Source organism: Elephas maximus, chromosome 1, assembly GCF_024166365.1.
Source record: "Elephas maximus indicus isolate mEleMax1 chromosome 1, mEleMax1 primary haplotype, whole genome shotgun sequence".
In the NCBI taxonomy this organism is placed as follows: domain Eukaryota; kingdom Metazoa; phylum Chordata; class Mammalia; order Proboscidea; family Elephantidae; genus Elephas; species Elephas maximus.
Window position 1 is genome coordinate 16,406,955 of NC_064819.1, and position 288,358 is coordinate 16,695,312.

Consider the following 288,358-nt stretch of genomic DNA (forward strand, 5'->3'; position numbering starts at 1 on the left):
ATCCTACCAGTTTCAATGACATGGTTTTTCCTTTATTAGCTGAAATACAAAGAAGGCATACGGGATCCCAGGAAAATAACACTATATTATCAGAAAAGTCAACGTGCTCCATCATCAGGATTTCCATCACACATTTAATTTCCTCTGTACAATTGTTATAAACTTTTTTTTGCTTTTCAAAATCATCGGATTTCCAGATTAAATTCAGCACTACACAGTATGCCCTTGAATAAAATGAGGTTACCTGCTTTATTTGGATACCAAGTTCCCTTCCAGACAGCATTAAAATAAAGACAAGACTACACAGATAAAATCCAGTATAATTCAAATCCAACAATGAAAAAGTTTCCCCATATTGTTGCAAAATTCTTTCTACTGAAATGCTTTGCTACAATAATAAAAAGCATACATTACATATAAAAGATACCAGTGTACTAAAAAGTGACAGAAGTGGACTAGCAAATCCTTCAAAGCACATTATATAAATGACTAGCATTTAAAAACATTTCTCCTATAAAATGTAGGTCATATACATTATAAATTGGCGGTTTTATTTCTAAAGCAGTGATGTGTGTTCAAATAGTCAGCTGTTCTGTACAGTAGCTACTCGATTCAAACTACATTAGGTTTGTCTTTCTTTGTATTGAAGTTGAATAAATTCATCTGATCAGTTGAGAAATCAAGCTTGAAAAATAAGTATCTAAAAATCAAAGTAGAAAGTTTAGAATTATTGAAATGTAGCTACGAAATATGAAGAGAACTACCTATTTCACAATGGAGCTGAAGTCACCTCAAACTTATGGACTTGAATTTAAAACAGAAACTAATATTAAAATCCAAAGCAAACCACAAGGTTAGGTAGCAGGACAGAAGCAGGAAAGGAAACGAAAACAAACAACACCCCCCTTCCTTCAGTGTGATGGGCACTAAGTTTTGCGGTCTTCCTCCACCTTGCAGAAGAGTGGTAAGGCCATTCAATGCTTAGTGAAAGTGAGTACAGATGAAGCCAGCTTTAGCCTGTCTCCCCTGCAGCTTCAATTATGCTGTGTAAACAGTGTTATGTTCCAACAGGAGGAACAATGGAATTTGCTTATAAAAACTGATTAAAGATAATCGTTATTAAGTGAATAAGGATAATTGATAACTCTGAAATGTGTTTAGAACTTTCCTGATGCTACTTGAAAAGTTAGCACTGCTATGTATTATTGCTTACATACAGTACAACATCATATGCCTTCTAACGTAAAGCAGTACTGTGATTTGTACATATTTACAGATTCTTAAAAACAAGCTGTAAAAACATTACATACTTTCAGACAATACAAATTAGCACATTGGTACTCACTTTAAAACAAATGGAATGCATAACATTAATAAACATCGTAAAGGAAGACTCACGTAAAAGTCCTTGATTGTCAAGACACGTTTATATATAAACTCTAACTGTGCAGAATTAAAGATTTGATCATAGGTACATCCTTATCTGATGAACCATATTTACAGCATGGTCTTGCATAAAAAAATAAAATAATGTTTACAGGGTTTTACTTTTTTTATCCATTGGATTCAAGAAAGCAACAAACATAACAAAGAAATGTTTGTCTGCTTCAGTTTGTTTCCTACCAAAGTCTAAGTGAAAAAAGGAAACATAAGGTTTTTATTTGCAGATATAGCAAAAACTGGAAAATTATTTCCCTGAAATAAAGCAATTTGAAACTGAAAAAAGTTTAAATTAAATTGCAGACTCAAAATTGTTTTGACTATAATAGTGCTTCTTCAAGTAAATACACTGTGGGGAAAAAAAAAGGAGTTCTAGTTTAAAATCTTCTAAGAAATGTAGTACTAGAGTTATGCCTACTTTAAAAGTTTCCCGGCTTTTTTTTTTTTTTTTTTTTAACAGCCCTTTGAAAACCCAAATAAAATGAAAGAAGTGGCAAAAGATCTAACCTAGCTGGCATTCTGCAAGTTTCTCTTACTTGTGGAAATGAAACCTACCCTGAGCACAAGGCCTCTTCTACCTCTCAAAAAGGTAAAATCAGTGTACTGACAATCCTCAGCTAGGGCTAAAAAGATTTCTACTCTATCAAGTAGAAAATTTGCATGCAGATCCACAAAATCTAAGAGCCACTCAAATATTCTGAACCAAATGAAGTGTGCATGCAGTAAGAAGTTAAAAAAAAGACAAAAAACTTTTAGAACATGTTCAAAAGATATTACCTCACCTAAGGTTACCTGTTTCCAATCTTCAAACATGAGACTAAGTCCTAAGTGAAAAAGCACACCTCACTTATACTGATCAAAAGTTTAAGGGTGAACTCTCACCTAAAGCACAATACTAATTAAAAAAAAAAAAAAAAGTTTCAGGGTGTAAGAGCATGTAAAACAAGCTGGAAAAGGATATTTCATACCCTCAATGTTCCAATCTAAAGCCGCACATGAGGCTACTTATTTTCTCTATTAATGCCCAGATAGAAATTAAATAACATTCTGAACCAATGTGGGGAAACCCAAACTATTGAGATGTTTAGCATAGCAACGATAATAATACAAGGTCACTCTGGTAGGCATTGATAATTTCACAGTAAGAGTGAAGACTACACTTAAATGGTAAATGAATAATTTATGCTGCTAAATATCACTTATCTCAAAAACGCTTATCACCTGGTAGAAAAGTCTGCCATTGTGTAGATTTAATGAATTGTGTTGAAGACAGAAATGCAACACCTGAATTTTCCACTTGCGTAACTACCATTTTCCAAGGCCTTCCTTCCTAAGCTTACCCTGGCTGCTCAGCAATAGGGTCGCATTCTCAAAACTGTGCTGGTGATATGGAAACAAACAAAAAACTTTAGACTGCAACCAGAACTACATCAAGTTCTCAATGGAACAAAATTTTTGATCAGGCTGAAAAAAAATTCAACTCAGGAAATAAATGCCGGCTATCATCAAAAATACGATTAAAAAAAAAAAAAAAAGCAAATGCCTATGTAGCGTGAGCACAGTTCCACGTCCGATCTCACCTGAGTGAAGCCTTCTTGCAATTATGTGATGTACAATCCAACCCACCAACCTGAAGAGTCAATAACGGCAGAACTTAAATATTTACCTCAAGGAAGTCTAGTTCCTTCCAAAATTTGCCAGCAAAGAAAGCTGTCAAATGGGAAAACTAGTATTTCAAGCAAAGCTTAGTAACCAAAGTGTAGAGGAAATCACATTAAACATAATTAATATTCCCTATCATAAAAACACTGATATATTCAAAATAAGTGTGAGGGGTGTCAGGGTGAATATTTCTTTGCTCCCCTTTTTTATGGGAACAGTCTTGGGATATCATTAAATAAAAGAAAAAAAATAATTTAAATGGATAACATATTTTATGTTGAAACAAGGACTACAGATTTATAGGGCCAATATAAAGGCTAGAATGGAAATTAACAACAATAAAGTTTCACCTTCCAAAGGTATTAATTTTAGATTATCACTGGTGCTATATCAGTATGTGCATTGTGATAAAGATGGTGGAAATTTAAATAAGAAAACCAAAAGCTGGAACAAATAAAAGAGGATAACAGAATTAGTATAACTAATGTTATTTTCCAAAAATCCAAACTGTCTAATATGCAACTCAAACCATCATTCTTCAGAAAAGTGTATATATATAGGTATATATATATATATAAAATCACTATTTATTGTACCATGCTGTATTTAATTTTAAGACAAAGTATTTAAAAAAAAAAAAACATTCGTGGTATAAGGATAAAGTCTGCAGTTTATTTAGATTTTGAAATGCAACAAAAAGTTTTCGATCACTCATCTAGCTGAAAAAGAAATTGTTGTTACTAGAATTAGTAAACACTTTTGGTTTGTAAAATTGTAATGAGCAATGTTCATTAAAAAAGTAACTCAAGATAAAATAAGCAATTAAAATGCCCATTTCTTTAGTTTCTCTGGATACTGTTTAATTATCCAATCTATTAAGATTCTAGAAAGAGAAGGATTAAAGTGGTTTTACAGCTCCAAAGACAACCCAATTTCCTTCTATTGCCAAAAATTAAAATTGTCACTTATGAGATGATTATGACACAATCATATCAAACCTAAAAATCTAATTTTTTTTTTAACTTTGAGAAATCAAAAATACCAGATAGATTCTAAGTGCTCTATGTTGACTGAAGTGTTTATGTAAAGGAAAATACAATTAAGCTTTAAAACGTGGAATATACATTTTGTGTAAGCATTATGTTCTTGGGAATGTAATCTACAGAATTTTTTTTTTTTTTTTTTTTTTACTAAAACTTCAAAACCTTGATACCTGCACATGAAAAAATCATAAAAAATATCTAGGTACAAAGAAACTGACAGATATGCACACTTCCACAGAGAAGTGAACGCTTCAACAGTTGGGTATTTTGGTAAAAGTTTTGCAAGTATGCATATTTTAAAAGTAATTAGGCTTTTAAATAGTGGAGTCTTCGACTATCAGGTTTTATTACTTTTTTTTCTTCCAAAAAAAAAAAAAAAACACATGTCAATATAATGCAAAATGAAAATCAAGGGTATATGGCATACCATTCTTTTTAAAAGGTGGTGTCTTTTTCCCCCTAGAGGACGCGCTAATTTATTTAAGCCATCATCTCTTGACATTTAAACTCTGAAGTTCACTCTGGCTGTAAAGTATACTGGGATTCCCTGCTGAAGTGCAATGACTACGCTGAAAGACTCAGAAACAGTATCAGAGTAAATCTCACACAATCACTAATCTCCGAAGAATGTACAATGAAATCAGCTAGGAAAACAATTGTGCGGAAGTCTTTTTTTTTTTTTTTTTCCTTTTTAACTTGGTGTAGGTAGAATAGCAAGTTTCTGATCTAGAACAAGTAATGCATTGCTTCTATAAAGGTGACAACATGTAAGGCAGTTCAAAGAATGCTGACTAACCAAACAAAATGCAGTTATTGGATTATCTTGCTATTCATATCAGCTTAACTTGTTATAATGCATTGCTCTTGAATCTGTACAGCACTCCATCTTACACAGAGTAACCCCACTCTTGATTAATCTGTTCTAAAGTGCCAGTATTATTTACATTTTTGTTTTGTTTTGTTTTTTAGCCAAAAGTCTGGCCAGTCGTGGCATCCGGTGAAGATGTCATCCCAGCTCTGTTATCATTTACATTCACCAAGGGAAACTCTGGAAATTCAGCACTTGTCCCTGGTCCCCGAAGGTTCACCTGTCCGTTGGCAGTGCTAAACTGAGTAGCTATCCCAGCTCTTGATCCGTGATACGGAGCACGGAAGGGCTGTTCGAAAGAGCTCATTTGGTAAGCTTGGTGGACAGGCTGAGCCTCGGCTTTCTTCTGAGAAGTCACTTGATCCAAAAAGTCCTGTGTTGCTGTGGCAGAAGCATGGTTTGTCTCATCACCTGAAAAGGGAAATGAGTGCTGTGAATCACCAACTATTAGTCCAAAGTGGGACTTATCTGGAGTCGTTCTTAGTGGAGAATTCATTCCTGATCGAAAGCTATTGATGGGCATGGCGGCATAGACTTGCTTGTCTATGGAAGAGAATGCTGGCTGATTTGGAAGGGTCTGGTTATCGGTCACAAAGTTAAGGCTCGGGCTATTCAAATAGGCATCGTTTTGGCTAGTTCTGTCCAAAGCCTGCTGCAGAAACTTGGAGTATTCCTGCAACATGTTGGCTTTATCCGACGAGGATGCTTGGGAGCTTGATCCCACATTCTCTGACTGGGTGACCTCAGGTACTTCCGAAGAATTGATTGATATGCTAGACGTCACCTCAGTGTCAGCCACACTGAATGATATCTCATGCTGCCCATTAGCTTTATGGGAGTAATGATCCAACAGAGTCTGCAGTACCTCATCAGGGATAACATTTTTGTCATGGTTACTCTTAATCTCCACATTCAGGGCCTGGGAGTCCAATATGGACGCGGTAGTGCTTTCATCAATGACGCTTGCCACAGCTGCTTGTGTTACGGAAGGCTGAGAAGCTATGGTGCCCACATTCAGCGCGTACTCCCTGCTGTTGTTACTCGCTGCCTGAAGGTACCGCTTCTTTTTCAGAAACTGCATGGCGTCATCGTAATTCGTACTGCTATGCACAGGTTTACTGGGCCCCTCTTGTAAATTATCAACTTGATCGATGTCGGCGTTGCCTTCTGAGTCCAGTAAACCTTGTTTATCCACAAGTTCGAAAGCATACTTTGAAACTTTGCTCTCTTCGTATGTGGATAAAGGTGAAATTGTTTGATTTTGCTCCAGTGGCTGTTTCAGACTTCTCTTACTATTAATTTTTTTGAGGACCAACTTAGGTGGGTGTATTTCTCCGGATGCATCTTCTAAATGCGAGCCCCCAACCGAAGAATGCGGCATTTCAACGGCGTATTCCGCTACCATATACTCATCCTTCACTTTAGTGCTTGGAGAATAAAGAGGCAAGTAATCATTTTTGTCTTTCTTCAGGTCAGATTTGTCCATACCACTTTCCTTGTCCATCCCAGATGATTTTTTCTCAGTTTTCTGCCTTTTCTTTTTTGGCAGTGAGTTATCTTTTGGTGACGTAGAAAAGCCAGAATCTTCCTCAGAGGTCAGAAGGCCACCTTTAATGGCACACCTGTTTAGTTTCTTGTCATGATTTTCATGGCACATACGTTTATGTTTCAATACACGATCTGTTCTGGAAAAATACTGTCAAATTCAGAGGGCAGTAGTGGGTTTGTTTTTTGTTTGTTTTGGTCAACCAGGAAAAGAAAAGGAAAAAAAGAAATAAAGAAATTAATATGATGATATATATATAAGTATAATAACATGCAATTCCAAACTAGCTTGCTGAGTCAATTTGGTTTGTATACAAATCTGATTAATGACGGTCGTGAGGTTTTCAAATAGTTCTAGCAGTAGATAACATTTTCTAATTGAACTTACTAGAATCATTTTATAATTTAGTTCTGGACAAAGAATTTCAAGTCATCTCTTACCTGTAAACAGTATTCACACTGGTAAGGTTTTTCTCCACTATGGGTTCTCTTATGCCTTTCCATATGATATTTTTGTATGAATCTCATACCACACTCATCACAGCGAAATGGTTTTTCACCTAGTACATGGTACAGAAAGTTTAAAACAAAAACAAATATTGTCAAATGATGAATTGTTTTCCCATAAGAATTTCTAACATAAATGGCTTTTGCAAGCTGTCATAATTGATTTGCTCTTTTTAAATGAGAAAAGAGCAAGTCTCCCTTATACTAAATAAAAAAATATATATATACTAAATATATTCTCTAATTTGGAATGTCAAGTGGGTTTTGCTTTATAAAAATGAAAAGAATTGGAATATGCCAATGGAAAGAAAAAACTGAAAGCAGGCATACTCAATTTCCTTGTCTGTCTACATGTATATAACATACTCTTTTCACAGAGAACAGTAGTACCAGGAATTTATGGCAATATGAACATTGTTTTAGTAGACATTGTTATATTAAATAATCTTTAATATTTCAGAAAATACTTTGAAAAAAGAAAATTTTACCCATACATAGGCCAACACAATTTTTGGGTATACCTTTCTAACTCAATTTCTTTTAAAAAACATTTATGGTTAAGTGAAATCTGACTCTCAGGAAAATATTCTTTAGGATCTCATTTATTAAAATGTTATAAATAGAGCTTAAACTAGAGATTAAATTTCAAAAGTAAGGTTGGTTTATATAGATTCTTTTTTTCTCAGCTCAAACCAGCATTTATCATGCCCTTTTGGGAATGAATTAAACTGAGTACTGTTAATTGGATACTTCCCTACCCCCAATTTTTTTCAATCCCATTATGACTTCTTTAGCTGTAAGGAACCATTATTACGGAGATCTGAAACAGTTTTTACTGATAAAACCACAGTCTAAGTAAATAGATGGATGTGACAATAAGCTATCTTGACTAATAATTATTTGGGAAACTATCTTTCTATATTGTTTCATACATTCCATAAAATTTTACTGAATATTTCTCCTCTACACATAGCCCTGCTGTAAGAGGTTAAAAGCATGAGACATACTACTTGTCTTCAAGGAGTTTACAATGTAGCTGGGAAAACAAGATAACACGCATAATAAAAAGACAACAAAACAAGGTCCAGCTCTGGTTTACCTTTATGGCTTTACAGTCCACTATATTTCCCTTCTTAACCCTTTCTTCTAGCCAAACCAAAGCACCTACCCAGCTGTCTTCCTGGCTCTCTGCCTTGGTTTCTGCTTCCTTCAGTCAGGAATGCCCACTTCTCTGAGTTCAGACCTTATACTTCCTTCAAGACTCAACCATCTCCTCTTTGCCCTATTGCCCCAGGGAAAAGGTATCTTCATCTTCTTTTAAATTTCCATAGAACTTCATCTGTACCTTCCCAACTCCATAATTATTTGTACATTTCTATTCTTCTACTAGATTACAGATCTGTAGGTCAGAATCTGCCTAATTTATCTTTACAAAGCTCATAGAGCCTTGCATAATTTTTAAGTCCCAAGTAAATGGCATAATAATGATTACTGAGTGTAAGTGGAAAAAAATATTACTGTGAGCTGGTATGATTTAGAAAAGCTTCTGTGAAGAGTCGGAAGAATCTAGGCTGGGTAGCACTTGGAGATATTGTGTGCATGTCATTAAAGTCAGGTAAAGAAATAATTTTGGGGGAAAAACAGAGCAACTAAGGGCTCAGATATCATAAGGTGTCCAGGAGAATTGGAGCCTAAAAAGAGAATTTAATTTAGCAACAAGTATATTATTTGAAAATTTCAAGAATGCAACGTCAGTAATTGCTTGTGAGTTATCAAATTTTAGAGCCGAAGAGACTTTTCAGTGGCTTTCAAATTGTGCTCTTGGGGATTCCATAAAGGCTCCCAAAAGCTACTGCTGCACGCGGCAAAAAGCTCTAAGCTTGCCACCTGTAACTCAGTACAGGATAGCTCCACTTTTGCAAGTAAGCTTTCTTTTGAACTAAGAGTTCAGAGGCTAGAGAGGTATCTTAACAAAACTAATCTAGACCACTGTCCTCTTTCTACAGAAAAGAAGATTTAAAGTCCAGAAAAGTTAAAAGGCTTAGCAAAGGAATCTGGGAAGAACTTGGTATCTTTTGGTTTCTAACCCAACGCTCCTTCTACTATAACACACTGCCTTAAGGAGGCAAGTAAATGGGAAATGAAACAATGGAAGCTGGTAGAGAGGACCACGTAATAAAGAAGTTTGGGAATGAAAGAAATGAGAAAAAGGAGCTGAAGGGGATTGTCAGGAGGCAAACGATTCAAGAGTAGTACTGTTAAAGATGGGAAACTGGAATTGTTTGACAGGAGAAAGGAAGGTACAAGTGAAGATGAGAAACTGAAAATGAATACCGAACTGAAATTGAACGTTATGGTGAATAATCAAAAGAACAAGATCCCAGTGGAACCAGGATGAGAAAGGAAGGTGAGTACAAGTAATATCTTGGGAAAAAAAGAATAGTTGCAGATGTTGAAATGGAGAGTGTAGATGACAGGCTTCGTTAAAATCACTTATCAAAAATGAGAAAAAATGGATAAAATTAGGGAATTGATTAAAATTCAATTAGTTCTGCAGGGTTAGAAGACTTAATATTGTTAAGATGGCAATACACCCCAAACTGATCTGCAGATTCAACACAGAAATTGACGAGTCCATCCTAAAATTCATATGGAAATAAACACAAGAATAGCCAAATCAATCTCAAAAAAGAAGATCAAAGTTGGAGGACTCACAGTTCTCAATTTCAAAACTTACTTCAAAGCTACAGTGATCAAGATGTGATAATGGCATAAGAATAGACATATAAATCAAGCAATAGGATTCGAAGTCCAGAAATACACCCGTACATTTATTTTCTACAAGGGTGCAGAGGGACAGCGAAGGCAGCACAACAATTCCGAGGAGGGCACAGGACCGGGCAGTGTTTCGTTCTGTTGTAAACAAGGTCACTGAGTCGGAACGGACACGACAGCAAAAGGGCACCAGTTTTCTCAACTCCATTCACTGAAGAAAAGTTTACCTTTTCTTGGTCCTATTTCTTAACCATGATCATAAACTAATAAGTTCCACGGGTCTATGTCTAGAACTTCTATTCTGTTCCACTGCTCTGACTATTTGTAAGCCAGAATCAAAATGCTCTAAGTATTACGGCTTTATGATTTATCATTTGGTACAGCTAATCTCCCTCACTGTTCTCTTTTACTTTCATCTTCCTGGTTTATTGCATTTGTCCACTTTTCATATAAACTTCAGAATTAGCGTGTCTAGTATTGGGGGAAGGAGCCCTGCTGGTGCCATTGTTAAAATGCTCGGCTGCTAAACAGAAAGGTCAGCAGGTTTGAATCTACCAGCTACTCCAAGGGAGAAATGTGTGGCAATCTCCTCTCATAAAGATAACAAACAGCCTTGGAAACCCTATGGGGGCAGTTCTACTCTGTCCAATAGGGTCGGTATGAGTCAGAATCAACTTGATGGCAATAGGTAGGGGAGGTGGGGTTGTCGTAAATGCTTATGCAACTTACAGAATATTGATCTTTAATGGTGATGAGTCTTCTCATGAAGAAAAGGCTATGTCTTCCCATTAGATTAAGTTTTCTTTCGTATCCTCCGTAGCGTGTTTTTAAAAACAGACTATTTTATAGAGCAGTTTTAGGTTTATAAAAAATTGTGCAGAAAGCAGAGTTCCCATATATTCCCTCTTCCAGTAGTGTTTTACTGATTTCCTCATATGAGATTTTCCACATTTCTTGTTAAATTAATTTCTATTAATCTTTTTTTTTCCTGGGGATATTATTTTTAAAAGCATTTATTTTCTTCCATTATAGCTTCTACCTTGAATATGTGTATATATATGTATAAACAGTATTGCTTTCTGCTACCTTAATGAATTCCCTTGTCTGTGGTAATTTTTTCAGTTAACTCTTGGATTTTCCAAGTTTACAATCATATTGGCTACAAAAAATGATTGCTATACCTATAATTTTTCTGGCTACTATTTTTAAGCACTATATTAACAGGCGGAAAACCTGGTGGCATAGTGGTTAAGAGCTATGGCTGCTAACCAAAAGGCTGGCAGTCCGAATCCACCAGGTGCTCCTTGGAAACTCTATGTGGCAGTTCTACTCTGTCCTATAGAGTCACTAGGAGTTGGAATCGACTCGATGACAACAGGTTTTGTTTTGTTTTTTTTGTCATATTAAAAAGCAATGATGACAGTGGGTTCTATATCTCTGGTACTTTGGTGTATTTCTTATTCTTAAATAGAATGAAAATAAGATGACTGATATATATTTCTCAAAGAAAAACACCTAAATGAAATTTCTTCTGGGGAAAACTGTTTTATTGATTTTCTCTTGGATGACCAGAGCCCCTTTACTGGAAAAGGAAGACAATTTATATAGCGCTCAAGTGATTTTATGATGGACAGGAAAAGCTTATTTGAAAAACACCAAAGAGTTTGTAATACAATGTTTTGACATTCAGAAAAGCAGTAATAAGGTGAGGAAAAAACAATCCCAAAGTTTTCCACTAATGGTAATTTTCCAATACCCAAAGGCTCTGGAGTTTCTGACAGTAATATTTATCCATTAAGACCAAAAATCTTCCCCATTCTTTCTGGTACCTTTGACATTACATACATTCAACTGTTTATGAATAAGAACTCTTATTATAATATATGGGTAACTACTAAACACCCCTCCATGCACCACCCCCCCCAAAAAAAAACCCAAACCCATTGGTGTCAAGTTGATTCTGACTCACAGCGCCCCTACAGGACAGAGTAGAACTGCCCCATAGGGTTTCTAAGGAGTGCCTGGTGGATTTGAACTGCCAATCTTCTGGTTAGCAGCCACTACGCCACCAGGGTTTCCTGGGTAACTACTAGGGTAAATGATATACAAGGAAGTTATAAAGACTACTGTGGCTTAACATATTAAACTGGTTTTGACAGTGTCAACTAACTCCTCTCTTCTTCAAATCATTCAAATCTTGCTTCTTATCACCCCATCAAAATGGTTCCTGATATTCACAAATCACCTTCATGTCACCAAATACAACTTAAACTTTTCAGTTATCACATTAGACCTCTCAGCGGAATTCAACTCAAGTGATACCGTTCTTCTCGGCTTCTATGACATTATGTTTCCTTCAACTTCTCTGACTTTTCCTTCTTAATGCTCTTTCTAGCTCATCTTCCTCCCTCCAACCATAAAATGTTTTTTCAAGGCTTTGTCCTAAGCTTCCTCATTTCCCATTCTATAGTCTTTACTTTGGCCAGAAGGGAAAAATCGAGTCTTTACTTTGGCCAGAAGAGAAAACTCATCTATTACCATAGCCTTATTTACTCTCAAATCTATGCTCCAGATCCACACATTCAAACTGCCCACTCAACATATCCACTTTCATGACACAAGGGGGACCTCAAGTGCATCACATTCCGATCTAAACTTGTAAACTTCAACCTCATGCTTAGTCCTTCACCAGATGCCCTACTTCCATGCATGGTACTACCATCAACCCAGTTGTGCAAATCAGAGACCCACACATCTCTCTTCTTTACCCTCATTACCCTTGTTACCCTCTCCGTTATCCACCAACTAACAGGCCCTAATTTTTTTACTAATTAGATATCTACTAAAAATCTGTCAAATTGGTCCACTTCTCTCTATTTCCCACTGCCGACACCCAAGTTCAAGACACCATCATCCTCTGGCCTGAAGTATTATAATACCCTACTAACTAGTAGCCTCTCTAGGATTCACTCTCATCTTCCAGTTCCACACTACAGGCAGATTTTGTTAATATTAGTAAATGTGCTCATGCTTAAAGTCTGCTGATGGCTTCTACTGTTGGTAAAATCAGATAAAACCTGGATCCTCTATCATCTGGACCCTGTCCTTCTCTCCTGTCTTAACGTTGCTGACAATTTTCCTCTTTGCTTTCTAAGTTCTGGCTGAAGTAGCCTTCCTTCAATCTCTAGAATTTATCACTTTTTCTCACTTCAAGGTTCATTTTCATCTAAAATTCCTCCCCCAAACCACCCCTAAACCAATTGTTTGTTATGATAGTGTATGTAAAGCACTTTATACTCAAGAAATGGTAGCTACTGTTCCTGTTAACCAGAATATAAGTGGAAATTATCAATAATAAAGAGTGTTCATAAAACCAAGGCTAAAAAATGCTTATCATGATACCTAAGGCAAAGTTCAAATGGTCCAGTAATGCATACGTACAACGAGAAGGACTGTCCATCTTTAACAATCATAAAATGGATGGGTGTAAGAGATGATTTAAAACTGCAATAAATATTACACTAACAAAAAAAGCATGCAATAATATAAGAAGAATATAAAATAGTACTTAACAGGGTAGGTTCTAGAGCCAGACTACCTGGGTTTGAATGCTGGTCTCACCATTTCTTAACTGTGAGAAATCGAGTATGTTATTTAAACTCTTAAATAACTTGACATTCTCATCTGTAAAATGAGAATAATAATAGAATATACCTCAGAACCAAATGTTAAATGAGATAACCTGTGTAAAATAGTGATTTCAGAATGAAGCCTAGCACAATTGTAATAGCTCTATAACAACAGAAATAAAGAGGCTGATAACAAACGATTATTATTATTTATATTTTGGTTATAGTTATAACCCAGTGACTGGGCTATAAATCCCAAATGAAAATATACTTAAGCTGGACAAGAAACTTGGGGAGACAAGAAACAAGAGAATTAGTGAAGTAAACACACAAGCTAGTGACCACACATCCAGTATTGGCTTTGAACTGTAGAGAACATAAGAATTTCTTTGGCATATAGTCCTTCCAGGAGATCAGAAAGATCTTATTCATGAGATTAAGGAGAACCCAAATACTATGCATGAAATTACATTCTATTGGAAATCATCTGAGATTAAAGCACAATTAGTGAAGTATAAATTAGGTTAGTAAACAAAATCTGTGACGCTGTTACAGTAACATGAAGACATGTTGGTTAAAGCCAAATGGCAAAAGCCCAAAGGGCAATAACTAATGACAGAAACTGTATTTCTGAGCAGTACATTTTTTAAAACCCATCTTTCTATTATAGAACGGTTTTCTTTCCCTGGAACTGGAGGGCAGGGAGACACATCAACTTCTGTGTCTCGAACTTTAGAAACACTGGCATATGTTGGCTCATTTATTAAGCTGACAGGTTGTGGTCAACACCACTGACCCTTGCCCCCAGCAAAGAAAATAAAGTTTTTCCACTTTTTATGGGTTTCTTTTATTTTACAGAGCTATAAAATAACACAATTACTTTATGATTTTTAAAGCTATCTAGCTCTAGGGGTCCACAAATTAAAAACGGAAACGATGGAGCTGTTTCTGGGCTTCCACAGATGATATTTTATAATTCCGCTTTATGAGACAGACAACATGAAAGAATGGTCACTTCCACCTTGTGAGGCAGACAACATGAAAGAACGATCAATTACCTCTGTTACTGTTAGGTACTGTCAAGTTGGTTGGTTCCAACTTATAGCAATGCTACATACAACAGAACAAAACACTGCCCGGTCCTGCACCATCCTCACCAATCATCGCTATGTTTGAGCTCATGTGTTACAGTCACTGTGTCAATCCATCTCCTCGAGGGTCTTCCTCTCTTTTGCTGACCCTCTACCTTACCAAGTATCATGTCCTTCTTCAGGGACTGGTCCCTCCTGATAATACACCCAAAGTAAGGGAGACGATGTCTCATCATCCTCACTTGAAGGGGCATTCTGGCTTACTTCTTCCAAGACAGGTTTGTTCATTCTTCGAAGTCCATGGTATATTTGATCTTCTTCGCCACGGCCATAATTCAAATGCATCAATTCTTCTTTGGTCTTCCTTATTCACTGTCCAGCTTTCCCATGCATATGAGGCAACTGAAAACACTATGGCTTGGGTCAGGCGCACTTTAGCTCTCAAGGTGATGTCTTTGATTTTTAACACTTTAAAAGTTTTTTGCAGCAGATGTGCCCCATGAAATACATCGTTTGATTTCTTGACTGCTGTTTCCATGAGCGTTTATTGTGGATCCAAGTAAAATGAGTTCTTTGACAACTTCAATCTTTTCTCCATTTATCATGATGTTGCTTACTGGTACAGTTCTGAAGATTTTTGTTTCCTGTTGAGTTGTAAGGCTGAAGGCTGTGGTCTTTGATCTTCATCAGTAAGTGCTTCAAGTCCTCTTTACTTTCAGCAAGCAAGGTTGTGTCATCTGCATCACACAGGTTGTTAATGAGTCTTCCTCCAATCCTGATGCCATGTTCTTCTTCATATAGGTCAATTTTTCAGATTATTTGCCCAACATACAGATTGAATAAGTATGGTGAAAGGATACAACCCTGACGAACACCTTTTCTGACTTAAACCACTCAGTATACCCTTGTTCTGTTCGAACTGCCTCTTGATCTACAGACAGGTTTCACATGAGTACAATTAAGTGTTCTGAAATTCCCATTCTTCACAATGTTATCCATGATTTGTTATGATCCATATAGTCAAATGTCTTTGCATACTCAATAAAATATAGGCAAACATCTTTTCTGGTATTCTCTGTTTTCAGCCAAGATCCATCTGACATCAGCAATGATATCTCGTTTCACACCCTCTTCTCAATTTGGTCTGAATTTCTAGTAGTTTCCTGTCGATGAACTGCTGCAACAGTTTTTGAATTATCTTCAGCATAATTTTACTTGTATATAACACCAATGATACTCTTCAATAATTTCTGCATTCTGATCACCTTTCTTTGGAATGGGCAAAAATATGGGTATCTTCTAGTCTGTTGGCCAGGCAGCTATCTTCCAAATCTCTTGGCATAGGCAAGTGAGCGCTTCCACCATTGCATCTATTTGTTGAAACATTTCAATTGGTTATTCCAGCAATTCTTGGAGACTTGTTTTTCACCAAAGCCTTTAGTGCAGCTTGGACTTGTTCCTTCAGTGCCAACAGTTCTTGATCATGTGCTACCTCCTGAAATGGCTGAGCATCGACCAATTCTTTTTGGTACCTTTAATAAAAGTTCAATTACCTCTAATAATACCAAAATCCCAGGCAGATCCTATATATAATTTTAAGGATTTGAGAATTGGTTTAGGAACCATACATTAAAAAAACACTGTCCTGATTTTGAAAATAAGCTGAATAACATATAATTATGGCAATTTCCATATCTCATTTCTCTATCAGTCAAAGTACACACTTCATACACAACCGGTACTAATACCTACGCACATTAACACTAAATAATTGATGTCTCGGCACTACATGACCTAAATGAACATAATACTAACTTATGGTAAACGCCATCTACATGTGACGTACGTAACTAATGTCTAATTATTTTAAAAACTATAATTCAGAAATATCACACACATAAATCTATCTTCTACAGATGTGGTTTTAAAGTATTTTTAAAACCAGTAAAATGGCTGGGTATGTCTGTGTCCCTACCAAAAAGAAATCTAAATTAGAATTCCAAAATACAAAGCAGATTTAGTGAAGCGATCTCTATTCACGGCAGACTTCTTGTCTTCCTTGCAGGAGCCCAGGGAACTAACCCCAGCCAGCATCCCTCACGCACAGCCACCACCCACCTGTCAGTGGAGGCCTGCGTGCTGCTGCGATGCTAAACCTCCAGACAAAGACGGGCTATGAAGAAAGGCCTGGCGATCTACTTCTGAAAATCAGCCGATGAAAAACACCCAGGATTACACTGGTCTCATCAATTAATCACGGCAAAGGCCTGGGCAGTGTTTCTTTCTGTTGTGCATGGGATTTCCCTAAGTCAGGGGCTGGCTGAAAGGCAACTGACAACAACATCTCTCTTTGCAGATGACATAACTCTACATGTAGAAAAAGCCAAAAAAAACCCACAAGAAAGCTACTACAGCTACAACGAATTCAGCAAAGTTGCAGGGATTAAAATCAACATACAAAAATCAGCTGTGTTTCTATATGTCACTAATGAACAATCTGAAAAGGAAATTAAGAACACAATTCCACTTACCATAGCATCTCAAAGAATTATAAATAAATTTAACCAAGGAGGTAAAAGACTTGTACACTGAAAACTCCACAACACTGCTGAAAGAAACTAAAGATGACCTAAATAAATGGAGAAACATCTGTGTTCATGGATTGAAAGATTTAATATTGTTAAGATATCAACATTACCCAAAGCAAAGTGATCTACAGATACAGTGCAATCTCTTATCAAAATTCAAATAGCCATTTTTGAAAAAGCCAATCCTCAAATTCATGTGCAACTGTATAGTATCCCAAATGGTCAAAACAATCTTGAAAAGAACAAAGTTGGAGGACTCATACTTCCCAATTTCAAAACTTACACAAAGCTACCATAATCAAAACATTGTGGCACTGGCCCAAGGCTAGATATAGAGACTGAAGAAACATAACTCAGAATTCAGAAATAAACTCACACATCTATGCGAAATTGGTTTTGCGTGCCAAGTACATCCAAAAGAAAGCATAGTCTTTTCAACAAATGGTGCCGGGACAACTGGATTTCCACATGCAAAAGAAATGGCGTAGGACCCCTACACTTCACACTATCTAGAAAAATTAACTTAAGATGGATCAACAACCTAAATACAAGAGCTAAGACCATAAAACTCTTAGGAGAAAACACAGGGGTAAGTCTTTATGATCTTGGATTTGGCAATGGATTCTTCGACACGATACCAAGAGTGTAAGTGACAAAATAAAAAATAAATTGGACTTCATCAAAATTTAAAACTTTTGTACTTCAAAGGTTATTATCAAGAAAGTAAAAAGATAACCTACAGAATGGGAGAAAATATTTAAAATTATGTACCTGATAAGGGTTTAATACCCAGAATTATAAAGAACTCCTACAATTAATTCAACAATACAAAGATAAACAACCTATTTAAAGAACAGGCAAAGGACAGAATAGATATTTTTCCAAAGAAGATATACAAACGGCTAATTGAAACAAAACAAAACCCGTTGCCGTTGAGTTAATTCCGACTCATTGCGACACTGTATGATGGAATAGAATTGCCCCATAGGGGTTCCAGGGAGAGGCTGGTGGGTTCAAACTGCCAGCCTTTTGGTTAGCAGCCGAGCTCTTAACCACTGCACCACCAGGGCTCCCAAATGGCTGATAATCACATGAAAAGATGCTCAACACCATTTGTCATTAGAGAACTGCAACTCAAACCATAATGAGATACCACTTCACACCCAGTAAGACGGTTATTATAAAAAATTAAATAACAAGTGCTGGCAAGGATGTGGAGAGACTGGAACACTTGGGTATTGCTGATGGAAATGTACAAACGGTGCAGCAGCTGTGGACATTAATTTGGCAGTACTTCAAAATGTTAAATATAGAAAAAAATACATGACCTAGCAACTCCACTTCTAGGTATGTAACAAAAAGACCTGAACGCAGAAACTCTAACAGACACCTGTACACCAACGTTTACTGCAGTATTATTAACAATAACCAAAAAGTGAAAACCACCCAAGTATCCATCAACAGATAAATGGAAAAACAAAATGTGGCATACACATACAATGGAATATTACTTAGCAATAACAAGGAGTAAGTCCTGATACATGCTATGACACAATATATAAATTTTGAAACATTATGCCAAGTGAAATAAGCCAGACACAAAAGGACAAATACCGTGTAATTCCACCTGCTTGAAAAACCTAGAAGAGGCAAATTCATAGAGACAGTAGCTAGAAGAAGTGGGTGGGAGATGGGAAGTAACTGCTTAATGGATAGAGTTTCTCTCTGGGGTGATGAAAAAGTCCTGGAAACACACACTGGTGATGGCTGTACAACACTGGGAATGCACTAACGCCACTGAGCTGTGCGCAGGTGCTTTATTTTCTAAGGTGTTGGTGTTATCTAACAATGCCAGTGGAATTTGCATTCTAATCTAAAATACTTCTGTTTTATGGATGTCTTTTCTTAAAATATCATTGCATACCTACTGTATGCCAGGCGCTTGCTGGGAACTCTCATATTTAAATCAACTATTTCTATTAAGTAAATGAATCCCCCACATTAACAAATTTTTGCCTGAGGTCATGACGCTAATAAACGAGGTCAGGAGTGAACCCTGGATGGCCTTCTTTCCTCTCAGGGAACATCCCACACAGCATCGTGTTCATCTACCTCACGGTTTCTCTCAGACAGCCCAATGTGTGGCACAATCACGTACGAAGCTTTCAAGGATTCATTTAACGAGTGCTAGTATTTTCCTTGTGGGTAGTATTTTCCAGTGTCTGTTCTTCCTTTTCCAGGAAAATGCCAGCAGTGGAGTGGTTACAGCCTAGGTTTTATTGTGTGTGTGTGTTTTAACACTTTTTGAAAAGTTTTGACAAATTTATACACGTTTAAAACCATATCGCAATATACCATAAAACAATCCAAACCACAGTTTCCTGTTACTCTCTGTAATCCTTCTCTCAGTCAGTCCCTGTCACCTCCCCTTTCTCCGGGCAACCAATTATCTGCTTTCTTTCCCTCTTGTTTATCTTAACTATTATTATGGATATTTTCAAACATATACAAAAATAGGAAGACCTGGTGGCCTAATGGTTAAGTACTATGGCTGCTAACCAAAGGGTCGGCAGTTCATATCCACCAGGCGCTCCTTGGAAACTCTATGGGGCAGTTCTACTCTGTCCTATAAGGTCGCTATGAGTCAGAATTGACTCAATGGCACTGGGTTTGGTTTTGGTTTTTGTTATACAAAAATAGAGAAGAAAACAACGGGCCCTTCTGTACCAATCAACCCAGCTTCACTAGTCATCAACACAGGTAAATTCTGTTTCCATCTAACCTCTCCCGTTCTTTCTTTCTTCCTTATTTTAATTAAGTGAACTCAATTGAAGAATAACAGTCACAGAGAAAACAAACCATAATCATAGCTCAATGAATTTTCACAAAGTCCATCTATTCATATAACCAGCATCCTTATCGAGAAACAGAATATTTTCAAAGGATTGATGAACGATATGAACCACAGCCTCCACCAGCCTGAGCCCAGAACTATACGGTGCCTGCCTACCACCACCAACCGCTCTGACAGGGACCACAATAAACAGCCTGGGACAGAACAGGAGAAAAATATACAACAGAATTCAAATTCACCAAAAAAAAAGACCAGACTTGCTGGTCTAACAGAGACTGAAGGAACCCCCGAGACTATGGCCTCCGCACACCCTGCTAACTCAGTACTGAAGCCACGCCCAAAGTCCACCTTTCAGTCCGTTAAGACAGGCCTATAAAACAAACAATAGCACATGTGAGGAACATGCTTCTTTCTCATTTCCATCAAGTATACGAGACCAAGTGGGCAACACTTACCCAAAAGCAAAGACAAGAAGGCAGGAAGGGACAGGAAACCTAGACAAATGGACGCCAGGGAACCGAGGTGGAAAGGGAAAGGGGGAGAGAACTGACACATTGTGGGGATTACAACTAATGTCACAAAGCAATTTGTATATAAATTCTTGAGTGAGAAACTATTATGTGCTGTAAACTTTCACCTAAAACACAATAAAAAAAAATTTTTTTTAATGCAACTAAGAGGAAAAATACAGTGCCTGGCAGAGTGGAGATTCTCTACATGTGAAGTTTTTAGTATCAAATTATCACTGCCTGTTATTAAAAAAAGAAATAGAATATTACCAGAATCACTGAAGTGCCTCTTGTAGCCCCACCTGGTCACTAATGTCTCAGAGATAACCACACCTGTGTAATCAGCAGCCACCAAATCAAGAAACACAACAGTATGAGCACAGCAGAGGTACCTCGCCCACCTCCATTGCTAATCACTATCCAGATTTCCAACACACAATTTAGTTTTCTGAACTTCATACGAATGGAATCATACAGGATGTATTCTTCTGTGTTTAGCTTCTTTTATTCACATTATACTTGTAAGATTTGTCCATATTGTGGTGTCCAGCAATATCTACCCTTTCTCATTGCTGTATGTTTTCTATTGCATGAATACACCACAATTTATTCATTCTACTGCTGGCAAAAATCTGAGCTGTTCCTAGTTTTGGCTATTGCTAACAATGCTGCTTTAACATTCTTGTATACATCTTTTGGTGAAAATATGTACACATTCACATAGGATACACCGCTCAGAGTGGACATGACAGATTACAGGGTTTTGTATTATGTTTGATACAGCTTACCAAAGTGGATGTAGCAATTTACAGACCCAGCAGCAGGACATAAGCATTCAAATTGCTCTACATTCTTCTAAGTACTGCCTGTATTTTTCATCTTGATCATTCTGGGGTGTGTGCAAATGTTAACAGATCGGAATTTTAAGTAAGATTTTCCTGATGACTAATGGAGCTGATTAACTTTTCATATGTTTTCGTATTTATTGACCATTTAGGGGTGTGTGTGTGTGTGTGTGTGTGTGTGTGTGTGTCAAGTGTCTGTTCAAGCTTTTTGTTCATTTTTCTATTAGCTTATCTTTCCCTTAACAGATTTGTAGGAATTCTGTATTTGTCAGGCTTCAGTTTCCACACTCTTAATGGCGTCTTTGATGATCAGGAAGTCTTAATGTTAACGTAACCCAATGTATCATTTTTCCCATTATGATTAGCATTTCTGCACCCTGTTTAAGAAAATTTTCCCGACACCAAAGTCATGAAATTATTGTATAACATTTTCTTATAGAGGTCTTATTATTTTACCTGTCACATTTATATCTATAATCTATCCAGAATGAATTTTTATGTAAGGTGTAAGGTAGAGAGTCAGGTTAACTCTTCCCATAGACTTATCAACATTCATGAATAAGACTATCCTTTCTCTACCACATTATGTGTCATTTTTGCCATAAATTAAATGAATACATGTGGGTAGGTCTGTTTCGCGGCAGCATATTTTGTTCCATTGGTCTCTTTGTCTCTCCCTGTGCCAGTAAGACCAAAAAACAAAACCCACTGCCGTTGAGACGATTCCGACTCAAGACACTATCTCAAATTATTACAGTTTTATATTTTGATGTACAGTAAACTGGACAGCTTCTTCAAGGCTGTCTTGGCTACTGCTGACTGTTTGCTTATCTGTAAGTTTTAAAATCAATTTGAATGTTCTCCCCTTTCTCCCATCTCTCTCATTCTCTCCCTCTTTCTTACAAACACCCACACACACACCCCTCTGCTGAGATATTAATTAGAACTGCATTTAAGCTGTAGGTTAGTTTGGAGGATAGATGTAACAATAGTTTTCTAATCATTGATTATGCCCATTTATTTTTCTTTTCAGTTTAGAAACCTTCCAAATCTTTCATCAGGTCTATTCCAAGTTGATATTTTTTACATTACTTTAAGTGGTGCCATAGTAAAAATTTCATTTCCTATTTGCTTATTTGTAGACACAGAAATGCAACTGATTTTTGAATACTGAGCTTACATGCAATGACCTTGATGAATTCACTCTAAATTTTCATCCGTAAATCATTATGGATTTTCTACATATACAAAATAATCTACGATGTTGGCCTGCTTTCCCCTCCCTGCGCCTGCATTACTGCATCGGCTAGGACCTCAAATACAACACTGAACAGAAGTGGTGACACTGGGCATCACTGTCCCATTTCCAACCTCAGGGAAACCTTTTACTATTTCATCTTTAAGTACAGTATTTGCTATGGGCATTTGATGTATACCCTATCGATTACCTATTATTCCTAGTTAGCTAACTGTTGAATTTTTTAATTATCAAGTGCTATCGAGATAATAAAATATTCCTCCTTTTATAGTACCTATCTTTGTGAAAAGACAGAGACCAAATATATAAAATCTTATTGCAGATCAGAATTAACAGATGAACATTTCCAACTGATTTGATGACAGGGAACACTGACTATAACCTAAGCAAAATATTAGCCCTCTCCCCATAAAAAGGAAACCCTGGTGGCGTAGTGATTAAGAGCTACAGCTGCTAACCAAAAAGTCGGCCGTTTGAATCCACCAGGCGCTCCTTGCAAACTCTACGGGGCAGTTCTACTCTGTCCTATAGGGTCAATATGAATCGGAATTGACTCAACAGCAGTGAGTTTTGGTTTTTATCGTTAATGGGGTAAACTAGATTTACTGATTTGTGAATATCAAACCAGTTTTGGATACCTGGAAAGTTGACACTGTCCTGATAAATTATCTTTTTAACATACTGCTGGATCACCACACCACCACCCACTGCCGTCTGGATCAGATGGCTAATATTCTGCACAGGAGTTTGCACCTATGGTGATGAGACAGGCTTATAATTTTCTTGTCATATCTCTGTCAGGGTTTGATATCAAACTATGGTGGTCTCATAAAATGAGCTCGAGGCACTTCCTCTGTTTCTAAATTTTCTAGAATTTTTCTAAGACTGGTGTTATTCCTTCCTTGAATGTTTGGGAAAATTCACCAGGGAAGTCATCTGAGCTTGGAAATTTCTCTGCGATAAAGTCTTACATTTTAGATTCAGTGTCTTTAGTAGATATAGGACTATTTAGGTGACCTGTTTTTTTCTTGTTTCAGCTTTGTTAAATTATGTTATTCTAGGAATTTGTCCATTTTAATTTTCAAAAATTTTAAACAAAGTTGAAATGATTGTGTTGGATCTACAGTGATGTACACATTAAAAATCCTGACACTGGTAATTTATGTCTCGTAGTGTGTTGAGGCTTGCTTTATGATCAAATAAATTATCTGTTTTGACAAACGACCAACGTATACTTGAAAAGAACACGTATTTGGTCACTGTTGGGTCGCTTAGGTCAAAACTGTTAACGGTGCCGTTTAGGTCTCTACCTTACTGATTTTTCTTTTATCTTTTGCACCGCCAGCCATTGAGAGAGGTACTGCAGGTACCCACTGTGACTATGAATTTGTCTACTTTTTTTGGTCCTGTCAATTTTTGCTTTATATATTTTGTAACTATTGATATGCACGTTAAATTTTTTTTTAAATCTTCTGGTGCACACGACGCTTTATCATTATAAAATGTTCCTCTTTATCTCTAGGACTGCTGCTTCTCTTTCGTCTGATACTAGCTTAGTTCCACCTGCTGTTTACTGCTGTTAGTGTTTACATTGTGTGTTTTTTCTATCATTTTATATTCAACCTTAATGGTATTATGTATAAGGTGGGCCTTTGGTTTGGTCCTTAAATATTGGAGTATTTAGGCTACTTGCACTTAATGTGTTTTCTGATTTAAATCTATTATCTTACTATTTGTATTGTTTGTCCCCTCCATTCTTTGTCCCTTTTCTTCCCCTTTATGGCTTTCTTGTGATCAAGAGTCTTTAATACTTCCATTTTCCTACGCTGTTTGATCTTGTTGGTTTCAACTTCTTTTGCTATTCTTTTGGTGATTTCATAGAAATAACAGATTCCAACATACATTATTACTTTTACCACTTCACATCAAACCAGGATCTTAGAGCACTAACCCCATTTACCTGCCTCACTCCTTTTATTATCACTCTTACACATTCTTATGCTATATATAATTTAAGCCTCATTGTTTGGCATGTGAACACTGACTGACATTTAGCTGTACATTTACCATCTCCGCCATTCTTCATTCCTTCCTGTTTTTCCGTATTTTCATATGGCACCATTTTCCTTCAGCCTAAATAACTCTCTCTATTGTTTCTTTTAGTGTGGGACTATTGGCAACAAATCTACTCAGTTTTTGTTCAGCTGAAGACATTTTGAGTTTACCTTTCTGAAGGATAGTTTCCCTAGGTACAGAGTTCCAGGTAAGCTTTCTGCATTTTAAAGATGTCATTTCCTTTTCTTCTGAATTCCATCATTTCTAAAGAAATAGCAGCCATATTTTTGTTGTTTCTTTGCAAGTAATTTGTGCTCCCGTTGTCTTTGAGATTTTCTTAGTCTTTAGTTTTCAGCTGTTTGATATGATGTGCCTCCTCTTCTTTCCCTCCCTCCCTCTTTCTTTTTTTTTAATTTGATCTGCTTGGAGTTAGCAGAGCTTCTTGAATGTGTCCTGACACCTTTCATCAATTTTGTAAAAGTCACAGCCCTGATCTCTTCAAATGTTGTCTCCCCACTTTCTGGGACACCAATTACAAATATGCTCCAGCCTTTCTCCACCAGAGTTTCACAGGAGAATTAAGCTCCGACGCCCTAAGACATCCATCGTATGCAGTAAATTAACTTGTCTCCTATGCATCTAGAATAGAACTAGTTACGTACTACCTCCAGGAGAAGTAAGAGAATCAGTCATTCAAATAATTTTCTGTGTTCTATGGGTCAGATGAAGAATCTGAATTGAGAAAGTACTCCATGTATCTTTTTCTGCATCTTCATTTTTTTCTCTGTGGTATTTTCTATTGAAATATTCCAGTTCACATCCAGTTCTTCTATCTCTACGCTGCAATTAAACCTATATTATTTATATTAGTTATCATATTTTTTAGTACTAGATTTTCCATTTGCTTCTTTTATAGACTACAATTCTCTGGTAAAATTCAGCAATTTTCCTGTTTTCTGTACTCTTTCTACTATTTTGTTAGAACATATTAATCAGTTTAAATTTTAAAGCCCCTCTTTGGTAACTCTGACATCCAGATCACCTGTGACCTTGTTTTTATTGCCTAATTTTTCTCTTAGTTTTCTGTCATTCAGTCCCACCTCTTGGCATGCACTGTAATTTGACTGAATATGAAATACTGTGCATAAAAAATTGTAGAGGCTCTGAATGTTGTTATTTCTTTTAGAGAGGGTTCGCTCTGTTTTCTCCTGAGTATGCAGAGTGGGGGCTGATAACCTAAATCCCAAGATGGATTAAGCTGGCTTGATGCTGGGTTATTTTACAACAAATCTAAGACTTCATGGCTTTTCAAAATAAGAAAATGTTCTTTCCCATCCCTCTTCCTCTCTACCCTCATGAACTTTTTTAAATTAAGAACTCTGTCCCACTGTCCAGCCAATTGGCCTAATACTGCTTTTAGAGTTTCTGGTCTACCCCCCAGTTCAATGAGTAGTGCCTGCAAGGGGTCATCCAAGAGACAACAATTGGTCTCCACTCACCTGGAGCAGCAGAGGAAGAAGGGAGACCCAGGAACTGATGAAGGAACTAGACCGCTTCCTTTCCCATGAGACCAGAAGAACTGGATAGTTTCTGACTACCATTACTGAATGTTTTGATCAAAGACTCAATAGATGAGTCCTGATCAAAAGGGGGAAACTGGTGAACAGAATTTCAAATTTCTTACAGAATCCAAACTTACTAGACCCACTGAGGCTGGAAAAACCCTTGAATCTGTTGCCCTGAGAAAATTTTTGAATCTTGAACCAAAATTATCCCCTGAAGTCATCTTCAAACTAAACAACAGTTTAGCTGAATTAGTAAAAATGTTCACCTTGGGCATTACACTCTTTTAAAGGATTATCTATATCAGATCAAACGGTCAACAGTAACTCTATAAAGCATACAAGTACCATATTTTTACACAAATTATTTGCACCTTTGCCCTCCCCTTGCGAGGTATTTTTGTAAGGGTGCTGTGCTAATTCTGTTCTCACAGCAACATGTAAAAAAAATTGGCATAGCAGCGCTTATGAAAATACCTTGGGGGGGAGGAGGGTGTGGTTGGCAAACAAACATAGAAGGTACGTGTTATCTACATAAAAGTATGGTAGTTTATGGGGCAAGGAGTCTAAACCAACGGAGGTAAAATAATATGGGAAGAGACAGTGAAAATGGTGATACAACGTGAAGAACGTAACCAATGTCATTAAACTGTACATGCAGAAATCGCTGAATGGGTATATGACCTGCTGCATCTCTCTTCACAAAAACACAAAAGCAAATGCTGCTGTCCCAGATGCCTGGTGCTTACCCCTGGCTTTGCAAACCCCTGGAAATAGCACAGCAGCGTTATGCTCAGTGGCCTTTCTTGTCAACTCAGTTCTACCTTCTTCTGAACACTGTTTTTTTCATATGCCTTACTGCTTTAGAACTTAGTACTATTTAGTACCAAATAACATAATATTTAATTGTAAAATTTCTAAAATTTTATATAATGTATTCTCTCCAATAGCACTAGGTATCTATGAATTTCATCACGAAATTTTAGATTTTTCAGTGTGAATCTGAAGGTTACCACTGTTAATATAAAATCTGGTAACAAAGCATTTTAGTTTTCACGAACAAAGCATGAGTCTGTTAAATAAATTACTTTCTTATTCACTCTTAAATAAAATACAAATTAGTCATATGCTAAAAATGTTTCCAAGTGTAACTTATTTTCCATATCACGTAAGTTAAATTCTTCCAGTGTTTCAGTTTGATAGTAAAACACTGATTTATGTGAAACATACAGCCTATCAGTTTTTAAACAGATGTTAAGAATAAATTACCTACCGAATATAATCAAATATAATCAAAATGATCCATATTGTTCTTTAAGATATATAGTAAAACTTATATAATACGAAGAAAACTTAAATACATAAAAAACAAAATCTAGTATCTTTAACATTTTTTTGGTTTTAGATTTCTCCATATTTTAGAAAATACTTATATTAATGTAATTTGTTACCATTTTACTTTTTATTTGCGGTAAAGGTAGAAACATTAAGTTATAAAAAAAAAAAATTAATGTGATGCTACCTTAGAAAATATATCTACTATTTCTTAAGAAGTCCCTCAGGATAACAATGTTTTCTTTTTTTATCAATTTGAAAAAAAAAAAAAAAAGTCCAAAGGAGAAAATACTGCAAATCACATATGTGATAAAAGACATATCCAGAATATATAAAAATTCTCAAAACTCAACAAAATAAGAAAACAATTTTCAAGGGGGCAAAAGAGTTAACACTTAACCAAAAAATATGTCAATGGCAAATAGGCTCATGAAAAGATGCACAACATGCTTCATCACTAGGGGAATGCAAATTAAAACTATGAGATACCAGTACATACCTATTAAAAAAAAAAAAAAACCCAAACCCGTTGCCCATTCCAACTCATAGCAACTCTATAGGACAGAGTAGAACTGCCCCATATGACTGCAGGTGGTGGATTCAAACTGCCAACCTTTTGGTTAGCAGCCTCTTAATCACTATGCCACCAGGGCTCCACATACCAATTATATTGGCTAAAATAAAAAAATATGACAATACCAAGTGCTGTCAAGAGTACAGAGCAACTGTAACTCTCCTAAGTTGCTGGTAAGAATGCAAAATGGTAGTCGCTTTTTAGAAAACATTTTGGTGTTTTTAGTTATTATTAAAGTTACAAATGAACTTACCATACAACCTAGCAATTCCACTCCTAAGTATTTTCACAAGTGAAGCAAAAACATGTTCACATAAAAAGTTGTACGAGAATTTTTATGGCAAATGTTTACAATGGCTTTATTCATAATGCCCCCAAACTGGAAACAACACAAACGTACTTCAACTGGGGAATGGAAAAACAAACTGTGGGATAACCATACAATAAAATACTACTCGACAATAAAAAAACAAACAAAAAAATTACTGATTCATATAACAGCACAGATGACTCTCAAAAGCACTATGCCAAGGGGATGAAGCCAGACTCAAAAGGTATATACCGTATGATTCAATTTATACAATCTTCTGGAGAAGACTACAGAGACAGAAGACACATCAGTGTTTGCTACAGGCTGGGGGTACAGGAGGGTGACAGAACTGCTCTGTATCTTGCGTGGTGGTGAGTACACAACTGTATTAATCTTGAAGTATATACTAAAAAGGGTGAATTTACTGTATGCAAACTGTACTTTAATTTAAAACGATGAAAAAATGAGTCCAGAGTCAACAAATTTCCTTTAAGATGAAAGATAATGAAAATGTAAACTATCTATATGCATATCTTTGCAAACATTACAAAAACCTCAGCTATCTTGTAAAATAACATAAATCGCTATTTGCCCACCTTCCTCCAAAAGATCAAAACATCTCAACTCATGGATGAACAGATGTGATACTAGGAACTTGCTGAAGCTCTCTTCTGAGTACTCTGATTTTCTCAGTGAAACAGGAAGCAGGTAATCAAGTCAAAGTGAGAGGGGTGGAGGAGGTGTTGGAGGTTTATGGAAGGAAAAAGTATGAAATATCTGTCTGGGAGAAAGGTTGGCCACAGAGAAGATATTTTCGGCATGGAGACAACCTGTCACAACTACTCAACTCTGCTGCTATAGGGAGACCGTAGCCATTAGCGCTGTAGTTTTGGACCCCATCTCGGTGAGTGACAAGTGAACGGACTGGGAAATGACCGCTTGCCAGCAGGCATCCAGGGCCCACTTACGGTTTCCCAAAAATAAATTTAAAGTGACCCTAATTCAGCAAGGCTTTCTATGTAATTCCAACAGTCAGGTGCATGGGAAGGTTGAGTTAAATACACCTAAGGTTTTAATTTAACCAAGTGAGTACTATGTATGAGAGAGAGGCAATGGGGCACAACAAGTGACGATGAAAAATGACCACAGAATTTACACTGGGTGAAGACGGTAAAGATATGAGGACGATGAGAGCTAGTGAAAAGGAGAGAGAATTCTAGGTCTTAGTAGAGGCAAAGGATTATCGAAACCTAAGTTCAAGAAGGCAACAGCAGGAACAATAGGATGTGGTGCTTGAAAATGAGAAACTGAAATGAACAATGAAGTCAAAATCATGGAGAGATCGAAGTTTGGTAACAACTGGTTTCAGGTTTGACTGTAACCGAGGTAGAATGAACGAGAGGATCACGGACAAAGCAGAGCTCTAGGAACCGAAAGGCTAGGGCATTCAAAGAATGATCTTTATGACAGGGTCAGCCAATGTTTTCTAAGGTGCCAGATAATGAATACTTTACGCATGATGGGCCAAGAGGCAAAATTAAAGATATTGTGTACATACTCATACAACAAGAGACGAAATAATTTCCAAAATTTTTTAATTGGTGAAATTCAAAGTATAATAATAATCAAGTACAATTTTTTCTAACAGGTATACTAGTGAGAGGAGCCCCTGGGTGGTGCAAACGGCTGATGCGTATGTCTGCTAACCGAAACGCTACAGGTTAGCAGAGGAGGCTTGTAAGAAAGGCCTGGAGACCGACTTCTGAAAAATCAGCCAATGAAAACCCTATGGAGCACATTCTACTGAAATACTTGGGGTCGCCATGAGTCAGAACTGACTCAACAGAAAGTGGTTTATATTAATAAGATGACAAGGATTCTTTTTTACGGGGAAGAGGACTAATATTTTGCTTAGTTGGAGTTCAGTCAGTGTTCCTATCATCAAAAGCAACTGCAAAAGTTCATCTGTTAATTCTGATCTGCAATAAGATATTATATATTTGATCTCTGAAACTGTCTTTTCACAAAGATAGGTACTGATATCAGTTCAGGAAAACATGACTTTAATTAAGCATTACTTATCACATAAAAAGCATTTATAGAATTGTTAGATTTTTCTCTTGATGTTTGCCTTTTAGCACGCCTTCACATTGCAAATTAATCACTTCCAAGTGAGGGTTAGGCAGAGGCTCGATCACACTTAAATAAGATTCTGAAATATGGATATTTCCTTTACACTTGTATAAAGGCCCCAAAACTCTTCAGAAACTATAGTTTGAGCTCAGAAAATATATATCCACCACGTATTTCTGAGAATGGAAATTCTGCTACTTGTTCTAAGTTCGACAGTGTATAAAGCAGCATTTTGTGATTTAACAACAGGGCTGCTATGGGTGGGAATCGAGTTGACAGCAGTGGGTTTTGGGGTGATTTAACAATACTGGCTGTTGTCAGGGAGCCCTGGTGGCACAATGGTTAAGCACTTAGCTGCTAACCAAAAGGTCAGCAGTTAGAACCCAGAAGCACTCCTTGGAAGAAAAGACCTGGCGATCAACTCCTCTAAAGATTTCAGCCTAGGAAACCCTATGGGGCAGTTCTACTCTGTCCTACAGCAGGTTCCCTATGAGTCAGAATCAACTCAACAGCACCTAACAACAACAACTGTTGTCAAAATGACTTTCACCACATATAGGCTGCATGGATAAGCACTGTTTCCCATTAAAATTTTAGGTTGAATTTATATAGACATATTAGTGACCGAAAGTGGCTCTTCTCATTCAGAAAAATTTTAATCTCAACCCTGTGCTCAAACGCCCCCAATAAAACTTTACCATTGCTAAGACATCAAACTGCTGTATAGTACTGTAAATCAGGATATTCAACTTCTATATGTAACAAAAATTAACACAACTGATGATGATTAAATTTACTACAGAGCAAATAAAGTCATCACTGATACTACTGGTTCAGTAAGACACAACCTATTCAAATATTCTCAGCAAAGTCCTGCTCATAAATAATACAAGGAATAACCATAAGTTTTATATCACTTACATCTTCACAACCTTTGTGTATCAGTCTAACTAAACCATTTTTACGCTCCACACATTTTTACCACCATCAGTTGTAAAACATCTTAGCAGATCCCACTTCAGGTTCTACTGAAAGCATTTTTTCAACTTTTTTGAAAATATTCTCGCCTATAGTTGTTCCATGCAGATTATTCACACAGACTATTTCTTCCCGTCACTTCTAACTCCTCAGGTTGACTCCTCAAATAAACAGCTGAGCGGTATTGGTAACATCTGTTGACTCACCAAGAGCCAAGGAAAACCACTTACAACCATTTGCCTTGTTTGTCAACCGATTACTGTACTGATGTTGCTCCCAATGTCCTCAAATCTTTGACCAACTGTTCTTACCAAAAGGCTAATGGTCTTAATCAAGTTTATATTCTCTGAACATATTTCCTTGGCTGCTGCAAACAAACACGATTTAATTAACACTACCAATGGAAAATGGCTTTCCTTGCTTTACATTTTTGTGAAGAAATTTTGCCGTGGTAAGATATTTCATTTTAAATTTTCTAATTTTACTGACATACTTTCCTCTGAGTTGGGAATACTGTGATGAGTGCTTAGTCTGGTTATGTCAAAGTATATTTTATTTCTTTGGCCCAGCTATAATGTCATAGGATAAAACAACAAAATGCTTTGCTATCAAGTTAGATAACAAAATAATCCATACTACACTGTGGCTTAAAAGTACAACATTCAAAGTCCACTTTTCTTTTCTTTTTTGACATGATAGGTTCATGCTAAAAAACAAAACACCAAAACCACTGCCGTCAATTCTGACTCATAGCAACCCTATACTAACCCCCCCTCCCCTCCCGCAACCAAACCCGTTGCTGTGAAGTAGATTCTGACTCATAGCAAACCTATGACAGAGTAGAACTGCCCCCATAATCTTTCCAAGGAGTGGCTGGCAGATTTGAACTGCCGACCTTTTGGTTAGCAGACAAGCTCTTAACCGATGTGCCACCAGGGCTCCTAGTGTGCACTAGTAATAAGAAAATGAAATGTCATGGTAGGGTGATGCTCCTGGCACTAAAAAAGCTATTGAGTTATAACTGCATTGTTATAACCTGTAACATGCCAAGGAGAAGTGTAAAGCCATGAGAGTTTCAAATACATTCTCTGTTTGTCATTGATTGAACTATGTCCCCCCTAAAAATGTGTGTATCAATTTGGCTGGGCCACGATTCCCAGTATTGTGCGATTTTCCTATGTTTTAAATCTTGCCTCTATGATGTTGATGAGGGAGGATGGGCAGCAGTTGTGTTAGTGAGGCAGGACTCAATCTACAAGACTGGATTGTGTCTTGAGGTGATCTCTTGAGATACAAAAGAGAGAAGCAAGCAGAGAGATAAGTGGACCTCATACCACCAAGAAAGCAGGGCCTGGAGCAGAACACATCCTTTGGACCCAAGGTCCCTCCACAGAGAAGCTCCTAGTCTGGGGGAAGATTGATAAAAAGGCTGACAGAGAGACAAAGCCTTTCTCTGGAGCTGACGCCCAGAATTTGGGCTTTTAGCCTATTTTCCTGTGAAGAAATAAACTTCTCTTTGTTAAAGCCACCCACTTTGTAGTATTTCTGTTATAGCAGCACTAGATAACAAGACACTGTTGCAACTACTCAACTCTGTCACTGTAGGGTGAACGCAGCCATAGACAATATGTAAACAAATGGGCATGTATGTACTAAAAATAATATTTACGTAAATTTGAATTGCATGTAATTTTCACATATTACAAAATACTCTGGTGTTTTTATTTCTTTGAACATTTGAAAATGGAAAAAAAAAAAAAAAAACAATTCTTAGCTTGAGGGCCATACGAAAACAGGTAGCAGGCCTGATTTGGTCTGTGGGCCAAAGTGTGCTGACATATGATCTACGAGAACATGGAAATTACTAAGATTTCTGAAAGGAAAATGTTAAGAGAGTAACACTGATTGAGGAGCTAAGACCTTCGAGGAACTGGAGACACTGGGGGCATGGGGTACTGGATAGTCTGATTCAGAGTTAGAGGTTTTTAGGGAGGAGACCTAAATAATTTGCTAAAAGTTGTTGTTAGTTGCTGTCAAAGTCGATTCTGACTCATGACGACACCATGTGTACAGAGTAGAAATGCTGTGACATTTTGGGAGCAGACTACCAGGCCTGTCCTCCAAGGAGCCTCTGGGTGGGTTTGAACCACCAACCTTTCAGCTAGTAGTTGAGTGCTTAATCGATTGTGCCACTCAGGGATTCCTTCCTAAAAGTTAGATAGCTGAATAATAACTGGCAGACCAAAGTCTATCCTAATGTATTTCCAGCACCTAATTTAAGTCATACTTGCCACCTAATCAGCACTCAATTACATATTTGTTAAATAAACAAGTTAACCAATAAAATTAGCAAATCTAGACCCAATTTCAATTTACCTATATTAAAAGAAGATAAAGTATCTTGGGATAAATTTAACCAGGAGAGTGAAAGGCTTGTATACAGAAAACTATAAAACATTACTGAAAGAAGTTAAAGAAGACCTAAATAAAGGCAAGGACATTCCATGTTCATGGATTGAAAGGTTTGATATAGTTTAAGATATCAATACTACCCAAAGCAATCTACAAATGTAACGCAATCTCCATCAAAATTCCAACAGCCCTCTTTGCAGAAATGGAAGACAGCCTCCAAATTTATACTGAAGGGTGAGAGACCACGAATAGCATAAGCAATCTTGAAGAAGAAGTATAAAGCAGAACTCACACCCCCTGATTTTAAACCATACTGTTCAAAATAGTGACCCTCTGTACTCACAGTGACCCTATGTACAACAGAATGAAACACTGCCTGGTGCTGCGCCATCCTCATAATCATTGCAGTGTTTGGGCCCACTGTTGCAGCCACTGTGCCAATGCATCTCCTTGAGGGTCTTCCTCTTTTTCCCTGACCCTCTAACTTTATCAAGAATGATGTCCTTCTCCAGGGACTGGTCTCTCCTAGTAACACATCCAAAGTATGTAAGATGAAGTCTCACCATTCTTGCTTCTAAGGATCATTCTGGGTCTACTTCTTCCAAGACAGATTTGTTCATTCTTTTGACAGTCCATGGTATATTCAATATTCTTTGCCAAAACCGTAATTCAAAGGCATCAATTCTTCTTTGGTCTTCCTTATTCATTGTTCACCTTTTGCACGCATATGAGGCCACGGAAAATACCATAGCTTTTTTTGTGTCAGGTGCACTTTAGTCCTTAAGGTGACATCTTTGTTTTTTAACACTTTAAAGAGGTCTTTTGCAGCAGATTTGCCCAATGTAATACATCATTTGATTTCCTGACTGCTGCTTCCAAGGGCATTGATTGTGGATCTAAGTAAAATGAAATCCTTAACAACTTCAAAACATACTATAAAGCCACAATAATTAAAATGGCCTGGTACAGGTACAATAATAGACATAGAGACCAATGGAATTAAGAGTCCAGAAATAAATCCAAACATCTATGGTCAACTGATTTTCGACAAGGGTGCTAAGTCTATTCAGTGGGGAAGGAACAGTCTTTTCAATAAATGGTGAAGGGAAAGCTCAATCTCCACATGCGGAAGAATAAATCAGGATCCGTATCTTACACCATACACAAAAACCAATTCAAAATGGATAAAGGACCTAACCGTAAAATCTAAAATAATAAAATTCTTAGAAGAAAACATAGGTACATGCCTGCGGGGCCAAGTTTTTAACAATAAATTATCAGATATGAAAACAAAAGCACGAGCAGCAGAAGGCAAAGCAGATAAGTGGGACCTCATAAAAATTAAATACTTTTGTTCATCAAAAGACTTTATCAACAAAGTGAGAAGACAACCTACAGACTGAGAGAAAATATTTGGAAACCGTAAATTCAATAAGGGTCAAGTATCCAAAATATATTTAAACTTCAACAACTTAACAAAACGGCAAATAGCCCAATCAATAAATGGGCAAAGGACTTAAACAGACATTTTGTCAAAGAAGATATTCAACTGGCCAACAAGCACGTGAAAAGATGCTCAACGTCATTAGCCATTACACACTGCCATCAAGTCGGTTCTGACTAATACATAGGATAGAGCAGAACTGCCCCATAAGGTCTCTAACACTGTAATCTTATGGAAGCAGACCGCTACATCTTTTTCCCACAGAGAGGTTGGTGGGTTCAAATGCCAACCTTTCAGTTAGCAGCTGAGTACTTAACCACTGCACCACCAGGGTTCCTACATTAGCCATTAAGGAGATGTGAATCAAAACCACAACGAGATACCACCTCACTCCCACCGGAATGACTATGATAAAAAACAAAACAAACAAAACCAGAAAACAACATGTGTTGGTGAGGTTGTGGAGAAAACGGAATCCTCACCCATCAGTGGTAGGAATGTAAAAATGGTACAGCCACTGTGGGAAACAGTTTGTGGTTTCTCAATAAGCTGAACAAAGAACTACCATATGATCCAGCAATACCAATCCTAGGTATAATCCCAAAAGAAGTGAAAGCAGGGTGCAAAAAGAAACCTGTACACCAATGTTCACTGCAGCACTTTTCACATTAGCCAAAAGGTGGAAACAACCGAAATGTCCATCAATGCACTAATGGGGAAACAAAATGTGGTACATACCTGCAGTGGAATATTACTCAGCCATAATGTGAAATTAAGTCTTGACGCATGCCACAACGTAGATGAACCTTGAAAACATTACGCTAAGCAAAATAAGTCAGTCACAAAAGGACAAATACTGTATGATCTCACTTATATGAAATAAGCAAATACACAGAAGCCAAAGATTATTAGTGATTAACAGGGGTGGGAGCTACAAGGGAAGGGGAGTTTTTGCTTAAGGGGCATTGAGTTTATGTTAATGGTGGTGGACAATTTGTAAATGTAGAGCGAAAATGGCTGCACGACTTGAAAAATGTAATCAATGTCATTGAATTATGTATGTAGAGATTGCTGAAATGATGTTTTGTGGTGCATATTCTCGCTGCAATGAAAAAAGATGATACATGAAGGATATGTTAAAGAAAGTCTTTTTATAAAAACAGGACAACTTTAAATCAAGCTTAAGTATTACGTACTCTGTAAGTTGGACTAGAACTGCACAGCCCATCAGAATCACTTGGGGGAACTTGTACAAAATACACAATCTAAAATAACGTGTCCACAAAGAAAACTGGCACAAAAATGTTCAAAGTAGCTTTATTCCTAATAACAGAAAACTGGAAACTCAAATGTTCATATCCTTTTATATCCTGCACACCAACAAAAAGAATGAAATATGATATACACAATAAAAATTAACCTCCTAGACTTTAAGCTGAGAAAAAAGTTGAAAACAAAAGAGTACATAATGTATGAATACATTTATAAGAAATTCTAGAAGAGGCAAAACTACCGTAAGTTGGAAAATATCAGAATAACGGTTGTGTTTTGGGGGGGAAGGGTAGTGAGGAGAGATCGACTAGAAGGGAACCAGAGGAAACTTTCCAGGGAAAAGGAAATTTTCTATATAGTAATATTCTATTATAGGAATATGGTTGCACATTTCAGCATATGTCAATTTTACCTTAAGAAAAAAAAAAAGATAATGGGAAGAGAAAAATGTATATAGAATCTCAGGTCATATTCCTGAGAATCAAATTATCTACACCAGGGAGGTGTGTTGGTCCAGAAATTTGTATTTTCTAAGAATGCAATACGTAATTTTGACTCACACAACCACTGAATCAGATGACCCAAAGATCTCTGTAACTTCAGAGCTGATGAGGCTTGAAAGCTTAGTCACAGTGCTTTCTTTTTCCTTCTTTTTTTATTTTTAAGAGGAAGATGCATTATCTTCTCTTACCTGTTTCATATAACTGGGTTCCACGTAAGATTTAGTCTGAAAAGTAGGGTTCAACTATCTTTGTACTTAGTAATACTTACATCACATTACAGCCCTTAATCAAATGCTCTCTGTCATACTCCGTCTCCCCAACAAGAATTTATATTGGGGCCTTATCTTCTACTTCACATATTATTAGTCTACTATCATCCGCCATAAAGAGCACTTGGGCACTGGCTACCATGTTCTCTCTGTATATATTATGTACACACATGTATATATGTGTTTATGTATATAAAACAAGTTGCTGTCAAGTTGATTCTGACTCACTGTGGCCCCGTGTGTGTCAGAGTAAACGGTGCTCCACAAGGTTTTCAATGGCTGGTTTTTTTGAAAGTAGATCACCAGGCCTTCTTCAAAGGTGCCTCTTTGTGGATTTGAATCATCAACCTTTCAGTTAGCAGCTGAGCATGTTAGCTGTCTGCACCACTCAGGGACTACATATGTATACGTGTGCATGTGTACAAATTTTCTATAAGAAAGCTGATAGAAGAATTGACTAAAAATTTGTTGATCTTTTTCCCCTACATTTTCATCCATCTGTAAATTTTTTACAGAGCTTTATTGATTTTTCTTCATTCACATTTCATTACCCATTTTGATTGACTTTCTAAGGGCACCTACAGAATGACCAAGTCCTTGTTCCTTTCAGTGTAAGTTCTTAAGTAGTCCAGAAAATATATTCAGTTAACTCTTAATTACCTAGGGTGAACTGACCAAACTGTACAGGCCCATATTGTGCTTATACAATTCAAGAACTCTCTGCACCCTTAACAATTAGTCAGATATATTCTTTAACATGGGACAGAGGGGAGAGATATGGACTCTGACCACCTATAACTCTATTCAAACTGTATTCCCATAGAAAGTCTTGGTTTGCTCTGTCTGTTCCTAAGATGTTTTACTTTTTTACACTGAAAACTGGGGGAAATGGATGATGGACTCCCAAGAACCTGGAACTGAAAGGTATTATTTTAAAATCTTAGGATTCAGAACTGAACTGCCATGTTGTTGTTAGATGCCGTCGAGTAGGCTCCGACTCATAGCGACCCTACGCACAACAGATCAAAACACTGCCCGGTCCTGCGCCATCCTTACAATCATTGTTATGCTTGATCCCATTGTTGCAGCCACTGGGTCAATCCATTTCCTTGAGGGTCTTCCTCTTTTCTGCTGACCCTGTACTTTGCCAAGCATGATGTCCTTCTCCAGAGATTGATCCCTCCTTACAACATGTCCAAAGTATGTAAGACGCAGTCTCGCCATCCTTGCTTCTAAGGTGCATTCTGGTTGTACTTCTTCTAAGACAGATATATTCGTTCTTCTGGCAGTCCATGGTATATTCGATATTCTTCTGCAACACCACAATTCAAAGGTATCAATTCTTCTTCGATCTTCCTTAGTCACTGTCCAGCTTTCACATGCATATGATGCGATTGAAAATACCATGGCTCGGGTCAGGCACACCTTAGTTTTCAAGGTGACATCTTTGCTCTTTGACACTTTAAAGAGGTCCTTCGCAGCAGATTTACCCAATGCAATGTGTCTTTTGATTTCTTGACTGCTGCTTCCATGGCTGTTGATTGTGGATCCAAGCGAAATGAAATCCTTGACAACTTCAATCTTTTCTCCGTTTATCATGATGTTGCTCATTGGTCCAGTTGTGAGAATTTTTGTTTTCTTTATGTTGGGGTGCAATCCATACTGAAGGCTGTGGTCTTTGATCTTCATTAGTAAGTGCTTCAAGTCCTCTTCACTTTCAGCAAGCAAGGTTGTGTCATCTGCATAGCGCAGGTTGTTAACAGTCTTCCACCAATCCTGATGCCACGTTCTTCTTCATATAGTCCAGCTTCTCGGATTATTTACTCAGCATATGGATTGAATAGGTATGGTGAAAGAATACAACCCTGGCACACACCTTTCCTGACTTTAAACCAATCAGTATCCCCTTGTTCTGTCCGAACAACTGCCTCTTGATCTATGGAAAGGTTCCTCATGAGCACAATTAAGTGTTCTGGAATTCCCATTCTTCGCAATGCTATCCATAATTTTTTATGATCCACACAGTCGAATGCCTCTGCATAGTCAAGAAAACACAGGTAAACATCCTCTGGTATTCTCTGCTTTCAGCCAGGATCCACCTGACATCAGCAATGATATCCCTGCTTCCACGTCCTCTTCTGAAACCAGCCTGAATTTCTGGCAGTACCCTGTCGATAGACTGCTGCAGCCGTTTTTGAATGATCTTCAGCAATATTTTGCTTGTGTCTGATGTTAATGATATTGTTCTATAATTTCCACAATCAGTTGGATCGCCTTTCTTGGGAATAGGCATAAATATGGGTCTCTTCCAGTCAGTTGGCCAGGAAGCTGTCTTCCATATTTCTTGGCATAGACGAGTGAGCACCTCCAGTGCTGCATCTGTTTGTTGAAACATCTCAATTGATATTCCATCAATTCCTGGAGCCTTGTTTTTCGCCAATGCCTTCCGAGCAGCTTGGACTTCTTCCTTCAGTACCATCAGTTCCTGATCATATGCCACCTCTTGAAATGATTGCGCATCGACTAATTCTTTTTGGTATAATGACTCTGTGTATTCCTTCCATCTTCTTTTGATGCTTCCTGTATCATTTAACATTTTCCCCATGGAAACCCTCACTATTGCAACTCAAGGTCTGAATTTTTTCTTCAGTTCTTTCAGCTTGAGAATCACCGAGCTCATTTTTCCCTGTTGGTTTTCCATTTCCAGCTCTTTGCACATGTCATTATAATACTCTGTCTTCTTGAGAGGCCCTTTGAAATCTTCTGTTCAGTTCTTTTACTTTATCAATTCTTCCTTTTGTTTTAGCTGCTTGACCTTCGAGAGCAAGTTTCAGAGTCTCCTCTGACATCCATCTTGGTCTCTTCTTTCTTTCCTGTCTTTTCAATGACTTCTCGCTTTCTTCATGGATGATGTCCTTGATGTCATTCCACAACTCGTCTGGTTTTCAGTCACCAGTGTTAAATGCGTCAAATCTATTCCTGAGATGGTCTCTAAATTCAGGTGGGATATAGTCAACGTCATATTTTGGCTCTCGTGGACTTGCTCTGATTTTCTTCAGTTTCAGCTTCAACTTGCATATGAGCAATTGATGGTCTGTTCCACAGTCGGCCCCTGGCCTTGTTCTGACTGATAATATAGAGCTTTTCCATGGCCTCTTTCCACAGATGTAGTCAATTTGATTTCTGTGTGCTCCATCTGGCGAGGTCCATGTGTACAGTCACCGTTTATGTTGGTGAAAGAAGGTATTTGCAATGAAGAAGTTGTTGGCCTTACAAAATTCTATCATTTGATCTCCTGCATTGTTTCCATCACCAAGGCCATATTTTCCGACTACTGATCCTTCTTCTTTGTTTCCAACTTTCACATTCCAATGGCCAGTAATTACCAATGCATCTTGATTGCATGTTCGATCAATTTCAGACTGCAGCAGCTGATAAAAATCTTCTATTTCTTCATCTTTGGGCCTAGTGGTTGGTGCATATATTTGAACAGTAGTCATATTAACTGGTCTTCCTTGTGGGCGTATGGATATTATCCTATCACTGACAGCACTGTACTTCAGGATAGATCTTGAAATGTTCTTTTTGACGATGACTGCAACACCATTCTTCTTCAAGTTGTCATAGGAACTGCCACATGACCCAGCAATTCCACTCCTAGGAATATACCCAAAAGACTTGAAAGCAGACACTCAAAAAGAGGCTTGTACACCAATGTTCACTGCCACACTATTCACAATAGCCAAAAGGAGGAAACAACCTAAATGCCCATCAATAGATATATGGATAAACAAAATGTAGTACATACATACAATGGAATACTCCTCAGCCAATAGGAAATGAAGTCTTGATACATGTTAGAGTATGGATGGAGCTTGAAAACACTATGATGACTGAAATAAGCCAATCACAAAAGGACAAATATTGTATGGCCTTACTTATATTAAAACAACAACAACAACAACAAAAGACAAATACATAGAGACCAAAGATTATTAGTGGTTAGCAGGGGCGGGAGGGAGGGGGAAGTGGGGTTAACGGTGATAGAAAAATTGCACTGAATAAGGGTAGGGTTGCAGACAATGGCTGTAATTGCTGTCAATAAGTTGTACATACACCTGTAAAAAGTTGTGTGGTAGACATATTTACAGCAATAAAAAGAGAGTAGCTGCTGAGGCTACTATGTACAACCAAAGACCTCATGGGATTTGGTTCCCTGGTTTGCCAGTTTAGGGTCATAGTTTCATGAGACATCCCAGGTAATCGGCCTAGTAACATGTTTAGGGCTTCTAGTCTACCTCCTAGTTCATTGCATAGGGCCTGGGGTCTTAAATGCTTCCCAGCAGCCATCCAAGGCACAACAATTGGTCTGTATTTGTGTGGAGCAGCAGAGGAAGGACAGTCAGGAATAGGAGGAGGATATGGAATGTGTGGCTAATTGCCTCCATGAACAACTGCCTCTTTTGCCATGAGACCAGAACTAGATGATGCCCAGCTACCATTACTGAACATTTTGATCAAAGATTCCATAGACGAGTCCTGATCAAAAGGGGGGAAATGCAGAAAAGAATTTCAAATTCTCATGGATTCCAGATTTCCATGAATGAACCCCTGAAATTACTGCCTTGAGATAATCTCTAAACCTTAAACCAAAAAAAGCCCCTGAAGTCTTCTTAAAACCAAACAATAGTTTAGCTTAACTAGTAAAAAAGTTCTGCCTCGAGCATTATGTTCTTTTAAGGACTATAGTGGATCAAACTGACAACAGAAACTCGAAAAATCAGACGGGAACCTTAGGGGGCAGTGAATTTATGTTGATGGAGCAGGAACAACAGAAAATAGGGTGAGACAATGGAACACTATGCAACAATAAAGAACAATGACGAATTTGCGAAACATCTCAAAACAGGGACGAATCTGGAGGGCATTATGCTGACTGAAATAAGTCAATCACAGAAGGACAAATACTGTATGAGACCACTATTATTAAAAACTCATGAAAATGTTTCCACACAGAAACAATCTTTCATGGTTACTAGGGACAGGAGGGGTGGGAGGGGAAAAACACTAACTAGACAGTAGATAAGCGTTAACTTCGGCGAAGGGTAAGACAGTACATAATACCAGGGAAGTCACCACAACTTGACCACCGCAAAGTCAAAGAAGCTTCACAGGCACATCCAAATGCCCTGAGAAACCCTTATTAAAATTTTTAGCATTTAAATATAAAAAAGTGTAAAAAGAAAAAGAGGGTGAGAATTTTTGCACACCTTGAAAAATGTAATCAATGTCACTAAATTATATATGCAGAAACTGTAAAAAATAAAATACAATAAAGAAAGAAATCTTTGTAATAGATGGAGAAATGCTTATCCTTTCATGATACATGAAAAGGTAAAATTCACCTGTGTAAATACAGTATGATTGGAACTGTAGGAAAAAACTAGAAGGAAATATATCAAAACATCAGCAGTTACCATCTTTTAGTGCTGGGACTGGGGTGAGTTTATTTTCTTCCATTCTGTTTTTTCCAAATTTTTTATAACAGGCATGTAATTTTTATGTTGAGAGTAACAGTAAACTTTTTGTAGGTTATCTCAAAAAAAAAAAAAAAAAAACAAACTTAGGATTCAGGGACAAATGCAGGATTTGCCCTATGCAGAAGCCATGGACATAAATACTAGGGACTGAGCAGGAGACATCTGAGGGGCTGTTATTAAGGAGATGAGATGCTAAGCAAAGATGGAGAAGAGGATGGTCACTACAGCGAGGGGCAGACACTAGCTACCAAAAACAATGCCTGCTGCGGCTGAGCTTTATCACGTAGACTTTTGCTTGACTATTTCTAGTCTAAGGTTGCACAGGCTTGGTTTCTAATACTAAAAAGAAAAGACTGTCACCAAGAAACAGATAATAGTGACAGACTAGCAGAATGGCGGTATTTTTGATAATTTTTCTCCTTGTATTTTATGTGACACATTTTATTTCGAAGCTGTTACACTTGCATGGTTTCTGTATCTCTGATGGTAAAGCCCTGGAGGTTGTACAAAGTTTCCATTAAATCATTACTTTCCTGAATTGAGGGTTGAAGCTACTGCTTCTACAAGAGTCTGAATTTATTTACTCAGCAGTTTTGGGGTTTTAGATCTTATTAATGAGCTATTATAAAATTTTCCTCCTGCAGGAAAGTAACTGTCTCTGGAACTAATCCCAATTTTTTCCCCCACCACTCACTGAAATAACTGCTTTTAAAATGAGATTTCTCAGGAATGCCACTATCATACTATAGCAAAGTATATTTTATTAAGTGATGAGGGCCTCTATCAATATACAAGACTAAAAATGGAATAAAAAGGATAGGAAAGACATTTCACGGGCAGAATATAGATAAAATTTAATAACAGTTTAAAAAGAGGAAATTAAAGGAGTGAGACCAGTCTAGAGCCAACGGTTTTCAAGCCTTTATCATGAAATCCTACATCCTACGTCTTTGTCTGTGTCTCTGTGAACAGGAGACAAGGCAGAGTCCATCCATTTAAAAAGACAGAAAAAAAAAGACAAGTTCTACAGGAAATAAAGAGTGGGAAGTACTTGCGCTGATGACTAATAACACAACCAGTAGAAAGCAGCACGGGAGATGAAGTGGAATAGATAAATAACCACCTAGCGCCACACTAGGATGCCAATTCTATGACTTAACACTCGCTCCTTACCAGCATCGTGAAGTTAAGACTTGCCAAAAGATGTGCAAGAGAGTGAAATAAGTTAAAAAACATGTACAAAGCTGTTGTTATTGTGCTGGCTATTTTCAAAGAAGAAAAGAATGCCAAGGTACTTTCATAAAATTCAAGTGAGGGTTGAAAACCATAGACATTTAAGCATTTTTGAAAAACAAAAACTCTTCCAGAGGAAGCAACACCTAAAGCTCTTATACCCAGAAAAACAAAAGAGAACATCCTTGGTAAGGCACGAACGTCCTCGGTGAGGCAGGAATGTCCTCGGTGAGGCAGGAACGTCCTCGGTGAGGCACGAACGTCCTCGGTGAGGCATGAACGTCCTCGGTGAGGCACGAACGTCCTTGGTAAGGCAGAACGCTGGGGATCCACCCCACCGGATTCTGAAGTAATCAGTAGTCTTTACTGCCAAGAAGGCAGCTTCAAATTTTGGAGAATCCTGAAGGCCTGCAAGTGTTTGGGTTCAAGGCAAAAACTGGGTGTTTTTCCAAAGAAATTCCATCTAGAATTTGGTGTCAAAGGATTTGTAATTCAAAGTGTCAGATCTAGACTCAATTATCATAATGCTTCATCTTCTGTGCTTGTAAAATAATTTTTATTTTGGAAGGGGAGAAATTGATATTAAATAAAGGCAAACTAACAAGTGAAAGAGAAGCTGATCTTGTTCTAGACTAAATGTGTTCTAAAGTTATTAAAAAGGATTTAAAAAACATCAAAAATTGAAAAGTATCATCAGAGATAACTTCTAAAAAAAATCAGGAAGACAAAGTTTCAGACATGTTAAGTTAAATTTGGGGAATTCTTTTTCGATAAATTAGTGCTTTCAATACTACTGAAAAATGAAGAAAATCTAAAGTCCGGAAAACATCACTATGTTTTACTGTAATATTCTGTGGTTTCCCAGTTAGTGCCTACTTCTCACAAACTGAAGTAATATTATTTTCTTTCAAACTTAACAATGTTGTTCTATTTGTTTAAAAAAAAAAAAAAGATGTCAAATACCGAAAAGTTAACTTGATCAGTAAATTTGCCATTATCTGAAAAAATATTTATTTTTTACTCGTACAAGCAGCTTTACTCATAATAGACTCAAAGTGGAAACACTCAAAGGTCTACCAACAGAAGAAAAGATAAATCGTGGCATATTCACACAATTAAAAAAAATTATAAATAGGCAATAATAGGAATGAATCTCGAAAACATTCTGAAGTGAAAAAAGAGTACATGCTATATGATTCTGCTTATATGAAGCTCTAGAAAGGGCAAAACTAATGCAGATGAATAAAAAATCACAACAGTGATTGCCTGGGGAGTGAAGGAGTAGGAACAGGGACTGACTGGGAAGGGTAAAAGGGAAGCTTCTGGAGTGATGATAATGTTCTATATTGAAAAAACTGTATTTTTAAGTTAAAAATATTAAATATAGAAAATTTTCTCATTAATTATACTTAACAAAAAAGTAACACATTTCCTAAAATTTCCATCTTTCCTCACAAAACAGTATTTTTCCCACATGGCAATTAATGCCCTGGTATTTTATGAATGCTTGTAGGGTAAACCGGATACTCCTTAGCTAGCATCAAGACTTGATCATCTGATTCTAAATCAAGCTAGTCTTAGCTCCTTATCCACAACCCTACCTGCTCCTTCCTGCTCTACTTAGGACGGTCACTTCCATGATGCCCATCTTGCTTTGATCACCTCATACCAGCTAGAACCTGCCTTAACCCTGCACTTTAGCTTTCATTCCAATCAGGCATACCCAAATACTCAACAGGCCACAGGCCAGGTCCAAGCTTGGCTCTGCTCTTACCTAAACAAAATACAAACCTCCACGGCTAAAACCAAAGGCTGCTGTCAATTGAAAGTTTTCTTGGTGCTTCATCTGCCCTTTCAGTAGCACAGTGGTTAAGGTCATGAACTTTGAAGACCTGGACTGTGTCATTAACCAGCTGTGCACATCGGGGCAAGTTCCTTACTAATTTTGAAAATGAATTTCCTTATCTGTTAAATAGGAATAATAATACCCTCCTTACAGGGCCGCTGTAAGGATAAACTGAGATAATTCATGCATTGTTTAATAATAAATGGGTATTCAATAAATTTAGTTGGCAATATCATTAGGTTTATGGTGATGGTTTATGATAGCGATGACTTCTTAAGAATCTCTAGCCTTTTTAACCACCTGGAAGTGTCTGGCTCCTTTTGGTTCTTTTAAAACGTATCTGACACGCTACTTGCCGTACTGTCCAGTATATGCTTGTCTGGCTGATTTTTAACTTGCTGCTCTGTGTGTTTTAACTTTTTGGTCTGTGTGTACCTCTGAATTGATTACGTACACATCTTTTACCTATCCTTGCCCAAAAGAGTCCCAACTTCAGTACACCCCCGATTTTTCTCCTGTTCCTGGTTTCCGTAATGCCTTTGTTCTACCACCTACAGTTCCTGGACTGACACTTGACTCCATGTAATACAGATTAAAAACTGGAACCTTGAACACTCTCAGGGCCACTGAGGTTCCACTTCTTCCATGACCAATCTGATTCCTCACTGGTCTGTTTCATCTGAACTCCTAAAGCACAAGCTGTCTGTACTGCTTATACGGAAACCTGACATATCTGCTGTCAAACTGTAAGTCACGTAATCCACGTGTTCATGATTATATGTAATACAAGAATGAGACCACCTGAACAGATTGTCAACTTGTTCAACTATAGACCTGAGGCTTGTCAAAACAAATGGGGTGTGTGTGTGTATTTTTTTTTTTTTTTACTATAGCCACTGTGAACTAACAGATATCATTTTATATGGATTTGAGGGGCAAGGGGGAGATATTTTCACACACACAAAGTATATACCCTTAAATGAAAACTAGGCAACCTTCATTATAAAGCCTGTAACTCTCCACATTTCAGTTGTAAAACAACACTAAAATGGGGTTAATATTCTGGATGGCTATTCCTATCCCTTAAAATGAAAAAAACCTTTAAGAAGTACGGTGTAATTATAAACATGCATGTGCACTCACACACATATGATTTCTTTTATGTCTTTACTGAGATGTTTTGTTATAGTGTTAAGTTCGGTATGTTTTATGTGTACTAACCATTTTGCAGAGGGAAAAAAAAATATCTGGTTACTGCAAGCTTTACTGAAGCAATGAACGTCAGTCATGGCAATATGTACTTCCCTGCTTAATTTTTCTTGGCAAGTTCTGTCCATGCTGGTGCTGCATGACTTCAACCACCACAATGCCGGGAGCTCAGAGCACAGACAATATTCTCAGTAGCAAAAAAAAAAAAAAGGTATTCACTTCCCTCATCTTCACAAATGAGAGTTAAACTCTAACTAGGTCTGTAACATCTTCTTTTAGGAACACTTCTCTAATGACTGAAAAACTATAAATTAAGGCTTTGGGGGAAAAAATGAGAGAAAAACCTGTAATTTTTATTAATAACAACCATATTGAAGGAAATGTAAAGCGTTAAGCTAAGGTAGTCAGGGTGAATCAATATTGTCTCTGCCCCCACCCCACCTGCTCAACTGGTTTTAAAAAATAGTGCTACTATTCAGCTATTTAACATTGTTGTAAATCAAAACCATACTTAAGAATACAAAAGGATCAACGTATGTTTTCAGGCTTGACGAATACTGACATAGAAGACATGTTTTCCAGTGTCTCTAACTATATATGATTCTATAGAATTTTATGTATCCAAGAACTACAAGCCTTAAAAAAGAGAATTTATAGGGGGGAAAATCCCTAATGAATATGCATAACTCTGAATGAATTGCTTATATTTTCATAATCCCTTTGACTCTCTTGGGGAAAAATCGTAAGCTGGTGGCATAGTGGTTAAGAGCTCAGCTGCTAACCAAAAGGTCGGCAGTCCGAATCCACCAGCTGCTCCCTGGAAAACTTATGGCGCAGTTCTACTCAGTCCTATAAGGTTGCTATGAGTCAGAATCAACTTGACGGCAATGGGTTTGATTTTTGATACAGAGGAACACTTTCATAACATTTTTACTAATTGAAATAAAAAACAAAATTATAAAGACTACCACAACTATAAACAGCAACCATGATTTGCTATACAATAAACAGGACATCAGGATAGATATTCTGTGGCTTACTACTTAGGAGTGTTTAGAAAAATAAAATACTGACAATTGTATTTTATGCCTCATATGCTGCCACCTCCCATGGCAGTAAGATGGGTGTTTCCTTAGTTAAGAGTAAAACAGTCAAACAAGAAGCCAAACCAAGCCAGCTGCCATCATACAGTGAGCAGAACACAACTGTTTGAGAACTGGATGTGTGTCATTCTAACATTTATTCTATACATGCATTTCAGAAATGCAAAATGAAAGGGCACCTTGGACAGAAGCACCTAATTACAAAGTCAATCTGCCAGCGAAGACGAATATTTAACCTTGGTATATATCTAGCAGTTATTCTGGCCCTAGACAAGATCATCAATTAGGATCCATTATCTTTGACCTAGACCTCAAGTCCTCACCTTCTCTCTGATATTCCAAAACATAATCGCCAAAAATAGCAGTTCCAAGGGTATTTGCATTTTGACAGTTTTCAATGCCCTAGGCATAAAAGAGGAGCCCTGATGGCTCCATGGTTAAGCAGTTGGATATTTATTGAAAAGTTGGTAGTTCGAGCCCACCCAGAGGCTTCATGGGAGAAAAGACCTGCAGATCTGCTTCCATAAAGATTAAAAAACTAAACTTGTTGCCATCTAGTCAATTCCGACTCATAGCAACTCTATAAGACAGAGTAGAACTGCATTACTGGGTTTCCAAAGCTATAATCCTTATGGGAGCAGACTGCCACATCTTTCTCCCTCAGACAGGCTGGTGGATTCAAACCTCCAGCCTTTCAGTTAACAGCCGAGTGATTAGCCACTGAGCCACAGGGCTCCTTCTGTAAAGATTAAACCAAAAACCAAACCCAGGGCCGTCGAGTCGATTCTGATTCATAGTGACCCTAAGGACAGAGTAGAACCGCCCCACAGAGTTTCCAAAGAGTGCCTGGTGGATTCAAACAGCCGACCCTTATGGTTAGCAGCCGTAGCCCTTAACCACAGAAAACCCTATGGGGCAGTTCTACTCTGTCACAATGGGTCACTAGGAATCGAAAACCGACTCAACAGCACCTAACAACAATTGGCATAAAGGAATAAAGCTTTCATCAGAATTCACAGATCATCCTCCGGACGAAAAACCAGTCTTAAAATATTTCAGAGGCTGGCTCAAGTTCAGGAAACAGAATTACCTGACAACTTATCCAGGGCAAGTTCAAAGTTTTCTATTTCAAACCGAAACCAAGCTAGGTTTTTGGTTTCTAAAAGCCACACAGGATTTCTTTATTGGTGGCAAGCAGCAGCCAAACACTTAATGATTTGTGACCCTATTGCAAACGGATCAGAGAATGGGCTTCGGGAGGTTGGGGGTGGGGGAGGTATGAGACCTAAAAGGAAGGGGGAGACTTTGAGGAAAAGTGGGGCTTTAAGAAGAAGTAGTTCTCACCAGCACACAAATCGCTGAGATCAGTTGATGGGTAACTCATTATCTGCCTGACAGTTTAAAAATGGATAGATACACGCAAAATCTTTTTACTGCCATAATGCAGTCTTTTGAATTGAGATCCTACAGAGAAGGAAAGCCTTGAAACAGGCAAACTTTAGGGTATTCCGCCCTCCCCACTAACTCCCTCAATAAGCCATTTAAAGCATGAAAGAAAGGATAGTGAGGACAGAATAATAAACCATGGAGAACGTATTTGTGTTCCTACATCTATATTCCCAAATAGCTTTAACTTCTAGGTATCCTGATTACAAGACAAAGATATTCTACTATCTTCAAAAAGAACCTATAAGGAGAATCAAGAATATGATTAAAGAAGGAAGAATTAAGCCCCTTCCACCTGGGACGGTGAAAGAAAAGAAAAAATAGGGCAAAAGTGAGTATCTTCAAAAGAAATTTTCCTCAGTAAAGGAACCAAAGTGTCCTGTGTTCCTCTCAACCCCACATCTTCTTTTAAGTGTATTCTCTACAAGAGAACTATCTTTGCCTCCACCCCCTTTAAAAACAAAACAAAAAAACACCAAACTGGTTTCCCATTGAGTCAATTTCGACTCACAGCGACCCTCTAGGACAGAGGAGAACTGCCCCATAGGGTTTCCAAGGAGCAGCTGGTAGATCTGAACTGCCAACCTTTTGGTTAGTAGCCATAGCTCTTAACCACTGCACCTGCTCTGCCACTACGGCCAGCAAAACCAGGGATATATTAAATTATGGCTTAGACTTCTTACAGGTTTAATAACATCTAAAAGGGATGGGGAGCCCTGGTGGTGCACTGGTTAAGAGCCATGGCCGCTAACCAAAAGGTCACTGTTTGAATCCACTAGTCACTCCTTGGAAACCCAATTGGGGCAGTTCTATCCTCTCCTAGAGGGTCGCTATGAGTCAGAACTGACTTGATGGCAATGCGTTTTTAGTGGCAGAGCAAGAAAAACTCAGAAAGGCCGAAAGATATTTTTCTGCTTCTAATTTATTCCCCATAGTCGGTGATTTCGCACGTGTACCTGGAGTCAGATGAGCTGGAATCTTGGCCCCACCATCTACTAAAACCAGTTGCTGTCAAGTCGATTCTGACTCACGGTGATCGCATAGGTATCAGAGTAGAAGTGTGCTCCACAGGGTTTTCAGTGGCTGACTTTTCAGAATTAGGTTGTCTGCTCTTTCTTTCAAGGTACCTCTGGGTGGACTCAAACCTCCAACGTTTCAGTTAGCAGCTGAGTGTGTTAGCTGTTAGCACCACTCAAATTATATAAGTTCAGGCAAGTTTGTTAACTTCTGTATGTATCCTACTTCCTCACCTATAAGATAGAGATAGGAATAGCTCCATCCTTTCAGATTATTGTGGGAATTAAATGAGGTATATAACAAAACACGTAGCACAATACCTGGTACTCAGTAAATTCTCAATAAATGTTAACTACCCTTAACACCCTGCTTAAATCCAAAATATCCCAAAGGCTACGGCAGTTGTTTTCTAAACAGTCGGATTACACAATCGTGACCAGTACTTTAAAAATGAATTTGTTAGAAGAAAACAAAATATCAGAATGCAATGAAAGTATTGTTTTGAAAATCTGTGTACGTATACACACACACACACACACACACGTATACATGTATGAATTCTTAACTTCACCTCACTCAGCCTTTCTGCGATGCCTTCCATAAGTCACCTTCAACAGACAGCACACCTGTCTCTCCTCAGAGCACCACAGCATTGCGTATGAAACTCTACAACACTTACTACCCTGTGTGTGTTTATGTCTGTCTCCCCCGTAAGAATGTAAACTGCAAGGAAATGTCTTATGTATCTCTGTATTTCTGGTGCCTGAGAAATGCTGGGTGCTCAGTAAATTTCTATTGAATGAAGGAACAAATCATCAGAATTCAGTAGGTATTAAAAACACACAAAAATATATTTAACCACTTTCGTTTTTATATGATTTGAGTTTTATTATTGTATAGAAATTCAAACTTAGCCACAAGTCACACAAAATCCGTTAACGATGGTCGTTCTCCCACCGTGCCTATCACACTCCCTTCCACATGAACGTGATCAATGTTTACTTAAGAAACAGAAAGGAAGGATGCGCAAAATGATGTTTAAAAAGTAGAATACTGAAAAGAAGAAAGAAGGTAGAACGCCAGAGCACGGAGATGTGACACACTGTTTAAATTTCACTGAAGCCCATCAGCGCCTTCATGCTTTTCTGTTGGGGGCAAAGCAAGCTGAGGGAAGTCGCTAGGCAGGGTAAGTCGTTTCTCTGTCACAAACTGTCCAAGGGCCTTTCTCCCCCAAGTACGCAGGCACCAGGAGAACACATCTAAATAACAACACTGGACAGGATACTTGCTTCAGTACTTTACAAAGAGAAATACGAAAAACTTTTTTAAATATTCATATATTACCATCACCATTCTTGATTGCACTTATATAATAATCACAGTTGTACAAATTCACCAACTCTGCCTTTATTACAGCAAAAAAGCCAAACCACGGGAAACCAATTCTAAAGAGACATTTTTCACCATACTTAAAGGTGTCAAAAGTTAAGAGTTGACTAAATCGAGGTTACTCACAAAGCTTGGTTTTACATTTACCAGTAAGAATAAATGCAAATAAATGTTTCCTCTAAGATAAGACTTAAAAGGTTCAAAACACGAGTTCCTTTAGATCATCTTCCAAAATATTTGTTTCTAAATCACTAGCAACTTGACTGAGAAACTGGAAGTCGCCAACTTTTTAGAGATTGCGTTCCTCTGGATACGGTACACCGCGTACATGCTATGGTGCCGCAACACTATCTTAGGCCTCAGGCATTGCAACTTCTTCCCCCAGACTAATTAATGCGAATGATAATTTACCTACTTTTTAAACATCTAAGGAAACAGCTATTTCACAAAAGCTTCCTTCTTTAGTCATTTTAAGTGTATATTTTATTACTTATTTCAAAATAATTTACTGAGCTTGGACATTAAAGCCAAGTCTTAACAGTTAACACTAATTTATTGAAAGAAGAAAAAAGATGAGATGTGATTTATAGTCAAAACAATGGAAGTGGCAACAGATGGTTGCTACTCATGAGAAAGTCTTCCTTACATTGGAAGTAGTAGCTGTAATGACCCTAGCAAGGGTGTCAACACTCACCAGTATGAATCTTCTCATGTCTCTGTAGCAGGTACTTCTGTATGAAACGCATGTCACATTGACTACATTGAAATGGTTTTTCGCCTTAAAATAATTTCACATCCATAAATTAGTTACTGGGTAAAACAACAGTTTATAGTTACTATTTCTGAGGAAAAATAAATCTTACAAGCCCAGATTTGGGGAAATTCCAAATTATCCAAACAAATTGCTTATATTTGTTCATTAACAGAATTTTATTTCCTCTCAAGTTTTCCCCAAATATTTTAAAATTTACATTCTCATCATCACACAAAAATTGGATCTATATCCTTTAAGGAAAAGAGGAAACAAAACAACTTCAAACAGAATTTTTAAAAAATCACAGGGCTGGAGGTACTCTAAAGGACTCTAGCATGCCTTAAACTTTTCCTTTTTATCTGCAGGATGATGCAGCCATCCTGCTCTCTATGGCTAACCATCCCTTTATTCTCTTTCACTTATATCTTCTTCAGGACCTTCAGGTCATCTCTTTTTAGAGAAAATCCTTTCTCATCAAAATTTCTCTTCCGTTAGAGCCTTTCTTTTTAAGTATTCTTAGGTCGGTACTATGCTGAGAAACTTTCCTACAATCCTGAATCTCTCCTACTTTACTAATTTCTCTCCTTCCCTTTTACCAGAGAACCTTATTAATAGAAAGTAGTCTACCCAAGGTCTCACATTCTTCCCCATCCACTGGTGTTTTAACCCCTATACTCCGCTCTCACAAGTTGCCCCTGATCTTTCCTTACTATTTACTTCAATGGTCTTTCCTCAGTTGTCTATCCCTCTCCATCCTCCTGAAGCTTTCTGACTGACGTTGATGGTGTCCTTAAAATTCTCTCTTCTTTTGGTCTCTGGGATACTGCATTTTCCTAATTTATCAAATCTCCCTCCCTCATTACTCCTTTTTTTTTTTTTTTTAAGTCCTTGATTCACCCTACATGTCTAGTCTGTTTCTCTAAAGACCTGTGATTAGTTTTTAGTTCTCCTCTCTACAATTGCAGGATCTTAGCCATCATCTGTCAAATTCTACCTGGCTGTCCTGTGCAGAAAAATAAAGGTTGACAGGCTTTTCAAAGTACATTCTTTAATCATTTCTCTAACTAAAAGGAACACATTAAGCCAAATAATTTTTCTGACCACAACTATCTAATTAATTTTGCACATCCAATGCTCACTGTTTTCCAATGTAACAGTTTTGCTCTTTTCTTCTGACACTCTGGCCTATAAAGTCTCTGATCTTGAAGTATCAGGTTAGCTATGGTCTTAGGAATGAATGACATTTATGGGAGATGAAAATAGCAAAGATAATAATTTTAATGGCAATAAGCCCATTTTAATTCAAGAAATACCTGTATGAATGAAGACATGTCTCTGTAAGTGATAGTTCGTTCTAAAGGCAGCATTGCAGTGCTCACAAACATGAGATTTAGGGGTTTTCAAACCAAGTGATCCATCCTCATTTATTGTAAGGATCTAGTTAAAAAAAAAAAGGCAAAAACAAAAGAAAGAAGTTTTTATAACGTAATTAAATACTAATTTATAAAAAAGATAATGCCTTTTAATGCAAACAATGGTCACCAGAGATTATGAATTTTTTTTTTCCCTAAATAATCTTGAAAAAACTGTAATGTTATCATTAATGGTAAGGAAGTACAATGTGGCTCAGAATGGGTAAAAATTACTAATAAAATCCTGGAAGCTATTTAAGTAAGATCTTAGTACTCTGCCCCTCCCCCTCCAATGCTGACGCGCAATGGAGTCCTAAGTGTTCTCTGTTAGGGAGTTCAGCTATGTTCTCAACTTTAAATCCTCACAAAAGCAGGACAAACATCTACATTTTAGACACCACCTAAACATAATCACAAGGGAGTGGTTAAATAAATCATGAAAAATACAATTTAGTATTATGAAGTTACAAAATAAATGAGAAAGCTCTCTATATACTTAGATGGAAAGAGCTCCAGGATTTATTGTTCAGTAAAAAAACCAAGGTTTACAACCAGGTGTATGTTTTCACTAATTTGTATACACAAGGGAGTATATATAGGAATATTTACATTTGCTTACATATATGTAAGAACTGTTTGAGTAGGATATACACTAAAATGAATATAAGCTTGGTTACAGGGCTGGAGAAATGAGCAGATGGGAGACAGGGGTGAGAGGGAGACTTTGTACTGTACACATTTAAAACAATTTTTTGGACCATATAAATGCTTACCTACTGAACTTTTTTTTTTCCTTTTTCAATGGAGAGAAAACTAAGTTCTGTAGCCATCCTAGAGTAGAACTTGGAGTCTAGCTCAGTCTAGGATCTCTAAGGCTAGTCTAACATTATTAAAGTATTGCTAAACATATTCCTAAAAATATCTGCTGGGTAAACAAATTAGAGGTGAGTATGAAGCGGGAAGATAAAAGACAAATCAATCTTATTTTCCTAGGCTTCTTGAAGTTAGGAATGTTGTGGACCCAATCTGGATATGGCCAGAGAGAAGAAACTCTGCCTGGGCCTCATGTATTCCAATTTACCAACTACTTATGTAACACACAACATTAAACTGCCTCTCTAATGGCTGAGTAAAATGATAAATGCCTCCTTTTTTCATATTGAGATGAGAAATAAGATGGAAGACTATGACAGGGAGATAAGAAGCAAAGAAAACTAGGAGGTAAGATCAGGAGGAACATGGCAAGTCAGGGGGAAATGTGTTGGAGGTAGGAGCATACACAGTTGGAGCTAAGAAATTGTGTCCAACACAGGGTAGAGAAATCTGGGAAACACCTCGAGAAATATAAAGGTCTGTGGAAACTAATTAGGGTCTACAAGTACATAGATAGCTATGACCCCTTCTCAAACCTAGGTGAAAAGGGAAGTACAAAAAAAAAGAAAAAAGGCTTTAATCTTTTTTTTTTTAAACTTTAAATTCAGGAACAGTTAAGCCTATACTGTATGTAAATCAATGGTTAATTATTATGTAAATTATACAGGGCATTTGGGTTCTAGGCAAACTGCCAATGTGGTCAACAATGCTTCAAAGACTATGCGCTAAAGTCAGAGGGAAACATTTGGCAGGAGAATGGAAGTGGGTGTCACAGCTTCCTGAAGAGAGTCAGTGAGGATGGAAAGTTTCATCTCTGGCCATTCAGTGAAAAATTTTTTCAACCCCTCCAAGCCACATAATAATATGCAAGTTAACACTGCAAAAAGAAAAACACAAAGTCTTTTAAAATATGATTCAAAATATCCCTAGCATAAAACAAAATGAAAATGTTAAATAAAAAAACTAAGAACATGATAGGACCAGGTATTTTTTCACATGTGTTGATAACAAATGACAAGATCCAAGTGCCAAAAAACATGGCAGCTCAATAGCTTTCTGTGGCATAGCAACTGCAGCGAAAGGCTTTGTGGGGAACGAATCTGGCCCAAGTTACTAAATGTGAAACGGATGTAATCCTTGCCTGGACAGAGCCCTATTATAAAGAGAGTTAAGGACTTCAAGGTCATTGTTTTCTGGCACTAGAGGTAATGCTGCTTTTCATTATGGATTCAAGGCTTAAAAAGGTGGATTTTTATGGATGAAACAACTACCACTGCCTCATAAATAAAAAGACTGAAAAATCTAATATTTTTATAAATCCAAAGACAGAAAGACCAAATTTTGGGGCATTTGATATATCATTCTTCTTTTTTTTAGGCCAGAGTAACAAACATCTTTGTTGACGGGACACAGTAAAATTTATCTTGCCTCAGAAAAAGCATCAATGGTCTTTCCAATTTGTAATCTACTCTAAACATTTCCACCCCATTTTGTCTGTTTTATTCACCACTAAAAAAAAAAAAAAAAAAAAAAAACCCGGTGTTCCAAAAGCTGGCACATAGTCCAGATTCTACAAATCTCTACTGACATAGCTACCTGCTACCTATACCAGATATCCATCACAGTTCACCACTTTATTCTTTTAAAATAATTGTTAAAAGTGATACTTTTCCATTTTTCAAAGTCTTCAGGTCATTAAATTGTGCCATGGAGACAGGACATACAAAGCACAAAGTCCCTTAGTGGTAAACAAATGGCACATTAATGTAGCAACAGTTTCTTGGTATAGACTTGTCTTCTTTTCTTGCTCACACCCTGTCAAGATCTTTTAGTAGAATGTGAAGTACCAGTGAAGTGTATTTGTCTTAGAGATTTAGCAGAGTCTTACCTGCTAAAGATGTTTTTCTTTTTTCTCAACATAAGGAATACTGCATCACTATACAAGTAAATTTTATGAACGCCATTACAACTAAAGAACTTAAATCCCAAGATGCCTATGATACATAGTATTTCCAGGTCCTTTATCTTGTCCCCATCACTGCTACTACAGGAGAAATACGGTATATTATAAAGACCAAGAAATCAGGCTTTATCCAGAGTAATTAGTAATAATCTAAACATTATTCAACATACTTGATTTTTTCCTTAACTATTTAGTAAATTCAAAACAGAATTTTATAAAGAAAGTCTTCAATACCAAATGGAATGCAGCCAATCTGCTTTCCTGATTTCAGAGTCTACTGTAGATATTATTTTCTGTTCTGAGCCCCGTCTGTTCTCGGCTAGCTACCTATATGCACGGTGAAGGTTATCTTAAATAATCTACGAATTTTCATCAGGAAAAGCCCTAAACTCTTTCTATTCAATTCAGACATTTTTCACTCTTCAAGGGTCTCTGCCACTGAATGACTGAAATATGACATATCCCAATGAGAAAAAGTTCTGCTCTCTTAAAAGGCAGACATGATTTTCCCTATTCTACATATGAACTACTGAAGTTATTAAAACATACTTTAAACTTATGGTTAAGATTATATAATATATTGTAAACTAGGTATGTTTTACCATACATTCTTAAATCAATCTAAATCTACTTCTAAACCACCAAAACCCAAAGACAACTTTGAAAAGTTTAACAGTTTACATTTCTCACCTATCATGAGTGGTTTTATTGCAATTGTGAGGAACAGGGAAAGCTTTTAAAATTCTCTTTACTTGCCAAATCCAATGAGAAATTGAAGAACAATGCAACTCAAAAAACATACAACAAAATTGTTTAGAGCAATAACCATCATGAGATTTTAACCATTCTCCTTATCTCTAACATCCCACTCTCACACTGTCATTGTCTTTCATTCTTACTATCAAATTTCATTTTTAAATGGCCAACCTCTGAAAGCTCCAGAACATTAAATTCATAATTGGATAAGAAGGAAATTACACACAACCCAACAAGTATTATGTCATAAAAGCCATGGATTTTCTCCACAGGAAGAGAGTGAAGTTCCACATTCTTCCTCAAGGACAAAGCTTATCAGATTTAATTTTACACATATATTTTCACTTTGGAAAAAGGCTGGTTTAGCCCCAGCTTATAAATATCAGGAAAGAAGACATAAAAAAGGATGTGGACAGCACATTTTTGATTCTGACAGGGAACAGGGGATGTCATACTGAAGATAAAAGATGATGAACTAATAGCAGCACCACACAGAAGGACAACTACAAAGAGGAAGAGAAACAAAGAAATAGCACTAAAACTTAGAGCATTCTGGCCTAATTCAGCATCGAGACAAACAAATCGCAATATCACCTGAGGCCCACATAGAAGAAACGGGATCAGAGATTAACCAAAGAACACAACGAAATCTTTAGTGTATCAGTAACTACTTGGACAGGGAATGGGGAAAGAAGTGTCTCAATCCCACAATCAACAGTAGTGTAAAAGTGGTGTAATTTAGTGAAAAGGAAAGTTAAACCACACAGACGTGAAAAGTCCAAGAGAAAAAGTTACATACTGTGTGATTCCAACTATCTGACATTCTGGAAAAGGCAAAACTATAGAGGCAGTGAAAAGACCAGTGGTCGCCAGGAGATCAAGGGGAGGGATGAAGGATGAACAGGTGGAGCACGAGGCATTTTTAGGGCAGTGAAATCGTTCTGTATAACTATAATGGTGGATATATGACGTTATGCATTTGTCAACATCTACATGACTGTATAACACAGAGGGTAAACCCTAATGTAAAATATGAACTTCAGTTAATAATAACATAACAATATTGCTTAATCAACTGTAACAGAGACCACAGGAATGTGAGGAGAAATAATGCGCAAGAGGGAGGGGGTACATGGGAACTCTCTGTACTTTCAGCACAATTTTTCTGTAAACGTAAAACTGCCCTAAAAAACAGTCTATTAAAAAAAAAGTCCAAGGGCATGACTGTACCGTAAGGATAGTACAATAACTGATGCTCACCATAATGACCCTGAGTTGCAGAAAAGGTTGTTTCTTTCCTGTTTCCTGAATACTAACGCAAAGAAGTATGTGATCTATTTTAAAGATTTACATCAAAAATTAAAAAAAAATTCTTAAGAGTTTAGTTCTCTGGAAAAAATACTTTACCCAGAATACAAAACACCCTGGGAAAATTACATAAATAAAAGACTAATACATTATTTTAACTCATTTCCTTCCTTAATTTTCTCTTAAGTACTATTCCGTATTTCCTGTTTTCATGCCCCATCTTATAATTAGTTATAATTAGTTCATCTTCAAATCCCATTTCTTCCTAAATCAAGGTAATGTGAAGAAAGTATAACAAATGCCTGGTAGTATCTATCTCTCTGTTCCTCTTAATTAAATTTTCCTCATTTTATATCATTCAATTTCAAATCTTTTTGATACTCAAATCTCAAATTCAGAAGAGAACCAATGGTATGTAATAAATTACTGGGAAAGGATTCTTTATATAATTTACAATCTACTTGGTTTGGGGAATATGCACTTCCTCTAATGCAGCTTAACTTGGAATAACCACTTTCTTCTGCTCAGATGACCTCAAGTGCTGTAACACGGTTCCTTTTCTTCAGTAACTAATAAGAGATCCTAGAACGTAACAGGCCCTCAAATTATTTGTTGAATGAATGAAAAAGGAAATACATTTCAGAATAAGGAGAACTCAAAGTGCCCTGCTCTATCTCACTCAATTGCTAGGGCCGATGAAAAAACTTATAAAACGTTTACAATACTAGGTTAGATAACACTGTTATATTTTATTGAAAAGGAGTCTTGGAATTAAATAATGTTAACACAACAAACCTCATAAAATCCTTCTGAGGTGGGAAACGTTATCTCTTAATTCACATAAATCATTAGGAAAGCCAGGTGGTGGCACCTCATTTTTCCAGAAACGTCAACTATCAAGACTTGAGGTTCTTGTCACAAAACAATTTGTGTACTAATTGTCTAATGAGAAACTCATTTGCTCTGTAAACTTTCACCTAAAGCACAATTAAAAAAAAAAAAAAAAAAAAGACCTGAGGTTCTTCAGCTTAAGTGTATATCACCATCTGGAAGAAAGACCTAGTAATTAACCTAGAAAATCCTATGGGGCAGCTCTACTCTGTCACATGGGCTTGCTACCAGTTGAAAACTGACTCAACAGCACCCAACAACGGCGTATCACAATCACCTTGGACTATTTTAAAGTATGTAAGAATCTACAGGGGTGGGGCTGGGCATCTATAATGGAAAAAGCCCTGTAGGTAACTTTAACGCACAGCAAGAAGGGAGCGCCACTGACATGAACGCACCAAACTGAATTAAAATCTTAGACTTCCACACACTGCTAATGAACGTGGTTATCTGTAGTCCCAGCCTACAACAGAGCAAAAATAGATTTAAAGGGCAAAGGAAAGTGATGTTAAGTGGCCACGCAGGCACAGAAATGTAAATATGAATAGCAGGTCATTAAGGAAAGAGACAGTGGAGCAATCAAAAGCTGTCAAAAAACACTGGATAGTCTGGCTGACAGGAGTGTTCAGGGTGAAGGGAAGAAAGCCCCAATATCTCAGCCACCCCAGAGGGCTTCATTACAATACGTGTGATTTAAAACATGTAAAAATCAATCCTGGGACAGCAAAAGCTGGGTTATGTTCAACCATACCATATTTAAAAAGGAAACGATACATTAAAGATTCCCAACAAAGTGGTTAAGATAAAATCTGACATTTAAAAGGGGCAGCCTTCTATTATGTAGAAAATTTACTTTCATAAAGCAGTTTATTCCATGATAGTGTCAAAAAAACTCCATCTAGCTTGATTACCCTCTTCATCAGACATGTTTCCATGTGTATTTTGGCAATTTTCAAATACCAAACATATCTTAAGACAACTAGGTTTTGTCATATGAAAAAGGTTAGAAAGCAATTGTTGCTTTAAAATCCAAGGCAGCTAAGGGTGACCTGACAATGCAGCTCACTGTAGAGCTTATTCTGAAGGGAGCCACATTCATATGAATGTATAAGCTCATTTCCTTTTTTTCCTCTAAAAATCGATCACATTATTTTAACTTCCTACACAGACCCCCAATCTAATGAGACTCAATGACGACACATACTCAAAATATTCACACTGTCAAAATTCAAGATGTGGGAAAGAGCGGAGTCCTCTCAGCATAATTAATTAATAATAATCCTTTGAGAAACTTAAAATTATTCTTCAGGAATTTAAAACACACAACACTTACTGATTTATACACCTGAGGTAAGCTACTTTTCATACAAAGGGCAGAGTTACTTTAATTTTTAAACTCACGCCTGAGAAAATGTAAAATAACTCTCTGGTTATGCCTCAAAGCTTCAAAATTCCAGAAGCTCTCCATTCATCTGGAGACTGCAGACCAACGTTTAAAACAGCCCACAACCATTCATATATAACACATCAGTACAACTTAAAATTAATTCTCAAGTAGGTTTTCAATATTCTCACACCCCTGATATATATTATTTTTAGCCACTTCACCTTTCTACCAATTCCCTAAAAAGACTGCCCTAAAACATTTTCTTATATACATTATGCTTAGAATACGTCAAATTTTTCATCTGGTAATATAGGTATATAAATACTCAACAAATAATATCTTTAGAACTATTATAAAATACGACCTTATAAATGAGTTTAATTATCTCAAATTAGATAAGCAAATATCTTAAGCTCTGTAAAAATCTGACTGTATTGCCTCTATTTTAGAAACACCTAGAACATACCACCAAATGGAGATTCCAAATAACACTCTACTAGAAGGAGAATCACAGTTTAGTTTTAATCAGAATTTCAGAAAGATACCACACTCAGGAATAGTACCAGAAAAATATGGCAATAAAATAACTAAAATGACCTAAAACGTACATATATGTTGTTTTTAGAGACTTGAAATAGATTATCCATAGATCAGTAGTGAACCCAAAGTAATATAATCCGTCATCATCACAAATTATTTTAGAAACAAATCTTTCCTCTCAAAACCTGGTATTGTTCTCTATATCAAGAGCTTGATCTATACCTTCATGAAAAAAGCGGGTGTCATATAAATTACTGGGAAAAAGCAATAAGGCCCCCCAAAAAGTGAGGAACGCTGGAAGGGAGAGAAGAGAATGAGGGAGGGAGGGGAAGGCGGGAGGAGGGAAAAGTGGGAGGGTGGGGAAGGGGGGAGGGGGAGGGAGGGGAAGGGGGAGGAGGAGAAAGTGGGAGGGTGGGGAAGGGGGGAGCGGGAAGAGGGGAAGGGGGAGGAGGAAAAAGTGGGAGGGGGGAAGGGGGAGGGGGAGGGAGGGGAAGGGGGAGGGGGAGGGAGGGGAAGGGGGAGGGGGAGGGAGGGGAAGGGGGAGGGGGGGGAGGGGAAGGGGGAGGGGGAGGGAGGGGGAGGGGGAGGGGGAGGGAGGGGGAGGGGGAGGGGGAGGGAGGGGGAGGGGGAGGGAGGGGGAGGGGGAGGGAGGGGAAGGGGGAGGGGGAGGGAGGGGAAGGGGGAGGGGGAGGGAGGGGAAGGGGGGACATACAAGCATCAGACATGAAATATCAAATGCCCATAAGAATGAAAAAAGTTTAATATGACTGGTAACTAAAGAAATGCAAATTTAAACTATAATGAGGCAGCCACTTTCAGCTCTAAAATAAGCAAAGTCTCCTATTCAAGGCTGGCGAGAGTGTATGAATGGCCCTGGTCCAACATTCCTGAAAGGAGTACCATTATGGACACCCTTTTAAAAGCTCCCACCCTTTGATTGCGTAGTGCACAAAGGTCCATACACAAATACGAGTACAGCAGGATTGAAAATCGAGAGAAAGAGAACACAACTTAAACGTCCAACAACAGGGTAATCGTTAAATATGCTGTTACACTGAAAAATATTATGCAGCTAATAAAAATGTTTACAAAACCATAATACTCTAAGTGTAAATACAGCTTATATACACTTAAGCATTTAAAATCAGGAAATTAAAACACACACACAAGGCTTTTAAAACATAGAATGGGAATGTGGCAGAAAATTAAGGAAATGTCAAAATGTGACTATGGGTTACCTTAGTCTCTGTATTTTTCAAAATTTGCTATAGTGGGCATACTTAAATATCTCAAAAGCAATGGTATGCTGGAAAATGTTTAATGACCTGTTAGTCAAAGGGTTGGGAAGTGTTTGCTGATTTCCATGGTATAAATACTCTCATACAGCCAATTTCCAGTTACCAATGGTTTTAGAAACTGGGTTGCAAAATTCCTAAAATCAGCACACCACTGAGTCCAAAAGCATACAAAATATATAAATATCATCTTTTAAAAAAAAAAGCTTCATTCATTACATGAAGGAAGAAAAAAAAGATGAAAAATAGTAACTACAAAGATGTAAGTACACTGCAGAGTTCAGGGAATTAGTAGGAATACCAAAAATTTCACTGTACTAAAAAGAGGGAGAAAAAGCAGGCAACTCCTAATATTTACTGCATCACCTGTTTACAAATTCATTCATTCACCTATAATACGTTTATTGAGGGCCTGCTATGCCTACTAATTCACATTCTTGGGCTACAGCTATGACTAAAACAAAGTCCCTGCCCTCATGGAGCTTACATTCTATGACAGGTAGCCCACAGTCTTTTTTCCTGATGAACAATTAGTATTGAATCTTCCTGAAACCTTTATATTAAAATAAGTAAAACTACTGAATGAGAAAACAAGGTCACTGCCTACCATCTGCTCATTTTCAGAGAAAAGAGAAACGTGGAGAAAGAAAAGTTCATTTTTTAGAAAAAAGAGAGGCATGGTTAAAGTAGAAGTGGGGCAAACAGTGAGAGACATGGCCCACCACCTCCATGCAGGCATGCATCCCTTGTTCCCTCCTGGTGAAGCTGGTGTGGCCCTCCAGCCTTAATAGCCACGTGACTTTTGCTTCTGTCTTACGGGCCAGCCAGGTTACTGTTCATGAGATTAGCCAACGGTTTGGGATTAAGAGGTCAGGAACCACCATTTTAATATATTCTCTTACTTTTGCAGGAGAACGCTGTTTCCTCTTCTTCTTTTTCTGTAAGTCTACTGGTTCTCTGATTTGTTTTTTGTCTCTCATCAGTTGCTCAGATACATCAGTAAAAGTAATTTCCTGCTTTACACTTATCTGTTAAAAAAAAAAAGGCAACTTTAGAAATGAATAAAAAATCCATGTGACAAAAAGCCAGTGCATGTTTAATCTTTTGCTAAAACCTACATATGGGTGCTCCCAGAATGACTATTTATATGTCTATGCCAACTGAATAGTCTTAAAGAATTCCTTAATAGGCAAACGAAAAATAAGAATCAAGAGTACATAACTGAAGATTTAAAAACAAAACTATCTGGAAAAAAAGATGAAAGATGTCCTGGGAAAGACGATCATAGAACCTAGCAAAACGAAGTGTAAGTCAGAACACAGTAACAGTGATTTCATTCCCACATTTAAGGAAACTGATGCTGAAGTTAAAAGCACAAGAAAAGGTTAAATACCTAAAATCAATAAAATATTGGGGGATAAAAGGGGTATCTAGGCATCTCGATGGGCTCTCCCTCAATTTATAAAATATCAAGAAAACAATACATTCTCACAGTGACAAAAAAAGAAAATACAAAATTCCAAAAGATGATCACATCAAAAGAAAGGCAAGACGAACTAACTGAAAATTATTTTTGTGCTCAACACTTCTGACAAGATCTTAGCCAGTATTTTCCTGGCCTTCTACTACAAAACATGACCAAATATGTGTTTATCGAATTGCATGTAGATGGCTTTAGGGCACTACTTTGCACAAGACAAAATGCTAACTACACAACAGAGAAACACTACGAGAAACAGTAAGGTTTCACCAATGCTATGCTATCTTTAGGTCTTGGTTCTCACAGATACAAAAGAGTTGGTTGTCCTAAAAAATTAATTCACTAAGGTCCTAAGACCACTGATGGTAACATCAATCCTTATCAGATTTGATGGTGTTCTGTCATCCACTCCTCATTGCTACATTTTCAGTCTGTCCTTGAAATGAAAACACAGTGATCTTAAAACTAACTCAACAGGCTATGAAATGCATTAAAAATCCTTGAGAATAATCCCGGAAGTACAATGTGCTAATGGTCACATTTTCAAAAAACACACTTAAAGAACGATACAGAAGATTATGAACATCTTACAGATTCTTAGTGTAAAGTTGGGAGCCAGGTATACAGAAGGGGCTCATGGGGAAAACGCAACATGAACCAGGGATTTCAGATTGACAAAATAAGAAATTGCAAGCTTTCCTGGGTTCCTGAAATGTAGGCAGTATATATATACCATCCTATAATGTATAAATTCATAAAGAGAATTACAAATCAAGGAGAGCTTTGGCACAAAAACATGATGTAAAATGATGATTTAGCTAATAATTCTATCAGGTTACCGAACAGTACTAGTCCCATCCTTATGAATTCTTTCAGTGTCATTTATACAGAACATAAAACAGAACGTGGAAATCGCCACCAACACAGCTTTGGAATACACATCCTACCACCTCTGAAGTGATGTTTACTGAAACACAACTACCTGGGCTGGGTACGAGACAAGGATAAATGATAAACACTAAGTAGCTATGTTTTATTCTGTAGGGCCACCAAAAAGTACTTTAAAGATTTTGGTCAGCTTATAAATTGGAAAGAAATCATGAAAATATAACAAGCGAGAGTGCCAAGTAGAGCATAAGCCGGATTCACAAATAAGCTCTACCATTAGCAACTATTCACAAGCCAGAGAGCCTTTATGTACAGACACTGAAAAAAGATTAATACCTATGTACCTTATTTTCAAATATAAGGCATATTATGAAAGCACAGACCCAAATGGGAAGTATCAATGGATCCAAGCAGAGTGAATGTCAACAGACACAGCAAGCTACACTTTCGGATGCTCCAGGAGGTTAATCACTCATAAGTGGGATAAAGTAATCTCCTCTATATATAACTTGTCACCACACACTAAAGCATACAGTCCAGTCTGAGGTGCTTGGAAAGCATGTCGGTAAATTTAAAAACTAAAGAGATGGGTACGAGAATGATAAGACAGCTAGAAAGAATGAGTTGCAAAAAGTATGGAAAAAACATAAGCCTTCTTTGGCCCAAGGACAACTATAATAGTCTACGAAAACTTCCTAGGCATGGCAAGAGATAGCATAATAATTCATCCGTAAGTTGTCTACCCTTTCCGTGAAACCTTCCAAAGGAAAACATTAATTGTGTGTTCTCAGTATTACTTTTCACCTGAAATAAAACAAATTAATCAAAGCAGGCATCAGCAGAGCTGTGGTATTTGAAAAAGCTGATTTGCTGAATTTTTGAAACATATCCATAAAAGCATCAAGAAAAGCTAGTCAGAGCCGTGACGCAAATAGATATATGCACACTCGTGTTCACTGCAGCATTATTCACAGTAGCAAAAAGATGGAAACAACCTGAGTGCCCAACAGAGGATGGATCAAATAACTGTAGAATATATACACAATAGGATACTATGCAATAATAAACAACAATGCTGAAGCCACAAAACATTTCACAACATAGATGTATCTGGAGGACGTTATGCTCAGCGAAACAAATCAATCACTGAAGGACAAATGCTGTACAAGACCACTACTGTAAAGTAACAACAAAAGGTTTACACACAGGAAAAAAAAAAAAACTCTTTGACGGTTACCAGGGATGGGAGGAAGAGAAAGGGAAAACTACCAATTAGGTAGAAGACATGAGTTAGTATCGGTGAAGGGAAAGACAATACATAATATGGGGGATGTCAGTACAACATGACCAAGGCAAGAGAGGACACTGCGCAGAACGTAAGAATAAAGGGCAACTTATGGTAACTACTATAACTTAGACAATCCTGCAGCAATAGTTTAACAAACAATAATTTACAAAAGGACAAATAGGTATATAGATACATCAAGAGGTGTGGGAGGATGTAATGGAACACACCCATCGATAAATATAGGTTTAGTGATAGATATTTCTACATACATGATTGTAGGTGTGGCTCATTTAGAACACACAAGGGCTAAAGTCAGAGAAATCTCTTAGACATAACCAAATACCTTGTGGGATGAAGTTCCTAAGCTAGAAGACACAGGACCATAGACTTGGGGGCGGCATCTATGTCAAGTGGCACAAGAAAGTAAGTAAAGACAATATCCTGCCATCCTACCTTGGTGAGTAGTGTCTGGGGTCTTAAAAGCTTGCAAACGGCCATCTAAGACATAACTACTGCTCTCTTCCCATCAGAAGTGAGGGGAAGTGAAGGAGGCAAAAGACTCACAGTCTACATGACCCTAAGACCAGAAGAACTAGATGATGACCAGATGCTACTACCAACTGCTCTGACTGGGATCACAATATGGGGTCCTAGATAGAGTGGCAGAAAATTATAGAACAAAAAAATCAAATTCACAAAAAAGATCAGACTTACTAGTCTAACAGAGACTGGAAGAACCTCTAAGACTAAGGCCCTAAGACACCCTTCTGACCTGGAAATAAAGCCATTCCCAGCAACCACCTCCCAGCCAAACAACAGACAAGCACGTAAGAGAAACAATAACACCCAAGAGGAACGTACTCTTTAGAACAATTATGAGAAAACAGAAAGGGGTAGATAATCAGGCCAAAAGAAAATAGGGAAACCAGGGCAGAAACGGGGAGAGGGCTGACACACTGTGGGGAATGAAACCGAGGTCATGTAATATTTTATGTACGAACTATAGATCAGGAAGCTATTTTGCTCTGTCAACTTTCACCTAAAACACAATTAAAAAAGAAAACCAACAGCCTAAGAAATATATCAGATTTTTAAAAAACAAAACAAAACTTGTAGTTTCGTCCTATCACTGGAGTTATACCATTTCAGCTAGTCCACTAGTACCCTTCTGTCCACATTCCACTCCATTAATTTCAACGCTGCTCCTGCTCCTGCTACCAGCCCAGAAATACCATCACCATCATCACCACCCTACCCACCCTTCTTTTATCGGATTTGACTAAACCCAGACATTTTTCCTCCAAAAACTCAGCCTCCTGCTCATCCACCTATCCATTCTCCCTCTAGCCTCTCACTCTGATTACTATAGTAGCTTCAGGCATGACTCCCAGTTCCTATCTATCTTCTGAACTCACCCAACTTCCTCACTAACACTAACATCCTCAGAAAAGGTAGAGTCTTATTGTGTTATGATTCCTTGCCCCTTACTTCTGCCCAAGGAGGGGATTTCTTGTAAGTTCTAAAATCTCTCAAGTATCCTGGGGTTTTTTTTCTCATTTTCAATCTCTCCCTCTTTCTTCTCCTGACCTTAAACATAAATACCCACCGCTGTCGATTCCAACTCATAGCAACCCCACAGGGTTTCCAAGACTAAATTTCTACAGAAGCAGACCACCACATCTTTCTCCTACGCAACTGCTGGTGGTTTAGAACCACCGACCTTTCGGTTAGGAGTTGAGCACATTAACCACTGCGCAATCAGGGTTCCTTAAACATAAACAGGTCTCTCTATGTAGAATGGCACCTTGGTGGCATAGTGGTTAAGAGCTTGGCTGCTAAACAAAAGGTCAGCAGTTAGAATCCACCAGCAGCTAATTGGAAACTCTATGGGGCCCTTTTACTTTGTTGGATAGGGTCGTTACAAGTCAGAATCACTTGAGGCAATGTTTTTTTTTTTTTTCTTTATATTGAAAAAAGCCTTCCCCTGATTCTAATTACTAATAACTCAAGCCCAGAATGCAGAATGGCTTAGGGACTCATTTAATTTCTGACCTAATAATAAACTGTCTTACTTTCGTATTTATTTCATGTACCCATATCTTGTCTTGATATATTAAAGGAAAGTATTTTTCTTTGGTATTTCCCATAATAGCTTTCATGCATTTATTTATTCATCAGCTACTAAGTACCTACTATGTGCTAAACTCAGTCACTCTAATGTAACAGAAAACATTTACTTAGATCCTAATATGTGCAGAGCACCATTCTAGATTCTAGAAACTGAGGTCTCCTTTTCAAAGGTCTTAAAATCTAAGTAAAAACCAAAGACCAATCAACACAGCGGCTGCAACAATGGGCCCAGGCGTAACAAGGACCGTGAGGACGGCGCAGGGCTGGGCAGCATTCCGTTCTATTGCAGGCAGGGTCGCTGTGAGTCAGAACCGGCTCAACGGCACCTAATAACAAAATCTAAATGGAGAGTTACACGATGCTCATTACAACAAAAAAAGAACTAGTAACTCAAGACCGCACAAGTCAAGCTCCCATAAAATGAATGGTACAGGCACTAAGGGCAGGAATTCAAAGGGAGAAAAAAGAGCTGAAATAACTGCAAAAGGCTTCACAGACAGAACAACAGACATAATCAAACCTGCAAGTTGATGTATTTATATACATCTCCCCCTTTAATTTTTTCTTCCAAACCTGCTATCCTTCTCAACGTCTTTCCTCCAGACTCAGTAATTTTAATCAGTGAAACAACAAATGTGAAAGTATCTAAAATAATGTTGCCAGATAGACTGCATGATGAATAAATACTTCACTTGGTTTGCAAATCTACAAGTATTCCTTCCCAGTATCCTCCATGCACCCCCCACTGCATCTGTTTCATCCCGGCCTTGCTGCCTTACGGCATTCTCATCCCCCGACGTATTCGTCCAAAAATAAATCAACGCTAAACTCGGTTTTCATGCTCTCCATGGTCAGTGGTATCAATTATAAGCTCTCCAGCACAGTTTTTAAGATTCTACATAGTCTACTTTCCAGAAAAGACCTAGGTCACCTGACAGAAGTGCCTGTCCTTGCCATCGCTCCTCTCCATTGCAAACTTTTCCGGAGCCCTCTGTCCCTTTCGATTTTTAGTGTTTCCATCCTATCAACAGGCCTCACTCCTGCCGGAGTGAAAGGAAGGCGCTGTTCTGCTCTCCTCTACACCTGGGCTACTGACTCCACCCCCAGCATCTCCAGGGCTCTGCTGCTTTGCCACCACTCTGAAACAGTCAGGCTTCTCGACTCTACCTGCTCCTCCTCCTCTACCTAAAAGCACACTCAAGTATCTCCTCTGAAATAAAGTCTCCTGACCAAAATGTTTCCAACTACTCTCCTTATGGCCAAATTTTCTGAAAGAATAATCTACAGTCCACAGACAAAGACAAAATAAATTGTTCCTAAATTTAAAGAAGTGGTTATTCTGAGAGTAAAAGTAGTACCCATCCCATTGCCGTCGAGTTGATCACGACTCACAGAGACCCTATGGGACAGGAGAGCTGTCCCATAGGGCTTCCAAGGAGTGGCTGGTGGACTCAAATGGGCAAAAAAATTTTTATTTATTTTTTTTATTTTAAGTGAAAGTTTACACATCAAGTCAGTCTCTCATACAAAACTTTATATACCTTGCTAGAAACCCTGGTGGTGTAGTGGTTAAGTGCTATGGCTGCTAACCTAAAGGTTGGCAGTTCAAATCCACCAGGCGCTCCTTGGAAACTCTGTGGGGCAGTTCTACTCTGTCCTATAGGGTCGCTATGAGTCCAGATAGACTTGACGGCAGTGGGTTTGTTTTTTTGGTTATATACTCCTAGTTGCTCTCCCCCTAATGAGACAGTACATTCCTCCCCTCCACCCTGTGTTTCCATGTCCTCCTCGGCCCTCTCATCTCCCTTCCAGACAGGAGCTGCCCAGATAGTCTCCTGTGTCTACCTGATCCAAGAAGCCCACTCCTCTCCAGTATCATTTTCTGTCTTGTTGTCCAGTCCAATCCTTGTCTGGAGAGTTGGCTTCAAGAATGGTTCCTGTCTTGGGCTAAAAGAAGGTCTCGGGACCATGACCTCTGGGATCCCTCTGGTCTCAGTCAGACCATTAAGTCTAGTCTTTTTACTAGAATTTGGGGTCTGCATCCCACTATTCATCTGCTCCTTCAGGGATTCTCTATTGTGCTCCCTGTCATGGCAGTCATCAGTTGTAGCTGGGCACCATCTAGTTCTTCTGGTCTCAGGATGATGTAGTCTTTGATTTATGTGGCCCATTCTGACTCATGGGCTCATACTTACCTTGTGTATTTGGTGTTCTTATATTCCCCTTTGCTCCAGGTGGGTTAAGACCAATTGTTGCATCTTAGATGGCCACTTGCTAGCATCAAACAGGCAACTTTTTGGTTAGCAGCCAAGCTCTTAACCACCGCACCACCAAGACGCCAAAAGTAGTACACAGACATATAAGAAGGATGCATTTAATTTCCCAGGAAGAAATCTGTCGCAAATGTTGTCTGGGAAACACTCAAGTTGGATCAAGGATCAAGGTTAATACCACCAGTAACAAGACATATCCCCTAATAGAAAGGGCCTTGGGTGGCACAGTCTGTGCGCAACTTACAAACCCACCCAGCAGCACCACGGAAGAAAAGCCTGAAGATCTGTTTTCATAAAGATTACAGCCAAGAAAACCCTATGCAGCAGTTCTACTCTAACATAAGGGATGACCATGAATTGGGATGAACTCAACAGCAACAGGTTTGATATGACACAACATCAGTTCTGTGTGATTCTTGTCAAAAGCACCTAAATTCAATAAATGAAACAGAGAATAGAAAAACAATTGAAAGCATCAACGATCAAACACTGGCTCTCTGAAAAGATCAACAAAATTGACAAAACACTGACCAAACTGACGGAAAAAAAACAGGAGACGATGCAAGTAACTCGAAAAAGAAATGAGATGGGTGATATCACAACAGACCCAACTGAAATAAAAAGGATTGTAACAGAATACTACGAAAAACCGTACTCCAATAAATTTGAAAACCTAAAGGAAACGGGCAAATTTCTAGAAACGCACTACCTACCTAAACTAAGACAAACCAAGGTAGAAAAACTAAATAAACCCATGACAAAAGAAGAGACTGAAGAGATAATAATAATAAACTCCCAACAAAAAAAAGTCCTGACCCCTATGGCTTCACTACAGAATTCTACCAAACTTTCAGGGAAGAGTTAACTAAAGGTATTTCAGACCACAGAAAAGGAAGGAATACTCCCAAACACACTCTTTGAAGCCAGCATGACCCTGACACTAAAGCCAGGTAAAGACACCACAAAAACAGGAAATTACAGACCAATATCCCTCATGAAAATAGATACAAAAATCCTCAACAAAATTCTAGCCAATAGTATTCAACAGAATCCAACAGCATATCAAAAAAATAATTCATCATGACCAAGTGGGATTCATACCAGGTATGTAGGGATGGTTCGACTTCAGAAAATCAATCCATGTGTAATCCACCACATAAATAAAACAAAGATAAGAACCACATGATCTTATCAATTGATGCAGAAAAGGCATTTGACAAAGTCCAACACCCATTCATGATAAAAACTCTCAGCAAAATAGGAGCAGAAAGGAAATTCCTTGACACAATAAAGGGCATTTATACAAAGCCAACAGCCAATATCATTCTAAACAGAGAAAGAAAGCATTCCCCTTAAGAACAGGAACCACACAAGGATGCCCTTTATCACCACTCTTATTCAACACTGTGCTGGTGGCCCTCGAGGACAGCGCAATAAGGGAAGAAAAAGAAACAAAAGGCATCCAAATTGGCAAGGAAGAAGTAAAAGTATCCCTATTTGCAGATGATAGTATCTTATACACAGAAAACCCCAAAGAATCTACAAGAAAACTATTGGAACTAATAGAACATTTCGGCAAAGTATCAAGAGACAAGATAAACCTAAAAATCAGCTGGATTCCTCTACACCAACAAAGGGAACATCGAAAAGGAAATCACCAAATCAATACCATTCACAATAGCCCCCAAGAAGATAAAGTATTTAGGAATAAATCTAACTAGAGGCCTAAAAGACCTCTGCAAAGAAAACTACAAAATACTACCGGGAGAAACTAAAAGAGGCCTGTTGTTGTTGTTAGGTGCTGTCGAGTCGGTTCCAACTCATAGTGACCCTGTGCACACCAGAAAGAAACACTGCCCGGTCCTGCGCCATCCTTACAACTGTCGTTATGCTTGAGCCCATTGCTGCAGCCACTGTGTCAATCCACCTTGTTGACGGTCTTCCTCTTTTCCGCTGACCCTGCATGATGTCCTTCTCCAGGGACTGATCCCTCCTGACAACATGTCCAAAGAACGTAAGACGCAGTTTCGCCATCCTTGCCTCTAAGGAGCATTCTGGCTGCACTTCTTCCAAGACAGATTTGTTCGTCCTTTTGGCAGTCCATGGTATATTCAATATTCTTTGCCAACACCACAATTCAAAAGCGTCAACTCTTCTTCGGTCTTCCTTATTCATTGTCCAGCTTTCGCATGCAAATGATGTGATTGAAAATACCATGGCTTGGGTCAGGCCCACCTTAGACTTCAGGGTGACATCTTTGCTCTTCAATACTTTGAAGAGGTCCTTTGCAGCAGATTTACCCAATGCAATGCGTCTTTTGATTTCTTGACTGCTGCTTCCATAGCTGTTGATCGTGGATCCAAGTAAAATGAAATCCTTGACAACTTCAATCTTTTCTCCGTTTATCATGATGTTGCTCATTGGTCCAGCTGTGAGGATTTTTGTTTTCTTTATGTTCAGGTGCAGTCCATACTGAAAGCTGTGGTCTTTGATCTTCATTAGTAAGTGCTTCAGGTCCTCTTCACTTTCAGCAAGCAAGGTTGTGTCACCTGCATAACGCAGGTTATTAATGACTCTTCCTCCAATCCTGATGCTCTGTTCTTCTTCATATAGTCCAGCTTCTCGGATTATCTGTTCAGCATAAAGATTAAATAGGTATGGTGAAAGAATACAACCCTGGAGCACACCTTTCCTGACTTTAAACCAATCAGTATCCCCTTGTTCTGTCCGAACAACTGCCTCTTGATCTATGGAAAGGTTCCTCATGAGCACAATTAAGTGTTCTGGAATTCCCATTCTTCACAATGTTATCCATAGTTTGTTATGATCCACACAGTCGAATGCCTCTGCATAGTCAATAAAACACAGGTAAACATCCTTCTGGCATTCTCTGCTTTCAGCCAGGATCCATCTGACATCAGCAATGATATCCCTGGTTCCACGTCTTCTGAAACCAGCCTGAATTTCTGGCAGTTCCCTGTTGATATACTGTTGCAGCCATTTTTGAATGATCTTCAGCAATATTTTGCTTGTGTGTGGTATTAATGATATTGTTCTATAATTTCCACATTTGGCTGGATCACCTTTCTTGGGAATAGGCATAAATATGGATCTCTTCCAGTCAGTTGGCCAGGAAGCTGTCTTCCATATTTCTTGGCATAGACGAGTGAGCACCTCCAGCGCTACATCTGTTTGTTGAAACACCTCGACTGATATTCCATCAATTCATGGAGCCTTGTTTTTCGCCAATGCCTTCAGAGCAGCTTGGACTTCTTCCTTCAGTACCATCAGATCCTGATCATATGCCACCTCTTGAAATGGTTGAATATCGACTAATTCTTTTTGGTATAATGACTCTGTATTCCTTCCATCTTCTTTTGATGCTTCCTGCCTCGTTTAATATTTTCCCCATGGAATCCTTCACTATTGCAACTCAAGGCTTGAATTTTTTCTTCAGTTCTTTCAGTTTGAGAAACGCCGAGCGTGTTCTTCCCTTTTGGTTTTCCATCTCCAGCTCTCTGCACATGTCATTATAATACTTTGCTTTGTCTTCTCGAGACACCCTTTGAAATCTTCTGTTCAGTTCTTTTACTTCATCAATTCCTCCTTTTGCTTTAGCTGCTCGACGCTCAAGAGCAAGTTTCAGAGTCTCCTCTGACATCCATCTTGGTCTTTTCTTTCTTTCCTGTCTTTTCAGTGACCTCTTGCTTTCTTCATGGGTGATGTCTTTGATGTCATTCCACAGCTCGTCTGGTCTTCAGTCACTAGCGTTCAATGTATCAAATCTGTTCTTCAGATGGTCTCTAAATTCAGATGGGATATAGTCAACGTCATATTTTGGCTCCCGTGGACTTGCTCTGATCTTCTTCAGTTTCAGCTTCAACTTGCATATGAGCAATTGATGGTCTGTTCCACAGTTGGTTCCTGGCCTTGTTCTGACTAATGATATTGAGCTTTTCCATGGTCTCTTTCCACAGATGTAGTCAATTTGATTTCTGTGTGTTCCATTTGATGAGGTGCACGTGTACAGTCACCGTTTATGTTGGTGAAAGAAGGTATTTGCAATGAAGTTGTTGGTCTCGCAAAATTCTATCGTTTGATCTCCGGCATCGTTTCTATCACCAAGGCCATATTTTCCAACTACTGATCCTTCTTCGTTTCGAACTTTCACATTCCAATCGCAAGTAATTATCAATACGTCTTGATTGCATGTTCGTTCAATTTCAGACTGCAGCAACTAATAAAAATCTTCTATTTCATCATCTTTGGCCCTAGTGGTTGGTATGTAAATTTGAATAATAGTCATATTAACTGGTCTTCCTTGTAGGCGTATGGATATTATCCTATCACTGACAGCGTTGTACTTCAGGATAGATCTTGAAATGTTCTTTTTGACGATGAATGCAACACTATTCCTCTTCGAGTTGTCATTCCCAGCATAGTAGACTATATGATAGTCCAATTCAAAATGGCCAATACCAGACAATGTTCCGCTGCTATTCATAAGGTTTTCACTGGCTAATGCTTTTCAGAAGTAGACTGTCGGGTCCTTCTTCCTAGTCTGTCTTAGTCTGGAAGCTCAAATGAAAACCTGTCCTCCATGGGTGACCCTGCTGGTATCTGAATACCGGTGGCATAGCTTCCAGCATCACAGGAACACACAAGCCCCCACAGTATGACAAACTGACAGACACATGGGGGAAAAGAGGTCTACATAAGTGGAAAAACACATCTTGCTCATGGATAGGAAGACTCAATATTGTGTAAGTGTCAATTGTACCCAACACGATCCACAGATATAACACAATCCTGATCCAAACTCCAACGGCATTTTTTAACGAGATGGAGAATCATATCACCAACTTCACATGGAAAGGGAAGAGGCCCTGGATAAGTAAAGTATTACTGAAGATGAAAAACAATGTGGGAGGCCTCATACTACCTGATTTTAGAAGCTATTATACCGCCATAGTACTCAGAACAGCCTGGTACTGGTACAACAACAGATACACAGACCAAGAGAACAGAAATGAGAATCCTGACGTAAATTCGTCCACCTATGAGCATCTGACATTCGATAAAGGCCCAAAGTCAGTTAAATGGGGAAAAGACAGTCTCTTTAACAAATGGTGCTCGCCAAACTGGATAGCCAGTTGCAGAAAAAAATGAAACAGGACCCATACCTCACACCTTGCACAAAAACTAATTCAGAATGGGTCAAAGATCTACATATAAAATCTAAAGCAAAAAAGATCATGGAAGAAAAAATAGGGACAATGCTAGGAGCCCCAATACAAGGCATAAACAGTATACAAACCATTACTAACAATGCACAAACACAAGAAACTAAAAAACTGGGAGCTCCTAAAAATCAAACACTTATGCTCATCAAAAGACTTCACCAAAAGAGTAAAATGACAACCTACAAACTGGGAAAAAAAAAAATTGGCTATAACAATTCTGAGCAGTGTCTAATCTCTAAAATCTAAAAGATACTGCAAAACCTCAACAACAAAAGATAAATAATCTAATTAAAAATGGGTGAAGGATATGAACAGGCACTTCACCGAAGAAGACATTCAGGCAGCTAACAGAAATATGTGAAGATGCTCATGATCAGTAACCATTAGAGAAATGCAAATCAAAACTACAATGAGATACCACCTCACTCCAACACCACCCACTGCCGCTGAGTCAATTTCGACTCACAGCAACCCTACAGGGCAGAGTAGAACTGCTCCACAGAGTTTCCAAAGAGCGCCTGGTGTATTCGAACTGCCTACCTTGAGGTTAACAGCCATTATCTCTTAACCACTGTGCCACCAGGGTTTCCCAACAAGACTAACATTAATCCAAAAATCACAAAATAATAAATGTTAGAGAGGTTGTGGAGAGACTGGAACACTTATACACTGCTGGTAGGAGTGCAAAATGGTACAACCACTTTGGAAATAGATTTGACGATTCCTTAAAAACCTAGCTATCAAGATACCATATGATCTAACAATTCTGCTCCTAGGAATTCATCATAGGGAAATAAGAGCCATCACAAGAATAGACATATTCACACCCATATACTTCACAGCATCGTTCACAATAGCAAAAAGATGGAAACGACCTAGGTGCCTGTCAACAGATAAACAAATTACGATACATATACACAATGGAATACTATGCAATGATAAAAAACAATGGTGAATCCATGAAACATCTCACAACATGGATGAATCTGGAGGGAATTACTGCTAAGTGAAATCAGTCAGTCGCAAAAGAACAAATATGGTATGAAGCCACTATTATAAGAGCTCAAGAAAAGGTTTAAACACAAAAAAAGCCGTCTTTGATGGTTACAAGGGTGGGGAGGGAGGAAGAGGGGAAGTCATCTTAGGTGAAGGACAACAAACAGTACAGCGAAAGTCAGCACAGCTGGACCAAAGCAAAAGCTAAGAAGTTTTCTGGACACATTCAAACACTTCGATGAAGAGGAGCTGGGGCTAGGGCCTGGGGACAATAGTTTCAGGGGACATCTAGGTCAATAGGCATAACAAAGTTAATTAAGCAAATGTTGTACACCCCACTTTGGTGAGTGGCGTCTGGGGTCTTAAAAGCTTGCGAGCAGCCATCTAAGATACATCAACTGGTTCCATCCCACTTGGAGGAAAGGAGAATGAAGAACACCGAAGACACAAGGAAAATATAAGCTCAAGAAACTAATGGACCACATAAACCAGAGACTCCATTAGCCTGAGACCAGAACAACTAGATGGTGCCCAGCTACCACCAATGACTGCCCTGACAGGGAATACAACAGAGAGCCCCAGATGGAGTGGGTGAAAGGTGTGGAGCAGAACTCAAATTCACGTAAAAAGACCAGACTTAATGGTCTGACAGACACTGGAGGAATCCCTGAAACTATGGCCCCTGGATGCTCTGTTAACCTAGAACTGGAACCATTCCCAATGCCCACTCTTCAAAGATTAGACAGGACTATAAAACAAAAAATAATACATGTGAGGAGCATGCTTTTTAGTTCTCAGATACATGAGACCAAATGGGCAGCTCCTGTCTGGAGATGGGAAGGGATAGGGGCTGGTTGAATGGACACAGGAACCCAGGGTAGAAAAAGGAGAGTATGTTGTCACACTGCGGTGACTGCAACTAATGTCACAAAACAATATGTGCATAAATTTTTGTATGAGAAATTTTTTTAGAAGTAGATATGGATACTAATAAACCACTTAAAATCTAAAAAGAAAACCTAACTTCAATCTAGTCATGAGAAATCATCAATTAAGCCCAAATTGAGAGAAATTCTACAAAATAACTGACCAGTATTCATCAAAAGTGCCAAGGGAAGTTCCAGCCAGAAGAATAAGACAAAAAAAAGCAATAAATGTATCCAGATTGGAAAAGAAGTAAAATTATTTGCAGATGACATAATCCTATATATACAAAATCCCAGCGAGTCTGCCAGAAAACTTCTAGAGCTAATAGAGGACTTTAACAAAGTTACAGTATAAAAGGTCAACAAACAAAAATCATTTGGGTTTCTATACACCAGCAATGAGAAATCTGAAAGAGAAATTAGAGAAACAATTCCATTTACAGTAGCATCTAAGAGGATAAAATACCTAGGAATAAATCTAACCAGCAACGTGAGGGACTTATACAATGAAAATTACAAAACACTGCCGAAAGAGATTAAAGACTTGAATAAATGGAAAGATGTTTCTTGTTCATGGATTTTAACACTTAATATTGTTAAGATGTCAATACTACATTTATACATTCAACACAATCCCAATAAAAATTCCAACAGTCTTCTTCAGAGAAATGGAAAAACCAATCCTCAACTTCATATGAAATGGCAAGAGATACCCTGAATTGCTAAAGCAATGTTGTAAGAGAAGAACAAAGTAGGAGGTCACTCACACTTCCCGATTTTAAATCATATTATAAAGCTACAGTAATCAAAACTGCCTGGTACTGGTATAACAACAGAAACAAAGACCAGTGGGATAGAACTGAGAGTCTAGAAATAAACCCACACATCTATGGTCAACTGATTCTTGACAAGGGTGCTAAGTCCAATCGATCGGGATAGAAGAGTCTCTTCAATAAACAGTGTTGGAAAAACTGGATTTTTCATATGCAGAAAAATCAAACAGGGTCTCTGCCTCACCATGTACGAAAATAAATTCAAAATGGATTAAGGACCTAAATGTGAAAACAAAAGCTATAAAATTCTTAGAAGAAAATGCAGGGGCAACTCTGTCAGGCCTAGCTTTTAATAATGGATTATCAAATATAGTAACGGAAACCCTGGTGGTGCAGTGGTTAAGTGCTACGGCTGCTAACCAAGAGGTCGGCAGTTTGAATCCACCAGGCGCTCCTTGGGAACTCTACGGTGCAGTTCTACTCTTTCCTATACGGTCACTATGAGCCCGAATCGATTCGATGGCAGTGGGTTTGGTTTTTTGGTTTAATATAGTAACAAAGCACAAACAGCAAAAGAAAAAATAAATGGGACCTCAAAAAAAATTAAAACTTTTGCTCATCAAAAAACTTTACCATAAAAGTGAAAAGACAAGCTACTGACTGGGAGAATATCTTCAGAAACCGTATTTCTGATAAGAATGTAAACCGAAAGACATATAGAACTCTGACATCTTAAGAACAAAAAGATAACCCAATCATAAAATGGGCAAAGGACTTGAACAGACATTTCACCAAAGAGGACATTCAAACGGCCACCAAACACATGAAAAGATGCTCAACATCATTAGCCAGCAGAGAGATGCAAATCAAAAACACAATGAGATACCATTTCATTCCCACTAGGATGGCTAGCTAAGGGGGAAGAAAAAAAGTGTCGAGGTCATAAAGGACAAGGAAAGACTGACCAGTTGCCATAGACTAAGGGGGACTAAGAAGATACACTAATTAAATGTAATCTGGGATCCCGAACTGATTCCTGAAACAGAAAAAAGGCATTAGGATAAAAATAAGTAAAATACAAGTACTTAACAGAATTTTACCAATGCTAAAAAGAAAAAAAAAAAAATTTTTTTTCTTTTTAAGTTCTTAATCTTGGTAACTGTACTATGGTTGGGTAAGTTTCAATATTAGGGGAAGTTAGGTGATGGGTGTATGTGAACTCCGTACTGTTTTTTGTAACTTTTCTGTAAGGCTACAACTATCTCAAAATAAAAAGTTTAAAAGCTGTTCTAGACTCTTAGATTTTTCTAACTAAAAAATGCTTAATGTTTATATGTGCCTTACCGCTTTGTGATAAACCTTGCTTGCTGCAAGTGAAGGGGACTTGAAGCACTTCCTGGTGAAGATCAAAGACCACAGCCTTCAGTAAGGATTACACCTCAACATAAAGAAACAAAAACCCTCACAACTGGACATTATGAAAATCGAAAAAATATTGACGTTGTCAAGGATTTCATTTTACTTGGATCCATAATCAACACCCACGGAAGTGGCAGTCAAGAAATCAAATGACAGATTGCACTGGACAAATCTGCTGCAAAAGGCCTCTTTAAAGTGTGAAAAAGCAAAGATGTCACTTTGAGAACTAAGGTGTACCTGCCCCAAGCCATGGTATTTTCAATCACCTCATATGCATGTGAAAGCTGGACAACGAATAAGGAGGACAGAAGAATTGATGCCTTTGAATTACAGTGTTGGCGAAGAGTACTTTATGTACTATGGACTGCCAGAAGGACGAACAGATCTGTCTTAGAAGTACAGCCACAATGCTCCTTAGAAGCAAGGATGGTGAGACTTCATCTCACATACTTTGGACATGTTGTCAGGAGGGACCAGTCCCTGGAGAAGACATCATGCTTGGTAAAGAAGAGGGTCGGCAAAAAAGAGGAAAACCTCAGCGAGATGAACTGACATAGTGACTGCAATAATGGGCTCAAGAATAACAACGATGATGAGGATGGGGCAGGGTCGGGCACTGTTTTGTTCTGAGGTACGCTGGGTCACTGTGAGGCAGAACCAACTCAACAGCACCTAACAACCACCACCACCACTTTGTGATTCCTCCTCCTCAACACGGTAAAGACTTCTCTAACAATTACTACGTGCCAGCCGCTATCCTAGGTATTAAAGATACAACGGCCGGGAGGGGGAAGAGGGGCGCCAGGTCTCAAGCCTGTAGAGTCTATTGCATTTAATCCTACAGTATCCCAATGAGGAAGTATTTTCATCCCATCTTAAAAATAAGAAAACTAAGATCTAGAAAGTTTAAAAGAGGAAGCCAAATTTTAAATCCAAGTCTTGAAACTCCACCAACTGAGATCCTAACTGCTGTGCTCTGTGAATTATTTTTAACCTCACCCTTTTTTTTTTTACGGGTAAGGAAACTAAAACGTCAGGGAAGTAAGTGTCTTACCCCAGCTACAAAGTTTCAAAACTGGCACTTAAACCAAGATCTTATCTCTTTCAGTCCAGTGCTATTTTTACTACTATAACTGCTTCCTAATAAGTGTAAATTGTTCAGACTTATTTATATGCTAAAAAAAGTTTAGTTTGTGGATTTTTTTAAATGAACATATTGTATTTTCCCATATATGGACTATGGTTTGGTTGCTACCAGAGTTTGGAAAGAACTTCTAGTGGTTCTAGAATGCCTAGTAGACACTACTAAAAAGAAAAGAATTTTATGAATAATAAAGTAGACAAATCATCAACAATAATTAGGTGAAGTAGCAGAAGACACGAGTTTCAAGACCATCTTTTCAATTACTAGCTGGGTGAACTGAAAGCTTCCAGAGGTAGTATGGCAAAACAAGAAAAGCACAGGTTGAGAGTTAAAAGAAAAACAACCTAACCCCAAATATTAATGCTAGCAGTGTAATGCTGACGTTGAACAATTAAAATCTAATTATTTGAAACTTTTGTTCACCTGTAAAATAGAGGGAATAATCCTCACAGGATTTCTTTAGAGTTAAATGAAACTATATTTGTAAAACACCAAATACAATACATAGCAATAGACAGTAGATTGACAGTACTTTATTTTCACCTGTCATTTGGTAATAATAATTTCTGTCTTACACACATCAGAAAATCAAATGAGATTACATAAAGAGCACCTTGAAAGCATTAAAAGTAGCAAACACATATACGGTCATTACTTATCATACAACTGCAGTGTGTAATTGCCTGGATTCACAGAGTGTTACCAACTGCTACAGAACGTCTCCACTTATGCACCCTGACATCTATCTCAATACGCCTAATAACAAATAAATCTCTATTTTACATCAGATCCTCCTTCCAAATGCCCTGCTTTCCGATATGCCATGTTATCTAGTCTCCCAAGCATGAAAGCCTGGGACACCTTTTAATTTTCTTCTCCCCTCCCCACCCAAGGCCAAGTCCAGTTGATTTTTGTTCTCAACATGATAAGAATCTAGAAATTTTATTTCACATTTCTTATACTAGATCATTTATAAAAATACTGACTTAGGAATCTCATATATGACTAGAGAGAGACTAAATGGGTCAATTTTGTGGAATACAATTTGGCCAATACATATCAAAAGCTGTAAGGAACCCATACTAAAGAAAAAATCTCACACGACAAACGTTGTCCACATATAACGTCACAATATTGGTTAATATAGTAAAAAAGTGCCAATAATGCAAGAATGGTGACATAAATTACAACCCAGCTATACGACATACAGATAGCAGAAATCTGACTTCTGGTTAAAATTGAGAAACACTCGTAATTTTAAGACTAAGTGATAAATATATAAATAAATGTTTACATCTTTATACAAACACAAAAATGCATACACAGCATATTTTATACAAACACATACACAGGCAAACAACAAAAAAGAAACGCTAAAATGTTAACAATTAAATAAATGCTGATAGTTGTCATCCTAGAGTAGAAAAATTATGGTGATTTTTATTACCTCCTTTGCAGTTTTAAAGACTTTATATTTTCTCAACAAATATGTATTACTTTATAATCTTAAGAAGATATTAAGTCCTATCAAATTCTTAACATGAGTCAAAGAACAACCTATTTATCACAATCTTAATACATTAAGTTGTTTTAAAGAGTAAAACATTAAGGCAGGAAAGTGAAAATGAAAAGAATCTCTATGGGTTTTTTTTTTTTTAAGCCATCAAAGAAATCTTGATCCCTCACACATCATGCCAATAGAGAAAAATCAACTCCAAATGGATTTTCAATCTAAATGTCAATGGAAAACCATAAAGCTTCTAGAAGTTAGTAAAAGAAAGTATCTTCACAACCTTGAGGATGGCAAAGATTTCTTAAAAGGAACACACTAAACACTAAGCAAAAGGAAAAGACTTAAAAATTGAACTTTATTAAAAGTTAATTTCTGGTTATCAAGAGAAAAAAAAAGGCAAGCCAAAAAGTGGGGAAAGATAATTGTAATACATATGTAACAAAAAGATAAGGAAGTATAAATCTATAAACAACCCAAGAGAAAAATGGGCAAAAGATGAACATAAGCCTTACAAAGAAATAATAGCCAAATTGCCAATAAACATAAGAAGGTGCTCCACTTCATCAGTTACCTGGGAAATGCAACCTGAAATCACATTGCAATGACACTACATCATCACTGGAATGGCTAAAATTAAAAGGACTGACAATACCCAATGGCAAGGATATGGAGCAGTTAGTAGAAACTGGCGAACCACGCAGCAAACTCCTGGCAGTACCCACTGAAATGGAACATCTGGACTGTCAGCAAATTCGATCCCAAGTGTGTAACAGAAATGAGGACATAAGTGCATCAAAAGGCACATCCGAGAATATTCACAGCAGCTTTTTTCATAATAGCCAACATCTAGAAACAACCTAAATGCATATTACACTAGAATGAATAAATTCTGGTATAGTCACAGTATCAACTATTGTACAGAAAGGAGAATAAACTATTTTTTTTACATATAATAACATACTTATGCCTCATAAACCATGTAAAAGAAAGAAACCAGGCACAGAGTACACAGCATATGATTCCATTTATATCATGCTGAAAACCAGGTAAAACTAATAAAATGTTAGGGTAGTGGTTATCTAGGAGGGTTGTGATGAGGAAGCACAGAAGAGGGGGCCTCTGGGACGCTGTTCTACGTCTTGATCTGGGTAGTGGTTACACATCACATTTGAGGAAGTTCATCAAGTGCTTTGCGTACTTTTCTGCATCATTGTTATATTTCAATAAAATTTGGAAAAGACACACACTTAGAGAAACAGTGTTACAAATACATACAAGCATGCGCCTTTCACCATTGTTTCATTCAAACGAACTTGGAAATAACGTAAATCCATCAACAGGGGACCGGTTAAATAAATTACAGCATACAATTTAATCAGTCACTAAGTGCAATGAGGCAGATTTACATGCAATAAAACTGACATTGCTCCAAGATGTTATTAAATGAATCATTCAAATTTCAAAACATATAAATAGTATTACTCAATTTATATAAAACAAAATGTATGTAGATTTATATAAAAAATACACAAAACATATTATATAGACATACACACACACGTTTATAAACTGACATTTTACAGAAGGAGTCCAATGTTAGTAATTATCTCTTTGGAATGAGTGAGCAGAGGTTGGAAACAGGGAATTCTTCCATTTTAGTTTATTCCCCTCTATACTATTTTAATTTTTACAATGACTATGTCGTCCTTTTATAAGAAACTACATCATACAATTATGAATAAAACAAAGTAGCCATCTCTGAGACTGATCTAGCTGGCTGATGCTATTATACCCTTGTCCATAATGATTTCCAATTTGTGGACTCCGGGTCTAAAAGAGCATAGCTCTCATTCAGTATCACTGTCTCACAATTACAGATCAATGAATTAGACACCAAAAATCAGACAGAGCTCCACTCTGAGTGCTAAATAACTGACTATGGTATTTAAGTCATCCAGAAAGAAATCTTTTATTAACAATTTATGTCTACCTAAGAAAAAATAAAATGCCATAAATTGGGTAAAACAACTTGAAGAGCATGGAAGGACACCGAAAATACACCATGCTGGACTTAGTTCCCTAAAATAATACACTAGAAGAGCTTCCTTGATTCATCTACTTACCAAGTGGATTAAAGTCAATAATAACAAGTGTTTTAAGCTGGGTTCTCTAGAGAAGCAAAACCTATAAAGCATAGAAATATATATAGAGAGAGATTTGTATCAAGGAAACAGCTCACGCGATTGTGGAGGTTGAAACGTCCCAAGCCCCTGGATAAGGATAGAGGCCTTTACCAATTCACAGAGCCACAGAAGCTGGTGAACCCAAGATCGTCAGGTTGGAAAGCAAGGCTCCCACTCACAAGCTGTGAATCCCAAGGCCAGCAGGCAAGACCGCAAGGTTTCTCCCTGTTCACATAACTGCAGGAGCTGGCAAACCCAAGATCGGCAGGACGGGGAGCAGGACTCTTGCTTGCAGGCTGTGAAGATCCACGAATCCCAAGATGGACAGGTAAGCTGCTGGCTCAAGTCCCAAGAACCGGACATCAGACAACAGGCAGCTGCTGGATGCGGTACAAGCTAAAAACCTTGGCAAGGCAAGCAGGAAGGAAATAGGTGGAGAAAAGAAGAGAGATGAAGGCTAAGGGGGCAGTGAGCTGCCACAGGCCCCATCTCCACCAGTACCACTCAGCAGATTCCAGCATGGGGGTGATCACACACCAAATTTCAACAGGTAAGCGATCACAACATTATACAACTGCCAAAACACTGAGAATTGTGGCCCAGCCAAGTTGACACACAATCTCAACCATCATGGTCCACTCCTTGTCAACTTGGTATCTGCACACATCTCCCCAAACCATACCTGATCTCTGAATAAACACAATTACAAAGTCATACTTGTACCTAACATGATACAGCTAACACACGTACAACCGAAAACACACTAACCCTATTTACATCTTATATTTTATAATAAAACAGAAATATCTGATGCACACATACACAGCAGAAATACTCATAATAATTACAGTCCTCGTTTCTGCAACTGGTCACGTGTCCATAACCAGTATTTAGAACCACCTTCTTCCACCACCTATTCCGTATTCCCTTTACCCTCAGCAAGCACCTCAGCTGGCCGTGGTTCTTTGTCTGATGGGGTGACCCAAACCTTCATTCCTGAAGGGTCTGGGCCATTAGTAGTCATGTCAGAATTGGATTGCTGTAGTTTTCCGCTGACTTTAATCACAGGACATGGTAGTACTAAGAGGGGCCCTAAGAGATCTCCTGCATTCCAGACATACTCTTCTTTACCTCCCTTATGAAGTATCAGCCCGATTTCCTCTTGGTAATGATGATCAATCACACCAGCCAGCATGGTAACTCCCTTCTTTGCCTCTTGATCCAGAGGCATAAAGAACCCAAGGTGGCCAGGTGGCATTCTTAGCTTCCAGTTCAATGGAATTATTGATGTGTCTCCAGATGGGAAAATTCCTCCCTTTCCTCCCTTTGGAACTAAGACCTCTAGACCTGCAGAGCATAAGGTCACAGGGACAGGAAGCAAAAATCTTACAAGTGAATCACTAGGGGTAATAGTGAGTGGCGCCACTCCCATTTCCACCTCTTGATTCCTGGACCCATGAAGCCCGGCAATGGGAGAAACAGCATATACTGAATGCTGGTTTAGAGCATATATAGCCTCCCAGAGAACACTGACCCAAGGTATCATCACATAGCTGGCACCATAATTGTGTCATCAAGGAGGCCATTCCATCATTCTATCAAGCCAGCTGCTTCAGGATGAGAAACACAGTAAGACCAGTAATTCCATGAGCATGGCCCCAGTGCCAGACTTAATTTGCTGTGAAGCACGTTCCTTGATCAGAGGCAACGCTGTGTGGGATACCATGACATCGGAGAAGGCATTCTGTAAGTTCACAGATGCTAGTTTTGGCAGAAGCATTGCATGCTGGAAAAGCAAATCCATATCCAGAGTGTCTATTCCAGTAAAGACAAAACACTGCCCTTTCCGTGATGGAAGTGGTCCAATGTAATCAATTTGCCACCAGGTTGATCATCTCAAGGGATGGTGCGATATCAGGGACTCAGTATTGGTCACTGCTGCTGGCAAACTGGGCACTCAGCAGTGGCTGTAGCCAGGTCAGCCTTGGTGAGTGGAAGTCCATGTTGCTGGGCCCAGGCGTAACCTCCATCCCTGCCACAATGGCTACTTTGTTTATGAGCCCATTGGGCAATGACAGGAGTAGCTGGGAAAAGAGGATGAGTGGTTTCCACAGAACACATCATCCTATCCACTTGACTGTTAAAATCATCCTCTGCTGAGGTCAACCTTCGGTGAGCATTCCCTTGAGACCCAAATATCTTCACTTCTTTGGCCCATTCAGAGAAGTCTATCCACATACCTCTTCCCCATAAATCTTTGTCTCCAATTTTCCAGTCAAGTTCCTTCCAAGTCCCTGACCATCCAGCCAAACCATTGGCCACAGCCCATGAATCAGTATACAAGTGCACATCTGGCCATCTCTCCTTCCAAGAAAACTGAACAACCAGGTGCACTGCTTGAAGTTCTGCCCATTGGGAGGATTTCCCTTCACCACTGTCCTTCAGGGAGGTCCCAGAAGAGGCTGTAGCGCTGCTGTTGTCCACTTTCGAGAGGTGCCTGCACGTAGCACAGAACCATCTGCAAACCAGGCACAAATTTTCTCTTCCTCAGTCAACTGGTCATGAGGAACCTCCCATGAGGCCATAGATGCAGACTGGGAGATGGAAAATAATGTGACAGGAGTGGAGACCATGGGAATTTGGGCCACTTCCTCATGCAACTTACTTGTGCCTTCAGATCCTGCTTGGGCCCAATCTCATATATACCACTTCCATTTAATGATGGAGTGCTACTCTGCATGTCCAACTTTATGACTCTGTGGGTCATACAACACCCAGTTCATGATGGGGAGCTCAAGCTGCATGGTGTCCCATGGTTAACCGTTCAGTTTCTACTAAGGCCCAGTAACAAGCCAAAAGCTGTTTCTCAAAAGGAACGTAGTTATCTGCAGAGGACAGCAGGGCTTTGCTCCAAAATCCTAAGGGCCTACACCGTGATTCACCAACAGGGGCCTGCCAAAGACTCTAAACAGCATTTCTATCTGCCACGGGCACTTCAAACACCATTGTACCAGCTGGGTCATATGGTTCAAGTGGCAGAGAGGCATGCACAGCAGTCTGAACCTGTTGTAAAGCCTTCTCTTGTTCGGGGCCCCACTCAAAACTAGCAGCTTTCAAGTCACTTGATAAACAGGTGGGAGTAGCACACCCAAATGAGTAATATGTTGCCTCCAAAATCCAAAGAGGCCCACTAGGCACTATGCCTCCTTTTCAGTCATAGGAGCAGCCAGATGCAATAACTTATCCTTCACTTTGGAAGGAATATCTCGACATGCCCCACACCACTAGACCCCTAGAAATTTCACCAAAGTGGAAGGCTCATGAATTTTTGTGGGGTTAATTTCCCATCCTCGAGCATGCAAATGTTTTACCAGTAAGTCCAGAGTCACTGACACTTCTTCCTTACTAGGTCCAATCGGCATAATGTCATCAAATGTAACGGACCAGAGTGACATCTTGTGGAAGGGAAAGGCGATCGAGGTCCCTGTGGACTAAATTATGACATAGGGCTGAAGAGCTGATGTAGCCCTGAGATAGGCAAGTGCAGGTGTGTTACTGGCCTTGCCAGCTGAAGGCAAACTACTTCTGATCATCCTTCGAAACAGGTATGGTGAAAAAAGCATTAGCCAGATCAATGGCTGCATACCAGGTACCAGGAGATGTATTAATTTGCTCAAGTAATAAAACTGCGTCTGGAACAGCAGCTGCAACTGCAGTCACCATCCCGTTAAGTTCTCGATAATCTACTGTCATTCTCCAAGATCCATCTGTTTTTTCCAAAGGTCAGTTTGTCTAGCGAAACTTGGACCAACCAACCAGCTTCCTTATACTTCTCATTCTGACAGAACTGTAGAAAGCTATCACACATGTGTTCACCCAGAGCCTTGCCTTTCACCAATGCCTGATCTACTGGTGGTGATATTTTGTGTATTTGTATCGCCACCTCAGCCCATGGATTAACAGTGCCCGCTTTACTGCTGGAAGCAGAGTCATCAACATCTTTAAGACTAACCAGACTTGAGAACCAATTTAGAAAACTCATCCTTACAATTTTGTTTCTCTACAGCCACTCTGGGTACCAAACGTCTTGGGCTGGGTTCTCTAGAGAAGCAAAACCCATAAAGCATATAAATATATACAGAGAGAGATTTATATCAAGGAAACAGCTCACGTGGTTGTAGAGGCTGGAATGTCCCAAGTCCCTGGATAAGGATAAAGGCCTTTCCCAATTCACGGAGCCACAGAAGCTGGTGAACCCAAGATCGTCAGGTCAGAAAGCAGGGCTCCCACTCACAGGCTGTGAAGGTCAAGGAATCCCAAGGTCGCCAGGCAAGACTGCAAGGTTTCTCCTGATTCACATAGCTGCAGGAGCTGGCAAACCCAAGATCGGCAGGTCGGGGAGCAGGACTCTTGCTTGCAGGCTGTGAAGATCCACGAATCCCAAGATGGGCAGGTAAGCTGCTAGCTCAAGTCCCAAGAACCGCATGTCAGCAAGAGGCAGCTGCTGAATCCAGAACAAGCCAAAAACCTTGGCAAGGCGAGCAGGACGGAAGTAGGCAGCAGAAGGCAGAGAGACGAAGGCTGAGGGGACGGTGCACTGCCACAGGCCCCATTGCCACCAGTATCACTCAGCAGACTCCATCATGGGGGCAGTCACATATCAAATTTCAATAGGGAAGTGATCACAACATTATACAACTGTCAAAACACTGAGAATCATGGCCCAGCCAAGCTGACACACAATCTTAGCCATCACAACAAGTAATACCACAACCCTCATTAGCAAAAATTATAAAGGAAGAATACTGACTTAATGCTTTCTGCTCAAATATTGATTCCTATCAGTCAGGATACTTTCTAAGAGTCACTTAGTATGTGAGTGAAAATCTGTGAAAAAAAAAACTAGAGAGCTGATAAAAGTTCTCTGTTCTCCTTAAAAAGAGCTCAGTTAATAAATCTATTTCTGAAAATGACATCTAAAGAGTGTAAAAAACCCATTGTCATCAAGGAGATTCCAAGGCACAATAAAAAGGATTCAAATGTTTAAAAAAAAAAAGCACCTGTAGAAAATACACCAAAAAAAAAAAAAAAAACCAAACCCACTGCTATCAAGTCAATTCTGACACTCGGCAGCCTTATAGGACAGAGTAGAGCTGGCCACAGGGCTTCCAAGAAGCAGCTGGTGGACTCCAACTGCTGACCTTTTGGTTAGCAGCCGTAGCTCTTAGATGCTGCACCACCAGGGCCCCAAAGAGCCCCAGTAAAAGCCAACATCCAACAAACATAACAAAACTATGCCTGAATCTCTCAAATGAACTTTAGAAGAAATACAGCGGTTAAAAGAAGTGGCAACAATTTCTAAATTCTTTGTTGAAAAAGTATAGCATGTCACAGATGACAAGTTTGGAGTTAGTCAAAGACAGGAAGAAATACATCTCACCAATGACCATTTAAACAAATAGAAATATAAAGAGATCAGTCACCTTCCAGGAGGATTCTGAAAGATCATTTGTTGCCCTTAACGACAATTCAATTCTGCAACTAAACCAGAGTACAAAACACATAGCAAAAATAATATATGCCTTGTTGTTGTTAGTTGCCATTGAGTCAATCCCAACTTATAGTTATACCTTAAAGCCATTTAAATGGGTGAAACTCTTTTTTTTCTTTAAATAGGAGAAAAGTCACCCATTATATATACCCAAACTCCTACCATCATCTTATTAGGATTTTATTGACTAAAGCCTGAGATATTTGGGAGGATATCTCCTTAAATTAATGACAGGATTTGAAAAAAGGCTGATAACATCTAAATTTAAAAGCTAAAAATCACAAGAGGTCTTTTGTCAATGGCCAAAAACATTTTGAGTTTCCTGGGCCATTAAGCAAAATTAAGTATAAATACAAACTGTATAAAAATATGCTTGTAATTTATGCTGCTTTATAGCACAGAAATTTGTGACTAAAATAAAATGCTACCTGAATGCCAAAGTACATTTTTTCAAGAGTTATGAATACCTGAAATATTTTATTTCTTTTTATATTATTATATGACTGGAACACAATTTTTTTAGATAACTTCTAATTTATAAAACCCTTTTGCTGAAGTGATACCATTCAATAGTTTTCTAGAAGATGAATGTAGCCCATGTCATTCATTGTGAATTGCGGTTTGTGCCATTTTGTTAAGAAATGACATTCCTGTTTAACATGCTTGTCATCAAACAGGAAAAATAAAAGCAATAAAAATGCGTGATTTCTTGAGTGGCGTCTGGGGTCTTAAAAGCTCACAAACAGATACCTAAGATGCATCCATTCGTTCCAACCCACCTGGAGCAAAGAACAATGAAGAATACCAAAAACTAAACACAGTGCCGTCATGTCAATACCGACTTATAGCGACCCAATAGGACAGAGTAGAACTGCCCCAAAGAGTTTCCAAGGAGCACCTAGCAGATTCGAACTGCCAACCCTTTGGTTAGCAGCCGTAGCACTTAACCACTATGCCACCAGGGTTTCTATGAGAATACCAAAGACGCAAGAAAATATTAGCCCAAGAGACAAAAAGGGCCACATAAACCAGAGACTCCATCCACCTAAGACCAGAAGAACTAGATGGTGCCCAGCTACCACCAATGACCGCCCTGAATGGGAACATAACAGAGTCCCTGACAGAGCAGGAAAAAAGTGGGGTGCAGAACTCAAATTCATATACAAAGACCAGACTTAATGGTCTGACCGAGACTAGAGGAACCTCAGAAGATACGGCTCCCGGACTCTCTGATAACCCAGAACTAAAACCATTCCTGAAGCCACCTCTTTAGACAAAGATTAGACTGGACTACAAGACATAAAATGATACTCGTGAAGAGTGTGCTTCTCAGTTCAAGTAGATTAAAAAAAAAAAAAGTACATACACGAGACTAAATGGGCAGCTCCTGTCCAGAGGCAAGATGAGAAGGCAAAAAGAATAGGAGCTGGTTGAACGGTCACAGGGAAATCCGGGGTAGAAAGGAGAAGTGTGCTGTCCATTATAGTGATAGCAACTAGGGTCACATAACAACGTGTGTATAAATTCTTGTATGAGAAACTAACTTGAGCTATAAACTTTCACCTAAAATACAATTAAAAAAACCAAAAGGGTATGATTTCTCAATTCCTACTGATAATAATAAAAAGGACAAACTACTTCTTTCAAATTTTTGAGATAAATTTCATTTCTGAGTTGAGAGGCTTTCTAATGCAGTAGTATCCAATAAAACTTCCACGATGATGGAAGTTTTTTTTTTTTTTTTTAATCTAAGCTGTTCAATTCAGAAGCCACTAGCCACGTATAGCTTTTGAGCACATGAAATGTGGCTAGTGAGACTAAGGAATTATTAATTTTATTATATTTTAATTTAAAAAGTTAACATATTAAAAAGCAAATTGTAATGAACAAATCATATACACTCAAAAGTGGGTTGTACTTTGCTACTGGAAATACGAGGCTCCTAAGTTAAATTCGAGTGAGTGATTAAGAGTAGGAGGGTAAAGACAGACCTTGAAAACTAGCAGGTATTACAAATGAAGAATTTTTACTTCAATTATCACTAAACACTAGGAAGAGCTTTTACAAAGGCTAAAATTGTTATTAACAGTGTCAGAAAATTCAACTCAACTTTTCTGTTTTGAATAAATAAAAAGTTAATATGAAATAAATAAAAGTTCTTTGCAACTCCCAAATGAATGAGCAAAGGAAAGAAGAAAACTATTAACGTGTTCAGTATCAATTTTTAAAAGGCTTTAACACAATCTAGAAAGGATGTAAGACCTGTCAGCTTAAGTTTTCACACTTTGGGGACCTAGATCACAGTGTTATAGATCAATGTCTTCTCTCCAATTCAAAATGTATATTCGTGATCCCAAGACTGCCCTTTACCTCTGTGCCTTATCAGCAGGAACACATGAGTAATAAGGGGTATAATTTCTCATGTCTGTTATGTTTTACTAGAAAACAGCACTACACAATCTCTAATTCTGCCCATTTGGTATACGGTTTGATATAACTTCTCCCTGATTCATTCTCAAAATGAACTAAAATTCATCATTATCTATTAGGGTTAAGAGCACTTAATAATAGAATACCTTCAAATATAGAATACCAAGCTGACTTCTAATATTAGAAGAATAAGGACTTGAGAAAAGTTCAAAATGTGTTGGTAAGTAAGAAGCAACATGACCCTATACATGGTAAGAAAAACAAAAAAAACACGGTATGCATATAAAAAAACATGGAAGCATATACATCACAATGTTAGGAGTAGTTATACCTAGTCGACAGAGCTATGATATTTACCCTAGAGATACGTGAACCAATGTTCAAACAAAAACCTGACCACCATCTGGGGTCTTAAACACTAGCAAGTGGCCATCTAAGATACGTCAATTGGCCTCAATCCACCTGGATCAAAGGAGAGTGAAGAACACCAAAGACAAAACGTAAATATAAGCCCAAGAGACAGAAAGAGCCACATAAACCAGAGACTACATCAGCCTGGGACCAAAAGAACTAGATGGTGCCCGGTTACCACCAATCACTGCCCTGACAGGGAACACAACAAAGAATACCTGATGGAGCATAACAGTGGGATGCAGGTCTCAAATTCTCATAAAAAGACCAGATTTAATGGTCTGACTGAGACCAGAGGGACCCAGGAGGTCACGGTCCCTGGACCCTCTGTTAGCCCGAGTCTAGAACCATTCCCAAAGCCAACTCTTCAAATAGGGATTGGACTGGATTATAAAACAGAAAATGATACTGGTGAGGAGTGAGCTTCTTGGCTCAAGAAGACACTGGAGACTATGTGGGCAGCTCCTGTCTGGAGGGGAAATGAGAAGGCCGAGGGGGACAGAAGCTGGTTGAATGGTCAAAGGGAATACAGGGTGGAGAGAATGAGTGGACTGTCTCATTAGGGGGAAAGCAGTTAGGAGTACACAGCAAGATGTGTGTAACTTTTTGTATGAGACTGACTTGATTTGTGAACTTTCGCTTACAGCACAATAAAAAAAAAAAAAAAACCTACCCACAAATGTTCACAGCAGCTTTATCTGTAATAGCCAAAACCTGGAAACAGCTAAAATGTCTCTCAATAAGTGAAGAGTTTATCAAACTGTGGTACAGTCATATCAGGGACTACTTAGAAATAAAAAGGAACAAATTACTGATACCCATAACTTGTATGGCTCTCAGAGAATTGCGCTGAGTGAAAAAAGTCAATCTCAAAAGGTCACATGATTCTATTCATATAATTCTCAAAATGACAAAATAATAGAGATGGAAAAGAGTTAAGGACAGCGGTGGAAAGGGGAGAGGTATGAATAGAAAGGGGTAGCACCAGGGAGATCTTTGTCCTGATGGATTAGTTCCATAGGCTTTCCAAGGAGCAGATGGTGGATTTGAGCTACCAACCTTTGCTTAGCAGCCAAGCTCTTAATGTGCCCCCAGGGTTCCGAGAGTCACAGGAAATGTAACCACTGGGGGAAAGGAGGTGAAGGGTACACCAAACTTCTCCATACTATCTTTGCAACTTCCTATGAATCTACATTATTTCAAAACAAAAAGTTTAAAAACAAACAAAAAAAGTTAAAGGACAGATCTTGTCCCTTCTCCTTCCTGCTCCCCCATCCCTATCCTATTACCCTTCCTGAACCATTCAATCCCAAAGCCCTAAGCTCAGACAGAACAAGGCGTCAGATCCCCAAACAGAATAAAGAAGCGTCTGCATGAGAGGGCTCCCCAGTATAAAATCTAAGAGCCCAAGCAAAGTGAGGACATCCTCCACACAGAAGAGCAGCTGGCCAGAAGGTGCTGGAGTCCAGGCAGTATAAGGAAGGGTCTACGTTGTGGGGAAGGGGAGTATGGAGCAGGGTGTGGACCAGCAGAGTTTATCTGAGCACGAGTGCAGTAAGGAGAGCTTCCACGTGGTAATGCAGTCTAGTACGAGCTGTCAAAACACACGCAAGGGAGAGGAGCGTATCTGCACAGGGGGTGGCAAGCGCTGCCATCCTGGCATGGGGTATAGCAGCCTAGGTGAACTGAGAAGGGCATCTGCAGGAGAAGAAGGAACACTGAAGGGAAAATGGTTACAGAGGAGGGGGCACGGAGTAGTCTGATCAAGTACATAAAAATAGTATTAAGGATAACAGGAGCCAGGTTTCTCACTGTCTACAAAGGGAGTTATAAAATAGGAAAACGGAAAAAGCTAAAGTGTACCCAGTGGTGATAGACTGTAATTGGAGGTATCATGGTTCTCAATATTGACAGACAGGGAAATAATTATACCTGTAAGTATGTGTACATACGTACATATAAACACAATAGTATGCACGCATATATTCCCCAGCTCTGTCCACTGAAAGGTCTATACTCCAACAACAATGAGCAGCACATCTAGCTCCCAGATCTTAGCTTCTAAATATCATTCTCCACTAAACTGAACTAGGGCTCCTTGGAGAAACAGCTAGTTCCAGGGCTAGGGCAGGGAAAGTACAAGATAAGCCTAGAACACCTCGTGCCAGAAGCAAGAAAGTGCTCAAAAACTGATGGGACATGTCAAAAGAACACAGAAGTCAGCCTGAAGAGGTTCCTACCGGAACCTCTTAAATCTTAAACAAAAAAAGTATCAAAATAAATAATCAGAGTGACAGATTATAACACAGTCAACAAAATAAAAAACTATAAAACCATAACGATACAAATAAATAAATTAGGAAGTTTAATAAAGAACAAAATTAACTTCACGGTGGCAAAGCCCACGAGGTACCACCTGAATCCACTGATTAGCATGAACTCTCAACAGAACAAGGCAAATCGTGTGCCACCTGAAAGCATGCAACAGGGAGAACTCGGCAACGCTTCTGTAATATCCCTGCCAAAGATGCTTAATTTAAATCTCATAAAGAGGAAAAATCAGATGAACAAAATTAATGGACATTCCATAAAATTAATGGTCTGTGGTCTTCAAGTATTATTATCATAAAGCTCGGAGACTGGGGAACCGACCCAGATTAAAGAAAACTAAAGAGACACGACAGTTAAATGCACCATGTAATTCTGAACTGCATCTTCTTGTGATGCAAGTATTGATATAGGTAACAATCGGGACAGATCTGCATATCACAAAACAATGACACACTGTAAGATCCTAAAATACTAGAATATGCAAGCTTATTTATAGGAACAAAAGGGATTAGTGATTACCTGGAGATAAGGGCAGATGGAGAGACAACAAAGGGGCACTTCTGGGGGTGACAGAAACGTTCTGTTCTCTTGATCTGCGGTGGTGATTTTGTGGGTATATACACGTGTCAAAACTCATCAAATTATACACTTTAAGTAGAGGGAGTATGCTGTATGTAAATTATACTTTAAAAAAGTTCACTTTGAAAAAACTAGCCAAACTGAAATATTAAGTACATAAATCCACAATTAAAACTGGAGATTATAATTGTTCAGTAAAGTCTTCTCAATAATGGACTGAACAAGTACACAGGAAATCAGTAAGGGTATAAAAGAGCTGAAGAACACAATTAGCCAACCTGACCTAACTGGCATTTATTCTGTAACAACAGCCAGAACGCACATTCTTTTCAAGTGAACATAAACCGTTCACCAACTAGATACCTAGGCCCTAAAACAAGTCTCAACAAATTTAAAAGGACTAAAATCATGTAACATATGTTCTTTGACCACAATGAAATTAAATTAGGTATCAATCAGAAAAAAGAACCTGGAAAATTTCAAAATATTCAGAAATTAAGCAAAACACTTCTAAGTAACTCATAAGTCAAAAAGAAATTATGAAGGAAGTTAAAAAGTATTTTGAATGCAATTATAATGAAAACACAACATATGAAAATATCTGGGGTGCACTGGAGCAGTGCTTAGAGAGCAGTTTATAGCTTCAAATGCTACGTTAAAAAGAAAAGTCTAAAATTAATTATCCAAGCTACTACCTTAAAAAGCTAAGAACAGAAGAGCACGTTAAAACCAAAGTAAGTAGAAAAAGGAAATAATAAAAAGTAGAAACAAATAAGAGTTCAAATGAACAACAGTGCAAATCAATAAAACCAAAACTTAATTATTTGAAAAGATCAACAAAATGGATAAATCTTTATCCAGACTAAAAAAAAAAAAGATAAATTATCAACATCATAAAAAAAAAAAATCACTACAGATCCTCTGGACAATAAAGTAAGAAAATCTTATGAAGAATTTTGTATCAATTAAACAATTTTTAAAAAACAAAAAGACACCTTGAAAAACACAAATGACCAAAACTGATTCAAGGGGAAAAAAAAATGTTAAACCTGAATAGACTGATGTATGTTTTAAAAATTGAATTTGGAATCAAAAACCTTCCTACAAAGAAAACTCAGCCCCAAATGGCTTTAGTGGTAAAGGCCATCAGATATGTAATGTGGAAAAAATACTAATCTTATACAAACTCATTAAACAGAGGAGGGAATATGTCTAACTCCTTAATGAGGCCAGTATCCCAAAAACAGATAAAGATACTGCAAGAAAATAAAGCTACAGACCAATATCCCTCACGAATACATGTGAATAAAAATTCTGGTTCAAAATCAGTAAAGTAAATCCAGCAGCATATTTGAAAGAATGACACATCATGACCAAGTTTATCCCAAGAATGCAAGGTTGGTTGAACATTTGAAAATCAATGCAATTCACCGCTTTATGAGAATAAAGAAAAATTATATGATCATCTTAATAGGTGCAAAAAAAATCTGACAATATTAAATACCCATTAATGATTTCAAAATTAAAAAGCTTCTTAGCAAAATAGGAAGCAAATTTCTTTAACCAAATAAAGGACATCTATGAAAAACCTACAGTCTTTCATAAAGGTGAAAGACTGAATACATTCCTCTAAAGATCTATTCAACATGGAATTGAAGGTCCTAGGCAGTGCAGTAAGGAAAGAAAAAGACATTAGATTGGAAAGGAAGAAGTAAAACTGTCTTTACTTGTGGACAACATGATCATGAAGAAACCTAAGGAATCTACACAATAACTACTAGAACTAAAAAGTAAATTTAGTTATAATCATAGAGTAAAAGTCAGTATAAAAAGTCAAGTGAATTTCAATTCTAGCCACAATTAGAAATTGAAGGTTTTTTTTTTTTTAAATACCATTTACAATAGCATCCAAAACATGAAATACTTAGGGATAAGTTTAACAAAATCTGTTTAACATATACTCAATTTATTTTCAACAAAGGAGCCAAAGCAATTCAATGAGAAATAAAATTTCCAGATGTATCATAGATTTAAAACATCAAAAGTAAAAACTAAACATAAAATTAAAAACATAAAACAAACTCAACTATAAACCATTTAAAAGAAGAAAATACGAGAATTTCTTCACAACGTAAGTGTAGCCAAAGATTTCTCAGAAGGGCACAGAAAGCACTAAACATTAAAAAAATTTTACAAATTACACTTCACCAAAATTAAAATATTTTGTTAATTAAGAGATACTGTTAAGACAATAGACAAGCCACAAATGAGAAAACAGTATTTGCAAAACAATTTGACAATGGACTTGCACCCAGAATACATAAAGAATTCCTTCAAATCAGTAATAAAATGGTTTTTATGGACAAAAGACTTGAGTAGTACTTCAGAAAGAAAGATACACAAATAGCCAATAAGCACCCAAAAAAGTGCTCAATGTCTCTAGACTTCAGGGACATAAAGATTAAGACCACAATGAAATACCACTACACACACACTAAAATGACTAAAATTTAAAAGGCAGAGAACACCAACTGAAACTCTAATACATTGTTCAGAGGGGTGTAAAACCAAGTAACCAATTTGGTAATCAATTTAGTATTTTTATTAAGTTAAACACATACCTACTTTTATGTTTAACCTAACATAGGAATTCTGTATCTGTACCCAAGAGAAATAAGACTTGTACAAAAATATACTCAAGAGGAATGAAATGGGAAAAAAAAAAGGCTTGCATAAGAATGTTCATAAAAGCTTTAATCATAATGGTCAGAAGCTAGAGGTAACACTAAAAGAAAATAAAAATAACACTAATGACCATAAAAAGGAAAATGGATAAAAAAATTAGTATATTAAAACAGCAGAACATTATTCAGTCATTAAAAGGAATGAGTTACTGATACACTCAACATGGATGAACCACAAAAAACATGCTGGACAAAAGAAGCCAGGCACAAAAGAGCTACCCACTGTACAATTCCATTTATATGACATTCTCAAGGGATAACACTAATCTATGGTAGAAAAAAAGTCAGAACAAGGGTTGTAGGGAGTATAACTGAGCAGAAACGTAAAGAAACTTTCTGGGGTGATGAAAATATTCTGTATCTTAACAGGGTGTGTGTTACACATGCTTATGCAGTTGTCAAAACTCTGAACTACACACTTAACGTCTGAGCATTTCACCCTCAATACTTCCTCAATTAAAAAAGAAACATGTATTTTTATAGTCCTTCACTCAGCAAATATTTGATTGTCCACTATAGCCTATTAAAGTTTCAATATACACAAATACCTGCTTGCCTACTGCTGAGGACACAAAGTTAAAAGGCAGAATCCAGAAAACAGATGTTCAAGTATAGCACAATACAAGCTTGCAAAGAAATGCAAAATAATAAGTTAGTTACCATAATGAAAATCACACAGAAGAGAGAGCTTTTGAGCTGAGAAGTGAAGAACAGTCAGGCATACACAACATGTACAAAAGTAAAGTGACAAGAAAAACCACAGTGCATCTAGTAATTTGGTACGCTTAAAGCATGAGGGTTAGGGAGGTTACTGGAGAAAGAGGCTGGATAAGATAAGGAACCTGACTGTGAAGGCTCTTTTGGCCCATGCGAGAGAGTACATTTTAGCTGGCTGGCAAAGAACAACCAACTGAAGATGTTTTCGCAGGGGAATGCCAAGGATAAATCTCATCTTGGAAAGATCACTACAGAAAATGGATCTGAAAGATAGACTGCAGAGGGCTGAGGCTAGCGTCAGACCAGCCATGGGCTGGGTAAAAGTTTGTGAGCCACCTATATCAGAACAAATTCTAAGTGGTCATCCATTCATTCGTACCATGTAACAACACCTGGAATAAGGCAGAAAATAAGACAAAATTTCTGCCCTTGTAAAGCCTACAATCTATCACAGAAGACAAACTGAAAAAGTAATCACAGGTTCCTATTACAGGAATTCAGCCTATGGCTGATGAGGACAAAATGCTATCTAGGTTAAAAAACAGGGTATGGCTGTGAGGAGTATGCCGAGTAGAATACAGGAGGGTCTTGAAGCAAAATTTTTAAAAAATTCAGCGTATTAGATGAATGGAAAGAAACCCAGGTTTAGTATCACAGGAGGCAGAGAAGAGACCTGCATTATGGTTGTGGTTTTGCTGGTCAACAGGGAAAAATAAAGGTATAAGAAGGCAAGAACGTTACTGGTGCTTACAAAAGAATGGCTGAGGTGATGAACCGTCGTGTCTAGGGTAGAAAGGAAAAACTAAAGGATTGATAAACGTTAAAAAGAGAAAGAAATCAAGCAAGTTGAGAATATCAAGAGGTCACAGAGCTGGGATACAGTAGGGGAGAAATAAAGGAGAAAGGAACTGTGGGGAGTTACCGAATTTGAAGGAAAAATCCTTGAGCATGTGTCTTTTTCTAGCTATGCTCAAGATTCAAACTTTCAGCTCTTTAAGGAGGAAACCCAGAAGTTAAATATCTTTTAAAATTAAGTATTCATAATTCAATACATAAACAATCCTGATAGACAGCAATGGTATCCTGGAAAAGATAATTTTTAAAAATATATGTAATACAAAAACTTCACTTTTCCAAATGTGATTTCTGTCAATACTGTAGTATATCTACTCAAGAACACTCATTTGAGCTATACTTCAAAATATTAAAAAATATTTTGTGAAACTTTTTCAATGACTTGCAGTACTACTTATTATAAAATTAATTCTGTTTCTGACTAGAAGGCGAATATCTTATAAAGGAATTACTTACAGGGACATTAAGTGCATACTGTAGTCCTTGAGGAAGCCTTTCGTGCGTCTCCATCTGCTCTTCATCATTTTTCACTGTCTCCTCATGGACCATGAGTTCATCGTGTGATATCATATCCTGTTGTCTCATTTCACTTTCTTGTAACACTTCATCTGCAGCAAGGATCTCCTGGTGCGGTATACTCCGATCTTGAAGCACTGACTCCTGCAGCTCCCCAGACACGGTGGACTGGCCAGACACTCCACCCATTACAACCATTGCCCTGGAAGACTGCATTTCGTCTATGCCGCCACATTTAAGAAACAATCCTTCCAGTTTGTCGTCAATGTTCATGCTTAAGTGTAACTGCCTAGAAAGACCAGGTGTGGCAACAAAGCACAATAAATTAGTTTCACGTCCACTTAAATTTTTTTCATTCAAATTATGAAAGGTACACACTTAAAGAGAAAATGTTTATTCGTGTAATTCAGAATTGCCTCCAGTTTTAAAATTATCAAGATAAGTTTCCAAAGGCTAGTTGAGTAAAACACAAATGTGCATTTTTTACATTAAGATTAAGCTACTTAATATTGACAGATTAAATCTTAATCTATTTCATTAATGAAAAATGAGCCTGATACAAAGCAAATTAAGGAAAAGTATTTGTAGCATGAGACAAAGGGTCCATTCCTTTAATCAAGATGTCTTAAAAGTAAAAAATAGATGATGAATTGAATAAGAGATAATCAGACAAAGGACAATATCAGGCAAATCATTAAAAAAAATTTAGAAATACTTAATAAACATATAAAAACATTCACTTACACTAGCAATCAAAGAAATAAACACTAAAAACAGGTGCCAAATTTGAATCACCAAACTGGTAATGATTCTTCTAATGTTGAGGTGGTTTAAAAAAAGGGGGGGTCATACATCCAATGTTGAGGTGGTTTAAAAAAAGGGGGGGTATCCATCCACTGATTCAAAACTTGCTAGTGTCGACTCACAGCGACCCTACAGGACAGGGAAGAACTGCCCCACACGGTTTCCAATGAGTAGATGGCACATTCGAACTGTCGACCTTTTGATTAGCAGTCAAGCTCTTCACCACTGCACCACCAGGGCTCCCATATCCACTGCTAGTGGAGTATAATAAATGAGTTCAACTTTTTCAAAGGTAATTTGGTAGTATATATCAAAAGCCATAAAAATGTTCATTTCCTTTGACCATGTAATTCTACTTTTAGAAACTTATTCTGATAAAATCAGAAACATATACAAAGATAATACAAGGGAAATCACTACAGCAGTGTTTATAATAGTGAAAAACTGGAAAGACACTATGTATTCAGAGACTGGTTAAAATATGTCCATACAAACGTTTTAAAACTGGATTATAGTGATAGCTGCACAACTCAGTAAATTTACTACAAATCACTGCTTTGTACACTTAAAATAGATGAATATTATTGTATGTAAATTATATCTCGATTAAAAACAAAACAAAACAAAACAATGCCTTTGAGTTGATTCAGACTCATAGTAACCCTATAGGACAGAGGAGAACTGCCCCATAGGGTTTCCAAGGAACAGCTGGTAGATTCGAATTGCCAACCTTTTGATTAGCAGTCAAGCGCTTAACCACTATACCGCCAGGGCTCAATAAAGTCTTTTTTAAAAAATCACATCAAAATTCCCCCTTGACTGGGGAAAGGGGAAGTTGCAGCTAGGAAGCAGGAAGGGGGCTTCTGGGAAGCTGGTGATTTCTTTCTTGAGCTGAATGTTGGTTGCACAAATGTGCTTGCTCTGTGGAAAATTTAAGATGTACACCTGTGATATATGTACTTTTCTGTCAGTTATTATACTTCACTAAAAAGTTAGTCTGTTGAAACTAAAAAAAGTCCAGTCATCAAAAATATCATTGAAAAATACGTGACGATGTGAGAAATTATCCCATTAATGGAAATATGTGTGTATGCACGTGTGTACGAGCATACATAGGTTTTTGTGAAATGTAACAGCTTTAAGATTACCATTGGATGGTGAACTTATCAGTTTTTAATTTTCTTATTTATATTTATCTCTAGTTTCAAAACTTTCTATAGTAAAACTTTATTACTTTCATGTTTTTAAATTTGCTAAAGGCAATAAAATTAATATTTTCATTACTAATATATCCTTAAACAGTCACACCAGAAAAAATAAATTTAATAGGTCATGATAAGAAATTTAAGAACTTGTTAGATGTTGTTGTTTAGGGGCCATGGAGTCGGTTCTAACTCATAGCGACCTCACGTACAACGGAATGAAACAGTCCTCGGTCCTGCACCATCCTCACAATCGCTGCCATGTTTGAGCTCACTGTTGCAGCCACTGTGTCAATCCACCTCATTAGGGTCTTCCTCGTTTTCGCTGACCCTCCACTTCACCAAGCATGATGTCCTTCTCCAGGAACTGGTACCACCTGATAACATCTTATTTTGTCCAGTGTTACAGAAAAGACAGTCAATGTTTTCAATCCACTCTTCTTACACTAGTTGCTGTAAATCCATGTTTAATATTTTAGTGGGTTATTATACCAACTAACATAATAATCATGAGATACAAAGGAACTTCACCGCAAAGAAGATCAAAGCACTGGTATAAAATTTGTTCCTTAAAACGTTTCTGTACCAGACTGTGTGATATAAACATTCACATCCTACCCAACATGAAGAAACTACAATTCGTAAATGCATAAACTACGCTTCAGTTTCGTCAGCTCTTTCCCAAGTTGATCACTTAAGCGATCGTTACGGCTTTGATCATAGCTTTCAGAGCAACATACATGATCAGTAAAATTCAAACATACTACTGAAATCTAAACACACTTTCATTTATTAATGCTATAATCAAGGAAGAAACTTTGACTTAAGTGAACCACTCAAAATTCTTATAAACAGCAACTGAAACAAAACAAAAATACAGCTCACACTTGCTTATCTTGTCTTCCCTGGTATCAGGTATTATCAGCCCTGGAATACAACCTACAGGACAGGAGACCAAGACTTTAGGTAGCAAACTTGAAATCTGAAGAGTAAAGATTTTAAATACACCATCAAACAACTGTTCTCTTCAAACATCTCATTTATCCTATTTCTTAGAGAGTAAACTACGGCTAAATGAAACTTTAAAAATCTTCTAAGGCTAAAATCCGTTTATTCTGACCATTTCTTTGGGAATCCTTACAAAATCAATTATACTCTTTCAAAAAATATTTACTGTTTTCTTAAAGAGTTTGGAAAGCCCCTAACTTAACCGGGACTTATATATACACAAAGCCACCCTTATTGGAATTTTCTGTTGCCGCTGAAACTGCTATTGCTCAGGAGCATTTAGTGAATATGGGAGATATAGAAGTTATTAGAAGAAAGACAAATTCAGAGAAGCTGACCTAGGGCAGGGTCTCAGATTGGGGGGAAAAAAGAAAAAAGGGCAAGCCAAAGTGGAAGCTAACTGGATCTAACCCAAGGTCTACATTTCCCTAAGCAGTGGTCTCCAATGTTTTTGATCGAGCATCTCCATCAATTAAGGTAGTATACCCTAATAGATACACACTATTTAAAACTATATACCTGTATTTTTGTGCCAGTATGTTATGTACATATTAAAAACAGATGTAAAACATAATTTTTTACTACCCTCTTCTCTAACGTCAAGCTGAAACAATAAGTCCTGAGAAAGTCAAAGTTCTGAGGCAGTACTTTGGGGACAGAGAATATTTTGGAAAAAAAGGCAAGCTCGGGTCAAATGCCAGAGTCAGGGACGTGGGTAAGAAGATAACACACCTCAATACAGAGGTAATAAATGGAAAGTGGGAATATTGTAACTGCAAGACAAATCTGACTTCTTTGAAAATTTTTCTGAAAACAGATCATAGAAATGAAAAAATCTTTTTTCCATATGGCTGCTTATTCCCATGGCCCCCAAATTAAGCCATGCATTTTGGGCTAAACTGGTTGGCATGCAAACTGTCTTTTTGAGACAACTCCCTTGGAATACCAGAAAATACATTTTTTGGGGGGGAGGGGCAAACAATGCACCCACGTAAATAATAGGCCTACATATATAACCACAGTGCACCTGGGAAAATAACACATGAGGGGGTTGCACGGTTGGCATGTTATTTGCATAAAATATGGTAGTAAGATATCAACAAAGACTCTATTTTGGACACCGTACAGATAAGGTTTTAATATGCACCCTGGAAATGTCTACCAAAATGAAAACGCCACGTGCCATCAATCCGGCAATCTCACTGCTAGGGATGTACACAACTCTATGGATTTATGCATAAAAGTTCACACCAAAGACATCCATCCGTACAAGGATGTCTGATGCAACACTTTAATGAGAAAAAACTGGAAAGAACCAAAGTGCCCAATGATAGGAATCTTCTTAATTATGATTCAACCATACAATGGAATACAGGAAGCCACTAAAAGAATGAGGTAGCTCTGTATGAGCTAGGTGAAAAGTTCTTCAAGATATGTTAAGTGGGAAAAAAAAATCAAGTGAAGAACTATGCAGAGAGTAAGATCATTTCCACATATTTTTTAAGAAGATTTTTAAATAGCTCAATCAATGGTTATTCTATAAAGGATTTTTTTTGGGAGGGGGGGAACCTTAGCAGTGGCCTTTGAGAAATAAGATAACACAGGAGCTATGGGAAGAAGACCTTCAATTTTATACGTTTTTCTAACTATGTGTCAGTATCATCATTTTTTTGTTGATGTTACAACAGGGGATTATGTGGGTAACAGGACCAACTCTAAGTCTTATTTTTCTTATTTACGTTAAAACAAAGACTTAAGTGTTATTTTAAAACATGTTTTAAAGACAAAACGAACCACACCTACACCCCATCTCCTCGGTTTGTCTCCTGGCAGAGTAAGGTGGACAGAAAATGAAACAGGCCCCCAAACCAAAAAGGTAATTTCATCAAGTCTATGAAAAAAGGAAATGAGACAACCCTACTCTAAGAAAAAGGATGAAGTAGGGAAAGTCTGTTTTTTGTTGTACCTGTACCTCCTTCCTTCTACGCCTTTAACAACTTCAGCTTTTTCCCCTTAAGACCCCTATGTGGTCTTAGTCAAAGCTCTACCGTGCTTCACTGCACATTCAAAAACCTGAATACAACAAACAGTCCCAGACTGAAAAGTGAAATCATGCTACTTCCCTTCTCTAATTTCAATATTTTTAGGGGTGAGTCAAATGTAAAGAAAGGAAACTGAAGTAACCAATCCATACTAAGATGTATATAGTGAAACGTCTCATCCAGCTAAACAAACCCGTGGCCACTGAGTCAGTGCCAGCTCATGGTAACTCTAATAGGACAGAGTAGAGCTACCCCATATGGTTTTCTAGGTTGTAAATCTTAACAGAAGCAGGCTGCCACATCTCTCTCCAGCAGGCTAGTTGGTGGGTTCGAGCCACTGACTTTTTCGTTGGCAAGTGAGCACTTAACCACCGTGCCACCAGGGCTCCTCTCATCCTGCTAAACCCTCAAAAAGCTAAATGTTTTTGATCCAAATGTGTATACAATTAATGGAAATCCAGGGACTAGGGATATTACAGGAGAGACAAGAAAATAAATAAAACTTCTTTTAAATCACATTTAAATTCTTTTAAGTATTTACATAAAAGACTGGATCTGGAAGAAGAAAAAAAGAGCTAAACAATTAATTTGAGCTCCCAAGAGCCTCTAACCAACTGGAGGAAGAGATGGAATAGGTGGAGTAACGAGACACTCTGAACGCCCTGTGAAGGCCCTTCATTTTGTGAGTCAAGAGACCTTTGGCAGCTGACTCTGAAGGATACAAAATGGCAGAGTTGTTAGGAGCCAAGACAGGATGGAAAACGCTGCCCTAGGGCTAACTCAGCTTAAGGTTGGATGGTACTCTTTCTTCTGCAGTTTAAGTTACCCCGAGCAAAGAAAGTTGAAAACTGGAATACAGCAGGGCAGAGAGAGAAAGAAGCCCAGCTCGTACTAATTTCTCCAAAATCTCTCTTTAGCAGATTACTTCAAACTCTGAACTCTTTTCTTCCTTCCAAGGTTTTTCCTTCCCTCATCTCCATTCCTTGGCCAGAGAATCCGGAAGGTATGACAACAGGGGTACAACGGGGACCGCAAAAGTTTCCTGTTCCATCCAATGTCCCACTCCCCAAGCTACCATTCTTTCCTACTGACAAATGTATGTTTGATTCAGCTGAGTAACTGGAGTGCTTAGTCAATTCCCTAGGCATTTAAGCCCAGAGGCAATGCTGTACTTAAAGAGAGCGCAAATTAGCAGCCATCACTTTCTCCTGCCTTCCAGGAGAGACAGCTGGCTCCCTTGTTGTCACCTTCTAATTTAATTCTTCTAATCAACTGTGTGCAAGCAATTAGAAATTAAGCTTTATAGATTTATAAGATGAAACAGAGTAAATAAGCCTGAGTCAGGGCTTTTAATAAGAAGTTAAATGCAGGGGCTTTTACTATAAGCACTTACGACAATTATTTCCTAAGCTCAGGGGACTACTGGGCTTGTTCACGGAGGACGAAGTTAACAGAAGCTAACATGGACAAGCTGGGCATTGCTACTCATTTTTAATCAACTATACAAGGCTCTTAAATGTTTACTCAGTTTTTTTTTTATGAGAATTCTATGCAATTAAATGCGGAAAATATCTTTCCAAATTTTATTATAGGTTTGTGTCTGTATTATAAAGTTCAGAGGTTATGAAAACCCAGAGTGGAAGGATAACTAACGTGTGTTAAGCTGGGCATCTTTACATATGTTACGTCACCTAATATATACAATAACCCTTCAAGGCAGTAACAGTGTATTCCCATTTAACAGATGAGGAAAGTAGGGCTTACCCAAAGTCACATAGCTAGGAAATAAGTAAACTGGAATTTCAACCCAGGCTTACCCGGCTCGATATACTTTTTACCACACCATACTCTCAACCTGAAAAGGCCCTGGACATATTAAGAACCCACTGGACTCACTCCCTTCTCACCACTTAATCTGAGGGCATCCTATCACCACTGCTTGGCTTGGGTAAAGCACTCAACTCGCCTTACTTGGTTATTCCATCTACTGGCTACCATGGGAAAACTTTCTGACTTGGAATTCCCTTTTCTCCTTTAGGAGGAGTGGACACTTTCTACATCCCACTTCCATCTATTATTCACAGCTCAGTGAATTTCAACCTAGTCATTCTTTTTTTCACGGGTTTACATACAGCCACTTAAACTACCCTACCTTCCTTCCTCCATTCTTTCTTCAAACCGTTACCAGTTACTTCAGGAAAATCTCTTTTCTCTTTCCCATTTCTATTTCCAAATAAAAATAATAGTAACCATAATCCTAAATATGGCTGATAAATGTAAAATCAGTGCTAAAGATACATCTATATCAAAGAAAAGAAGGCTGTACGTTTTAAGATACAAGCAGATGTGAAGACTTGTGCCATAATACTCTAAAATCCCTGAACGGACACCTAGTTCCCCCACGGAATAACATAAATATCCATCTGCCACTTTATCTTTAATTAAACCTGCAGTCAAGCATTCAAAAAACAAAATCAAACAAACATTTCTCATTTAAAGATACTTTTTTGTTTTTATTGAGTTTTATTTATTGAGTTTGGCAGTGATATTATTTTACACCATTTCTTACTGAACAATGCATTACTTGAACTATATATTATGAATCAAAATGGATTGTAATTGACATGCTTAGAAATCTAAACATCACTGTCTTCTCTATGAAAAGAATAATTTCCCACTCAAAATGTTCTCCCAAATTCAACAATATCCCTCCTTTTACACAGAAGCTTCAGTTGTAGGCAGAAGAGAAGCACTGAAAGGAACCTGTTCTGAAAACAGGTTTAAAAAAAAAAAGCTAGATTTCACAAATGACTTCTGATTCAAAGCATATTCAAGAAATTCCTTGTAGTTTGGAGGATGCCAGTTAGGCTAATTTGGATAGTAACACTTCTAACCTATGTATGAGTCAGTGAGAAATTACAACTTAAAAGTATCAGCATTAGAAGTACACCCACTCCTCATTTATCAACATGGTTAGGTTCCAGGTGGTTATGCAAAAATCAGTGTTATGCAAAAATGCAGGATGACCTCAACAGATCACAAAATGGAGGATGACTACATCATTACATGACTGCCAAATTACATCATTACATAACCACCAAACCACTGAGAATCATGGTCCAGCCAAGCTGACACACAGCCTTAACCACCACAACCGACATTACTCTCACCTTGCACCTCAGCATTTGTTACTGTCAGACATTCATCATTAATGTGCAAAATAGTCAGACAGTAGATTTTTTTACCACTGTCGTAAACGTGAAACGTCAGATAGTGAGATAGCCGATAAGTGAGGAGTAACTATATAAGTATCGGTCTCAGGATCATTTGGTTAGATGAAGCAAGAGGTGAAGAGCTCCATGATCAATACTAGAACCTTTGACAAATTTGCCATTTCTAAAAAGTTGTACTGTTTTCTATTCTCTCTCATCCTTCGAAAGTATAGTTTTGATCTAAGCAAAAACTGCCTCATCTCTAATTTAGAACAAAACCTACTTCTTGTCTAGGCACGTTCCACATTTAGAACTGTCTTCAAATACATGTTTGCGCAATGATCATTTTGCATCTATAAAGCATACCTTGTAAACTGTGCCCTTAGTGATTTTACAGGTGCTGTTGTGGTGTGCCATCAAGTTGCTTTGTTATAGTGCTGCTAGTTCAAAATGCACAAATAGAAGCATTGTTTACAATGCAGGTAAGTGGATAAAATGGCTTTTCTGATTAGTGCTACCAAAAATAAAAGAGGTTCAAATAATAAACAGTTATCTAATTTTAAAAACTAAAAACAATATAATTATTAGAGAATTTATAGGTTAAGATCAATCATCTTATACAGTATGACAATAAAAAAAAACTATCAATCATTTTATACTGTATGACAATAAAAAAGGAAACTGTGAGCTTTTAACCACAGAAAAATAATTTATAAACTTTAAGCCAAAGTTAACAGGCATTTCTATATCCACTGAAGCCTCCCTCAAATAAAGCAGAATCCAAGTACATTCTGCATTCAAGTAACTATCACCAATATGTCCTACAACAATGCAAGAACAAAAAATAGTAGTATTCAGAAATATCAAAACATCAAACGTATGGCAACTCCAAATGTTAAGGAACAATTATAATTTATTTTAAGAGAGAGAGGGTTAAAAGGGTCAAACAACAGAATCCCATAGTCTGCTAATCGAATTGTCACATCTATTATATCTTATGCCAATATCAACAAATCAAATATTAGTAGTCAAAACACTGATTCTATTAGGAAACTGAACTTTCTATAATCTTGCATAATAAACAGAAGATAAAAATACTTCTTAAAACAAACTTCCCTGTGCACTATCAATGAACGTTACAAACCGAGTGGTTATTTTCAATACGTACTATATAGTAATCAGAACTTACTCAAGAACAGAAGCAGTGTCAACTAAATTTGGCCTTTTCAACAAATCAAACAAATGTCATCTCACGGTAACAGTACAAACCCTATTTGTGAAATACAACAGGATTAAAGATGCCTTCATTGCCATCAAAGCCAAAAACATCTCTGTTTTATAATCATTTAGCAATAAACTTAAATCAACAGACCTAATACAAAAACTGTATATAAGCATGAAACAAACTTATCAAAAGTAACTGCTATGTGAAGTCTTTTTAAAAAAGGTATCGAGTTTAATGTATACTGGCATAAAATAAGGTAGAAACTGACAACTAGTTTCCAACCCTTTAATAAACTGTGTAACAGAAATATGAAATATTTGATACTTGTTTCAAAGTACACACTATTCACATTAGGACAAGCACCATAAAATGCAATGTACAGTACTTTCCATCTAAAAAGAATGACTTAAAATATATCATGTCTTGGGGAACAAGTTGTTCTGATCATATCTAAACATTTAGAATAGACTCTTTAGAATTCGAAGAAATCCTTTACACGTCATTTAGCTCTATACAGTGAAACCTGTGAGAGCCGGAACTCTATGGGACTGCCTTGTTTTTCCAGGTCTCCCAAGTTTTTCATCTACGACAGCATACAGTCTTACCACTTCTCTATTGCTCTCTATTAGTGGAAAATAACTTAGTTTTCCTTCTCTGACAGGTTTCCACCTTACACAGGTTTTGACTTTCACAGATTTTACCCTCCCAGCCACAGTCCCTCACTCTTGCTTTAAAGTCTAAAATTTTATACGAATCATTTCAACCTAATGTCAGTGAAGCAAAATGATAAATTATCTCAAGTCAAATTTACCTTTTAACACGTTACCCCATCTTATGATGGAGTAGAGCTTAGTCAATGAACCATGATGACTTTCCAAATTATTGATGAATTTTCAAAGTATTGTCTGAGGCCAAAAGTTAATGTCTTGGGCAATAAAAACTACATTTTAAAGTAACAAATCCTAACATGACAGATGGCTGATCCTCAGAATGTTTTCTGCTTCTTACTCAATAACCAAATTTTAAGTGAAACCCTTAGCTACCAGGTAAGACTCACTTCTCAGTCTCCCTTGCAGCTGGTTGTGGCCACATGACTAAGTTATAGCCATCGGGATGTGAGTGGAAGTGGTATATACATCATCCTTAAAGGCAAGAAGAATGTGGTATATACATCATCCTTAAAGGCCTCCCCTTTTCTTTCTTCCTTTTGGCTAGAGTCAGACATGATGGTAACTGTTTTAAGATCAGTGTTAGAAGCCACATATTAAGAATGGCAGAGCAAGACAAAGGAGCCAGGGTCATAATGCTTTTAACACCTCCATAAAATCCCTGGATTGTTTACATGGGCTTTTCAAGTAAATATTTTTTAAAGTCTGTCTTTTTTAAGCCTCTGTCACAACAAACAAATCCATATCCTAACTAATACATCTAATATAAATAATTGCTTAATTATCTACATGACTGCTTCTTTACATTAATGTAAACAAGCATACAGTATGTACGAATATACAATAACTGGTATGTTCTTTTCACATTTTAAAAATTATATAGCAAATGCCATTAAATTTGACCTATATATCTAATTTTCACAAAAATGAAAATAGTGTTTCCCTGGAAATTCTGGAAAATTTAATGTGTGTGTATTGTGTGTGTGCGTGTGCACTGGGATGGGGTAAAAAAATGCAATAATCTGCTAAGGAAAAGGGTTAAACAAGAAAACAACTTCTCACTTAAATTTCACGTAAGACTACATGCTAAGCTATACACATTTTCTTAATACCTAAAGCCATGCCATTATTAATCAATTTTTCCTTAAAACTGTTTTCTGAAGAAAAAAAAATTAAATTTCTTCCAGATATAAATACTAAAACATAAACTATTATACAAACTCAATATGAAGTTCTAGCAGTCAAAAAATGGTTTCATATTTGAAAAAAAATTTACTTACACATGATTATGAAAAACAAGAACTGAAGTTACCTGAGACTAAGGTAACAATGAAGACTTCAAGGAAGGAAATGCTGTAGAGTTGAAAACGAAATCATGGTTGAGTTTCCACCTTTCCCAGGCTTCAGAAACCCTCAAAACCACCTTAATCACTTAGGTCATCCAATTCCTATCCAAAAACAAAAACAAACCAAAAAACCACATTACTTATGGGAGAAAAAATACTATATAAATACAATATGGTAAAGCAGGTATGAATCCTTAAGTGATCACTCTTTGTAAACACTGAGCTACGCCTGAATAACCAAAGTACTGACTTGTATTTAGGTCTGAAATTGGGTAGATGTACCAGTGGTAAGTGGTCAGCCATAAAATAATCCTGGTCTTATAAGAATAATTTGTCTAGATCTGGGGTCTACAGCCTCAGAAATATCGGATGTTTAAGGAAATTCACAGTTACAGACTTTAAAGGTTAGAGAAGAGAAAGCAAACATTAAAGAACTACTTAAACACATCATTCATATTTGCTTTATAAAGTCTATGAAGTGAAGAGAGAAATAAACAAATTCCTGGCCTTACAAATAACAAACAGAACTGGTGGTATCCAGAATGCATGTATATTCACAATAGAAAGGACAAGAGTTATATACTACATTAATTACCCAGATACAGAAACATCGTTAGTAATCTTTGACAGGGAAAGCTGACAAAAAGATGGGAATAGTGACATAGAAAGTGTGTACGATATCCAAAAACACAAAGAGCATAGACTGTACATAAGAAGGCAACTTCTTGGCAATATTTCTGAGTATAGTAACAATCTAAAGAATTTGTGGAATTTCCTACTCTGGAAGTATGTAAAAATATTAGATTTCTATCTAGCAAGGATAGTTTATATATACAGGCAGTCCCCAGGTTCCGAAGTCTGAGTTACATACAACCTGTAGTTACAAACCAACCCTCATAAAACCTATTATATTAAAAATCTGAGGTATATACAATGCTTCGTAATGACAAACGGGTGCTACTTTGTGACGTTCATCAAAACATTGTTATTATGTTGAAGATGTCTGTGTATCTAGAAGTCTGTCTTTAATGCTTGTATGCACAGAAAGATACTCTATATATTATATACTACAACAAACATTTGACTAACTGATGTTAGATATGAACCATACGTAACTCTTCCAACTTACGTACGTATTCAATTTGACGACAGACTTAGGAACGGGAACTCGTTTGTAATCTGGGGACTGCCTGTATCCTTCAAGGGAAGCTTCCAAACCAAACCAAACCCGGTGCCGTTGAGTCAATTCTGACTCATAGCAACCCTATAGGACAGAGTAGAACTGCCCCATAGAGTTTCCAAGGAGTGCCTGGAGGATTTGAACTGCTGACCCTTTGGTTAGCAGCCATAGAACTTAACCACTAGCCACCAGGGTTTCCACGAGAAGCTTGGGGACCAGATAATATACAAAGAGATTTTATATCAGTTGCCAAGGACACAAAGGCAAGAAGAGTGATTTTTCTTGTCTAGAGCATAACCAGTAATAACCGCATCTTTGAATTTCAAAAAGTATAACAGTAATTATACTTTATTTTTTAAATATTTCACCAACATTGTGTATATATTTTTAAAACATTTTAAACTCTAACAAAGCTATTCACCCCTCAGTACCCTTCCATTTCAAAATGTAGCAGGAGATTCATGCATGTCTATTTTTCTAGATAAAGTTTTGCACAAAATAAAAGTTGTTACTTTTTTAAATAGGATAGGACCAAATATATAAATCATAGTGAAATGACAAGAGAATCAGCAACAGCCTTGAGACTGGGGGAATATCACAATGCTGAGTTGTTACAATGCATTATCTAAAACGCTGTTTTTAACAATAAATTATGAAACAGATAAACAGGAAAGTGTGAACCTAATTACCATATTTTTAGACAAATAATGCACATGTTACATGTTTTTTTGCCAACCATGCAACTCCCTCATGCATTATTTTCCTAGTCATGCTATGTGTGTTATGTGTGTGGGCATCTTATTTACGTGGGCATGTTGTTTGTGAAAAATATAGTACTGAAAAATAGCAGTCAGTACAAACTGTTTTTCCATGCTCCCAGATGCTGGTTTAAGCAATATGTATATACATGTTAAAAGAAATAAAGAAAAGTAAGTTTTCAAAATTAAAAGAAATTATGAAAACAATAAATCGACAAAGATTCTCAATATGGGCACAGAAACTATTTAAAGGAACAAATGAAAATTCCGAAGTTGAAGAATACAACAGATAAAACATTCACTAGATAGGCTGAGCAGCAAATTCAAGATGGCAGAAAAAAGAATCTGTGACCCTAAAGGCAGATCAACAGAAAATATCCAGACTAAAGAACAGAGGGAAAAGAGTTTGAAGAAAAATGAACAGAACCTCAAAGACCTGTGAAAAAACATCTAACTTACCAACATTTTTGGAGTCCTAGAAGGGGAGAAGAAAGAGAATGGGGTATAAAAAAATAATAAAACACTGGCAAAAATTTCCTAATTAAAAAAAAGCAAAAACAAAAAATTAATGTACAGATCCAAGCAGCTGAATGAATCTCAAGTAGGAGAAATACAGAGACCCCCGCCTAGACACATCGCAGTCAAACTGTTGAAGGCAAACACTGGAAGAAAACTCTTGAAACTGGCAGGAGAAGAATGACTCGGCATGTACAGAAACATCAATACGATTAACGGATGACTTCCAACTGAAACAACAGAGGCCAGAAGACAGTGGAACCACACATTCCAACTGCTGAAAGAAACAAGCACTGTCAATCAAGAAAGAACAAAATTATTCTCAAAATGAAGGCATAATAAACATCTTCTCAGATAAACAAAGGCTGAGAGAAATTTTTCTAGCAGACCTGCCTTTCAAGAAATACTAAGGAAATCTCTTCAAGCTGAAAGGAAATGAAACCAAACAGTAACTCAAATACACAGGAAAAAAAGAAGAGGCACCAGAAATGGTACATACATGGGTTAATCTAAAAGACCCTATAAATGTATTTTCTCACTTCTGCTCTTCTTTAAAAGCCATAAGGATGCACGAAGCAGTGACTGTAACACTAGACCACTTAGTTGTTGCTGTTAGTTGCTACAGAGTTGATTCCAACTCACAGCAACCTCACGTGTCCAGAGTAGAGCTGCGCTCCAAAAGGTTTTCAAGGCTGTGACTTCAGAAGCAGATCGCCAGGTCTGTCTTCCAAGGTGTCACTGTGTGGGTTCGAATTGCCAACCTTTTGACTAAGAGTTGAGTGCCTAACCATTTGCACCACCCAGGAGGAGGGAGAGAATGGAGCCACACTGGATCAGTTTCTACTCCACCAAGCAATACACATTGTTTAAAGCACGCATGGAACCGTCTCCAGAATAAACCACATGCTAGGCCATAAAGCAAGTATCAATAAATTTAAAAGGACTGAAGCCATACCACAACAGAACCGTCAGCTATACTGGAAACTTGGAAATTCCCAAATGTTTAAAAATTAAACTTAAAATTTCTAAATAACATATGGGCCAAAAAAGAAATCAAAAGGGTAAATAGAAAATAATTTGAAATGAATGAAAACGAAAATAAAATATATGCAAGTTACTGAGGGAAATTCATAGCCTTAAGCACATATATTAGTGGAGTCTCAAATCAATAACCTAAGCCTCTACCTTAAGAAACAAAAAGAAAAACAAGCTGAACCTTAATGTAACCAGAAGGAAGGGAATAACACAGATTCAAGCAGCAATCAATCAGATACAAAAGAGAAAACCTCGTTTCTTTGAAAAGATCAACAAAATTTGACTAATTTTTAGTTCAAGGACTATGAAAAAGGAGAAACAACACAAATTACCAAAATTATGAAGGAGGTGGCATTACATGTGACCCTACAGGAATTAAAAAAGAATTATAAGGGAATATTACAAATTTATAAAACAAATAGACAACTTGCATAGAATGGACAAATTCCTAGAGAGACACAAATTACCAAAAAGGACTCAAGAAAGAAAAAATCTGAATGTTAACAAACTAATTAATACTTAAAAATCTCACAAAGAAAATCCAAGGCCCAGACGGCTTCACTAATGAAGTCCATCAAATATTTTAAAAAGAAATACCAATCCTTCACTCATTCCTTTAAGAAACAGAGGAAAAGGGTACACTTCACAACTGAATTTATGAAGCCAGTATTACCTTGATACCAACATTAGACAAAGACATCACAAAACTACAGACCAATATCCCTCATGAACACAGATGCAAAAATCTTTAACAAAATATTACCAAATTGAATTTAGCAACATATAAAAAGGATCATACACTATGACCAAGGAGAATTTATCCCAGGAATGCAAAGTTGGTTTAACATCTGAAAATTAATTAATGTAATACATCGTATTAACAGGAGAAAGAACAAAAAAATCACATGAACATCTCAACAGACACAAAAAAGCATCTGACAAAATTCAAAATCCATTCGTGGCTTAAAAAAAAAAAACTCAAAGCAAATTAGAACTAGAAGGGAGCTTCCTCAACATGATAAAAAGCATCTAGAGAAAAAGCTACAGTTAAAACAACAATGAATGATTAAAGACTGAAAGTTTTCCTCCTAAAAACTAGAAGCCACACACCACTTCTATTCAACATTACACTGGAGGTGCTAGCCAGCGCAATAAAAAAGAGGGAACAAAGCATTAGAGGCATCCAGATTACAAAGGAAAAAGTAAAATTGCCTTTATTTGCTAATGGCATGATCTTGTATGTCGAAAATTCCTAACAAATTCACAAAAAACCTACTGGAACTAATAAACAAGTTCAATAAGATCTTCCTATGCAAGAACTAGAATTGATTCAAATTTTCTTCTTTATCACTCAGTAGAGTTTCAAAATTTTCTTTAAATTCGTTCTATAAATGTACTAAATTTGTTCCCAAGCATTTTATCTTTTAGTTGTTATTGTGAATGTATCTTTTTTTCTTCCATTATTAGTCCCATCGTGTGCTGTTTATATAAAAGAAAGGTAATTATTTATGGATCATAATTTTATTAGTATTTCCTTTACAGAATTCTCTTAATACTATCAGTACAAGAAGAGGCAGGTTGATGAACTGAGCTAAATAGATTTCAGAAACAGGCCCCACAAAAACACAGAAATTTAGTATATGATAAATGCGGCATTTTGAATATGTGGAGAAGAAATGCATCGTTCAATAACTGGAGTGCAGACAGTTGACTAGACATCTGAAAAAAAGTACAGCTCTTTTTCGAGTATCGTAGTTTACTGAATCTAAATCTACCAATCTTAGGACATGCAACTATTTTATGTGGAAGAAAGGATGGGAGGGAGGAAATGTCAACCTATGCCATGCCAGCGATTTATGTCATTCAGAGATGTTAGACTGTTGGCGGAAAGTGAGTCCTACGAGCAATGACGAAGACCTTATAAGCTTACACAGAGCCTTTCCATATTATAAAAGAAAACATCACTACATTAACCATAAAACACTAAAACTTCTGTAAGGCCAAGACACACACAAAATCAAAGGTAAGCAAACACTGAGCAAAAAGATTTGTCTATCAAATGACAAGGGGCTCACTTCCTTAATATACAAACCTTTAAAACCAAACCCGTTGCCGTCAAGTCAATTCTGACTCCTAGTAACCCTACAGGACACAGCAGACTACTGCCCCACAGTTGGATTCCAACTGCCTGCCTTTAGGTTAGCAGTCATAGCTCTTAACCACCACACCACCAGCCACCAGGGCTCCGAATATACAAAGAGCCCCTGAAAAGGGCAAAAGCACGACTAAATGGATCACTGAAAAAATGCACACAGCCAACAATCATGAAAAAATGCTCAAACTCACTCATAATGAAAGGAAAGGAAAGCAAAACAACATAAAACTGGCAAATATTAAAAAGTTTGACACTAGCTAATATTTTCAAGGAGATAAACAGATTCTCATTCTCACAGACTACTGATATTAGGGCAATCTTTTGAGAATCAGGCAGTTCATCCATCAAAATATTAAATGTACATACTCTTTGACCCAAAAGTTTTCCCCTCAGGAATTAACACTGCAGATATACATTAAAATATACAAAGATGCACCCAAGAATATTCACTACATTCCCATTTATTAATAGCTAAAAAACTGAAAACCCAATATCTATAAATACATGACTAGCTAAATTATGTTACATACAAATACTGGAAAACTACACTAAATGAAATGAAAAGGGGTGATACGGAAAGTTTAAAAAAACATGCTGCAGAACAATATATATGGTATGATCTCCTCCATATAAAACCAAAAAAAACCAAAACCATTGCCGTTGAGTTGATTCCGACTCATAGTGACCCTATAGGACAGGGTAGAACTGCCCCATTGGGTTTCCAAGCAGCGGCTGGTGGATTTGAACTGTGGACCTTTTGGCTAGCAGCTGTATCACTTAACCACTGTGCCACTAAGGCTCCCATTTGTATGAAAAATATGTAAATACAGATATACATATAGATGTTTGCACATGTATGATAATTTTTGGAAGGATACATACACACAACTGTTAACAGGGAATGATAACAGGGAAAAAGCCTCTGACCTTCTAACATTCTCTACTGCTTAAGTCTGTACTCCTCATTATAAACTTGGGTGAGGAGTGAGAAATGTTGGACATGACAATACCAGAAGATATGGAAAAAGAAGAAAATCCTAACATAAGCCATTAAAACAGGTACTATTTCCACAACCTCAAGTTTTAGAAGAATTCTCAAAGCAAAACAATCGCTGAGAAACTTCAGAATTTTTATGATCATCAATAATTTACATGAAGATATAAGCCACTGCCAGATATGCAAATACCTTGAAAACTGTTAAACATTTCATTTTCTTTCACTTTGTTTGAAAGATAAAAGTACAGTTATAATACATGCACCAAGGTAGGCCAAAAAGAAAAGGAAGTATCATCTGTCTTACTAACATATGAGAACTGGGGCCTAAAAAGTAACATGCAAGTGATCTGGTTATATAAGAGAATATACTAGACTTCATATTATAACATTAATTCTTTTCAATGCACAAATATTCTTATCTACATACAGTGAAACTATGCTACTTATGAGTCCCTGGGTGGTGCAAATGGTTAAACGCTTGACTGCTAGCCAAAAGACTGGAGATTCTAAACCACCCAGAGGCTTCAACGAACAGAAATTTATTTTCCCACAGTTTAGGAGGCAAGAAGTCCGAAATCAAGGCACCAGATCTGGTGGAAGGCTTTCTCTCCCTGGCTCTGGGGGAAGGTCCTTGTCCCTTTTCAGCTGCTGTTCCTTGGTCCCTTGGCAACCTTCATATGGCGTGGCATCTGTCTTGCCCCATCTGTGCTTCCTTGCTTCCATGCCTAATTTGCTCCTTTTATTTCTCCAAAGTGATTGGCTTAAGTGACATCCTGCACCGATATGGCCTAATTAAACATGACAAAGGACACTCTATTCCCAAATGAGACTATATCCACAGGTACGGGGGTTAGTATTCCAAGACATATCTTAAGGGGACACAATTCAATCTTTACAACTCTACCCTTTGGTCCCACAAAATCATGTCCTTCCCACATGCAAAACACATTCTCCCAGTCACACCACCCCAAAAGTCTTAACCCATTCCAGTATCAACTCTAAATTTAAAATCTCACCTCTTGAATCATCTAAATCAAGGATAGGGGAGACTTTAGCCATCCACTTCTGAAAAGTCAAAACCCTACGGGGCAGTTCTACTCTGCACACGAGGTCACCATGAGTCAAAAAGACTCAAAGGCAACTAACAACGACATGCTATTTATACTTGATATCCACGCCATATACAGGCGGGTATGAAAGGAAAAGGGATTGCCCAGAAAGTACAGCGTATGACCCAATAGCAGGAGTGTTCACGTGCATCTGCCTGGTACAGGCAAAAATTAAAGATGGAGTAAACAGTGTTGGAATACCTCCGTGAAGTGTATCAGGCAAATGCCCATGCCGCCAGATCACTGGGCTGAATTTCCAGGCTGCAGGTTCCTCCCTCAATCCTACAAAAGTACAAAAATACAGGTTAACCCCAAAAGAATCAGGATTAGATATATTCCAGAGTCAGGTAAAATAGTTATATTTAAATGTGCTAAACCTAACAAAAATCTCTCCATGGTACTAACTTACGGATTAAATTAGTAGTAGCAAGAAACTGTAACGACCCATCAGTGCTACATGATATTACAAAGATAAAAAATGACTCATACACTAATTGGACTTTTTCAAACTTAACTTCTAGCTGAGAATTAAAATTTCTTTAAAAACAAGAAAATAACCTATAATTAAATATCTTAAAATAGGGAGAACATAAAAATGTGTTCCATTAAAAACATATTTTGTCTCTCCATTACTAAAATAATATTTTTTAAATGTTTTTATTTTGGTAAAATATGTAACAAAAATGTGTCGTTTTAAGCATTTTAAATGTACAGTTCAGTGGCATTAATTACATTCACAATATTGTGCAACCATCACCACTATCCATTTTCAAAAGCTCTTCATCACCCCAAACAGAAACTCAGCACTCCTTAGGCAATGAACTCCACATTCCCTCCCCAGCCTCTGGTAGCCATTAATAAACTCTCTGTATGCATCTGCCTATGATACAATTTCATACAAGTGGGAGCATACAATATTTGTTCTTTTTTGTTGACATATTTCCCTTAGCCTAATGTTTTCACGGTTCATCCACGTGGTACCATGTATCAGAAGGTCATTATTTCTTTATGGCTGAAAAATATTCCATTGCATGTATACACCACATTTTGCTTATCCATTCATCTGTTGACAAGATACCTGGGTTGTTTCTAAAATAAAATTTTTTCATAAAAATCCCGTAGTAGCATCTCCCTCAGATCAATAAACATATTAAGGTTTGAGGTTTTTAAAAAATATGAAGTATTTAAAATTTTCAAGGCAAAGGGTATTTAATAATGCTAAAATGAACTATAGACACTTTTTAAATATCATGCTGTCATCACCCATTTAGCAGAGGCTAACACAAAAAATAAACACTCTATGTTGGTGCTGCATTGATACCGAAAATAGATCATTTTCTTCTCGTAACTGGTATATTTTTTCCCTTGTATTGAAATAAAAGTAATGAAGATTGAAAGCTGAATTATTAGAAACAAAGAATAGTTTAAAGAAAGGTTTTTACTCAGAAAAAATAGGTAAAGGGTTTCACGTAACGGCCCTAGCACATATTCTAGGGCTAAATAAATATTGCGCAAATCAGTAAAAGCTGTAAGTGTAAAAGCAGAGCAATGAAAGAAATTTTAAATCTTTAGAAAATATCCAAGTACCTAAATTCGAGATTGTGTTTATATATTTTATCCGGGGATTACAAACACTACAGCCTCTCTGGTAGTTGGGCGTTTTCTAGTCCTTGGCCAGTCAGTAGCTTCGCTGCTGAACTAGTTACACAGGGAACATCTGTTTTAAGTATCTATTTCTACTTAGCTCTTAATTGCCTACCTCAAAGTTTTGTAGCCAAGCATTCAAAAGGGCAAACAATTACTTCCAATTATGCAAAATTATTTTTTAAATCTTATTTCTACAGCAATAGTACCAAAAAGATCATAAAGGTCATAAAATTTTACCCTTATGGAAGACATTATTAAAAGGAGGTAAAGTAATGCAAAACTGTATCTGTCCTACACTGTTATTCATTATTCAATTTATGTGTGTAGAGGTATATGCAGGACACCCTGGTAGCGCCAGTGGTTAAGTACTAGGGCTGCTAACCAAAAGGTCAGCAGTTCAAATCCACCAGGCGCTCCTTGGAAACTCTATGGAGCAGTTTTACTCTGTCCTATAGGGTCGCTATGAGTCGGCAACAGGTTTGGGTTTTTTTTTGTTGTTGTTGTTGTTAGGTATATGCATGTATGTGTATATGTATATACACACACACATTTCCCACTTGTAGAAGTAAAATTTCTTCAAATCATGTATTAGATTAAGTCTTTTTAAAAGTTGATATGAAACTCCATATATCTACTCCACAATCAAGACATTATAGTATCTCATCACATAATACGGTAACATCTACAGATTGGACAAATATTTTTAAAATATTAATATTCTGTTGAAAGCACTTTCACAAAAAGCCTACTCACCTTCTTGCATCACTTTTTATTGAAAACCCTAGATTAAGGCTGTCATACATCAAAGAACATAACTAGGTATGTTAAAATGAAACAAAAATAGAGCAGCAAAAAGGAAATATCTCTCTCTCACACACACACACACCAATATACCCTCAAAGTCCACGTCTATCAACAGAAATTTTGGAATATCTTCCCATCACAACCTTTCCTCTACCATGGAAGCCCACCGTTTCCCCCTAGGAAAGTAAGACCGCAAAAGTTAAAGTTTTAGAATTATTGTGGCAAGATCCAGACGATACAGGTACTAGTAGAAACCCCACAAAAATTATGTCAAGCATATTAATTTCTAAGGCAATGAAGTTTTTTTTTAAATGGTGGAAGAAAATTTAACAAGTGAACTCATCATTCAGAATCACTAACTTCTAATGGAGAATGGGCATATTCTTATTTCCAGCCAATTTATACTCAGAAAATTAAGGACTGTAAAGGCAGGACTCACTGCCTATTTGTCATACCCCATGGCGGCTTGTGTTGATGCTGTGATGCTGGAAACTACGCCACCAGTATTTCAAATACCAGCGGGGTCACCCATAATGGACAGATTTCAGCAGAGCTTCCAGCCTAAGACAGACTAGGAAGAAGGGCCTAGTGATCTGCTTCCAAAAATTAGCCAATCTGAAAACTCTATGAATACCATCCAATATTGTGCTGCAAGATGAGCCACCTAGGTTGGAAGGCACTCAAAATATACAGTGGACGCAACAATGGGCTCAAGAATACTCACGGTCATGAAAATGGCACAGGACCAGGCAACATTTCCTTCTGTTGTACATGGGGTTGCCAGGAGTCAGAGCTGACTCAGTGGCAACTAACAACAACAAAAGCGGGACACTTTCTTGCTTTTCCTTCTCAATCTATGAATTAAATGAAACAGACTAAATTGGTTGCATAAGATTTTCAGTATTGTTCTGAAAAATGTTTGATGACTATCGAAATACTATTATGGATTATTGGGATAATTAAACATTTTAAATACAAATAATTGATGAAACACATCCTTGAAGATACACCCAGAATTCATATTCATTTTAATTAACTAAATAATAAAATCCTGTTTATGTCTGCATAACATAGAAGCATAGGAAAATAGTATGCATCTATTCCCTAGCACCCTCGTAAACTGGGTATGGCTGACCTCCCTAACAGGCGTCTGTTTTAGTGCTTTATGAAGCAAACATTTATATAATGCTTAAAAATTCACAAAGCACCTTCCCATATACCATTATTTTCAAAGCTAAAATAACCCAGTGAATGGAGAATATTCAAGTCAAAAAGGTAAGGAACTTGAACTTCCAGTCCAGTCAAATGGTGCTGATCTGTATTTCCCTGCTCCTCCTCACTAAGCGTTAACTATAAACCATGGAAATAACACAACAAACAACCAAAGGAGAACTCTGAAAGGTGCTTAACTAGTCACACACAGAACATCCATTTTAAATATTTATTTTATAAGAAGGCGAACTGGTTTAGGACCCCAGACTGGAGAAACCACCCAGCATCAGAGCGTTTACGTTTCCACACCCATCAGAAGAAGGCCACTCAGGCCTGGCATCTCCTGACCACCAACCTAGCAACAGAAGCCCAGAAAAACATATTCCTTCCAGGGGTCAAATAGGAGTCCCTCTGGCAGCATCAAACAAGGGGAATCAACTGGAAGCCCCACCAGCAATAAGGGCCAGGGGAAACACTCTCCTTACTCTCTTGCTTGAGACTTTCCTTTTCCATCAAGAGATACCAAAGCAAGTGGGCAGACTTGCTAAGAGGAACTTGGCCACAGCAAACAGCTCAATTTGGAAACTCTTAATTCCCAAAAGCCAAGACTCTAATCCTCAGACTAGCTGGCTGGGGCTTTGGGAGTGGGAAACCAGTAGGGGTTCCAGGACACCTGAAAGCCCAGCCTGGGGAAACCCAGCAGCATCATTAACATCAGATAAATCAAGGAGATGAAAATAACACTGCAAAGGCTCTGAAAATCAAACCACCATTGGAATCAGCCCACAAAACGGGCCAAGATTCACTGCTAAACCAAAACAGAGTGACTGCCTGCTAAAATAAAAGATTTAAGTAGGACTCAAAGTCTGCTAACATAATAAAATATCCACAATACAACAGAAAATTGTCCAAGAAAATCACAACATGAATGAGAAAAGACAATTAACTAAGGTAAACAGAGAGATGAAGATGTTGCAATTATTTGACAAGGATTTTAAAGCAGCTATCAAGGGTCGCTATGAGTTGGAACAGATTCGACAGCAATGATTTTTCTGGTTATCACGAAAATGTTCCAACAATCAATTACAAATTCTCCTGAATCCAAAAACAGAAAACCTCAGCAAAGAAACAGCAGTTATAAAAAAGAAGCAAAAGGAACTTATAAGACTAAAAAATACAATATCAGAAATAAAATTTTATAAATTTGCTAAATGGGCTCAATAAAGATTGGAGATGACAAAGAACCAATGAATTTGAGGACAGAAAAATAGAACTGACTCAATCTGAACAACAAAGAAAATGCAGACTGAAAAAAATACTAAGTCTTAGGTACCTGTGGGGCAATAACAAAAGATCCAGGAAAAAGAGTGGGGCTAAAAAATGTATTTGATGAAATAAAGGCTAAAAACTTCCCAAATTTAGCAAATAAAACAAACTTACAGATCCAAAAAGCTGAGTGAACCTCAAACAGGACAAACCCAAACAACTCTACAAAAAGATACATGATAGTTAAACTTTAAAAACCTAAAGACAACAATAAAAAATAATAATCAAAGTAAAAAAGCAACTAAAGACAAAGAAAAGGTCTTGAAAGTGGCCAGACAGAGATGAAGCATTGCCTACAGGAGAACACTAATTTGAATGACAGTAGAATTCCAATCTGGAGCCACTGAGGCCAAAAGAAGTGGCACAGTATTTTTCAAATACTGAAGAAATGTAAGTGCCAACTAAGAATTCTATACCCACTTAAACTACCCTTCAGAAATAAAGAAGAAATAAAAACACTGTGAAAAGAAGAAAAACTAAATAAACACGATGCCTGCAGACCTACCCTTGATGACTAGTAAAAGGAAATTTTCCAAACAGAAAGGAAACAATAAAAGAAAATCCTAGAAAATCAGGAAAGAAGGAACAACAGAAATATAGGTACATACAACAGACTATTTTTTTCATCATTAGTTTTATAAATTATATTTGACAACTGAAACAAAAATTGTAACATCATCTAATACTCAAAACAATTATACTTAAAACTTAACAGATAAAGAGACCTAAATGGAAGTGAGATGTCCACCCTTCTGTCAAAGTGGTAAAATGCTGATACAGTGGGCTGTTAAAAGCCACATATGCATATTGTAATACCCAGAACAACCACTACAAAAACTCTACCAAGAGACAGACTCAAAAACTCTGTAACTGAAGACAGAATCCTAAAATATGTTCAAGTAACTTGCATGAAGGCAAGAGAAGGAAAACTAGAGGAAATAAACAGAAAACAAATAATAAAATGGCAGGCTGAAGAGCGAACATATCAATAAGACTCTAAATGCAAATGGTCTAAATAAACCAATCAAAAGACACACTGACAGAATGGATTTAAAAAACATGACCCAACAATATGCTGCTTACAATAAACTTCAAACTCAACAACATAGGTAAGTGGAAAGTAAAATGATGGAAAAGTTGCAACAATTGGAAAAAGAAGAAAAGCGGAAATAACTATATTAATAACAATCAACCAATAGGGCTTAAATGATATACATAGAATACAGAACCAACAAGAGCAGAACATGTATTTTTTCCAAGTGCTCATGGAACATTTTCTAAGACAGACCATATCCTGGGTCATAAAACAAACATCAACAATTTTAAAATTTGAAATCACACAGACTAAAAACCAGTAACAGAAAGACAACAGAAAAATCTCTAAACACATGAAAATAAAACACACTTCTGAATAATCCATGGACCAAAGACGTCTCAAAGAAAAATTTTTTAAAACACATAGAAAATGAAAATGAAGACAGCACATAAAAATACGTAGGATGGTGCTAAAGTAATACTTAGAGGAAAATTCAGAGCACAAAATGCTCACATTAGGAATGAGAAAAGATCTCCAGTCAATAATCTAAGTGCCCACTTCAAGAAACTAGAAAAAGAACAAAATGAAACCAGAGCAAGCAGAAGAATGACAATAAAGATAAAAATAGGAATCAGGAAATAAAGATAAAAATAGGAAAACAATAGAGAATATCAATTAAAAATTGAATGAAACAAAAAATATACCAGATTTTAGCTTGTATAACAAAAATAAAAAGACAAGAAACAAATTATCAGTATCAGGGATGAAGTAGTAGATATCACTAAAGATTCTGCAGCAATTCAAAAAATAATTTTAGAAGAAAAGGTAGGAGTAATGCTTCAGGACCTAGTTTTTAACAATGAATTCTTAGACTGACACCAAAAGCATAAGCAACAGAAGACAAAATAGATAAACTGACCTTCATCAAAATTAAAAACATATGTGTACCCAAGGACTTTATCAACAAAGGGAAGAGACAAAAGACTGGGAGAAAATTTGGGAGACTAATATATCTGATAAGGGTTTAATATTCAGAACGTATAAAGAACTCATACAAAAAAAAAAAAAAAACTCAACCAAAAAGTGGGCAAAAGATTTGAATAGACATTTCACCAAAGAAGAAATACAAATGGCCAACAAGCACATGAAATGATTCTCAACGTCATTAGTCACTAAGGAAATGCAAATCAAAACCACAATGAGATATTACTCTAACCCCATTAGGAAAGCTATGATCAAAAAAAAAAAAGAAAACAGTAAGTGTTGTAGGGAAACCCTGGTGGCATAGTGGTTAAGTGCTACGCAAGGGGCGGCAGTTCGAATCTGCCAGGCGCTCCTTGGAAACTCTATGGGGCAGTTCTACTCTGTCCTATAGGGTCGCTATGAGTTGGAATCGACTCGACGGCACTGGGTTTTTTGGTTAAGTGTCCTAGAGGATACAGAAAATTTGGAACCCTCATCCGTTGCTGGTGAAATTTAAAATGGTACAGCCACTGTGAAAACAGTTTATCAGTTCCTCAAAAAATTACCATACAATCCAGCAATTCTATGTATGTACCCAAAAGAATGGAAAGGAAAGATGCAAACAAATACTTGTACCAAATGTTCACTGCAGCACTATTCACAATAGCTAAAAGGTAGTAAAAGCCTAAATGCCCGTCAACAGCTGAATAAATATAAAAAGTGGTACATATATACTATAGTATGTTACTTAGCCATAAAGAGAAATGAATACATGCTACATGAACCTTGAAAACATGCTGAGTGAAATAAGTCACAAAAGGACAAATACTGTAGGATCTCATTTATATAAAATATTTTAGAACAGGCCAGTGTATAGAGACCAAAGTTTATTAGTGGTTACCAGGGACAAGAGGGAGGGAGGGGCAAAGGAGGACTCATTGCTTAGGGAACAATGAGCCTCTGTTTAGGGTGATGGAAACACATGGAAATTGAAATTGGTGATGATTAAACAATATGATGAATGTAATTAATGTCACTAAATTGTACCTATAAAAAATGTTGTAATGGTAAATGTTTTGTTACACATGTATTTACCACATTTAAAAAAGAGTGAAAAGAAACACCAACTAGAGTTAATAAATAAGTTCAGCAATGTTGCGTACTACAAAATCAATGTACAAAATGTTCATTTCTTACACAATGAACCCAAAAATGAAATTAAGAAAATAATTCCATTTATAAAAGCATCAAAAAGAATAAGATACTTAGGAATAAATTTAACAAAAGAGGTATAATACTTGTACACTGAAAACTACAAAATACCACTGAAAGAAGGCCTAGGGTCGCTAAGAGTCGTAATCAATTCCACAGCAACGGGTGTTTTTTTGTTTTGTTTTGTTTTTTTAATATAAATGGAGGAGGAACCCTGATGTCGCAGTGGTTAAGAGCTTGGCTGCTAACCAAAAGGTTGGCAGTTCAAACCTACCAGCAGCTCCATGGGAGAGAGATGTGGCAACCTGCTTCCGTAAAGATTACAGCCTTGGAAATTCTATGGGGCAGTTCTACTTGGTCTATAGGGTTGCTGTGAGTTGGAATCAACTCGACGGCAACGGATATATAAATGGAAAGACATCCAGTGTTCATGGACTGGAAGACTTAATGTTGTTAAAATGACAATAATCCCCTAAATTTATCTACAGATTCAACATAATCCATATAAAAATGCCAGCTGCCTTTGTAGAAATTGACAAGGTGATCCTAAAATTCATATGGAACTGCTAGGGATCCAGAATACTCAAAACAATCTTGAAAGAACAAAGTTGAAGGATGCACACTGCCCAGCTGCAAAATTTACTACAAAGCTACAGAAGTCTGGACAACATAGTACTGGCATAAGGATGTTGTCGTTAGTTGCTGTCCAGTCAATCCCAGCTCACGGTGGCTCCATGTATGCAGAGTAGAACGGCTTCACAGGGTTTTCAAGGCTGTGGCCTTTTGGAAGCAGACTGGCAGGCCTGTCTTCCAGGGTGCCTCTGGGTGGGTTCGAACAGCCAGCCTTCCAGCTAGGGCTGGAGCACTTAACCTTTTGCAACATACAGATCAAGGAACAGAACTGAGAGTCCAGAAATAAACCATTACATTTACAGCCAAATGTTTTTTTTACAAGGGTGACAAGATAATGCAATGAAGAAAAAAAAGTCTTTTTAACAAATAGTGCTGACAACTGGATACCCACCTGCACAAGAATAAAGCTATACCCCTACCTCACACCACATAAAGAAATTAACTCTAAAAAGATCAAAGACGTAAAAGAGCGAAGAAAATGCAGACATAAATCTTTATGACCTTGGATACGGCAAAGCCTTCGGAAACCCTGGTGGTATAGTGATTAAGGGCTACAGCTGCTAACCAAAAGCCTGGCAGTTCAAAGCTGCCAGGCACTCCTTGGAAACCCTGTGGGGCAGTTCTAGGGCTGCTATGAGTCAGAACTGACTCGACAGCAATGGGTTTGGTTTTGGTCTGAGACTAAATGCACAAACAAGAAAAAAAAAAAAAGACGTTTGACTTCATCAAAATTAAAAACTTTTGTGCTTCAAAGGACAGCATCAAGAAAGCGAAAACAATCCAAAGAATGGGAGAAAGTATTCACAGATCCTATTTCTCTTAAGGGACTGGTTTCAAGAATATACAAATAACTTTTACAACTCAATAATAAAGTGACTAATAACCCAATTTAAAAATTGGCATAGGATCTGAATAGACATTTCTCCAAAGAAGATATGCAAATGGCCAATAAGCACATGAAAAAATGCTCCACACGCCGTTAGTCATCAGGGAAATACAAATCAAAACCACATGACACTCCCGGAGGTCACCTTTCAGCCAAATAACAGATTGGCCTATAAAATAAACAATAACACCCTTGAAGAATGTGCTCCTAAAAACAATCAACTCTACAAGCGAGACCAAACAGGCCACATTTGCCCAAAAGCAAAGATGAGAAGGCAAGAAGGGGCAGGGAAACTGGAAGAGTGCAAACACGGAAGACAGGGTGCAAATGGGGAGAGTGCTGACACATTGCAGGGATAGCAACCAATGTCATGGAACAATCTGTGTACGAATTGTTGAATGGGACACTAATTTGCTGTGTGCACATTCACCTAAAACACAATAAAATGTTCCAAAAAAAAAAAAAAGCCCACAAGATACCACTTTACACCCACTAAGACAGCAAGGATCAAGACAGACAATACCAAGTGCTGGTGAGAATGAGGAGAAATGGGAACCCTCATACACTGATGGTGGGGGAAAAAAACAAAAGTCCAACAACTGATGAATGGATAAACAAAATATGAAAGGTCTGTATAAAGGAAATATTCAGCCATAAAAAGGAATGAAGTACTGATATAAGCTACAATACGTATGACCCTTGAAAGCATTATCCTAAGTAAAAGAAACCAGTCATAAAATGGCACATATATCCCATTTTTAGGAAATGTCCAGAATTGGCAAACCCAGAGAGACAGAAAGTTTATTAATGGTCACCAGCAGCTGGAAGGAGGGAGGAATGGGAAGTGATGGCTAATGGATATAAAGCTTCTTTTAGTGGTGATTAAAATGTTATAAAATTGGTTATGGTGATGGCTACAGAACTCTGCGAACATGCTAAAAATCACTAAACTATACACTTTAAATGGGTGAACTGTATGGTATGTGAGTTATATCACATTGAAATTGTTTACGAAAAACTATATGGTACCTAGAAACCCTGGTGGCGTAGTGGTTACGAGCCACAGCTTGCTAACCAAAGGGTCAGCAGTTCAAATCTACCAGGCGCTCCTTGAAATCCCTATGGGGGCAGTTCTACTCTGTCCTACAGGGTCGCTGTGAGTCAGAATCAACTCGACAGCAATGGGTTTGGTTTTCTTTGTTGTTGTTTATATGGTACCTGGAAATTTGCTTCAAAATAATATGGAAGATCTAAGCCTCTACACAGTAGAGAGTTACTGGGTAGTGCAAATGGTTAACATGCTCAGCTACTAACTATAAAGGTTGGAGGTTCAAGTCCATGTAGAAGTGCCTCAGAAGAAAGGACAGGCAATCTACTTACAAAAAACCAACCATTAAAAACACTACGGAGCACAGTTCTACTCTGACACACGTGGGGTCACCAAGACTCAGAACTGACTTGATGGCAACTGGGTTTTTTCTAATACAGTAAAGATATCAATTCTCCTCAAGTTGAACGACAGGTTTAATTACTATTAAAATCTCAACAAGATGTTTTTGTAGCTTTAGACAAGCTCATTCTAAAATTTATACAGAAAGGCAAAGGAACTAGAACAGCTAAAAGAATCTTGACAAAGAAGAATGAAGTGGGTAATAATCAAGACAGTATGGTACTGGCAGAGGGACAGATAAACAAAAGCAATGGAACAGAACAGAGAACCCAAAAACAGACCACCACAAGTATGCCAAACTGATTTTGCCTTCAAACATTGCAGATATTACTACATTGTACTCTTCCATCAATTCCTCTCCACCCACTTCTCTTAAACTGACTCCAACCAGGCTTTTATACTCTTTTCTCCACTGGCTTGCTACTAATGACGTGCAACTTGTTTAATATAATTGGCAATTAAAAAAAAAAATTATTGTAGTAAAACACATGTAACATACAATTTACCATTCTAACCATTTTTAAGTATACAACTCAGTGGCATGAATTATATTCACAATATTATGCAATCATCATCACTATTTATTTCCAAAACTTTACATTACCCCAAAAAGAACCTCTACTTATGAAGCTGTAACTCTCCCTTTCTCCCTGCCCCAACACCTGGTAACCACTGACCTACATTCTGTCTCTATGTATTTGCCTATTCCAGATATTTCAAACAATATTTTTCTTTTTTTTGTCTGACTTATTTCACTTAGCGTAACGTTTTCAGGGTTCATCCATTTCGCAGAGTGTATCAGAACTTCATTTCTCTTTACGGTTGAATAATATTCCATGTACAGATACACTTTTGTTTACACACTCATCGGCTAATGGACACTAGAGTTGTTTTCCACCTTTTAGCTCTTGTGAATAATGCTGAAGTGAACACTGGGGTACAAGCACCTGACTCTCAGCTTTCAGGTCTTTAGGGTATATACTCAGGAATGGAACTGCTGGGCCGTAGGATCAGTCTATGTTTAACTTTTTGAGGAGCCACCAAGCTATTTTCCACAGTGGCTATACCATTTTACATTCCCACCAGCAATGGATGAGGGTTCCAATTTCTCTACATCCTCATGAACGCTTGTCTTCCATTCTTCTGATAACAGACACCCTGCTATGAAGGGGTATCTCATGGTTTTCTATCTCCCTAGTGACCAATGAAGGAGCCCTGGTGGCGCAGTGGTAAAGCGCTTGGCTGCTAACTGAAAGGTCGGTGGTTCAAACCCACCAGCTGCTCTGCAGGAAAAAGACGTGGCAGTAAATCTGCTTCCGTAAAGATTTAAGGCCTTGGAAACCCTACGGGGCAGTTCTACTCTGTCCTGTAGGGTCACTATGAGTTGGAATCAACTCGATGGCAGTGGTTTGGCTTGGGAATGACCAGTGACTGCTGAGCGTCTTTTCATGTGCTTATTAGCATTTGTATACCTTCTTTAGAGAAATGTCTATTTAAGTCCTTTGCCCATTTTTTAAACTGGATTATCTTTTTGTTTTTGTCAACTGATTTTTGACAAAGGGACAAAAACAACTCCATAGAAGAACAACAGTGTTTTTTAGCAAACAGTGTGGGAGCAACTGGACACCCATAGGCAAAAAAAATGAATCTTAAACTAAACCTCACAACCATACACAAAAATTAATCCAAAATGGATGATGAGTTTAAATGTAAAACTAAAAACCATTAAAGAGACTGAAAACATAAGCTACAAACTGAGAGTCAATGCTTGTAAACCACGCATCTGACAAAGTCTTATATCTAGACTGTGTAAAGAACTCTCAGGACTCAACAGTTAAAAAAAAAATTATTCTGATTAGGAAAATGAGCAAAAACCATAAGGAGAGATTTCCCCCAAGAAGAGATACAGATGGCAAATAAGCACATGAAAAGACATTCAAGACCATTTGTCATGAAGCAACCACAAGTTAAAACTACAATGAGATGTCACTACACACCGATTAAAACCCAAAAACCAAACCCAGTGTCGTCGAGTTGATTACGATTCATAGCAACCCTATGTTAAAACTGCTAAAATTAAAAAAAATGACAGTACCAAATGCTGGTAAGGATGCAGAGAAACTATCTCTCACACACTGCTGGTGAGAAGGTAAGATGGCGCTGCCACCCCGGAAAATCGTTTCAAAGTTTCTTATAAAACTAAACGTGCAGGGCCGTGGACAACCTGCGAACTCAGAACCGAAGCCACTCCCAAGGCCCATTTTTCAGCCGAAGATTAGACAGGCATATAAAACAAACACATGTGAGAACGCGGTTCTTCCTTCAAATATATGAGACCAAATGGGCAACTCCTATGCAAAAGCAAGACAAGAAGGCTGGAAGGGACAGAAAAACTGGACGAATGGATACGGGGAATCTGGGATGGAAAGGGGGAGAGTGCTGACACATTGTGGGGATTGTAACCAAAGTTACAAAACAATTTGTGTATAAATTGCTGAATGGGAAATTAATTTGCGCTCTAAACTTTCACCTAAAGCACAATAAAAATAAATGTGCACCTGCCATAGAGCCTAGCAATTGTACTCTTGGGCATCCATCCCAGGGAAAAGAAAACTTACATTTACAAAAAAATCCCGTATGTGAATGTTCATAGCAGCTTGAGTCGTAATAGCAAAATACTGGAAACAACCCCATATGACCTCTAATGGGTTAAACAAGTCTGGTTACACACTGTATTTATATATACCATTCTTGCAACAACAAAACTATAGAGATGGAGAACAGATCAGTGGTTGCCAGAGGACAGGGTGTGGGGTCAGGGCACAAATACAAAAGGGAAGAAGAGGTAGCTCCTTGGTAGTGATGGAACAGTCCCATATCTTTACAGTGGTGGTGTTTACATAAATTTACACACAGGACAAAACTAGACAGAACCATATACATATACGAATGCAAGTTTTAAAAAAGGGTGAAAACTCAGTAAGTTCTGTACTCCAATTAATACTAATGTTGTATTGCCAATTACCTACCTTTGATGTCTTACTACAGCTTTCCCCCACTGGGGGAAGCTGGGTGAATGATGAATGATACACAGGACTTGTACTGTTTTTGCAACTTTGAGTCTATAACTAACTTCAAAATAAAAAGTTTAAAAAAAAAAAAAGGGGAGAAAGTGGGTAGAGGTACAGATGAAACAGGACTGGCAATTAATTGCTAACTGTTGAACCTAGGCCATGAGTACACAGAGGTTCATAATAGTATTCCATCTATTTTTTATCTATTTGAATGTTCCCATAATAAAAGATTAATTAAAAAACAAGAAAGCGACACATAAAAATATTAACAGCAGTTTCTTTAGTTGGTGGTTTTAATTTCCTTTTTGCTAATATGCATCTTTAAAATGTTTCTATAAAATAAACATGTTCCTTATATAAAACAATTTTTAAAGAAATTTTTGGTTACAGGGTCTTTTGTCCTCATCTACTCATTTAAAAAACAAAGTGATGCTACAGAAACCTTAAAAACATAAAAAGAAGCCCATTGACACTGCTTCCTCTGATAATATACTGCTTAAGGACTTCGAAAACATTTCATCTAAATAAATACCAATGTATATTTCACCTGCAAGCTCAAAAATCCAGCCACTGAAAAAATTATGGCCCACAGTACTACTCTGCGGCGCGTGGGGTATCCATGAGCGGGAAGCACCTCGCTGGCAACCGGTACTGGCGGTTCTCCGTTGCGGGGGGAGGGCTGTCCTGTACACTGCAGGCCGTTTGCACCTACCCACCCACTGGATGCCAGCAAACCCTGCAGCACTGCAACCAAAAATGTCTCCAGATTACCAAAATCATGCCTGGATGAGAACCACCTTATCAGATTAAAAACTCCCATGGGTTCTTTGGAGCTGGGGAGGAGGAAGAAAGGTGGTTTTGGTCTTTGTGATGGAGAAGGAAAGGCAAAGAAAGGTGAGGAATATTTTATAACAAGCAAAAAGGTTCAACTGCAACTCACACACCACAAAAAGGAAAGGTACCCTTTTGTATGAGGTCTACTGAAAAACATTTTAACCAAATACTGCTGTGTGTGGCCAGCACAGTAATGATGAGAGTAACAGTACAGAAAATTGATGGGAAAATCCACAGCATCATTACCTTGTTAATAAGTATCTTCAATAAAATAAGGTCCTAAAGATTTTCGCAAAGATCAATGAAGTTAAACTAACGTAATTCCCGTTCTCTCCAACATATGTAAGGAGGTTAAACATTCTCAAATTACCTGCTATTCTCTTACCACTGAAAATATCCACATAAAAAACACATCCACTCAATTAGCTATCATAAGCATCTGTTTTAATCAAGTGTAAATGTGCTACAAATGCCATTAAAAAGTAACATTTTCAGAATCCTCTCCTCCTTTCTATTTGCAAAGGAAGACCAAAACATCCAGCCTGGAGAAGCTATGGTTTAAACATTACAACAGAAAATTAAACATTCACACATTCTTTTTCTGGCTGATTATAAAATCAACTCAGCCATATTTTCCACCAAACAGACAAATACCCAGTTTCCTTAGTCTATTCTTGGACAGGTCACCAGACTGGGAGTAAGAGACCGATAGTCTATTCCCAGCCGCAAAACAGACTTGTAATCTTAAACAAATTATTCACTCAGGTTAAGGTTCTACACCGGTATCATGCTGACAATACTGAAAATCTGCCCAGAAACAGGCTGGGAGAAACCCGGGACCTCCTCCTGCACCCAGAGGACAAATGGCAGCGTATTTTTAGATTTATAAAATTTATAAAATCTACAACGCTGAATAGGGTTTTATTTATAGCAACATTTTAACATACTTGAGATTTCGAAACTTTACCATTGCCATCTATAAATAAGAAACGGTCCTTGTTTAATCACACCATGCCCAAGTTTGCAAAATTCTATATGCCAAGTAAACAAAGATAATTATTATGTAAACCAAAACAAAAAAGCTCTTTTAAATTCAAGCTATTGGTTAAGGTTCAACTTTTGCATTTCCTAACTCTAGCTTCTTTCCTGGCACTGTAAAAACGGGCTTTGCAAAGTCTGGAGAGTCAAAGTTTGCCCCATAGCCTAATTTTGGAAAGGCCTTAAGATTGTCCTCTCCACTAAACACGCAGGTTTTACTAGCGCAACCAATGTAAGAATACAGGCATGTATTTTTTTACTCTCGATGCCAAGTAAAACAATACCCAGTAAACCAAGCTACCCGTCTGACCTTTTCGCACACCATAAACCTGAACATGATGCAGTCCAACGGTAGTTTGAAAAAACAGGGTTAAGAGGAAAAGTGTGCGTGGGGGTTGTCAGTTAACGTGCGGCGGCCCCGCTGTCAGGCAGACACTTGTCAGCCGCCGAGGACCCACTCACACCGTCTCCCATCTCGCTGGGGCAGAGGCACTGACTGCGCCAGCGGAGCCCGACCCGGAAGTCGCGGTGTCTGGGCCACCCGGCGGCGCGCGGCCCGGGCCCCACCGCCCTCCGAGGCCCCGGCCCCGCCGCCCGCCGAGGCCCCACCGCCCTCCGAGGCCCCGGCCCCGCCGCCCGCCGAGGCCCCGCCGCCCTCCCAGGCCCCGGGCCCGCTTCGCCCGCGCAGCCGCAGGCGCGCCAGCCACTCGGGCAGGAAAAGCCCCAGCTTCTCGGCAGCCCTTCTCTGCACACGGGGGCCACGCGCGCGGGCACACGCACTCACACTCACTCACACAACGAAAGCGAGCCGCGCGGGCGGCGTGCGGGGCTCCGCTCGGGGTGTCCGGGAAGCCCTTCCTCCAGTCCCCGCCGCGCGGCCCGGGCCTGCTCACTCACGGAGCGCTCCCCGGGCGCGCGTGCCTGCGCGCGGATCCCGGCGGCCCGCCCGCCCGCCCGGCTCGGCCGCGCTCCCGGAGGCGGCGGCGGCTCCGGGCCCACCAGCAGCGCGGCTCCGCGCCCTGCTCCGCCCGCAGCCGAGCGGACTGCCGGCAAAATCCCGCCCGCGCGGCTGGTCCGATCCGGCCTGCCTCCGACAGCCCCAACGACCTGAGGGCTCCCTACCTCCCGTCTTTCTTAAGAAATAAAATTATTACGCTTGATTATCTGTATTGAAAAACCGTACAAACCATGGCCCTGTAAGCCCCTTCGCTTCCTGAACCAGTAATCAAAACTACCATCTAACACACCACCCCCACAACACAGTCTTAAAACCTATTTTCGCCAATCAAACGGGCTTCAGCAATCTGTCAGTAACCTCTTCAATCCTTCCTCTTGTCTCTTCACTTCTTCATTTACTTATCTTAGTTTTCCCCTGCCTTCCTGTTTTTAACCTAAGGGCTGCGTTTCTCCCAACGCAGATTGTTTTCTAAACCCTCTTTCCGATTTTACTCTTTTGAACTTTTCTAACAGTACTAAGCTTCCTCATAATCCGTCATATCTCCCACTGAACTTATTCAAAACCTCTCCACGACCTTTATAATTATCAGCTCCTACCAAATCAATGTATAAATGACCTCAAACACTACATTTTTTCTTGTCTATTCCCTCAAAGTTAAGACTTTCCAACTTAACATAGAAATTTGCCCCAAACTGCCCTCAAATTTTGTGAACCTATTTCAGAAAGCCACAATTATCATTGAAAAAACCCATCTCCTAAGTATGCCGCTAGTAACTTCACAATGATCTTTCTAAATATTCTTTACCAAGTCATTTGAGTTGCTCAAAACTCAAGACCTACCATGCCCATTTCCCTAAAGGCTCTAATTATAGAGCCTAATCGAACTAACAAATTCCCTCTATTATTGTGTGTATCTACACATACAGGTGTTTATGTGTAGACAAACACACATACACAAGACCCTGCAGAACACCAACTGTACACTTCATTCTAATCCCTTGAGTATTGGCTCTTCTCAAATTTACAAGGAAAGCTCAACCTTTCCTTGATTTGAGAAGGAAATCTAGATTTTCAGGCATCCTACACCCTGTGAAGTCACTTAAAACATACCTTGTCATTTCTACTCTGACCCCTCCCAACATCTTCCTTAAGGTATCCATCTTTAGTCTAACGCACACAATCCACCCCAATATTCAGAATAAACCATCACTCCCCAAGGTCCAGGTATGCCTGAAGCAGGTCCTAGAAACAATTCTAGGTCAAATGAAATCAGGCAGGGTTGCTGTACGCTGCAACCAAGCTTTGTGAGTTGGGTAGTGACATCCCTGGGCCCTCTTAGACCTTTCAAAGCTCTGGATTTCCGTAGGTCCTTTATTATTAAATTTGGTGTCTGAATAGATGTAGAAGAAAAAAAGAAAAGGGATGACTGCCCCAGGGCTAGATGCTGGAAGTAACCCTAAAGCAAAGCTGCACCAGGATGGAACACCAAAACCATGGACTCTGTCTTGTCATAGTGTTCTCCCTGACACTTCATGTTTCCAACCCGAATGGGCCCTCTCCCTGAACACAGCCCAACACAGCATAAACCGTTCTGGATTCCTGGTTTGAGCAGGGAAATATTCTTTGCTCAGAGGTTGAAAGGGTTAGTCATATGAGGAATATAATGCAAATACCAAGGGTTTGAAGCATACAGCATTGGTTCTTTAACAGTTTAATATGTCATTTGTGACGTTCACAGCAAGACACTGATGGAGAGTCTTATAAAAATCACAGTTAGGTAAACGGTTTAGAGTCCAGCCTTTGATACTGTAAAGGAAAAGTTGATTAAAAAAAAGAGTTTAACAAAAATGAATACATACCATCTCAGAACTAGACACGCAAAAATTTGAGAGCAGATACAAAGTTAAAAGCCAAAGAATAAGGAGCCTGGTACATGTCATAAATATCACCAATGTAGACTACGAAAGCGAGTATATGGAAGAATGATGACCATTTCAAACCCTGAGATTATAATGCTCAAGATGTTAACAATAAAAAGCAAAGCTTCGGTTTTACCTATATTTTGTTTTTGTAATTAGCATGACAGCTCCTTTACAGATGTTCAATAAACAAGAACTACAAATAAGACAAGAATGCACGTTTAGAACTATATATCTGGGAGTCACCTATACAGGTAGTAGGTGAAGCGAGAATACAGATCAAACCAACTTCCTAAAAAGCACTAAGAAAACATGTGTACACTCTGAAACGAGACAGAAAGCAGTTTTCATTATACAGTAGTCCCCAGTTTACGGCGTATCTGAGTTATGACAAACCACACTTACGACTGTCCGTTTTTTTTTTTTGTACATCTTATCCTTAGTCATATGTACTACATATAACGTTTCAGTGCATAACTTGCTGATGTTATTCTCGTGCCAACCCCCAAACCCAAAGATCAAATTTATAAATAGAATGATAATAAAAGGCAACAACAGTGGAAACTTTAAAAAAAATAATGAGGTATTCAACTTACATCAGAACAGAGCCCCATCGTAAGTCAGGGACTACCTATACACAAAACAGAGAAACTATGAAGCCCTAGGACATCTCCTTCCTACCATCTACCTCATTCTCTTCACTTTTTACCAAAGCCTCCTATATACACAAATTATCACAATTTTTTTTCTTTTTTAATTGTGCTTTAAGTGGAAGTTTACAAATCAGGTCAGTCTCTCATACAAAAATTTACATACACCTTGCTATACACTCCTAATTGCTCTCCCTCTGATAGCTAGCACAGTACTTCCCTGCCCTCTCTCTCCTCATGTACATTTGGGTAGTTTCTGGACACCTCTGCCCTCTCATCTCCCCTCCAGACAGGCGATGCCAACATAGTCTCATGTGTCTACGTGATCCAAGAAGCTTGTTCTTCACCAGTCTCATTTTCCATCCCCTATTCCAGTCCAATCCCTGTCTGAGGAGTTGGCTTTGGGAATGGTTCCTGCCCTGGGGTAACAGAAGGTCTGGGGTCCATGGCCTCCAGGGTCCCTCCAGTCCCAGTCTGACTATTAAGTCTAGTCTTTTCACATGATTTTGGGGTCTGCATCCCACTGCTCTCTTGGTCCCTCAGGGTTTCTCTATTGAGTTCCCTGTTAGGGCAGTCATTGGTTGTGGCCCGGTACCATCTAGCTCTTCTGGTCTCAGGATGATGTAGTCTCTGATTTATGTGGTCCTTTTTGTCTCTTAGGCTCATAATTATTTTGTGCCTTTGGTGTTCTTCATTCTTCCTTGTTCCATGTGGGTTGAGACCCATCGATGCATCTTAGATGGCTGCTTGTTAGCGTTTAAGACCGCAGACGCCACTCTCCAAAGTGGGATGCAGAATGTTTTCTGAATAGATTTTATTATGCCAATTGACTTACATGTCCCCTGAAACCATGGTCCTCAAACCCCCAACCCTGCTATGCTGGCCTTTGAAGTGTTCAGTTTTTTAAGGAAACTTCTTCGTTATTGGTTTAGTCCATTTATGTTGACCTCTCCTTTATTGTGTATTGTCTTTCCCTTCACATAAAATAAAACTTATCTAGTATCTAATTAGTGAATACCCCTCTTCCTCCCTTCCACCCTCCTCCCCCCATAACCATCAAAGAGTATTTTCTTCTCTGCTTAAACTATTTCTCCAGTTCTTATAATACTGGTCTTATACAATATCTGTCCTTTTGCAATTGACTGATTTCACTCAGCATAATGTCCTCCAGATTCCTCCATGTTATGAAATGTTTCATGGATTCAATACTGTTCTTTATCAATGCGTAGTATTCCGTTGTGTGAATGTACCACAGTTTATTTACCCATTCATCTGCTGACGGGCACCTTGGTTGCTTCCAAATTTTGCTATTGTAAACAGTGCTGCAATGAACATGGGTGTGCATATACCTGTTTGTGTGAAGGCTCTTATTTCTCTAGGGTATATTCCAAGGAGTGGGACTGCTGGATCATAATCACCATTCAATTTTTGCCAATACAAAGTCTGATGTGGTTTTGAGACACTCAAGTAGAAATCAGGGATCTCTTCGTGTCTATGATTTACACTATAAAAAAGTTACGCATGACATACTATCTAAAACCACCTTTGTAACGTTATGGGTAGCATGGACTATCCCTATTAGCACAGAGAACAAACAGGCTACTGGTATTCGTTACTTCTGAATAATTTCCTGTTTCTTTGATAGGTAGCTTTATGTTTTCTCTATATCTTCCCTGCTACAAACTACTTCCTCCACTCTTCATCTTATTCTTACTCCCAACTCAACACCATGTTCTACTGTCGACAAGCTGCCCCACGTCTTCTTCTTTCCATATTAATACTCATTCCACCTCATCTTTTTGTCTTTAGTGTATGATTTTTAATCCACAAATATCTCTCAACTGAATTTATATCAGTAGATTACATATGAATGGTTATGATTTTGCACTACTGTGAAAGAGTTGATGAAAGTAACAAATCCATCTACTTCTCTCAATCCCCACACCACAATGACAGTTAGGATCACTACCATCTCTATTGTGTTTTAGGAGAAAGTTTACAGCTCAAGTCAATTTCTTATACAAAAATTCACAATCATATCACTTTGTGACATTAGTTGCAATCCCCACAATGCGACAACACACTCTCCCAACTCACCCCAGGTTCCCTGTATCCGTTCAACTAGTTCCTGCCCCATCCTGCCTCCAGGTAGGAGTCGCTCATTTGGTCTTGTGTATCTGATTGAACTAAGAAGCACACTACTCACATGTATTATTTTTTATTTTATAGTCCTGTCTAACCTTTGTCTGAAGAGTGGGCTTCAAGAATGGCTTCGGTTCTGGGTAGAGTGTCCAAGGGCCACATCTTTAGGGGGTTCCTCCAGTCTCTGTCCGACCATTAAGTCTGGTCTTTGTACATGAATTTGAGTTCTACTCTGCACTTTTCTTCCGCTCCATCCAGGACTTTCTGTTGTGTTCCCTGTCAGGGTGGTCACTGGTGGTAGCTGGGTACCATCTAGTTCTTCTGGTCTCAGGCTGGTGGAGTCTGTGGTTTATGTGGCCCTTTTGTCCCTTGGGCTAATATTGTCCTTCTGTTTTTGGTGTTCTTCATTCCCCTTTGTTCCAAGTGAGTTGGGACCAATTGATGCATCTAGATAGCCCCTTGCAAACTTTTAAGTCCCCAGTCACCACTCACCAAAGTGAGATGCAGAACATTTTTTTAATAAACTTTGTCCTGCCAATTGACCTAGATGTCCCCCGAAACTGTTCCCCAGGTTCTAGCCCCAGCTACTCTGTCCCTCAAAGTATATGGATATGTTCAGGAAACTTCTTAGCTTTTGCGTGGGTCCAGTTGTGCTGACTTCCCCTGTACTGTGTGTTGTCTTTCCCTTCACCTAAGATGATCCTTGTCTACTATCTAGTTAGTGAATGCCTCTCCCTCTCCCCACTCTCATAACCATCACAGAATGCTGTCTTTTGCGTTTAAGTCTTTTCTTGAGTTCTTATGACAGTGGCGTCATACAATATTTGTCCTTTTGCATCTGACTAATTTCACTCAGCATAATGCCCCCCAGGTTCATCCATGTTGTGAGACGTCTCACAGGTTTGCCATTGTTCTTTTATCGTTGTCACTATCATCTCTTGCCGGGATTGCTGCAACCACTTCCTCATCTTATTTCAAGCTTGCCTTGTCTTGGACAACCCGCTTCTCTCAAGACTTAGCTAACACTCTCCTACGCCTTTAGCTTGATAAAAGTGCTGACTGCTTCTTGCTCACCAGGGCTACTCTCACTGTTCTCCCATTGCTAAAAAATTCCTTTGCGGTTCACAGTACTCACTTAAACCATTCCTTCTACAACATTTCCCAAGCTCCAGAATACCCTCTGACCTTCGTTCTCCAGTGACTTCAGTTCTACTTTGTCCCATACAAAAAACCCTTCGCCATCGAGTCAATTCCAACTCACAGTGATCCTATAGAAAGAGTAGTACTGCCCCAGACGGTTTCCAAGGAGCAGCTGGTAGATTCCAACTGCCAATCTTTTGGTTATCAGCTTGAGCTCTTAACCACTGTGCCATCAGAGCTCTACTTTGTCCTCTATGCACCCACTATTTGCAAGTGAATTCAACATTGACAGTGAAGAGCTTTCTATATCCTTGCCCTCAACTCCTGAAATCTTCATTTGCATTTCAGCCACCCACAAATACATACTGTAAACAGTTGCAAGTGTTCTACCACTTAGCATTGTGAACTTCAGATACCCATTGTTTACTTTTTTTTTTTTAAACCACAACCACCTCGTTCTTCCTAGTTCTACACCTGCTCTTCACCTCCTTTTGGCTTCATTTGTCGCCTCCCTACACAATTTAAACCTGTCCATCTGCCATATTTAACACTGCCCTCTCCAGAATATGATGGCCTTCCTTTCATTACACTCATCATGTTTCTCCCCAGTGATGGATATCTTCACCATCTGTTTTCTCCACACCCACACATCAGGTGGTAAGCACCACCAAAAAGCCATGAAATCTTCCACAACAGATTTACTCTGAATACAATTCTCCATCTCATTGACTGATTCAAATTATTTTCATATTTAAATCCCTAATCCCGTCAAATACTTAATCCCATCCACAAAATTCCCTCAAATCACACCTTTTTTTTTTTCCAACTGTAATCATACAGCTTCTAAACTGCTACGTCTTCATCATCTGTTCCCTCTGGCTTTTAGTTTCAGAAGTTATTCCTCCTTCTTAAAGTAAACTTAGTACAATTTCTATATTCATTGCTTCCGTATTCTCTCAACCCATTCAGACTTTTACCCCCATACAATCTGCCCTCTGAATTGTTCTCCTGAAGAGCACAAAAAAAATGTATGTAAGAAATCCTATGACCCACCTTTCAAGTCCTTATCCTCTCCTTCACAGTGACACTTAAACTACCTCCATTGGTTTATGTCACTCACTGTACCATGTGATTCTACTCTGGCCCTTGTCTTTGCTTTTTCTGTCTCCAAGGACTACTGCTCCTCTTCTTAGCCCAAACTGTGGGTTATTTCCCCCCAAGTTCTGTCTTTGAGCCTTTCTCTAATTCTGTCCTTAAGGGTCTCATCCCTTAGCACTGCTTCTACATTTTCATTTGTCAAATAGATATCTTCCCGCAGACCCCAAAAGGAATAATCTTCAAAACATCACCCTCTGCTGCAATCTACTTTATTCCTGAGGAGTTAGAATATATAATGATTTCTTTGTAACTAGTTTCTTCAACTATTGCTTCATTTGACACCTAGATTATCTGACCAATCAATTTCATAGTCATTAGTCCCCTACCAAGTTCAGAATTAGTAGCTTCAATTACCAACTCTATGTAAGTATTCCCAAATCTGTACTGGACCTATTTCCTCAGCTGCAATACAGTATTTTTAACCCTAGCTAGACAATTCCCCCTGGAGACAGTGTGCCTCACACACTGGTTAATGTGTAGCCATTCTTCGCCACCAAAACAGTTCTGCTACCTGATCCAATAATTTCTGTTAATGGTATCACCATTCTCAGTAATTCAGGTTGAAAAGCCTCATCACCCTTAACTTTTCCTCCATTATTTCCCAAAAGTCCATTTGCCATCACGCCCTTCAATACTTTCTTTGAGGTATTTCTTACATCTATTCCTTTTTTTTTCATTCCCACTACCACCATCCCAGCTTCATATTTCTTTGTCCTAGTCACCAGATTCTCTTCATTACAAAAAAAGGATAGCAGATTAATATTCCTAAACTTTACCTTATTTCCACCTCAAAAATCATCAATGGTGCCCCACTGCCCACTGAATCAAGTTAAAACTCCTTTTTTCCCACTGCCATCAAGTTGATTCCGACTCACAGAGATCCTATAGGACAGAGCAGAACTGCCCCATAGGGCTTCCAAGGCTGTAAATCTTTACGGAAGTAGACAGCCACATCTTTCTGCCTAAAACTCCTTAGACTTCCAAAAAACAGAAACTACCCAACTGTCCAAAAATTGTGGAATGAATAGCTAAACTATTGTATATTCACATAACGAAATATCACAGAGCCATGAAAAAGAATGTACTACTGCTCTACACAACATGGATAAATTTCACGGGTATAATGTTGAGCAAAAGAAACCAGACATAAAAGTATGATTCCACTTATTCGATGTTCAAAAACAGGCAAAACTACTCTGTGGGGATAGAAGTCAGAACAGGAGTCACTTTTAGTTGTAGGCATCAACTCAGAGGCGACACATGAGGAAGCCTTTGGGGTGTTGGTAATGTCCTATATTTTGATCTGAATGGTGGTTACATAAACGCACACCTAAGAAAAATTCATTAATCTATATCCTTAAGATTTGAGCACTTCACTGCATATAATTTATATCTCAAAGTTTTAAAAACCACTTTAGAGATTTTTTTTCATCTACTTTCCAGCTTTATTTCCCTCTACTGCTCAATAAAAATATAAACCCTAAATTCCAGTTCATCTAGACCACCAATCCCTATACATCCCTAGAACTTTTCTCACTGTCACTCACACCACTGTGCATTTTTCTTGGAATGCCAACCCTTACCATCTTGCCCACCATAATTCCATTTATCCTTTAAGATCTAAACTACAATGCAATTCCTCCAAAAAGTCAGCCCTGATCAAGCCGGCCACAGCACTACGTCATAGACAGAGGTGTACACATTTTGCCCCCGGATAAACTCCTGAAGAACAGGAACTGTACTGTATATAAGCAGGTACCCTTCACGCTGCCGACCGTGGAACCTCGCACACGGTGTTGCTCCTAGCTGCTGTCAAGTCGGCTCCAACTCGTAACGACTGTAGCAGAGTGAAACCTTGCCTGGTCCCACACTATGCTCACAATCTTCTCAGCCCACTGTCGTCAGCTATTTTGTCAGTCCATCTCATTGAAGGCTTCCCTCTTTTGGCTGACCCTCTACTTGACCAACCATGATGTCCTTTTCTGACAATTGGTCTTTCCTAATGACATGTCCAAAGCAAGCAAGACGAAGTCTCACCATCCTCGCTTCTAAGGAGCATTCTGGCTGTACTTCCTCCAAGACCGGTTTGCACACAGTGAGTGTACAAACATATTCTCTGAATCAATAAATTCTAGGAGTGCATCAAAAGCACCCTTCCATCTAGCCCCTCCTCTTATATCCATCCACTATTGTTCCCACTCTCAATTCATTCCACGGATTACATACCTGATCATTCAACAAACAATTACTGAGTACCTACCACATGGAAGAAACTGTAAATTACCTACTCTGTGTCCCTATACTACTCGAAAATGTGATCTTATTTCAGCTGTCACTATTTGAATCTTTTCACAACCCTCAATTTCCAGGTATCTTTCCTTCCTCTCTGTATCCAATCATATCCCACTACCTTACTTCTAATCCTACTGCTATCAGATGTGAGCCCTTGTGGCACAGTGGTTAAAGCTTACTGCTAACGGTAAGTTCAGTGATTCAAACCCACAGCTGCTCTGTGGAGGAAAGATGTGGCAGTCTGCTTCCGTAAAGATTTACAGCTTTGGAAACTCTATGGGGCAGTTCTACTCTGTCCTGTAGAGTCGCTCTGAGTCAGAATCAACTCAATGGCAACAGGTTTGGTTTTGGTTTTACTGCTATCAAACTAAATCAAGCCCTTCTTAGTTGCTACAGTAGTCTTCTAACTGGTCTTCTCCCCTCCAATTGTACTCTACCACCACCTGGCCCCAATCTCTCCTGTATGCTACAGCCACGGTCAGATTAAGTCATCTAATGGCTAGTCCTTCACTCACTTCTCTATACAGAAAAGCTCACTAGCCATACATTAACAATATGTTAACATACTTTAGTTCTATATTAACATATTTTAATTCTCAAATGCTCACAATAACCCTTGCAAGAAAGGCAGAATGACTATCAATTTCCTGATGAGAAAACTGAGACCAGAAAGTAATCCCTCCACAATCATTAAAAAAAAAAAAACCCATTGCTGTCACGTTGATTCCAACTCACAGCGACCCTACAAGACAGAGTAGAAATGCCCCAGAGGGTTTCGAAGGAGCACCTGGTGAACTCAAACTGCAGGCTTTTTGGTTAGCAGCCGAGTTCTTATCCACTGCACTACCAGGACTCCTTTATAATCATAAATATAGAGCTGAGTAAACAGAAGGGCCAAGACTAAAACCCAGCTCTGTTTGCTTACTAAGTACAATACTACGTAATATCAAACACAAACTACTTAGCTTAGTCTCAAGGCCATCCATCTTCTACCCAATTCCATCTTATATAATATTATGCTCTCTTCATGAACACTCTCCGTATTCCAAACTATAGGTTATGATCAATTACTTAGTTGGTTGTGAAATTCGTTTAATGGCTCACAACCAGCTCTTTTTTCCCTCACACAGCTTTTTTCTTTTTAAGTCAAACAAAAGAGAATGGAAAACACCCAAGAGACCCCAACATGGTAAGGATAGGCATTGTTTTGAGAAACTTTATTTTACACATACACACATTTATAAAGGTATAAATTAGGTGAAGGAAGGAGCCCTGGTGGCGCAGTGGTTAAAGCGATCAACTGCTAACCGAAAGGCCAATGGTTCGAACACCACCAGCAGCTCCGCCGGAGAAAGATCTGGCAGTTTGCTGTCATAGAGATTTAAAACCTCGGAAACCCTATGGGGTCACTCACTACGAGTCAGAATCGACTCCACAGTAGTGGGTTTGGTGTGCTAGTTGAAAGAACCCTGGTGGCACGGTGGTTAAGCGCTTGGCTGCTAACTGAAAGGTCAGCGGTTCAAACCCACCTGCCATTCAAAGGGAGACAGATGTGGCCGTCGGATTCCATAAAGATTACAGTCTTAAAAACCCCATAGGACAGTACTACTCTGTCCTACAGGGTTGCTATGAGTCGGAATTGACTCGATGGCAATGGGTTTATATTAGGTGAAGATGACATGCATTTCTTACTGTGGGTCACAGATAACGCACCATTCCCAACATATCCTTGGCTTCTCATCTCCAAGTCTCTGTTTATCTTATTAAATGGTATGCTCTTTCCAACAATCTCTGTGAGTTAGAATCCTACTCGTCCCTTCAAAGACTAGCTAAAATGCCACTTCTTCCCCGAAGCTTGCCCCAGGTTTTCTCCCAACCAAATGCATTTTTCTACCTTTTAATTTCATTAAGATGTGGCGTTTTACGATAAACTCGTAATCACAGTGTGTTGTCTGCACACAAGTCCAGCTCCCCTAACAGCACACAAATCCTGAAGGACGATGCACAACTTCCAGTGTTTCTGGCTGCACCTAACACAATGCTTTTACATATGATAAATGCGCAACGATTGCTGAACAAAAAACTTATCCCATCATTTTCCGAAACCATTAAAATAATCTCTACTACATTCCAAACTCCCGCTAACTCTTACCCTTCAAACAGTCTCACCATCTTTCCAAAACAGACCTCGCAAATAACTCTTCACCTTCAACCTTCTCTTGCTTCCCTGGAAACATAACCTGTTGTATTTCAATAGTCTTTCCTTCTTTTAGAATCATCCTATCAGCTACCATCTTTCTTCTCCACATACGTATCTTCCACTTCATTCCTAATTCTCTAACATCCCTAATGATCGATCTTACAGTCTTTAAACAGATTTTTCTTTCTTCCTTAATTTTCTCTTCAACCAGACCTCCCTAATTAATTTCAATTCATGTATAGCAGACATATTTTTGCTAGCCCCATTAAGTCCTTTGTAGAACAAGGCAGGGTGTGAGTAAATAAATGAAGACACAAAAAACATATATATAAGTCCGACTCCCTAAATGATCTTGGGTATTGCCCAATTCATTCACTTACTCAAGAAGCATGTGTCTTCTGGACACATGCCCTCAGTTCTCTGTCTGTTTTATTCCGTAATTCAGAAAGCAGTTTTGAGAAAAGCCTGCAGGAAAATGTCAGGGTAACAGAGGAGCCAAGCTGACTCATGCTTTTCACTCACAGAGACCAAACAATTTATGGGGTACAGGCTCAGAAAAGGACAAACTAAGAGTTACACTAGACATAGATGGAAATAAGCCCCGCAGTTGTTCCAGGGGACTCAAAATCTACCCAGCAAATGTGAATTTGAAACGGAAACAAGCCAGTAGGAGTAGCTAAAATGAAACAGGCAGAAAGCATTCAGACAAAAATAGATTCAGGCTCTAGGTTCATCCTAGGGCTGCAAGGAAAATTTGGAGCTATTTAGTCCCTCTCCTGAGATCCCTCAAGAATTCTTTCAAATATTTAGCTAAAGTATGGTACTTAAATCCTTTCCCCAAACTTTAGCCAATATTCACTTCTCCATTCTCTTAACTCCTACAGCACTTACAGTCTGTAAAACTCATTTGGAAACTTAATCATAAACTATCTTGTTCAAGGTAATGAAACTGTTTTTGTTAACAAATATATCCAGAATTTATTTACAGATTCAATTCAGTATGGTCCTCCTCAATAGTTACTCCATCCACCCAACCATCTGATGCACTCAACCAACATCTACCTACGGCCTACTACATGTGAAGCCACCATCACTGCTCAAAATGTTTCCAACGACTTCTTTGGGAGTGTCTTCCAAAGGCAGTTAATAAATCAATCAAGAAAATTATTCCCATTTCTTGTGACTATCTGAATTTAAGGTGCCCTGGCAGCACAATGGTTAAGCACTTGGCTGCTAACCAAAAGGCTGTGGTTTGAACCCACCAGCAGCTCTGTGGAAGAAAGATATGGCAGTCTGCTTCTGTAAAGACTTACAGCCTAAGGAACCCTATGGGGCAGCTCTACTCTGTCCTCTAGGGTTCCTAAGAGTTGAAATCAACTTGACAGCAATGGATTCGGTTGTTTTTTTTTTTGGGGGGGGGGGGCGCGGGTAGTATCTGAACTTAATCCCAAACATGGGACACTGGTGGTGCAGTGGTTAAGAGCTCAGGCAGCTAACCAAAAGGCCAGCAGTTCAAATCCACCAGCCACTCCTTGGAAACCCTATGGGGCAGTTCTACTCCGTCCTATAGGATCGCTGAGTCAGAATCGACTCGACAGCAACACATTCTCCGAATTTAAAGTCAATCTATTCTTTACTCAGTCTAGAGCTTTATTCACTTTGGAACTCAATTTTGACGGATTTTCAGCATTTCTAGAAATCACACTTTCCAAGGATAAAGATCTGTCACCATAAGCCGCTTCAGAATAACAGAATGCCTTGCATTATTTCTAAAGGTGGAAATATGAACTCTTAGGGATGTTTTACTCACCTCTATTGGCCCCCACCCCCAACAGCACACACCAGGTACTGAGTAAGTAAATTGTATAACGTTGTGCTAGAGTTGTGGAAGGTAATTCAGAAAAGGCATTCCAAAAATACTCTGAAAACTGACAGCATTAGTGAAATAAGTGCACAGCTACTGAAAATGACTACCAAAATATAAAAATTCTCAGCTGGAGCTAAAATTTTGTTTTTAAAAGTCAATTTTCCTGAAATCTTACGCTGCTACTGAATTAGTTCACAACTTTCTCCCCAAAAAAGAATATAAATATTGTAAATTCCCTGTGGGAAGAAACTTCATTAACACTTATTACCCTATAAATGAATTAAATCAGACAGATCCTTAGAACAGCTAAAAAATTTCTAAGAGTCATTTATGCCTGAGGCAAGAAAATCCAAATCTGTCCCAGACCTGATTCACTACAGATTAAAGGAGCTTCAGATTAGAACCTTGGGCACGCCCACCCCTTCTGTGTTTTTGCAGGATTGCTGCAATTCCATTCCAGTCCATTCTGTATTCTCCCCTTAAATCTGAAGGCCCTCTCCGGTCAGATATCCTTCCTGTCCTTCATTCTCTCAAACACACACACACACACTCACAGAAACACACAAACTTGTCTACAATATCCACGTAGTCCTCAGCGATGTCACAGTCCTACTATTATTACTAACAGTGCACAGTGCTCTCTAGCAGTCACTCAACAGGTATTTATTAAGCACTTAAGAACCAAGCTGTTAGGAGTCTCCCCAGAGATTAAATAGTCTCAGCTCTAGAGCAGGTTACAATCTAGTTACCATTTGCAAAACAAAGAGAGAATAACTCCCATAAGTAAATATGAGATTTGGCAGTACGGAATCTACATGGGAATGAATAATGTCATTATTCAAAGCAAGCAAGACAGGACTCAAGAGCTGGGGTTACTTAAGCAAGACTTCCAAAAAGGAGGGGTGCAAGAGCCTTCTATTTTCCCAGTATTAGTCACTACTGGATGTTGCACCTCATGCACAAATTTCAAAAACACCAATATTTTATGACTCTGTCCTAATATACGAGCAGCTGACTTTTTTCTACCATATCCCCAACATATTGATGACTTAAATGTGCTAATTTCCTTACAACTGCCACAAATCTGTCTCATCACTGGAATTTAAATCTCCTTCAAATCAACTATATCCCAATGCCCTCAGAATTCCTTTCTTTGGCCTGCCACAAAATTATCACCACCTTCATCATACCCTGTCCCTCACGTCCCTCATACTCCTCCCCCTCTGATCACATTTTCCCATCCCTCCCCAAAAAAGAAACACACTCATGCCCACACCAATCGATTCCTTCCTGAAAAGAATTGCCATCGGAGCCTGGAAAGAATATTCAAGGGCCACTTTAACCCAGATTGCCCACTCTAACTCCCCAGAAGACTGTCAAAGAATAATGCAGTCAACCTAGTAATGAATTCCAGGATGAACAATTATCATTTTTAAGCAACTCCCCCCACCTCTAACCAGCAACCGTTATGCTGCAAAGGTGTTTCCTACACAGGGTCACCCTAACAGGTCCATCCATCAAACTTTCCTTTACCATCTATCCCACTTTTTCCAGTCTGATAAAATGCTCTCTTTACCCTAGGAAAGTCCTTCCTCGTCTAAACCCCCATCTAATATACTGGTAAAATCAAGTGAGACAGCCTAAGGTTTCTGGAGTCTGAAATCAAGGCATCCATCCGCATTATATTTAAAGAAATAAACACATCCAATAAAAGAACTTAAATAATAACTATCAAAGATTGGAAAGGAAAACGAGAAAGGGGATAATGTCAGTGCCTTAGACTGGAAAGGAAAACGAGAAAGGGGATAATGTCAGTGCCTTAGATCCTTTTTATTCATGGTAAAGAGTCAAAAGATATCATTTTGATAAATCAAGAAATAATACTACATACACATTACTTAGGGACCTGGATGACAAGAAGTACAAAAATCAATGCTGAGAAGTAGTAGCCTCAGGAAAGTGGGAGGACAGGAGACAGGCGGGGCAAGGGCTACTACAAGCCCCCTCAGGACAATTTTATTTTTTAGCTATGTACATGCATTATTTCATAATAATTTAAAAGGGAGGGAAATAATACTGACATACAATTTTTAAGCCCATTAAACTTACAAAATTAAAAGGATCGTTAATATCCAGTGCTAGTAAGGGGAAGGGAAGGAAAACTGGCCTTCTCATACTGGGGATGACAATAAAAATGGGTACATCAACAGCCTGTAATATAACAAAGCCCTTAAAAACAATGCATACATCTAAATGTACTGATTTAGAAAGTTTTCCAAATATCTTACAACAATCCTGAATTATTCCTATAAGAATCTTTCAATAAAAGAAAACCTCTCTTCATTCTAAATTATCACCCTCCTTTAGGTATTGGCTGATATTTGCTAAAAGCATGAATGACTGAATTTTCCCTTTCCTCTCCCACACCTCTTTCCATCTTCCCCATTAATCCCTCTGTCCTCTACTTCCATAAAAAGATTTTTCATGCTCAACATGCATATTACTCTTAGTGGAAGGAACGTTACAATGTAAAGAGTATATTGTCTTCCCTAATAACAGGTGAATAGTTTTCAGGTAAATTTAAGAACATGGTTTTAGTCCAGAGTTCCCTCCTGGAAGTCCAGTCCAGTATGAGCTCAGGAAATCCAACGGAGTTGGGTTCATTTCCTGATGTGGAGATGCTAATCCGCCCTCCAAACTGGCTCTAGAATCATCCAGTCTCTTCAGGTTCTCCTAGACCTCAAGATAACCAAAGGCAGTCCTGACCTCCTGGCAACTCAAGACCAAAACAGATATTCTAGCTAGTCCATTCTGCAGGCCTACACTTGCTTGCTGATGCCTTCTCTTCAATACCACCATGCCTCAGTGAGAGTTCCATCAGAAACTGTGAGGGACAAAAGATCTCCTCCCACCAGCTTATGGAATCAATCTGGGCAACTAGACTAAGTTGAGCTACACGCGGAGCTGGCAAAGAAGGGCCACCATGCATGGACCCAGGCTGACTAACGTAGCAGCAGTTCTCCTGCTCCAGATTAGCTGGGCAGCGAAGAAAACACCAAGCCAAGTCATTTCCATTCTAGCAACTGTCAGCATAGTGTTCACACGGCCTTTGTATGTGATGACTTCCAATCTGCTAAAATCTCAACTCCTTGGCCTAGAGAATCCTTGTAGCACCAGGCCCATTCGTGAGCTATGTCAGAAGTGCTCATATTCACTGGTGTAGGTCTAGGGAAGTGTCTCAAATCAAACTATACAGTAAGGTCTAATTCTCAATGATCCCAACCACAGCCGGGACCCACACTTACCAGATGTCATCTACAGGAGAGCCCAGACAGGTTCGGAACTATGCCGTCCTGGCCCATCTGGAATAACTATTCAGTCCTTGGCCCAACACTTATTAATTATATCACATCTGTCTAGTCTATCAAGCTTTCCCTTCATCTTCTCTAATACTCAGCACTCCCTTTTGCTTCAAACGCTGTCCTGTCTATTCACAGAAACTCCTTATGTCCCGTCTTCCTTTCCTTTGAAACGCTTCAGTCCTTTCCAGAACGAAATACCTAATGTATCTGCACAATAAACATCCCCAGAATCCTCAAGACTCCTCCACCCCCTGCATTCCTCCACCTATCCGGCATCTTTCCCTCCGGCTTCTCTCCCTGCTCACACTCCCACTATGATTCTTGCAAGAATTCCCTTTTCTCCAGCCCCTGCCCTTCCCTTCTCCTAAAGAGCACACTCAGGCAGCAACACCGACTGAGGCCTGCGGGGCATAAAGCACTGCACCAGGCACGGCAGACAGAGACCTGGTGTGTCCCTAGCCCCTTCACACCCACACCCGGCGCCCTCCGGCTTCCCCGTGCAAACGTCCTACCCTCCTCCCTACCTCTGACACCTCGCTCGGGCCTCCAAGGCCGCCTTCTCTCCTCCGCCACCCCCGTCATTATCCCTCCTCAACCCCCAGCCCACTCTCCGCGCCCTGCTTCCTCCCGTCCCCCGGGCAGCCCCTGCGCTCCGCACGGCCTCGGCCGGTCCCCCGGCCGCCCCCGGCCTCGCCCCGGCTCGCTCCCCCCGGGGTCAGGCCGTTACCGCCGCGCGCTCCCCCCGCGCGCCGCCCCCTCCCCCTCCCCGCCCTCCCCGGGCCCGGGCCTGCCAGGCCGAGCGCTTTACCGCGGGCGGCGCCGAGTCGCGCGGTCCCCGACTGCAGGCGGCGACAGCTCCAGCCTTCCCAGGGGCCTTGAGAGGAGGGGAAAGGGGGAGGGGGAAGAACTTTTGCGGTGGCAGCTTCAGCAACAGCTCCCACCCCTGCGCCTTTCTCCTCTTCCTCCCCCTCCTCCTCCTCTTCCTCCTTCTCTTCCTCCTCCCAGAGCAGTAGAGACGCAGACATGCCCCAGCTAGAGCGCCGCCGCGGTCGCCGCCGCCGCCGCCGCCGGCGCAGTGCACTGTGGGAAGCCCCGCAGACGGGAAGCGCTCTGCGGCGGCGGCCCTCGGCCGCCCGGGACCTGGCTGGGCAGCCCCAGCGTGGCCTCGACGGTGGCGCCTGCGTGTCACCGCCGCAGCGTGGCTGGGGGAGCGGGCCCTGGCCGCGGGTCCGCCGGGCCGGGCCTGGGAGGAGAGCGGTTGGGAAAGATTGGGACAGAGGAAGTCTCTTCGAAAGGGGTCCTCCCTTCAACCTTAACGCCGAGCGCCCCGAGGAGGGGAGGACTCGGGGTCGAGAGTGGCAGGGACGGGGACCTAGGTGAAAGTTTGCTTGCCTTGGCTTTTTCGTTTATCCTTCCTACCCTCTCCCCCTTCACGTCCGGTCGCTGGCCTCTACCTCCCCAAATGCCACCTTTTCCGGAAGCGGTAGCAAGCCCCGTTAGTGTTTGCAAACCAAGATGCATGGTGTGAGCATACAGAAGGAGCAAGAGATCCGGCCCTGGACTCTGTCTTACATGTCACTTCCCGCTCACCGCACCTGGGGCCCAAACCTCGGTCTGTACGGCAAAGACTTGATAATATCTCTACAGAGCTGGAATTGCACGGTTGTGTATTATCCCTTGGCGGCTTTTAAGTGACCTCAGCCAAATTTTTTAAAACCCACTGTCGTCAAATCTGACTCATTGTGACCCCATAGGACAGAGTAGAACTGCCCCAGAGGGTTTCCAAGGCTGTAAATCTTATGGAAGCTGACTGCCACGTCTTTCTCCTGCAGAGTGGCAGGTGGCTCCAACCGCCGACTTTTAGCCACATAAACCAAAAACCATTGCCATCGAGTTCATTCTGACTCATAACAACCCTGTAGGACAGAGAGAACTGCCCCCATAGGGTTTCCAAGGAGCACCTGGTGGATTCCAACTGTCCACGTTTTGGTTAGCAGCTGTAACTCTTAACTACGCCACCAGGGTTTCCTTTTAGCCAAACAGCGACCTTAATAAACGGGGAAAAAAAAAAAAAAAGATCAAACCTATTGCCATGGAGTTGATTCCAACTCATAGCAACCCTATAGGACAGAGTAGAACTGCCCCATAGAGTTTCCAGGGAGCACCTGGTGGATTTGAATTGCTGACCTTTTCATTAGCAGCCATAGCACTTAATCACCATGCCACCAGGGTTTCCTTAACCTTCGTAGTGAAACTTAATGGTGAGACCATAATGGTGCCTTCATCCAATTAACATTTATGAAGCGCCCTGAGGTGCTTGTGCATGTTGCTATGGCTCACAATCACTCATCTCAGCATCTTCATCCTAGGTCAAGGTCAGCCACGTAACATAAAAGGTGCTCAGTGAATGCTGAGTGATTATAAGCATGAGGAACTTGCCGTGGGATGAAGCACCTTAGGGTTTCTTCATAATCATCTGAAAAATTTATTTACTGCCTCTCTGTAATGGTTAAGCATAACCTTTGAGGGGAAGAGAAAAGGTAAGGGCGTTAAAATATCTGTATAACCATTTCTGGAGTTCTTCCCTTGTCCACACCCACCTGGCCAACTGAATGTTCATTTGAATAGTGCTTTTTGGTAAAACTCCAAATTCCAGCATTATGCGCTTGTGTGATGGCACTGAATTAGATTCGTGTCTGCAAAGTTAATGTTCCCCCAGGCATTAACCTTAGTGAATCGCGATGCCTGTTTAGAAATAGCTGAGGCCCAGAAGTTCAGCTTAGACACAGGTAACTAAAGAGCAAGGATGAGCCACAGCTCCACAGTCCACTCTCCGTGTGCTTTCTCCACGAAAAAATATAAATTTTAATAAGATGACAGAGCAGATTCTGAATGGTAATTGCAACAAAACAGTGATACAAGCTAGAGCAAGGGACAGTTATCTGGAGGACAGTCTTTTGGCAGCTTCTAGCATCTGCAGTGGCATCAAATTCAGATATTAAAATAAAAGACACCTCTGACAGCAAAGAAGCGAACTCTTGAGTATTAGGCAGTCAGAAAATGATACCTGAAAGGGGCTGACAGCCTGAAGATTATACCCGAGGGGCTAAGGCTGATTGGTTTGTCATTAGGAATCAATGTAGTTCTCTTCTCAGCACCGAAACTAAGGAACAGTAGAAGAAAAATCATTTAAAATGGGCAGAATAAAGAGTGGGACAGCTATAGGGGTGGTGACAGCAGAAGTGATGGTGGAAAGTTAAATTTCTGGAGATATTTCTCAGCCCCTCTTTGGCTCTCCATGTTCCTGACCCCCTCCGCCAACACCAGCCCTAGGCATTCAGCCTACTTTCCTTTCCTTTTCGGGGCTTTTTGTTTGGCTTTAATTTTTATTTTGAAATAAAAGACTCACAGAAAATTGCAAAAATATACAAAGAGTGCCGTGTACGCTTCATCTAGCTTCCTCCAATGGTCTCATCTTACAAAGTTCTCGTAAGACGTCAAAACCAGGAAATTGACATTGGTATGTTACTATTAACTAGACTATAAAACTTGTCTGGTTTTCACCCTTTTTAAGCCTGCATTTGTTTGTGTGTGTATGTGTGCAGTTCAATGCAATTCATGTAAAGGTTCATGTAACCACCCCTACAATCAAGATATACAACTGTTGCATCATCACACAAAAAAACCTCTCTTGCGCTACCTTTGTATCAGCAAACTTCCTCCCTACTCCAGCCTCGTTCCTGTTCCCTAGTACCCTTATCTGTTCTTCATCTCTGTAGTTGTGTCATTTCGAGAATGTTATATAAATAGAATCATACAGCATATAAGCTTTTTAGATTGATGGTTTTCACTAAGCATAAACGAAAACCCACTCATAGAGACCCTATAGGACACAGTAGAACTGCCCCCACAGGGTTTCCAAGGAGTGGCTGGTGGATTCGAACTGCCAAACTTTTGGTTAGCCACCATAGCTCTTAACCACTATGCTACCAGGGTTTCCTCACTAAGCATAATGCCCTTGAATTCCATCCAGGTTGTTACAGGTATCAAAAGTTTATTCATTAAAAAAAAAAATTTTTTTTTTTTTTAGTATTCCATTGTATAGATAAACCACAGTTTGTCCACTCACCTTGAAGGACATTTGGGTTGTCTCCAATTGTTTGCTATTATGAATAAAATGGCTATGAACATTTGTGTACAGCTCTTTCTGTGCACGTAAGTTTTCATTTCTCTGGGATAAATGCCAAGGGTATGACTGGTGCGTCATAGGGAAAGTGTATGTTTAGTTTTTCAAGAAGCTGCCAAACTACTTTCCACAGTGGCTATATCATTTTACATTCCTACCAGAACTGTATGAGAAATCCAGTTTCTCCCCATCCTCACTAGCTTTTGGTATTATTACTATTTTTATTTTAGCTGTTTTAATGGGTATGTAGTGACTGTGGGCAGAGCCCTAGTGGCACAGTGATTAAGCGCCCCACTACTAACCAAAAAGTCGGTGGTTTGAACCCCCCAGTCACTCTACAGGAGAAAGATGTGGCAGTCTGCTTCTGTAAAGATTTACAGCTTTAGAGACCCTATAGGGTCACTGTGAGTCGGAATCAACTCGGCAGCAACGAGTTTTTAGTGACGATGGTGCAAACAGTTAATGTGCTCAACAGCTAACTGAAAGTTTGGAGGTTCAAGTCCACCCAGAGGCAACTCAGAAGAAACGCCTCGTGATCTACTTCTAAAAAATCAGCCACTGAAAACCCTATTTCTACTCTGACACACACGGGGTCACCGTGAGTAAGAATCGACTCAACTGCAGATGGAAGTGATATCTCATTGTGGTTCCTTTCCTTTTAAAAGGTTTGCTCTCCCCCAAACTGATTTCCTGAGTAGGATGCAAGTCATCTCCCCCCATCTCGTACTTTCCTTGATGTACTTGCAAACAAGCACGCAGGCCCCATTTGTTGAAGGGTTTCATTGCATATCACACTGTAGAGAAACACAACTCTTCATGGGTAAGTTATAAATGTTTTTTGAAATATTAAGTTTATATGGCTTGCTTTTTTTTTTTTTTTTAACTCCAGGAAACATCTGTCAAACAGGCCTAGAAATTTCTTCTGGGAACTAAGCTAAGCCACCCAGGCTGCAGTCCACAAATTGCAAATTTAAATGTCCCAAAAGCCAAGCAGGTAACATGAATAGGTGAAGCAGGCTAGATATAAAACAACTGACAGTGGCAGGGACTGTGAAGAGCCAGAGAGCTGAAGCCTGTCAAAAGGACACAGCCACTACATATTTTCAGCTGATGGTTTCAGGTGGGAATGTGAAAATCAGAAAATAAAAAGAAATCAGAAATCTGAGCTTTGGGGTAAACTCTCCCAACTATTAAATGGTGGCAACTAATTCCATTTCTTTAAAACAAGAAGGCATGACACACAAAAGGTGCCTGTGGGACAGATTCAGCCTCCAGCCACCAGTTTATCTTATCTGATACAGCCTAGCCCATGAAGGGTGGGCACCACTGCTCTGACTGAGGAGTTCTCACTGCCTCCCAGGACCTCTTTCCTCTCCTCTGGCTCCAGAATGGCTTCTCCTCACTCTTGGCCCTCTGGCTTCTTTACGACAGGAGTGCACTTCCATCTCTTGCTCCCAGAGATTTTACCAGGTCTTTGGAACCTCCTGTACTAGCCATCATTTTTTAAGGTCTCTGAAATCGTCTGGCTTAGGAGGATGTGAAAGTGCTATCCTCTCAACCTAGGTGATTGATGACTGCCTGCAGTATGAGCCATTTGCCAAGGCTAATTCAGCCTTAGGAGCCCTGGTGGTGTAGTGATTAAGAGTTTGGCTGCTAACCAAGAGGTCTTACAGTTCAAACCCACCAGCCCCTCCTTGGAAACCCTATGGGGCAGTTCTAATCTGTCTATAGGGTCACTATGAGTCAGAATCAACTCCAAGGCAATGGGAATTTGGCCTTAAGGAGAAACTTGGCTTCCTTTTTCATCACTGTAAACTTACAGCCTTAACAGAGGTTGGTCCACAGAAGCCTGTCTCCACTAATATCTTGTCACTCCTACTGTACCCAGGAAAACTTGGCTTTTCCTGTTCATAGGGGTTCTCTCTTCTTCCTAGGATATCTTCCACTGAGTTCTGGCTTCAGATACAAAGGGTACTTCCAGGTTATAGGGTTGCTATGAGTTGAAATAGACTCAACAGGAACGGGTTTGGTTTTTTTTTTTTTTTTTGGTTTTCCAGGTCATTGATATATTCCAAAACACTTCATTGACTGTTGTTAGGTGTGGTTAAGTGGGTTCCCACTCCTAGCGGCCCCATGTACAAAAGAAACACTGCCCAGTCCTGTGCCATCTTCATTTGTTGCTACGTTTAACTCATTGTTGCAGCCACTGTGTCAATACATTTTGTTGAGGGTCTTCCTCTTTTTCACTGACCACTACCAAGCATCATGTCCAGAGCCAGATAAAGGCATGTGAGGGCCCTAAACACTGATAATCTGTAGTGCCCCCTCCTCTGTTTACTCATCCTTAAATAAATATTGAATTTTGCATCCTCTTGATGTACTTTATACCTCATTTATTAGCATATATAGAATAATATCAAGCACTGCACCCTGTGCAACAATAAAAAATGAAACACACTTGATACATAAATTAAAACTTTCTGTGTTAGATAAATAAATACTAATATTTCCAGTATTTTTGGACATTTGGTATGTTAGTTATTATATTAAATGTATGCTAGATTGCATCTGCATGTATGCCAAACACTTTAAAGTTAAACTTGTAAATATTATTGTTTACAAAACTTAGGGCATAACTCTGTACATAAATGGTATACAGTTAAAAAGAAACATGATTGGATTTATTGCAATGGTGGACTTATTCGAGTTTCCTCACTTTTTATGTCATCTGGGACTGGAATTCCCGTTGGTTGTTCACCAGGAAGTGCACAAGAGCATACTCTTGTGTTCGTAGCACAGCAAAAGGCATTACTGGCCCTCCTAGCTGTAGTTACTGAATCAGCAGACATGGATGTATGAGGTGGTTCTCTCAAAATGGATTGGCCTGCTGTCTATTAATATAATCCACCCTTGCCCAATAACTGCTCATGCTGGATCCATTACATATCAGGTGAATGTACCAAGAATTAGACTTGACAGCCCACCCCCACCTCTTGTTTGTTGTGTGTGTTAGGTGCCGTAGAGTTGCTTCCAACTGGTAGTGACAATGTGTAAAATAGAATGAAATAAGCCTCTTGTTTATTAGAAAGAAATGGTGTACTCCCAAGAGATCCACCGAGATAAGGAGTTTCAATGACATGGGAGGGGACGGTAGGAGACAGACATCAACGAAGGTGTTGAAGTAGTAGAGGCCTCATAGCTTAAACAATTTTGCACGTGGGTACCCTCATGACCCTGTGTAAACTTCATTTCGGGCCAGCACATTCTCACACACTGGAGCTGGTATCAATTTCATCTAATGCCCTGCCAGTTCCCTTCCACTGCAGCACTCACTTTTCCTTGTGTCCTGTCTGCTTGGCGTCTATAGGTCTTTGCTTTGAACAACTGGTGCCCCTGTTTTGTTGATGCCCTAAGCACATGCTTACCTTGCTTACTGGGTAATCCATCCCTGATGATGTCCTTCCCAGAGACTGGTCCCTCCTGGTAACATGTCCAAAGTACGTGAGACAACGTCTCACCATCCCTTCTTCCAAGACAGATTTGTTCATTCTTCTGGCAGTCCGTGCTACATTTAGTATTCTTCACCAACACCATAATTCAAAGGCAACAATTCTTCTTCGGTCTTCCTTATTCATTGTCCAGCCTTTGCATGCATATGAGGTGATCGAAAACACCATGGCTTGAGTCAGGTGCACCTTAGTCCTCAAGATGACATCTTTGCTTTTTAACACTTTAGAGAGCTCTTTTGCAGCAGATTGGCCCAGTGCAATCTGTCATTTGATTCCCCGACTGCTACTTCCGTGGGCGTGGATTAAGGAGCCAAGTAAAATGAAATCCTTGACAAATTCAATCTTTTCTCCTTTTATCATGATGCCGCTTACTGGTCCAGTTGCAAGGATTTTTATTTTATGTTGAAGTATAATCCTCATCAGTAAGTCCTTCAAGTTCTCTTCACGTTCAGCAAGCAAGGTTGTGTCATCTACACACTGCAGGCTGTTAATGAGCCTTCCTCTAATCCTGATGCTACACTTTTATTAATTGGCTACTCTCTCCTATTTAGGAGAGTTTAGATATTGAGTTTGGGAGAACAAACAGCACTTCACCTCTCAGAAGCATCTACCAAACCAAAAAAACCAAACCCATTGCTGTCAATTCTGACTCATAGTGGCCCTATAGGACAGAGTAAAACTGCCCCCTAGGGTTTCTAATACGTGCCTGGTGGATTTGAACTGCTGACCTTTTGGTTAGTAGCCACAGCACTTAACCACTCTGCCACCAGGGTTTCCGGAAGCATCTAAGGGGTTACTAAACCAAAAACCAAACCTATGGCCATCAAGTTGATTCTGACTCATAGCAACCCCAATAGGACAGAGTAGAAGTGCCTCAGAGGTTTTCCAAGGCTGTAATGTTTATGGAAGCTGGCTGCCTTATCTTTCTCCCACAGAGCAGCTGATGGGTTCAAAGCACTGACCTTTCAGTTAGCAGCCAAACGCTTTAACCACTGTGCCACTAAGACTCCATAAGGGAGGTACCGGGTCGTATTAAAGTTTGTCGGTTATGGTTCGGAGGGGTACAGGGCAAGACATGAGTGAAACATCAAGATACACAAGAATACAAAAAATGAGTGAAAATGAGGCCTTGGACTAAGAATGATGTCAATGGAAAAGTTAGAACAAATAAATAAAGCAGCATTATGAGGGTCATCTCTATGAGGGCCTAGAGGTTTGCCTGGTGGTTAAGCACACACGCTGTGCAGCTAAACCATCCTGGGTTTGAACCCTGACTCTGTCACTTACTGGCTTTGCAACCTTAGCTGCTTAACCTGTGGTGTCGAGTGTTCCATCTGTAAAATGAAGCAAATAATTGTATCTTCCTTTTAGGGTTTTTATGAAGATTAAGTAAGCTAATTATAAAGTATTTAGAGCAATACCTGGCATGTAGTTAGTATTCTATGTGTTGTTGATATTATTTTTTATATGAACTTAAATACTGTTGAACTGGTACTGAACCAAATTTCCTAAAAATATAATTCAGTAGTGGGGGGGAAAGTCAATTCCTACAAGTGGATGGGGGAATGGGCGGGGAAGAAAGGGTAGAAACTATAAAAGTACAAAAAAAGGATAAGAGAGAGCAGTGCAAATGAGTTACTTAATATGACTCTTCCAGCCATGGTCTTTGTGACTCACACAAAATGATTGAGTGGGACTAAGTAAATAAGATGTATGGAACCCTAATGAGGGGATTGGTCAGTTTTGCCATCCTGCTAGGCTTAAAATGAGCCAACCCAGAGGCGGGAAGAGAAGATCTCACCAAGACCAAGAAAGAAGAGCCAGGAGTAGAGCACGTCCTTTGGATCTGGGATCCTTTTGCTGAGGATCTCCTGGAACTAGGAGACAGAGAGAGAGAGAGAAAGAGAGAGCTGTAACACCAAAGATGGCGAGAAGCAGCAGCAGAGAAATGGTGGAGGCAGAGGCAGGAGACCGGCAGCAGATGGTGCAGTTGGCTTCGCAGCCCATTAAGTGAGAAAGCTAAAGCAAGAAAGCTAAGCGTCTTCGAGCAGGAGGCTTACTGGCAGAGTAGGGTGCTCCGGGCACTTGGTATAGCTAGGTTTGCTCCACAGAGCTACAGCTGAGTAACTTCAGGCTGAGGCTTGCTGGCAGAGTGGGGTGCCTCTGGGCACTTATTGGCAGAGCTAAAAGAGCTTTGTAACACTTGCCTGAGCAGGGCAGAGGCTGAGGGGCCAGAGAGAGGCATGCCTGTGGCCATGACTGAGAAGAGACTGTCCTGATGGAAAAGCTGTATCTAAGTGTTCCCGAACCTGAATTGTAACCTGTTACTTCCTTAATAAAGCCCTTAACTCTGAGTATGGTCCACGAGATCTGTGTGGCCATTGCAACGAATTATCAAACCCAGCAGAGAAGTAGAGAGTACAGTGGGAGGAATGGCTGGTGTCAGAATTGGTAAAAAGTTTGGAGGGTAGATACACATCTGACCACATAGAAGTCAGCCTTGGGCTGTTGATCTTGATTCCCCTTCCCCCTTGTGAAGTTAGACAAGGAGGTCGAACACTCCTGCCATGTCATATTTACAGAGAGATATAACTTAGATGGAAAAATATCTTAAAGAATGTTTAGCACAGGGGATAAAAAGGGTATATGATACCTAGATGGAATTAGGAAAAATTAAACAATTAAGCTGCAGGAAAAAAATATGTAACTTTATTCAGAAAATTTATTTCTGAGTCTAAGCTTTGCCTGAACAATTTTATAACGCTGATGAAATTGGTCTATTGCAAAGATGCTTGCTACTTTCTATGCAGTAAATGCCACTGAATCAAGCGCCAACTTCTTCTTTCCCAAGGCTTAAGCAGAATGAAGACAAGTTCACTGTTCTTATATATATTAAAGCTGTGGGTTTCCATAAAATGGAAATAATGGCCACTGAAAATTTTTATCATCCTAGAGCTTTCAAAGATTTTATGCATTTGCTTATTGCCAAGATAGCACAATATAACGCAAAATGAATTTTTTTCTTGTTCATTTTTACTATCTTTATATAGTTTTAATAAAGAAGCACATCAGACTTTTTGACTTGCCAAGGTATATTAAAACTATCCTGTTGCTAAACAATTGTAGAGATCAACACAAAAAAGGAAGTCTGGTTTCCCAAAAAAAGACCAACTTTCTACCTATGAATGTTCACTTTAAATATTTATTAAAAGCACACGTGCAAGGTAGTGTGTTCATTGCTGGCATTCAGAGAGGGTTAAGGCATGGTCTATGCACATGAGGAACTCCTCAACTAATGGGAGAGACACACAGGAAGTGATATCATTTCGACATAATGTTATTGTCGTTGTTAGTTGCCACTGAGTCAATTCCAACTCATGGCAACCCCATGTGTACAGAACAGAACTGCTCCATAAGGTTTTCAAGGCTGCGCTCTTTTGGAAGCAAATTTCCAGGCTTGTCTTCCAAGGTGCCTGTGGGTGGGTTTGAACCATCAACCTTTTGGCTAGTATTCAAGCACTTAACCGTTTGTGCCATCCAGGGACTCCTTTTCAACATAATATGCTGTGATAAAATAAAGGTATGTAGAGGGTACTTGGGTTTCCCTCACTTATGGAGCCTGCAGACTAGCATATCATTTGGATACCAAAACAATGCTTTCCAACTTGTTTAAACATATAAAAACTTATGTGTGAAATTCTATTCCAGAATCAGACATTATGCAGGACTTCCTTTAGCATTTAGAAAAGCATTTATCTCCTCATAATTAAAAATGTGTAAGCTTTGTGTCATGGATTGAATTGTATCCCCCAAAAATGTCTGTTGACTTGGCTGGGTCATGATTCCCAGCGCTGTGTGATCGTCTACCATTTTGTTGGGTGATGTGATTTCCCTGTGTGCAGTGAATCCTATCACTATGACGTAATGAGATGGATTGGTGGCAGTTATGTTGATGAGATCTACAACACTGGATAGTGTCTTGAACAAATCTCTTTTGAGTTATAAAAGAGAGAAGCGACCAGAGAGACATGGGAACCTCAAACCACCAAGAAAGCAGTGCTGGGAGCAGAGTGCATCCTTTGGACCTGAGGTTCCTGAGCTGAGATGCTCCCAGACCAAGGGAAGACTGATGACAAGGACCTTCCTCCAGAGCCTTTATGGAAAAAAAAAAAAAAAAAAAGTGGGGGTGAATAGCTGAGAAATCAGTAGATTTAGGGCTATGTTTTGCTTATAAGAAAGTAAGTTTCAACATCACTGCTATTTTCAGTCTCCATTTAGCATCAGGTCCTATATCATCTAAGTCTGTATGCATCCTCCCCCAAGCCTCTAGCACTGACAGATATAACATCCAAATAACTCTTCATAAAAAGAGCCCTAAGTCATAAAGGGCTGCAGTAGTGGTTCAGTGGTAGAATTCTCACCTTCCATGCAGGACACAGAAGCTCGATTTCTGACCAATGAACCTTATGCATGGTTACCACCCATTTGTCAGCGGAGGCTGTTGTGTTGCTATGACGCAGAGCAGGTTTCAGTGGAGCTTCCAAACAAAGACATATTAGGAAGAAAGGCCTGGCTATCTGCTCCCAAAAGGCCATCAGTGAAAACCCTACAGATCACAAAGTTCTGGTCCACAACCAATCATGGGAATGGCACAGGGCTGGGCAGCCTTCATTTCAATGTGGGTGGAGTTGCCACGAATTGGGAGCCGACTGGCAGGCAGCCATCAATAAGACATCAAGAAATGGTTAATATGTGGGGTATTTTGTTTTAAAACCAGAGAAGTGTGCAGTATGTTGGGAAAGTTTCTATCATGTTTTTAAAAATGCTTTGGTGTTTATAAGATTAAACATCAGTTATTCATAAGCTTCATTTATCCCAAATACTATATTCACAAAGATGCCAGATAGTAGGTCTATTACAGAAAGGGAAATAAAGGTCCCTCTTCGCTATCTTCCCCATTCCCCAGCAGCCACAGCCATGAAGTTCAAGCTGGGCAGTTTCAGCAGGTGCAAGATCTACTCTGGACACAGGAGGCACTACGCCTCACTTCCGAAGGTTTTCCAATTTCTTAATGCAAAACATGAGTTGGCATTTCTTTCCAAGAGGAACCCTCGGCAGATAAACTGGACTGTCCTCTACGGAAGAAAGCACAAAAAGGGACAATCGGAAGACATTCAAAAGAAAAGAACCTGCCATGCAGTCAAATTCCAGGGGGCCATTTTTTTTTTTTTTTTTTTTATCACTGATGCATCTCTTGCTGATATAATGGCCAAAGGGAATCAGAAAACTGAAGTTTGAAAGGCTCGATGAGAACAGGCTATCGGGGCTGACAAGGAAGGAAAAAAAGGCTAAGCAAGCATCTAAAAAGACAGCAATGGCTGCTGCTAAAAAAAAAAGCTGCTAAGGCTCCCACAAAGGCAGCACCTAAACAAAAGGTTGTGAAGCCTGTGAAAATTAAAAAAAAAAAAGCTGGTGGAAAATGCTAAGTTGGCAGATGAGATGTTTAAATAAAGATCCGACTGTTAACAGAACCAAACACTGCCCAGTCCTGCACCATCCTCACAATCGTGGCTATGTTTGAGCCCACTGTTGCCCACTGTTGCAGCCACTGTGTCAATTCATCTCGTTGAGGGTCTTCCTCTTTTTTGCTGACCCTGTATGTTACCAAGCATGATGTCCTTCTTCAGGGACTGGTTCTTCCTGATAACATGTCCAAAGTAAATAAGATGAAGACTTACCACCCTTGCTTCTGAGGATCATTCTGGCTGTCCTTTTACCAAAACAGATTTCTTTGTTCTACTGGCAGTCCATTGTATATTTACTATTCTTCACCAACACCGTAATTCAAAGGCATCAATTCTTCTTCAGCGTTCCTTATTTATTCTCCGGCTTTCTCATACATATGAGGCAATTGAAAACACCACAGCTTGGATCAGGTACACCTTAGTCCCCAAAGTGACATCTTCTCTTTTTAACACTTTAAAAAGGTCTTTTGGCAGGGAGCACAACAGAGAACCCCTGAGGGAGCAGGAGATCAGTGGGATGCAGACCCCAAATTCTCACAAAAAGACCATACTTAATGGTCTGACTGAGACTAGAGGAATCCCAGCGGTCATGGTCCCCAAACCTTCTGTTGGCACAGGACAGGAACCATTCCCGAAGACAACTCATCAGATATGAAAGGGACTGGACAGTGGGTAGGAGAGAGATGCTGATGAAGAGTGAGCTGATGATATCAGGTGGACACTTGAGACTGTGTTGGCATCTCCTGTCTGGAGGGGGGATGGGAGGATGGAGAGAGTTGGAAGCTGCCAAAATTGTCATGAAAGGAGAGACTGGAAGGGCTGACTCATTAGGGGGAGAGCAAGTGGGAGTACCGAGTAAGGTGTATATAAACTTATATGTGACAGTCTGACTTGATTTGTAAACGTTCACTTGAAGCTCAATAAAAGTTAATAAAATATATATATATACTTTGAAAAAAAAAAAAAGGTCTTTTGTAGCAGATTTGCTCAATGTAACACATTTGATTTCATGACTGCTGCTTCCATGGGCGTTGATTGTAGATCCAGGTAAAACGAAATCCTTAACAACTTCAGTCTTTTCTCTGTTTATCACGATCTTGCTTATTGGTCCAGTCGTGAGAATTTTTATTTTCTTTATGTTGAGGTATAATCCATACTGAAGGCTGTAGTCTTTGACCTTCATCAGTGAATGTTTCAAGTCCTCCTCGCTTTCAGCAAACAAGGTTGTGTCGTCTACATATCGCTGGTTGCTAATGAATCTTCCTCCAGTCCTGATGCCATGTTCTTCTTCACATAGTCCAGCTTCTCAGATTACTTGCTCAGCCTGCAGATTGAACAAATATGGTGAAAGGATACAACCCTGACACATACCTTTCCTGATTTTAAATCATGCAGTATCCCCTTGTTCTGTTTGAACAACTGCCTCTTGGTTTATGAACAGGTTCCTCCTGAGCACAACTTAGTGTTCTGGAATTCCCATTCTTTGAAATGTTATCCATAATTTGTTATGATCCACACAGTTGAATGCCTTTGCGTAGTCAATAAAATACAGGTAAACATCCTTCAGGTATTCTCCACTTTCAGCCAAGATCCATCTGACATCAGCAACGATATCCTTCATTCTACGTTCTTTTCTGACTCCAGCTTGAACTTCTGGCTGTTCACTATTGATGGACGGCTATAACCGCTTTTGAATGATCTTCAGCAAAATTTTACTTGTGTGTGATATTAATGATATTGTTTGATAATTTCCACATTCTGTTTAATGACCTTTCTTTGAAATGAGCACAAATATGGATCTCTTCCACTTGGTTCGCCAGGTAGCTGTCTTCAAAATTTCTTGGTATAGTCGAGTGAACACTTCTAATGTTGCACCCGTTTGTTGAAACATCTCAATTGGTATTTCATCATTCCTGGAGCCTTGTTTTTTGCCAATGACTTCAGTGCAGCCTGGACTTCTTCCTTCAATACCATCAGTTCTTGATCATATGTATTTGTTTTCTCTTGTAGGGATTACCTACCAAGAAGGAATTGACACGGCCAAGACCTTGATTTGATCTTTTAGCCACCAGAACTGTGAGAAAATAAATTTCTGTTCTCTAGAGCCATCCACTTGTGGTATTTCTGTTACAGCAGCACTAGGAGACTAAGACACATGTGCACAGTGCCAGAGCCAGAGAGAGTTTGATGCATTCAGGGACCTGCCAGTGGTTCAGAATGAATGAGTGCAGGAAGTGGTAAAAAATAATACTTCAGCGGAAAGTACCAGCAAGTTATAGAGTGCATCGTGGGCTAAGTTGAGGCATCTGACCTTTCTGCCGAGAACAGTTTTCCCCAAAGGGTGGCTGTGTGGTAAGCAAGAAGATTTCACAGGTACACAGATCAACATTTTTTACTCTGGAAGTTAACGGATTTAATATGGATAGCAATACATATAAGTGTGTGTGTATATATATATATATGTATATATAGTGGCACAGTGGTTAAGATCTGAACTGCTAACCAAAAGGTCAGCAGTTTGAATCTACTAGCTGCTCCTTGGAAACTCTACGGGGAAGTTCTGCTTTGTCCTATAGGGCCGTTATGAGTTGGAATCAACTTGAGGGCAATGGGTTTTATGTACATAAAACTTATGCATCCAACACATTACTTCTCTTACATTATTGCTTAGGATGAAGCCGAGTGACAAAAATGATTCAATTTATAGACAAAATACTAAATACATTACAGTTGGTACTTGAATGACTGATGTTTGGGGAAAACTGCCTGAGACCAACACATTTTCACTGAAAAAATTTTAGCAGGGAAGTCACATGAGAAGACTTCAGAGTTAGAAAGAACCCTCTGGTTCTGGAGAATGCATTAGGACAATGTTTGTCAAACTCCTGGCTAAGTTCCAAAAGTGGACCCTGAAATCAAATCTGAAGTTGCAATTGCAATCTTTTTTTTTTCAATGAAATGTAATGGGATAAAATAAATAATATCAGACAGCATCACACATAACAATACTTTTAATTTTTATATCTATGCATTTATGTGTGCAGGCATGTGTGTCTTCATTGAGTCACACTGTAAAGTGTTTTTCTGTGGGTCAAGGTAAAAAAAAAAAATTAAAAGCCCCCAGTTAGGGGGCTGTTGCAGTATTTCATTCATTCATTCAACTAGCATTTAGTCAGCACATATTATGTTAAAGATGGACACTGTTACAGACACTGATAACATAGTTGGTGAACAAAATAGATGATGTCCCTGATCTTACAACGTTTAAACTTCGGTGGGAAGAGGATACAACGAGCAAGTAAGCAAATAAATACATAAGACAATTTAAGAGACCCTATGTTCTTAAAAGCAATAAATACAAGGAAGGAACACTGCCATGTGCCAGCACCTAGAATAGTGCCTGGAACATAGTAGATGTTCAATAAGTATTAGTTGAATGAATGAATGTAGGATGTTGCTGGCTTGACTTAGGTCAAGTGGCAACAGAAATGAAAAAGTAGAAAAGTTCAGGATATATTTTAGAGGTAGAATAAACAGGATTTCATGAGAAAAAATAGATTTGGAGGCTGAGAGAAAAAAAGAATGATTTTCTATAGCCTATTCTAAACACAGAAACCAGAGCAATTATGTGATTTTCCTACTCCAAAGCTTCCTGGGTTCCCCATTTTACTCAACAGTAAAAGCCAAAATCATTACAATGGCCAACAAGACTGTACATGCTCTGGGCTTCTGGTACCTCACTGACCTCATCTCCTATTCATCTCTTCTGCTCCAGCCATACAGGCCACCTTGCTAATTCTCAAAACCCTAGTCACGTTCATGGTTCAAGGTGTTTGTGCTAGCTGTCCCCTCTCCCTGAAATGTTCTTCTCTTGAATATCCATATAATTCAATCCTCACTTCCTTCAAGTATCTCCTTCTTGGTGAAGTCTACTCTAACCACCTTGTCTAATACTACAACTCACTCTCCCTGACACTCTCTACTCTGCCAGCTCAATTATTTTCCCCATAGCACTTATCACACTCTATCATGTTATGCAATTTATTTGTTTAGTTATTATCTTAATTGTCTCTCTTCCTACTAGAATTAATCTCTCTGTACCTATTGCACATAGTAGATGCTCAATAAATATTTGTTGACTAAACAATATAATATCACTTAGCAAATATTTGTAATATAAATATAAGAACACACTCACCATTTCTCAAGCTGAAAGAACTGAAGAAAAATTGAAGACTCAAGTTGCAATACTGAAGGATTCTAGGGGAAAAATATTGAACGACAGCAGGAAGCATCAAAAGAAGATGGAAGGAATACACAGAGTCACTGTACCAAAAAGAATTGGTTACCATCCAACCATTTCAGGAGGTAGCATATGATCAAGAATGGATGGAATTGAAGGAAGAAGTCCAAGCCACACTGAAGGCATTGGTGAAAAACAAGACTCCAGGAACTGACAGAATACCAATTGAGATTTTTCAACAAACAGATCCAACTTTGGAAGCATTTACTCGTCTATGCCAAGAAATTTGGGAGATAGCTACCTGGCCAACCAAATGGAAGAGATCAGGATTTGTGCCCATTCCAAAGAAAGGTGATCCAACAGAACGTGGAAATTATCAAACAATATCATTAATATCACACATAAGTAAAATTTTGCTGAAGATGTTTAAAAAATGGTTGCGGCAGTACATGGACAAGAAACTGCCAGAAAGAGGATGTGCAATGAGGGATATTGTTGCTGATGTCAGATGGATCTTGGCTGAAAGCAGAGAACGCCAGAAAGATGTTTACCTGTGTTTTATCGACTATGTGTGCTGCAATGAATTACTTAATATGGCCCTTCTAGCCACGGTCTTTGTGACTCACACACGATGATTGAGTGGGATCATGCAAATAAGGTCTATGGAACCCAAATGAAGGAATTGGTCAGTTTTGCTATCCCACTAGGCTTAAAATGAGCCATCCAAGAGGTGGGATGGAAAGGATCTCACCAACACTAAGGAAGAAGGACAGAGCACATCATCTGGACCTGGGATCCCTGCACTGAGAAGCTCCTGGAACAAGGAGACCAAGAGAGACAGCGAGAATGAGAGAGAGAGAGCTGTAACACTGAGGAGATGGAGCAGTGCAGTGGGCTACTCGGCCCACGGAGCAAGAAAGTTGAGTGCCTTCAGGAGGCTTGCTGGTGGAGTAAAGTGCCTCCAGGCACTTGGTGGAGCTAGTTTTGCCAACACACAGAGCAAGTGCTGAGTATCTTCTTGCCCAGGCTTACAGGTGGAGTGGGGTGACTCGGGGCACTTATCAGCAGAGCTAAAAGAGCTTTGTAACACTTGGCAGGGTAGGGCAGAGGCCAAGGGCCAGAGAGAGGAGTGCCTGCAGGCACAGCTGAAAAGAGGTTGTCCTGATGGAAGAACTGTATCCTGAGCATTCTTGAACCTGAATTGTAACCTGTTATTTCCCTAATAAACCCAAAATCATGAGTATTGTTTGTGAGTTTTGTGTGGCTATTGCAATGAATTATCAAACCCTGCAGAGAAGTAGAGAGTGCCAGGGGAGAGACAGCTGGTGTCAGAGCTGGCAAAGACAGCAGAGATAGGAGGCACATCTGGCCTCTGCCTCATAGGAATCAGCCCTAGGCTGTTGATCTTGATTCTCCTTCCCCCTTGTGAAGTTAGGGGAGATCAAGTGCTGCCCCCCCTCCCCGCCATTTTTACTCTATGCAAAGACATCTGACTGTGGATTATAATGAATTATGGATAACATTGCAAAGAATGGGAATTCCAGAACACTTAATTGTGTTCATGAAGAACCTGTATATAGGCCAAGAGGTACTCTTTGGAACAGAACAAGCGGATACTGTGTGGTTTAAAATCAGGAAACATGTGTGTCTGGGTGGTATCGTTTCACCAAATTTATTCAATCTGTATGCTGAGCAAATAATCCAAGAGCCTGGACTATATGAAGAACTCAGCATCTGGACTGGAGCAAGACTCATTATCAACCTGTGATATGCTAACACAACCTTGTTCGCTGAAAGTGAAGAGAACTTGAAGCTCTTACTGATGAAGATCAAAGACTACAGCCCTCAGTATGGATTACACCTCAACATAAAGAAAACAAAAATCCTTACAACTGGACCAATAAGCAAGATCATGATACATGGAGAAAAGACTGAAGTTGTCAAGGATTTCATGTTACTTGGACCCACAATCAACACCCATGGAATCGGCAGTCAAGAAATCAAATGATGTATTGCATTGAGCAAACGTGTTGCAAAAGACCTCTTTGAAGTGTTAAAAAGCAAAGATGTCATTTTGGGGACTAAGGCGTACCTGATCCAAGCAATGGTCTTTTCAATTGCCTCACATGCATGTGAAAGCTGGACAATAAGGGAGACGGAAAAAGAATTTATGCCTTTGAATTATGGTGTTGGCAAAGAATATAGAATACACCAGGGACTGCCAGAAGAATGAACAAACATGCCTTGGAAGAAGTGCAGCCAGAGTACTCCTTAGAAGCAAGGATGGCGAGACTTTGGACATGTTATCAGGAGGGACCATTTCCTGGAGAAGGACATCATGCTTGCTAGAAGGTCAGTGAAGAAGAGGAAGACCCTCGACAAGATTGACATAGTGGCTACAACTATGGGCTCAAGCATAACAACGATTGTGAGGATGGGACAGGACCAGGCAATGTCTGTTCTGTTGTACATAAGGTCGCTACAAGCTGGAACCAATTCAATGAATGGTACCTTAACAACAATGACAGTTGGCAAATGAATGAATGCATTGGACAGTTGAAGGAAAAGTCATGACAGAGACAGGCCTGCCCCTAATATTTGCAGGGCCCGAAGCAAGAGGAAAAATACCCACGTGCCATCCATAAACCTAAGTATTTAAAAGTATTAATCAAAGCAACTTACTGTTCAATAAAATACCCTCTCTCCTTTTCACCTTAACAAATATATCTTCATAATGATAAAATTTAAAAATGTGTATAAAGTGATGGCTTTTATAAGACTAAAAGTTTCACCATACTTATTCAATCTGTATGCTGAGCAAATAATCCAAGAAGCTGGACTATATGAAGAAGAACGGGGCATCAGGATTGGAGGAAGACTAATTTACGACCTATTATATGCATATGACACACCTTGCTTGCTGAAAGTGAAGAGGACTTGAAGCACTTACAGATGAAGATCAAAGAGTACAACCTTCACTATGGACTACGCCTCCACATAAAGAAAACAAAAATCCTCATGTCTGGACCAATAAGCAACATCACGATAAATGGAGAAAATACTGAAGTTGACAGGGATTTCACTTTACCTGGATCCACAATTAACGCCCATGGAAGCAGCAGTCAAGAATTTAAATGATGTTTTGCACTGGGCAAATCTGCTGCAAAAGACCTCTTTAAAGTGTTGAAAAGTAAAGATGTCACTTTTAGGACTAAGGTGTGCCTGACCCAAGCCATGACATTTTCAATCACCTCATACGCACGCAAAAGCTGGGCAATAAATAAGGAAGACCGAAGAAGAACTGATGCCTTTTAATTATAGTGTTGGCAAATAACGAATATACCAAGGATCTACAGAAGAATGAACAAATCTGTCTTGGAAGAAGTACAGCCAGAATGCTCCTTAGAAGCAAGAATGGCAAGACTTTGTCTAATATACTTTGGACAGGTTATCAGGAGGGACCAGTCCCTAGAAAGGGACATCATGCTGGGTAAAGTAGAGGGTCAGCAAAAAAGAGGAAGAACCTCAAGGAGATATACTGACACTGTGGCTGCAACAATGGGCTCAAGCATAATAACAATTGTAAAGGTGGTGCACGACAGCGTGGTGTTTCGTTCTGTTATGTACGGGGTCGCCATGAGTCGGAAACAACTCAACAGCACCTAACAACAACAAAAGTTGGCAAAATATCAAAGACAACTTAGGAGTTCTATTGGAAATCAGTGATGTCGAATGAGTAATAAAATAAAGACACACCTCATTCATGTATTATTATACATTTCTTCCTGGAAATTTATTTTTCTTACCTTCATTTCAGCAAAATTTTCCATAATGTTGCTATTAATGAAGATTTTCAAATAATTTGTGTTCAACTGACAGTAGTGATTCAAATGATTAAAATATAAGTGTAACTGTACAAAATTCTGAATAAATTTTCATAAAAAATGTAAATCAAAGAAATATAAAAATTAAAATGATCTTTCAGCTAAGTTTGTCTTTTTAATAATATTTTATGATGTTTCCTGTAAAGGTTTACACATCAGTTTAAGTTCCCATTCAAAAATTTCTGTGCCAAGTTTTCAGCGACATTGGTTACAATCTTCACAATGCATGAACATTCTCATTATTTCCATTCTGGTTGTTCCATTTCCATTAATCTAGTTTCCCTGCCCCCTTACATTCTCAACTTTGTTTTAAAGTAAATATTGACCATTTGGTCTCATACAGGTGATTTTTAAAAGGAGCACAGTACTTACAGGTGATATTCACTACTGTATAAGTCAATCTGTTATTTAGCTACAACATGATATTAGAGGTCAGTGTCAGTTCAAAGTGTGAAAAGTATCTCAGGGCAACAGTCTTGGGGAGTCCTCCAGTCTCAATCAGTCCAGTAAGTCTGTTTTTTTTTTTTTTAAAGGAATTTAAGGTTCTATTCCACGTTTTTCTCCATTTCCATCAGGGTCCACTATTGTGGCCTTGATTAGAATAATCACTAGTGGTAGCCAGGCACCATCTAGGTCTTCTGGTCTGAGGGTAGACGAGGCCATGGTTTGTGTAGACTAGTCGTCCCGTAGATTAGTTTCTTCTTTGAGTCTTTGGTTTCCTTTTTTCTCTTTGCTCTGGATGAGTAGAGACTAATAGTTCTATCTCAGGTTTTAAAAAGATACTTTCCTGTTAAACTATTTAAAATAATCTATTTTTTAAAATTAAAAAGCAAAGTACCAATTGTAATAAATGAATATCAATATCTGACATCAAAATTATTTAAAGCCGAAAGTTTTAGTTTTTTGACAATTTCAATTTTATCAAATATGTTTATAAAATAATCTTATAAAATTATTGGCAATTTTAGCAACATCCATGCTTTAGTTATATTTTGCTACTAAACTACATCAAAACTTAGTGGTTTAAAATAATAATGATGTATTATTTCTCACTTAATGAGACTGTAGTCATCTGTCTGGTCACCTGGAGCTGGAGGGTCTAATACCACCTCATTTACATGTCTGGGGCCTGTATAGCAAAGCTAGAAGGCTGGGGCCTCTCTGTCCACATGCCCTCTCGACTGCGGTGCTCTGAAGGATGATAGTTTGCTTAGGTAGTGGCTGGGTCCCAAGAGAAGGAAAGCAGAAGCCGCCAGGCCTAAGGTCTAGGCCCTGAACTGAGACAGTGTCACTTCTGCCACATTCTATTGGTCAAAGCAAATCATCAGTCAGCCCAAATTCAAGAGGAGGGAAATAGGCTTGACTTCTTGATTGGAGGGGAGGTCTGAGTAGACAGGGATAGGAGGAATTATCACCAGCCATCTTGGAAGACAATTTACCACAGTCGATCAGGTTGCCAACGTAAAGGATGGCTTATTCACATCACTTCACCTAAGTTACGCCTAGACTCACACGTTTACAAATTTAAAATCATATGAGTTGTCTAATATTGTACAACATTCCTCAGGCATCCTGAGCAGCTTTTGTGATGCTACTATGATTTGTGAGTACCAGCAGAACCACCATTCGGAACCTGAAGAGAAGGCAATGGATGCTCAGGACTACAAGGGAAACAATTGTGCAACAATTCATCACATTTACACAGTGTGAGAGGGAGGATTTGGCAAGTTAATTGTCTAAATGCTTACTCTGCTCAAATCTTCTCAAAACTCAGAAGCAATGTCCATCTCCAATGTCAGCAGCATGAATTTGGAGGCAGATGCCTTTTGAGAACATAGGGCAGGAGATGTAGAGACATCATTCCCCAGAACCTGAACCGTGTTAGTGGACATTTAATATTATGGGTCCTACTATAGCTGTGCTGAATGCTAGATCCTGAGTGACAAGGTACCCAGGTATTCTTCAATTAATTTATTTTGTGTGTTTACAGAACCCAGGGCAGGTCTCTTTTGCTCAGGTCTAAAGAAGGTACTAGCTAGGTACCATTATACAGCGAAGGGGGTAAATGAAACACGGGAGTGGATGAGAGCTAATCCAGGGTGAGTAGGTAAAGCAAGAGCAGTGGGCTAAGGATGGCATTCTGGGAGTTAGAGCAATGTTTACAGAGTGAATGGGCCAAGATATCCATCAGTAGGGCAAACAGTTAAATAAATTGATATGTCCACAGTATAAAAGACCAGGCAACTCCCAAAAAGAACGAGATATGGAATGATCTCTATTTTTTTTATATAAGGTAAATTGTGAAATAAAAACAGCAAGGTATAATACTTGCATAACATGATTTTATACAGTAAAATCTGCAAAAGCCAGAACCTGTGTAAGATGGAAACCCGGCAGAGCAGGAAAACTCAAATACAGTCGGTCCTCCTCATCCACAGCTTCCACACCCGAGGATTCTACCAACCGCGGATAGAAATTACCGGGAGGGAAAGAGTGACAGGGCCTGGCCGCAGCGCGGAGGCAGCACAAGGCAAGATGAGGTTCACCCCAAGGAAAGATACGTGCTGTGAAGAAAGAAGCTCCCAGGGGGACAGAGGCAGCCGCACCCCGACACAATGTGGACAAGTGAGGACACTAGGAATGGGGTCGCAAATTTACAGGGCTTCTTGGAGGATCTTGTGGAGCTTGTGTGCAGCAGAGGTCTCGGTGTGGAAGGAGAGAACAAAACTGGCAGGGCCAGGACCTAGCACTCTGCCCAGTGTAGGTGCGGCGCCCACAGTCACCGGGACCTACTACCTGAGGACCCCTGGCTGGGTGGGGAGGGGGGCTGCAGAGGAGGCCGGGACGTGGCTGTCCTTCAAACTGCCAGCTCTGATCCAGCCCCTCACGTCCGCCCTGCCCCGGCCCACCGTCGCCACTCCACTTCAAAGTCAAACCCTGTTCATTCCCGTGCTGTGTAAATACATATATATTGCTCCATTTTACATAAGGGACTTTTGCATCTGCGAATTTTGGTATAGGGGAGTGCCTGGAACCAATATCCCCTGCGGATTCTGAGGGAGTACTACATTTTCCACTAAAAGGACTGATGGAAAAGTGGTAAGACTGCATCCTGTCAAAGGCGGAAAAGTTCGGAGGCCCAGAAAAGCAAGGCAGTTCCTGTAGAGTTGGAGCTCTCACAGGTTTCCCTGTACCCCCACCCCCCACCCCCACACACTCTCCACGCACATGTAACTGCACAGAAAGAGAACCGGAAGAGATATACCAAATTGCTAATAGTATTCACCTCACAGAGTTTTTTTTTGAGAGAGAGAATTCCTACACTACCAAATTCACCTTTTTTAAAGTGTACAGATCTACGGTTTTTAGTACATTCACATTGTAGTGCCACTATCACCACTACCTAATTCCAGAACATTTCCATCACCCCCCAAAAGAAGGTCCATTCCCATTAGCATTTGATCCCAATTCCCTCATCCTCTCAGTTCCTGCCAACCACTAATCTACTTCCGGTCGCTATAGATTTGCCTCTTCTGGACATTTCAAACAAATGGTGTCATCTAATATGTAGCCTTTTGCATCTGGTTTCTTTCACTCGGCATAAATGTTTTCAAGATTCATCCATATTGTGGCAAGTATCTGTACTTCATTCCTTTTTTTTTTATGGTTGAATAATATTCCATTGTATGAATTGGACCACATTTTGTTTATCCATTTATCAGTTGATAGACATTTGGGTTTTTTCCACTTTTTGGTCATTATGAGTAAAGCTGATATGAACATTTGTGGACAACTTTTTGTGTGACTGTATGTTTTTAATTCTCTTGGAATGCTGGGTCATATGGTAACACTAACTTTTTTCAGGAACTGCCAGAGTGTTTTCCAAAGTGGCTGCACCATTTTACATTCCTATGACTTCCAGTGTATGAAGGTTCCAACTTCTCCACACTCTTGCCAGTACTTGGTATTGTGGTCTTTTTCATCATAGCCATTCTTGTAGGCGTTAAGTGGTTTCTCCTTGTGGTTTTGATTTGCATGTCTTGATGGCTAATGATGTTGAGCATCTTTTTATGTGCTTATTGGCCATTTGTATTTTTCTTTGGAGAAATACCTATTCAGATCCTTTGCCCATCTTTTAATTGGGTTGTTTGTCTGTTGATTGTTGAGTTGTAAGTGTTCTTTATATATTCTGGGTATGAGATATGTGATTTGCAAATATTTCCTCTCACTCTGTGGGTTGTCATTTCACTTTCTTGATGGTGTGCTTTGAAGCACAAATTTTTTTCATTTTGATGAAGTCCCATTTATCTGTTTTCGGGGAGGTTGCTTGTGCTTTGTCTCACATCTAAGGAATTAGGGTTCAATACAAGATCATGAGGATTTACACCTATGCTTTCTTCTAAGGGTTTTATAGTTTCAGCTCTTAAATTTAGGTATCTGATCCATTTTGAGTTAATTTTTGTATGTGGTGTGAGGTCACAGAGTTCTTACGAGGATTCAATGAGATGAATATTGCGTCCTATGTGGCACAGAGTCAGCTCTCAGCGAATAGTAGCTGGTGTTATTATTGCATGATTTGTGTGAAGAAACCACCAGACACACGATAGACACCTAGCAAATGAAGCAAAAAATCAATCTCATTATTTCATTGCCACATCTTCTTTTTGAGTAAAAACATAACATAATCTCCTAGTTTGATTGCCCACCTTGTTCACCACTCTTGATAGCTTCTAGTTGTTGCCAAAAAGGTGAAGACTTGCCACAGGTAGAGAATTCAAAGCAGAGGCAGTTCCCAAGGGCAGCTCCAGCTCTCCTGAGCAATGATGTCAACTCTGGCACATGCATGAAGCTTCCGAGGGTTACTGCGTAGGAGGGAAAAACACACATTTTCACATGGGCATTTGCATGAAACTTCATAGCTTCGCCTTTGTTCCTCTATGGCCACGTGCATATTTCTTCACATGAGCTTTAAGCAGAATTAAATAACTTCTGGGGACTCACCCACCAAAAACAGTAAATGTTACGCCATCGAAACGCTTCAACTAAGTCAGTGCCCCAGCTACCCAACTGTGCCACGCTTCTTCCTTGGATCTTCAGTATTCCCAGTGGCCTCCTGTGAAATAGCCTCAGTCTTGCTTAAATCTCAGTGGTTTTCCATAGAGGTGGGGGACATGATTTTGCCCCCCAGGAGACATATGGCAAAGTCTGAAGATATTTTTGGTTGTCACAACTAAGGGGGTGCTACTGACATCTAGTGAGTAGAGGCCAGGGATGCTTCTAAACATCTAATGTGCAGAATAGCCACCCCAATACAATTATCCAGCCCCAAATATCAATAGTGCTGAGGTTGAGAAACTCTGACTATGTGTGACTATGCTCACACCTTGAACTAGGGCAACAAATTGTAATGGTTCTGGAATCAGATAGACCTAGGTTCAAATCCCAGCTCTACTGCTAACCATCTCTGTGGCCTTGAACAAAATCCTTAACCTCTCTGAACCTTAGTTTCCTCATCTAATAAGTAGCTAGATTTTTCTGGTATATTGATTACACATATATGGTATGTTGTCGTTAGGTGCTGTCCAGTCGGTTCCAGCTCATAGTGACCCTATGTACAACAGAACAAAACTCTGCCCAGTCCTGCACCATCCTTAAAATTGTTATGCTTGAGCCCATCATTGCAGCCACTGTGTCAATCCATCTCATTGAGGGTCTTCCTCTTTTTCATTGACCTCATACTTTACCAAGCATGATGTTCTTCTCCAGGAACTGATCTCTCCTGATAACATGTCCAAGGTATGTAAGATGAAGTCTTGCCATCCTTGCTTTTAAGGAGCATTCTGGTTGTACTTCTTCCAAGACAGAACTGTTCGTTCTTCTGGCAGTCCATGGTATATTCAGTATTCTTTACCAACACCATAATTCAAAGGTGTCAATTTTTCAGTCTTCTTTATTCATTGTCCAGCGTTCACATGCATATGAGGCGACTGAAAACACCATGGCCTGGGTCAGGTGCACCTTAGTCCTAAAAGTGACATCTTTGCTTTTGAACACTTTAAAAAGGTCTTTTGCAGCAGATTTGCCCAATGCAAAGAGTCATTCGATTTCTTGACTGCTGCTTCCATGGGTGTTGATTGTGGATCCAAGTGAAATGAAACCTTTGACAACTTCAATCTTTTCTCTGTTTATCATGTTGTTGCTTTTTGGTCGAGTTGTGAGGATTTTTGTTTTCTTTTTGTTGAGGTACAATCCATACCAAAGGCTGTAGTCTTTGATCTTCATCAGTAAGTACTTCAAGTCCTCTTCACATTCGGCAAGCAAGGTTGTGTCATCTGCATATCGCAGGTTGATAATGAGTCTTCCTCCAATCCTGATGCTGTGTTCTCCTTCATATAGTCCAACTTCTTGGATCATTTGCTCAGCATACAGATTGAATAAGTGTGGTGAAAAGATACAATCCCAACACACACCTTTCCTGACTTTAAATCACTCAGCATCCCCTTGTTCTGTATGAACGACTGCCTCTTGGACTATGTACAGCTTCCTTCTGAGCACAATTAAGTGTTCCCATTCTTCATAATGTTATCCATAATTTGTTATGATCCACACAGTCGAATGCCTTTGCATAGTCAGTAAAATACAGGTAAACATCTTTCTGGTATTCTCTGCTTTCGGCCAAGATCCATCTGACATCAACATATGCCATAGTGACTGGCATATATTAAATACTCAGTAAATATTAGCTCACATTAATGTAGGTGGTAGCAATGTTCTAATAAAAATAATCTCAGGTTTTTTTAAAGGTCAGGTTTGTTGAGGTATAATTGACATAGAATAAAATTCACCCTTCTTGAGTGTATAGTCAATGTTTTGATGAATGTATGCAGTGGTGTAACTGTCCACCACAATCAAGATCTTGAACAGTTCGACCACTCCCCCAAATTCTCTCATACCCCTTTACATAATATCCCCACTCCCACCCCCAGTCACAGGCAATCACTGATCTGTTTTCTGTATCTACAGATTTGCCTCTTTCAGAATGTCCTGTACCTGAAAGCGTATAGCATTTAGCCTTTTGAGTCTGGCTTCTTTCACTTAGAAAAATGCTTTTGAGATTCACCCCTGTGTCTGCATGTATCTTTTTTTTTTGCTGAGTAACTTTCCATTGTTTGAATGTATCACAGTTTATTTACCTATTGACCGGTTTATGGATTTTGGGTTGTTTCCAGTTTTTTGGCAATTATAAATAAAACTGTTATAAACGTTAACATACAGGTCTTTGTGTGGACATGTGTTTTTATTTCTTTTGGATAAATACCCAGGAGTGGGATTGCTGGGTCCTGTGGTAAGTGTATGTTAGAAAAAAAAATGTTTAGAAGAAGCTGCTAAATTGTTGTTTGAAGTGACTGTATCATTTTGCGTTGTTGATCCACATCCTCACCAGCACTTGGTATTGTCAGTTTTTGTTTGGTTCCGTATTTTAATTTTAGCCATTAGAGAAGGTAGGTAGTGGCATCTCATTGTATTTTTAATTTGCATTTCCCTCACAACTAGAGATATTGAGCGCCTTCATTTTGATTTCATTTTACAACATACAGACCATTCTGGATGCATTAAACCTCATCAAAACTATATTAGGTAGGTAGGAATAAAGAACATGTTCGTGCTGGCAAGGACCGAATGCCTGCCGTCTTCCCACCCCACCATCTCCAAAGTGACAGCTTCCCCATTTCCCAAAAGAGAAGGAACGTATGGTTTTGTGCACTCTCTAGCAACCTGGAGCTGCAGCCAATCTGCGTCATCCTCACTGTAATTAGAGGCTGGAGGTGCCCACGGGTCTCATTTTTAGGATCCTGTGGGCTACATTTGGCCCAGATTAGGTTATACTTTAGGCATTTCTCTGCATATCTCCACTGTTCCCTCAACGTCTGTTTCTCAGAAGGCGCTTCAATGGACAAGCAGATTTGGAGTGAAGAGTATCCTTCTCTGAGGACAGTGGGGTGACAGAGACCTCCCCCAGGCATGCTGTCTAAAGCAGGAAAGGAAAGGAAAACCCGCTGGCATGCAATGGCTCAGGGTCTTGGACTCAAACCCAGCAAGATCATACCACTTCACTTACTAAAATCATCTGCCCACAAGAATTCTGTTTGTCTCACTAAGTGGGCACTGGCCCTGCCCACGTTGCCTACATTTTCCTCTCCCTTCTTCTCACGTAGAAACCATCACCACCTCCACTCTTCTTCGTCCTCCTGGTTATGGTTAGAGTTACCAGATAAAATATAGGATGCTGAGATTAATTTGAAGTTCAGAAAATTGGGGGTATAAGTATATCCTAGGCACTGTTTGGGACATAAAAAAAACTGTTGCCGTTGAGTTGATTCCGACTCATGGCGACCCCATGTGTGTCAGAGTAGAGCTGCAGTCCACAGGGTTTTCAATGGCTGTGACCCTTCAAAAAGAGATTGCCAAGGCTTTCTTCCAAGATGCCTCTGGGGACTCGAACCTCCAAGCTTTCAGTTAGCAGCCAAGTGCTTAATCATTTATACTACCTAGGGACCCCCATTTGGGGTATGCTTACGCTAAAAAATTATTTGTTGCTTATTTGAATTCAAATTTAACTAAGTGTCTTGTGTTTTTATTTACTACATTTGGCAACCCTACTCTGAGGGTCTTCCTGTATGTACTGATCCTTTGATCTCCAAATCCTTTGCATGTATCTGCATATGTCCTGTGTAGGCTGATGTCTTGGTATCTATGGTACCAAAAACAAAAACAGAAAACCCACTGCTATTGAGTTGATTCAGACTCACGGCAACCCAACGTGTTATCGAGTAGAACTGCTTCACAGGGTCAAAGCTGCGACCTTTCAGTAAATGTTACAGATTATGGCCAAGGAAATCCTGTGAAGCACTTCTGCTCCTCACATGGAATCCACCCAATGACAACTAAAAACTAAAATAACAGTCTTTACAGGAGCAGATGGCCAGGCCTTTTTTCTGTGGCACCACTGGGTGGGTTTGAACCACCAACCTTTGGTTAGTAGTAGAGTGCAAACCACTTGGCACCAAGGGATCTGAGATCTTTGGCACAGTCCTGCTGAAATCATCTAGGTATATTTGGAATGATTATGCTCAGGCCTTCAACTAAGGCAGTGATATGTGATGACTCTGGAATCAGGCAGAGCTGGGTTCAAATCCCAGCTCTACCACGGACAAGCTATGCAAATTTAGTTTCAATTTCCTCATCTGATAATGAATTTTAAATCTGTGGTATAGTGGCTACCACATTGTAAGTCCTCAGTGAATATCAAGTAATATTAACATGTTGTCATTAGGTCCTGTCTAATTTATTCCAACTCAAGGTGACCCCATGTATGCAGGACAGAACTGCTCCATAGGGTTTTCAAGGCTGTGATCTTTCAAAACAGATCTCCAGACCTGTCTCAGGGTAGGTTTGAACCACCAACCTTTTGGGTAGTAGTTGAGTAATATTAACATAGGTGGTAGAAATATCCTTTATGAAAATAGTCCCTTAGCTTTGGAAAAATTTCTTAAATTTACAGACTGTCATGGATTGAATTGTGTTCCCCCAAAATGTGTCAACTTGACTAGGCCATGATTCCCGGTATTGCGTGGTTGTCCACTGTTTTGTGATCTAATGTGATTATCCTAGGTGCTGTAAATCCTAACCTCTATGATGTTAATGAGGTAGGATTAAAGGCAGTTTTGTTAATCACTCAATCTACAGGATTAGGTTGTATCTTGAGTCAATCTCTTCTGAGATATAAAAGACAGAAGCAAGCAGAAAGGAATGGGACCTCATACCACCAAGAAAGATACACCTGGAGCAGATCATGTCCTGTGGACCCAGGGTCCGTGAGCTGAGAAGCTCCTAGACCCAAGGGAAGATTGATGACAAGGACCTTCCCCCAGAGCCTACAGAGATAGAAAGCGTTACCCTAGAGCTGTGACCCTGAATTCGGACTTCAAGCCTCCTAAACTGTGAGAAAATAAATTTCTGTTTGTTAAAGCCATCCACTTGTGGTATTTCTGTTATAGCAGCACTAGATGACTAAGACACAGACCATTTTTGGATTCTCTAAAATCATTCTGTATTAGGTGATGGAACATGTATTCCCTTCCCCCATTTTCCACATGAGGAAACCGAGACTCAGAGAGGGGAGCAACCTAACTAAGTTCACACAGCTAAAAAGCAGTAGAGCTTGCACTTAGGTCTTGATGACTGGCCTCAACACACAGACTACACTGGAAGAGGACAACCTATGTTTTATGGACACGGATGAAGAGTAGACTGGTCTCGGAGCTACAAAGAGAAGTTCCAGCCTGAGAGTGCCCTGAAACTAGACGAAGCCTAACAACCTACACCTGATACATTTATTTGTAATCTCCCACCTGCATGTCATCGGTACCCTCAGTTCTCTTCATGCCTATAATCAGATGATTCTTGGCTGTCTGTGACAATGGACTCTGTCCTGAGAGGGAGGGGGAAAACAGGACTCCGGAAGGGGAAGACCACTGTCTCTTAACCCTGCCTCCTGAGAGACATTTGACAACAGCAGGACAGACGCTCTGTCTTCCTAGTGAGAACCCAAGAGAACCTTGTAGGAATATCAGCCCCTCTTTAATAAAATCAAACTCAGAATCGCTGAGAAGAAGGTGAATCTCACAGACAAGATTATGGCGGGTAGAGCCCAGACATCCCTCGCCACACGGCAAGTCTTCCTCCACTGCCAGTGTTTGAGGCGATAGCATATTTTTATAAAGGGAGTCAAGCTGTTAGTTGGGGAGCGAGAGACAAGAACGTGTTTGACTTCTTTTAGACCTATTGTTTATTTTCCTTCAGAGGCACAGGGTACTCATTTCCTAGGGGCACTACAGCAAAGTACCACAGACTGGGTGGCTTTAAACAATAGAAATTTATTCTCTCACAGCTTTGGAGGCTGGAAGTCCTGAATCACCGTATCAGCAGGGTCATGCTCGTGGTGAAGACTCTAAGAGAGGAATCCTTTACTTGCCTCTTCTAGCTTCTGGTGGTTCCAGGACTTCCTTGGCTTGTGGCAGCATCACATCTCTGTCTCCATCTCCACATGTGGTGTGTACACCTGGGTGGTACAAATGGTTAATGAGCTTAGCTGCTAACCAAAAGGTTGGAGGTTCGAGTCCACCCAAAGGCATCTCAGAAGAAAGGTGATCTACTTCCAAAAAATCAGCCCCTGAAAACCTCTATAGAGCACAGTTCTACTCTGACGTACATGGAATCGCCATGAATCAGAATTAACCTGATAGCAACTGGTGTTTTTTGTTTTTTTTTTTCATTTTTTGCTTCACCTCTTCCCTCTGAGTCTGTGTTTCTCTCTGTCTGTGTCTCTGTTTTCTATTATAGGACACTGGAGCCCTGGGCATGCAGTAGTTAAGCATTTGGCTGCTAACCAAAAGAAAGGTTGGCAGTTTGAATCCACCAGCTGCTCCTTGGAAACCTTATGGGGCAGTTCTCCTCTGTCCTGAGGGTTGCTATGAGTCGGCATCAACTTGACAGCAGCGTTTTTGTTTTTTTAATAGGACATTAGTCATAAATAGATTAGGGCTCACCCTCCTGCAGTATGACCTCATGTTATCTTAACTAATTACCATCTGCAATGACCCTATTTCCAAAAAGTTTACGTTCTGAGGTTCTGGGAGTCAACATATCTTTTTTAGGGACCTAATTCAGCCCCTAACATGGGATACGTAGAACTGCTTAGTTTCACCACCACTGCATCGGTCATGAGACTTCAGAAGCTAATGACCCAGAGCCAGATGGCAGTGACCTTCCCTTCAGGAACAATCCCTGTGAAAACCAAAAGAGCAAAGCTCCTTTGAGCTGGCTGTCTGTGGTCAGATGAAAAGGTGACCATCCCGTCTGCTCAACAAGGCATGGCTAGCTAATCTTTATTAAAAGGTCTCTTCCTAAATACAGGAGGCACAGATCTTCCATATGGAGAGGAAAACAAGGCGATATAGGACGATACAAGTTAGGATTTTACTTAGAAAAATAGGGGTAAATATTAAGGCAACCACAAAGAGGTCTAACAATTCCATAATTCACAATAAAAACCAAGAAAAACGTAACGACTCAGCAAACATAAATTCAACTACTATGAAAATGAGGAACACACAACTTACCAAGAAAAACTTCTCAGCTCAAAAAAGTAAGTGGAAAAGTGAAATTGTCAACAACATACACAAAAAGACATCAAAATGACAGCACTAAACTCATACTTATCTATACTTATGCTGAATGTAAATGGACGAAATGCACCAGTAAAGAGACAGTCTCAGACTGGATAAAGAAACAAGATCCATCTATATGCTGTCTACAAGAAACACACCTTAGACTTAGAGACACAAACAAACTAAAACTCAAAGGATGAAAAAAATATATCAAGCAAACAACAATCAAAAAGAGCAGAAGTGGCGATATTAATTTCTGACAAAACAGACTTTAAAGCTAAATCCACCACAAAGGATAAAGAAGGACACTACATAATGATTAAAGGGACAACTGACCAGGAAGATATAACCATATTAAATATTTATGCACCCAATGACAGGGCTGCAAGATACCCAAAACAAATTTTAACAGAATTGAAAAGTGAGATAGACACCTCCACAATTATAGTAGGAGACTTCAACACACCACTTTCAGAGAAGGATAGGACTTTCAGTAAGAAGCTCAATAGAGACACGGAAGATCTAATTGCTACAATCAACCAACTTGACCTCATAGACTTATACAGAACACTCCACCCAACAGCTGCAAAGTATACTTTTTTTTTCTAGTGCACATGGAACATTCTCTAGAATAGATCACATATTAGGTCATAAATCAAACCTTTGCAGAATCCAAAACATCGAAATATTACAAAGCATCTTCTCAGACCACAAAGCCATAAAAGTAGAAATCAATAACAGAAAAATCAGGGAAAAGAAATCAAATACTTGGAAACTGACCAATACCCTGCTCAAAAAAGACTGGGTTATAGAAGACATTAAGGAGGGAATAAAGAAATTCATATAATGCAACAAGAATGAAAACACTTCCTATCAAAATCTCTGGGACACAGCAAAAGCAGTGCTCAGAGGTCAATTTATATTGATAAATGCACACATACATAAAGAAGAAAGAGCCAAAATCAGAGAACTGTCCCTACATCTTGAACAAATAGAAAGAGAGCAACAAAAGAATCCATCAGGCACCAGAAGAAAACAAATAATAACAATTACAGCTGAACTAAATGAATTAGAGAACAGAAAAACAATTGAAAGAATTAACAAAGCCAAAAGCTAGTTCTCTGAAAAAATTAACAAAATTGATAAACCACTGGCCAGGCTGACTAAAGAAATACAGGAAAGGAAACAAATAACCCGAATAAGAAATGAGATGGGCCATATTACAACAGACCCAACTGAAATTAAAAGAATCATATCAGATTATTATAAAAAATTGTACTCTAACAAATTTGCAAACCTAGAAGACACGGATGAATTCCTAGAAAAACACTACCTACCTAAACTAACACAGTCAGAAGTAGAACAACTAAATAGACCCATAACAAAAAAAGAGATTGAAAAGGTAATCAAAAAACTCCCAACAAAAAAAAGCCCTGGCCTGGATGGCTTCACTGCAGAGTTCTACCAAACTTTCAGAGAAGAGTTAACACCACTAATACTAAAGGTATTTCAAAGCATAGAAAATAATGGAATACTACCTAACTCATTCTATGAGGCCAGCATATCCCTGATACCAAAACCAAGTAAAGACACCACAAAAAAAGAAAATTACAGACCTATATCCCTCATGAACCTATGTTCATGCAAAAATCCTCAACAAAATTCTAGCCAATAGAATTCAACAACATATCAAAAAAATAATCCACCACGACCAAGTGGGATTTATACCAGGTATGCAAGGTTGGTTCAATATTAGAAAAACCATTAATGTAATCCACCATATAAATAAAACAAAAGACAAAAGCCACAAGATATTATCAATTGATGCAGAAAAGGCATTTGATAAAGTCCAACACCCATTCATGATAAAAACTCTCAGCAAAATAGGAACTGAAGGAAAGTTCCTCAACATAATAAAGGGCATCATTACAAAGCCAACAGCCAACAGCCAACATCATTCTAAATGGAGAGAGCCTGAAAGCATTTCCCTTGAGAAGGGGAACGAGACGAGGATGCCCTTTATCACCGCTTTTATTCAACATTGTGCTAGAGGTCCTAGCCAGAGCAATTAGGCTAGACAAAGAAATAAAGGACATCCAGATTGGCAAGGAGGAAGTAAAATTATCTCTATTTGCAGATGACATTATCTTATACACAGAAAACCCTAAGGAATCCTCCAGAAAACTATTGAAACTAATAGAAGAGTTCAGCAGAGTTTCAGGTTACAAGATAAACATACAAAAATCACTTGGATTCCTCTACGTCAACAAAAAGACCATCAAAGAGGAAATCACCAAATCAATACCATTCACAGTAGCCCCCAAGAAGATAAAATACTTAGGAATAAGTCTTACCAAAGATGTAAAAGACCTATACAAAGAAAACTACAAAGCACTAGTGCAAGAAACTAAAAGGGACCTACATAAGTGGAAAAACACACCTTGCTCATGGACAGGAAGACCTAACATAGTAAAAATGTCTATTCTACCAAAAGCCATCTATACACACAATGCACCTCCGATCCAAATTCCAACGACGTTTTTCAGTGTGATGGAGAAACAAATCACGAACTTCATATGGAAGGGAAAGAAGCCCTGGATAAGTGAAGCATTACTGAAAAAGAAGAAGAAAGTGGTCGGCCTCACTCCACCTGATTTTAGAACATATTATATAGCCACAGTAGTCAAAACAGCCTGGTACTGGTACAACAACAGGCACATAGACCAACGGAACAGAATTGAGAACCCAGGTATAAATCCATCCACATATGAGCAGCTGATATTTGACAAAGGCCCAGTGTCAGTTGATTGGGGAAAAGATAGTCTTTTTAACAAATGGTGCTGGCATAACTGGATATCCATTTGCAAAACAATGAAACAGGACCCATACCTCACACCATGCACAAAAACTAACTCCAAGTGGATCAAAGACTAAAACAATAAAGATCATGGAAGAAAAAATAGGGACAACGTTAGGAGCCCTAATACAAGGCATAAACAGAATGCAAAACATTACTAAAAATGACGAAGAGAAACCAGATAACTGGGAGCTCCTAAAAATCAAACACCTATGCTCATCTAAAGACTTCACCAAAAGAGTAAAAAGACCACCTACAGATTGGTAAAGAATTTTCAGTTATGACATCTCCGACCAGTGCCTGATCTCTAAAATCTATATGATGCTGTTAAAACTCAACCACAAAAAGACAAACAACCCAATCAAGAAGTGGGCAAAGGATATGAACACACGCTTCACTAAAGAAGATATTCAGGCAGCTAACAGATACATGAGAAAATGCTCTCGATCATTAGCCATTAGAGAAATGCAAATTAAAACTACAATGAGATTCCATCTCACTCCAACAAGGCTGGCATTAATCCAAAAAACACAAAATAATAAATGTTGGAGAGGCTGCAGAGAGATTGGAACGCTTATACACTGCTGGTGTAAAATGGTACAACCACTTTGGAAATCTATCTGGTGTTTCCTTAAAAAGTTAGAAACACAACTACCATACAACCCCGCAATCCCACTCCTCAGAATATATCCTAGAGAAATAAGAGCCTTTACATGAACAGATGTATGCATACCCATGTTTATTGCAGCTCTGTTTACAATAGCAAAAAGCTGGAAGCAACCAAGGTGTCCATCAACGGATGAATGGATCAATAAATTATGGTATATTCACAAAATGGAATACCACGCATCGATAAAGAACAGTGACGAATCTGTGAAACATTTCATAACATGGAGGAACCTGGTAGGCATTATGCTGAGTAAAATTACTCAGATGCAAAAGGACAAATATTGTATAAGACCGCTATTATAATATCTTCAGAAATAGTTCAAACTGAGAAGAACACATTCTTTTGTGGTTAGGAGAGGGGGGAGGGAGGGAGGGAGGGTGGGAGAGGGTTATTTATTGATTAGTTAGTAGATAAGAACTACTTTAGGTGAAGGGAAAGACAACACTCAATACAGGGAAGGTCAGCTCAACTGGACTGGACCAAAAGCAAAGAAGTTTCCTGAATAAATTGAATGCTTTGAAGGTCAGTGGAGCAAGGGGGTGGGGTTTGGGGACTATGGCTTCAGGGGACTTCTAAGTCAATTGGCAAAATAAATTCTATTAAGAAAACATTCTGCATCCCACTTTGAAGTGTGGCGTCTGGGGTCTTAAATGCTAACAAGCGGCTATCTAAGATGCATCAATTGGTCTCAACCCACCTGGATCAAAGGAGAATGAAGAACACCAAGGTCACAAGATAATTATGAGCTCAAGAGAAAGAAAGGGCCACATGAACTAGAGATTTACATCATCCTGAGACCAAAAGAACTAGATGGTGCCCAGCCACAACCGATGACTGCCCTGACAGGGAGCACAACAGAGAACCCCTGAGGGAGCAGGAGAACAGTGGGATGCAGACCCCAAATTCTTATAAAAAGACCAGACTTAATGGTCTGACTGAGACTAGAAGAATCCCAGCGGTCATGGTCCCCAAGCCTTTTGTTGGCCCAGGACAGGAACCATTCCCGAAGACAACTCATCAGACATGGATTGGACTGGACAATGGGTTGAAGAGAGATGCTGATAAGGAGTGAGCTACTTGTATCAGGTGGACACTTGAGACTGTGTTGGCATCTCCTGTCTAGAGGGGAGATGGGAGGGTAGAGAGGGTTAGAAACTGGCAAAACGGTCACGAAAGGAGAGACTGGAAGGAGGGAGCAGACTGACTCATTAAGGGGAGAGTAAATGGGAGTATGTAGTAAGGTATATATAAGTTTATATGTGAGAGACTGACTTGATTTGTAAACTTTCACTTAAAGCACAATAAAAATTATTTAAAAAAAAAAAAAAAAGGTCCCTTCAAATCATTTCTGGAACCAGGCTAAGATAAATTGATTCATTTAACTCTAATACTCTTGTGTTGTTGCAATGACTAGCAAAACCTGCTAATAGTGAATTTCCCCTGCAGGTAAGGGGCACAAGCCAATTCAAATCCTCCAGCTCCTCACATAAGGTTAATAGAAAAAGATGCAAAATATAAATACAAGCAAATAGAATAAACACTACTTTTAAAATAAGAGGGAAAATATTTACTGAATGCCTCCTATGGGCCAAGTTCTGTATACAGATTATCTAATTTTATCTAACATACCTGTGAGTTGAGTGTCATATCAGACTCTGAATGGCTTAATAATTTGTCCAAGGCTAGCAGAGGAGCTTAGGTTTGAATTAGGAATAGCCTGATTCTGGAATCAGGGGCCTTCCTCCTAATCCATATGAATCTAAGGCCATAATCATCCAGAAGAAGGAAAGAAAAACTTCCCAGGAAAAGTGCTCAGAAGTGTGTGGGAATCACAATAGGTCAGCCCCAAATGTCAAGGCCTATGCTTCCACCAAAGAGCAGAACCCATCTGAGTAGCTCTGGCAGTGATGCGAAGGATGGCTCTAGGTGCCACGACCATGATTGTTTATGATACAGCACCGGGGCTCGAGTGAAAGGCCAAAATTGGACCCAAAAAACCCATTGCCATTGAGTTTATTTCAACTCATAACGACCCTATAGGACAGAGTAGAACTGCCCCATAGAGTTTCCAAGAAGCACCTGGTGGTTTTGAACTGCTGACCTTTTGGTTAGCAGCCATAGCTCTTAACTACTACACCACCAGGGTTTCCAAAAACTGGACAGTTGTGTCCAAAAGTCACTGACAGAAAGAGGAGTAAAACTATCTGGTAATTTCCAGAGGCCCAAGCAGGGAGGAGATCAGGCAGGCAGAGAAATCTGATCATGTTTCTAGCCACCAAAGCACTATGACGTGACGGTGACTCTGAGGTAATGTCTGGGCCAGCCAACGTTTGGTCGGACACTCGGACCTGTGTCCTCAGGTATAAATGCCAACAACAATGAGAGGTAACACTTACATAGCACCTACCAAGTTCTGTTCTAAGTGCTGTACACCTATTGACTCATTAAACCTCACAACAACATTTTAAGTACATACTTTTATTACCTTCCTTGTGGAAATGAGAAAACCGAGGCATAGAGTGGCTAAGGAACTTGCCCAAGGTTACACAGTGAGTAAGTGGCACAGTCGGAATTCAAACCAGGCAGTGTGGCCACAGACTCTGTGCTCTTACCCATCATACCATACTGCTGTGTGGTAAGTATCTGCACCTGGCCAGGAGGAGGAACAAGAGAGCAAGTAAGGTCTGAAGAAAGGGATGAAATTATGAGTTGCATACCAAATATAGAGGAGAAAAGTCAATGGAGAATGGCCATGGTTTAAGAAGGGAAAGCCACTGAAGTAGACAAAGAAGGGACAGTCAGAGAGGTAGGAACGGAACTGAGATTGTGCAAAATCAGGGGAGCAGAAGAAGGAGAAAATTTCAAGAAGGAAGTTTATCCACAGTGCTCAGTACTTAAGGAAGATCAAGAAGGGTAAAAAAAAAAAAAAGGGTAGAGTCTGAGAAATGGTCACTGGAATCGGCTATTTGAAGCTTGTGTTGATGAAGATACGGGTTATTCTATAAAGATACAGGTTTGGCTGCTGTAATAAAGTCCAAACTCACAGTGTAAAGTTTATTTCTCTCATGTAACAGCCAATGTAAACAGTTCAGGGCTATTACGACAGTGACACAATCTTGGGAACCCAGATTCCTTCTATCTTGTTGATCTGCCATCTTTAGCATGAGGCCTCTGTCTCAGGTCTAAAATGACTGTGCCTGCCATCCTTCCACATTCTAGCCACCATGAAGATGAAATGGAAATATGAGTAGCATGTTCCTTCCTTTTTTTATTGTGCTTTAAGTGAACGTTTACAAACCAAGTCAGTCTCTCATACAAAAACTTATATACACCTTGCTATATACTCCCAGTTGCTCTCCCTCTAATGAGAGAGCATATTCCTTCCCTCCAATCTCTGTTTCCGTGTCCATTCGGCCAGCCTCTGACCCCGTCCACCCTCTCATCTCTCCTCCAGACATGAGCGGCCCACATAGTCTCATGTGTCTACTTGATCCAAGAAGCTCACTCATCACCAGTATCATTTTCTATCCCACAATCCAGTCCAACCCCTATCTGAAAAGTTGGCTTTGGGAATGGTTCCTGTCTTGGGCTAACAGAAGGTCTGGGGGACCATGATCTCTGCGGTCCTTCTAGTCTCAATCAGACCATTAAGTCTGGTCTTTTTGCAAGAATTTGGCGTCTGCATCCCACTGCTCCCCTGCTCCCTCAGGGTTTCTCCATTGTGTTCCCTGTCAGGCAGTCATTGGTTGTAGCTATGTCTCTTCCTTTCAAAGGAATGACCCAGAGGTTGCATACAGGGCAATACCTAGCTCCAAGGGAACCTGGAAAATGGACTCTTAAGCTGGGAAACCTTATGCCCAACTAGAACTGGTGGAGTCTATTACTAAAGGAAAAAAAAACGACAGACATTGGGGTACAACTCTCTACCACACTGTTATAGTTTCATTGAGTGGGCTGTAGTTTGTAGGGAGATGATGGAGTGAATAGAAGAGGAAGAATTACTATCTGAGAAGGTTGTTGGCCACTAGAAATAGAAAGAGAAAATGATAATAGTCTGTGGAGTAGCAGAATAGAGAGGGAAGAGAGAGACCAGAGGGTGAGGAAAATTGATAAAGCAAGGCTCCAAAGAGACTGGGATGAAAAGGGATTGAAGATACAGTTGGAGAGGTTAGCCTTGGACAATTTTTTTCTCTGGAACAAGAGAAAGAGAATAAAATGACAGAAGATATTTTTAATATGGAAAGGAAGGAAATCACCTACTGAAAAACCTATGGAATGGAAAGGGAAGAGTCCCTGGATAAGTAAAGCCATTACTGAAGAAGAAGAAGAACAAAGTGGGAGGCCTCACACTACCTGATTTTAGAACCTATTATATCGCCCCAGCAGTCAAAACAGCTGGTACTGGTACAACAATGGATACATAGGCCAATGGAAGAAAATTGAGAACCCAGACGTAAATTCATCCACCTATGAGCAGCTGATATTTGACAAAGGCCCAAAGCTCATTAAATGGGGGAAAAGACAGTCTCTTTAACAAATGGTGCTGGCATAACTGGACAGCATCAGCAAAAAAATGAAACAAGACCCATACCTCACACCGTGTACAAAAACTTACTCAAAATGGATCAAAAACCTAAATATAAAATTTAAAATGAAAAAGATCATAGAAGAAAAAAATAGGGACAATGCTAGGAGCCCCAATACATGACCTAAACAGAATACAAACCATAACTAACAATCTACACACAGAGAAAAGAAACTAGATAACTGGGAGCTCCTAAAAATCAAACACTTATGCTCATCAAAAGACTTCACCAAAAGAGTAAAAAGACAACCTACAGACTGGGAAAAAAAAATTTTGGCTATGATATATTTGAGCAGGGTCTAATCTCTAAAATCTACAAGATACTGCAAAACCGCAACAACAAAAAGGCAAATAATTCAATTTAAAAAATGGGCAAAGGATATGAACAGGTACTTCATCAAAGAAGACATTCAGGCGGCTAACAGATACATGAGGAAATGCTCACGATCATTAACCATCAGAGAAATGCAAATCAAAACTACAATGAGATATCATCTCATGCCAACTAGGCTGGCACTAATCCAAATAACACAAAATAATAAATGTTGGAGAGGTTGTGGAAAGACTGGAACACATTTTTGCACTGCTGATGGGAATGTAAAATGGTACAACCACTTTGGAAATCGATTTGGCACGTCCTTAAAAAGCTAGAAATAGAAGTTCCATACGATCCAGCAATCCCACTCCTTGGAATATATTCTAGAGAAATAAGAGCCATCACAAGAATAGATATACGCACACCATGTTCTTTGCAGCCCTCTTCACAATAGCAAAAACACGGAAACAACCTAGGTGCCCATTAGCAGGTGAATGGATAAACAAATTATGTTAAGTACACACAATGGAACACTAAGCAATGATAAAGAACAATGATGAATCTGCAAAACATCTCACAACATGGATGAATCTGGAAGGCATTATGCTGAGTGAAACTAGTCACGGAAGGGCAAATATTGTATAAGACCACTGTTATAAGAACTCAAGAAAAGGTTTAAACATAGAAGAAAACATTCTTCGATAGTTACTAGGGCGGGGAGGGAGGGAGAGTTGAATTCGCTATCTAGACAGTAAGCAAGAATCATCTTGGGTGAAGGGAAGGACAACACACAATACAGGGAAAGTCAGCACAACTGGACCAAAGCAAAAGCTAAGAAGTTTCCTGGATATAACCAAACACTATGAGGGACAGAGTAGCTGGGGCTGGGGTCTGGGGACCATGGTTTCAGGGAACACCTAGGTCAATTGGCACGACAAAGTTTATTAAGAAAATGTTCTGCATCTCACTTTGGTGAGCGGCCTCTGGGGTCTTAAAAGCCTGCAAGCTGCCGTCTAAGATATATCAATTGGTCCCAACCCACTTGGAGCAAAGGAGAATGAACACCAAAGACACAAAAAAATATTAGCCCAAGAGACAAAAAGGGCCACATAAATGAGAGACTACATCAGCCTGAGACCAGAAGAACTAGAAGGTGCCCTGCTACCACCAGTGACCACCCTAACAGGGAACACAATAGGGAGTCCTTGACGGAGCGGGAGAAAAGGGCAGAGCAGAACTCAAATTCACGTAAAAAGACCAGACTTAATGGTCTGACTGAGGCTGCAGGAGCCCCGGAAGACATGGTCCCCAGATGCTCTGTTAACCCAGAACTAAAACCATTCCTGAAGCCAACTCTTCAAAGATTAGACTGGACTATAAAACATAAAATAATATTCGTGAAGAGTCTGCTTCGCAGTTCAAGCAGATACACGAGGCCAAATGGGCACCTCCAGTTAGTAAGCAGGATAAAAAGGCAGAAGGGGACAGGAACTGAGTGAATGGACGCAAGAAACCTGGGGTGGAAAGGGGGAGTGTGCTGTCACATTACAGGGATTGCAACTAATGTCACATAACAATATATGTATGAATTTTTGTATGAGAAATTAACTTGAGCTATAAACTTTTCACATAAAGGACAATTAAAAAAAGGAAAGAAGAAAATCCTATGGAGCACAGTCCTACTTTGATACACATGGGGCCTCCATGAGTAGGAATAGACTCAACAGCAAATGATCAATAGAGTTAGAACCACATGGCAGAGCAGCTCCTAACTACAAAAGCAGAATAGGCGCTGAAGACACAGAGTTGGCCCTCAATGAATATTTGTTGAATAAACAAATGGGAAATGAATGAACACATCTCATACTCCATGACTTTGGATAGTTAGTTGTACATGTTTGGGACATTTAAATTCCTCTTTAAGTTGCGCAATTTCTTTTAGGCCAACATTCATTTCAAAAGATTCCATTTCCGAAGCTACTTCCCTCTTCTCTAAAACTATACATTCCCTGACATTTCTGAGATGGCTATGGGTTTGACGAGGCAGTCTCTAGGTCTTTTGTTTATTAGAGTAGCTCGTCAGGGTCATTCAGGCTAAATGTTGACACCTTTCAGTTTAAAGAAATAACATCAACGATATGCTGTTTTTTCCTAAAGGGAAAATATCAATCCTGGAAGTTCTTTGTGTGTATTTGTTTCTCATTGCCACAACATCACTTCATTTCAGCTGTCAGTCAAGCCGTGAGGGGACTCAGGAATCCAGACACTTCACACAAAGGGAACAACCTGCTCCCCTCAGTTTATGTAGTTAACTGCCTCTCGTCTCTCCTTTGTGTTTCAGGAGATTATTTCCAGAGAAGATGGTGACATTAGGAAGAGAAAATCAGATTAGATGTTGCCTTATCAGCCATCAACCATCCATAATATCAAAAAGTCTTTTATTACAAGGCTGTTGTCTGCGGTGATATAAAGGACTAAACAAAGTGACCAAGAGCTCATGGCTGCTGCCTGGGGTGACGAGGACACAGGCATGGTTGTCCCCTCCTATGGGAGAGTCCCAACCCCATGACCACTTCAGATCTTGGCCCTCCCCTAAGGTTCTTTCTAAAACAAGCCCATTAGGTTGGTAATACACTAAGCATCTTCACTACGGAGTGAGAAATCAGGTCCAATCATTACAACGCCAGAAACGACAAGCTGGCAAAATGGTTACATCACTTCTAATTACAGTTCCCCTTTCTGGCTCCAACATGAGAAAGAAGCATTCTTGCTTTTATCCTCACCTTCAGACTGCCAGCTCTCCAAGCTGGCTTCACCTGCTGAAGGGCAAAGCTGCCTCTAGTCTTCTAACCTTGGAAATCGCCCTAAACCTGTCCCTTTCCAAGAGCCTTTCTGTCTGCCTCATACTTCAATGCATTTGTTAAAGCCCTTCCTCTCTCACACAAGATAAAACAGTTGAGCAACGGAGCCGAGGCAACTGTCCTCTTCCTTCTCCAAGGGGACTGGCTGGAGAAGGCTTTCATCAAAAGCCTTTTTTTTTCTTCTTCTTTTATTGTGCTTTAAGTGAAAGTTCACAAGTCATGTCAGTTTCTCATACAAAAACTTATACACACATTGTCATGTGACCGTAGTTGCTCTCCCTACAGTATGACAGCACACTCCTCCTCTCCACCCTGGATTTCTCATGCCCATTCAGCCAGCTCCTGCCCCCCTCTGCCTCCTCATCTCACCTCCAGACAGGAGCTGCCCACATAGTCTCATGCGTCTACTTGAGCTAAGAAGCACGCTCCTCACCAGTATCACTTTATGTCTTATAGTCCAGTCTAACCTTTGTCTGAAGAGCTGGCTTCAGGAATGGTTTTAGTCTAACAGAGAGTCCGGAGGCTGTGATCTCTGGGGTCCCTCCAGTCTTGGTCAGACCATTAAGTCTGGTCTTTTCACTAGAATTTGAGTTCTGCATCCCACTTTTCTCCTGCTCCATCAGGGATTCTCTGTCGTGTTCCCTGTCACGGCCGTCATTGGTGGTAGCAGGGCACCATCTAGTTCTTCCGGTCTAAGGCTGCAGCCTCTGATTTATGTGGCCCTTTCTGTCTCTTGGGCTCATATTTTCCTGTGTCTTCTCCTTTGCTCCAGGTGGATTGAGACTAATTTATGAATCTTAGATGGCCACTTGCTAGCTTCCAAAGCCATTTTGATGAAATATCTGGGGCCCTTTCTCTGCCTCCTCTCTGCTCTCCTAGAGCACTGAGCTTCCCAGTGTTCTGGGCAGGGGAGCAGGACATCGACAGCTACCATTGATCTCGATCCCTACCTGCCTTCCAGGTTATTCCACTAGCTTCTGGCTGGGGATCATTCAGTCCCCTATACCACTTTTGTTTGACAACAGAGCCTATGACTTCTCAGCCAGCATCCCAGAGTGACCAATGGGGCTCTTCCTGCCCCGGGGACAAGGAGGATTTTCTTTCTTACCTTAGTTTTCGTTTTTTCTATCTGCAACCTTCCTCTTTTCCATACTATTAAGAGTACACCCAGGGCAGGCCACACATTTTCAAGATGTTTACTAATGAAAATTAAAGGGATAAACCAAAATCCACTGGCGTCAAGTTGCTTCCGACCAATAGCAACCCTATAGGACAGAGTAGAACTGCTCCACAGAGTTTCCAAGGAGTGCCTGCCAGATTTGAACTGCCGCCCTGTTGGTTAGCAGCTGTAGCACTTAACCACTATGCTACCAGGGTTAGTTGTACTGAAATTACAAAGTAGCATCTGTGTCTAACCCTCAGTTACAAATTGGTGCTAAATCTTGTCCCTCCTCTGACCACATGGTGATGGTCACCCGAGATGTATACCTCTGCCAGCTCTGTCACAGCCCATGCCAGAGTCCCCACGCAGACCCAGACTGGGCTCGGCCTCCTCTTCCAACTACAGAGATGTCAGACCAGGGTGGTTGTGCATCTGCATCTTGCCCTGACACTTCTCGATGGATCTAATATTTCATATATGGAGATTGGTTCAGGGAGTCATGTTTTAAGAAGTACATTGACAACCTTGAGAGAAAGTGGTGAGGGATCTGGAAATCACACGAGAATGGTCAGAGAAACTGAAGACGGAAGCTAGAGAAGAAAGGACTTGGAGGGGGGCAGACGTGAGCATCACAGATCCTCCAACGCTGAGCTGTGAAGAAGGGCAGAGTCGGGACCAATGACGTACATGTACTGTGTGCAGCTCAACATAAAGGATAACTTTCTCCCAGCTGTACTAAAGCTGTACAGACTGTTCCAGGAAGTGTTCAGTGCCTCTTTACCTAAATTGTTCTAGCAGAGCTAAGCTGGCTCTCCAGCAGAGATATTCCAGACAGGGTGCTTTTTTTGAGGGGGGAGGGTAGGGGGTAGGGGGAGGCTGGCCTTCTAACTCCATAATTGTCTTTTCTATGAGGAAGACAGAAAGGTGGTCAGGAGGTTTTTCGTGACTATGATCCTGTAAAACCTTGCTGCCTGCTCGGCTCTAGACATCACTCAGTTTTCACCTGTTATTATTAGCCTTTGAAATTCTGACATGCTCTCCAGGAATTTAAAATATTCCCTTGTGCAGGGTGACACAGCTAGCCAGCTTTAAATTTCAAAGTTCAAAGCGGCTTTGGGAATAAAAGTTTGCTTTTACAATTGTAAAGGTTTCTAGCCATAGGAAAAGGCTTGGACTTTGGAAATTTACTTTTGACATTTAGACCTATTGACCAGTTCAGTGGTTCGCTTGAAAGTCCCTCTGGCATGTCCAAGCAGCCTATTTGACTTACCTTTGCTCTCTGAAAGATAAAGCCTACCTCCAGTCTGGAGCAGTGGGCTCCAACCTTTAGAGTCACCAGGAGCTTTTAAAAAACCTACGCTCAGGCCCAGTACCTAGAGCACCTGATTTAATTGTGCTGGGATTGGACACAGGCGTGGGTAATTTTTTAAACTTCTCTGGGTCTTTCTAATGTGCAATCAGGGGTGAGAATCTCTGTTCCAGATAGTTTGAGAGTTGCTATTTGATCCATCTCCCCTTCCCTGCCCCCGCAGACATCATTTCAGAACAAACCAGTTTCCCAGGGTTTTAGAGGGCTAATAAAACCAAAACCAAATCTGTTGCCGTTTAGTCAATTCCAACTCATGACGACTCCACGGGCGTCAGAGTAGAACTGTCCTCCACAGGATTTTCAATGACTGATATTCTGGAAGTAGGTTGCCAGGCCTTTCTTCTGAGACATCTCTAGGTGAACTCAAACCTTCAACCTTTTGGTTAACAGCAAAGCACTTAACCATTTACACTCCCAGAGGGTTAAAAAAAAAAAATTGCCGTTGAGTCAATTCTGATTCATAGTGACTGTACAGAATAGAGTAGAACTGCCCCATAGAATTTCCAAGGAGCAGCTGGTGGATTCGAACTGCCGACTTTTTGGTTAGCAGCCGAGCTCTTAACCTCTGTGCCACCAGGGCTCCGAGGGGTTAATAGTTTGATTATATTCTAAAACACCACTCAGGAATAATGGATGAATTCTTTCTCTCTGTTGTTTTGATCCTCTGTAGACTTTGTGCCTCAGTTCCACTGGACCCAACTATGATGGTGGGACTGAGCGCTGAGGGAAGTTTTTACATCGCTAATGATAAAATTGGGGTTTTTCAGTTCAGTGAAGTTCACCTACAGGTGTTTTTGTGAATTTCTGTTGGGTGCTCCTTCCAAGACACAGCTTCCCTATGCCTGGACCAAAAACGTCTTTCTCTAAAGTTTCTAAAGTCTCAGACAGGAGAGTGCACTCCTTTTAGGTGGCTTTTTGACATGTTGATATCCACAGCTGTTTATATTCAAGAATAGCCATCAGCTGGGGAAATCACACCTACTTTGACTATTGGAATAGAGCCATCCATGGGAGTTGGCGGGCCAGCAGTCTTGCCCCTTGGATGGGACTAGACCCACATCATTCTCACACGGAAGTAAATCCATGAAGGCACAGACTTCCTCAGTCTTGCCCATCTGTGTGTAACTTCAAAGCCTAGAGAAACGTCTGACACAAAACGAATGCTTAAGAAATGAATGAATGAATCAAGTAACAATAAGGCCCAGATAGAACTCCAGAGACTACAAAGATTATTTAAAAATAAATGTGTGGAATATTTATTTCCAGGTTCTGATTTCCCCAGAGCTTTTTTTTTTTTCATAGAAGAGCTGAGATACCAACAGAGAAAGGTCTCCTGCACAATTTCATGTGTTAGTCCAGGGAGGAAAGGGGTGGCCAGGTCAACGATGGATCAATCTATATGAAGCCCTATAATTCGTAGGACTACTTCTAAATCAACCAGCCTGATAATCTCTCATTGGTAAAGTTCCTCCACCTCTATCCCCTTCATCTTGAACATCATCAAAGGCCCCCTCCACAGAGTTGCCTCCCCAGCCCAGGGGCTGGTCCAGTTCTCCCTGCTCTTAACTTTAACTTCCACTCCGTTCCAAGGAGAGCCCCTCTCAAGTCTACTTATTCTACCCCGAGTCTCAAGACGGACACCTGCACCCTTGCATAATTCCATTTTTACCACTTATAGAACACCCCACCCTGCCTAGCAAGATGATGCACAACCAAGCCCCTCTTTCTCAGAGAAAGCAGCTTGGAAAATACTTTTTTTGTACCTCAAAAAATTAGAACTAGGCTTGTCCAGTCCTGACAATGTTAGCAATCATCTGCTGGAAAAGCATACAGATTTGAGTTTTGAAAAAAAGCCAAGCAGCTGTATTCTTCCAACCCCCAGAGTCCTAGAACCAGGGCTTCAAACTGGTTCTTCCCGGTTCAGTCATGGCTGAGGAAGCGAAACCGGAACAGACCCAATATTTTTTAAAATTCAGGTGAACCAGAACAATAACTGGGATGGGAAAGATTACAGGTCAAAGCCCCACTAGAAATCTAACTTCCCTCTTAGAAAACAAGGGCAATGTACACGTTGCATAGCAACCAAATCTCTTGCCCTTTGGATTTTGAGCAGAGTTGGAAACAGCGGTGCCACGATCAAAGATAGCAGTCGACTGTGCTACTTTGAATGTTCCTGGCTCTGTACAGTCCTGGCAATAATCCAATCACCTGCATTCCGTTCCTGCAAGGGATCACTAGCCTCTTTGGAGTCTCCCACTCCAGGGCTTCGACTCATAATTTTTCCGATTCCGGTTATCATTCCAGATCACCCAAATTGTAAAAATTCAGATCTATTCCAGTTTCCCTGAATTGGCCATAACTAAACCCGTTCGAACCAGTTCAAAGCCCTGCCTAGAACACATACAATCCTATGTTTGCCTTGAGCACTGTGCTCTTTTAAAGAACTATCTATAGCAGATCAAACCGACATTAGCAACTGGAAAGGTTAGATAGGAAGCTTAGGGGGCAGTGAGTTTATGCTAATGGAGGAGGAAAAATTCCTAAAAGGAGGGTGAGAATGGTTGCACAACTTGAAGAATGTAGTCAATGTCACTGAATTGTACATGTAGAAATTGTTATATTGGTGTATATTTTGCTGTGTATATTTTCAACAACAGCAAAAATAAAATTTTTTTTTAAAGAGTAGAAATCCTTTCTTGGAATATGTCAGAATGTGGGATTCAATGAAAAAATTCCAACCTGACCTGATCACATTCTTCTGGGTTCTCACATGAACTGCCTGTAAGAGGCCTGATTTTAAAGGGACATGTTGGCGTACAGAGCTTCAGTTTCTCCTTCATCCTGGCCTCTGACCCTGTGACTTGTACAGAGCCCTGCTGTCCTCCCTGAGTCTCTGACTGATACAGTAAGGAATTTCTACTTTGCAGCTCACTCAGCTTTCTAATGGAAGGAATTCACTTCATCTTGGTATTGTCCATATCAGTGTGCACAGGGAAAAACCAAATGCTTGGACCCAGTTAGTTAACACGTTAAATCTCTTGTATTTACCACATTCTCTGGCTGAGAGTCAAAATGAGGGATTAAATGCTGGGGATTTGGGTGCTAGCACCATGAGTGGTTCTAGAAAAGTCTCTTCCCCCACCCCATATATCAGTTAGCCTGGGGAAATTATTCCCTATGGGCCACACTTCTTCAGATGTTCATCGTAATTGAAGAGGGAAATAATAGATTTAATCTATAACAGTAACCTGTGATTGTTAACTTGAGGCTAATATTCCAACAGGGACAGCATTCACATTTCCAATCAAAGGTAACTTTATGATAATATCAGGCCCTCCTGCTTATCCCTATCTCTGAAGTAGACATCCTAATAAGGGCTGGAAAGTGATCACTTCTTTAGGAAATTTCACTGTCCCACACTATTTCAACAACTGGAAGGTTTGCTTAAATGGGATGGTGGGATTAGGAACTGAGAGGCAAGGCTGAGATGCACTATATTTAAGCAGCATCTGGTGAGCAGTGCCTAATGCCACTTTGCCCAGCTTTCCCCTAAAACACATGCAGACACAGAAAAAGATGAAAAACTCCAAGTCATTCAATCATTTAGAAAATATTTATTCTGACAAGTACTGAGTAAATAAGACCGTCACTGCTTTCAGGGAACTTACGATATAGTCACCAGACCCAACTCCGTCTTAGTTATCTGTTGCTGCATACAAATTGCCCCAAAACTTAGTGGCTTAAAACAACATTCACTATTCAAATGCTAATGTACATAAGAACCAGTCTACAGGGTATCTACACAATAAGTTATTTACTTACTTTGTGAGAGAGTTAAAGGATTTTCAAGGTAATTTTGATTTTACTTGATCTCAGTAAATGCTGACTGAAGAACATAATCGTGGTAGGATCGGACACCACTGAAGGTCAGCAGGAATTCCAAAGATGGAGCCCTGGTGACGTAGTGGTTGAGAGCTCATCTGCTAACCAAAAGGTCGGCAGTTCGAATCCACCAGCCGCTCCTTGGAAACCCTATGGGGCAGTTCTACTCTGTTCTATAGGGTCACTATGATTCCAGCTATGAGTCAGAATTGGCTCAATGGCAACGGGTTTGTTTGTTTTTTGGTAAGGGCAGAGACAGGATTCTTTCATGGAGCAGTGTTTACTGGGGAGTCAAGTACTAGGGGTTTAATTGAATTTGGGGGGATAATTGCTTTTTTTTTTTACTTTTTATTATAGAGAATATCAGTATGCAAAATTAGCAGAATCCTATAATGAGCCTCTGTGCTCCCATAACCCAGTTTGACAATTATCAACTCAAGACCAATCTTGTTCCATTTATAGTCCATTCACTACCCCCCCATAGTATTTTGAAACAGAACTCCAGACATCATACCATTTGTAAATATTTTAGCATTTAACTATAAAAATACTTTTTTGTTTTTTTACAGGAACACAGTACCATGATCGCTTCAAAAGTTAACAATAATGTCTTAATATTATAAGAAACCCAGTCTGTGCTCAAATTTTCAATTGTTTGACACATACCATAATTTTTTTTAACAGTTCGAATCAGGATCAAAATAAGCCCACACATTGAGAATGGGAATATAGCTCTTAAGTCTCTATACGTTCCCCTTCCACCATCATAAAACGCCATCAATTCTGATTCATAGTGGCTCTACGGGACAGAGTAGAATGTCCCATAGGGTTTCCAAGCAGCAGCTGGTGAATTCAAACTGTCAGCCTTTTGGTTAGCAGCCAAGTTGTTAACCACTGCACCACCAGGGCTCTTCCACCATCGTAAATATGTATATTTTTAATTTCCTGGCAAAATTATGTGTTGAAGAGAGCAGGTTTTTTGTCCCGTAGCATTTCCCACAGTTGGCTTTTGGTGATTTCCATCCTCGTGGTGATAGTGTTTAATGTGTTCCTCTGTCCTCTGAATTTCCAGTGAAATGAGAGTTGAATCTAGAGGCTTGATCAGGTTTGTCAGATGTTTTTGTACTGCTGCTTTCTTCCACCAAAAGTTCACTAAAGTTTTGCGTCTCTTTTGTGATGGTGGCATGTGTGGGTGATCAAAGATTAGATTTGACTGCAGTTCACTGGGGGTTGCTGAACGGTTCTAACTCCCTCCTTTCTTCTTCAGTTTACTGTAATACTTCTGTAAAGAGAGTCACCTCCCCCTAATTTGTATTTGGTTTCTCAGTGGTACAGTTCATATAGGAAAGGCAACGTATATGCTTGATTTCTTACCTTTACCCACCAGTTCTCAATGAGTTGGTCTCTGGTATCCTCCCATAGAAACCGATTGTGTTTTTTGTGGAAAGGTGATGGAGGGAAGTTCATGAACACATGGATTTCATTGTTTGATTATAGTTATCCTCATTGATGCTCAAATTATTCTATCTTTAGCCAATGGGAGCCCCTTCCAGTTGGTTCTCAAGTTCTTTTGATAGATAATCCTTACTTTCTGGTGTGACCACGTGTGCAGGTTCATCTTGTATATTTCCAATAATCATCAGCCATTTCCTCAAGAAACTCTGGTTCCTTTTTTTTTTTTTTTTTGATAGTTTAATGTATTTTAATAGCAAATGTACAGGAACAGCACAGAAGACAGACAACATTTAAAAAAAATGTACTTGTATGCAAGAAAACTCAGAAAAGTAGAGTGAATGGATAGAATCTACAGTATGATAAAAAAAAAAGTTACAAACACCATTTAGTTGCTGTCAATAAGAAATTTAGTTATTTTAAAAAAATCCAAATGCTGGCATTGTCCAGAAAAATTTAACAGGTTTGTTTATACTTGTTATCAAGTTGAACTCTTGAAACTTGTTCACTGAATCATTTTGACTTGCATTAATGCTTTATGTCCCCATATTTATATTAAAAGTTCACACACAAATGAAAATGGGAAAACTGCCAATATCTGATTTCCATTTCCTATTTTTTTTAAGGATGAAATGCTTCCCATCCTAGTGGATTTTTAAGCACGTTCTCCACGTATGCAACATGCTAGCTGGATGTCTTTTGGCATAACTGTTACGCGTTTGGCATGGATTGCACAGTCTGGTATCTTCAAAAAGACCAACTGGGTAGGCCTAACTTGCCTCCCGCAAAGCACCCATAGCTGCGCTCTGCAAACACTGATCTGTTTTGAAGTCCTGAGCAATTTCTCACACCCAGACACTGGAAGTGATGGTCAGTGGACTTCTGGTAATGTCTGATTATCCCGAGTGCCACATTCCAGGCCTGTAACAACGAGGTTTCTTCACCCCTCCAGTAGAGGGTGCACTCTTGTGAGTGGCTTTCGTAGCCAGGTGCTTCCTGGGTGCTTTGCTACAGGTTGATTTGTAGGCAGTCTGCTTTGTAGGAGCCACGGTATAGAGACCTCCTCACTTAGAGACCTCCTCACTTAGAGACCTACTGACATATTCCCTTCTCTTCCCGCTAGAGCTCGGCAAGCTAGAGGCAGTGCTGGCGTCAGAGAGCGACGGTGGCGTGGCAGTGACTGTGATCACAATTATCTGATTCCTTTTAATGGAATGAAAAGGAGTTGAAGTTGTTATGCACTTCATGGAGTCACAGAATTAAAGAGCCAGGCACTAGGTATAGAAGGAGATGACATCTCACCGACCCAAGCTGTACCAGAGTCTTTCAGAACTCAGAATTTGACTGGAAACCATTCACACCCACCTCCTCTCTAGCTGTTGATCTAAGAAAAGGATTCTATTATCTCCCAAGCAGACAATGTGGGGCCAAGCTGGACGCCTTTGTTTCATTTAATCCAAGTAAGTAGAGAGAGAAGAAAAATGGGGCCCATGAAAAAAATGCTGCTGGATAAAAGAGGGCTCATCTCCTAGAAGAACAAAGAAGGACAAACCCTTGACAATGTAGACTACTGTGTCTTGTATTCACACAAGAAAAAGAAATGCTGTGAAACCATTTGGCATCCTCAATAGAATGGAAGAGAGATGTCTTTCATAAAACAGGAGCGTGCAGCCATATGAGGGGGGGAAAAGAATAAATAAAACAGTAAATGGTTGAGGTAATGAATTTCAAGGAAAGTGAAAAACACATGCACGATAATATGATCGGGCTGTACATATTGTTTTCTAGCCTCTTGTTTTCACCTCATGACATATGAGAAGTATCTTTTCATATGCCGTTAAATTTTTTTAAACTATGATATTTCCAATAACTGGACTGAATGGAGGATTCACCACATGAAGAATCATACTTCATTTAACGAGTCCGCTCATGTTAGAAAATCAGGTGTTTTCTGGGCTCCCACCCCTCACTATGAGCAGTGTGAGGAGGACATACCCTTGTACATCTTGCCGTTTATTCAACAACTATTTATTGAGCACCTACTAATTACTGGGTACAGTGCTGGGTGTTGGGGTCATGGTGGTGAAAAAGATGGACACTGTTCCCATCTTCATGCATCTTGCAGTCAAATAGGAAAACAAAACAAGAAATCACAATACTTTTGTGATAAATGATAGAAGAAATATATGGTGATAAGGAAGCACGTGGCCAGGAAGCCTAATTTACTTTTTCCTTAGAAAGTGACGTTTAATCTGAGACCTGAAGAATGAGAGGAGGTAAGCTAAGAAAGGAAAAACAGTATTTCAAAGGCCTGAATGTGTGAGGGAGAACAAGGCTCAGTCAAGGCACTGAGAGAATTCCAGTCTGTGACTGGACTGACAGAGGCAAGCCATGAAGGGCCTTGTGACTGAAGGCTTTGAAGCATGGGAGTGTCATGGTCAAATTTCTTGCTCTAGAAGAGCAATGGAGATTGGATTGTAGCATAGCATGACTAGAAGGAGGGAGGCCATTTGGGAAGCTGTTCAACAGCCCAGGCAAGAAAGGTGGTGGGCTGGAACAGGGTGTTGGCAGTGGGGATGTAAAGAAACAAATGGATTTAAAAAATATTCAGGAGAGGATGATTCATATGATGTGGGTGGTAAGGGAGAAAGGGGAGTCAAAGCTGGCTCCCAGGTTTCTGACTTTAGCAACGGGGTGGTACCATTTACTAGTAGCAGAGAAAGAGGGAGGAAAAATTGTACATTTAGCTGGGTAATGTTGAGATTGAGGTTCCTACAAAATTCCCAAATGGACCCAAAATTCCCAGCTCTTGATCACAGGAGAGAAGTCTGCACTAGAATTCAAGATTTAGGATACATCAACATATGGGTTCCCAAGCCATGGTATTTTCAATCGCCTCATATGCATGCAAAGGCTGGACAATGAATAAGGAAGGCAGAAGAAGAATTGACGCCTTTGAATTATGGTGTTGGCCAGGAATATTGAATATACCATGGAATGCCAGAAGAATGAACAAATCTGTCTTGGAAGAAATACAGCTAGAATGCTCCTTAGAAGGGAGGATGGTGAGACTTTGTCTCATGTACTTTGGACTTGTTATCAGGAGGGACCAGTCCTTGAAGGCCATCATGCTTGGCAGAGTAGGGGGTCAGTGAAAAAGAGGAAGACTCTCAGAGAGATGGATTGACACAGTGGTTGCAACAATGGGCTCAAACACAGCAACAATTGTGAGGATGGCACGGGACTGGGCAGTGTTTCGTTCTGTTGTATAAAGGGTTGCTATGAGTCAGAACCAACTTGATGGCACATAACAACAACATATGGATTGGAGCTGAAGCTATGGGAGTGGTTCAGATCTTTCATCTGTGTGTGTGTATGGGGGGAATATACAAAAGAACAAAATAGCCATTTTAACCATTCTTAAGTGTACAATTCAGTGGCATTCCTTACATCTACCATATTGTGCAACCATCACCACCATCTAGTTCCAAAATGTTTTCATCAGCCCAAACAGAAACTGTGTCCCTATTAAGCAACGACTCTCCCTTCTTTGCTTCCCCCAGCCCCCGGAAACTTCTGATCTACATCTGTCTCTATGGGTTTGCCTATTCTAAATATTTCATCTAAGTGGAATCATACAGTGCCTATCCTTTGTTACTTGCTATGTCTCTTAATAAAGTGATAAAAGTAAACTCACTCTCCTGAAATGACTTGGAAGGTAGACAGACTCCTTTTAATTCTACCCAGTGGAACGCAGGCAGTCTACGACAGAGTCCGTGCTCTCAACCACGATGCTATACTGCCTCTCCTGTGAATCAAAGCATCCTAACAGACACGGCAAGTTAATTTGACCTTGAAAATAGTCACACCATAAGGGCAATAATTCTACTTGTAGAAACATGCCTTCAAGAACTAATCAGGAGATTTACACACATAGGCATTCATTGCACCATTATTTATAAGAGCAAAACAATACGAATTTACATAGATTTTCTTTTGTTGAAATAATACCAACCTTCCCTACTGCTCAACTTATGTCTTTTAGTCTGTGTGTGTGTTTACGGACTTTTTTGGGTCTTCTATCTAAATTTCGGTTGTAAATCGATCACATTAATTAAACATTGATTGAATATACATTAATATTGTACCCTGTTTCCTTCCAGAGTTAAGTGATCGTTTACAGCACAGAACAAGACTTGACATACAGGAATGGAACCGCTCAGAGTCCACCTGAAGGAGGCAGAAGGAGCAGGAATTTCCTGGCACCAGAGTTGAGCATACTATAAACCTGGGAAATTTGATTCTAAGATGTCTGGCCATGAAACAGAAAGAAACACAGTAAGTTACATAATTTTCATTGTCGAATAAGACAAAGAAGTCCAAGTAATTCTTCTGTGAAGGCAACTTTTTTTTCTGGGATCTAATGTCTAGCAGGAATTTATGATGTGAATTCGTATATAAAGGGCACAGAGGAACCCTGAGGAGCCCTAGTGGCATAGCGATTAAGAGCTTGGCTGTTAACCAAAAGGTCAGCAGTTCAAATCCACCAGCTGCTCCTTGGAAACCCTAAGGGGCAGTTCTACTTTGTCCTGTAGGTTTGCTATGAGTTGGAATCAACTTGATGGCAACAGGTTTGGCTGTTTTTTTTTTTTTTTTGGAGAAACACTGAAGACTGTCTTTTAACTGTTTCATAAAGAAGCCCTGAAAAACCATTCACCTGGATGGTTCTTTATGAACTTGCCATGAAGTTAGACCCTGGTGGTGCAGTGATTAAGAGCTTGGCTGATAACCAAAAGGTTGGCAGTTGGAATCCACCAGCTGTTCCTTGGAAACTACTCTGTCCTATAGGGTTGCTATGAGTCAAGATCGACTGAAGGCAATGGGTTTGGTTTTTGGATGAAGGTAGACAGTGAGACATTAGCATCTAACTTGATGAAAGCCTTTATGCAAACAGCTGATATGTGGGGTCCAGGTGTTTTGCCTTCTGTTCACACCAATTGCGCTCATCTGTGGAGCTCTAGCCTCACAAGGCACTTTCCCATCCTGCGCTTCTCCAGCTCAGCCACAAAAGCACCCTCACGTGAACACAAGCTGGAGGTGGGTGAGAAGAGGTTGTAGCCCAAAAAGGCCAGCTGTAAGCTAAAAATTTTCTTGAAGATTTGCAATTTATATTTAACATTCATGTGAATTTTACAGTCTGTTTCATAACATGTGTTTATATATAAAAATGTATTTTTCCTTTAAAACTGCTAACAAAATTGGTGCTCCAGGAAGATGGGCTACATTTATCCTCGTTGAATATCCCTTGGCAAGTTATCTTGGACATTTCTGCCTAGTCCCTGACCCCTACAGACACATCATTATTTTAATTTGATTTGGGACCAGTATTCCCAAGAGTCCAGATGAATAAACTTCTTTCAAATATTAGATGACTTGGAACAGAACCTCATATATTCTTCTAAGGTATGGAGAAGAGGATCAACACAAATTTTGGTTGATAGGAGTATGAACAATAATAAAACCAACGTTACCTTGTGAATATTTATTAGTTGGTCTTCCTATACAGACATCAAAGACACTACTCGACATAGGTACAAACATCAAGTGACCATAATTGGCAAGAGCCAATACTTATTTTTCAAGTAGAATCTTTTTTTTTTTTGGTGAAAAATTATGCAGCAAAACATACAGCCATTCAACAATTTTTACATGTACCATTGATTGACAGTGGTTACAAACTTCATATTCTGTCACCATTCTCCCTATCTCTGCCCATATTGTTCCACCACCATTAACTTAGACTCTGTCTTAGGATTGGTTCTCTAGAGAAGCAAAACCAGTAAGCATATAAATATATAGAGAGAGGGATTTATATCAAGAAAACAACTCACGCAATTGTAGAGGATGAAACGTCCCAAGTCCATGTATCAGGATAGAGGCTTCTCTAAATTCACGTAGCCACAGGGGCTGGTGAACCCAAGATTGGCAGATAGGAGAGCAGGGATCCATCTCTCAGGCTGTGAAGACTGAGGAATTCCAAGATCTGCAGATAAACTGACAGCTCCAGCCCCAAGAGCCAGAGGTCAGACAAACAGGAGGTAGCCGCAGAATCTGAATCCCAAGATCTGCAAATACCTCACGTCCCAGGAGCCGGAGGTCAGATGAACAGGAGGCAGCGCAGGATCCAGAGTGAGCAAAAAAGCCAGAATGTCTGCTTATATTTGGACATAGGCCACAACCCCAAGGAAAGTCCCTTTCAATTGATTGGCTACTCACAGCAGATTCAATCATGGGAGTGATCACATATAAGCACTGAGAATCATGGCCCAGCCAAGCTGACACACAATCTTAACCATCACAGGCTCTCTGCCCCTTAAAGTTCTCATCTGTGTTTTAGAGTTACTGTTGTCCATTTGGAGCCCTGATAGCACAGTGATTGAGAGTGCGGCTGCTAACCAGAAAGTTGGCAGTTTGAATCCACCAGCCACTCCTTGGAAACTCTCTGGTCTACTCTCTCCTATAGGGTCACTATGAGCCAGAATTGACTTGACAGCAATGGATTTGATTTGGTTTGAGCTGTCCATTTAATCTCATATGGATAGTTCTTTAAGACAGTGCAATGTTCAAGGGGAACATTCTTTATTAAATGAGCTAAATTATTGTTTAGTTTAAAGATGACTTCATGGGGTAGTTTCAGTTTAAGACTTAAAAGTTATTTCCAGGCAATAGATTTGGGGGTTCCTCCAGTCTCAATGTATCCTATAAGTCTGGTTTCCAATAATTTGACGTACTGTTCCACATTTTTTCCTCCTTTTGATCAAAATCCAACTATTGGGTCCTTGATCAAAATGTTCAGGAATGGTAGCCGGGCACTATCCATTTCTCAAGAAAAATCTCTTAGCATTTGTGATTGATCAAGACCTTATCTGTCTTGGACAGTCACAAAGCACCAGGTAGAGCATGGTCTCGGTGGTGGGCGCTTGGCAGGGGTGACCTTATTACAATAACCAAGCTCTAAATGAGAGGTTTGATATTACCCCCACTTGGCAAAGGGTCTCTGTGAGAGCAAGCATGCTCTAAGAACTTCTGCACATGGAGTCATTTATCCAATAAGCTCAGCCCTATTCAGTTGGCCCTTTCTCTGGGTAGGACTTCTGGGTCTTAAAAGCTCAGTGTCAGTTAAAGCAGCTCTGAAGGGAGAGTTGCTGTTGTGTAAATCCTCTGGCTGGATTTAGGGCTGGGCCAGGCAGGCCATATGTTTTAATGGCACAATGGAAGGCCCAGGATTGTTTGAGAAAAGATCTGTTCCAAGATTGGAAGCTGCTACTTCCATGAGGAGGACTCCTAGAACACAGGCCATGGATAAGCCAGCAGGCCTCCAGAAAGCTCCACCTAAGCAGGAAGATAACATGTCATCACAAAAAAGTATTTGAAGCAGATGTAGCCACCACTTCTACAGAAGAACTTCAGAATGGCCTCAGCAGTACAGCTGCTTTTTCAAGACAAACTACCCCTCAATGAACACAAGAGAGCATCCCTGAGGGAGCAGGAGAGCAGTGGGATGCAGAGCCCAAATTCTTGCAAAAAGACCAGACTTAATGGTCAGACTGGGACTAGAAGGACCTGGGAGGCCATGGTCCCCAGACCTTCTGTTAGCCCAGGACAGGAGCCATTCCCAAATCCAACTCTTCAAACAAGGATTGGACTGTAATATGGGATGGAAAATGATACTGGTGAAGAATGAGATTCTTGGATCAAGTAGTCACATGAGACTATGTTGGCATCTCCTGTCTGGAGGGGAGATGAGAGGGCAGAGGGGGCCAGAAGCTACGTGAATGGTCACGAGGAGAGAGAGTGGAGGGAAGAACTGTGCTATCTCATTAGAGGGGAAGTAATTAGGAGTGTATAGCAAGGTGTATGTAAATTTTTGTATGAGAGACTGACCTGATTTGTAAACTTTCACTTAAACCACAATAAAAATTAATTAAAAAAAAAACTACCCCTCAGTGAACCATCAAAATGAGCAAGCTACAAATTACATCCCTAAAGAGCTAAAAATGACCCTGCTGGCACAGTGGTTGAGTGCTCGGCTGTTAACTGAAAGATCAGCTGTTTGAACCCACCAGCCACTCTGGAAGAAAGATGTAGCAGTCTGCTTTGGTTTACAATCAATGTAAAGGTTGTTGTTGTTAGGTGCCATCAAGTTGGTTCAGACTCATAGCAACCCTATGTACAACAGAACCAAAAACTGCCCAGGCCTGCACCATCATCACAATCGTTGCTATGCTTGAGCCCATTGTTGCAGCCACTGTGTCAATTCATCTCATTGAGGGTTTCCCTCTTTTTCACTGACCTTCTACTTTACCAAGCACGACATCTGTCTTAGTTATCTAGTGCTGCTATAACAGAAATACCACAAATGGATGGCTTCAACAAACAAAAATTTATTCTCTCACAGTGTAGTAGGCTAGAAGTCCAAATTCAGGGTGTCAGCTCCAGGGAAAGGCTTTCTCTCTGTCAGCTCTGGAGGAAGGTCCTTGTCATCAATCTTCCTCTGGACTAGGAGCTACTCAGTGCAGGGACCCCAGGTCCAAAGGACATGCTATTCTCCTGACTCTTGTTTCTTTGTGGTATGAGGTCCCCATATCTCTCTGCTCCCTTCTCTCTTTTATATCTCAAAGGAAATTGGTTTAAGACACAACCTAATGTTGTAGATTGAGTCCTGCCTCACTAACATAGCTGTATCTAATACTGCCTCATTAATATCATAGAGGTAGGATTTACAACACATAAGATAATCACATCTGCTGACAAAATGGTGTGCAATCACACAATACTGGGAATCATAGCCTAGCCAAGGTGACACATGTTTTTGAAGGACACGATTCAATCCATGACAATGTCCTTCTCCAGGAACTAGTCCCTCCTGATAACATGTCCAAAGTACGTGAGACAAAGTCTAGCCATCCTCCCCTCTAAGGAGCATTCTGGCTGTACTTCTTCCAAGACAATTCTTCTTTTGCCTTCCTTATTCATTGTCCAGCTTTTGCATGCATATAAGGGGACTGAGAATACCATAGCTTGAGTAGGGCACGACTTAGTCCTCAAGGTGACATCTTTAACACTTCAAAGAGGTCTTTTGCAGCAGATTTTCCCAATGGAATTAGTCATTTGTTTTCCTGACTGCTGCTTTCATGGCTGTGGATTGTGGATCCAAGTAAAATGAAATCCTTGACAATTTCAATCTTTTCTCCATTTATCCTGATGTGGTATATTGGTCGAGTTGTGAGAATGTTTGTTTTCTTTATGTTGAGGTGTCATCCATACTGAAGGCTGTGGCCTTTCATCTTTATCAGTAAGTGCTTCAAGTCCTCTGCACTTTCAGCAAGCAAGGTTGTGTCATCTGCATAATGCAGGTTGTTAATGAGTCTTCCTCCAATCCTTATGCCCTGTTCTTCATATAGTCCAGCCTCTAGGATTATTTGCTCAGCATACAGATTGAATAAGTATGATGATGCATACCTTTCCTGTATCCCCTTGTTCTGTTCGAATGACTGCTTCTTAGTCTATGTCTAGGCTCGGCATGAGCACAATTAAGTGCTCTGGAATCCCCACTCTTTGCAATGTTATCCATAATTGGTTATGATCCACAGAGTCCAATGTCTTTGCATAGTCAACAAAATACAGGTAAACATCTTGCTTTCAGCCAAGATCCATCTAACATCAGCAACAACATTCCTTGTTCTACATCCTCTTCTGAATATGCTTGAATTTCTGGCAGTTCCCTGCCAATGTACTGCTGCAACCATTTTTTAAATTATCTTCAGCAAAATTTTACTTGTGTGTGATATTAATCATATTGTTCAATAATTTCCACATTCTGTTGGATCATCCTTCTTTGGAATGGTCACAAATATGGATCTCTTCCACTTGGTTGGCCAGGTAGCTGTCTTCCAAATTTCTTGGCATAGATGAGTGAGCACTTCCACTGTTGCATCTGATTATTGAAACATCTCAACTGGTGTTCCATCAATTACTGGAGCCTTGTTTTTTTGCCAGTGCCTTCAGTGCAGCTTGGACTTCTTCCTTTAATACCATAAGTTCTTGATCATATGCTACTTCCTGCAACAGTTGAATGTCAACCAATTATTTTTGGTACAGAGACTTTGTGTATTCTTTCCATCTTCTTTTGATGCCTCCTGTGTCCTTCAATATTTTCTCCGTAGAATTCTTTAATATTGCAACTTGAGTCTTGTATTATTTCCTCAGTTCTTTCAGCTCAAGAAATGCAGAATGTGTTCTTCATTTTTGGTTTTCTACCTCCAGGTCTTTGCACATTTCACAAGAATACTTTGTCTTCTCGAGCCACCCTTAGAAATACTCTGTTTAGCAATTTTACTTCATCATTTCTTTCTCTTGCTTTAGCTACTCTATGTTCAAGAGCAAGTTTCAGAGTCTCTTCTGACATCCACTTTGGTCTTTTCTTTCTTTCCTGTTTTTTTAAAGATCTTTTGCTTTCTTCATGTATGACACCCTTGATGTCATCCCATAGTTTGTCTAGTTTTCCATTATTAGTGTTTAATGCATCAAATCTATTCTTGAGATGGTCTCTAAATTCAGGTGGGATATACTGAAGGTCATACTTTGGCTCTAGTGAACTTGTTTTAATTTTCTTCAGCTTCAACTTGAACTTGCATACCACCAGGTGTATCTGTCTAGAGACTGTTCTGCACCTGTCTGAACTTAGCACTGATATTGAAGTTTCATTGGAGAAGCTAGTGCTTTAATGGGAGGGCCTACCCAAACCTCAGCTGGTGAAGCCTTCTTAATTCTTTCATAGAGGAGAATCCCAGGCCATGTTCCAAAAGTCCTAAACCATGTTTTAGTGCCTAACCTGGACCACCTTCCCAAGCCTGTGTGGAGCTTGGAAGATGAAGGCAGGAATGAGGTGATGATCTTTGGCTAAAGAATGGAGCAGGCCTCAGAAGAAATTAGGTGGAGAAGTTTCACACTGTCTCCTTGCCATCTGTAAAGCAAAGGCCCAAATTTGATTATCATATGTTGTCTTAGTCATCTAGTGCTGCTGTAACAGAAATACCACAAGTAGACAACTTTAACAAGGAGAAATTTATTCTCTCACAGTCTAGAAGTACAAATTTAGGGCATCAGCTCCAGGGGAAGGTTTCTCTCTCTGTTGGCTCTGGAGGAAGGTCCTTGTCATCAATCTCCCTTTGGTCTGTGAGCTTCTCAGTGCAGGAACCTCCAGTCCAAAGGACACAGTCTGCTCCCAGCACTGCTTTCTTGGTAGTATGAGATCCTCCTGTCTCTCTGCTTGCTTCTCTCTTTTATATGTCAAAAAAGATTGGCTCAAGACACAATCCAATCTTGTAGATTGAGCCCTGCCCATTAACATAACTGCTGCCTATTCCACTTCATTAACATCATAGAAGCAGGATTTATAACACATAGGAAAGTCATACCAGTTGACAAAATGGTGGACAATCACATAATACTGGGAATCATGACCTAGCCAAATTGATACACATATTTTTGGGTGACACAATTCAACCCACGACATATGTCAACTAATCCACCAGCTGCTGCTTGGAAACCCATGGGCAATTCTACTCTGTCCTACAGAGTCACTATGAGTTGGAATCAACTTGACAGCAACAGGTTCGGTTTTGGTTGTTGGTAGGCTGATCACAATTGTACCTCATGCCTACTACCCATCTCCCATCCCCTGGACACCAACTAACCCAGGGCCCCAACTTGGTTTTAAACACTGACATCACTAGAGCCTAAAAACAACAACAATAAAAACAAAAATCTAAACCCACTGCTGCTGAGTCAATTCTAATTCATAGCGACCTTACAGAACTGAGTAGAACTGTCCCATAGGGTTTCCAAGGCTGTAATCTTTACGGAAGCAGACTGCCACATCTTTCTCCCAAAGAGCAGCTGGTGGGTTCAAACCACTGACCTTTTGGTTAGCAGCTGAACGTTTTAACCACTGTACCACCTGGGCCCTCTCATATAGTCTAAGAAATTCAAAAAGGGCCTGCCTATCTGGGATCTCTTTGCCCTCCCCCATAATCCCATGGGTATCTGTTATGGATTGAATTGTGTCCCCCAAAAGTGTGTGCTGTAAATCCTAACCCCTCCCTGATGGTGCAGTCGTTAAAGTGATCGACTGCTAACTGAGAGGTTGGTGGTTCAAAACCACCAGCAGCTCCGAGGGAGAAAAATGTGGCAGTCTGCTTCCATAGAGATTTACAGCCTTGGAAATCCTGTGGGGTCATTATGAGTCAGAATTGACTCTATGGGAGTGGGCTTGGTTTGGTTTTTTGATACACCTGTGGTTAGAATCCCATTTGGGAATGGGTTTCCTTTGTTATGTTAATGAGACAGTATTAGTATAGGATGTGTCTTAAGTCAATCTCTTTTGAGATCTAAAAGAGCAGATTAAGTAAGCAGAGATGGGGGAAGATAGATGCCATTCCCCATGACGATCACCAAGGGGCCAAGGAACAGAAGCTGAAAAGGGACAAGGACCTTCCCCCAAGTGACAGACACAAGGCCTTCCCCTAGAAGGTTTTCTGCCTTAAATTCAGAATTCTAGCTCCCTAAGCTGTGAGAAAATAAATTTCTGTTCTTTAAAGCCACCCGCCTGTGGTCCTTCTGTTAGAGTAGCACAAGATAACTAATACAGTGTCTTCTCTCTCTCTCTCTCTCTGTGTTTGCATTAGTCAGAATATACTAGCTTGTGCTGCAATAGCAAATAACCTCAAAATTTCAGTGACTTCAAATAACAAAGATTAGTTCCTGTTCACCCTTACATGTTTATTATGGGTTGCCTGGACCTCTACTCCACATGGTCCTCACTCTGGAACAAGCCTGATGAAGCAGACAGCATCCAAACTTGGCTGAAAAAAAGAGCACAGCGTACTCTTGTTCTTAAGGCTTCTTCCTGCAAGTGACACGCGGCACTTCCGCTCATTCTTCATTGGCCAAAACCAAAAGTGTGTTCGTTATCTATTGCTGTATAACAAATATTTCCAACACTTAGTGACTTAAAACGATAGACATTTACGATCTCACACAGTTTCTGAGGGTCAGGAACTTGGAAGTGGCCCAAGGTTTTTATCACGCTGCAATCAGCTGAAGGCTTGATTAGGGTTGGAGGATCTGTTCCCAAGGTGGCTCACTCACAGAATGTGCCCTCAAATCCTTGCCACATGGATTTCTCTAAAGTGCTGCTTGAATATTCTCATGACATAGCAGCTGCTTTCCCCGGAATAAGCAAGCCAACAGAGATCACAGGGAAGAAGCCACAAGGCCTTTAAAAATATCTCAAAATTGTGGTTAAACCAAAAATATATACCTATATGTATGTACATGAATTATTATATAGATGTATGTTACTGTTGTTGGTAGGTGTCCTGGGGTTGGTTCCGACTCATAGCAACCCTACGTACAACAGAATGAAACACTGCCCAGTCCTGCGCCATCCTCACAATCGTTGTTATGCTTAAGCCCATTGTTGCAACCACTGTGTCAATCCGTCTCGTTGAAGGTCCTCCTCTTTTTTGGTGACCCTCTACTTTACCAAGCATGATGTCCTTCACCAGGACTGATCCCTCCTGATAACATGTCCAAGTATGTGAGACAAAGTCTCGCCATCCTCGCTTCTAAGGAGCATTTTGGCTGTACTTCTTCCAAGACAGATTCGTTCATTCTTTTGGCAGTCCATGGTATATTCAATATTCTTCTCCAACACCACAATTCAAAGGCGTCAATTCTTATTCAGTCTTCCTTATTCACTATCCAGGTTTCACATGCATCTGAGGGGACTGAAAACACAAAGGCTTGGGTCGGGTGCACCTTAGTCTTCAAGGTGACATCTTTGCTCTTCAACACTTTAAAGAGAGGTCTTTTTGCAGCAGATTTGCCCAAAGCAATGTGTCTTTTGATTTCTTGACTGCTGTTTCCATGGGTATTGATTGTGGATCCAAGTAAAATGAAATCTTTGACAACTTCAATATTTTCTCCATTTATAATGATGTTGTTTATTGGTCCAATCGTGAAGATTTTGTTTTCTTTACGTTGAGGTACAATCCCTATTGAATGCTGTAGTCTTTGATCTTTATCAGTAAGTGTTTCATGTCCTTTTCACTTTCAGCAAGCAAGGCTGTGTCATCTGCATATGGCAGGTTGTTAATGAGTCTTGCTCCAATACTGATACTCTGTTTTTCTTCATATAGTCCAGGTTCTTGGATTATTTGCTCAACATACAGATTGAATAAGTATGGTGAAAAGATACAGCCTTGATATACACCTTTCCTGACTTTGAATCATGCAGTATTTTCTTGTTCTGTTCAAACGACTGCCTCTTGATCTATGTACATGTTCCCCATGAGCACAATTAAGTGTTCTGGAATTCCTGTTCTTCGCAATGTTATCCATAGTTCGTTATGATCCACATAGTCGAATGCCTTTGCATAGTCAATAAAACACAGATAAACATCTGTCTGGTATTCTCTGCTTTCAGCCAAGATCCACCCGACATCAGCAATGATATCCCTGGTTCCATATTCTTTTCTGAATCCGGCTTAAATTTCTGGCAGTTCCCCATTGATATACTGCAGCAGCCGCTTTTGAATGATCTTCAACAAAACTTTACTTGCCTGTGATATTAATGATATTGATAGATAATTTCCGCATTTGGTGGCATCACCTTTCTTGGGAATAGGCATAAAAAAGGATTTCTTCCAGTTAGTTGGCCAGGTGGCTGTCTTCCAAATTTCTTGGCATAGACCAATGAACACATCCAGCAATGCATCCATTTATTGAAACATCTCAACTGATATTCTGTCAATTCTTGGAGCCGTGTTTTTCACCAGTGCTTTCAGTGCAGCTTGGACTTCTTCCTTCAGTACCATCTGTTCCCGATCATATGCTACCTCCTTAAATGGTTAAGTGTTAACTAATTCTTTTTGGTGTAGTGACTCTGTGTATTTCTTCCATCTTCTTTTGATGCTTCCTGAGTCATTTAATATTTTCCCTGTAGAATCCTTCAGTATTGCATCTCGAGGCTTGAATTTTTTCTTAAGTTCTTTTGGCTTGAGAAATATTCATACGCCTACAAGGAAGACCAGTTAACACAACTATTACTCAAATTTATGCACCAACCACTAAGGCCAAAGACGAAGAAATTGAAGATTTTTTACCAACTTCTGCAGTCTGAAATTGATTGAACATGCAATCAAGATGCATTGATAATTACTGGAGATTGGAATCCGAAAGTTGGAAACAAAGAAGAAGGATCAGTAGTTGGAAAATATGGCCTTGGTGATAGAAACGATGCCAGAGATTACATGATAGAATTTTGTAAGACCAATGACTTCTTTATTGCAAATATCTTTTTTCAACAACATAAACAGTGACTATACACATGGGCCTCACCAGAAGGAACACACAGGAATCAAATTGACTACATATGTGGAAAGAGACAATGGAAAAGCTCAGTATCATCAGTTAGAACAGGGCCCGGAGCTGACTGCAGAACAGACCATCAATTGTTCATATGCAAGTTCAAGTTGAAACTGAAGAAAATTAGAACAAATCCACAAGAGCCAAAGTACGAACTTGAGTATATCCCACCTGAATTTAGAGACCATCTCCAGAATGGATTTGATGCATTGAACACTAATGACCGAAGACAAGATGAGTTTTGGAATGACATCAAGGACATCATACATGAAGAAAGCAAGAGGTAATCAAAAAGACAGGAAAGAAAGAAAAGACCCAAATGGATGTCAGGAGAGACTCTGAAACTTGCCCTTGAATGTCAAGTAGCTGAAGTGAAAGGAAGAAATGATGAAGTAAGAGAACTGAACAGAAGATTTCAAAAGGCAGCTTGAGAAGACAAAGTATTATAATGACATGTGCAAAGACCTGGAGATAGAAAACCAAAAGGCACATATATGTATATCTATAGAGAGAGAGCCCTGGTGGCATAGTGGTTAAGAGCTTGGCTGCTATCGGAAAGGGCAGCCGTTCTAACCTACTAGTAGCTCCTTGGGAGAAAGATGCTGCAGTCTATTTTCCATAAAGATTACAGTCTTAGAAACTCTATGGGCGGTTCTGCTCTGTCCTATAGGGTCACTACGAGTTGGAATCAACTCCACAGCAATGGGTTTCTTTTTCTGGTTTGGTGTCACTAGGGGGATGTGGATGGCCCTGGGCAATACTGTCAGAGGGGATGACGCCAAAATGGCTGTCTATAAAACTTTTGTGCAGTGTTTCAGCAGAAATTTTTTTTTTTTTAAATAAAAATATCCCTTTAGTTAGTTATAACAACAAAAACTTTTTTGGTAAGCCCACCTTACATGCATCAATATACCTACAAGGCTAAAACTCTATGCTAATTTACTTTCTGAACCTTCTAATGTGCTCCAGTCAGAGCCGTCATTATGACCCAATTACAGCGATGCATCGAATCTCACACTTTCATCTGCTCGAGCTACAAGCACACGCTATTGTTTTTGTCGCTGCCAGTGTTCTTGTAGTAACTGATTTTGTCAAATTTCCTGGAGTTTCAGCTACAGTCTTGTGGCAATTAGTATTTGTGAACCTATATCAATAACTTTTTTGAGAATGAAGTTGTTATTAAAGGAAAAGAAGGAGCGATATACAGGAATTATGATTTACAAGTAACAGTACAAAAAAACATTACTAAGGATTTTGTATGGTCTGGTATGGGAGGAGGTCCATGGGGGGGCGACACCATGAGTTATTGCACTGGGTGACGCCAGTGCACCAACCTATCGGTTAGCAGCCAAGTGCTTTAACCGCTGTACCAGTAGCCAACGCTATTGAGCACTTAGCACAGAGCACCAGGCACTATGCTAAGCACTTGTATGCATTATTGTACTTGATACTCACGTTTCTATGACATAGGTGATGTAATTATCCCCACTTTGCACTGAGGAAATGGGCTCAGCACACTTACGTAACTTACCCAAAGTCACACAGCTTCTAATAGGTAGACCCAGGAGTCAAATCAGGCCTAAGACTTGACTTCAGAATCCCCCGATTTGCAATCTAGAGCCCCACTCCTGGCTGCTTCTCCAGCTCCAGTCCCACCTGGAGGTCCCTAACTCAGGTGACAGTCAGGAAATCACTTCTGTCTGTGGAGCAGAGCGATCCCACCCCCCCCCCCAAGTGTATTCAGGCAGAATAAATATGTGGCAGGATGTTAAAAAAAATCCTTTTCATGTTCTACTTCTGTTGAAATATAATGCAGTTAGACAATGCAGATGTGTGTTCGAATGGTCTGAAAGAGACACTGCCAGAAAAGCACTAGTGTTTGTACAGGAACTCTGAAAAGAAAGAGGAGTTTAAGGTGGGGGGCGGCGGGGCGGGGCACATCCCTTTAAAAAAAAAAAAAGACAAGAAAATCTCAAAAAAGGTTGGGAGAGTAAATAAATGAAAGGGGTTTGTGGACACTTAGATGAGAAAGAAAGAGTTATATCCTTCCTCAGATGCAGGATAGATAGAAGAGCAGGTGGGTCGTGGTAAGTTAGGAATTCTTTCCTAGAACGAAGGGCGTATCTGAACCCCCTGGAGATGCTCACTGACCACCGAGGTCCCTCTATAAATAAACTTTGCCCCAGATTCCGATGCTCTCTCCCAGCTGATGTCACCCTGCTGCCATTACTGCGGGAGTGTTAGCGCAGGGGCAGGGAAGAGGCGGCACATCTGGGGTCCAGAGTGGCCCAGGGAGCAGCGAAGGGAGAGCCAGAGAATCAGAGAGAACCGTGCAAGTGAGGGTGAGCTAGGAAAAGATCTTCCCCTGAGCAATGACCTACTCTTCACTTCCCGACTATCTCCTTACCCGACATACTGCGTTTTCGACAATAGGAAAAAAATTTACTCTCTTAGTATTGTGCGCATTAACGAGGCAGCAAGCCTGGTGGCCATGGCTACGAAGCAGACTTGAGAGTGGAGCCTGGAGGAGGCTCCAGGAGGGAGGCTCTGAGCCAGCACAGGAGGAAGGTGAAGTGGTTAAGCCGTGGGCCCTCCAGTCACACAGCTGGGCTTTATCCAGCTTGCTCTCCTCCAAGCCTCCTTCTCCGCAGGGGAATAACCCATAACTGGACCCTTCACTGTGATGAGCACATCAGTAAATCTCAGCTATATTTTTTCTGTTACCATATTTTCTAAGGGGAAAAAATTGGACAAATGGATGGTCTGAAAACAGAAAAACAACAACAACAAAAAACCCTCCATTTTCTCATAATGCCGATTTTCACAAACCGACCTGGTCTTTGGAACCTAACCATGTTGCTAAGTGAGGAGTGTATTGATGAAACCTAGGCTAGAAAGGTCCAAGTTCAAAGGTCCGTTTGCTTTATTATCTTTTCCCCTGAGGAATGTGCCTGCTGGGTTAATGTTTGTTTCATTGAATAACCTAGTTTTAGACATGTCAATAAAAGTGTTACTTTTTTTAGGAAAAAATGCAGTTTCGCGCAAATTTCAGATCTCAAGTCAGAGGTTCCTCCTGGGCCTGTTGGCTCTACTGCCACCTGGTGGTAGGTTTGTCTAGAGCCAGGCAGGACATTTGGGCTTCACGCCAAAACCCAAGTCCCAGGTTTGAATCCCGACTCTGCTCACTCAGGAGCTATGTCACAAGCTAGCCAGAGTTCAGCTCTCTGAATTTCAATTCTACATCTTAAAATGGAGACCGAAATACCTACTTTTGGGGCTGTGGTGATCAGATGAGTTAGCATATATGTAGTACCAAAACCAAAAAAAAACAAAAAACCAAACTTGTTGCCATTGAGTCAATTCCCACCCTATAGATCAGCATAGAACTACCCCATGGGGTTTCCAAGGCTGTAATCTTTATGGAAGCAGATTGCCACATCTTTCTTCCGTGGAGCGGCTGGTGGGTTCAAACCATCGAACTTTCCGTTCACAGCCGAGCATTTTAACCACTGTGCCACCAGGGCTCCCCATGTAGTACCTAGTACATACAAAAACCAAGCCCAAACCCACTGCTGTCAAGTCGATTCCGACTCATAGCGACCCTAGTACATAGTAAATGTTTAATAAACTAACTATTAAACCCTGGTGGCGTAGTGGTAAAGTGCTATGGCTGCTAACCAAAATGTCAGCAGTTCAAATCCATCAGGCACTCCTTGGAAACTCTATGGGGCAGTTCTACTCCGTCCTATAGGGTCACTATGAGTTGGAATTGACTCAACAGCAATGGGTTTGTTTGGGTTTATTAGTCTTATAGGAAAAGCAATTGATACCCCTGTAGGGATGACTTCCAGTGGCTGGCCATGGGGCTCTGTTCTCATCATTTTCATCACTAACTCAAGTGACACTACAGGAGACATGGCTCTCCCATCAGCAGCTGACACACTGCTAGAAGCAGAAGCTGTGAGAGATCTTGACAGGTTGGAGGGTGGGCAAATCTAACGGGTGCAATTTAACAGGGATAATGTCAGGTTCTGTCTTATGACAGAACCAAGTGTACAAACACCAGGTGGAAGAACCCCTGGCTGCTTTAAAAAAAAAAAAAAAAAGTTAGAAACAACAGCGAAATCTTAGTGAAGCTCATTTGATCAACAGACACCAAGGGGAAACGTGTAAGAAAAGTCTCTAGAATGTTCACACACCCTGACCTTGTAATTCCACTACTAGGAATCTACCCAGAGGAAATAATCAGAAATAATTGTATACAAAGATGCTCTTCACAGTGAGATTTATAAAATTAAAGAAATAAGAAGCAATAAATGTCCAATTATTGAGGACAATTAAATTGTGGTTTATCTATCCAGCACTTAAACATAATTTTCAAGGGAAAATGTTCATGATATAAGTTGGGGGAAAAAAGCAGGCTGCATTACTAGAAATAGATGATCACACCATAAGGATAAAAGGTTCATTTAACCAAAAACATGTAAAAATTAAGTGCCTGCATACAGGTATCTACTAAGACAGCTTCAAAATGTATGATGCAAAAATTATACAACTACAAGAAAAAAAAAAAATCCAACATTGAAATGTGAGATTTTAATATACCTTTCCCAGTCATTGGTAGATCAGGTAGACAAAAACAAAAACCAGTCAAGAAGAGGATTTGAACAACACAGTTAACAAGCTTCATATTGTGGCTGCGTGAGGTACATGGTGGCACACCGCTGGAGAAGACATTCTTTTCAAATGCACATGGGGCATTCATAAAACTTGTCCACAGTCTGAGACTGGAGGGACCCTGATGGTCATGGTCCCCAGACCCTTTGTTAGCCCAAGATTGGAACCATCCCCAAAGCCAACTCTCCAGACAGGGATTGGACCAGACTACAAGACAGACAATGATACTGGTGAGGAGTGAGCTTCTCGGCTCCAGTGGACACATGAGACTACGTGGGCAGCTCCTATATGGAGGGGAGATGAGAAGGCAGAGAGGGACAGGAGCTGGCTGAATGGACACTGGGAATACAGGGTGGAGAGGAAGGGTGTGCTGTCCCATTAGGGGGAGAGCAACTAGGAGTACACACCAAGGTGTACATAAATTTTTGTATGAGAGACTGACTTGATTTGTAAACTTTTACCTAAAGCACAATAAACAAAACTTGTCCACATACACACATGTAAAGCAATTTCAGTACGTGGTGCTAAATTCTACCACAAGGAGTCCGTGGCCTCAATTAGGTGCTCAGGGAAGGTCCCCCAGAGGAGGGTATGACTGAGGTGAATGAAAGGATAAGCTGTTCTCATGCTGGGGGTTGAGCTGGCCTCAGGCAAGGTCCAACGGCCCTGACACAACAAAAGCAAGTGGGTTCCGGGAGCCGCAATTAGCCTCCCAGAATTTACATCCCTTGCTCTCCACAATACAGGGTTCTCTCAGTCAGCCTGCTTCCGGGCACTCACCCTGTCATGAATATCCAGGGGCCCTACCGAAACCCATGGTTCAGTTTCTGTCTCTAACGGGAGACAGGGGTCTATGGTTACCACCAAGCCAGGGCATGTCCTTCAGAGAGGAACATGAGCTGGGCCCGAAAAGAAGCTGTCCGGAGCTCCAGTGTCAGGCAGGCCTGGCGAGCTAGCTGTGGGTGGGAAGGTCACAGGACTCCCCAGGCTCTGCCAACTCCTGAAGGAACATTTCCCCCATCCTCTACAGGTGCCCCTAAAAAGCCTTTGAGGGTCTCCCCACAAGCTGAGCCAAGCAAAGCAGGACCAAAAACTCCCAGGGCTCGGTCCAGCCCATGCTGTGTGACCCAGCTCACACCCAGGTTCCCTGGGGCTCAGGCCACCTGCTAAGCACAGGTATCAGTGGCTTCCTGTTCACCGTGCCAAGGTGTCACATACACAACCTCAGGTTTAGGAGGGAACTCTAGAAGTGTATGCAGTGTTAACTATCCAAAGTTCCTGGATAATTGAAAAGCAGTGTCTATCCCAAATCTTCATTTTAGCCAATTGCCTTTCTGGGTCTTCCCCAAAGACCACTCTAAACATCCCCTCTGACCTGGTATCAGGCCTTGCTTCAGCCCCCTTCCTGTATCTGCTCCCTGGCTACTCAGTTAAAGACAATCCAAAGGTGGCATGTGATAACCAAAGAGGCTTGGGCAAGCCACACAGGTCCATTTGCTCACGAGAAAAATAGAGAGAATACTTAACTGGAGGAGCCCTGGTCCAGAAATCAGGAATCTGCACCAACGGGCTCTATGCCCTTGAGCAAATGGCTTCCCCTCTCTGGTCCTCAGTTTCTTCATTTTTAAAATGAGGAGAAATCATCCCTAAACTCATTCCTAGTGATTCTGGTATCCATCGTTGGAAGAACTGGCTCTATATCAAGGGTCAGCTGAGTAAGTTCTCAACTGGAGGATGATATCTTTCAATTGATTTTCCAGGGCTGCTTAGAAGGGGAAGGAAGCAAAGGAGGAATTCGGAGCATTGCTGAGCCATGGACCAGGAATTAAGCCCTCACAAGAGAGTTGCCATCAGGGCTTGGGGCAACAGAGCCAGAATTCTTCAGTCACCTCCACTTAACCAACACATTAACACAAGGATAACACTGCTGTTTCTATAGGCTTAACCAATGTTACTGATATGCTAAGAAGTCCTAATGAGAAAGTAGCCAATCCTCTCTTGTGTATTTGATGGCACTGGGTTTGTGTATATGTATATATGTAAGTATGAATATATAAATTGTGCATCAAGGATAGGACAATTATATTTTTAAAATGTAAGTGTGGTTCTTAACATTTTAGGGGTGTTAGGGGAACAGTGAAGATACCCCAGTTCACACAGTGGTATCTGTAGTTTGCTGATGGGAACTGAGTGGTACCAATGGGCACAGAGTTTTGCCACCAGGAGTGAGCAACCATCCTGCATCACTCTGATGTCTGACTTACCTCTAGAAAGTCAAGCTCAATTCTGGTTGTTGAGTTTTGAGAAAGATCCTCCAAACCAGATGCTTCCAGGTAACACCAGCTCAGTGGGGAGGGGTCTGGAAGGCATGACAACAACAGCTGAAGGAACTGGGAGAAGAGCAGATGGGGGAGGAAAGCAGTAATGGAGGACAAAAGGCAATGGACATATAGATTAAGATGGAAATAAAGCCCAATGCTTATCAGAATGTGTTGAGGGTGGGGAAAAGACAGTGATAATGGTCATTTCCATAGTCACACATAGTTTCATCCTTGGGTCTCTTTTCACTCTGCCTGCTCCCCTCGGTGACTTCGACTTCATTCATTGCCAAGGTTAACTTTTCATCCAGAGCCCATCTTCAGTCAAGACTCTTCTTCTGAGTTCCAGACCTGCACACCCAACTGCCTCCTGACAAGAAGTTCTCATGTACACCAAGCTCAACATGTCTGAGAGTGAACTCATCACCACATCCATGACCTTAAGCCACATTGGGAAGTACTTCAACTGCAACCCACCATGTCGAGAAGGCAAGGAAGGACATGGGATGTGTCATTTAGAACCAACCCCCAGAGTGATGGTGTCTCAGTTATCTAGTGCTGCTATAACAGAAATACCACAAGTGGATGGTTTTAACAAAGAGATTTATTCTCTCACAGTCTGGTAGGTTGTAAGTCCAAGTTCAGGGCATCACCTCCAGGGGAAGGCTTTCTCTCTCTATCGGCTCTCGAGGAAGGTCCTTGTCCTCAATCTTCTCATGGTCAAGGAGCTTCTCAGGGGCAGGGATCCCAGGTCCAGAGGACACGCTCTGCTCCTGATGCTGCATTCTTGGTGGTAGGAGGTCCCCAACTCTCTGATTACTTCCTTTTCCTTTTATCTCTTGAGAGATTAAAGGTGGTACAGGCCACACTCCAGGGAAACTCCCTTTACCTTGGATCAGGGAGGTGACCTGAGTAAGGGTGGTGTTACAATCCCACCCTAATCCTCTCTACATAAAATTACAATCACAAAATGGAGGACGACCACACAATACCGGGAATCGTGGCCTAACCAAGTTGATACACACATTTTTGGGGGACGTAGTTCAACCCATGACAGATGGTCACTGTTCCTACTGCCTCTGTCCATCCACCAGGACCACCACCAGCTGCTGAGTAGACTCTGACTCATGAGGACCCATGTGTGTCAGGGCAGAACTGTGCTCCACATGGTTTTCCATGGCTGATGGTTCAGAAGTCGATCACCAGGCCCTTCTTTCAAGGCAACTCTGGGTAGACTCGAACCTCCAACTTTTCAATTTGGTTATTCACTGGAATCAGCTGGGACATTTTTCAAAAAATGTGCATTTTCAGGCCCCATCCAAAACTTCATGAGTCAGAATCTCCAATCTACATATTTTGAATTCCACTAATGTTATCAGTGAAAGTCCATTTCTAACACCCAATATGCTAATTAGTAAAGCCATAAATTTCATCACTGAAAATTCATTTCTAACATTAATTATGCTCAGTAGTTACTATGAGGTAGTTGATTTTGAGATAACAAATGCCTTGGCCCTTTACCCATAAACACACCTAGCCACTCAGTGCTCTCCACCATCCTCTGGGAAGCATTATCTGCTTGGTGGCCCCAGATGGAATCTTCCCTTCATTCTGGGCACCAGGTGCTTGATTGTACTGTATTAGTTAGTTCTCAAGGAGCCCTGGTGGCACAATGATGAAGTGCTCAGCTGCTAACCAAAAGGTTGGTAGTTGGAACTCACCCAGATGCTCTTCCGGAGAAAGCCCTGGCAATCTGCTCCCATAAAGATTACAGCCTATGAAAGCCCTATGGGGCAGTTCTACTCTGTCACATGGGGTTACTATGAGTGGAAAATCTGTCAGCTCAAAGACACTTAACAATAGTTTGTTCTCACATTACTTCTGCCCTTTTAGAGAAAATCTCCATCACTTTCTCTTTCTCCAAGCTGGAAGCTCAGGAGCAGGGAAAGGATCCTTCGGGCCGGTAGTACAAGGCTGTTGTCGTGTGCCATTGAGTTGATTCTGACTCATAGAGACTCTATAGGGCAGAGCAGAACTGCGCCATAGGGTTTCCTAGGCTGTGATCTTTACAGAAGCAGATTGCCAGGTCTTTTCTCCCACAGGGCTACTGGTGGATTCAAACTGCCCACCTTTTTGTTAGCAGCCCACTGCTCACCCATTGTGCCACCAGGGCTCCTTCAGCACAGGGACTACCAACCAGGTACTAATGTCCAAGGTGGCCCATACCAGCTTTCAGTGGGTTCAAATCCTTTCTTAAACTGTGTTTGGCCCTGAATTTCCTGTCATTTTGGAGCCTCAATGTTCTGCTGATCACTTTTCTGTGTTTTTGATAGCCTTTCAAAATACACTTTTTTAAAGTGTATTTTATTTTTGCTGTTGTTGAGAATATACACAGCAGAACATACACCAATTCAACAATTTCAAAATACATTTTTTGAACAAAATAGTCTTATGCTCAAGGGGAGATGAGAGGTAGGCAATTCCAAATGGTAGGTCATTGTCGAATTATTTTATAACTAGATGGGAATGTAATTAGACACACGTGTAGTAGAACACACAGCCCTCCCACACCCCACCCTGCCCGGCCCCACCCTTCAGCTGCTCCCTGGTTGTTACTTGACACTGTGTCCGCCTCTCAGTCCCATCCTGACTGAGCCTGTGGTGAGGGGTTCAGCCAGAGTCTCCACACAAAAATCCTCCCGGGATAGCCTCTCCCACATAATCAAGAGCTAACTTTTTCTCCTGAACCACATGCTCAAACTGGAATTCCAATATGAATTTTACACAACATCATGGGAAGTATACTATGTACCCTTGCCTGTAGGATACAAACCTTATTTTTAAAAATTCGCATCAAATTTACCCTCCATAGGAGCAGAGACAAGGATATTCATCACGTCATCATTTGTAATAGCCCCAAACTGGAAACCACTGTCATACAGTAGAATTTCACACAGCCAGACAGGATGAAGCAAAAGTGTTGATGCGGACCCATTGTCAAGACATGTTAAATATGTACTGTATGCGTCCATTTGTGTGTATGTGTACATGTGTGTACACCAGTATATGATAGACTATTTCTGCAAAGATACAGAGGAAACTGATAACATTGTCACCCCTGTGGAGAGATCAGAGGACTGAAGTTCAGGAAACAAGAGAGACAGGACACAACTTTTAATGTACACAACTCAAAAAAATTTTTTTTTTTACTATCTTCATTCCTACCTACCTACCCATTGCCATCAAGTTGACTCCAACTCATCGTGACCCTATAGGACGGAGCAGAATTGCCCCATAAGGTTTCCAAGGAGCAGCTGGTGGATTAGAACTGCGGACCTTTTGGTTAGCAGCCAGGCTCTACACCACTGGGCTCTGCCATCTTCATAGATAAACTTAAAAAAAATTTTTTAACATTGAAATGTTAAGTATGAATTTCACAATCTACAAGACATTGGTGTGTCTTCTATCTTTTTTGTTTCTAATACTATGGGGTCTTTGATTTGACCTCTTTCCTTCCCTGGGTGGGGACAGGGGAGCAGAATTTGTCTTTCCTTTCTCTTTATGTGCTTATTGTTTAAAATTATTCTCTACCTTTTCTTCTACTTCTTATAAATATTAGGAGGAAAAGGGATGATTTTTACATGTTTATTATACATATTTGGAATTGGCTATGCCTTACACTAGTCCTTTCTCCGTTGTCATCACAGAATTTATGCCAGAAGCAGCATTTCTGTCAGGCACACTGTGTGCCTCACCATGGCTATTACGACCTATAATTTTATGAAATTGTGTATTAATAATGGGAGCGGGACAGATGAAAACACTGCCCTCTCATCCCAATCATGTTTTGCTAATAACCTAATTTCTGATATTTATTTGTTTTAATCTTCTGTCTTGAATTTCTTTGGCTAAAACCCCCGTGGGAGCCACTCTGGGAGAGAAGATGTGTGCTTTGTCACTTTTATCACCCGTGTCCACGGTTACTTCCAGCGCATCCCACTGTCTCGTACATGCAGCCAATTCTGAGACGTTCCTATCAGGTTGTCTGAGGTAGTTGACTGTGGTTTTCCTTTATGACTCCAAAGCAGTTTGGTATATAGTGATACATCTTTTTACAAATATTATTCCTATAACCTGCAGGTATGGGGTGTTATTTTTATAGATGATCTTCCTTTTTTTGGTAATTATTTCTTACCTATGCTTTTTTAAAAATTAGGTTTTTATTTTATAAGTAATATGTACTGGGGAAATCCTGGTGGTGTAGTGGTTAAGTGCTACGGCTGCTAAGCAAAAGGTCAGCAGGTCGAATGCGCCAGGCGCTCCTTGGAAACTCTATGGGGCAGTTCTGCTCTGTCCTATAGGGTCACTATGAGTCGGAATCAACTTTGACAGTAAGGAGTTTGTTTGTTTTGGTAATAAATACTGGCGTTAAAATTTCACCAGTGCCGAAATACATACAGGAACAAGTAAAAGTCTGTTGTTCTAATCAACCGCCCACTCACGCCCTGAACACAGCTGTCGCTCACCTTACCAGGCATTTTTAAGCATACACAAATATATAGATACAGACAGACATAATCAATCCTCTTTTCTTTAAAAGAAAACAAAAAAAGGCTTATGATGTAACTATTTGTCTTGCAACTCGCAATATTTGTTTTTTCTATAAAGGGCATGTTTTTACTTTTAAATTTTTTATTGTGGTAAAATACATATAAAAGTTGTCACTTAAGTGTGCGATTCAGAGACATTCATGATATTCATCACATTGTGCAACCATCACCACCATAAACTTCCAAAACTTTTTCATCCCCCCAAACACAGCACCCCTTAAACATCTCCCCATTCTTGCCCCCCCACACCCAACCCCCTGATAACCACGAATAACCTTCTGTCACTATGCATTTGCTTATTCTGAGTATTTCATGTAAGTGAGGTCATACGACGTTTGTCCTTTTGTATCTGATTTATTTCACTCAGCACGTTCTCAGGGCTCATCCATGTTGTAGTAGGTGTAAGGACTCCATTTCTCTTTACAGCTGAACAACATTCCATTGTACGGATAGAACCACATTTTGTTTACCCATTCCTGTTGATGGACACTGGCTGTTGTGGACACTGCTGCAGTGAACATTGTGTATAAGTATCTGTTTGGATCACTGCTTTCAAGTCTTTTGGGTATACGCCCAGAAGAGGAATTGCTGGGTCATAGGGTAATTCTAGAGTCCCCGGTGGTGTAAACGGTTTAAGAGCTCCACTGCTAGATTTGTCACTTTGTTTTCTCAAAATGTCTTTATCCAATTTTAGTACTGTGATAATACTGGTTTCATAAAAAGGGCTGAGAAGAAAGTATTCTCTCCAATTTTCTGAAAGTTTTTGTTGAGTTATAACTTTTTCGTTCTTAAATGTTCGATGGTCTGGAGTTTCCTTATAGGAATATTTTTTTTTAATCATAAATTTCTTTGATATAGGACTACTCAGCTTTTCTACTTCATCTTGTATCAGTTTAAGTAAGCTGTATTTTCCAAGGAATTTGTTGATTTCATCTAATTTATTGGTTTAACATTGTTCATATTATTTCCTTATTACCCTTTTGATGCCTATAGGACCTGTAATAACATCCTCTATTTCATTCCTTATAGGGATAATTTGTGTTTTTTCTTTTTCCTCCAGCTTTGCCAGTGGTTTATTAACTTTACTGATCTTTTCAAAGAACCAACCCCTGGTTTTGTTAGCTCTATTGCTTATCTGTTTTCTGCATCATTGATTTTTACTCTTACCTTTAATATTTCCTTTCTTCTACTTTGGATTTAATTTGCTCATTTCCCCCCTAGCTTCTCAAAGGGGAAGCCAGGCCTTTCTTCTACTCAAATATAAAATATTTAAAGCTGTAAATTTAGAAAGCAAGTACAATTCTACTAATTTTGGCCTTTTATTCTTTTATTTCTCTGGGTTACACAATCTTGAAAGAAATCTCTAATACTTTTTTTTAGGGAAAACTTTTTAGGAGAATCAGTAACTACCACCCAGGAAGTTGAGTACGCATATGAATCAAAAGATTATAAAGATATAAAAAGCTTAGTATTCCTGGTACATAACGATTTTCCATTCTATTCAAAGCTGGGTGTCTGTTTATTCTAAAGATGCTTGAATTTTAAGAACCTTCTAGTTGCTGTTTTGTATGCTGTAATTACCAGTGACTCATTCATTCACACTCAAATTTCTGGATGTAAAGGAAGGTTTAAACATGACTTCAGCTAATATTAATGTGCTGACTACCCTATTTAACTGTATGCCATACCAACTGCATCATTAGTACATCGTCAAGATAAAAACTTCCTCTAAGTATTTACATTAATTTAATGAGTCGTTTTTCTTCATAACATTGCTCGTATTATTTTTTATATTTATCTTTGGAGAATTAACCCATCCATTAATTCATTTTGATTTCAAATTTTTAAACAGTGAAAAGGGTTATTGCATATAGCGTATTTTCTATATACTTATTCTGGATAGAACCAAACATGATTTCCATCATAAAATTCCTTTAAGAGCTTTTCCTAAAGGAATGACTGTGTTATCAAATGAGACTTGTTTTTTAAACTTAAAGACTAAAAGCTACTCCTCAATTTTTATCCTAAGCTACTCAGTGACAACTTTTGGTGTCCAATTTTTCAAAATCCACCCAAGTCAAGATCTTCCCAGTTAAATATACATATAGCCAAGGGTATATTTATATATTTTGGAGACAATAATATTTTTTAAAAGTTCATCATTTTAAAACATTGGTAACAATAGCCTTCTCAGATTAAGTCAGCTAGTAGAAAAAAACTAACACGTTTTACATTTAGTGTAAAGTTAGTGTGGGGAGAGAAGCCTTTTGATTTTAAAATGCCAAGTGGAAAGAGTCACAAGATGACACACGAGTCAATGGAATAAAATGTGTATCCATACAGATGACTTTTTCTTCTGTTCTATATTTTTTAAAAAACCTAGTAATATTAAACATTGAATCTCATTTCAGCATCTTACTTTTTAAAAACCAACATTTCTGTGTAATACAAATTTATACAATTAAACAGCTTTAAAACTTATTAAAAAAAAAACAAAACAAAACCCAAACCCATTGCCCTCGAGTCAATTTCGACTCGTAGCAGCCGTACAGGACAGAGGAGAACTGTCCCATAGGGTCGCCAAGGCTGTAAATCTTTTACAGAGGCAGACTGCCACATCTTTCTTCCAAGGAGTAGCTGGTGGGTTCAAACCACCACCGTTTCAGTTAGCAGCCAAGCACTTTAACCACTGTGCCACCAGGGCTCCTTGTAAAACATATTAGCTTCTAGAAAATAACACAGATCCTTGGATTTCATTGAAAAAAAAAATATGACATGTATTATTTTCTCACAGGGGATCAGATACTAATATGTATGGATCATCTTGTTAAAATAAAAATCATAAAAATCAGCACAATACTTCATTTATTTATTGTATAAGTTTGGCAAACAGCACAAAAATCCAGTAACATTTTAAACACGTAGAAAAGTCAAATGCTAAACTGGGTTTTTTACATAATTAGAAACAGTGAGTATACATTTAAGATTCTGCGAAGCTCACAAAGAATGCTTGACTTTTGAACATATACCACAAAAACAGACACATTAAAAAAAAAAGAAACAATATAATTTATCTTTACAAAAACCAAAGCCAAGCAACAGAAGAGAAGGATGTTAATACGGAAGATACTAACACACATTGTTTACTACACACATCTCATACACCGAAATGCTGCGTCTCGTACCCTGAAATGCCACGTGTAGAGAGCCAAGCAGAGTAAATTCAGGCTCTTCACTGAGGTGAACAATTACTTGAGAAGGATTGAATTCTTATATGTAACATACTCAATTCAAACTTTCTAAATAGTGATTTCTGGATCATAACAACGTATCCCACTATACGTCTGAGAAGTTGAGTCGTCTTTGTTGGCAGTATAAAATTTCTGACCAGTATCAAAATTCGGGTAAAACACAAATTGAAGGCATTTTCTAGTGTATGCAAATGTTATAGGGGGCATCAGCGAATGTGGCAGAAAACCTTAGATTTCCCACTAAGTTTCTGCTGAGCTCTATCAAACCAAATAGCTCAACTATAAGGCAAGGAAAATAACCCCCTATAACAGAATGGTGAATCTTACCAGGAGAGGAATTCAGCCTTAGGAAAAGAATCCCTGTATTACCGATCTGAAACAGTTGGCGTTGAAATAAGCATCTAGAAATTAGCTAACATCCTGACATTCAGTCACTGGTTCAGAGGCCGGATCAACAATCTGTTAGTGTGTATTATCAAATTAACCTTTTGGAATCAGCACCAGTCCCCAAAACCTTAATTACAGTATTTAATCTTCATTAAAATACATCCTTTTTTGTGCTATAGTAACACAACTACAATCAGGTTGAAGGAAGCTGAATTTACTCAACTTATTTTATACTTTTGTGTAGACTGGGTAGCAACTTAAATTTCTTTTATTTACTTGTGCTTCTGTTTGGGGACACTTTGATTGAAGAGAAATTCAAGAAATTCATTTCACAGGATTACATCTTGCTAAAGCATTCCTTAGCATTGGTCCAAACTTGAATTCCCTAAAAACAAAAGGAACTTTACAATGCGGTTCTGAAAGGATTCTGAAAGCCGAAGTACTTGGATTACGGCTACGTTAAGTTTTGCATTTTGGAATAATTAACAAGAAGTCCAGCAAATGTGACACTACTTCTGGCAATGGCTAACAGAGGCTAATGTCTAACACTTCTGAAAAACGTAAGACAATTCTTGTATGAGCCTAACTTCAAAATGGAGAAACTGTTCTATCTGGAAAAGTGAATTTACAAGGTTCATGTCACAAACTCACTTACTCATACCACATAAACCAAACACACTTTCTCTGTGTAATATTACAAACAAAACTTTTTAAGTCTAGTAATTAAATATAAGTTAATGAGTTATTTAGATATTAGTCTAGTAACTAAACTTTTTGATAAAAAATAATTATGTACTAAATTACTGAATCTCCCTCAGGGCTCTGGTAGTCTATTTAGCAAAAAGCTGTATAGATGGTGTAATATGCTTAAACAACAATGCATGTTTGTAAAGATGGAACAGTAAAACCTAAGGAAGTGAGTAGAAACAAATTTTTTTTTCCCAATAAACAAGATGCATATTTTCTAATGACTGCTAATTTATAGAAAAAGAATTTTTTCTTTAATACTCAAGCATCAAACTGTGTCAGTATTTATTGAGGCCTCAAACAATAGAAAATTCAAGAATCCATTTAGTTTCCCTCCTCCCTGCCAGAATACAAAAACAGACAAACAGAATCCTTAAGAATGTCTCAGACTGGCTGGATAAAGTAGTATCTAATGGAGTATTATTCAGTTGTTAGAAGGAGATAGATCTCAGATGCCTCCATGGTGAGATATCGCTGATACATCAAGTGAAAAAACAATAACCACACAATAATAGTACATGTAATGCAATCCTGTTTATGTGGAGAAGAGAGAAGTGTATCGTTTACGCATCTAAACGGTTGTACATGTACAAAAACGTCTGGAAGGATACACACAAAGTCGTTAACAGTGATGAGCTTTCAAAGGGGGATTTGGGGGAGAAGGGGGAGGAAATTTCCCTTAATACTTCTGAATTATTTGAAAATTTTGCAATGAACATGTTACTTTTATAATAATAATTAATGTTTAAAATCCACAGAGATAAAGTAGCTTAAAAATCAGTCATTTTTTTAAAGCCTCTGAACCTGCTTGGTTCAACAAATGAGATAAGTCACTATCAAAAAGGCTGATCAAAACAAGAAGAAGAAGAAGAAAATAAACATTTAGAGATGCTATTTGTTTTTTTAAATACTAGTATTAGTACTTTTGATGACAACTTTTGGGTGGTTTGGTTTATTACTACTGTTACTTAGTAATTTGATTATATTCAATTAACATCTTGAATAGCTGACATTAAAAAGAAGCATAAGACACTATGAAAGTTAATACATGATGAAATATACAAAACATTTATCCCAGAAAAACTGATATTAATCTTGATTTCTTATATTTAATTGTAGGTTTCTAAAGAAAAGGACAGTTTTCTTTATATAAAAACATAAAAATCTAGTAGAGTCAGCTAAGAAAATAAAACATGCTGAAGCTTACAGAGCCGTTCTTGGGAAATAAGGAGGACAACAGTATGTCAAGCACATTATAGTAAATCTTGTTTGTTCAGAGATTAAATTTCTAGCACCTTCCGTTACCTCACCCTAAACAGAGGGGAGAAAAGGGCCTCTGGAGCCTTTATATAAAAGGTCCTGCATTTTAACTTTGTAAAAGAAGTGAGGGGGAAATCACAAAGACCTTCTTAATGAGTCTTTTATAGGAAAAAACCAACTCCAAACACCGTTGTTATCTGATCTCTCAGACCAGCAGAGATTAAAAAATGCAGATCAGAAAGAAGACTAGAAATGTCAAGCACCCCGGGAGCAGGAAAGAAGTGGGAGCTGACAGGCGATGGCAACGGAGACACAAATACCACCAAACCACAACACAGGCGACTGACTCCACGTTCGCAGACCAAGTGGTCATGATTTTAACTCAAGTGACGCAAAAGGTCCGCAACGGGAATTAACCTTGGATCTCGCTGAGACACGAACGTGAATTCACCTCCCCAAGGGAAGCCCGCTTAGCTGGTGAGTCAGCCTGGTGTCTGTATCTCAGAATATCTTTGTTCTCTACTGCTGGTGCCAGCAACACAAATGAAAAGGTCTAGGCAAATGAAGGCTGAGCCAGAAAACAAACCTTCAGAGTAAACTGAGGCATAAAAGGGGGTATGTGTGTTTACATGACTCTGATTTTTTTCCCCTAAGGAGGTCTTTATAAGTACGGGAATTCTTCTTACCATATAACTTACTGAGACAATGTGTGTTAAATCGCTTGAAAAACTCTAAGTGCTAAACGAACGTAAAGTACTGGTATCAACTGCTAGTCACACGGGCAGATGGTGGGTTATAAAAAAAGGTTATGAGATTTTTTTTTTTAATTTGCTTTAGGTGAAAGTTTACAGCTCATATTAGTTTCTCATTCAAAAATGTAGACACAAATTGTTCCGTGACATTGGTTTTAATCCCTACATTATATCAGCACTCTTCCCCTTTCCACCTCGGGTTCCCAGTTTCATTAGTCCAGTTTTCCTGTCCCTTCCCGCCTTTTTTTTTTGGTCAGGTGTTGCCCATTTTGTCTCACATACTTACTTGATTGATCTGAGAAGCACATTCCTTATGTAGGTTGCTGTTTGTTTTATAGGCCTGCTTGATCTTTGGCTAAAAGGTGACCTTCGGGAGTGGCTTCAATTCTGAGGTAGCAGGGCGTCCAGAGCCCATAGCCTCAGGGTTCCTCCAGTCTGTGAGACCAGTAAGTCTGGTCTTTTTTAAATGAATTTGATCTTTTGTTCTATGTTTTTCTCCCACTCTGTCTGGGATCCTCTTGTAATCCCAGCCAGAGCAATAAATATTTTATAATTAAAGAAATCTTTTGGAAAGATTTCCACCATTGTCAAAACACTTATTTTCGCAAGAATAAGCTTCAATTTTCACATCTTTCACTATGGGTGGTTATTAGCTACATGAAGGATTTATTGTCGCCAACAAACTTAACCACATTTCCCCAAAATAACGATTATGCTATTTCCCAGTAAAAGTATACCCATCACCATTAGAAATGCTAGTTTATTGCCCTGTCCAAAGATACCATATTATCAAGGTAATCTTGTTGGCAGATATTTTCAAATACAAGTTTTCAATGCGGCATACAAACTTGGAACTTTAGATGAGTGGAGACTCAGTAACTGACACTTTGGTTGTCATACTTCTTTCAAAAGTAAGTAGAGAAATTGGGAAACATTCAGAAAGAGGGGAAGAATGGGCTTTAAAAATGAAAATGATGAATTATCTGATCCGAATAAGAGAATTTAGTCTCAAAGAAATGTGTCAGCACTTCCGAGCACACCTCTGTCCTCAGGGAAACCAAACCTACCTTTTTACACATGCTGATGTGCATGACGGCATAGCTGATGAGGGCCTCCTTTAAATCCCGGTTCTTTTGTTCTTTGAAGCGTTCAATATCAGCCCAAGCTTTTTTTACAAATTCTCTGAAATAAAAGGTGCAGTCATCATATATTCTCATTTAAATTAAGTAAACTGTGTATTATAAATTCATATAACTACTTCCCATGTAAGTTGGTTTTTAACTGTCTCCATACAAAGAAAAGATACTGCTTATGTAAGATGGGTTTTTTTTTTTCTTCTCCTCCTAAAAATTATAGTGGGGAAAAAGCAGCAGAGAAACAGTAATACAGTCTTCTACATTTTAGGAATTTATATTTTTGTCACGTGGATTCTACATTTAAATTATTCCTATAAAACAGATGTAGATGGCGCCTTGAACCAGCTCACAAGCCTAATAGATACCACATGAAATGCCTTCCTGGGCATAAGAAACCATATATCTTCATGAAAAAATAGATTACGAATCACATTTTTTTATCATGCACTTGTTTTAAATGGCAGCTAGAGTTTTACAAATTCTAGAAGCATGTACCTTTTTACCTCTCTTTGTGAAAATTGACTTATTGGCTGCCAGTGGTTCTACAAATTAACAAAACCACCTCAGATACTAATGATACACTCCTGGTCTGCCTTGGCCTACTCACTGACTGTCAGATGAAAACAACAGCAAGGAAATAAGCCAGTGATATCAGGTCTTTGAGAACTGAATTTCTGCAAATATTTGCGCTGATGCCAATCCTATGCAAGGTTTTGAGACCAAAAAAAGATGAGAAAGACGCGGCCATTGACTTTGAAGAGCTCAAAATTTAGCCAGGGAAACAGTCACAAGAACAACCAACCGCCCAATGAACCAAGCACTATCATCGCCTGAGAGGATTAGAGGTTTCATGAGCTGGGCCCTCAAGAATGGTCAGGCATTCTTTAATGAGGAGGAGAACAGGGTAGAGGGAACACACAAAGGATAGAAATCATGAAAAGTATAAGAAAATAATGTTACGAAATGGAAACTTTCTTTCCCACACTAAAAAAACTACTTCTAGAACACAATTTTTGGTAACTCAAGGTTTCTTAGGAATGCAATCTCTCCATTTTAGAAGAACAGGTGGCATCCAGGGGTGCCAATGAAGCTGGGGGTTATTATAAAAACAACCCCCCATGTGGTCTGCAAGTCCAGCTTTGTCAAACATCTCAGCATTTTTACCTGCCTTCCAGATTTTTAGATTTTAGCTGTTGTTCTCCTTCATTTATTTGTTCTTCTAGCACCTTTATTCTGGCTTCTCTCTGCTCCGGAGTTTCTTGACCAAAGAGCTTGGTAGTCATTCCCTTTAAAGAGAATGTTCTCACAGTCTAAGGGGTAGAAAAAAAAACAAACTTGTTGCCATTAAGGGAATAGAAAACATTTGACGTTTTCCCCCTCCTTCAGACAGAAGTATCAAATGCCTCGCAACCAAGGGATTTCTAATACGATCTCTAACACTGAAATAATATGAAATAGTCAGAAAGGGGAAACAATTCAAACCAAGCTTCTCAACTGAACAGAAAACTTCCCAGGTGAAGTTTTGGGCAAGTTATTTCTTACTTTATACTGGTGGTCATATTTGTTTAATTACTCTATGACATAAAAAATGTGTAAAATTCAACAGGCAACTGTGGAAATAAACCAAAACTAAAACAGCATATTTAAAATCAGTACTGAAACTTGAGCATGTTACTAAAACAGGATGCCTCAGGCCCAGCGCTGCAGGACAGCCTCGAGCTTCACTGCTTTATCATTTCCCTGCTCTCTGGAGTTTACTGAGAAAAACAATTTTTCCTTCCACGTGTAGAGAACCAAGCTCCTGGAATGTGGCCTGGGAATTCCCTCCGAGTTTTCAAGTAAATCAGGGGCCAGCCTATCCATATTCCATGGTCACAGGTCTTTTCCAAGATACATCTATGACTTTTTGCAGATGTAGCAAGTGGTGAGACAATATAAAAAGCACTTTATAAACTAAAGCACTTTATAAAAAAAATTTTACTGTGGTCTAACATATATAAAAAAATATTTGCCATTTCAGCTATTTTTTACGCAGTGACATTAATTATATTCACCATGTTCGCAGCCATCACCACTACTTCCAGATTTTTTTCCTCACCCCTGACAGAAACTCAGTATCCCTTAAATAATACCTCCCTGTTTCTCCTCTAAAGCACTTAAAAAAATTTTTTTTAATTGTGTTTTAGGTGAAAGTTTACACAGCAAATCAGGTTCCCCTTTAACAATTCTTCTTACACAAATTGTTTTGTGACATTGGTTACAATTTTCACAACGTGTCAGCATTCTCGCTATTACCATTCTGTTTGCTGTCTTTCCATTGATCTAGCTTCCCTTCTACTCCTTGCCTTTTCATCTTTGCTTGGGTAAATGTTGACCATTTGGTTTTATATAGTTGATTGTTTAAGCGAGCACATTTTTCATGGGTGATATTGTTTGTTTTATAAGCTAATCTATTATTTGGTTGAAAGGTGACCTCCAGGAGTAGCTTCAGTTCCAAGCTCAAAGGGTATCTTAGGGCAACAATCTCAGGGGTTCCTCTAGTCTCTAGCAGTCCAGTAGGTCTGGACTTTTTTAGGGATTTGAATTTTGTTCTATATTTTTCTCTCATTCTACCTGGGACCCTTACTGTGTGTGTCCCTGGTGAGAACAGTCGGAAGTGGTAGCCAGCCATCATCTAGTTCTTCTGGTCTAAGGTTAGAAGAGGCCGTGGTTCATGTAGGCTATTAGTCCTGTAGACTAGTTTCTTTTCTGAGCTTTTGATTTCCTTCATTCTCTTTTGCTCCAGATGAGTAGAGACCAATAGTTGTATCTTAGATGGCTGTTCACAAGCTTTTAAGACCCTAGGCGCAACTCACCAAACTAGGGCATAGAACACTATCGTTATGAACTATTATGCCAATTGACTAAGTTGTCCCACGGGATCCTTAAAGCGCTTTTTAACTGTGAAGTGATAAAGACATGGTGGCACTGTCACTGCTTCACTACTTCCACAAAGTGTGCTCTCACCAGGACAGCTAATTTATTCCAGTGGAAGAGCTGGACAGTACAAGGCTGATCATAAAAAGATCTAAGTTTCATGCAATAAGATGTGGACTTCCCTTCACAAGTACTCACTATGAGCATTAAAGAATCAAGCACACAAAAATCTCCTTGTTAGGAAACATGCACTGAGCTAATTGGCAAAGGCTTTTCAAAGTAAACAAAATCTGCCATAAAATACCTTGCAAAATTAAAGCTAACAAGGCTCTATTTCAATCCCAGAGAAGAATGTTTTTTCATTAGGATGTAATCAGAAATTAGATGGCATTCATTACACACGGCAACGCGGGCAAAATTTCTTACTATACTACATCGTTCAAGGTTTTAATAGCTTACATCTTCTTACACCAAGATTTCATCCCAAAGAATTATAAAGCTACTTACAAATTACTTCCGTGCAAAAGCTACTGGCATCCTGAGTATTACACCTGTATCTCATTCCACGTAAGGTCGGCTATAATAACGCCAGAGACTCGAACGGCTACATGGAAAAGCACTCACCCCAGTCGCCAATTCCTCACACTGCTGCTTCTTGGATGCTAAGTCCTGGGCAGCCATTTCCAAATCATACTGCATGAGTTCGTGTTTCCTACACACCGCCCTAGGGATGAAAAAACGTGCTGCCTTGGAATTTGCTGGCTTCTCTTTAAACATGTATAAAATTTTTTTTGGACAGGGAGTAAGAAGAGCATTCACTTTATGGTTAAAAATAAATATACAGTAATCCCCCTCTATCCACAGTTTTGTTTTCCGTGGTTTCAGTTACCCTTGGTCAACCGAGGTCTGAAATGTTAAAGGAGTACACCAGCCAAAAACCAAACCAAACCCAGTGCCATTGAGTCGATTCCGACTCATAGCGACCCTAAACAGCATGATAAAATCTCACGCTGTCCAACTCCGTCACTCACATAATTTTTATTACAGTATATTGTTATAGGTATTCTATGTTATTATGAATCATTGTTGCTAATCTCTTGCTCTGCCTAATTTATAAATTTAACTTTACTATAGGTATGTATGGACAAGACAAAACATACTATATGTAGGGTTTGGTGCTATCCACAGTTTCAGGCATCCGCCTGGGTTCTTGGAGTGCATCCCTGCAGATAAGGGAGACTACTGTACAATTATCACATACTTAAAATATTTTTTTAACATAGGAACTAATGCTGTAATCTCAGAACTGAGTATCTGTTGAAAGAATAATGTCTCAAATCTTCATTTAAAACTGTCTATCAGTTTTTATTATTACATAATTGATGCTCACTGTAAAAAAAGATTCTAACACAAAACCAGGAATGCGCAAAATAAAAAAAGTTTCGAGGACACTTTCTTTCTCCTAAACCCACTCTTCAGACAGAATCTAAGTTAATGGATGGTGTATATCCACCAGGCGTTAACGAGGCATTTACAAATACACACGCCCCAAGTATCACTTAACTTGATGCCACATTGATTCACGTTAACGTTTTTTATAATTTTTAAGGCTACACAGAATTCTACTGGGAATAGCAACTTTCTTTTGCTTGGTGTCATGGACTAAACTGTGCCCCCCCCCCCAAATATGTGTCAACTTGGCTAGGCCATGACTGCCAGTATTGTGTGGTTGTCCTTCCATTTTGTGACTGTAATTTTTCTATGTGTTGTGAATCCTAATCTCTGCCTGTGGTTGGTGAGGCAAGATTGGATTATGCTGAAGAGGATTAGGGTGGGATTTAACACCCTTACTAAGGCCACATCCTTAGCCCAATGTAAAGGGAGTTTCCCTGGGGTGTGGCCTGCACAACCTTTTAGCTTACAAGAGATAAAAGGAAAGGAAAGAAACTCCTAGTCCAGGGGAAGACAGATGAGAAGGACCCTCCTCCACAAAACGACAGAAGGCAAGCCTTCCCCTGGAGCTGACACCCTGAATTTGGACTTCTAGCCTCCTGGACTCTGAGAAAATAAATTTCTCTTTGTTAAAGCCATCCACTTGGGATATTTCTGTTAGAGCAGTACTAGATGACTAAGACACCTGGTAACTCGAAAATACCTTGACGAGCCTTCCTGCTGCTCAAAGCTCTAGAAGGAGAAAGGCTAGCGACGTGCACAGATGTTTTCACACCAGTTATCAACCAACTAAAGGACTACTGCTCCTTCTGTTTTCAAAGTGACAGAAAAACTGACCAAAAGTGGCTAGGACCCAAAGCCACCTATTCCAAGAAACTTATTCTTTTTTTTTTTAAATTGGATAGAAAAAAAATGTAGTCACTTTTTCTTCATCACATAGAATTCTCTACCAGAGGATTCTGTTTGGCTCTGTTATCAAAAAACAGAACACCGATTCCTTGACATTAAGGAAGTTTTAACAATCTTACTGAGAAGCTAAGACACGTTAAAAAAAAAAAATTACCGGATAGAAATGGCAATATACAACCTAGTGACAGACAGGGTTATACATGCTCCATGTGTATTTTGCTTCCATCTTTCAAACTGAAAAAAGGTAGAGAGGACAACATCAAGTCAGATCTGACACCTGAGCCTGGCAGGTCTCACCAATGGAATGTTTCAAAGGGCTCGTCCTAAATTCCTATGCCCAGCACACTGCAACCCAGAGAGCGATACAGTGAGACCTCATTGAATATCTGAGTGAATGAATCTACCAAAAAGAAAAGAAGCCTACTACTTGTATTCCACAGCAGCGTATGGAGAGAGTGGAGATCAGCCACATGGCTGGATCTAGAACTTGTATCAAACTCACCTCAGTGCTTCTGCGTAGAAAAGATACTCTTTCAGCTGGTCCGCATAATGTTCTTCATCTTCCAGAATGTCATCGATAGAAGATGCATACCTGTGGTAAAAAGCACTGCATAAACAGGGTAACTTTCACTGGGACCCCAAGTATGAACGTTCTAAAGACATGCTCTCCCAAGTGTGGGCCACAGACGGTTACCGATCAGTGACAAGGCATACAGAAAACGAGAGTAAGCATTTAGAAACATTTACAGCCATTTGCAATTACCGTGAAAATCGTACTGAGTTTTATCAAAAAGCTTTGGTCAGCAGTGATTTGGAAACAAAAAACAAAACAAACAAAAAATGGTCCTCCGCACGGGTAGCTTAAGAAAAGCTCTAAGACTCTAATATTTTTTGATCAAAGATATTATAAAAGGGTGATAAAATCTGTGGAGAGAATTGAAGTTAAATAGAAGAATATAACTGGTGCACACGTTTCTGATAGCAACTATTTATAGCAATGCCAAAAAGCTATAGAAGGAAACCTCGGGCAAATACAGGTTATAGAATTCCTTTATACGAATTCCCAACAGCAGCCTCTGCTTTGATTAGGACGGCCCCCTGGTTGTCATGCCACGCTCCTCTGTGCACCTGAGCCTTCAGCTGCACACAAGCCCGACCGCTCTCCACACTGCTTCTCCATATTCACCCAGCACCTATCTCAACACCTCTGCGAAGTTTACCAGACTGTTTTCTTGTAGTCCTTATTCATCACTCTACTTCTGATCTCTTACCAACAATTCAGAACAAATTCCATAAAAATAGTGTTAAGGACGTGGACAACATCGTGTGTTTGCTGCTGTAAGACGTAACAGGCACCCCTCTTTCAAATCCATTCTCATTTCTCAGCGTGGGAATAAAAGAACAATGTATGCTTCTGTCTCCAGGCCTGCTTCACAGAAGCAAGTAAAGTTTACTGAAGTAAAAATAAAGAAACCTAACATGGTTCATTTATAAAGTGATGTGTTTGCAGGATTTATAAAGGGGGCCAAGCCCATCCTCTGTGATTACAACCCTACGCCTGTTACAGTATGTAATTTCTTCTATGTGTTGTGTTAACCACTGACACATGTCCTGAGAATCACTGTTAAGAGCAGGAAAAACTGCCACTGGGTCATAAATCTATGATTCTGGAAGAGTTAATGCTAAGAAAACAAACAAAAAAAGAGGAATCACAGGGCTGGTGGCTTGAAGATAGAAGCATAGATAAACTAGCACCTCCTAGGCTGCAAAGGATAAAGGATAGACTTCCAGATACAGTACTGAGAATAATTTAACACTTCAATTAATCAACTGAACGGATGACTCTTACATTCTTACGGATACTGAAAAGTTAAACCAACAGAAGGCAAGACTTCTCAGGGTTAAACAAGCCACCTGACAAAATAGTCAACTTGAATATGGCCTAATGAAAAGTAGTATTTAGATAAAATAATGTCCCCAAATGCTGGCTGGATGCCTCCGAGGTTAAAAGCTAGACGTTAACAAAGGGACACGAGAACCACTGCAAACACAGTCAAGTATGTTGCTGGGACCCAAACAGTCCACAAAATTCTAGACATTGTCCAAAAGAATTTTTTTTTTTTTTTTAAAGAAAACAGTAATTGTTATTTTCACTTTTGTCCAAACCCATACAGTGTCATGCTAGAATATAGTTACTACAACTTCTGCTCACCCATCTGAAGAAAGACAACAGAGTGGAGGAGATCTAGGAACCTAGGAGTGGGATAAAGAAAAGAAAGCTGGGCCCGTACATTCCTAAATCTATAAATTCACATCTGCTTGCTAATTTTAAACTGCCTGTCGATCACTGGTGAATCTGATCTGTGTGGTGGAAAGGTTTCTAATTCAATCGCTATCTCTTGCATTTAAAACGGCCCGAAAGCCTTCCCCAGGATATGTCCCTAGCTCGGAATCACTACATGGAAAAACAAAAAATCATGCTGCACTAGGAATGACAACTTGCTCCCTGTTCTACTGCTCTTAACTATGTGACCTGGAGCTAATTCTGTTCTCTCTCAGACTTGCTCCCCATTGTAAGGATTCTGTCTCCAAAAGTAGGCTGGATGATCACCTGGCGTAAGTGTTGTCACGGGGATTCCTGCATTGCACAGGTGGCTGGGCTAAGGACCCTGGAAGATCGCTTTGTTTGTGCTATTTTTGTCCACAGGAAACATTTCCTTTTCTCCTACGGCCTCTGAGTTTTGTGTCACACTTAGGCAACTCTTTCCTATGCCTTTTCTTTTTTTAATTTACCCTTTTGTTCCCCAGTACTTTTGTGGCTTCATTTTTTTTTTATTTCTTTATAGATCTTTGATCCATCTGGAAATAATTGCTGTTTGGCATAAAACATGAACCTAGCTTCTGCTTTTTTTCCAAACAGCTAGCCAGTGGGATACTTCGGAGAGCACTGCGGTCATTAGTCTGTGGGCTAATATTTGTGTATCCATATGCAACTGATACAGCACGCACTCAATACATGTTTACAGAATCGAGGTAAAAACTACACACAGTGACATGCACAGATTTCCAGCATAAAGATGAGTGCTGTGCATCACCCGACCCCAGTCAAGACACAGAAGAGTATCAGCTCCCCGTAAAGTTCCCTCCTCTCCTCTGCCAGCCACTTACCACTCCCCGCACGTGACTTCCCTTTGGATTTCTACCATCATAGATTAGTTCTGGCTGCTTTTCAATGCCATACAAATGGAATTACACAAAATGTAATCTTCTGTGTCTGGTTTCTTTTTGGTCAACATGTTCTCAAGATTCGTTCTTTTTTGTTGTGTCTATTAATAGTTGATCCCGTTTTATTGCTGAGTGTTCTCTGAACACGCCCACAGTTGGCTTATCCATTCTGTTACTGGTAAACATTTAGGGTGTTTTCAGTTTGGATCTATTATATAATAAAGCTGCTATAAACAATCTTGTACAAATTTTTTTTAGGGGGGCATATATTTTCATTTCTCTCGGATAAATACCTAGGCACGGAATGCTGGTGTATGTTTACTTTAGAAGAAACTGCCAAACAGTTTTTCAAAGTGGCGCAGCGGTTAAGAGCTATGGTGTGCTACAGCTACTAAGCAGAAGGTCGGCAGTTCAAATCTACCAGCTGCTCCTTGGAAACCCTAAGGGGCAGTTCTACTCTGTCCTATAGGGTCACTATGAGTCGGAACTGACTCGACAGCAATAGCTTTTTTTTTAGTACCATTTACACTTCCATCAGCAATGCTGAGAGTTTCAGTTCATCCGTATACTCACCAACACTTGCTGTTCTCAAGTCTTTTTAATTTTAGCCATTCTAGTATCTGCGACGTAATATCTTGTTATGGTCTTAATCCGCAATTCCCTCATGACTGTGGTACGCCTTTTCATTGCTTATCGGCCATTCATATTCTCTTCTGAAGTGGTTGAGTTTTTCTGCCCAGTTTTTAACTGGATTGGAGCCCTGGTGGCGTAGCAGTTAAGAGCTTGTCTGCTAACAAAGGTTGGCAGTTCGAATCCACTGAAAATCCTAAGGGGCAGTTCTACTCTGTCCTATAGGGTCGTTATGAGTCGGAATCGACACGATGGCAATGGCTTTTTTTTAATTGGATACTTTGTCTTTTTATTATTGAGTTTTAGGGGTTCTTTATATATTACAATTTCTTTGTGAGATATGTATGTTGGAAATGTTTGTGCCCAGTCTGTGGCACGCCTCTTCACTATATGAATAGTGTTGTTTCATAAGTAGAAATGTTTAAATCGAATGAAGAACAATTTATCTTTTTTTTCTTTTATGAGTCCATTTACCTTTTTGCGTCTTCTTCAAGAAATTTTTCCTTATTCCAGGGTCATAACAATAGTTTCTTATTTTCTCTATTAACAGCTGTAATTTTAGCTTTTATACGTAGGTATGAGAACCAACTTGAAGTGTTTTTTAAAGTATGAGATAGGGGTGGAGGATCTTTTTTTTTTTTTTTTTTCCAATATAAATACAAAGTTATTCCAGCAGCATCTGTTGAAATGGACTGCTGTATTTTTATGCAAATAATATGTGCGTTCTATGTTTGTTAAAAAAAAACAGCATAGTATGCTTATGAAAACACCTCATGGGGGGAAGGTGTGGTTGGCAAACACAGAAAGCACACATTGTGTGCATAAAACCATAGTGTGTAAGTGTGGGTCTATTTCTTGACTCTATTCTATTCCATCAATCTTTATCATTATAGTAAGGCTTGAATTTGGTAGTATATTCTAGTTTTTTTCTCCCAAGCTTGCTTTGCCTATTCTAGGTCCCCTGTATTTCCACATAAATTTTAGAATTAGCTCATCAATTTTTACTTTAAAAAGCCTATGGGAGAAGCAACCAAGGTGTCCGTCAACGGATGAATAGGTAAATAAATTGTGGTATATTCACACAATGGAATACTACGCATCGATAACGAACAGTGACGAATCTGTGAAACATTTCATAACATGGAGGAACCTGGAAGGCATTATGCTGAGCGAAATTAGTCAGAGGCAAAAGGACAAATATTGTATAAGACCACTATTATAAGATCTTGAGAAATAGTAAAAACTGAGAAGAAAAAAAAAAAAAGCCTATGGGAATTCTGATCGAGCTGCATTGATTCTAAGGTCAGTTTCGGGAGAGTGCACATCTGAACAATACTCAATCTTCCAATCCATGAACACGGTTTACTTTTCCATTTACGCAGGTCTTCTTTAATCTCTCTTAGCAATGTTTTATATAGTTTTTACTGTAGAGGTCTTTCGTATCTTTCATTAAATAAATCCCTAAGTAGTATGTTTTTGATGCTATTATAAACATTGTTTCTTAAATTTTATTTCTCTAGTGTTCTTGCTAGTATATAAGAACAACTGATTTCTATATTGCCATTGTATCCTGCAATCTTGAATTTGTTAGTTCTATTTTATAGTATTTTTGGAAACCCTGGTGGTGTAGTGGTTAAGTGCTACGGCTGCTAACCAAAGGGATGGCAGTTCGAATCTGCCAGGCGCTCCTTGGAAACTCTATGAGGCAGTTCTACTCTGTCCTATAGGGTCGCTATTAGTTGGAATCGACTCGATGGCACTGGGTTTTTTTGTTTGTTTTTTGGTTTATAGTATTTTTGGTGATTCCTTAGGATTTTCTATGTAAATGATTCTGTTGACTGCAAATAAAGACACTTTATTTCTTTTCTAATATTTATGCCTTTTTTAATTTTCTTGCCTCACTGCATTGACTAGAAACTCCAGTACAAACTTAAACAGAAGTGGCGAGAGCAGGCAGCCTTGACTTGATCTTGAACCTAGAGAGAACATTTCAATACTAAGTACAATATTAGCTATAAGTTTAAGACTGAGGAAATTCCCTTTTACTCCTTGTTTAATGAGAGTTTTTCTTGTACTAAGTACGGAAGATTGTTCAATGCTGTTTTTTCTACAAGTATTGAAGAGTTACCATTATTTCATCCCCAAACTTCACATCAGGCTTTACGTTAAAGTCTCCAGGGACTTACACATCCATATGGTGACCAGCACTCTGTAGTCCATCGCCCATTTCTTTTTCTATGGCACTCCATTCACTAGGAAGAAAAAGTGGAAACCAAAAACATAACGAATTAGAATGTACGGAATGTTAGTTGACTCTTTTCACAGGATTTGTTTCTAACTAGTTTTTAAACAATGTGCAGTATCTACATTTAGATTCATTTTCTGTGACTCAAATATGCTGCTTTCCTCTTCAGCTTAACAAATAACTGCAAGTGAGGGTTTGAAAATGTTAGTTCAGAAGCTGGTATCTGCTACTATTGAGTGCAAGATAAGTATACAAAACAGCTTCTTCTTACAGACATAGTTCTCAGCTGGGGTCCCTGGGGGGGTGCATACAGTTAACACACCTGGCTGCTAACTGAAAGGCTGGAGGTTCAAGTCCACCCAGAGGTGCTTCCCAAAGATCCGCCACTGGAAACCCTGTGGAGCCCAGTTCTCCTCTGACACGGACGTGGTCGCCACGAATCAGAACTGACTTGACGGCAAGCAGTGGTGGTAGCGCTATTAAAAAATAAGGACATTGGCTCCGTTCTTAACCCTCTCGGTCAGGCTCTCCGGGGATGGAGCTGAAGTACGTTATTTTTAAAAGCTCCATGAATGGTTTTGATGAACACACCTGATTACGTGGCACTGCTCCAAATGCTAACAGAAAAGACGACTGTACAGAAGGACAGTAAAACTCTGGTCACTCACACTGCTGAGTGAGAAAGCCTTCTACAACCACAGATCATTTCTTTGCCATTTCTACGAAATGTGTCTCCTAAAGAAATCCTTTTTATGAAAGTTATATATGTTTATTACAGTAAACTGGGGACATAAATCTATAACCCTAAATATTCAAATCTACAATCCCAGAGATCACATAATTTGATATATCTTCTTCTAGTCTTTTTATCTGCTCATTTTACTGTGCCTGAGATCATAAAAATATGGACTTTTTAAAGTTTTTTTCCCTTAAGAGCATTTTTCCATGTTATTAAAATACTCTAATCCTTTCTAAACACTGCTTCAAATAGTAACTCATAATTTCTAAACCATTTTCCTGGCCATGCAGGGTGTTTCCAATTTTTTTTTTTTTCTATTTAAACACTGTATAATAAACATCTTCAATTGCAACACATCATGAAAGAAAAAAAATTTAAGCAGTATTATTTTGTTAACCGGTGGTTTTTATAAACTGTTTTTGGAATATCAGGTTATATGCTTATAGTACTAGACTCCAAAAAAAAAAAATCAAAAACCTCACATAGTTTTTAAATATTGTCAAATTAGCAAAACACATAAGTCACTTACATAACAGTTTTGTTATGATTAAATGACAAAGTAAGACTCCCTCTGATAATTTTCTTTTCTTATGTTTAACTACTCTCAAAATAGTAACAACAGTTAGTATTTTTTTTTACAGCTCTGCTGTTTATAAAATGGTTTTCTAACATCTCTAGCTCTGTTATCTAAGCTCCAAAGCCACATTTCTATGCCTACAAGACAACTGTGCTTTTATGCACCTGTCATTTTGAATTCAACATGCCCCTCAGGTTCCCACATTAATTTATAATCTTTGAGCATTTTACTATGTGCCAGCACCTCAATGTCAACATAACTAAATTTAATTCCTTTGTAACCCAAACAAGACTACAGGAAAGTTTAAGGAAGGCAAGACTTAAACTTCCTCATCTCTGTATTCACAGTAAATAGTTTAGTGTCTGACAAATACTTGGCATTTATAGTTTTGAGGTTAAATGAAAGAATGAACCAATAAATGAATTAATAAATGTAAAGAAGAAAACAATGAGTTCTGTGTATCAGCCACTGCTAGGCACTACAGGACAAAGATAAATAAGACAAAAATCTCTCACCTCGAGGTATGTAGAGTCTAGCCCTATGCTACTCAATCTGTGGTCTAGCAACAGAATCACCTGGAAACTTGCTAGAAATTCAGAATCTCAGGACCCTTTCCAGACTTACTGAATCAGAATCTACATTTTAACAGGATTCCCAGGTGACGTGTGTACCCATTACAATGTAAGATGCACTACCTGGACAAAGGAGCCCTGGTGGCGCAGGTGGTTAAGAGCCCAGCTGCTAACCAAAAGGCCGGCAGTTTAAATCCACCCGCCACTTCTCGGAAACTCTGTGGGGCAGTTCTACTCTGTCCTATAGGGTCCCTACGAGTTGGAATCGACTCAACGGTAATGGGTTGTTTTTTTTTTTTTTTTAAGCTAGACAAAAGGGTCCAAGGATAAGTCTAGAGTAAAAGGGAATAGAAAATGTTAACCAGTTTAGTGAGGACGGAAGAAACCACTGAGACACACGGAACTATTCAAAGGGAAAGGGGCTTAGCATCAAATTTAAAAGAGGCATAATTGTCATCTTAAAGTACTTAAAGGGTAAATCAACCAGATCAGTAAGAGTCATGCACTTTTTACGGCATCTGATGAAAACTATGGACCTGGGGGGAAAACCACAAACACAAAATTTTGTATATAATTAATTTCAGCGACTTCAGGCAGGCTGAAGTCCATCTTCGCCTCTTGGATTAAGAACCCTGAACTATAGAACCACCAGGGTCCTCCCTGCCCCAGTATTTTACCATTTCATTAGAGAAAAAAAGGAAAAAACTCCAAGAATGCCTGAGCATCTAGATTTAGGATGCTGTTTTGTTATGTGGGAAACCCTGGTGGGGTAGTGGTTAAGTGCTATGGCTGCTAACCAAGAGGTCAGCAGTTTGAACCCGCCAGGCGCTGCTTGGAAACCCTATCGGGCAGTACTACTCTGTCCTATGGGGTCGCTATGAGTCGGAGTAGACTCGATGGCAGTGGGTTTGGTTTTTTGGTTTTTTTGCTATGTGCTGTTGAATCGACTCTGACTCATAGCGACCCTACAGGACAGAGGAGAACTGCCCCGTAGGGTTTTCAAGGCTGTAAATCTCTACAGAAGCAGATGACAGTTCTATTCTCCTGCAGAGCAACTGGTGGGTTTGAACCGTCGACCCTTCAGTTAGCAGCTGAGTGCTTAACTACTGGACCACCGGGGCTCCTCAGATTTAGGATAGGAATGAAAAATAATACAAATTAAACCAAAAATGAAGTTTAGAGTTAAATTTGAGGTCTCTGAGTAGCACAGATGGTTTGCACTCAACTACTAACCTAAAGAACCCACTCGGCAGCACGGTGCAAGAAAGGCCTGGCGATCTGCTTCTGTAAAGATTACAGCCAAGAAAACCCTCTGGAGCAGTTTTACTCCGTGACACATGGGGTTGCCATGAGTCGGAAGTGACTCAACAGCCGTGGGTAGAGTTAAGTTTAGTCACCCAATCTGGTGCTCATCAGGGACAGAGGCATGGGAGGGAGCGTCTCCAGCCTCAAGCAGCTCTGTGGTAATAGGTTTGTTTATACTTTGTACAAGAGTTCCTTCCAACATGAAGGTCCATGCTAAGAAAAGATTTGGAAATCACTGTCCTCATTTAACCTCTCTATTGAATAGATACATAAAATCAAACTCAGAGATCTTTGGTTTTCTCAAAGTCACGCAGCTGATCAGAGGCAGAGCTGAGACTAGAATCAACCCCCAGCATAGTGCTATGTCTACTAATCCTAACCCATGACATTTCCTTCTCTTTTTGAGAAAAAAGTTAAAACAGCCCTTCCCTCCACTGACCATGCAAATGACAAAGTAATAATTAAGCACAGCATTGTTAAACAAAATCCAACCCGTGTCTCTGAGCTCTGAGGCTCCACAGCATGTCTGCCACAGACTTTGTGTATCCCTGATCACGTGCCTTTGCAAGTGGTTTTCTGAAAGAAATCTGCGAAAGGAACTGTAACTAAGTCTGGGAGAGATTGTTGCTTCCATGTGAATTCAGTATTTAATGTGGATTAAAACGAGTATTTAAAAATGTTCTATTAACATAATACTACAACACTTTTAGGCTATTAGCTCCTGTCAGCTTTCATCAGCAGCAAACGCAGTTAACGGAGGTAAAACTCTTTCCCGTTTTGTCTGTCTTCTGCGGAATGAAGCTCACATACGTACTCAGTGTTCTTAGCTGAGCCGAAACTGGTGAAAGGAGACAAGACCCACAGGCTCCCGGCGAATGGCCCTTTGGCTGCCCTAAATCAGGTCAACCACTGGGGTGGGAGTTAGGTGGGAGAGGCCTTCAAAAAGGCTCGAAGAACACAGAACGAACTCCTCCATTCAGTAAAGAAACAAACATTAACAATACATGACATAAACATAAACATATCAGAAAATCTTCCCTGTTTCTTCGCTGAGTCTAATTCTTGCTCATTTCTTACTTATGTAACTTGGTCTCTTCATCTCTCTTCCCTACTTTTGATGGTCATTTTCAACTCATAGCTCAGTCTCTTTCCTTAGTCTGTTCTCTCACTCTAACCTCCAATTTAGCAACTAGCCATAATTTCAAAATAAATTATTTGAGGCATATATGGAAAAAAGTTAAATTAGGAAACCAAGCTTATGAAACTAGGTTTATATTTCTTCCTCTCAAATATCAAACCAAAAAAAAATAACAAATTAAGATTTTTTTCCAATTATGTGGCCCAGAACTTTCAATTTTTTCTCATTACTCTCATGGGTCAGTGGCATTCAAAAGACACAAACATTCCCCACAACTGGCACTGCTCAGCAATCCTCTGATGTCCTCACCACTGTGCCTCAGACTGGGATATTTCATCATGGATACCGGAAGCCATGGAGCTTAGAGACATGGCACAACTGTTCTGAAGAATCAACTCTAACATTTGAGGGGAGAAAGGCTCTTTCATTTATACACACACACACACACACGGCCATGGATAGTCTATGAATAAAGTGCAAATTTTGCATGAACTGATAAAACTCAAGCTTTCAAAGAGATTTATACTTACCACAGCTGCTTCCAGCTAATCGTGGGGTGGCAGGTGAAGGTAAAGGAGGGTGTGTAGGACATATTTAATAATTTCCCACTGCATAAGTTTGAGGAGACAGACTGCCCTATGTCACTCCCCTCAAACTCCCCAATGACACAATTACCCAACTTGTTTTCAGCAGAGACACCTACTTCCCTAAGACAGAGGCCAACTGAAGTTGCCTCCTACATCTTACTTCTCTGCTTTCAGATAGCTCTGTATCTTCCCAAACCCTCTATCTTCTCTCCTACCTAACCCTTGAACACAGGTATTCCCCAAGGTTTGGTCCTCAAGTCTCTTGTAGACTTATTCTAACCCTGAACATTATCACCCAACTCTACGTTGTTAAAAATCCCTCCATGAGGGTCTATCTTATATATGCAACTCATACTCTCACCAGCCTCTCACATTCCTGATTGAAAGTGCCAACTGCTTAATAGAAATCTTTAATTCGAATGCAACCTATCCAGAACAGAAGCCTCTAGCTCATTCTGCAGACCTTCTATTTCTCCTATATTCCCTACCACAATCCTCCTAATTAAACCAAAAAACGCAAACTCGTTCCCGGAGAGTCGATTCGACTCATAGTGATCCTACAGGACAGAGCAGAACTGCTCCACAGGGTTTCCAAGGAGTTGTCTGGAGGATTCAAACTGCTGACCTTTTGATTAGCAACCAAACTCTTAACCACTGTGTCACCAGGGTTTCCATCCTCCCAGTTAAAAAAAATTAGCTGCCCACAAATTAAATCCTGATATTCTTAGTTATCTATGTCACAACAAGAGTTCAGTGTTTGCTGAATGACTGAAAGAATCCACTGATAATCCATTTATGTCTCCTTAATACTGCCCACTGGCAACTGCCCTGGTTCAGACTCTTGATCACTTGTTTAAATTACCTCAACTACCTCTGGTCTCCCTGGCCTACTTTTCATCAAATATTTTAGATGTAAAATGGTTTTCTATTAATTTATTGACTTGGTAAAGATAAACCTGTACACGATTTATGTCACATTAAGGTAAATAATTTTCTTTAAAATTTGAGTCAACCAACTGACCTGTTATCTGCTTGCCTCTCACATTAATACAAGCCCATTTGTCAATTATTACAAACATGCTACTCTTGGGAGTGTTTAATTCATGTTAATTTTTAAATGAGCATTGTTCCCAAACCTAATGAGAGTTCTAATTTGGATAACATTCTAAAAATCAGGGTTGACTTGTGTGAGTCAAGCCTCAAACACCATGCAGCGAACGTCAAAAGGCTGAATACTATCTGCCTTTCTTTCCATTATACTACTCCTTTATGTTTGGCCTTTGTGAAAGGCCAAGCTGGAGAAGGGTGGTTTTTACCTGTAGTAGGCAGGCACTTGGGCTCTTTTATCCTTAGGGTATTCTTAGATATTCCTGTCCTACTTATGAAGAGTTTATATTTTTTAAATATCAAGAATTCTCTACTTCTCATTAAAAACTGCCACATAATCCTGATGTTGTCCCAACCTGCATTTAATTTTAATGCACTGATCCACCAAAGACATACAACCTGCTCCTCTGATAAATGAATTAAATAAATTTAGATCCATGCCTCACACCTTACATTCAAATAAATTCCAGATGAATCAAAGCTTAATGAACCCATAAAAATACAGAATGAGGAAAAAAACCTTTTTTTTTAATAATCTAAACTGGGGAAGGGTTCATTAAAATATACACAAAAATCAGAGATCATTTGTCTAAAAAAGAGAAAAATTAATCATTTATATGTAGTTCAATTTAATGCAATAGGATGTTTCTGCATGTTAAAAGCCACCATAAGAAAAACCAAAAGACATATAACAAACTAGAAATTCATTTTACAAAGGCCTAAACTTCCTGGCAAACCAACAAGAAACAACGCTATCAGCCCAATAGGAAAAAAGGGTAAAAGATATATACAGAGAGCTCATGGACTAGGAAAAAAAAATGGCTCTTAGGCATAGGAAAAGCTGTTTGACTTCATTTATAGGGAAATGCAAATTAACAACTACAGAGGAGAGAAACCACTTTTCCTCCTCAGACAGTAACGCGGTGTTCGGGCAAGCACGCGAGGGCCAGGCTCATCCTTTGCTCGTGGGAGTTTAACAACGTCCGTACAGGGTGAATTGGCAGCATCGATCAAAACTACAAACGCTACCATCCTGAGGCCCAGTAATTTCACTTGTAGAATTTTATCCTACATTTCTACTCACACATGTGTGAAATGACACGTACAAGAGTATTTGCTGCATTGAATACAACAGTAACCAACTAGAAACAATTATCAAGAGGAGACTGGTGAAATGAATTAGGACAAGCTTGTTCAATAAATGTCAATACAATTACTTACTGATAACAATGTATCTTGAAGAATGGTCCTTAAAAAAAAAAAGCAATATATACAATACGTTCCCTTTTTGGGGTTTAAAAAGAAAAATGTATTTGCTTGCATGTTAGTATGTTTGCAGTGTTACGTATCATTGGAAGGATACACAAGAAACTAAGAAACTGGTATTAGTTGTCTCCAAAGAGAACTGGGTGGTTGGTTGGCAGAGAAGGGTGAGGAGACCTTTCACCAGACAAACCTTTGTTCATTTTGAATTTTGTGCCATATAAATCTATTACCTATTCAAAAACATAAGTCATATTTTAAAATTAAGCCAATCAAAAGGACTTAAAACTGAACATTAGCAAGGATATTTTTCTTATAAAAACACCTGGATATTAACTTTCAAAACATCACAACCAAACTAACCTTCAGAAATTATAAAATGACAAAATAAAGGCAGAATGAAAAGAAAATCTCTAATTCTATGAGACAGTGATTTCCAGCGGAAACTTCTTAGGCATCATGCCAAGAAAGGAGAGGTAAAAGGCCCCACTCCCTGCTTCAATCAGAGTAGTTTCACCTTTATCTGCTCAGTATATTGAACTTCCTCACAAGTTTTCACTTAAGAAAAAAAAAGTGGGGCAGGGGGCTCAGAGGCTTAAAAGTTTGAACACTGCTACCATAGGATATCATTTTAAAACATAATCTACCCTCCAGCCTCATACATTGTCATGAACTACTGTTTTCAGGCAAAAAGCTAAGTAGACCCAATCATGTTTACTTTCAAAGTTTGCAGAATACTCACCTGAAAACTCGTCCGTAATTCCCATGCACTTTATAGACACCATAGAGTCGATCTGCTACTCTCTGAAATAAATATTTTACAGACATTGCTATTAGGTCAAACTTATATAGAGTTTGCTTAAAAAACAAGGAAAAAGTTTAGAACAATAAACTTGAAAAATATAGAAAAGAAAAAAATTTACATTTTCCAAAGTTCCATCACTATAAAAAAATAGTGCTGGCTTATCGTAGCTATGCAACCACTTCCATACTTCTTATAATACATAAGTTTTAATTATTGTTTTTAAATTTCCTATAATCAACAGTGGTAATATTTTTATCTACCAGGTTAATATTAACTTTAATAAATACTACTATAAATAGTTACATAAATTCCACCAAGTAGTATATAAAATATGTAGGCATTCCTGTGTTGGTGGATATTTAGTTATTCCTAAATTTTTAGTATTAAATACTGTAATAAGCACCTTTGGGCATAGGTTTTTTCCAAATTTCAGACTGTTTCCTTAAAATAATAAAGGCCCCCACAATAGAAGTTACCAGGGCAAGGATATAAGCATTTTCAATTCTATTGATATATAGGTTTCATACGTAAGTGTTACACACATGCAATATACTTTTTATTCTACTTTGTCAAAAGAACTTCTAATCAACAAAACATCAGACATTTGAATAACAAGAATCACAATTCAGATGCTGAGATGATATGGATACTGCCTTGCTATTCACAAAAATTTTACAAAAGACAAAACAAAACCACATACAGTAATTAATTTGTTTTATTTTCTTCCAATGTGTTATGGTCACTAACTGGAAGACTAAAAACTAATCCCGCATTAAACCCTAAAAAACCCCTAGTATAGTTTCTAAATGTAAACCCTGAGGATAAATTACCTAACTCCTTACTCAAACATGAGGAATTCAGCATCGACCTTCCAAAAAATCTTAACACTTTCAACCGTTCAGCCTAAAGCAAAAGAATCACCATTCTGAATACCCTAAGTAGGCCAGAGAGGACCGTAAAATGTTGGCCATCTCCTGCCGGCCTCCTTTGAGGGAGCATATGCCCCCTAGACGCGAGGGGTCAGCACACTGCAGGTCAGCAGCTTGTTTGTACAAACAAAGTTTTATTGGAACACAGCCATGCTCACTCACGTTAAGTATTCTGTGGCTGCTTTCACGCTACAATGGAAGAGCGGAATAGATGAGACAAAGACCGTACAGCCCACAAAGCTGAAAATATTTACTATCTTGGCCTACAGAAGAAGTTTGCTGACCCCTGCACTAGACTCAACTTTGAAGACAAAGCTCATAACCTTTATTCTGGATGGAACCCTCCAGGGTTATCCCTAGACCACTAAAATAATTTCTCTAGGATATTATTTCCCTATTATATTTTGAGTGTTCTACAGAATTTCAAAGTGTTTATTAAAAAAGTGGTTCCACTGTCATGTAAGTTTTAGAAACAATGGGATAACAAAGTTTAACAAGCTTCTTTTCTTCAGAGCTTCTTGGATCTTTAACACATACTTGAATCATGACTGTTGAAGAGAGATACAGTTTGAGGCAGGAATATCTTACAATGCCAGTGCCAACGCAGATCAGTAACTTTTCCAGGTCCCTGCCCTTTGAGAGATCAAACCCCCTTCCTAAAAGCTAGTACTTTATCATCCACTTAAGATATTAAGCACACATGAGAGGGAGTTTGTTAAATAATCACTTAAAACAAACATGAGAAGCAACCTAAGTGCAAAACACAGATCCGAAACAAATGTTCAAAGAAAAATTCACTGAATCCTAGGTATTAAAAAGTTTATTTCTTTAAAGTGTATCCCTCCTGCCAGCCAGCCAGCACCAAAGGAATTTCAACCACAGTACTTAGAGCTCTGGAAAATACTTTGGTCCACAAGGTATGACCAAGACAGGCAAAAGTCTTCATGCCCCAGAGGTAAGCAGCCACCTGTGGACCTACTGTATTCATGAAGCAGACAACAAAGAGACAGTAATTGCTATTAGACCAACAATGTTACTGTTATGAACTCTCCAAAGATTGAAATAAACTGATCCAGCCAATAAAACATAAAGTGTTTGTAGTCAGACCTTTAGGCAATAAGAAAATGAAGTTAAGAAAAACTATGACCTATAGACCAAAAATTATCATTTCTAGAGAAAATGAAAGGAAAAAATGACAGAGAAATAAAAGATTAATGATAAAAACCTTAAACCAGATTGATCCAATAGTTTTTGGTGATCAAGAAAATGGGTTCCAGGGAAAGGAAGCTCTCTCCAGTGATTCAGTCCAGGTGTTACTCAATTTCATTTCTGCTGACAAGTCTTTGTTTGAATATTGACCACTGGACAACTGACTGGGGGGAACTGAAGCCCGGCAAACTCCATGACGGCAGAAGAAATCTGTCAGCCTCATTCCACCATCCTTCCCAGCTCTGAGTCACCTGGAACTATGCTAAGAGTGCCTTCATTATGCTCACTGAAGCAGGAGGTGATTACATGCTGGAACGGACAAAGTTCTCTGGCATGCTATCACATGATGGTATTTTAAAAATCTGGGCACGCGCAGCTTTTCTTTTTTTTTTCCAATTATCTCCTAAGGAGAGTTAAGACTCTTCATAATTTCTGCCAAAATGCTTGCCAAAAAAGCTATATGTAATCCTTCATACTGCCATCACCAGCATGTAGATAATTTCACAAACACCAGATACCACCAGTTTAATAAACAATTACAAATTAAATGTGCAACAGTATCTCACTAATCCTAAATTGCATTTTTATACAATTAGCAAAGTTAAACATCCACCCACTGCCCTTTCTAAAATCTGACTTCCTCTAGGAAGGCACCACAGAGTAGAAGAGGAAATAAGGACTTCGGGGTCAGACAAATTTGAGCTCAAATTCCAGCTCCTTCTTACCTTAGCGTTTGACTCTAGAGAATTTACGAAACCACTCCGAGCCTTAGATCTATCTTTTGGAGATGTGGAAACAACCTTTATCATGTGACGCTGTGAAGCTTATATAAAGTAAAGTTTGAAAGGTTCCTGGCAACAAGTAGGGTAGCTCGATGAATGTCAGTTTTGTTCTCCCTCAGTCCACCTGAATTTACATCCTCTGTCAATAAAATATTTGTAGGTGATATCCCTGATACCAAAACCAGGTAAAGACACCACAAAAAAAGAAAATTACGGACCTTTATCCCTCATGAACACAGATGCAAAAGTCCTCAACAAAATTCTAGCCAATAGAATTCAACAACATATCAAAAAAATAATCCACCACGACCAAGTGGGATTTATACCAGGTATGCAAGGTTGGCTCAATATTAGAAAAACCATTAATGTAATCCACCATATAAATAAAACAAAAGACAAAAACCACATGATCTTATCAATTGATGCAGAAAAGGCATTTGACAAAGCCCAACACCCATTCATGATAAAAACTCTCAGCAAAATAGGAATAGAAGGAAAATTTCTCAACATAATAAAGGGCATTTATACAAAGCCAACAGCGGACATCACCCTAAATGGAGAGAGCCTGAAAACATTTCCACTGAGATCGGGAACCACACAAGGATGCCCTTTATCACCACTCTTATTCAACGTTGTATTGGAGGTCCTAGCCAGAGCAATTAGGCTAGATAAAGAAAGAAAGGGCATCCAGATTGGCAAGGAAGAAGTCAAAGTATCTCTATTTGCAGATGACATAATCTTCTACACAGAAAACCCTAAGGAATCCTCCAGAAAACTACTGAAACTAATAGAAGAGTTGGGCAGAGTCTCAGGTTATAAGATAAACATACAAAAATTACTTGGATTCCTCTACATCAACAAAAAGAACATCGAAGAGGAAATCACCAAATCAATACCATTCACAGTAGCCTCCAAGAAGATAAAATACTTAGGAATAAATCTTACCAAACATGTAAAAGACCTACACAAAGAAACCTACAAAGTACTAGTGCAAGAAACTAAAAGGGACCTACATAAGTGGAAAAACATACCTTGCTCATGGATAGGAAGAGTTAACATAGTAAAAATGTCTATTCTACCAAAAGCCATCTATACATACAATGCACTTCCGATCCAAATTCCAACGACATATGGAAGGGAAAGAAGCCCCGGATAAGTAAAGCATTACTGAAAAAGAACAAGAGAGTGGGAGACCTCACTCTACCTGATTTCAGAAGCTATTATACAGCCACAGTAGTCCAAACAGCCTGGTACTGGTACAACAACAGACACATAGACCAATGGAACAGAATTGAGAACCCAGATATAAACCCATCCACATATGAGCAGCTCATATTTGACAAAGGCCCAGTGTCAGTTAACTGGGGAAAAGATAGTCTTTTTAACAAATGGTGCTGGCATAACTGGATATCCATTTGCAAAAAAATGAAACAGGACCCATACCTCACACCATGCACAAAAACTAACTCCAAGTGGATCAAAGACCTAAACATAAAGACTAAAACGATAAAGATCATGGAAGAAAAAATAGGGACAACCTTAGGAGCCCTAATACAAGGCATAAACAGAATGCAAAACATTACTAAAAATGACGAAGAGAAACCAGATAACTGGGAGCTCCTAAAAATCAAACACCTATGCTCATGTAAAGACTTCACCAAAAGAGTAAAAAGACCACCTACAGATTGGGAAAAAAATTTCAGCTATGACATCTCTGACCAGCGCCTGATCTCTAAAATCTATATGATTCTGTTAAAACTCAACCACAAAAAGACAAACAACCCAATCAAAAATTGGGCAAAGGATATGAACACGCACTTCTCTAAAGGAGATATTCAGGTGGCTAACGGATACATGAGAAAATGCTCTCGATCATAAGCCATTAGAGAAATGCAAATTAAAACTACGATGAGATTCCATCTCACTCCAACAAGGCTGGCATTAATCCAAAAAACACAAAATAATAAATGTTGGAGAGGCTGTGGAGGGATTGGAATACTTCTACACTGCTGGTGGGAATGTCAAATGGTACAACCACTTTGGAAATCTATCTGGCGTTTCCTTAAAAAGTTAGAACTACCATACAACCCAGGAATCCCACTCCTCGGAATATATCCTAGAGAAATAAGAGCCTTTACACAAACAGATATGTGCACACCCATGTTTATTGCAGCACTGTTTACAACAGCAAAAAGCTGGAAGCAACCAAGGTGTCCATCAACAGATGAATGGATAAATTAATTATGGTATATTCACACAATGGAATACTAAACCCAGAAATCCAGTGCCTTCGAGTTGATTCCAACTCACAGCGACCCAATAGGACAGAGTAGAACTGCCCCATAGAGTTTCCAAGGAGCGCCTGGTGGATTCAAACTGCCGACCCTTTGGTTAGCAGGCGGTCAGCAGGCGTAGCACTTAACCACTATGCCACCAGGGTTTCCAATGGAACACTACACATCGATAAAGAACAGTGAGGAATCTGTGAAACATTTCATAATATGGAGGAACCTAGAAGGCATTATGCTGAGTAAAATTACTCAGATGCAAAAGGACAAATATTGTATAAGACAACTATTATAAGATCTTGAGAAATAGTTTAAACTGAGAAGAACACATTCTTTTGTGGCTATGAGAGCAGGGAGGGAGGGAAGGTGGAAGAGGGTTATTTATGATTAGATAGTAGATAAGAACTACTTTAGGTGAAGGGAAGGACAATACTCAATACAGGGAAGGTCAGCTCAACTGGACTGGACCAAAAGCAAAGAAGTTTCCCCGCACAAACTGAATGCTTCGAAGGTCAGCGGAGCAAGGGCGGGGGTTTGGGGATTATGGCTTCAGGGGACGTCTAAGTCAACGGGCAAAATAAATTCTGTTAAGAAAACATTCTGCATCCCACTTTGAAGTGTGGCATCTGGGGTCTTAAATGCTAGCAAGCAGCCATCTAAGATGCATCAATTGGTCTCAACCCACCTGGATCAAAGGAGAATGAAGAACACCAAGGTCACACGACAACTATGAGCCCAAGAGACAGAAACGGCCACATGAACCAGAGACTTACATCATCCTGAGACCAGAAGAACTAGTTGATGCCCGGCCACAACCGATGACTGCCCTAACAGGGAGCACAACAGAGAACCCCTGAGGGAGCAGGAGATCAGTGGCATGCAGACCCCAAACTCTCATAAAAAGACCAGACTTAATGGTCTGACTGAGACTAGAAGAATCCCGGCGGTCATGGTCCCCAAACCTTTTGTTGGCCCAGGATAGGAACCATTCCTGAAGACAATTCATCAGACATGGAAGGGACTGGACAATGGGTCAGAGAGAGATGCTGATGAAGGGTGAGCTACTTGTATCAGGTGGACACTTGAGACTGTGTTGGCATCTCCTGTCTGGAGGGGAGATGGGAGGGTAGAGAGGGTTAGAAACTGGTAAAACGGTCACGAAAGGAGAGGCTGGAAGGAGGGAGTGGGCTGACTCATTAGGGGGAGAGTAAATGGGAGTATGTAGTAAGGTATATAAGTTTATATATGAGAGACTGACTTGATTTGTAAACTTTCACTTAAAGCACAATAAAAATTATTAAAAAAAAATATTTGTAGGTGGTTAAGAGCGTGGGTTCTGGAGATGGACAAAGGTTAAGTTCTGGCTCCACGCTATTGTGTGATCTTAGGCAAGTTACTTAACTTCACTTGCCTCTGTTACCTCATCTGCAAAATGGGGACAGTAACAGGACCTACTTTCAGAGAGCCATGGGAATGAAGTAAGAAAATTATCATATGCTTAAGCACCACGGCTGATACATACACAAAAAAACCCAAACCCGCTGCTGTCAAGTTGATTCCAACTTATAGCGATCCTATAGGACAGAGAACTGCACAATAGGGCTTCCGAGGAGCAACTGGTAGATTCGAACTGCAGACCTTTTGGTTAGCAGCTGAGCTCTTAACCACTACACCACCAGTGGTAAATAAATGTTAGCTATCAGTATTATTTGCCTTTTACTTTAGTTTACAAAGGCACCCTCGTGGCGCAGTGGTTAAGTATTTAGGTTGTATCTTAAGTCAATCTTTTTTGAGATATAAAAGAGAATTGAACACAGAGGACAGGGACTTCATACTACCAAGAATGAAGAACTGGGGCGGCGGGGGGTGGGGGGCGTGTCCTTTGGACCCTGAGTCCCTGTACTAAGAAGCTCCTAGGTCAGGGGAAGACTGATGACAAGGACCTTCCCCTAGAGCTGACAGAGAGAGAAAGCCTTCCCCTGGAGCTGGCACCCTGAATTCAGACTTCTAGCCTCCTAGACTGTGTGAGAGAATAAACTTGCGTTTGTTAAAGCCATCGACTTGTGGTATTTCTGTTACAGCAGCACTAGATGACCAAGACAATATTAATCACATTTTAAAATATGCACGCTTTCAGCAGAAAACCAAATATAACCATTGTCATATCTTAAACTGTGACAATTTTCTTGTTTTACAAAACCTATCACCCATACCTTCTTTCAGGTGGTCTGTTAGTACAGTCAGTCTCAATAATGAAACTTACTTTCCCTCCTTAAGATCTCACTTAAATTGATTCCCTGTTTCAAGGGTTTTCTAGGTGTACAAGAATACGCTCTGTCTAGCTCACCATTTCTATACCTGAGATTCCTGATGAATCTGACTCTGGCTGGTTTTTCAACTTTGTCCCTTAGTTTCTTCTGGATGGGGAAGGCTGTCTGAGAACCTCTCAGGACCTTGGGTCTGTAATGTGACTGCTTAATATTGTTCCTCTGCCTACTTGACTCCCTGAGCTGTTATCCTTCCTTCTAAGTGACACTTTCTACCCTGACCTCCTTCCCTCTGGTTGAAGGACTAAGGAGGTCTACGGCTGTCAAAATCAGCCAGACCCCTGAGTTAAGTGGATTCTCCAAGTTTTCGGGCACAGAAGACAAGGCAGTCTGTCTTCCTCTTCCACTCTTCTAGGATGTCTCCGTTCCCCACGTCCACTTCCACAACAGCTGTCGCCTGATATCTGGTCATTTTAAGACAGCCAGTGGTCTATAAGGATCTCACAATTCATTTAAGGAGTCCAGTGAGCCTCTGAATGGTTTAACAGGAGCCTGGGCCAACATGGAGATTTTTCCCTCTTATTCTTTTTTTTTATGTTTTATTATGGCAATCTTTAAACACAGAGAAAGTAGGGAAGGGTAGGCTATCCCTTCATTTCTCATCACCCAGCTTCAACAATTATTAAGATACGGCCGATTTTGTTTCACCGAAAACTGCCCCGACCACTCATCAGTGGATGATTTTTAGGCAAATTCCAGATAATCTATTTTATTTCAGGAGGATTTCCATCAGTATGAGATATGATCCTAAACCTGCTTCCCCAGTATCTTTAAAGCCTTTAGCACAGGCTTCCTCTGGGCTACCCCAAAGGGCTGGAGTGAATGACACATATTTCCAGGTACATTAATTTATTGAGAGAGGAGCCTGGGTGGCACAGTGGCTAAAGCTCTTGGCTACTAACCAAAAGGTCAGGGGTTCAAACCCACCAGCTGCACCGCGAGAGAAGGATGTGACAGTCTGCTTCGGTAAAGATTTACAGCCTTGGAAACCCTACGGGGCAGTTCTGTTTTGTCCTTTGGTTCGCTATGAGTCGGAATCGACTTGGCGACAACAAGTTCAATTTACCCAGAAGCATTTTTCGCCATGTCTGTTACGGCCAAACTACATGGCAGTGTACAACTATGATTCCCCCATTTCTAGTTCCTTTTGTCATGGCAGATCATTACCCCAAATAAGTTTACGTAGCAGGATTTAAGAGCACAAGACACAGAACGGCCTAAATGCACAAACTATTTCACAGACCTTAAAAAAATAAAATGAAAAAACCCTGAAAGAATAAGAGTATTATTACAGGTAGATCTAAAACCCTACCCTTATTTAATTATACCCTAATGCTGAAATGGCAGGCCTTTCATTTATTTTTATTTATTTTGAAACAGTAGGCGTTGTGACAAGATGTCAAAACAAGCATACTATTACAAACCACAGAGAAAAGAATAGGTTCAAATTCTTCAAGTGGTTTATGCCCGAAAACATTTTACATTTTTTCTAACATGAAGTTGGGATGGTGAGCACACAACATTTGAAAGTAGAAATCAGTTCTTCGACATAAACACAACTAAGTATCTAAAACCCTAATGGTTAAATGAGAAGTATTTCCTTACAAACGTGTGTCAGAAAGCTCTTGGGGACGACTTACAGCTCTGACTCGAAGAAGATGTGAGATGACAGACTGCAGCTCATCACTGTAGTGCTTTAGTTCAGTAAACCTCCTGAAACAGGAAATTAAAGGAAAAACACATCATTTTTCTCATGAAGACAGGCAGGCAAAACCTTCAAGACAAAACAGTACTTCCTGAGAATAATTACACAGATCCTATTTAATCACAGGCTGGCTCTGAACTTTCACACCCCAATACAGATGCAAAAAATTCTAAAGTAAGACAGCCATACGTTCTTTCGATATTTTGAAGGCACGAAAAGATGGTATACTCCTTAATTTATACTGTGGGACTGAGATAGAGGTAAAATTTGTTGGTATGAAAAATACTTTAAAAAAATAGGAAAAAAATACATGGTGCTAAAAAAAATCTCATGGTCTAACCGTGAACTCAGGGCCTCTAACTTTAATCTTAACGCTCCCCAGTCATCTCTGTTTCCCTAATCTACTGACTGCCACTCTCCATAAAGACTTCAAACCTGCTACCTTCCTAACAACCGAGGTTCCCTCCTCCTGACAAAACAGAAGCCATCAGATAGAAACCACCACCATATCCACCTCCTGCCACTAAACCTATCACTTTCCCACATCCACAGTTATCGTTTCTTCTTTCCCTCTAGCATTCTTCTTCCCACAGGCCAATTTTTGAATTTCTCTCTGTAAACTACTCTCATCAGCGTATCAATTCATTCAGGTCTCTCTTGGATGAACACACACACACACACACACACACACACTCCCTTGACAACACATCCCCAAACAGTTAACGCCCTCTCCACAGCCACCCTTTGACAAGGTACTATCTCCCCAGCAATCATCACTTCCCTCCCATTCACCTCTCAGCCCACTACCATCTATCTCCTGCCTCCAGTATGAAAAACCAGCTGCTGTCAAGTCAAGTCTGATTCGTGGCAAGCCGGTGTGTGTTAGAGTAGAACGGTGCCACAGAGGGTTTTCAATGGCCGATTTTTCAGAAGTAGAGCACCAGGCCTTTCTTCCGAGGCTCTTCTGGGTGGACTTGAACCTCTAACCTTCCGGTTCACAGCCAAACACATTAACCATTTGCATCACCCAGAGACTCCAGGCTATAAAACCAAAAATGGAAAAAACAAACCCACTGCCACCGGGTCAATTCTGACTCAGAGTGACCCTATAGAACAGAGTAAAACTGCCTCATAGGGTTTCCAAGGAGCAGCTGGTAGATTCAAACTGCTAACCTTCTTTGGTTAATAGCCAAGCTCTTCCTCTAGGCTATACCGAAAAAACCAAACCCGTTGCTGCTGAGTCGATTCCAACTCATAGTGATCCTATAGGACAGAGTAGACCTGCCCCATAGAGTTGGTGGATTTGAACTGCCGACCTTTTGTTAGCAGCCATAGCTCTTAATGACTGCGCCACCAGAGTTCCCACTCCAGGCTCTAGTGGGGAAATATTCCTGACAAAGCCACCAACTATCTTCACGCTGCCAAAATCCAAGGATACATTTCAGTCCTCATCTTACTTGATCCTCTTAGCAATGTGAACAGCTGACCTTGCCCTCCTCAGATATTTCTCTGTTCTGTCAGAGGTATATATTATGAGTCGGAACCGACTGTATGGCACTGGGCTGGGTGTATTGCCTTAGGTAACTGTGAGCTGTTTTCCTTCTAGTCTCCGGTCACTTCCATCTCTTACAGCCCCAGCTCTGGTTTGCACCAGACGACTCCTGAGGAATTTGTTAAAAAGTGTAGATTCCTGAATCTCGCAGTAAGAGCAAGATGTGAATAACCACCACAGGGTGCACAGAAGCCTTGGTGGGACCCAGGGACCTAATTTCTAACCAGCTCCCCCACAGGACGCTGGTAATCCTTTAGAAAATGGCATTCTTCCGGGTTCAGCCCTGGGTCTTCCGCCATCATTCATTCAATCGATACACTCTTTATGTGATTTGTCACTCACAAAGCTTCACAATTGCAATCCACATGCTGCTGAATTCCACTTATCTACCTCCAGCCCAAATCTCTCTCCCAAGCTCCAGATCTATAAAGCCAACCGACTAGCAAACATTTGTATTTGCTTACATATCCAAAGCTCAACTTATCTTTCCCTACAACCCAAAATCTCTCTCTCCGTGTTCCCTAGTATTGTAAAGAATGAAACCTAGGTACCATCTGTATTTCCTTCCCTTCCCTTCACACATTCTACTAATCACCTGTTCTGTCAATCCTACCTCCTAAATATTCCCCAAACCCATCCACTTTTCTCTAGCCCCTCTGCCAATACCCTAGATTCAGGTTAGCATCATCATTTCTCACCTGGAATTACTGTAAGAGCCTCCTAACAGGTCTCCAGGTCCATTCCCACATCACTCTAATCAACTGTCCACCCTGCTAGGATGATCTTACCAAAGTCCAAATCCAATAATGTCACTCCCCTGCTTTTAAGCAGGTTTCTCACTGCTGCAAAGGCTATTCACTGATCCTTGGATAAATTCCAAACTCCTCGATGTGGGTTATAAAACTCTCCACAATTTCATTCCTGCCTATATCCCTTTAGCCTCATTTCTTGATTCAACTTTTCTCTTCTACTTACCTAAACGCTCTGGTGCAACCATACTGAACTACCAACACCTTCCAAAGGGCCATGCTCTCAATCTGCTTCCAGGCCTTTACATAGGTCCTTTATTTTTTCCCTTTTCCTTAACCCCCTTACCTCATCATCTAGCTAACCCATTCTCCTTTGGGCTTCAGCTTAGATACCACTTCCTAACATACATCGCCACTCCCTCCGGTACTCCCCGCACCAACACACACACAGGAGAGAGAAAAGTATGTCTCCTAAGAGCTTCCACAGTACCCTATAGTTTTCCTACTGTTGTACATGCCCCAGCATATTGTAAGTGCATGTTTACTTGTCTGTCTCTTTCCATCTCCCACCCAGACTGTAAATTTTATGGGAAAAGGACCTTCTACCTTCTTCACCCAGTGCCTGAAATAAAACAGGGAGTCAATAAAGTATCTATTTAATAATAAATGAGTTATTCCACACATAAGGAGATGAATGTACAACTATTGTAACTTGTTATTTCATTTGAAGGCATTAAAACATTAGATAAAATATTTCACCTCTATCACTCTTGCTCCTCACAAGGCGATGCTTTTCACCTAAGAAAACAAACCTCAAAGATAGAAGGGGTGACAAGACTGGCTAGCAGTTAAGTGGAATACAAATGCATGCCTGGTCTCCCTTGTGACACCCCAGATGTGAAGGCAGAAAATGTACTGTCAGGGATTGAATTGTGTCCCTCCCCCAACAAGTATGTGTCAAATTGATTAGGCCATGATTGCCAGTACTGTGTGGTTGTCCTCCATTTTGTGATTGTAATTTTATGTTGAGAGGATTAGGGTGGGATTGTAACACCACCCTTACTCAGGTCACACCCCTGATCCAAGGTAAAGAGAGATTCCCTGGGGTGTGGCCTGCACCACCTTTTATCTGTCAAGAGATAAAAGGAAAGGGAAGCAAGCAGAGAGTTGGGGACCTCATACCACCAAAAAGGCAGTGCCGGAAGCAGAGCACATCCTTTGGAACTGAGGTCCCTGCACCTGAGAAGCTCCTCGACCAGGGGAAGATTGAGGACAAAGACCTTCCTCCAGAGCCAGAGAAAGAAAGCCTTCCCCTGGAGCCAACGCCCTGAATTTGGACTTGTAACCTACAAGACTGTGAAAGCTGGACAATGCATAAGGAAGCCTGAAGAAGAACTGACACCTTTGAATTGTGATGTTGGCGAAGAATATTGAATATACCATGGACTGCCAAAAGAACGAACAAATCTGTCTTAGAAGAAGTACAGCCAGAATGCTCCTTAGAGGCAAGGATGGCGAAACTGAGTCTTACATACTTTGGACATGTTGTCAGGAGGGATCAGTCCCTGGAGAAGGACATCATGCTTGGCAGAGTACAGGGTCAGCGGAAAAGAGGAAGATCCTCAACGAGGTGGATTGACACAGTGGCTGCAACAATGGGCTCAAGCATAACGATTGTAAGGATGGCTCAGGTCTGGGCAGTGTTTCGTTCTGTTGTGCATAGGGTCTCTATGAGTCGGAACCGACTCGACGGCACCTAACAACAGACTGTGAGAAAATAAATTTCTCTTTGTTAAAGCCATCCACTTGTGGTATTTCTGTTATAGTAGCACTAGATGACTAACACATGTACTATCTAATTTTGCTTGCATTTGTAGGATAAAGTTCTGAAGGGATATAAACCTAAAAATGAATTAAGTGTCAATCTTTGAGAAGGGAGAGTAGGAATGGACAGATGGGTACGGGGTGAGACTTTTCACTGTCTACTTTTCTGTTTCTATCTATCTACATACACATTTGCTTAGCCATGAGAATGTACTACCTAGTGAAAAAAATTTTTACATCTTTAAATAAAACTGAATTCACAAAAGAACGTATTATCTTAGATAAGTGTGAACTGCTTTCTTTATGTAGGGCCAATTAGGTTTTAACTGGTATAATTTTTCCCTCAGCAATTAAGACACAAATTTGAATGTTAAGAGACAAATAGTTCATTAAACCCTGTCCTTGATGAGATCTTGTGCTGGGACCCCCCAAGAGCCAGAAATTCTACAAGCTTCAGCCTTCTGTAGCTTCTGCAGACTTGATCAGATTCCCTAAGGACCTAGCTCCCCAACTCTAGAGCTGGCATGACTATAAAATTATTAGTTGTCACGTTTGGTTATGAAAAAATTTCTAAGAATATAAACAGTAAGACTTGGAACACTTAAATTAAATGAAGCAGAGGTTTCTTGAATTGAGATGAAAGGTCCCAACAATTTTGGTCAGAGAATGAATAAGGCATATATGGTTTCTCTATCTGACTAACAGAGTGGCACAATTTCTTTAAAGGGCCAGGGGACAGCCTCCCAGCTGATCACTTCATCAGGAAGCAACTTATAGAGACCCTATAGGACAGAGTAAAACTGCCCCATAGGCTGTAAACTTGAAGGAAGCAGACTACCACATCTTTCTCCCATGCAGCTTCTGGTGGGTTTGAATAGCCAACCTTTCAGCTAGCAACTGAGAGTTTTAACCACTGTGCTCCTAGGTGTTCTTAAAGAGAGATAAAAGACTAAAAATCATATATAATAAAGCCAGAATGCTGTTAGTTTCACTTGAAAGGAGGGAGTCAAAGGCAGTCCTGAGTAGGGAAATGGTGATATAAAACTCCCTTTCTTTAATACTACATATCTAAAATCCTTATCTGTGGGGCAAAATCAACATGGCCTCAACCAACCTTAATTTCGATCTCCTCAAAACAGTCCTGTTACCATTACAGGTTCTTATGCTGCCCTTTAATCTCCATAGTCTACATTCATTTACTTGGCAGTCATCTCCCCCTCTAAACCTGGACAGGTGTCTCGCCTAATCAAATCTCACCAATTACTTAAGGCCCATCTTGAAAATAACCACCATCAAGCCTTTTTTTGAATGCATTTCTCCCATCTCAAAGACCCGTGACATAAATAGTTTGGGATCTAACTGTCCTCTATGTCACATGGCTTTCATATTTTCATACGGCCCTGGTTTTCTCTACCCAACTACAGATCCAAGTCATACAGAATCTCTTATATGTCTTCCTAACTTATATATGACCATTACGTCAACGAATTCTAGTAGTCTGAGTGACTTAGAAATAATATATCAGCTCACTCCTCAACCTCCTTTTCTTCCCTCCAGTTCTTAGGTGCCTTGAGCTCTTTGAAGAAAATTTACCGTATAAACCTCCCCTCCCTATCAGTAAGTACTTCCTGTCCCAAACTCAGCATGGGAAAGTAACATAACTTGATAGTTGGGAAACTCAAGGGATAACCTGAGCAAATCATAATCTCAATTACCTGACTGTGTAGCCTGGCTTTCTTTTAAAAGAAGAAAACCATAATTTTATACAGGATTTAACTAAAGTTAGATTTTTTTTAAGCAAAAAAAACAGGCAACTGAAGCCACAGTAGATAAAACTTCTGTGCACAGTAGTCCAGGACATGAGTGGTTATTCTTTCTTATCTCTGTTGGAGACAGCAGATTTTTTTTTTTTTAATCAGTTCTTCACATTTTACTTTATTTGACTCAGATTTTTTTAAAAGAAATAAAACATTAAACTTAAAGCCTCTCCTTTTTTTATTTAATCAGAATTTCATTTACCAGTTTTCGTTGTTTCCCTGGGGCCTCCAGACTCTATTCCTACTATAACTGAGAAAGCAGAGCTATGGGAATAGGGACATCTGAAGTTAGCAATAGTAGATTTAAAAATAACTATGTATTGCCCAGCTACTACGGTGACTGCCCTGACAGGGAACATAACAAAGAACCCCTGAGGGAGCAGGAGAGCAGTGGGTTGCGGATCTCAAATTCTCATAAAAAGACCAGACTTAATGGTCTGACTGACTAGAACGACCCTGGAGGTCATGGTCCCCAGACCTTCTGTTAGCCCAAGACAGGAAGCATTCCCAAAGCCAACTCTTCAGACAGGGATTGGACTGGACTATGGGATAGAAAATAATACTGGTAAGGAGTGAGCTTCTTGGTTCAAGTAGACATATGAGACTATGTGGGCAGCTCCTATATGGAGGGGAGATGAGAGGGCAGAGGGGGTCAGAAGCTAGCCGAATGGACATGAAAATAGAGACTGGAAAGAAGGAATGTGCTGTCTCATTAGGGGGAGAGCAACTAGGAGTATACAGAAGGTATATATAAATTTTTGTATAAGAGACTGACTTGATTTGTAAACTTTCACTTGAAGCACAATAAAAAAATTTTTTAAAAACTATGTAAATACTTGTATAATCTGTTCAGTTTATCATCTAGATTTTGTCTTACTGGGTTTAACTTATTTGCAACAATATGAGTTCAATGAATGGAGGTAAACCTTAGGTACATCTCTTTTAAGAAAAATATATAATTAATGTGATGCAAAAAGTACTCAGAGCAATAAAAATTATTTTTAAAAAAAGTGCTCAGAGAGTACCTAAGGCTATCTAAACTGGAGCCATGGTGGTCCGGTGGTTGAAGTGCTCAGCTGCTAACTGAAAGGTCAGCGGTTCAAACCCACCAGTTGCTCTGCGGGAGAAAGATGTGGCAGTCTGCTTCCATAAAGATTACAGCCTTGAAAACTCTGTGGGGCAATTCTATTCAGTCCTATAGGGTCACTATGAGTCAGAATTGACTTGATGGCAAGGGGTTTGGTGTTTTGGTTTTTGGAGGCCATGTAGAAGACTCCAAGTTCTCCTGCTTACAGTCCTTAACAATCTAGTTTGGGAAAAGATAAACATGCATGAAACAAGTATTAAAAGAATAATTTTGATACATCCTTCTGGATACCACCTTTCTGGTTTACTATTTTAGTAATGTAAAACCATTTAAATTATGGTCTGTATAATAATTGATCCACTGGGCCAGCTAGGCAGAGATTCTGTAGATTAAGAATCTGTTATAACAATGACTGACGTAGACAATGCTCTTATCTAGAATTCAAGACAAACAAGTTCCATCCCTAATTATATACTTTAACAAGAACTCAGTGGCAAAAAACTGTCTTAGTTATATTATTGGTCATATCATGTTTAAAATTTTATATATAATATGAATATTAAATAAAATTTAGCAATTCAGAAAATCTGGTTACGTCAGAAAATCTGGTTACGTCAGAAAAGGGGAGAAAAACAATCCACTGCCAAAATATTAAGAAGGGTTCTGACACTCTCACCTACATGCTCCCCTAATGAATGTGCACCCACCAATTTCATAAACTTAGCTTTTGAGGTTTTCCACAACTTTTTTCTCGAGGGTGACATAATTTTAGATCTTAATCTAGAGTTGTTGTTGTTGTGTGCCATCAAGTCAACTCTGACACATAGTGACCCAATGTGCCAGAGCAGAACTGCCCCCATAGGGTTTTCTAGGCTCTACTTTTTATGGGAACAGATTGCCAGGACTCTTCTCCTGCGGAACAGTTGGTAGGCTTGAACCACTGACGTTTTGGTTGGTAGCCAAGTGCTTAATCATTGGACCACCAGGCTTCTTTAGTCTAGAGAACACGTCTTATACACCATGGATGTCACTGTAACACAAAATCCTCAGTGGTTACCGTCATAATTCCCTAATTACCAAGACTGTTAAATATTTGTTTGTATTTTATATTCACCATTTATATTAAAAATCAGAGGCATTATTACTAATGCACTATGGTTTACAAAGTCAGGCATCATAGGTCACCACATCATGCAAGCTTGGTCTTTGCTACGTAGAAATTAATGCTAAAGGACTAACTAGAGAAATTGTAACAGATTTTGTACTTTATTCCCCCAAAATGGAAAAGCCATATCTGCCTAAGTACATTTCTAACTGAAAAACTCTCTCAGCTGAATCCTTTTAGTGCTAGGTAAAGGTGCCTATAATGAATAGTGTGAAAGAGGAAACCCAAAATCTTAAGAAAAGCCTTGGTTCCATCCTCAGGGAAAGCCGTTCCTAAATATACCACCTTTCTTTAATATAGGAACACCACACTGACAAGAATGAAGTCAAGTATTTTTCACATATCTCCACGAAAACACTACACGAATTTATTATGTCATATGCATTTATCTACCAGGTTTTCTTGGTATATAAGGTAGACAGTTAATTATTAAAAATATAAATAACATATAATTGTCTTGAGTTTTACACATATTTGACAAGCAAGGTCATGAAAGAAAAACTATTTTATATGAAATTAAAATTACTTTCTCATTTTTCCGATACCTCAGCAACATTTAATAACTCCTTCTACAAAAAAGCAGCGTTTAATTTTCTAAAACTTCCATCAGTTACTTACAACCTTAAACCCAATCAAGTTACCCAAATTTCAAAATCAGTTTTAGACTTTAAAAGGATTTTACTGAATGTGAATCACTATTTAAAATATTTAGGAAATAAAGTGCATACATTCAGAAATGAAAAATTAAATAGACTGATAGGCATCATTCAAAACAACATTGTAACTGTTATTAAAACAAAACCTTACTTGTCTGGGTTTTTCACTCTGAATGTTGCATTAAGCGCTTTTAACCTGGAGTCTGCCTGGAAAAAATAATTTGTTAACTTAATACAATTACATTGCAGGGTATAAAATTCAAACAGTTTTACTTTCCCTTTAGAATTACGATGCTCAAGTACAATTTTCTTCATACTATTTTGTGTCACACACACTAAACATACCTAAAAAAATAGCAGTTTAGTAAGTTTATTTTTGAAAACACGTTATACATTAAACTGAATGCGTGATATTCAATGATACCAAAGTAAAACCACTGTCAACACCAATCCACGATGAGGCACAAAGCTCAGCGTTATCATAACTCAGAATTGGTTATGTGAAAAAAAGTAGTTTACCTTTTCTCTAAGCCACAGAAAAGCAATGATTTGTATATATAAATGAAATAAAATGACTATTTTGTAGCCTATGTCTTACTGAAGGTAATTCTCAAATGGAACCCCAACCAAATGGAAAATAGTTTTCGTCATTTTCATGTACAGTATTTTAGAGAAAAAATATATATGTACAGGAATGCCTATACTAAACTAATAACAACAACATTGTGCATTAAAGGAAAACAAGCGTCTTCTTGTTAGTCGCCATTGAGTCGTTTCTGACTCATGGTGACCCCAAGCTGCTTTGGACCTGGCAGAAGGTGCTACAAAAAAATAAACCTTATTAATTAGCTTTACTTATCTCTAGATAATTGCTCTCAAAGAAGGGACAGAGACCACCAAAATAAATGATTATTTCACTGAATTAAATTTGTATTTAACAAGTTCTCATAAAAAACAAATAACTTTTCTGACCAAGGCACAGGAATTAGAGGGCTCTTAAAAATTTATTTATTTTTTTTTTTTAAAAGTTAGCTCAATCAGGAACCAATTTCAAATTGTGGTTTGGTTTCAAAAATCCCAATCAGATAATTTTTACATTATTCCAACTTCCAACCCACAATTACAAATACTCCCAACAAACAAAAGAAAGAAAAAGAAAAAAAAAAATCACTAGGACTCTCCAGATTACTGGGTAAATAAAAACAAAGGCAACAAGTATGCTACTCCACGAACTCAGCCTCCTGAAACTCCAGCCCAAAAGGGATTTGAAGCATGATCGCTGCTTAATTTATCAGGGATTCCAGGGGCTTCTCTTATTTCGAAAACCAGTATTTCACCAATTCTTGGTCTTTCTACATCTCAAAGGCTAAACGAGCTAATACACGTTAAAGTCCTTATGAATAAAAGCATCCATGAATTTAAGGCATATGCTATTCCCTTGTGTTCTTTAAGTAAATTAAAATCACTGAACACCAAGGATCTCATAAATGTTAACGATGTTATAGCCACCTGCAAGTTACATGAAACTCACAACTAAAGAACAAAAAACTTCATTTGTATCTTTTCTTAAACCTCATGCTTTTTAATACCACCAATTTACTTTTTATGTCACCAATTTAGAAGTCACATAAAGTATAAAATGTCATCATCCAAGTTTTTGTTTACCAAACATTCTGTCGTGTCAGGGCCATCATCATGCCCAACTGAATTTGCCCATCATTTCACAAGATCCCATAAAAAGGGAAGTCGTCTAAAAGGTCACCAAACCAGAAACTTCTTCCCAAAGCTGGAAAAACTATCTGGATCAGTCCAAATCTGACGGATCATCACCTAACTTACCAGACTCCCTATTAAAAATCCAAAGAGGTCTCTAACCCCTCACTGTTTCATACTACCCTATTTTATTTCCTTTAAAACAGCAATATCTGAAGTCATCTTCCATTCGTGTACTTGTTTCTCTGCTGTTTCCTTCCACTAGAATATAAGTGCCATAAAAAAGCACAGTGTGAATGTGTCCTCTTGGAGTTACACAAGGGCTGATCGGGCAATTCTCTTTATCTGCTTTGCTCATTGCTATATCCCCAGTGCCTCACAAGGCCTGGCACAAGGTAAACATGCAACAAGTACTGGCTGAATGAATGAATAACTCCAACCAGTCTATAACCCCAACTATTCTATAACCCCATCCTGCTACCTCTCCCAATGTTCCCCTTTATTCCTCACCTCCTCCTCCCTTTGCAATTATTCTCCTTGCCCTGCACTTCTGGTCCTTCATTATTTCATTTTCTGATTCTTATCTTCCTCCAAACCTATTTGTTTCCCTTCCCTAGAAAGCCACTACCTAGAGGTGGCATCTCTCTAACATTCCTCTTCCTTGGCCCCCTGCATTCACTCTACTGCAGGTTCCTTACTATTCAGGCCTCAGCTCACATGTTATCTCCACAGAGTCAGGTGACTATGGGGCCAGTCTGCCCAGAACAGTCCTGGTTTACACCTATTGTCCTACTTTAATTATTAATAGTGCCCCCTTTTACTCTCAAGAGTATTCCCTTTTGGACAATCAATTTTATGGTCACTCTTTAGCAAAGTAACCCCTGAAAAATAACCCCTGCCATCACACTCTTTAACAGTGGCCTGCCTTATCTCTTTTACACCACTTACCCATATCTTAAAGTATCTTATTTTTTATTTAAATGTTAATTTATTGTCTCCAACCATTAAAATATCAGCTCCATAAGAAAAGACATTGCTTCCAGCTCATTCACCCCTGTATTGACAACACCTAGAAGAATAACCTCACACCCTGTAGGTACCCAACATTTAGAATTTGCAACTCTCGGAGTTCCTGTGCAATACATAGGTTAGCAGAGATCCTACGGGCCCAGGCCCTGGCTCTGGCAGTCCCCCCCTCAGTAAAAGACAGGGGTCCAGATTCTTTTGAGTCAGCCTAAATTCTTTTAAGATTTGGGCATGTGAAATGATGCTTACTTTCTGACTGAGCTAACTATTAAAACAATACTACTCTATATTAAAGCAACTAGCTTATATGTTCATTCCAAACCAAATAAAAACCAGTTGCCATCAAGATGATTTGACTCATGGTGAACCCACGTGTGTCAGAGTAAAACTGCGCTCCACAGGGTTTTCAATGGTTAATTTTTCGGAAGTAGATCACTAGCCGTTTCTTCTGAGGCACCGCCGACCTTTCAGTTAGCAGCCAAGCGTGTTAACCTTCTGCACAGCCCAGGGACTCCATATAGTTACCGTGCTGAGTACAATAATTACTGCATTTTTACGTAATAGCAAGCACCTTCTGTTTGTTTGCTGGCCTCGCCCTCCTGCAAGCACCCTCACAAGCACTGCCAAGCCAATCCTCTTCCACAATTGCTGTAAAAACATTAGCATAACGCGCTTGTGAAAATACCTCAGGGGTGAAGATGCAGCTGGTAAACAAACACAGAAGGCACGTGTTATTTGTGTAAAAATATGGTACTCTAAAAAGACTCAAGAAAGAATATTAACCTAGTGAGCCAAAGCTATAGATTAAATTAAATGTGTTTGGGGGAAAAAAAAGGAAAATTAAAGTAAGCTGACAACATTTCAAATTTTGAGGATGGCAGATCCAACAGCCAAAGTCAAATATTCTTATAAAATATAAATACTTGGTCTGATTCAGAGAGATCTCATTTTCACAGAAATATAGCTTAAAATAACATTTCACCAAGCCTTTCCACATATATTAATTACGTAAGCAAAAAGGGAGGTAACATGGAATGGTAACTAAGAAGGGCCTTGAGTTAGATATACACATGAATTCAGCTTCTTTCACTCTCAGCTATGTGACCTTGGGTAAGTCACTTTCTAGAGCTCTTCATCTACAAAGTAGAAGTAACACTGACTAACCACAAAGGTACTGAGGCTATACTAAGCATGAAATTAGATAATATACATAAAAAATACTGCACGATTATAGTATAGGGCTTAGCACATGGTAAGCAGCGAGTACTGATGATGATGGTCCTCAGAAAAGAAACTTACCTAACTTATCAGGTTCCCCACTAAAAGCTTATTCTTTCACTAAAAGAAAAACTTATACCATTTCTGACAATCTTCCTAAAATTCTCTTCCTAAAAATATTCTTCACTATTACCTTAGAGCAATAAATAGTTGCCAAACTTTAGGCTGAGTGCAATCACTACGTCTGGGATGGATCCTGTTGTTGTCAGGTGCCGTCGAGTCAGCCCTGACTCCTAGCAACCTTATGGCATCAGAATTCATAAAATTCTGACAACTGAGATGCACACAGTCCGCTGACCACACTTTAAGAAACACTGACTTGAAGAGTATACAGCAGGCATAGTCAACCTTTTTCTTGAGGTAACCACAGAAACAACTAAGAGTGAACCCACCTGTCATGCAGTAAAGCCCTAGGGGCTGCACAGGTATGTGGGGGCCTCAGCCCCATGCCAAATGCCCCACACTGCAGTGTCCTGACTCTCAGGTCATTGCTGTCTCCTTCTTCGCTACCAGGCTCAGGTGTCAATTTTCATTACTCTCACAGTATGCTGCCTCCAGTGGTACTCACTTTCAGACCTTTGTAATTTCCTGCTTCTACTACGCTGTGACCTAGAAACTAGATAGTCACGTTTGTTTGAATAACGACTATAATGAAAATTATGTGGACCCTATCTGCAGGAACAAAGTACTTCTACAACCATAGTAGTAAGCCTTGTTAAGGTCCATTTGAACATCTCAGAAGTCAGTTTTGTTTACATCTCAGCTTTCAACTGTGATCGGGTTAGTTGTGACTGCCAAATACATGGCCTTCAAATAAGTTAATTATGACCATATATATATATAGATATACATATATGGTCATATAATACGTATAAGGACAACTCATACACATATGTGCGTGTGTGTGTGTGTGTATGTGTATAGGTATATGTGTGAGGTTGTCCCCAAAAGCCCCATTTCCTTGATGGAAGCAAGGACTCAAAACAAGTAGCAGCCACAGCAAAATAAGGAATATAGTAAGACATGTGGGTTTCCCCATACATTTTATTTCTGGTCTACTTTGTTAAAAGTCTGTCTTTTTAAATTATTAATACTGAATGTTAAGTATATACTTAAATATTAGTACCTACACCCAAGTATCAAATGCTTAAATATTAAACACCTACATACAAGAATCAAAGCACTCTGCCATCAGTATATTCTATTATGTAGGGAGAAACCTGAGGTTTTCTCAAGGTCACAAAACTTAGAATCAAAATTGGATTCAAGGACAAACAATCCATAACTAGTACCTAAACTAAGGACTAAATCAATGACAAAAATTTATTTAAATATAAATATAAAGAGAAATCACAAATGAACTGCACTTTAGTTTTATAGTCCTTATTAGCTTCTAACATATCTCAGACTGTTTCTCAGAAAACGCTATCAAAAACAATATAAATCATTTCTTAGTTTTATTTTAAAACTCATTTCTAAACTAAAATTCCAGCATTCCCTTTGAGCACCACAAAGTGATGGAATACAATCAAGAAAATTGTGTTTTTTTTTTAACGTATGTCTGCCAACAAAATATTTATAAATTAGAATGACCTTGAGAGAATTAGATATTTGATTAAATTTTCTGTCCAGAAAAAAAAAATTCTCTTTCTAGTTTATTCTGTGCTAAATTTCAAATACCTATATGCCAAGTATAAATCTCTAGGAGATGTTTTTTAAATTATGAGAAATACATTTCAGTTCTTGTTGGCTGGATCTACTGAACTTCTGGTACCATATATTTTTGTGAATAGTTTATCAATTTCTATTATATATTATATCAATTTATATTTTTCTACCTACCTATTCAGTTTAAACAAAATATGGAAATCTTTTATTCCTGGAATTCTTGGAAGACAATCAGAATGAGATTAACCCTATCTCAGGAAGTTAAGACATTCCTGTGATATCAACTACTAAAGAGATGAAAACATCCAAAAATTTGAAACCCAGGACAAAGAGAAAAATCTTCCAAAAATTTGCAGTAACTTGTGTTATATCACTTTCAGGGAAGAAATGGAGGGCAGGGTGGCGTTAAGGTGGCTGTCCTACCACCACTACACTCCTCAGTTTAAGATAATAATCCAGTGCATCTTCTCTAGACTATGTGTTAGCTATCCTCCTTCCCCAATCTCATTCCCAAACATTAATTTTAATGACTAAAATTTAAAAGCTATACAAACCTAAATAAGACTATCACTGTTGTTACCGTGTGCTGTCGGGTCAACTCTGACATACAGCAGATCCCATGTGACAGAGTAAAATTGCCCCATAGGGTTTCCTAGGCTATAATCCGTACAGGAGCAGATCACCAGGTCTTTTCACCCACAGAGCAGCTGGGTGGATTCAAACTGCCAACCTTTCAGTTAGCAGACAAGCACTTAAACCGCTGTGCCACCAGGGCTCCTTGACTGTATCATTAAAAGATGCTAATTCAAAATGACTTTTGTGCCATTTAAAACTGGTCACCATGTCCCAGTAGACAGAATATGCATGACTGCTGAGCCATCTTTTAGTATACTAAGGCTGGAAAATCCAAGCTGAATTCCTGAGAAGTATCTTTCATCTCTGATAAAGAGTGAACAATTGTTGGGGACAGCGATACAAGTGGGAAGGGAAAAAGAAGATGCAAAGTACACTGTCGGAAAGATCTACAGCTTGTATCTAAATTATTGCTTCAAAATGTTCTTTCCCCATAGAATTAAGCTCATACATTCGCCCATCATAGTTTCACTAGTAACTAAAACTACACAAATCAAAAGAGAATCGCAGTGTTTCTTCAAAAACTTTACCAATGATATTAGCTGCAAGGACTATTTCCAACATTCACCAAACACCCACTAAGCGCGTGGCACTGTGCTGGGAACCATAAAGAAACATGACAAATTATTTCATACAAACAATCTTACCTTTAGCTGAAACCCAGTTTCATTCACAGTCTCCTTCCAGTTACCTTCCTAAAAATTAATTTTAGAAATCATTATTGCAAAACAAAACAACTCTTAAGGAATATTACAAGTTGAGTAAATACCCGTAATGCTGTTCTTATTTCAGGTGAGATGGGAGAAAGATTAAAAAGAATTCATTCTCTCCATGAACAACTGCCTCCTTTGCCATGAGACCAGAAGAACTGGATGGTGCCCGGCTACCATTACTGACATTTTGATCAAAGATTCCATAAAAGAATCCTGATCAAAAGGGGGAAAATTCAGAATGGAATTTCAAATTCTCACGGACTTAGACTTTCTGGAGCCATGGAGGAGGGGTGCACCCCTGAAACTACTGCCCTGAGATAATCTTTAAATCTTAAACCAAAAATATCCCCTGAAGTCATCTTAAAACTGAACAACACTTTAGCTCAATTAGTAAAAAAAAGGTCTGCCTTGAGAATTACATTTTTTAAAGAACTATCTATAAACCAAACACACTGCCGTCGAGTCGATTCCAACTCATAGTGACCCCACAGGGCAGAGTAGAGCTGCCCAATAGAGTTTCCAAGGAGCGCCTGGCAGATTCGAACTGCTGACCGCTTGGTTAGCAGCCGTAGCACTTAACCACTATGCCACCAGGGTTTCTGAACTATCTATATGGGATCAAATTTACAACAAAAACTCGAAAGATTAGATAGGAACCTTAGGGGGCAGTGGGTTTATGTTAATGAGGAACAACTCAGAAAAGGAAGGTGAGAATAGCTGCACAACTCAAAGAACGTAATCAATCCTACTAAATTGTACATGTCTAAACTGTTGAACTGATGTATGCTTTCCTGTGTATACTCTCAACAACAAATAAATAAAATTTAGGAAAAACAAAAAAAAAAGAATTCATTTCAATTTAAAATTAAACATACAACCCAGATTCCAAAAGATGACCAAAACGTGGACCCAAGCTTTTACAGATCTGGGCTTCAAAGAACTGAAGCCTAACTTTGATATCATTCAAGTGATACCAGAAAGTAACTTCCTTAGTATCTTTAAGTCTAAAAATGTCATCCAAAAGAACTGATGTAGGTCACTAATTTTGAAAATTAAAACAAAAGTAATGAAATACATGTAAGTAAACAATGATACTCAAAAAAGGTCCTTAAAAATAATAAGCATTCTGTAACTTAGAAGAAAAAAAAAAATTCCAAGTCAAACGGATTTTTTAAAAAGCCCAAATAAAAGGAAAATACCTGTGTTAAAAACAAATAGAAGATTTTGTCTCTACAAAGAATGGGATGTGAAGCAACTCTCAAGAGGAAGTTTTCTAAACCAATCCGTCGTCTTTCCACAAAATCCGGATCCATGTTGTCAGCAGAAAGTTTGTGCCAAACGAATTCTGCCTAGTTAAACAAAAAAGTCATTAAGAACACTCTCAGTGCTAAGGACTTCTCAATTACTGCTGTTTCCCGTCTTACCCTTTTCTCTGGTAGCGGTGGCACAACGACATGTGGATAGTAAACTAAAAGGTAGTTTCTCAACACCTCGAATTCACTGTACCGCCTCCACAGCGAGTCTGTCAGGACA

The 288,358-nt window shown here is 39.4% G+C and overlaps 2 protein-coding genes and 1 pseudogene across 8 annotated transcripts in view; 1 reads left to right on the forward strand and 2 right to left on the reverse strand.

The window, feature by feature from the left end:
• Window positions 1-230: 230 nt before the first annotated feature.
• ZNF148 (zinc finger protein 148) lies at window positions 231-155,880 on the reverse strand. Of its 5 annotated transcripts, XM_049878829.1 has the most exons (10): window positions 155,682-155,880; window positions 121,272-121,352; window positions 113,287-113,422; window positions 104,032-111,351; window positions 101,754-102,102; window positions 64,326-64,451; window positions 54,312-54,435; window positions 52,939-53,022; window positions 7,000-7,118; window positions 231-6,709 (listed from the first exon to the last, which is right to left on the reverse strand). In XM_049878829.1, exons 5-10 carry the CDS (start codon window positions 102,084-102,086, stop codon window positions 5,111-5,113), a joined length of 2,385 nt encoding a protein of 794 aa, XP_049734786.1. In that variant the 5' UTR covers window positions 102,087-102,102; window positions 104,032-111,351; window positions 113,287-113,422; window positions 121,272-121,352; window positions 155,682-155,880; the 3' UTR covers window positions 231-5,110. The 5 variants fall into 5 exon arrangements, with proteins under 5 accessions (XP_049734786.1, XP_049734780.1, XP_049734794.1 ...); XM_049878823.1 differs by lacking the exon at window positions 104,032-111,351; XM_049878837.1 differs by lacking the exons at window positions 104,032-111,351; window positions 155,682-155,880 and adding an exon at window positions 137,980-138,108.
• Window positions 155,881-167,545: 11,665 nt separating this feature from the next.
• LOC126057591 (60S ribosomal protein L24-like) lies at window positions 167,546-168,054 on the forward strand (annotated as a pseudogene).
• Window positions 168,055-187,106: 19,052 nt separating this feature from the next.
• The window catches only part of SNX4 (sorting nexin 4), a 119,266-nt gene continuing 18,014 nt past the window's right edge, over window positions 187,107-288,358 (reverse strand). The window contains exons 3-14 of one of the 3 annotated variants that reach the window (XM_049878887.1): window positions 288,250-288,358; window positions 288,025-288,174; window positions 286,760-286,807; window positions 279,946-280,001; window positions 270,880-270,952; window positions 261,642-261,703; window positions 253,553-253,618; window positions 248,014-248,103; window positions 245,775-245,874; window positions 243,399-243,544; window positions 242,166-242,280; window positions 187,107-187,342 (exon numbers count right to left, since the gene is read on the reverse strand). The exon at window positions 288,250-288,358 is cut by the window's right edge and continues 27 nt beyond it. In XM_049878887.1, the coding sequence (XP_049734844.1) occupies window positions 187,304-187,342; window positions 242,166-242,280; window positions 243,399-243,544; window positions 245,775-245,874; window positions 248,014-248,103; window positions 253,553-253,618; window positions 261,642-261,703; window positions 270,880-270,952; window positions 279,946-280,001; window positions 286,760-286,807; window positions 288,025-288,174; window positions 288,250-288,358 (1,054 nt within the window). In that variant the 3' untranslated portion in view covers window positions 187,107-187,303. The other 2 variants (XM_049878879.1, XM_049878870.1) reach the window with 2 other exon arrangements.

Coding starts and splice junctions, on each gene's coding strand:
- ZNF148 (XM_049878823.1), bottom strand. CDS start 102,086: ATGAACATTGACGACAAACTGGAAGGATTGTTTCTTAAATGTGGCGGC. Junction 53,023..54,311: donor ACATGTCTTCATTCATACAG/GTATTTCTTGAA, acceptor AATTATTTTAAG/GCGAAAAACCATTTCAATGT. Junction 6,710..6,999: donor AGTGTGAATACTGTTTACAG/GTAAGAGATGAC, acceptor TGAATTTGACAG/TATTTTTCCAGAACAGATCG.